This window comes from Crotalus tigris, unplaced genomic scaffold (genome assembly GCF_016545835.1).
Source record: "Crotalus tigris isolate CLP2741 ecotype Arizona unplaced genomic scaffold, ASM1654583v1 scf7180000019052.340009, whole genome shotgun sequence".
Taxonomy (NCBI): domain Eukaryota; kingdom Metazoa; phylum Chordata; class Lepidosauria; order Squamata; family Viperidae; genus Crotalus; species Crotalus tigris.
The window spans coordinates 30,740-319,097 of NW_024097346.1; the positions used below are offsets into that span (position 1 = coordinate 30,740).

Genomic DNA, 288,358 nt, shown 5'->3' on the forward strand with positions numbered 1-288,358 from the left:
GCTGTCACAGTGGAACCCAACGAATCTGAGATGTTCCCTCAAGTGGATCTGATCACCAGAGTTTTCTCCAAGGACAGCCAATTCTAGAAGTGGTATATAGACTCCACTCTATTGTTATGTAGCCATGGGGAGCCTGATCCTTCATGAACTTTTCTTGACAACCACCATAGTTGGTGACTTTCCTTCTCTGCCTTCCAGGGTGGAGAATTTTGCTATCTTTTTTGTCCAAATGACATCATCCATTGGTAGGTCTGGAACCTTCTTGTTGGACTCTTGTGCTCCCTCAAAAAGTGAGGATGGTTGCAATCTTCTCCTGTTCCTCTTTCTCCTTCCCATATTCCCTTTCATGGGTCGTTGCCATTTTTCTGCCCCCCCCACCCTTTTTTCTCAACTCAAGAAGTAAATTCTGGTTAGTGTTCAGAAAATGCTTTCAAGGCCACATCCCCTGAAGAACACAGAATTCCTATGATGACTGGGCCTTAGGAAGGGTGAAACTGAATGATATTTGTCTGTCCAAGGCAGGCATGTCAAACTCACGATGTCACATGACGCTACACGACGTATCGCGACGTTTTCCCCATTGCCGACAAAGGGGTGGGCGCAGTTTCTGTACGATGCATCCGGCCCGTGGGCCAGCAGTTTGGCATGCCTGGTCTAAGGCAGTGGTTCTCAACCTGTGGGTCGGGACCCCATTTGGGGTCGAATGACCATTTCACGGGGGTCATCAAACCATGCTGTCCGCCATTTTTTTCCCTTTTCCCTAGCTGTCCTACTCCCTCTTATTGGTGGCCACACTCACTTGGGGGTCACCACAACATGGGGAACTGTATTATGGGGTCACGGCATTAGAAAGGTTGAGAATCACTGGTCTAAGGGAACTTAGTGACTGGGTTCCCCAAAAAAAAAAAAGGATTGGGTTGCATAGAAACCCGTGGGGCTATGGGTTGCCATTCCTGCTTGGCTGTGATCTGCAAATTCAACCATTGTTTATGGAAGCACAGGAGGTGGCCCTATCTTCCTCATCTAATTGATTTGTCAGTTGCAAACATACAGAAGTAACTCTTGTCCTTCTGGATGCAGGCTCTAATGATATCCAGATTGGCCTTCCAAAGGTGCTTCAAGAGGTCTGCCTTTGAAAACAGCCTGGGAGGTCAGCTGGTGCAAAGCTTTGTTGTTTTAAACAATTCTGCTTAAACCAGACTTACGGTTTTAGGAACTTCTCAACTCGATTCAAAATTGTTCTATTTTGCACGGTGCACCACATCAGGAGCTGACTGTCTGGAAGAGTGGCTAAGAAATGCATCATCCAACTGTTGGAAGCAAAACCCGAAATCAGCCTTCCCTGTCTGTCGTCTTATGAACAAAGAAGAAAAAGTCAACAACAGAACAATGTCACTGGGGAGAGCTAAAGTATGGAACATGATTTACCTGACCATCATCTGAGCAAAAGCAAACATCCTGGGCCAAAAGTGGAAGAGAGGATACTCTTTTCACTCAATCATCAGCTACTCAAAGAGGGAAGTATCGGCTGATCTGATCATCACCCTGTTGTGGCAGCCTCAATTTCTCTTGATCAGCCAGATTCCTACTTAATGAAATAACAGAGTTGGAAGGGGCATTGGAGGTCTTCTAGTCCAACCTCCTGCTCAAGCAAGAGAAACAATATGTCATGCCAGTCAAGTGGCTGTCCAGTCTCTAATAATAATAATAATAATAATAATAATAATAATAATAATAATAATAATAAGGATTGACTACAAAAAGGCATTTGACTCTCTGCCACATGACTGCATAATCAAGTGTCTAGAAATAACAGGAGTCAGTAGAAACGATGGCACAATGGAAGACACAGTTGCAGATCAATGGTGAGAGACTGGGAGAGGTTAATATCAAGAGAGGAATATTTCAAGGAGATTCATTATCACCATTACTATTTTTTATTGCACTGTTTCCTCTGTCAACAATACTGAATAACTCAGGACATGGCTATCAAACATCAAAAACATCTGCCAGACTATCCCACCTCCTTTATATGGATGATCTGAAGCTGTATGGACAAACATCATCTGAAATAGAATCGCTGCTCAACACTGTCCGTATATATAGCCAAGATATTGTAATGGAGTTTGGCTTGGACAAATGTGCCACACTTACTATCAAACAAGGAAAAGTAGTGAAAACTGAAGGAATCAAGATGCCCCACGAAAATAACATTAAGAGTCTGGATGAGGAAGAGTACTACAAATACTTGGGTATCCTTCAAGCTGACAACATCAAGCACACTGAAGTCAAGAAAAAGATTAGAGGTGAATACATCAAGAGAGTGAAGAAGATCTTAAAATCCAAACTCAATGGAGGAAATACCATAAAGGCAATCAACACCTGGGCAATCCCAGTCATTAGGTACACAGCTGGAATAGTGGACTGGACTCAAGCAGAACTAAAAGCAATGGATAGGCAGACCAGAAAAATAATGACAATGAATCATGCCCTTCATCCACGCAGTGACATTGATAGACTTTATCTACCAAGGCAAATAGGTGGGCGTGGAATGCTACAAGTACATCAGATGGTTGAAGAAGAAAAAATGGCTTTGGAAGAATATCTGAAGAACAATGATGAAGATGCACTGAAATTAGTATATCAGGAAGGCTTACTGACTACTGGAGAGACCAAACTGGCCTACAAGAAAGACCAAATGAAGAACAGAATAGAGGCATGGGAAGACAAAGCACTACATGGCCAATACATGAAAAAAATAGCTGGGAAAGCAGATAATAACAAGACCTGGCAATGGCTAAGAGCAGGAAAATTGAAGAAAGAGACGGAGGGACTAATTCTGGCTGCACAAGACCAAGCCTTAAGGACAAATGCATATAAAGTCAAAATTGAGAAGACAGCAACAGACAGTAAGTGCCGCCTATGCAAAGAAGCTGAAGAAACAGTGGACCACCTGGTAAGCTGTTGCAAGAAGATTGCACAGACTGATTACAAGCAGCGGCATGACAAAGTAACAACAATGGTGCATTGGAAGATCTGCAAAAAATATCATTTGCCTGTAAGCAAAAACTGGTGGGATCATAAAATAGAGAAAGTCATAGAAAATGATAAAATTAAACTGCTCTGGGACTTCAGAATTCAAACAGACAAGCACCTGCAACATAACACCCCAGACTTAACAATTGTCGATAAGAAAGACAAAAAAGTCTGGATAGTGGACGTGGCAGTGCCTGGAGACAGCAGAATAGACAGAAAGAACTGGAGAAGATAACAAAATACAAAGACCTACAAATAGAAATAGAAAGACTGTGGCAAAAGCAAGCAAGGGTAGTACCAATAGTAATAGGCTCCTTGGGTGCAATCCCAAAACAACTGGAGCACCACTTGAACACCATTGGCATTGACAAATTCGCTATTAGTCAATTGCAAAAGGCGGCCTTATTAGGAACTGCTTCCATCCTGCGACGATATCTGTAATACCATCAAACATCCACATCTGCCTATCCCAGGTCCTGGGTAAGGACTCGATAGGTAGACAAAATGCCAAATCCAGTCTGAACATCTGGCTGACTGTGCGATGATCCATAATAATAATAATAAATGTTTGAAGGGACCTTGGAGGTCATCTAGTCCAACCCCCTGCTCAGGCAGGAAACCCTATACCATTTCAGACAAATGGCTGTCCAGTCTCTTCTTACAAACTTCCAGATATGGAGCATTCACACGCTTCCTGGAGGCAGGTTGTTCCACTGGTTAATTGTTCTAACTGTCAGGAAGTTTCTCCTTAGTTCTAGGTTGCTTCTCTCCTTGATTAGTTTCCATCCATTTTTTTCTTCTCTTGCCTTCTGGTACTTTGGAGAATAGGTTGACACCCCCCCCCCTTTGTGGTAGTCCCTCAAATATTGGAAGACAGTTTTGTCACTCTAGTCCTTATTTTCATTAGATTAGACATACCCAAGTCCTGCAACTGTTCTTCATATGTTTTCGCCTCCTGTCCCCTAATCATATTTGTTGCTCTTCTCTGTACTCTTTCTAGAGTCTCAGCATCTTTTTTAGATCGTGGTGACCAAAACTGGATGCAGTATTCCAAGTGTGGCCTTACCAAGGCCTTGTAAAATGGTATTAGCACTTCACGTGATCTTGATTCTATCCCTCTGTTAATGCAGCCTAGCACTGTGTTGGCCTTTTTGGCAGCTGCAGCACACTGCTAGCTCATATTTAAGTGATTGTCCACTAGGACTCCGAGGTCCCTCTCACAGTTACTACTATTGAGCAAGGTCCCGTCTATTCTGTACTCTGTGCATTTGGTTTCTCTTGCCTAAGTGTAAAACATTACTTTTCTCTACAGTGAATTTCACCTTGTTAGATTGCTTGCTCACTTTGATGCAAGGACAACCCAGATAGTCAACTTTTTATCATGTTCCTGGCATCTGGAAGGGATGGGGACCTATCTTTTGGACGGTGATAGAAGCCCATAAGCTGCTGGATCAGCTGTCACTTCATGCCATCACAAGTGGCATTTTTGGATGCAGCAAAGCACAGATGTCCCCACTCCCAGCAGAGAAGGATTTCCAACAATGAAGATTAAGAAGAGGCTTCTTTCCAATTTGGCCTTGGGCTCTGAGTTGTCCAGAGTGATTTAAGATGATCAGTATATACTGGTCAGGGAAACCAAGAAGAGTCAAGAGGAAATAAGGGCAGAACATTTTAATGTGGTAATCTAGTAAGGTCCCCCCCCCCGGGAATGCAATTTATCGTCAGATAGTTGGAGGTTCACCAAGTGATTAAAAATATGGGGGGGGGGGGTAAGGAATCCAGGAATCGTCGTCCTTGCAGTCCACAGAGAAGAGATATCCAGCTTGTGGGCTCCATCAAAGAAGCTGTTTAAAGCTGGTGGACAATAACAGAATAACAGCGTTGGATGGGACCTTGGAGGTCTTCTAGTCCAACCACCTGCTCAGGCAGGATACCCTATACCAGGGGTGTCAAACTGCCAGCCCGCGGGCCAGTTGCATCAGGCAGAGGTTGCGCCCATCCCAACTCAAGCAGTGCAAAAAAAGTTGCGATATGTCACGACACGTCACGTGACGTGGCAAGTTTGACACCTGTGCCCTATACCATTTCAGACAAATGGTTGTCCAATCTCGTCTTAAAAACCTCCAGTGATGGAGCACCCACAACTTCTGGAGGCAAGTCATTTCCCTGATTTATTGTGATCACGGTCAGGAAATTTCTCCTTAGTTCTAGGTTGCTTCTCTCCTTGGTTAGTTTCCATCCGTTGCTTCTTGTCCTGCCTTAGGGTGCTTTGAAGAATAGCTTGAGTCCCTCTTCTTTGGGGCAACCCCTCAAATTTTGGAACATTGTTATAATGTCACCCACTAGTCCTTCTCTTTATTAAACGAGACGTACTCAATTCCTGGGAATTAAGCTATTCTCCAAAGCACCTGAAGGCAGGACAAGAAGCAACGGGTGGAAACTAATCAAGGAGAGAAGCAACCTAGAACTAAGGAGAAACTTCCTGACAGTGAGAACAATTAATCAGTGGAACAGCCTGCCTCCAGAAGCAATAAATGCTCCAACACTGGAAGTTTTTAAGAAGAGACTGGACAGCCCTTTGTCCGAAATGGTGTAGGGTTTCCTGCCCGAGCAGGGGGTTGGACTAGATGACCTCCAAGGTCCCTTCCAACTTTACTACTATTATTATTATTATATGTTTTATCCTCCAGTCAACAGTTTTGATGCTCAGGATTTTTCTAAAGGAAAAAGCACATCTTTCCAACTGGAACTTTCCTGGGTTTATCTTCCAGCAAATCTCCAAGAATCACATCAGTTAGGAAAACCCTAAAGATATTGTACAGACTCCCCAGAGGGTCTAGAATCCTGAGATGTAGATTTGAAAAAAAGCCTCGGGTGTTCTAGTTTTATCAGCCATGCTGTTTTGTGGCACAGAAGCTGTGCTTTACAGTTACAAAACAGCTTTCTTAAGACTGAAGTCATATCAAAACTATTATCCCAGAGATCCTATTAGAAGCCATTAAAAGACCCTCCAGAGAATACGTCTGATGGAGATGTGGGGAACAGGAGCTTAGCTGGTGATGAAGATTAGACTTCTTCACTGTCTCAGATTTTTATTCAAGCTAAAAAAAGAAAGTTAAGATACTTAAAAGATACCCCTTTCTTTTTTGCTGAGATTAGAAATCAATAGTCAAAGTCATTGGAAGAAATGAAGACAAAGGGGTCAAGCTGTTCTCCAAAGCGCCTGAAGGCAGGACAAGAAGCAATGGATGGAAACTAATCAAGGAGAGAAGCAACCTAGAACTAAGGAGAAACTTCCTGACAGTTAGAACAATTAACCAGTGGAACAACCTGCCTCCAGAAGCGGTGAATGTTCCAACACTGGAAGTTTTTAAGAAGAGACTGGACGGCCATTTGTCTGAAATGGTATAGGGCACAGGTCGGCAACCTGCGGCTCCGGAGCCGCATGCGGCTCTTTGAGCCTTCCCCTGCGGCTCCCAGCCTCCTCTGCCTTTGCAGAGAGAGACAGAGAGAGAGAGAGGAATTGCGCTTCCCTGCTTCTCTCTCTCTCTCTCTCTCTCTCTCTCTCTCTCTCTCTGTGTGTGTGTGTGTGGTTTTGTGTGTGTGTGTGTGTGTGTGTGTAAAAGAGAGTGCACTCACAGTATTCTCCGAGGAGCTGAAAAGCTTTCTGGGCGGAGCTCCTCCCTTTGCTGCGTCTCTGCAGGAAGCAGGAAGGGCAGGAAAGAGCTAGCTAGCCCAGCTAGGCTGACTCAGGAATTCTGGGAGTTGAAGTCCATGAGTCATAAAAGAGACGAGGTTGCCTACCCCTGATCTTGTTGGACAACAGCCTGAAGCTTGTCAGGTGAGCAGCAGATAAGAGAGGGGGGGAGAAAGAGAGAGAGAGAAAGAGAGAGAGAGAGGGAGAGAGAGAGAGAGAGGAAAGAGAGAGAGAGAAAGAAAGAGAGAGGGGGAAGAGGAGTGGCAGACCAAGGGCAGATAGAGAGGGAGAGAGAGAGAGAGAGACCCTTTTGACATCTAAAATGAAGATAACACTGCATATATCCTTTTTTTTACCTGTGTGTGTGTGTGTGTGTGTGTGTATACACATACATATATACATATACATATACATATATATACACACACACATACATACACACACAAACACACACACACAAACACACACACACCTATAATAAAGGTAAAAAAGGATATATGCAGTGTTATCTTCATTTTAGATATCAAAATGGTTTTGCGGCTCCCAGTGTTTTGTTTTTGGTGGGAAATGGGTCCAAGTGGCTCTTTAAGTGTTTTGGGTTGCCTACCCCTGGTATAGGGTTTCCTGCCTGAGCAGGGGGTTGGACTAGATGACCTCCAAAGTCCTTTCCAACACTGTTATTCTATTCTATTCTATTCTATTCTATTCTATTCTATTCTATTCCATTCTATTATCAAGGCCTGTTTCTTCAGATGTGTAGCAAAAGATTATCATTTGGATCATTTTAGAAATGGGCCAGGTTCTATGCTGGCTACCATGAGCTACCTGAAGACAATGCAAAAGTTGTATCCAGCTCAAAGCTACTTAACATTTCTTGAATTAATCAACCTTTAAGAAAGAACGCACATGATTAAACACAAATCATTTAATATTGCAGGCAAGACGGCTTCCTAAGTGTCAACACACTGGGTTTAGGAATTCCTTAGTTTCCATGGGCTTCCCAGCACCCCAGCATCATAGAAGTGGACTCTTCAGGAAGGTAGCCAGGATACAAATCCAGGAAATGTGCAAAACCTGTGCCCAAAATAAATAATCAAGGATGGGAGTGTGGGGGCTGTGTGTGTGTTGAGGCCCTCCTGTTATTATTCTTTTCCTATTGGCTGAATTGATTGTGCTTAGATTTCAGTCATCTGCACCAACTTAATTCTTTTTTGGTAGCATAGATTATATATCACCCTGCATGGGTTTGTATAATATTCTACTAATTGAACATCATAATAAGGGCGAAGACGGATAATGGCACGTTAGGTATTGAGTTGCAATGGCATGCTACATGCAATCAAGACTAGGGTTCTTAAGAACCGGGATAATGTGACTTAAGCGGTTCCTAATGTATTCTTGAAAATGCCAGCGTGGCTCAGCCTTCCTTCATTAGAATTTGTGCCCTAAGATCTCCTCTCGCCTTTTGATGTTGACCTTTGGAAATCCTGAAGAGCAGAAGCAATATTATTGTTTTAAAACATGACACCGAGCCTCTTTTTACCGCTTGTTCAGACAGCAAATACCTTGTGAGCATCCTTTGGAGACGATCTGGCCTTGGTTTTCTTAAAAGGGAACACCCAGGGTGCAGATCTAGTGGGGAGGGGTGAAAGCTTCATTTTAGATAGGGGCAAACAGGCTGGGGAGGCTTAGAGAAGGAAAAGCCCTCTGCACGTGTGGGGGAGCTTTTGCTTTATCGTTGATTCGTGTACTCAGAACTCGGGTCCTATTAGAGCCAGTTTGGTCTAGTGATTTAAGGCACCAGGCTGGAAACTAGCAGGCTGTGAGTTCTAGTCCCACCTTAGGCAAGAAAGCCAGCAAGGTGATTTTGGGCCAACCACCAGGAGACTGTGAGTTCTAGTCCTGCCTTAGGGATGAAAGCTGACTAAGTGATTTTGGGCTAACCACCAGGAGACTGTGAGTTCTAGTCCCACCTTAGGCAGGAAAGCCAGCAAGGTAATTTTTTGGGCCAACCACCAAGAGACTGTGAGTTCTAGTCTTGCCTTAGGCAGGAAAGCCAGCGAGGTGATTTTGGGCCAATCACCAGGAGACTGTGAGTTCTAGTCCCACCTTAGGAGGAAAGCCAGCGAGGTGATTTGGGGCCAATCACTAGGAGACTGTGAGTTCTAGTCCTGCCTTAGGGATGAAAGCTGACTAGGTGATTTTGGGCCAATCACCAAGAGACTGTGAGTTCTAATCCTGCCTTAGGGATGAAAACTGACTAAGTGATTTTGGGCCAACCACCAGGAGACTGTGAGTTCTAGTCCTACTTTAGGGATGAAAGCTGACTAGGTGATTTTGGGCCAATCACCAGGAGACCAAATTCTAGTCCTGCCTTAGGCATGAAAGCTGACTAGGTGATCTTGGGCCAATCCCCAGGAGACTGTGAGTTCTAGTCTACCCTAGCATGAAAGCCAGCTAGTAGGATATTTTGGGCCAATCCTTCTCTCTCAGTTCACAGTTTTGCTGTTGTGAAAGAAATAGGAGGAGGAAAGAGAATTAGGTGTGTTCTCCACCTTGAGTTATTTATAAGATAATAAAGAGGGGGATATAAAAATAAATAAATAAAAATTAGGGCCACGGGACTTTGACTCAGAATGTTATCGTGTTCACTCTTCAAGAAATAAATCCGGAAAAATGTCAAGGTAACATTTATTATGGCAATAGGATTCTTGCTACTTAGTTCTAGCAGATATTGCTGGATGATGGAGCTCTTAATTCGGAATGTTTTGCATGGTTTAACCTATTTTATTTTCACAGCAGCCCTTAAGGGAAATCTCAGAAGATGAGATCAGGACTTAACCACGAAAGAATACTAATGTTTCCGTGTGTGTCCTTAACTTCAGTTGATTAGAGGCATTAGCAGCTGATAATTGCTTATCACCCGCAAATAGCATTGCACTTGCCGATGGCATGTTTTATGCCCCCAAAAGTTTTCAAGAGGGACCTAGATTTGGGGGGAATTCCCACAATTCTTACAACCCAATATTTGCATTTGTTTGGGGCCTTTTCAAGTGATTTTCTTGGCACGTTAGGCCAAAAAGGGACTGTCTTTTTCAGAGTTGTTTGGAGCTGGGCACCATGAGATGATATAAAATAAAACAAGTAAAAGTTTGTTCCCAAATTCTGCTCTGCTCTGGTTTCTGTGAAACAAGGAACTACGAGGTTGCGGTGGTTTTTTGACCCAATGTTTATAGGGCAATCTTTATGAGCCCAGCTAGGTTAGAAGTACAGGGAGTCCTCAATTTAAAACCACAACTGAGCCCAGCATTTCTGTTGCTAAGTGAGTTTTGCCCCATTTTATGACCTTTCTTGCCGTAGTTGTTAAGTGAATCCTTGCAGTTGTTAATTTATTAACATAGTTGTTAAGTGAATCTGGATTCCTCATTGACTTTGCTCATCCGAAGGTCGTAAAAAGGGATCGCGTGACTCTGGGACATTGCAACCGTCATAAATATGAATCAGTTGCCAGCATCTGAATTTTGATCACGTGACCGTGGGGATGCTGCAACGGTCCTAAGTGTGAAAAATGGTCATAAGTAACATTTTTCAGTGCCGTTGCTACTTCAAATGGTCACTAAACAAATTGTTGCAAGTCAAGGACTACTTGTGCAACTCCCAGCCAGCATTCACAAAGCCAGTCTCAGGCTTTAATAAAACTCAGTTTATTAAAAATGGCATTAAAAATGACAGCCTGGAACTAAGGAGACATGTTCTGACAGTGAGGACAATCAGCCAGTGGAACAGCTTGCCCCCAGAAATCGTGGGCGCTCCATCACTGGAGATTTTTAAAAAGAGACTGGACAGCCACCTGTCTGAGACGATATAGGTTCTCCTGCTTGAGCAGGGGGCTGGACTAGAAGACCTCCAAGGTCCCTTCCAGCTCTATTCTATTGTGGAAATGAGTTCCAGAAATCCATTGTTTTTAAAAAGTATTCTCTGTGCTCTCCTCCTTCTCCTCCTCCTCCTTCTCCTCCTCCCCCCCTCCTCCTCCTCCTCCTCCTCCATGGATTCATGTTATCTTACCCCATGTTAGATGTTCTTGCTAACAAGTGATGTTTTAAATTAAATCCTTTCGTTCGCCTGGATTCACCTCCCCGAACCAAGTCTGCTGGATGTGCTATTACCACAGCGGGTTTTGATTCCTGCCTTCCTTGTTCCCCATCTGTGTGGGGTACCCTTCCCTATATGATCCCTTCAGTAGTCAACAGTTCTTTTCCATTGATCATCGTATTCCCACGTGCTCCCCCTCTCCTCCCTGATTTATAATGAAGACGTTAAATAGAAACACAACGAGAGTCTGGGTTCCTCTGGCCCAGCAAAATGCCTTTCTCCATTACAACAATTTGATCCTGGAGATAATTTCCTAAGGGCATGTCCCTGTGCATCGTCTCCAGCTAATCCCTCTACTTCACTTACCCGGCTCCGAGGAAGCAAATGTCACTGGAAACCTGTTCAGAGCGGACTTTGATAATTCTGTACTCTTTGTAGATCGTTCTAGAGACAATTTTCTACTGCTGGAGCTTGTAGGAATCCGATTCCTACTAGCTGCTTGACATTTATGCTCTATTTCATGTAGGTCTGCTTTGCTAGCCAAGAAAGTCTAGTAATATTTTTTTTCACAATAGCTCGCCTCTACAACCGTGGAGAGAGAAAGAGAGAGAGAGAGAGAGAGAGAGAGAGAGAGAGAGAGAGAGAGAGAGAGAGAGAGAGAGAGAGAGAGAGAGAGAGAGAGAGATTGTTCTCATGGCTGGACATTTAGGGTCTTCTCAGATTGGCTTTGTGGTCAATTGTCCAAGTTCAAGGAAGAGGAGAGGAGAGGAGAGGAGAGGAGGGAAGGGAAGGGAAGGGAAGGGAAAGGAAAGGAAAGGAAAGGAAAGGAAAGGAAAGGAAAGGAAAGGAAAGGAAAGGAAAGGAAAGGAAAGGAAGGGACAAGGGGTAAGGGGCAAGGGGTAAGGGGCAAGGAGCAAGGCTTCTTGGAATTCCTAATCAGAAGACTTTTCTAGAAAGAAAACATGATTTAAATGATAACCTGCCATACTCGTAGTCATACCACTGGATTGGATTCTATCTGGGGCTAATAGAGAAGTTTGGTCTGGCAGTTAAGGCACCAGGCTAGAAACCAAAAGATTGTGAGATCTAGTCCTGCCTTTGGCATGAAAGTTGATTGAGTGACTTTGGGCCAATCACGAGGAGATTGTGAGTTCTAGTCCTGCCTTTGGCATGAAAGCTGGCTGATTTGGGGCCAATCACCAGGAAACTGTGAATTCTAATCCCACTTTAGGCATGGAAACCGTCTGGGTGATTCTGGACCAGCCACTCTCAGCCTATATCCCAACTCACAGGGTTGATGTCGTGTGGAAAATGGCAGTGTTAGGTCTGTGCAGCGCCTTGAGTTATTTAAAAAATAAAAAAGGCAATCAATCAATCAATAAGAAAACAGTGGTTTGTTAAGACTGGCTATTTCAATGGCACTGAGTTGGGCTGTTCCAATGCTAATGAATGAATAATGTTTTCCATTTTGACTTGTTTCTGACTGGGATTCGTAGTTTTCCCACGTCCATTCCAGGGCTGTCCTTCACACCCAGTCATTTCATCTATTACTTTCTCCTTCCTTTGAAGAGCAGACATTTTTATCAGTCCATCATCCACATCCTCAAAGACAGGCCTCTCAGGATGTGTGTCACATTTTGTCAGCTGGTGGGTGTGGCATGTCTCTCTACAAGGTAGGTGGGGCTTAAATCACAACACCACACCCATCACATAGACCAGGGGTAGGCAACCTTGGCTCTTTTATGACTTGTGGACTTCAACTCCCAGAATTCCTGAGCCAGCCATGCTGAGGGGAAAGGGAGAGGTTTCCAAGCTCAGCCATGCTGGCTGAGGAATTCTGGGAGTTGAAGTCCACAAGTCATGAAGCAGCCTAGCCCTAGACCAGGGGTAGGCAACCTTGGCTCTTTTATGACTTGTGGACTTCAACTCCCAGAATTCCTGAGCCAGCATGGCTCAGCTTGGAAACCTCTCCCTTTTCCCTCAGCATGGCTGGCTCAGGAATTCTGGGAGTTGGAGTCCACGAGTCATAAAAGAGCCAAGGTTGCCTAACCCTGGTATAGGGTTTCCTGCCTGAGCAGAGGGTTGGACTAGATGACCTCCAAGGTCCCTTCCAACTTTATTATTATTATATTATTACTATATTACAAGAGTTCATCTAGTGACCTTCAAAGTTATAATGGCCCTAAAAAGGTGACTTATGACCACTTTTCACACTTACGACCATTGCAGTCTCCCCATGGTCACGTGATCAAAATTCAGACTCTTGGCAACTGACTCATATTTATGACGGTCGCAGTGATCCAGATTCACTTAACAACCATGTTGCTAACTTAACAAGTGCACTGATTCACTTAACAACTGTGGCAAGAAAGGTCGTAAGATGGGCCAAAATGCATTTAACTCCTGTCTCGCTTAGCAATAGAAATTTGGGGCCCAGTTGTGGCCGTAAGTCAAGGATTACCTGCATGCAACAGGGTTAACAACTTCTTGATATTCCTATTTTGTACATTTACATTCTGCTGTTTTAAAACATTTAAACATGGGGGGGGGGGAAGGAAACCATTTTCATTACAATAGGCCCAAAGATATCTCTTGGTATTTCCTCAGCGTTCAACACCCTCCCCTCTTTTATTTCTTTTTAATATGTAAGCTAAATGTGCATTTCTATTTAATTTCACTAGTGTTTTTGAAGCATTTCAGGCTTTGATCATTGCATTTGTAAATCTCTCTGATTAGAGTTTGTTGGTTGCTCTTTTGAAAGCAGGCAGAGAAAGGCTTTTAAAAAAATCATTTAAAAGATTTGTATCCCACATTACCTCAGGGAGGTGGGGAGGGAGGTCCAAGGCTGTTTATATAACAATTCAAATGCAACAGATGTTTAATAGAATAATAGAGCTGGAAGGGACCTTGGAGATCTTCTAGCCCAACCCCCTGCTCAAACAGGGGACCTGTATCATTCTAGACAAGTCACTGTCTAGTGCAGGGGTAGGTAACCTTGGTTCTTTTATGACTCGTGGACTTCAACTCCCAGAATTCCTGAGCCAGCCATGCTGAGGGGAAAGGGAGAGGTTTCCAAGTTGAGCCATGCGAGCTCAAGAATTCTGGGAGTTGAAGTCCACAAATCATAAAAGAGCCAAGGTTGCCTACCCCTGGTCTAGTGTCTTCTTAAAAGCCTCCAGTGTTGGAGCATTCACAACTTCTGGAGGCAGGCTGTTCCACTGATTAATTGTTCTCACTGTCAGGAAATTTTTTAATTCTAGGTTGCTTCTCTCTTTGATTAGTTTCCATCCATTGCTTCTTGTCCTGCCTTCAGGTGCTTTGGAGAACAGCTTGACCCCCTCTTCTTTGTGGCAGCCCCTGAGATATTGGAACACTGCTGTCATATCACTCCTAGTTCTTCCTTTCATTAAAATAGACGTACCCAATTTCTGCAATTCCTGTATACAGCTACGATCACACATTGCTCCTAGAAGCACGAAGCCGAAAACACCAGCCTGAAGATGACGAATGAGACTTCGTCGAAACGTCGCCAAGACACTTCCAATTTGATGCGGGAGAAAACCCAAATAACCAAAGACCTACATATATGTGTGTGTGTGTGTGTGTGTGTGTGTGTGTGTGTGTGTGTGTCAATTACCAATATAATATATACAATATAAAAAATAAAAATAAAACACTCCATACAGCAGGGATTTGGGCTCTTCTCAGCCTCAGGCCTTTTTAGATTCTTAGCATTTTTTGAACATGTTTCTCCACAGAGGCTCCGCAAGGGGGCAAAAAAGTCAAGATGGCAGCCATAAGGATAAGACTGGAGCCCCACCTCCTTTTTACACGGATCAATAGGGCAGGGCTTCAGTGACATGGCTGCGGCTGCCATTTTGACTTTTTTGAGCCCCCGTCAGATATTCCTAAAGAAAAGAAAATTCAGAAACACAGAGAACCCTACTATTAATTATTACCTCACCTATTTCTTGGATCACAATCCCTGGCATGTCACACTGAGTTAGAAAAGTTAACATTTCTGAAATGAATTACAGATAGCTCTCCACATGTGGAACCTGTCCATTATGGTCATAAGCTGTGATGGTCAGTCATAAAATGGGCCACTTATGTGAATGATCCGGTTTTACACCTTTTTTTGTGGCAGTCATTAAGCAAATACCATGGTCATTAAGCAAGGTTGTGGTCGTTAAGCAAAAGCATGCAGTCATTCAGCAAACCAATTGTTTGCTATCCACTGGTGTTGCCAAAAAACCGAAGTAAATGCCGGCTCTCGGCAAAAGCATAGTGAAACTGATTGCAGGAGACTGCAAACAGCCATAAATGCAGGCTGTTTGCCAAGTGCCTCAAAGGCAATCACATGACCATGGGGGTCCTTTGTGGTTGTGCTAAGCAACTCGTCGTAAGTCGAGGACTGCCTATATCTTGTCATGTACCCCCATTATCTGGCATCATTGGAAACCTTCCTTTGAAAATGTAATTTGCAGTGATGGCCTCTTTCCTGTGATGTTCCATTCCATTCATGTTCCATTTGTCACTAGGCATTCAACAGTCGATGTGTACATATCCTGTTGCTCAGGTTCGTGTAATTCTTTAGTTTAAAATATCTTAAGAACTGCTGCAGTATTGCCGGTTGGAATGGCCCAACTCTGCCAAAGTTGCTCTGTTGGTTATCTCTGAGCAATGTGAGAAACAAGGGAAGAATGTAATTTTGGGGCAATGGAATTACCTTGCATTTATTTTCCTACTGCTTTTCATTTAATTCGATAAAGACAAGTGGTCAAAGATGTTGCAAAGGCTTGATCCAGGCAACGAAGAATTTTGAGTAGCACCTGGGTTACAAAGGTAGCTTTCACCTTTTCTACCTGTAGAGGCCTTGTCTCGCCTTTCTCCAGCTGCCTGTTTGCACAAAGAGCTCAAGGTACACATACAGGCACGGCACTGACTCAAGTGGTGCTCAGGATCTCAGCATATTTGCGCTGGCATTCCAGTTTAAAGTGACAGCCCAGTCCCAAAACTGGGAGGCAAGTTAATCCTTTGATATCCCTTCTAAACAACTGCAAAGGGCAGGGCAGGGCAGGGTATAAATTGCAATTCTTGAATGAAGGAGGATCACTTTGGAATTTGAGAGTGGGGCACAAAATCCCAGGCTTCGGAAAAACACAGCTTGGATTCCAGAGCCTGGATCCTTGACTCACAACCACAGTTGAGCCCAATTGCTAAGCAAGTCCTTTGTGAAATTAATTTTTCCCCATTTTACTTGCCACCGTTGTTAAGTGAATCACTGCAGTGGTTACGTTAGTGACAGTAACAGTTAGTAACAGCAACAACAACAATCACAGGACCTGGGCACTTTGCAGTCCTTAAGTCGACCATGAACTAGAAGCAACCTAGAACTAAGGAGAAACGTCCTGACAGTTAGAACAATTAACCAGTGGAACAACCTGCCTCCAGAAGCAGTGAATACCTCCTTAGGGGATGGGACCCACAACATTCCTTGCCTCCCTGGTCTAGAGGGTGAGGTGGATGTGGCTGGACGGAGACGGTCCCTCAGATAACTTGGTCCCAAGCCATGAAAGGCTTTAAAGGTGACAACCAGCACCTTGAATTGCACCTGAAGATAAATTGACAACCAATGAAACTCCTGCGGGAGAGGTGGCATATGTGCACACCTAAGGTCTGCTCAAAACCCAGCAGGTTGCTAAAAGAGCCAGGACGGTGCAGTGGTTAGAATGCGGTAGTGCAGGCTGACTCTGCCCATTGCCAGGAGTTCAATCCCAACCGGCTCAAGGTTGACTCAGCCTGCCATCCTTCCAAGGTCTGTCAAATGAGGACCCAGATTGTCGGGGGCAAAAGGCTGACTCTGTAAATGCTTAGAGAAGGCTGTAAAGCAGTGGCCCATAACCTTTTGGGCACCAGGGACTGGTTCCGTGGAGAGAGGTTTTTCTGTGGACCAGAGATTGTGTGGTTTTGTGTGCTGCCTGCATACCGCGGATGGGGCTTTTCTTGTTTGTGCGGACCGGTTGCTGGCATGCTGTAGCCCAGTACTGGTCCATGGACCAGGGGTTGGGGGCCCCTTCTGTACAGCATTATGAAACAGTATATAAGTCTAAATCAGGGGTAGGCAACCTTGGCTCTTTTATGACTCGTGGACTTCAACTCCCAGAATTCCTGAGCCAGCATAGCTGGCTCAGGAATTCTGGGAGCTGAAGTCCACGAGTCATAAAAGAGCCAAGGTTGCCTACCCCTGGTCTAAGTGCTATTCCTATTTTGAACCAACTGGAGCTTCCAAATGTTTTCCAAGGGCAGCCCCACATAGCGTGCATCCAGGCAATCTTCCTCTCAATTCATGACATCAAATTGGACAGCAGATATTGGTGCAGCGTTAATTAGATTTGCAAATCCGATAACGTCTTTTGGCTGAGTAAGGCAGGCTTCCCGCGGATTAGGGATTCAAGACAAGATCTCTTGCAGGCTAAGGATTCAAAGCCAATCCTCTCCCAGGCTAAGGATTCAAGGCTAGATCTCCCACATCCTAGGGATGCCAAACAAAATCTCTCCCAGGCAAAATAACTTTATTTCAGCTGCCCTGATTTTATTTCTTTTGAAGGACGTCTATTTTTTTATTATCCTTGTGGTTTCCTTTTATTATAATCCGAATTGTTCTTTTAGACCTGGAGTTCTTCCTTGGCTCATATCTATAGCCCTGAGTTATATACAGATAGTCCTTGACTTAGAACAATTCATTTAGTGACCGTTGAAACAGCACTGAAAAAAGTGGCTTATGACCATTTTTCACGCTTAGAGATCACTGCGGCATCCCCATGGTCACGTAATCAAAATTCAGACAATTGATTCATAATTAGGACGGTCGCCGTGTCCCGAGGTCACGTGATCCCCTTTTGCAACCTTGTGATGGGCAAAGTCGATGGGGAAAATCAGATTCATTTAACAGCCGGGTTACCAAGCTTATAAACTGGGGCGAAACTTAACCATTGTCTCGCTTAGCGACAGAAATTGGGGGCTCCATTGTGGTCGTAAGTCGAGGACTACTGTAGATAGGGACAGTCTCTAGGTGCTATTAAAGAAAGCAATAAATCCTCTCTCCCCCCAGTTCTTTAGCTCGTTCTGTCCCTGCCTATTCTGCTGTGTATCTGTTACCCATAACAGCTTGGGGGGGAAATATGGGTGGGGGGTTGGAAGGGAAGAGAGACTATGCAACGCTGCTTTTGCCTGAAGTCTTTCAGGAAGGGTTGCATTTAGGTGTAAAGGGGATCTCTAGATTGGATCCTGGCAAATCTACTTATCTCAACAGGCTTTGATGTGAGGGTAATTGACTAAGAGGACAAAAGACCCAATTTGCAATTAGATGAAATTTCTGAGCTGAGGCGCGATTCAATTAGAATACAGCTTGGCTTGACAAAACATTTGCATGCTCACACCTCCCCATGCATGTCTCCGGTCCATGTGTATCCCAATACACAGATACTTTTCAACAAGGAAAACACTGGAACAACGGACTCTTCCCAATCTAGTGCTGGCCTTTACATTAAGTTGCCTCCTCATTTACAGGGAGAAGCCCCAAGCCTTTGTCGGTCGCTTCTTGGTGCACCGAGTGCCAGCATGGAGAAACGCCATCCCTGTTTGCGTGGCTGGCATGAGTGTGCTGCGGGAGCCTCATAACTCAGCCAACAGTGGGATTACTGAGGGTTAGATTGACCTGCGAGCGGTTCAGGGGTGGTGTGGCCTGAAACTGGCCATTCTTGGTTAACCATGTCGTGAGAAAATTAATAGAGAGTTAACCCTTGCTTCTGATGTCATCAGAAAGACCCAGTCCACTTTTAGGGTGAAGGGTGGGCTTGAATCTGGGTCCTTCCAGAAAGGACAATGGTGGGATAATCCAGCCTATAGCCATAATTAGGCCACTTGTTTGTCTTGTCTGAAAGAAGGAGGAGGGTGAGGAGGGGGAGGAGAAGGGAGGAAGGAAGGAAGGAAGGAAGGAAGGAAGGAAGGAAGGAAGGAAGGAAGGAAGGAGGGAGGGAGGGAGGGAAGGGAGGGAGGAAGGAAGGAAGGAAGGGAAGGAAGAAGGAAGGAGGAGGGAGGGAGGAAGGAAGGAGGGAGGGAAGGAAGGAAGGAAGGAAGGAAGGAGGGAAGGAAGGAAGGAAGGGAAGGAGGGAGGAGGAGGAGGAGGAGGAAGGAAGGAGAGAAGGAAGGAAGGAGGGAGGGATGGAGGGAGGGAGGAAGGAAGGAAGGAAGGAAGGAAAGAAGGAGGGAGGGAGGAAGGAAGGAGGGAAGGAAGGAGGGAAGGAAGGAGGGAAGGAAGGAGGGAGGGAGGAAGAAAGGGAAAGAAGGAGGGAGGGAAGGAAGGAAGGAGGGAAGGAAGGAAGGGAAAGAAGGAGGGAGGGAAGGGAGGGAGGAAGGAAGGAAGGAAGGAAGGAAGGAAGGAAGGAAGGAAGGAAGGAAGGAAGGAAGGAAGGAAGGAAGGAAGGAAGGAAGACTTATTGCTTGACTCTGGAATTATCCTTACAGCCAACTAGCAGTCCAAATTGCAAAGGAGCTCTTGAGAAGGGCTACCATATCTCCCCTACTCCTTCTTTTCACTAGACTAGACATACCCAATGACTTCCCAAGTCCAAACTGCCTTGATGGGTTTCAAACCTTCTCAGTTAGGATATTTATTTTAAAAAAAAATATGCAAGAGGTGAACTCCTAAACCTTCATGGGTAACCAAGTTTCCAAAAAGCAATACCTAGTACTTTTTACTAGGCGGAACAGAAACCAAGGTTGAAATCTAGTTATGTTTCAGCCAGCTAGACCCTGGCTTCTGTCATCCATTTGGAGCCCTCCCTGTAGACAAGAGCATGCTGTCTAACCTTGGCCACTTTAAGACCTGTGGACTTCAACTCCCAGAATTCCCCAGCCAGCCATGGGGGCTGGGGAATTCTGGGAGTTGAAGTCCACAGGTCTTAAAGCTGCCAAGGTTGGAATCCCATGCTCTAGCCGGGGTATCAGACTGCCGGCCCATGCAGAGGGCGCACCCACCCCAGCTCCAGCAATGCGAAAAGTCGCAATATGTTGCGACATATCAGGTGCCATGGTGAGGTTGACACCCCTGCTGTAGAGTCTTTTTAGGGAAGGCCTGGCCCAGCAGGTGGGGTGGGGGGAATGGGATATATAATAGCATTTTTATGAGTTGCAACAGCCTGACGGGTATTGCCTGCTGCTTGTGAGGATGCTGGCTTGATTGAATGAGAGTCACAAGCAGCCAAAAAGACGCTTCACCCAAGACTCTGTGCTGCAGCCTGGACACAGAGAGAGTCCCAGTTCCAGCCACATCTGGTCCTACTGAAACCCAATCCATCCTAGAGAGCTCTGCAGTTCAGCACGTGGCTCCGATTTAACCCCTTTCCTGCTTGCCCTGTTGCATTGGCTTCTCTGTGAGCTGCTGGAGGGAGGGGGATTCCTGATGCTGCCACATCCCTTTCCTTCCTTCCTTCCTGCCTCCCCTTCCCTTCCCTCCCCAGCCACAAGTCCCTTCCTGTTGCCCCTTGGCCTTGCTCCCCTGAGCGTCCCCTTCTCCTGCACTTTGCCACCTGACACTGCTCAGGATGGATTTCCTCTCCGCCCTTGAAGAGCGGGATCTGCTTTCTCGTGAGCCCATCTAGCCTAAAACGGAATGAATGCCTCCCTCTGGCACGCAGGCACACAATGGCTGCATTCACATAACCTGCTTGCTGGATTTTTAACCCGTTTCCTGGGTTTGCTTTGAAAAGGGCTACCAAATCCTGGCTGCAATAACGTAGTCAGCCACTAGGTGACAGCAAAGACTTGAGCTCCTCCGTATCTCTTTGCTGCCATCTCGTGATCGTCTTCAGGACTTGCAGCCAGATCGGATAACCCTGGCATTGAACTACAGGTAATCCTCGCCTTACAGCAGTTTGTTTAGTGACTGTTCAAAGTTACAACGGCACTGAAAAAAAGTGACCTAGGGCCGGTTTTCACAGTTACAACCTTTGCAGCATCCCCATGATCATGTGATCAAAATGCAGATGCTTGGCAATTGGTTCATACTTATGATCGTTGCTGTGTCCCAAGGTCATGTGACCTCCTGGCAAGCAAAGTAAATGGATAAGTCAGAGTCGCTTAACAGTCGGGTTAGTAACTACTACTACTACTAATAATAATAATAATAATAATAATAGTAATAGTAATAGTAGTAGTAGTAGTAATAATAATAATAATAATAAAGTTGGAAGGGACCTTGGAGGTCATCAAGTCCAACCCCCTGCTCAGGCAGGTAATCCTATACCATTTCAGACAAATGGCTGTCCAGTCTCTTCTTAAAAACTTCCAGTGTTGGAGCATTCACAATTTCTGGAGGCAGGTTGTTCCACTGGTTAATTGTTCTAACTGTCAGGAAGTTTCTCCTTAGTTCTAGGTTGCTTCTCTTCTTGATTAGTTTCCACCCGTTGCTTCTTGTCCTGTCTTCAGGTGCTTTGGAAAATAGCTTGACTCCCTCTTCTTTGGGGCAGCCCCTGAAATATTGGAACACTGCTATCCTGTCCCCCCTCGTCCTTCTCTTCATTAAACTAGACATACCCAATTCCAGCAGCCTTTCCTTATATGCTTTAGCCTCCAGTCCTCTAACTTACCAGCTGCAGTGATTCACTTAACAACTGAGGCAAGAAAGGTCATAAAACGGAGCAAAACGCACTTGACAAACGTCTCAGAAATTGTGGGCTCGGTTGTGGTCGTAAGTTGAGGACTGCCTCTATCAAACAGTAAAGCAGACTTCACATGTCATGTTAAATTGCAACCTTTCCCTCCCAAATCAGGGTTAACACTAATTGAATTGAGGAAGCTACACTAATGCATTTGCTAGATCATTCCCTAGTTAAGCCTCTTCTACAACTGGAGCCATTAAATCAACCTTATTCCATCTCTGAAGACTTGTTTCCAATTGTTTCATTTTAACTGAGTAAACCAAACTCAAAAACAATCAAGCTGGCCTTTTCTATAAACATTGCAGCTAAGTGTTTAACTGACCCAATTAGGAGCTAAACAAATATCTAGGAACAGTGTGGGGATCCAGCTGGTTCGCACCACTTCGGCAGAACAGGTAACTAATTTTTTGTTGCCCAACCCCAATATGGACTTCCGGAAGTGGCATCGATACAGAGAACCGGTTGTTCACATATTTGAATCCCACCACTGTCTAGGACAAGGCTTTTCTTTTTTTTTTTTTTGTTAAATTTTTTTTATTTTTTAAAACATACAATCATTTATAAAAATGCAATAAAATTTTAAAGTAGAACCCCCCCCTTACCCTCCCTCCCACCCCCAACCCCCCTCCCTTCACTTCCCAGAGCAGAATACAGGGTTAATAATAAGAAAAAAAATATAATAATTAAGAAAAAAGAAAAAAAAGAGAAGAAAAAAAATATCATAATTAATCTTTAACTCCATAACCTATAAAACAATTCTCTATAATATTTAATATTCACTCATAAAATAAATGAAACTTTTTAATTCCATACTTTTTCTGAATATAATCTATCCACCTTCCCCATACAGTAATATATCTTTCTTGTGTATGATCCTTTAAATAAGCAGAAATTTTTGCCATTTCTGCAAAAGTAGATACTTTAAATATCCATTCTTCTAAAGTAGGCAAGGAATCTTTCTTCCAATATAAACCTACTAATAACCTTGCTGCAGTTAATAAATTCAACATCAAAGTAGTTTCTTTTTCATTTAAGTCAACAAAAATACCAAGTAAAAATAGTTGAGGTGTAAACTTTATCTTTTTTCTAAAAATCTTTTGAATGTTCCACCAAATCATAATCCAAAAAGCCTTTACTTTTTTACAATTCCACCAAATATGAAAGTATGTCGCATCATTATTGCCACATCTCCAACATTTGGGCTGTATATTGGAATACATACAAGATAATTTTTTAGGATCTAAATGCCATCTATAAAACATTTTATAAAAATTTTCTCTCAAATTTTGAGCTTGTGTAAATTTAACATTTCTTATCCAAATTGTCTCCCATAAATCCAATTGGATTTATAGGACAAGGCTTTTCAACCAGTGGTACGAGTACCACCTGTGGTACATTGGCACCTGGTACGCGACCATCCTAGAAAAGTGGTAGTGGGGGAGGGGAATGAGCTGAACCGGTGGCAGCACTGCACAAGCCTCAGTGAGAGACTGCTGGAGCTGCAGGGCTGTCAGGGCTCAGTGGAAGCTCAGCACTGATCCTGGTGCTTCTGCTGAGCCCTGAAGAAGCACCGATCAGCTGGAATGTGGCAGCATCTCCAGGGTCTTATGATTTGCATTCAGATGCTTGGAAACTGATTCATATTTATGATGGTCACAGTGTCCCAGGGTCATGTGAAGTGACCAAAACCTGCTGCAACCACCCAGCAGATGGGGAGACTAAAAACCAAACATTCCCCACACCAGCCCCGCTGCCAATCTTCAACAGAAATGCTCACAACAATGAAAACCTCGGATAGGAGGAAGAGCGCCGCTGAGCCCTGTCTTGCTAAGCTGTGGCTTGGGGGGGGGAACTTTTTTCAGTGCCATTGTAACTTCAAACAGTCACTAAGCGAACTGTTGTAAGTCAAGGACTACCTGTAGTTCATCGCTTTTTTTCTTTTTTTCTTTTTTCTTTTTTTTTGTCATCAAGTTTTTGACACCTTGCTAGGCAACTGGTGGTACTTGGATGTTGTCATATCCTAAAAGTGGTACAATGGGTGAATAAGTTGAAAAGCCCTGGTCTAGGAAACGCCAGGAACCTGAGGATCATAACCGAGACCCTCAAATTATCAAGTAAGTACTCTTTCTTTGAAGGAAGGCAACGGGATTATGCAAGAAAAAAAGTGAGGCTCACTTTCTTTCCAGCAAGGATATTTCAATGTTGCACTCAAGACCCATATGAAAATCTCCATGACCGATTACCTCCTATGGGTTGTCCTCGGCTTACAACCATCCATTTAGTGACTATTTATAGTTATAGCGGCACAGGGAAAAAAAGATTTATGACCATTTTTGCACTTATGATCGTTGCAGCACCCCTGTGATCACGTGATCAAAATTCGCCTGCTTGGCCACTGGTTCATATTTACAATGGTCGCCATGTCCTGGGGTCACACATCCCCTTTTGCGAACTTCTGACAAGCAAAGTCAAGGGGGAAGTCAGATTCATTTAAGAACCGGGTTACTAACTGAAGAACTGCAGTGATTCACTTAACAACTGTGGCAAGAAAGGTGGTAAAATGAGGCGAAACTCAATTAACAGCTGTATTGCTTAGCGACAGAGATTTGGGGCTCCCCTGTGGTCATAAATTGGGGACTACCTGTACTTTCCTTATCCCACAACAGGTTTTAGAGGGATGCACGCCAACTGTGCCACTTACCCAAACACCGTGCCACCTGTGGGTTGGCTGGATTTCAAATGAATACTATGACTTTGGTGCTAGTTTAACTATACTGTTTGGGTGGGGTTTTCCCCAGATCTTGCCTTGCCTTCCTTACTGTCACTAACCCCTAATAAAAGTTCCTTTTGAGACAATGCCTGTTTCAAGAGTTCTGCTTTCTTGGGTAGTTAGCTGAGATGAGTCTTTACAGGGATCTTCAGCTCTAAAGAGAATATTTGTAGCTCAGGGTTGATATGAGGGATCCTTGGTCCTCTCTGAGCTTGTTTCCTTGCAGACGTTTCATTACCCAACTAGGTAACAACACCAGTGCTAGTAAGGAGTGTGGTTTGCTGTCAGTTTATATTCTAGTGGTTTACTTTGTCCGTGTTTGGCAGTTTCTTTGGATGCAGCACCCAGATCAGCATGGATTAGCTCCAGGATTAACTCCAGACCAATCATGTAAACAGTACTCCAATCAAGGAACTGCCAACAAGCCAACAGTCAATAGCCCAACCAAAGAATCTTGAAGACCACCGCCACCAACGCTGACAGGGAAGCCACTAGAATACAAATTGATAGCAAAGCCCACTTCCTACTAGCATCGATGGTGTTACCTGGTTTGGGTAATATATAATAGTACTATATAATAGTAGTAAAGTTGGAAGGGACCTTGGAGGTCATCTAGTCCAACCCCCTGCTCAGGCAGGAAACCCTACACCATTTCGGACAAATGGCTGTCCAGTCTCTTCTTAAAAACTTCCAGCGTTGGAGCATTTACCGCTTCTGGAGGCAGGCTGTTCTACTGGTTAATTGATTAATGAAACGTCTGCAAAAAAACAAACAAGCTCAGAAAGTCCCAAGGACTCCTCATCTTCAGCTCTGGTCTGCAGATACGGTGTGCCATGATTCTGCAGAGAGACAAGGGTGATGCTTCTATCTGCCACCTGCCTCAAGAGGATTCCTTGAAGCCACACAACCATGAAGCCTGTTCTACCACCGAGGCCAGAACATCCCTTACAAACGCTGCTCCCCCAAAATAGGGTAGATAGCAATCTGCTTGCCGGAGGCCACAATATTCTTTTGATGATGCATGACTAGGATTGTTTAGAAGTTTATGCCAGACCGTTTCCAGGATGGGCTGCTCTCCAACCTAAGGAAGCTTGGTAGATGTGGAGGGGGTCCCCACTGGGTCTGTCTTCAGCTGCTGGCCCCTTTGCCTGCATTGCTTTTGACACAGCGCCAAATCTCTCTGCAATGGAAATTTCCAATTCTTCCTCCCCCCCCCCCTTTCCCCTCTCTTCTCCAGTCTTGCTATGCTGAAGGAAAACAGTTTCCAAGTCAAATCTCCAAGTTGCAGCATGCAAGCGAAGCCTCATTTGACTTTCAAATCTTTGCAAACCGAGGGAGGCTTCTTCCCTTTCCGAGGCAAACAAACATCCTTGGCAAAAGCATCTGGCAGCAGGCAGCCGAAGGAGACCTCAGTTTTGACCCAATATTTTAAGAGATGGGTTCTTTCCTAATATTTCCATCCCCTTGTTTAAACAGGGAGTAAGGAAAAAAAAACTGTGTTTTTTTCTCCGAGCAGAGCTCTTTCTGCATTAAAAGATATTTGATGGGCAGAAAGTTTAAAGGTGACCTTGTTCTTCATTCCTGCACAGTTTTCAGAACGGTTCGCTATTCCAAGCACAGGCATACCTGAGAAATACCAGGTGGTCCTTGACTTAGGACTATAATTGAGCCCAAAATTTATGTCGCTAAGTGAGAGGCTCGTCGAATTCTGCCCCGTTTTACAACTTTTCTTCCCACAGTTGTGTTAAGTGAATCCCTGCACTTGTTAAATTAGGAACACGGTTGTTAAGTGGAATCTGGATGCCCCCTTGACTCTGCTTGTCGGAAGGTCGCAAAAGGGGGGTCACATGACCCCGGGACGCTGCAACCGTCGTAAATATGAGTCAGTTGCCAAGCAACTGAATTTGGATCACGTGACCTGGGGGGGATGCTATAAAGGTTGTGTCAAAAATGGTCCTAAGTCACTTTTTCAGTGATGTTGTTACTTCAAACACTAAATGAACGGTTGTAAGTCGAGGACTCCCTGTATTAGGAAGACTTGTATGCCATGAAGTTGATGTGGACTTTTGGCAACCACACAAATAAACTTTCTCAGTGTGATCTATCCTCATCTCACCTTTCAGGTCTCTCCATGGTTCACCCATCTTCATTGTAATGGAATCTTCTTCCATCGTGCTGCTGGCTGTCCTCTTCTTCTCTTTCTTCCATTCTTCCCATTAGAGACATCTCAATGGAGCTAGTTCACTGCATAATTGGATAGATTGAATCTGTTCATTTGGGTTTTGAGTAGATTGGTTTGTGGTTTACTTGGCGATTGATTGCATTCCCAGGAGTCTTTGGTCACCACAACACAAAAAAGATGTTGAGACTCGAGAAAGAGTGCAGAGAATAGCAACAATAAGGATTAGGGGACTGCAGGCTAAAGCATACGATGAGAGGTTGCAGGAACTGGGAATGTCTACTTCTAACAAAGACTAGGAGTGACCTGATATATATATAACATCTTCCAATATCTGAGGGGCTATCACAAAGAAGAGGGGTTCGACCAATTTTCCAAAGCACCTGAAGGCAGGACAAGAAATAGATGGAAAACTAATCAAGAAGTGGAGCAACCTAGAACTAAGAACAGTGAGAACAATTCATTCCTGATAGTGACAACAATTAAGCAGTGGAAAGACTTGCCTCCAGAAGTTGTGGGTGCTCCATCACTGGAGGTTTCCAAGAGGAGATTGGAGCTCCATTTGTCTGGAATGGTATAGGATTTCTTGCTTGAGCAAGAGGTTGGACTAGAAGACCTCCAAGGTCCCTTCCAACTCTGTAACTCTGTATTCTGCCATCTCCTACCCAATGTTCAGAAAGGTCAATACTCTTCCTATATTGCTTCTTAAAAGTCCAATGTTCACTTCCAGAGAAATCCTCTACCTGCATCATTATGATTTTTGTAGGCATTTATATCAGGGGGTCTTCAAACTTGGCCCTTTTATGACTTGTGGACTTCAACTCCCAGAATTCCTCAGCCAGGCATGCTGGCTGAAGAATTCTGGGAGTTGAAGTCCACAAGTCATAAAAGGGCCAAGTTTGAAGACCATTCATCTATATTACATCCATGTCATATCATATCATGCATCTGAAGTGACCAACAGCCAGATCATTTATGGAGCTCAAGTTACTTTAATTCAAGTCATAAGGTACAAAATAAGAAGGCGATAAGAAGCCAAGACTTCCTTTGGCATCCTGTTTGGGTAGTAACATTAGAAAAGAATATTTACACATCAGGGTTGGAATGAGGAATCCTTGATGATCTCTGAGTTTGGATGTTTTATTGCAGACATTTTAGTACCCAAACTAGGTAACATCATCAGTGCTCCAAGGTCTCCTTAGCACAGTGTACCTGTTCAGCCTTTGTGGCTTAGCATTGCAATGTGCACCGAGGGAGGGAAAACATTATTTATGTAATAATATTACATAAGTGTAATCTTCGGCTTACAATGATAATTGGGACTGGAACTTCTGTTGGTAAACAAGACAATTGTTAAGTGAGCCCATTTTTACAACCTTTTTTTTTTTTTTGCTACAGTTGTGAAGCAAATCACGGTGATTGTTAAATGAGCCACGCAGTTATTAAGCGAATCTAGCTTCCTTTGCCTTTGTTTGTTTGAAGCTGGCTGAAAAGGATGCAAATGGTGATCACCTAGGATGAAGTTAATACTAGATCAGGGGTAGGCAACCTTGGCTCTTTTATGACTCGTGGACTTCAACTCCCAGAATTCCTGAGCCAGCCATGCTGAGGAGAAATGGAGAGTTTCCAAGATGAGCCACGCTGGCTCAGGAATTCTGGGAGTTGAAGTCCATGAGTCATGAAGAGGCCATAGTTCCCCCATACTGGCTCAGGAATTCTGGGAGTTGAAGTCCACGAGTCATGAAGGGGCCATAGTTTCCCCATGCTGGCTCAGGAATTCTGGGTAGGATTGAAGTCTACCCATCTCCGAGTGGCCACGGTTGCGAAATACAGGCCTAGGCCAGGGATAAGCAACCTTGGCTCTTTTATGACTCGTGGACTTCAACTCCCAGAATTGCTGAGCCAGCCATGCTGAGGAGAAATGGAGAGTTTCCAAGCTGAGCCATGCTGGCTCAGGAATTCTGGGAGTTGAAGTCCACAAATCATACAAGAGCCAAGGTTGCCTACCCCTGGTCTAGACCAACAATCAAGCAGTAAATAACATTCCAGTCTAGGAACTATGAACTCAGAGAAGCAATGAAATAGTAAATAACAGCCTAATCAAGGAACCACCCAGAACACTCCCACTAACACTGATCTGACTAGCCGCTAGTAGATCAAAAGAGAGTAAACCCCACCCTCTAACAGAACTGATGATGCTACCTAGTTGAGTAATGAACTGTCTGCAAGAAAGCAACCAAGCTAGGAGAACACCAAGCACATCATGTCTCTACAGTGCCCAATCAATTGGGCTTCCAACAATAACAAAGTCAGCTTGGACACGGCTTCTTTAGTATATTTAGATACTCTGCACCCGTTCAGGAATAATCTTATTATTACAGAAGATTCGGTGGCTGTCCAGGCAAGCGTTTTGTCGCGCCTGTTGGTGGTGCTCTTGTGGAGAAGCGATGACAAGCAGATGGCAGGATTCTTTTCCAAGCACTTGAAATAATTTTAGGATGATGACTGCAGCTGTCCCAGAGGACATTTCAGAGGTTTTATACTATTACGATAAAATTACTGCATGCTACTACTATAAAATTACTATTTAATTTTTCAAATTTTAGGACCGAGTCGGTCAAGTGATTGAGAAACTAGAACAAATGTAATTTAATTATTTATTTATAAAATTTATTGGCCGTCCGTCTTACCATAGGCATAGGGTAACTCTGGGCAGCTTACATAGTTACATATACAGCTGAAACATAAAAACTTAAAATCAGACATTAAGGAGATGTGGGGAGGGTTGAGGGGAATGGGGGGGAGGTGGGCTCTGTTATTAATCAACCATCTCCATGGCGCTGTCCCCACACTGGGGTCCTAAGCCCATTGGTGGAACCACGTCTTTAGGCCCTTATGAAAAGATAGGAGGGTTGGGGCCAGCCTCACATTGTGGGGGGGGATGTTCCAGAGGTCAGGAGCTACAGTAGAGAAGGCCCTCCTGCTGGACCCACCAGCCGAAATAATCAGGCTGATGGGAACCACAGCAGGCCTCCTCTGCTGGCGGGAGTGGGATGGGTCAATTCCAGTCTGGTGAGATGGCCCCTCAAGTAATCTGGACCCATGCCATGCTTTAATAAAGGTGATCACCAAAAATTTTTAATTAAGCCTGTATTCAGCTCTGGGAAGGTCGGGGGAGGGTAGGGGAGGGTTGGGAGGGTTCGGGGAAGGGAATTGTTTTGTAAAACTTAAAAATTTTCAATAAAAAAAATAAATAAAATAATAAAGGTGATCACCAACACCTTGAATTGCACCCGTAACCAATGCAGCTCACGGAGCAGTGGTGTTACAGGGGCCATTCTTGGGGTTGCCCAAAACCGCCATACTTTGTACCAGCTGTAGCTTCTGAATGCTCTTCAGCCCCATGTAGAACACTTTACAGTAGTCCAAACGTGAAATGACTAGGGACCGAATGACTGAGCACAAATGATCCTGTCAAGGAACTTCACCCGTTTTGAGACGAAGTTAGAAATTTTCATGGAGGCAGAAAGATAAGGTCTCTTCAAGTAGACCTCAACAGCTCCTGCCAACTTCATGGGACATGCAGAGTTTGGAGAAATACAGGTAGTCCTCGCCTTACGTCCAAAATTTCGGTTGCTAAATGTTAAGGGAGTTTTGCCCCATCTTATGACTTTTCCTGCCACAGTTGTTAAATGAATCACTGCAGTTGGTTAAGTTAGTAAACCCGTTGTTAAGTGAATCTGGCTTCCCCATTGACTTTGCTTGTCAGAAAGTCGCGAAAGAGGATCACATGTTTCTGGGACACTGCAACCGTCATAAATATGAGTCAGTAGCCCAGTGTCTGAATTTTGATCACGTGACCATGGGCAGGTTGCAAGGGTTGTAAGTGTGAAAGATGGACATAAGTCGCTTTTTTCAATGCTGTTGTAATTTGAGTAGTCACGCAATGGATGGTTGTAAATCAAGGACTACCTCTAAAAATAGACTTAGATTATATGGCATTGAGCCAGAGAAACATAATCAGAATCAGAATAGAGCTGGAAGGGACCTTGGAGGTCTTCTAGTCCAACCCCCTGCTCAAGTAGGAGACCCTATCCCAGGGGTAGGCAACCTTGGCTCTTTTATGACTCGTGGACTTCAACTCCCAGAATTCCTGAGCCAGCAAGGCTCAGCTTGGAAACTTTTCCCTTTCCCCTCAGCATGGCTGGCTCAGGAATTCTGGGAGTTGAAGTCCACAAGTCATAAAAGAGCCAAGGTTGCCTACCCCCGGCCTATACCATTTGAGACCAGTCAGGAAATTGTTGAATCAATTGTTCACACTGTCCTTAGTTCTAGTTTGCCTCTATCCTTGATTAGTTTCCATCTATTTTCTTGCCCTGCCTTCAGGTGCTTTATGTTTTGTCCTGCAGAAGAGGAATTATAATAATGATAATAGTAGTAAAGTTGGAAGGGACCTTGGAGGTCATCTAGTCCAACCCCCTGCTCGGGCAGGAAACCCTACACCATTTCGGACAAATGGCTGTCCAGTCTCTTCTTAAAAACTTCCAGTGTTGGAGCATTTACTGCTTCCTTCAGCCCTTGCTGAATTTGAAATCTGTTACCTGAAAGAGTCATGAGCTGTGATTTTTCTCCTGGCTGCAGTCAAATCTGACAACTAGAAAATGAGCTTTTCTTGTTGCAAGATACATCTCTTACCTTCCTGCCCCCCCCCTTCTGACATGCCTGGAAAGACACAGGGCCCAAAACTCTTTTTCCAGAACTAAGCCCAGGTGTGTCCGGCCAAAAAAGCCAACACAGTGCTGGGCTGCATTAACAGAGAGATAGAATCAAGATCACATGAAGTATTAATACCACGTTACAATGCCTTGGTAAGGCCACACATATACAGGAGGATCTGGACAGACTTGAACACTGGGCGCTATCTAACAAAATGAAATTCAATGATGAAAAAAGTAAGGTTCTACATTTAGGCAAGAAAAACCAAATGTACAGGTATAGTATAGGGGGTATCTTGCTCAATAGTAGTAACTGTGAGAGGGATCTCGGAGTCATAGTGGACAATCATTTAGATATGAGCCAGCAGTGTGCTGCAGCGACCAAAAAAGCCAACGCAGCACTAGGCTGCATTAACAGAGGGATAGAATCAAGGTCCTCAACATTAAGAAAACCAAAATCATGGCATCCGGCCCTCTCAATTCCTGGCAAATAGATGGGGAAGAAATGGAGGTAGTGACAGATTTTATTTTTCTGGGCTCCAAGATCACCTCAGATGGGGACTACAGCCAAGAAATTAAAAGACCCTTGCTCCTGGGGAGGAAAGCTATAGCAAATCTAGACAGCATACTAAAAAGCAGAGACATCACCCTGCCAACAAAAGTGCGTATAGTCCAGGCCATGGTTTTCCCAGTTGCAATGTATGGCTGTGAAAGTTGGACCATAAGAAAGGCTGAGCGCCAAAGAAGGGAGGCCTTTGAACTATGGTGCTGGAAAAGACTCCTGCGAGTCCCTTGGACTGCAAGGCATTCAAACCGGTCAGTCCTAGAAGAGATCAACACCGACGGCTCTTTAGAAGGCCAGATCCTGAAGTTGAAACTCAAATATTTTGGCCACCTAATGAGAAGGAAGGACTCACTGGAGAAGGGCCTAATGCTGGGAAAGATTGAGGGCAACAGAAGAAGGTGTGAACTTAAATGGACTCCAGAAGATGGTAGAGGACAGGAAGACCTGGAGGAACGTTGTCCATGGGGTCGCGGTGGGTCGGACACGACTTCGCAATTAACAACAACAACAAGAATCAAGGTCACGTGAAGTATTAATACCACTTTACAATGCCTTGTAAGGCCACACTTGGAATACTGCACCCAGTTTTAGTCACCATGATGTAAAAAAGATGTTGAGACTCTAGAAAGAGTACAGAGAAGAGCAACAAAGATGATTAGGAGACTGGAGGCTAAAACATATGAGGAACGGTTGCTGGAATTGGGTATGTCTAATTTAACAAAGAGAAGGACGAGGGGGGACAGGATAGCAGTCTTCCAATATCTCAGGGGCTGCCACAAAGAAGAGGGAGTCAAGCTATTTTCCAAAGCTCCTGAAGGCAGGGCAAGAAGCAACGGGTGGAAACTAACCAAAGAGAGAAGCAACCTAGAACTAAGGAGAAACTTCCCGACAGTTAGAACAATTAACCAGTGGAACAACCTGCCTCCAGAAGCGGTAAATGCGCCAACACTGGAAGTTTTTAAGAAGAAACTGGACAGCCATTTGTCCGAAATGGTATAGGGTTTCCTGCCTGAGCAGGGGGTTGGACTCAATGACCTCCAAGGTCCCTTCCAACTTTATCATTATTATTATTATATTCAAGGAGAGAAGCAACCTAGAGCTAAGGAGAAACTTCCTGACAGTTAGAACAATTAACCAGTGGAACAACCTGCCTCCAGAAGTTGTGAATGCTCCAACACTGGAAGTTTTTAAGAAGAGACTGGACAGCCATTTGTCCGAAATGGTGTAGGGTTTCCTGCCTGAGCAGGGGGTTGGACTCGATGACCTCCAAGGTCCCTTCCAACTTTATTATTATTATTATCGATCATCGCACAGTCAGCCAGATGTTCAGACTGGATTTGGCATTTTGTCTACCTATCGAGTCCTTACCCAGGACCTGGGATAGGCAGATGTGGATGTTTGATGGTATTACAGATATCGTCGCAGGATGGAAGCAGTTCCTAATAAGGCCGCCTTTTGCAATTGACTAATAGCGAATTTGTCAATGCCAATGGTGTTCAAGTGGTGCTCCAGTTGTTTTGGGATTGCACCCAAGGAGCCTATGACTATTGGTACTACCCTTGCTTGCTTTTGCCACAGTCTTTCTATTTCTATTTGTAGGTCTTTGTATTTTGTTATCTTCTCCAGTTCTTTCTCTTCTATTCTGCTATCTCCAGGCACTGCCACGTCCACTATCCAGACTTTTTTGTCTTTCTTATCGACAATTGTTAAGTCTGGGGTGTTATGTTGCAGGTGCTTGTCTGTTTGAATTCTGAAGTCCCAGAGCAGTTTAATTTTATCATTTTCTATGACTTTCTCTATTTTATGATCCCACCAGTTTTTGCTTACAGGCAAATGATATTTTTTGCAGATCTTCCAATGCACCATTGTTGCTACTTTGTCATGCCGCTGCTTGTAATCAGTCTGTGCAATCTTCTTGCAACAGCTTACCAAGTGGTCCACTGTTTCTTCAGCTTCTTTGCATAGGCGGCACTTACTGTCTGTTGCTGTCTTCTCAATTTTGACTTTGTATGCATTTGTCCTTAAGGCTTGGTCTTGTGCAGCCAGAATTAGTCCCTCGGTCTCTTTCTTCAATTTTCCTGCTCTTAGCCATTGCCAGGTCTTGTTATTATCTGCTTTCCCAGCTATTTTTTTAATGTATTGGCCATGTAGTGCTTTGTCTTCCCATGCCTCTATTCTGTTCTTCATTTGGTCTTTCTTGTAGGCCAGTTTGGTCTCTCCAGTAGTTAGTAAGCCTTCCTGATATACTAATTTCAGTGCATCTTCATCATTGTTCTTCAGATATTCTTCCAAAGCCATTTTTTCTTCTTCAACCATCTGATGTACTTGTAGCATTCCACGCCCACCTATTTGCCCTGGTAGATAAAGTCTATCAATGTCACTGCGTGGATGAAGGGCATGATTCATTGTCATTATTTTTCTGGTCTTTCTATCCATTGCTTTTAGTTCTGCTTGAGTCCAGTCCACTATTCCAGCTGTGTACCTAATGACTAGAATTGCCCAGGTGTTGATTGCCTTTATGGTATTTCCTCCATTGAGCTTGGACTTTAAGATCTTCTTCACTCTCTTGATGTATTCACCGCTAATCTTTTTCTTGACTTCAGTGTGCTTGATGTTGTCAGCTTGAAGGATACCCAAGTATTTGTAGTACTCTTCCTCATCCAGACTCTTAATGTTATTTTCGTGGGGCATCTTGATTCCTTCAGTTTTCATTATTTTTCCTTGTTTGATAGTAAGTGTGGCACATTTGTCCAAGCCAAACTCCATTACAATATCTTGGCTATATATACGGACAGTGTTGAGCAGCGATTCTATTTCAGATGATGTTTTTCCATACAGCTTCAGATCATCCATATAAAGGAGGTGGGATAGTCTGGCAGATGTTTTTGATGTTTGATAGCCATGTCCTGAGTTATTCAGTATTGTTGACAGAGGAAACAGTGCAATAACAAATAGTAATGGTGATAATGAATCTCCTTGAAATATTCCTCTCTTGATATTAACCTCTCCCAGCCTCTCACCATTGATCTGCAACTGTGTCTTCCATTGTGCCATCGATCTTTGCACAAATTTTCTGATGTTTCTACTGACTCCTGTTATTTCTAGGCACTTTATTATCCAATCATGTGGCAGAGAGTCAAATGCCTTTTTGTAGTCAATCCATGCCACATTCAGGTTGGTCTTCCTTCTCTTGCAGTTTTCCAAGATCATTTTGTCTATTAGGAGTTGATCTTTTGTTCCTCTGCTATTGGGGCGGTTTCCTTTCTGCTCAGGTGGAAAGAGATTGTTTTCAACTAGATGCTGTTGCACTGCATCAGCTACTACACCAGTTAGTAATTTGAAAGTTGTTGGTAAGCAGGTAATTGGCCTGTAGTTACCTGGTGTTGCCCCTTTTGCTGGATTTTTCATTATTAGGTAGGTTTTCCCAGTTGTTAGCCACTTTTCAATTTCTCCTCCTTGTAGTATATTGTTGAACTGCTTGGCAATGAGTGGGTGTATAACAGTTAGATGTTTCAACCAAAACCCATGCAGTTCATCTTCACCTGGTGCTGACCAATTTTTGATTTTCTTTGCTCTTTTTTCTACCATTTTTGTTGTTATTACTAGTTCTTTCATTTCAACTTCTGTTTTATTTGCATCCACCTCTTTTAACCAAGCCGCATCCTTGTTGTATTTCTTTGGGTTATCCCATATCTGCTTCCAGAACTGCACTGTTTCTTCCTTGTCAGGTACTGACTGATTCCTTGCAGTTTCTCCATTGATGGATTGGTAGAAACGTTTCTGATTGGATTGAAATTGGAGGTTCTGCCTATAGTTTGCAATTCGAGCTTCATATCTACTGATTTTCCTGGCTATAGCTGTTATTTGTTGCTTTATTATTTCCAGTGCTTCCTTGATCTTCCTTGTTTCTAAGTGGTATTTCTTGATTAGGTATTCTTTGGTCTTCTTGTTCTTCAGCTTCTTTTCTTTCATCTGTTCTAGCTTGCTTGCATGTGATCTTAACTTGCTGATCTTATTTTCTAGTCTAACCTTCCATTTTTCTGGTGCACTGTTTGTTTGTTTTTCTTCTTTGTTGATTTTGCATCCCAGGTATTCTGTTATAACTGCAGCTGTGCTGTACATTAGTTGGTTTGTTTCTTGCAGTGAATTGGTGCTTATACTTGATATTGCAGTATTTGCATCTTTTAATGCTTGTGCTAGCTGTTTCTTTGGAACAAGCTTCAATGCAGGTAGCCTTATTCTGTTGTTTTTGTGCTGTTCTAGATGCTCAGTTATTCTTTGTTTCAATTCTTTTATTTCTTTAGTTAGAGGGTTTTGTTCTTCCTGAGGTAGAGGTGCCTGGTTTCCAAATGAGAACAGTTGTATATCTCTGCTAGATTCCTTCACTGCCAACTCCCCCTGGTTTGCCTCTACATTCTGAATTACTTCTGGTAAGGCTTTGATTTCTTTGCCCTGGGTAAACCTTTGCAGTTCGTCCAATTCTGTTTCTGTGAATACTTTATTTCGTGTTATAAATCGGCGTTGATCTGCTAGTCTCTGTTCTGTTATTTCTGATTCTGGATGTTGTTCTTTCCAGAATGGTGCATTCGTTTTAGATATCCTCTTCTTGTTGGACTTGATCTGTAGTAACAGATCATTATTTCTTTGTTTTCCATCACTGTGTATCTGCGACGGGTAAACACCTTTTCTTCCAGTAGTTCTGCAGCTGCTGGCCCTGGTTGCTCAGCCAACAGTCCTGAGTCCTGTAACCCATTTTTCACCAGATATCCAGGAACTCCAATATCTAGTGCGGACCTTGTTAACCCGGGCGACGTCCGAGCCGGTATGGCATTCTGAAATTTACGTCTCACCATATTTTTTATGGGAGAGACACTCTTTGTCTGACTCCTCTGATGAGACCTGTCCAGTATGGTTGAACCTCTGGCATAGCTCTCATCTTCCTCAGAGTACACAAGCCCCACAACCACGTCAAGGTAGTGCCTCACTGGGGGTATTATTATTATTATTATTATTATTATTATTATTATTATTATTATTATTATTATTATTAACCTATGTATGCTTCCCCCTCTTTCAGAGCAAAACTATTCGTTGCTTTTTCTATCAGTTGCCAAGGAATGAAAATCACAGCAGACAAAACTATTGCTACTATCCTTCCGTTTCATGAAGTGGGTTACTTTGCAGATAGAAATCTGTTGCAGACAAGCATAAGCTTTCAATATTTTTAAAGTAATTCTAGCCTGAGTGGGGTGCAATTCTATACGTGCTTATCTGGGAGATAATCCCATCCTTTTTGCTGAAAAGCCATGCTTATCGTCTTCCTTATTTATCTTACAGTATATAGTTTTTTATAACACCTTGCAAGTGGGCAAGCATGGAACTTCCCATAAAGCTGAGACAGTTGTGATATTGCTAGTAACAAAATCATGTAGGGTTACAGATCTTAAAAAAAAAAAAAACCCGAATCAATTAAAACTGAGAAACAGAGAAGGTGCTTAGAGGAAGCTGCTGGCTTGTGGAAGAGTGAGGCTGGGTTAAAAAAATTATCTATTAAATTGAAATGTAGATTGCGTGACAGGGACAGTGCATATTCCAGGGGTCTTTAAACGTGGTCCTTTTATGACTTGTGGACTTCAACTCCCAGAATTCCTCAGCCAGCAATGCTTTTTTTTCTTCTTGCTGGGTCCATGGATGTTTCTTCTGTTTAAATAAGAGTTGGATTGCTCAGCAAATATGCATATTAATTTTTGCATTTGCTGTCTGTTATTCTGGCAGGCCGTCCTTAATTCATCTTTTATTTTGCTTATCCCCTGCCAAACCTATACTATAGGAAGTATTAAAAAGTGCTATTGTTATGATGCTGCTTATGCAGAAAGGGATACCATTATGATCTATATGTGTATAAGTCTTGCAACATAATTATCTGAAGATGCTCTCCACCGGTACAGTTGAACCACATAAAGATCAGAGGAGAAGAGGAGAGAAAAACAAGTTATCATCAGCATTGTATGCATTTTTAGAACATCAAATTTTGAATTAGAATTAACCTATAATACATCACAACTAAAATATTCAGGGCTGAATGTCAGTTCTTTCATCTAATGACTTAATTTAGCCTCTGCATGCTCCAATAATCCTTTTTTTAATGATGTTTTGTTTTAATGTTAAATTAAACAATTTGGATTTGAGACAAATCCAATGTATATATATATATATATATATATATATATATATATATACATTGTCACATGTATATATATATATATATATATATATATATATATATATACATGTGACAATGTATTTATATATATACGTACACACGCACACAGATATATATATATATACATACATACAGACAGACAGACATACATACATATCAATGCCTCCAGGGATGTCCATAAGTGGGGTGGGTCTAAAAGGATGCCACCATCAAGCCTTATTTATTTATTTATTTATTTATTTATTTATTTATTTATTTATTTATTTAGCCAGCCATCGGCCCAATACTTGCTTTCTTTTCACTCCCTTCCCAAACACCTCTTTGATTAAAGAAGCATTTTGCAAATATTATGTCAGAGATTCAACATGGTACAATAATGCAGTTTCTCGAGGATTTGACAGCTGGCTGTCTTCCCATTTGGATCTGCCAACATTACCAACATTTTAAGATACAGGTAGTCCTCGTTTTACGACCACAACTGAACCCAACATTTTTGTTAAGTGAGTCACACTCCATTTGATGATCTTTTTGCCATGGTTGTTAAGCAAATCACTACTTTTTAAGTGAATCAGGCATACATTAAGCCAGGGGTCTTCAAATGTGGCCCTTTTATGACTTGTGGACTTCAACTCCCAGAATTCCTCAGCCATTCTGGGAGTTGAAGTCCACGAGTCATAAAAGAGCCAAGGTTGCCTACCCCTGGTCTAGTTCATGCATTATTCAAAGATTAAGCTAACTTCTCACAATTCTATTTTATCTTAAATAAGCACATTCTGTGCAGTTACCCAAAAATCCACATTCAGAATTCAAATCCACAATATTGTCAGCACATATTCAGCCTCAGTAGTTAGGATGTTTATGAAATTTCTCACCAATTCAATAACCACGCTAAGAATTAGGGTTTGGGGTTTGTTTTTTTCTGCTTTCCTGCTTATATCTACTGAATATACCACATTGGGTGTAGAATTAATTTTACAGTCCTATTCTCTTCCTGAAACAGACATTGTCACCAACAATAAGAACTAACGTTAGTCTGGCTCTCCTCTTCAGACCTGCAAGAAAATAACCAGCCGAGGCAAATGGCTTCAATTTTTAATTTTTAGATTGGGATAAAATAAGGAAGTTTACAGATAGTCCTCAAAGGATGACTACCGTTGAAACCAGGATTCGATTGCTAAATGATGCAGTCATTAAGTTAGTCGTCTCATCACCACACCTGATTTTATGACCCTTATTGCCATAGTTGATAAGTGAATCATGCAGTCATTAAGCAAATCTAGTTTCCCCCATTGATTTTTTTTGTTCAATGCTCTGTAATGGTCACTAAACAAATGGTCCTAAAGCAAGGACTACTTCTATTTGTAACCAGAAATAAATTCCTGCATGGGCTTACACATCTCACCCTTTCCCTGGTTGCAGGAGAAGGGCAGGGCCTGCTGAAGTAATGGTTCTCCCAAGTGGTTTCTTTCCTCTGTTTTGCCTTTGCTGGCCTCAAGTCCTCTGTTTGCTGATTCTGTCATCCTCCGACTCCTGCACTAATTTCTAGCCAGGAATTTATAAAATTTTACAGATTGTGGCTAGACAGAAACAGACATTTTTGGTGCAGATGCCAAAGGAAGCCAAGGCATGGTTTATGTAGGAGGGGTTTACCTCCTAAAAGGAGTTCAGACAAGGGACCTGGAGGCTAAAAAATATGAAGAACAGTTGATGGAATTGGGTATGTCTAGTTTAATGAAGAGAAGGACGAGGGGGGACATAATAGCAGTGTTCCAATATCTCAGGGGCTGCCCCAAAGAAGAGGGACTCAAGCTATTCTCCAAAGCACCTGAAGGCAGGACAAGAAGCAACGGGTGGAAACTAATCAAGGAGAGAAGCAACCTAGAACTAAGGAGAAACTTCCTGACAGTTAGAACAATTAATCAGTGGAATGACTTGCCTCCAGAAGTTATGGATGCTCCAACACTGGAGATTTTAAAGAAGAGATTGGATTACCATTTATCTGAAATGGTATAGGGTCTCCTGCCTGAGCAGGGGGTTGGACTACAAGATCTCCAAAGTCCCTTCCAGCTTTGCTATTCTGTTATCTCTCTGTGGTTTTGTTGGCATTTGTGGCCAGCAAATAACAGCAGGGAAGCTGTCTTGCTGCTTTCTGTTTTTTAAATCTAGAATTGAGCTGACATTTGGGGCCAGGTTGGGAAATCACCTTGAGAAAATGAAACATGCATCTAACAATATCTCCAGAAACTGATGACTCACTGGATATCAACAATGAAGGGAGTAGAGTGTGGTAGACAAATTATATTTTGCAACCATCCATGGCAAGGAGGGAGGATAATTTAGATGCATACTGGAATATCCATGGGTGGGATTAAGCTATTGATGGTTGTCAAGTGTAATAGCTGCTGACTACTACCATTATCACAGGAAACATAGTTGTTCGTGCTTGTGACCTTCCTCAGTGCGTCTAGTGCAGTGATGGCAAACCTACGGCACAGGTGCCAGAGGTGGCACTCGCTCTCTCTTTGGGCACGCGTGCCATCACCCCAGTCCTAGGCCCTCAGCTGGGTTTATAAAACCTTTTTGCTTTAGGCCTCCACCGCCGTGTGCAAAAAAAAAAAGGTTCAATCAATCAGTCAATTTCAACTTCTCGTGGGAAAAAAAAAGATCTTGCAAAGTTGGAATTGATTGATTGAACGTTTTAGTCCCACCCAGTTTGCTGTTACCACTGCAGCCACACCCACCCAATGGGCCACACCCACCCAATGGGCGATACCCACCTAATGGGCCACACCCACCCTAATGGGCCACACCCACCCGGCACTCAACGATGCATAAGTGGGTTTTGGGTTGTAGTTTGGGCACTCAGTCTCTAAAAGGTTCGCCATCACTGGTCTAGTGGGCCATGGAGAGACTGAGAACTGGGGAGAGAGACCCCATTATCTTTTAATGGATTTTCCTTCAAACCAGGAAGCAGAATTTGCTTTAGATGTTCTTTCCCAGGAGACGAGAATTACAGATCTATTCGGCCTAGATGGGGTAACTTGGTTACTTATGCAACATTCAAAGGCTGGGTGTGAATGTTTAATTTTTCATGGCATGGTCTTCTCTCCAGCCCTTAGCAGTCAAGGTGCCTTCAATTAATTCCCAAGGGAAGACATTACAGGTAGGCAGAACCTCTCCCTGTTTGTTTGTTTGTTTGTTTTTAATACTGTACTGTAGCTACAGCTTCCAAAGGTTTATCCCTTGCAATAACATTCATACTTGTGGAAAGGTGCTACCAAACTCCCACTAATTGATTGAAAGGGTGATTTTCATTTGCATGACTTGATGTATCAGATTTGTACTGTGCTATTCAGTGAAGAACTCAAGGCAGAGTGCATCGATTTTCCTCCTTTGTTTTGTTTTTGTTTGTTTGTTTTTTATCCCACGCAATTACAAACCTGTAAAATAGACTGAGCTGAGACAACATGCCCGATGTCACTTGGGAGTGATGATGGCTTGGGCAACGGGTCTCACTGCCCTAGCAAATCACCTTCTCGTGATGCCTCCTGAAAGAGTATTCAGAGTGATGAGAAAAGTCCCATAGTTTTCATCAGAATGGGGCTACTGTGTTGATAGCGGTAGGCCTCTCTTTTACAAAGCAGTTGCTGCCTTGTAATCTGAGTCTAGAGATGGACCAATTGCTACCAGTCTAAGTTAGGTATTCAGCTAGAAAAAAAAAACCAAAAGTCAATCTACGGTCCAAACTGATTCCAAATCCAGTAAGGCTGCTGATGTTCTGGTTATTTAGATTCATATGTGTCTTTTGTTTCATCTCCTCCTCCTCCTCCTCTTTCTCCTTCTTTTTCTTTTTCTTTCTTTCTCTTTCTCTTTCTCTTTCTCTTCCTCCTCCATCTCCATCTCCATCTCCATCACCATCTCCTCTTTTTCTTTCTCTTTTTCTCTTTCTCTTTCTCTTTTTCTCCTTCTCTTTCTCCTCCTCCTCCTCTTTCTCTTTCTCCTCATCCTCCTCTTTCTTCTCTTTCTTCACCTATTCCTCCTTATCTGGAAAACTGAAGTCACTTTCTTGGAGAAGGGATCTATCCCTTTTGCTCATCTATCCCTGCAGAACACCAATTACAGGCAGTGCTCCACTTAGGGTCACAATTTCTGTTGCTAAGGGAGACAGTTGTTAAGTGAGTTTTGCCCTATTTTATGACCTTTCTTGGCACAGTTGTTAAGTGAGCCACTACAGTTGTTAAATTAATTAAATGGTTTTTAAGTGACACTGGCTTCCTCATTGACTGCTTAGCAGAAGGTTGCAAAAAGGCATCGCATGATCCCAGGACACTGCAACCATCATAAATACACTTAGACTTCAGTAAGGCATTTGACAAAGTAGACCACAACCTGCTGCTTAGTGGGCTAGAAAAAGATGGGATAGACAACGACACCACCAGATGGATCTGTAGCTGGCTGGCAAACCGTATTCAACGAGTAGTCCTCAATGGTACTACATCCACATGGAGGGAAGTAAGTAGTGGGGTACCACAAGGTTCTGTTTAAGGTCCAGTACTCTTCAATATCTTCATAAATGACTTAAATGCGGGAATTGAAGAGGAACTCATCAAATCTGCAGATGACACCAAACTGACAGGAGTAGCCAACATCCCAGAAGACAAGGTCAGGATCAAAAAAGATCTTGGCAAACTTGAATAATGGACCCTATCCAACAAAATGAGTTTTAATGTGGAGAAAAGCAAAGTTTTACATTTAGGCAGGAAAAACTAAAGGTTTAAGTACAGATTAGGCGAGACCTGGCTCAAAAACAGCAACTGTCAGAGGGACCTTGGAGTCCTAGTGGACGATCACTTGACTATGAGCCAGCCATGTGCAGCAGCAGCCAAAAAACTCATACAATCCTGGGTTGTATAAACAGAGGCATAGAATCAAGATCACGTGAGGTATTAGTACCACTTTATAAAACTCTTGTAAGACCGCACCTCGAATACTGCAACCAATTTTGGTCACCATACTACAAAAAAGATGTTGAGACCTTGGAAAAGGTTCAGAGAAGAGCAACTAAGATGATCAAAGGCCTGGAGACTAAAACATATGAAGAACAGCTGCAGGACTTGGGTTTGGCTAGTCTAAAGAAAAGAAGAAATAGGGGAGACATGATAGCAGTGTTCCAGTATCTGAGGGGCTGCCACAAAGAAGAGGGGGTCACATTGTTCTCCAAAGCACCAGAGGGCAGGACAAGAAACAATGGTTGGAAACTGATCAAAGAGAGAAGCAACCTGGAATTAAGGAGAAACTTCCTGACAGTGAGGACAATTAACCAGTGGAACAGCTTGCCTCCAGAAATCGTGGGCACTCCATCACTGGAGATTTTTAAGAAGAGGCTAGAAATGGTATAGGTTTGAAATGGTATAGGTTCTCCTGCTCAAGCAGTGGGTTGGACCTGAAGACCTACAAGGTCCCTTCCAGCTCTATTCTATTCTATGCTATTCTATTCTATTCTATTCTATTCTATTCTACTCTACTCTATTCTATTCTACTCTATGAATCAAGCATCTGAATTTTGACCATGTGACCACAGGGATGCGGCAACAGTCATAAGTGTGAAAAATGGTCATAAGTCACTTTTTTCAGTGCTGTAGTAACTTTGAATAGTCACTAAATGAATAGTTGTAAGTTGAGGACTGCTGGTATTTCTTGTTCATATATCCCCACAGAGCACCAATTACTCTGAAGATCTTGACTGTGTGACAGCATTAAACAATATATTGTATTGTGTTGTGTTGTATTACATTACATTACACTACAAGTGTGTGTGTCAAGTGTCTGGAAAATCAGGAAATTCAGGCAGTTCGAAGGAGTATAAAGATTTATTACAAGCTTAAGCTCTCTAGAAGAATCTGAGCTACTAAGAGTCAAGTGTCAAGAGTGGGAGATAAGAAAGGCATTCAAGGTGGGCTGGACTTAGATCTCTTGTGGGCGGGCAGGGACTCATGACTGATGATGTGTTTGACCTCTCCCTCGGGCTCAGCCTGGTCATCTCCTACAGTGTGATTAGACACACAAGGAATTTGTCTCCGGGACCTAAGCTCTCAGTGTACAGCAGGGCTTTTCAACCTTTTCACAATTTTCATTGTTGTGAGCATTTCTGTTGAGGATTGGCAGTGGGGGTGGTGTGGAGTGGTTTTTATTCCCCCCCCCCCCGTCTGCTGGGTAGTTGCAGCAGGTTTTGGTCATTTCACATGACCCTGGGACACTGTGACCATCATGAATATGAATCAGTTGCCAAGCATCTTAATATAATCACAAGACTCTGGAGATGATGCAACATTCCACTGATCGGCGCTTTTTCTGGGCTCAGCAGAAGCGCCAAAAGCAGTGCCGAGCTCCAGCTGGAGCCTGGCGCTGATCCTGGCGCTTCCACTGAGCCCTGACAGCCCCAAGGAGCGCTGATCCTGGCACTTCCGCTGAGCCCTGACAGCCCTGCAGCTCCAGCCATCTCTCGCTCAGGCTTGTGCGGTGCTGCCATCGGTTCAGCTCATTCCCCTCCCCCGCTACCACTTTTCTAGGATGGTCGCGTACCACTTGCCAGGTGCCAATGTACCACAGGTGGTACCCCTACCACTGGTTGAAAAGCCTTGGTGTACAGGTCTGGCCTTTTTTGCTTTGATTTGAAAAGGGATGGTGGCAAATATTCCTGCATTTCAAATCTGTGTCCTGCTTTGGAGAGGGTTCAAGTCCTCCAAGTAACCTTTCCTATTATATTTCTTGGTTTAGTTCCTCCTTCGGTATCTAATGTCTTGGGATTCCTTTTTATGGCAGGTTCTCTTGCTGCTATTTTCATTTTCCTCTTTGTCTCCCCATGCATGCAAGCTGCTTGTGGTCATCCTAGAAGCAAAAGAGTCGAGGTGGAGAAAAATGTCAACGAAATTACGGCAACTGTGCCAGTTGTTATAAAGAAAGACTAAAGTTTCTCTTCACTGCATGTGTTCAGAGACTGTCATAAATGAGTGGTAAGTCTGAGGGGGCTTGCTTTTAACAAGGCAAAAAGGGAGAAGGGGATCTCCATTACCCATCAGCACTTTGGCAAATCCAAGATCCTAAAAGAGAGATGGGGACTACCATGGCACTTCACATATTAACAGAAGAGAATAAAACAGTTGGAAGCTACCTTGGAGGTCTTCTAGTCCAGCCCCTTACTCAAGCAGGAGATCCTATACCATTCTCGACAAATGGTATTGCTGAATTCCCAGCAGCTTCAGCCAGAATGATGAATCTTTTTAATCTATATTTGTATGTATATGTGTAATGGATGAGATAGATAGATAGATAGATAGATAGATAGATAGATAGATAGATAGATAGATAGATAGATAGATAGATAGATAGATAGAGAGATAGATAGATAGATGGATGGATGGATGGATGGATGGATGGATGGATGGATGGATGGATGGAGGGAGGGTGGGTGGGTAGACAGACAGACAGATGGAGGGGCAGGCAGGTGAGTGGGCAGATAGCTAGATAGCTAGGTAGGTAGGTAGGTGGGTGGGTGGGAGGGCGGGCGGGCAGACAGATGGGCGGGCAGGCGGACAGACAGATGGGTGAATGGGTGGATAGGCAGACAGACAGACAGACAGACAGACAGACAGACAGACAGGCGGGCAGACGGACGGACGGATGGACGGACGGATGGATGGATACAGACCAACAGAAGATTTTTTTTAATCTTAGTACCTTTGGGGATCTATATAACGTCCATATTTAATAATGGATAGAAACTAATCAAGAAGAGAAGCAACCTAGAACTGATGAGAAATTTCCCGACAGTGAGAACAATTAATCAGTGGAACAACCTGCCTCCAGAACTTGTAGGTGTTCCAACTCTGGAGGTTTTAAAGAAAAGATTGGACAGCCATTTGTCCAAAATGGTATAGGGTGTCCTGCTTGAGCAGGGGGATGGACTAGAAGACCTCTAAGGTCCCTTCCAACTCTGTTATTTTGTTATTCTGTTATTCTATCCTATTTATTAGTCTGTACAAATGTAGCTCATGAATTACCATTAGCATCATTTCATTGTAATTATTAAGCAGGTTTTTAGAAAAACAACAAATAAAAAAACAAATGACTAACTCCTAATGGTTAATGCGCCTCTTATTTTCCAACATAACAATTTAACATTTCACAACTCGATATATTTTAAAGGTTTAAGAACAAGAAAAAAATGCACAGGACTATTATATTAATCATGGATGGGGCTCTTGAATTATTGGCAGAGCTCCTGAAATATGAACTGTTGTAAAATATGCATGAACGGCAGACCAACTGCCTGGGTTTGTTTTTTTTTTCCTTAGCCAGCTGCAACTGTTAGCTTGTTAATTAATTGAGTGAAGAGTGTTTTGTGAACGCAGCCGATGGGTTCAAAAACTGCCAAGCTGCCAATCCAGTTTGTTTCTACCTCCAGTTAATACTGGCTGTATTCACACCACATACTTAACCAGCTTATATGAAGTCTTCCCAATTGTATTTTTACAACATGCTAAGTTTGGTTAGTGCTAAGCTTGCTTACCTTTTTTGTGGCCTATCACCATGTACAAACCCAACTCATCTGAATCATTTGTAATCCTAAGTATTGTGTGAACTCAGCAAGTAGGTTCATTCAGTAACCAGGTTAAATCTATTATGTAAACACAACCACTGCCTGAATGTTGATCATGTGATCATGGAGATGCTGCAACAACCGTATGTGCGAAAAACAGTCATAACTCATTTTTTTTCAGTGCTGTTTGTAACTTTGAATGGTACTAACAAACAGCTGCAAGTCAAGGACTGTCTGTACAAGTTTCTCTATTATTAATGAAAAGATCAATCACCCATTTAGGGTCATTAGAAGGTTATTATAAAGAAAACCAGAATACCCTTCTTGTGATGTACCAGGAATATATTAGGAAAGAGTTCAATTGCTAGAGTTCTTTTCAACTCCATTTTATTATTCTGGGGGGGGGGAAACTTTGTGAAAGAATGTCTATAAAAAATAAATGATGTCAGCATTGCATCACTGACTGTCAGGATGAAAACCTACAATGACTCTGGGTGATTCTTCCAGGCTAAGTTCTTTATTATTTTCACATTTATAGACAAAATAATAGATAGATAATCATGATCTTGATAGAATCGAGATCACATGAAATGCTAGAATTGCTCTATAAAGCCTTAGTAAGACCACACTTGGAATACTGCTTCCAGGTCTGGTTACCACTATACAAAAAAAGATGTTGAGATTCTGTAAAGCAAACATGTCAAACACAAGGCCCGGGGGCCGGATGCAGCCCGCGAAGTGGTTTCATGTGGCCCGCAAAGCCATCCTGGAAACAGTGAGGGAATGGCCCCTGCTGCCTTGGCATTGGCCCAGGCCGGCCGGGAGCCAATGTACAATTTTATGATGGCCATCTATGCTGAAACGCATTCAGTCTTAGCTCCACAAGGCCGTCTAGAAACAGCGAGGAACCAGCCCCTGCCATGTCGGCCCCGCCCCCTGGGTGCATGCTGGGGAGGGGTCACCCTTTGTGAGGAATGAAGAAATGGACCATGCCTTGGCGCTTGCCCCGGTCCCACCCCCTTCTGCCAGACACCCCCAGATCTGTCCCACTCCTGCCCAGGCCCCCACAGGCACCCTTGACATGAACGCCCCCCCAGTAGGCCATACCCACTCCATCCACACCCACCCAGCAGGCCACACCCACCCTGGCCGCACCCGCCCGGCCCCCCCGAGGGCAACCACAATGCTGATGCGGCCCTCAATGAAATTGAGTTTGACACCCCTGCTGTAAAGGGTGCAAAGAAGAGCAATTAAGATGATTGGGGGCTGGAGACTAAAACATATGAAGAATGGTTACAGGAATTGGGTATGTCTAGTCTAATAAAAAGAAGGGCTAGGGGTGACATGATAGCACTGTTCCAATATTTGAGGGGCTCCTAGAAGGATGAGGGGGGTCAAACTATTTTCCAAAGCACCAAAAGGCAAGGCAAGAAACAATGGTTAGAAACAATTAACCAGTGGGGTGGCTTGCCTTCAGAGGCTGTGCTTGCTCCATCACTGGTGGCTTTCAAAAAGAGACTGGATAACCGTTTGTCTGAAATAACACTGGATCTGCTGCTCGAGCAGGGGGATGGACTACAAGACCTCCAAGGTCCCTTCCAACTCTGTTATTTTGTTATTCTGTTATTCTACCCTATTTATTAGTCTGTGCAAACGCAGCTCATGAATTACCATCAGCATGATTTCGTTGTAATTATTAAGCAGGGCTTTTTAAAAAAACAAACACACAAAAAAACAAATGACTAACTGCTAATGATTAAGGCGACTTCTTATTTTCTGTTCCAAATTCTTGCCACACTGAGGACTTTACTATCTGCATTTACAATATACTCTGGGAACTGTTAGGGAGGGGCCATCCTCACCGCCTTTCTCTCACACGTAAGGTCCAGATTGAGTTGCCTCTTACTCCTCTGGAATGCAGCCCCTCCCTCCTGGGATTCCACTTCCTTATTACATTCCATCTCATCAAGATCACACGAAGTATTAGTACCGCTTTATAAAGCCCCAGTAAGACTACACCTCGAATACTGCAGCCAATTTTGGTCACCATATCACCAAAAAGATGTTGAGAGTTTGGGAAAAAAATCAGAGAAGGGCAACTAAGATGATCAAAGGCCTGGAGACTAAAACATATGAAGAACAGCTGCAGGATTTGGGTTTGGCTAGTCTAAAGAAAAGAAGAAATAGGGGAGATATGATAGCAGTGTTCCAGTATTTGAGGGGCTACCAAAAGGAAGAGGGTGTCACATTATTCTCCAAAGCACCAGAGGGCAGGAGAAGAAACAATGGTTGGAAACTGATCAAAGAGAGAAGCAACCTGGAATTAAGGAGAAACTTCCTGACAGTGAGGACAATCAACCAGTGGAACAGCTTGCCCCCAGAAATCATGGGTGCTCCATCACTGGAGATTTTTAAGAAGAGACTGGACAATCACCTGTCTGAGATGATATAGATTCTCCTGCTTGAGCATTGGGCTGGACTAGAAGACCTCCAAGGTCCCTTCCAGTTCTATTCTATTCTATTCTATTCTATCCTATTCTATTACATCATTATGCAAACAACCTACAGGTAGTCCCTGCTCAGTGATTACTCGTTCGGTGGCAGTTCCAAGTTATGATGCCACTGAATAAAGGCACATTAGACGAATCCTCATGGTGATGAGTAGTACAGTGTCTCCGTGATCACGTGATTGTGATTCAGACACTTGGCAACTGGCTCGCAGTTAGAACAACACAGAGGGCACCAGCCTTGCAAAGATAGCAAACAACAAATACTCAGCTACAGGTAATCCTTGACTTACAACCGCAATTGACCCTGAAATTTCAGGCGTTAAGTCATGATAGTCATAGAGTTAACTTAATGCTTTGTTTGCCCAACGTATTTTTTACTTCCTGTGTGAGGAGACATCACCCATTACATCCACTCATGATGTTTGGCCTGGAGAGATTCTTCTACTCTTGAGGCCCTCAGAAGTCTCCCAGATGGTCACCATAGGAAGCTCCATAAACTGTGATAGTGAGCCTCAGAGACAGCAGGCATCAACTATGGAACCTGGAAATGTGAAGGCCACCACTTCTGGGGTGTGAAAATCCAGAGTGCCACTAGATGACCATGCATAATTTCTTTGCTTCCGTCTACAAGTAGTCCTCAACTTACAACATTTCATTTACTGACCGTTCAGAGTTACCACTGCACTAAAAAGGTGACCATTTTGTACAGTTACGATCTTTGCAGCATCCCCATGATCATGTGATCAAATGGCATAGGGTTTCCTGCCTGAGCAGGGGGTTGGACTAGAAGACCTCCAAGATCCCTTCCAACTCTGTTATTCTATTCTAAAATTCAGATACTTAGCAACTGATTCATATTTATGACCGTTGCTATGTCCCAAGGTCATGTGGTCACCTTTTGTGACCTTCTGACAAGCAAAGTCAATGGGGAAGCCAGATTTACTTAATAACTGGGTTACTAACTTATCAACTGCAGTGATTCACTTAACAACTGCAACAAGAAAGGTCATAAAATTGAGCAAAACTCACTTAACAATAGAAAATTTGGGCTCGGTTGTGGTTGTAAATCGAGGACTACCTGTCATGCCCTTCAGGATCGGTGCCGTCCCAGGCTGGTTGTCTTAGGAATGCAAAGCTACTTCAAAAAAGCAACTTGACTTCTGAACTCAAAAGTGTGGAGATAGCATTCCACACATTGCATGCCTTTGGGAGGAGAATAGGTGTTGCAGGCTAGTGGAGGACACACGCTGATTGCACGGATAAGATCCTAGATCATTTCTTGGCACCACCAGGTAGCACAAAGCCAAAAAGATATCAGGGGAGGAAGATCTAAGCGGCTCTCCTGGAATCTGAAGCATTTAAAAGCACCTGAAATACCAGCTACTTGCCTGGCTGATTCAATCCTGCCCAGTTGGCATGCTCCAGGTTCCTTTGATCAAACAATGTTCTCTAGTGGGACACCAGAAGCACAATTTCTTTGCGATACACAAAAGGGGTGTCGGAAATGACAGCCAGAATTCTCCAACCCCCTAGGAATAGCAATAGCCCACAAACCCACAGCCAAACTCCGCCAGGAATTATCCAGAACCAAATATAAGATATAGAGGGAGGCTCTGATGAATTACAGGACTCACGATTTGATGCAGAGCCTGGGCCCTTCAGTGGTGTTCCTGATGAAGCTCAGCTGTGTGAGGAGAATGAGTCAGATTTGGAGGACTCACACCTGATGGACATGCTAATTGATGCACGCACACGTCGTCAATTAGCGAGAGTAAATCAGCAGCAGTCAATATGGCAACTCCAGGGTAAAAGGAGAAGGCACTGAGAGGCAACGCCTTGGGACTGCTGTATAAAAAGAGGAGGTGTGGGCGGTGCTGGTTGCTGAAGGCAACCGTTTGCAAAATACTTCTTTGGATCCTGGTCTGTTCGTCTTGCTTGTGACTACTCTTCTGTTTTGCATCGTGTTTCCTGTGGACTATTTCCTTCATTTGGATTGAGTTTTGCTGTTTGTGTTTTGGACTATTTGGCAGGTTTGTCACCCATATTAAAAGAGTTTTTTTTTGTTTTGTTTTAAAGTCTCCAGCCTATTTTATTAACAGCGGTTTGGTCCTTGTGCCTTTAACAAGGACGGCTATAGACTGGGATAGAACAGTATGAAAGAAACAATGTCATCTACAAAATCAACTGTAACCATTACAATCACATCTACATGGGACAAACATCATGTCAATTAAAAACCAGGATCCATGAACATCGGCTGGCGGTCAAATGCCATGATCCCAAATCCTTAACCTCTACCTACACTGACACCAAACACCCGTTTGATTGGAGCAACTCAAAAATCATTGGCCACGCTACCACCTGCCACACTCGTGAGTTCATCGAAGCCACAAGCAATTCCATCCACAGACATATCAACCTACAACCAGCCTATGAACTCCTCAGAATCCAAATCAACCACACAGCCAATCAGAGACAACCTCAACCATCCCGCGCAAGCCCCCCTCCCACTCCCACCAGCAGTTCACTTCCCAATGATCCTGACCTGACGTAACCTCCCCATCACAAGCCTGTCACTGATGGTTCACACCTGACCCATCACAAGACCCTCACTCACACATCCACACCTGAAGCCTTATAGACAGAAGAACACTGACACTGACATCTCCCTGAAGATGTTGCCTAGCCTGCTAATGAAACGTTTGGAAAATAACCCACAAGCTCAGAGAACGAACCTTCACCCTCATTCTTTGCAATAGCCCCAACTTTCTGGAAGGAGGTTCTCCCCAAATCCAGATGTCCCCCAATCTGATGTTGTTTAGAAATGCCACAAATTCCTGGCTTTTCACCAGGCCTTCAGTGAGGGAGAGTGATACCTCTCCCTTCATCTTTCACAGTGTTGTATATTTAATAATAATAATAATAATAATACCCTCAGGAAGGACTCAATAGGTGGACAAAAATGCCAGATCCATTCTAAGCACCTGGCTGACTGTGCGACCAATAATAATACATTTACAGAAAAAGAAATTCATTATTACACCGATCATGATTGGAGCAATTGCTAAAGAACTCCCTCAATATTTGGAAATTTTGAATTTACAGAGCCTGAACCCCTTAATTTTACAATAAAATATTTTTTGGGAACCATTTATATCATCAGATGCTAACTTCATCATTCTTAGGTCCTTGGTTAGGACTTACTTGCATGATCAAAATTTCGCCACTTTTGAGTGTGAATCTAATTGTAAATTACCCATATCATAATATTACCAGGGTTGAAGGGAACATGCAGTCACCTTTAATTCTGTTAGTGCTGCCATTTGCTTTTAATGCGAGCATTTTTTCAGAAATTTCCTTCCCTGGCTACAGAGCCGTCTGCTTTTCTGCATTGTTTACAAGGCGTTTGAGATTACTGTGCTGAGATTACTCTGAACTGTGTTTTTTATTTTAAATATACCTACAGGTATCCTTGACTTACAACCATTAGTTTAGTGAAGCTTTGAAGTTATAGTGGTACTAAAAAAAAGTGACTTACAACTAATAGCAATAGCAGTTAGACTTATATACTCCATAGTGCTTTACAGCCCTCTCTAAGCAGTTTATAGAGCCAGCATATTTGCCCCCAACACACTTGGGAAGCTTAATAACTGTAGGATTCATTTCACTTCATGACTTTTTTTTTTTTTGCATGGCAAAAAAAATGTTGTAAAATAAGATGCAACTCGTTTAACAACCGGTAGGCTTAACAACAGAAATTTTGGTTCGTAAGTCGAGGAATCCCTGTCCTTGCTTCTCTCTGTACCTCATTGTACCATCTTAACTCTTTCTTGCCATTATTTATGTATTTATTTGAGGAATCTATGGAAAGCAATGGCTGAAAAAACAGGAGGGCTTCAGGAAAGCCCAAAGACCGACTTCTCTGACTGAATCTCTGAAATTCACGACTTAAAATAAAAATGATAGGATTATCCTCCCCTTTCAACTGCTAAATCAGACTTTAGAAGAACCATTTGGGGGGGGGGGAATCATCTGTGTAGATTTATTTATTTATTTAGTGTATGACATATCAAACAAGGACTAGTAATATATGTTAGTATTTCATCTAGATGAGTAAAACACCATAAAATATAAATATTAAAAAGACCTATGTTCAAATATTGATGTCTAGGCTATCTAACTATTAGAATTGTGTAGAGACTGCAGGTAAACCTAAATCAAGATCGCATCCTATTTTCTCTTAGAGCAGTGTTTCTCAACCAAGGCAACTTTAAGATGGGTGGACTTCAACTCGCAGAATTCCCCAGCCACCCATCTTAAGGTTGCCCAGGTGGAGCAACACTGCACTAGAGCAAGGCTTCTCAACCAGTGGTACAGGTACCACCTGTGGTACATTGGCACCTGGCAGGTGGTACGTGACCATCCTAGAAAAGTGGTAGCGGGGGAGGGGAATGAGCTGAACCAGTGGCAGCATCGCACAAGCCTGAGCGAGAGACGGCTGGAGCTGCAGGGCTGTCAGGGCTCAGTGGAAGCGCCAGGATCAGTGCCAGGCTCCAGCTGGAGCTCGGGGCTGATCCTGGGCTTCTGCTGAGCCCAGAAGAAGCGCCAATCAGCTGGAATGTTGCAGCATCTCCAGGGTCTTGTGATTTACACTCAGATGCTTGGCAACTGATTCATATTTATGATGGTCACAGGGTCATGTGAAGTGACCAAAACCTGCTGCAACTAACCAGCAGACGGGGGGGGGGGAATAAAAACCAAACACCACCCCACACCACCCCCACTGCCAGTCCTCAACAGAAATGCTCACAACAATGAAAGCCTCAGAAGGAGGAGCTGTGGCTTGGGGGGGGGGCACTTTTTTCAGTGCCATTGTAATTTTGAACAGTCACTAAACGAACTGTTGTAATTTGAGGACTATCTGTACTTCATCACTTTTTTCCTTTTGGGGGGGGGGTCATCAAGTTTTTGACACCTCGTTAGGTGACTGGTGGTACTCGGATATTGCCATATCCTAAAAGTGGTACAATGGGTGAAAAGGTTGAAAAGCCCTGCATTAGAGAATGCATCTTTATCTTATTCAGGGCAAAATGCCTGCATTATTACAAAAAAGTGAAATCAAATACCAGCTCTGTTCATGCAGCATCCTTAATTGGATCAGATAAAGAACAATGTTTTACTTTGGTTTGCAAAGGGCAGCAATGTTCTGCGGGTTGTCAAAAATATTCCACAATTATATTCGCCCGGTCACTGCATTCTTCGGAAATTCCCCTCTTGTCTTTTCTCCCTTCCTGCTTGGTTGAAATCTTCTCAGGCCAATGAAGTCTGATGGAGCTGAATTTGCACATTTGACAGCCCAGCCCTCCCACCCCCTCCTTTTAAAAAACCTTTTGCTTTGCTTTCGAGAAGCCAACCCTGCCAAAACTATGTCACAACCAAGGACCTGGGGAGCTGGTGTTGGGGGAGGAAAAACACACAAAGGAAACGGGTTGGCGTTTGATCTGGGTTTATTGACATATTGCAAAACCCAACGCAGTTGTCTCAAATAAATATATCTAAGTGTATCCTGAAAGGCAGAGCAACTTTATACCTTTGCAGATCAGGGCCTCTCGTTCGCGAGGGGATAGGAGGAGGAGGAGTGGAGGATGCCAAAAGAACGGGTGTCTCAAACCACATTTAAAGCAAGGCAAACAAAACAAGGAAAATGCCTTGTAAAATACAAAGTTTTGACATGGTTATTATTTGAACCCTGATTCGTTTGGGGTGTGAACCTCAGGGCCAGAAATGTGAAATTCCAAAGCTTTCCATAATGTCATGGCAAAAATGAAAAGATGAAGGAGAGAAGCGGGTCTTGCTTTGGGGATATTTTTCTAGTGCGTTCTTATTCCTCCAGCCGTAAGCTTTTGGGAGGAGGGCTCCCTAAAATCTACAGCTAGACCATTTCCATTAAAAATGGAAAGACCGGTTCATCTCTTTGTTGACTTGCTTCCTCCCATAGTCTTTGCAATGGGGAGGAAGTGTCTGAATCTGGGGGTGTAAATTTTGGAGTGGGGGGGGAACAGGACAAAGGCGTCTCAGAGTGCCCCTCCCTTCCAGATGAGTCCTTGTTCAGAGCTGAGTCTTTATCTGAACTGGATTCATCAGATTCCAGCTGCACCACTTTGACAAAGTAGATTCAATGAGGTTGATACTATTTGTCTGAGTGCTGGACACCCCCCCCCCCCAATTCTCCACATAGCTCTAAAACAAGGGTAGTCAACCTTGGCTCTTTTATGACTCGTGGACTTCAACTCCCAGAGTTCCTGAGCCAACTATGCTGAGGGGAAAGGGAAAGGTTTCCAAGCTGAGCCATGCTGGCTCAGGAATTCTGGGAGTTGAAGTCCATCAGTCATAAAAGAGCCAAGGTTGACTACCCCTGCTTAAAATGATGAAAAATCTCTAGTGAGATTTTCAAGAAGAGATTGGACAGCCCTTTGTCTGAGATGGTATAAGGTCTCCTGCTTGAGGAGGGGGCTGATCTAGAAGACCTCCAAGGTCCCTTCCAACTCTGTGTTTTTACCTGCTATAAAGTAAGCCCTTGACTTACGACCGTAACTGAGCCTGGCAACTTTGACGGTAAGTCCATGGTGGTGGAAAAGAGGGTTGCCATCTGACCAGACCCATTTTATGACCTTTTTTGCAGTGGTTATTAAGCAAACCCATTGTTCCCTATGGTGATTTTCCCAGAAACTACAAGTAAATTCTGGCTTCTGGCAAAAATGTAATCATGGTCACATGACTGCAGGATGCTGCAAAAGGTCATAAAATGAAGGATGGTTGCTAAGTGACCCAAAATGTAGTCATTTGACCATGGGGCAGACTCCGGCTATTGGCACTTTGCAACTAGGTTGCTTGGTTTTTTTTGGGGGGGGGGGGGATCTACCATAACTTTAAATGCTCACTAAGTAACCAGCCATAAATTGAGACTACCTTATAAGGTTTGTGGTCAACTGTTACCTGACTGCAGACTTTCTCAGGCAGACACTCTCCAATCTTGAAGATTTTGAACCTCAGATTTCTCTTTGTACAGTACAGGTAGTCCTCAATCTGTAACCACAACTGAGAGTAAAAATTTGTCATTAAGTGGTATGGCTGTTAAGTGAGGCATCACGTGACCATACGCAATTTTGTATATATATATATATATATATATATATATATATATATATATATATATATATATATATATGTAGGTCTTTGGTTGTTCGGGTTTTCTCCCACGTAAAATTGGAAGTGTCTTGGCGACGTTTTGACGAAGTCTCATTCGTCATCTTCAGGCTGGTGCTTTCAGCTTCATGCTTCTAGGAGCACGAAGCCGAAAGCACCAGCCTGAAGATGACGAATGAGACTTCGTCGAAACGTCGCCAAGACACTTCCAATTTTACGTGGGAGAAAACCCGAATAACCAAAGATGTGGTCGTTAAGTGACATTTCAAATGATCCCAGTTTGTGATCTTCCCTGCCGTCTTCACCACTGACTTTGCTTTTGGAAGCTGGCTGGGAAGTTTGCAAATTAACAATCCTGTAACCACAGGTAATGCATGCCGATTGTCAAGAACCCAAATCACAATCGCGTCACAGTGGGGATGCTGCAATAGTTAATAATAATAGTAGTAGTAGTAGTAATAATGATAATAATGATGATGATAATAATAATAATAATAATAATAATAATAATAATAATAATAATAATAATAATAATAATATTGGAAGGGACCTTGGAGGCCATCTAGTCCAACTCTCTGCTCAGGCAGGAAACCCTATACCATTCAGACAAATGGTTGTCCAGTCTCATCTTAAAAAGTTCCAGTGTTGGGGCACTCACAACTTCTGGAGGCAGGTTGTTCCACTGGTTAATTGTTCTAACTGTCAGGAAGTTTCTCCTTAGTTCTAGGTTGCTTCTCTCCTTGATTAGTTTCCATCTGTTGCTTCTTGTCCTGCCTTCAGGCGCCTTGGAAAATAGCTTCTCTTCCCTCTTCTTTATGGCAGCCCCTGAGATACTGGAACACTGCTATCATGTCCCCCCTCGTCCTTCTCTTCATTAAACTAGACATACCCAATTCCAGCAACTGTTCCTTAACCTCCAGTCCCCTGATCATCTTTGTTGCTCTTCTCTGCACTCTTTCTAGAGTCTCAACATCTTTTTTACATCATGGTGACCAAAACTGGATGCAGTATTCCAAGTGTGGCCTTACCAAGGCATTGTAAAATGGCATTAACACTTCACGTAAGCTTGATTCTATCCCTCTGTTAATGCAGCCTAGGACTGTGTTGGCTTTTTTGGCAACTGCAGCACACTGCTGGCTCACATTTAAGTGATTGTCCACTAGGACTCCAAGATCCCTCTCACAGTTGCTACTATTGCAAGGTAGTAAAAGTTGTAAATGCGAGGACCAGTCTTAAGTTATTTTTTTTAGCACCATCCTAACTTCAAACCATCACTAAACAAATGGCCGTATGTTGAGGACTACGTGTACTCTCAGGAGAAAAAAAATCCCATATGTCTTTCTTTCCTGGAAGACTGTTCCTAGAAGCCGAAGGATTGCAGGTTAAATCAATGTACAGGTAGTCCTCGACTTAGGACCACAACTGAGGACCAAATTTCTGTTGCTAAGCGGGACAGTTTGTTAAGTGAATTTTGCCCCATTTTATTATCTTTCTTGCCACAGTTATTAAGTGAATGATTGTAGTTGTTAAGTTAATAACACAATTAAATTGTCAGAAGGTTGCAAAAACTGATCACATTGCTGCAACCGTCATAACTAGGAGTCAGTTCCCAAGCATCCAAATTTTGATCATGTGACCATGGGGATGCTGCAGTGGTCGTAAATGTGATAAATGGTCATAAGTCACTTTTTTCAAGGCGTTGTGACTTGGGTTACTAAACAAACTCTTGTAAGCCAAGAACTACCTGTTTGGGGAATATTTAGTGATTGTGTTCATAGGACATGTTTTACCAGGTCAGTTAGACCAAATAAGGACACCGAGTCTTTTCCCCAGTGCTGCTTAATTTTCTATATGAAAAACTGTCCAATGATACACCAGTCTTAAATATGCCATTCTTCAGAAGGGCCATAAAGAAGGTGAGAACTTCATAGCTGAAAAAATGCCTATTTGCTTGCCCCACAATCAGCGTTTTGCCCAAGATTAATACCGAAATACAGATGACCTGTGCCAGAAGCTGGATCCCTGTGAGGAAGGAAATGTACCCTGCTAATATCTCTGGGCTTCTCAGCAGTTTTTGATACCATCAACCTTCTGCACTACCTAACAGAATAACAGAGTTGGAAGGGACCTTGGAGGTCATCTAGTCCAACCCACCCTGCTCAATCAGGAGACCCTCTACCATTTATATACCTTGGGGCATCATTTGACGATCAATCTGATCTTTCCTTGCAGTCTGCATCCAGAAGGTGGTGCTGGGGGACTATTCTACACAGGTGATTGATCAGGGGCACCCCACAGGTCTGTTTTGTGCTCATGATGTTCAAGAGGCACAATAAAAGAGAATATTTGTAGCTCATGGTTGAAATTGGGGATCCTTGGTGCTCTCTGAGCTTGCTTGTTTTCTTGCAGACCTTTCATTGTTCATCAAACCAGAGCTGTGGACGCTACCTAGTTTGCGTAATGAAACTACAAGAAAACAATCAACCTCAGAGAGCAACAAGGACCCCTCATGGACCACAGTGCTGGGCCCACAACGTTCAAGTTGGACATGAAACCATTGGGGTATGTCATCCAGAGTTTCTGATGAGGCATCCCAATTGTGCTTAATTGCTATTTACTGTCCAATTTCAAGCAAGGGTTTAGTCCTCTTGGAAATAACCTGAAAACCAACTGAACAAAACAAGCAAACTGTTGTAATTCAATCCAGACAACAAATGGAACAAGCTCGGTGTTTCTCAACCTTAGCAGGTTGAAGATGGGTGGGCTTCAACCCCCAGAATTCCCCAGCCAGGCTTGGGGTTGAGTTGAAGTCCAATCATCTTCCCCCTGCCAAAGTTGGGCTGGTTGGAGTTAAGCTTTCCCTCAAAATACAGGTCTGAAATTTGGGAGTTTCCGCTGATTGTCATCTGTCAGTGCATTGGCAGGTGGAGGCTGTGACAAGGATCATTACAACTAGTACATCAATTAAGATGCTTCCTGAGCTGATCTTATCAAGATTGTTCAGATCTTGGTTATATTCCATGTTGACGTTGATTGTGGGATTTTCCTTGGAAAATCTGTGGCAATTGTAGATTGGGAGAAATTCTAAGCTGACTCAGAGAATGTAAGATGCCTGCACTGAAAAATGAGCTTGGTTGCTACTTAATTATGGAGCGCTCTTTTAAATACTTTAAAACAGTGGTCTTCAAACTTGGCAACTTTAAGACTTGTGGACTTCAACTCCCAGAATGAGGAATTCTGGGAGGAATTCTGAGGAATTCTGGGAGTTGAAGTCCACATGTCTTAAAGTTGCCAAGTTTGAAGACCCCCTGCTTTAGAATATCAACATTTTCCTTAAAAGCCCTAAATAGTTTGGCGTCTGACTAGCCCTCCTACCGGTATTATGAACTTATCTAGTACAAGTAGTCCTTGACTTACAACCATTACCTCAGCGACCATTTGAAGTGACAATGGCACTGAGAAAAAGTGACTTATGACTGTTTTTCATTGAAGTATCCCCATAGTCAGAATTCACATACTTGGCAACTGGTTCATGTTTATGATGGTTGCAGTCTCCTGGGGTCAAGTGTCATTTTTTTGGCGACCTTCTGACAAGTCAATGGGGAAGCCAGATTCACTCAACAACCATGTTACTAACTTAACAACTGCAGCGATTCAGTTAACAGCTGTGACAAGAAAGGTTGTAAAATGGGGCAAAACTCCCTTAACAATTGTCTCACTTAGCAAGCGAAACTTTGGGTTTCTGTTAGAAAACACTCTTGTATTATAATAATAACATAATAGCAGCCAGAAGGGACCTTGGAGGTCTTCTAGTCCAACCCCCTGCTCAAGCAGGAGACTCTATAGCAGGGGTCTTCAAACTTGGCCCCCTTATGACTTGTGGACTTCAACTCCCAGGATTCCTCAGCCAGGCACACTGGCTGAGGAATTCTGGGAGTTGAAGTCCACAAGTCCGAAAAGAGCCAAGTTTGAAGACCCTTGCCCTACAGCATTTCAAACAGTTGTCCAATCCCTTCTTAAAGACCTCCAGTAATGAAGCACCCACAACTTCTGAAGGCAAGTCGTTCTACTGACTGTTCTCATTGTCAGGAAATTTCTCCTTAGTTCTACGTTGGTTCTCTCCTTGATTAGTTTCAATATCTTTTTTATATTGTGGCAGCCAGAACTGGATGCAACATTCCAAGTATGGTCTTAGCAAGGCTTTATTAAGCGACACTAACATTTCACGTGATTTTGATTCTATCCCTCTGTTAAAGCTGCCTAGGATTGCATTGGCTGATATTTAAGTGATTGTCCAGATCCCTCTCCCAGTTTCTACTATTGAGCCAGATACCACTTATATTATGCATATCTCACCATTTCATGGGCCAGCCTGTTCTACCGGCTGACAGCTCATATGCTCAAAAAAATTTCTTCCTGGTGCCTTAGCTGAGTCTCCTTCCTTGTAACTGTAATCTGCTGGTTCTGGTCCTACCCTGTGAGGCAATAGAGAGTAAGTCCACTCCCTGTTCTACGTGACAGCTATTCAGATATTTGAGGACAGCTGTCATTGCTCAGCATACTAAGATCCTTTAGGCATCTTTCATAGGGCTGGTTTTTCAGACCTGTAGACATGTTGCTAGTCCTCATCTGAATTTACTCCAATTTACTCCACTCTTCCTCTCAGACCAAGGTGCCCCAAACTTTTTCAAGTGGGGGCAGAATAGAGTGGAATATAGGTAGTCCTCAACTTACAGTACAACCACAATTGTGTCCCAAGCTCCCATTAGTAAACAAGACAGCTGTTGTGAATTATGCTCCATTTTACAACTTTTTGCCACAGTTGTTGAACAAATCACTGCAGTTGTTAAGTGAATCATTCAGTTACTAAGCGAATCTGGATTCTCCCATTTACTTTGCTAGCCAGAAGCCTATCTGGGAAGGTTACAAATGGGGATCACATGACCCTGGGGCAGTGCAACTCTCATAAATACATGCCAGCTGCCAAGCCGCTGAATTTTGATCAAGTGATCACAGGGATGCTGCAATGATCATAAATGTAAAAACCGGTCATAAGTCACTTTTTTCACTTTTTGTAACTTCAAATGGTCAATAAATCAATGATTGTAAATTAAGTACTACCTGTAATAACCGAATAATAACAGATTTGGAAGGGACTTTGGAGGTCTTCTAATCCAGGGCTTTTCAACCTTTTCACCCATTGTACCACTTTTAGGATATGGCAACATCCAAGTACCACCAGTCGCCTAGCAAAGTATCAAAAACTTGATGACCCCACCCCAAAAAAAGGAAAAAAGTGATAAAGTACAGGTAGTCCTCGACTTACAACAGTTGGCTTAATGACTGCTCGAAGTTACAATGGCACTGAAAAAAGTGCCCCCCAAGCCACAGCCGAGCAAGACACCTGCCTGCCCACCCAGTGGCGCTCTTCCTCCTGTCCGAGGTTTTTATTGTTGTGCGCATTTCTGTTGAGGATTGGCAGGGAGGGGGAGGTGTTTGGTTTTTATTCCCCCCATCTGCTGGGTGGTTGCAGCAGGTTTTGGCCACTTCACATGACCCTGGGACACTGTGACCATCATAAATATGAATCAGTTGCCAAGCATCTGAGTGTAGATCACAAGACCCTGGAGATGCTGCAACATTCCACTGATCGGTGCTTCTTCTGAGCTCAGCAGAAGCGCCAGGATCAGTGCTGAGCTACAGCTGGAGCCTGGCGCTGATCCTGGTGCTTCCCCTGAACCCTGACAGCCCTGCAGCTCCAGCCATCTCTCGCTCAGGCTTGTGCGGTGCTGTCACCGGTTCAGCTCATTCCCCCTTCCCCGCTACCACTTTTCTAGGATGGTTGCGTACCACCTGCCAGTGCCAATGTACCACAGGTGGTACCCGTAGCACTGGTTGAAAAGCCCTGTTCTAATCCAACCCCTGCTAAGGCAGGAAACCCTATACCATTTCAGACAAATAGTTGTCCAATCTCTTCTTAAAAATTTCCAGTGTTGGAACACCAGCAAGTTCTAAGTTGCTCCTCTCCTTGGTTAGTTTCCATCCATTGCTTCTTGTCCTGCCTTTAGGTGCTTTGCAGAATAGCTTGACTCACTCTTCTTTGTGGTAGTTCCTTAGATATTGGAAGACTGCTATCATGTCACCCCTCCTTCTTCTCTTCATTAAACTAGACATACCCAATTCCTGCAATCGTTCTTCGTATATTTTAACCTTCAGTCCCCTGATCATCTTTGTTGCTCTTCTCTGCACTCTTTCCAGAGTCTCAACATCTTTTTTTATATCGTGGCAACCAAAACTGGATGCAGTATTCCAAGTGTGGCCTTACCAAGGTATTATAAAGTGGTATTAACGCGATCTTGATTCTATCCCTCTGTTAATGCAGCCTAGGACAGCAATTTCTCATGATCTGGAAAGATGGGAGGAAGGGAGGAATTACATCAAGCCCATACTGACATTGCAACTCAAGTGACATTGATTCCATAATTTGTGTCATTTGCACCATGGGGTTATTGTAGCTTCAAACAAGACTTGAAGGTTTGGGAAATAACGATTGTGCCAGCATTTCCTCACAAGTTGTATTTGATCTTCTCTTGTCTTGGCATTTAGATAATTAGATACTCTGGAAAGATACTTTTTGTCTGGTCAGAACTGAAGCTCTTTAATGATTTTGCTGCCTATTAATTTTAATCTGTGTCTTTGACCAAAAAAAAGTCTGTGTTGATTTGGTCTTGCACATTCCCCAAGGTAGAAAGGCAGGATACAAATCAGATCAATCTGTGATAAATTAATAAATATATGGATTGTCATTTTTTCAGCTTCTAGACTTTTCTGCTACCGCGGTTGGCTTGTTCACACAGCTGAATTGTTTGCATCCCTCTTCGTAGTTTTTCAAGCTGCCTTGAATAATTGGAGTCTTGGAAGGAAACTGGTAAAAAGATATTAATTGAATTAAGATGCTAAAGCCATGCAAGATGGCACAGCTGAGATGAGGGACTTGGGGACTTGATACAGACTAAACTTTGTGAAGAATGACGGTGGGGCCAAGAGAGACAGAAATTCCACAGGTGAAGTATTTGCTCTCATTCCTTAGAAGTGAGTTATTTAAGTTACTCAGCAAACAACCTAGAGTCAACAGAGCATTTATAAATTCTTTAGAATTGATTATTTCACTTGAGATCAGTTCACATCACTGGAGAGTAGTCATTCTCAGAGAGGGTAGCAATCAGTCTAAGACTGTTTCCTTGGAGCTATTTGTTTTTTTTAGTTTCGTTGCCCTGCTTAACCTGGTTCTTCAATTAACTCATTTTCAGAGTTTGCACCATCTATTGAGCCATAAATTTACAGAACAAGATGAATTTGCTCACTACACAAATCGGCAAGTTAAAGCTGAACAAGTACAGGCAGTCCTCAACTTACAACCACAATGGAGCTTTAAATTTCTGTTGCTAAGCAAGACAGTTGTTAAGTGAGTTTGGCCCCATTTTACAGCCTTTCTTGCCACAGCTGTTAAGTGAATCACTGCAATTGTTAAGTGAGCCATTCCGTTGCAGAGGGCATCTGGCTTCCTGTTGACTTTGCTTGTCAGAAGGTCGCAAAAAGTGATCGCACAACCCCGAGACACTGCAACCGTCATAAATATGAATCAGTTGCCAAGCATCTGAATTTTGATCACATGACTATGGTGATGCACTAATGGTCGTAGGTGTGAAAAACGGTTGTAAGTCACTTATTTTCAGGGCTGTTGTAACTTCGAATGGTCACTAAATGAAATGTTGTTGAAGACTATCTGTATTGCATTTTGAGGGTACTAAGTCACTGTCAAATCTAGACAGCATACTAAAAAGCAGAGACATCACCCTGCCAACAAAAGTGCGTATAGTCCAGGCCATGGTTTTCCCAGTTGCAATGTATGGCTGTGAAATTTGGACCATAAGAAAGGCTGAGCGCCAAAGAATTGAGGCCTTTGAACTATGGTGCTGGAGAAGACTCCTGCGAGTCCCGTGGACTGCAAGGCGTTCAAACCGGTCAGTCCTAGAAGAGATCAACCCCGACTGCTCTTTAGAAGGCCAGATCCTGAAGTTGAAACTCAAATACTTTGGCCACCTAATGAGAAGGAAGGACTCACTGGAGAAGGGCCTAATGCTGGGAAATATTGAGGGCAATAGAAGAACGGGACGACAGAGAATGAGATGGCTGGATGGAGTCACTGAAGCAGTAGGTGTGAACTTAAATGGACTCCAGAAGATGGTAGAGGACAGGAAGACCTGGAGGAACGTTGTCCATGGGGTTGTGATGGGTCGGACATGACTTCGCAATTAACAACAACAACAACAAAGTCACTGGGGCTGAACCCAAGGCATAGTATCTTCGTCAGTGACCTTCTGTGTCTCTTCTGGCCCTCAAGACCCATGGAGGCAGACACGTCTGAGTGATGTTTGGCTTGGGGGTAGCATGTGCATTCATGGTTTGAAAAAAAAGGGAATCCTGGGTTTTGGATCAGGGCCCCAATACAGAGTCTTTGTTTTTTGCACCAACAGATCTATCAACTGGATTGCATCTCTATTGCTCACTGCTGGTCACTGGTCTTTTTCCAAGAGGAGAAAATACAGCTGAAATATAACTTAATACTCTTTCAAATTTTGCTATTGTTACTCTGGTCATATGGCATATCCTAAAGCAAGGTTTTCTGTTTAGGATATTGAATTTAGTAGCTGGAACAGACAAGTTGTAGTAGACAAGTTAGAGCAGTGGTTCTCAACCTTTTTAATGCCGCGACCCCCAACCGATCGTAAGTCGAGGTCTACTCAACCAGTCGTAAGTCGAGGACTACGCAACTGGTGCAGCACCGTTTGCAGAATGGGACTTTTGGCGGGCTCAGCAGGGCAGAGACAGCCTGGACAATTCCTATTGACTTTTGAAAGCCAATAGAATTAGACTCTATTCAAGAGAGTCTATTCTATTGGTTTTCAAAAGCCAATAGAATAAAAGGGAGTAGCACAGCTAAGGAAAAGGGGGAAAAAATGGCGGACCGCGTTGTTTGGTGATCCCCGTGAAATGGTCGTTCGACCCCAAATGGGGTCCCGACCCACAGGTTGAGAACCACTGAGTTAGAGACTGCTGACTCATGCATGAAGCAATCTACGCTGTGATTGGTTACTGTAAGTATAAAGGGGGGGGGTTCCCTTTTTTCCTCACCTTTTTTCTTCTGTGTGTTCTGTGTATTGCAAAATTTACCTCAAGTTATTTCTGTGTCCTTGATTATCTTGTGTTGTTTGTTTCCGGATGAATGTTAAATCTCTTTTTATATATAAAACACTGCAAATTTGTATGGGTATCTCCAATTTATTCTGGACAACTGCTGCGCAATTCCATGACATTTTCCCAACATTGGCTACTTTAAGACATGTGGACTTCAACTCCGAAGTGGTATAGGGTCCCCTGCTTGAGCCGGGGGTGGACTAGAAGACCTCCAAGGTCCCTTCCAACCTTATTATTCATGAAAGTGGGAGATGATTCAACTAAAGGAAAGAATTCTGGGAGTTGAAGTCCATGCATCTTAAAGTTGGCTGGGGAATTCTGGGAGTTGAAGTCCACAAGTTGCCAAGGTTGGAAAACTCTGTCCTCAGGGATGACAGGTGGGGTGCTCAGCTCCAGCATGATGGAAAGAGCCCTGGGGTCAAAAACCATCCTGCTCATTTGTCATACAGAACAGCAATGCCCCAAATATGGGTCTCCTAACCCTCAACATTTTGCTGCAGAAGTTTGATAGGATTCTAGGCAGGCATTCAGCAGCCTCAGATTTCCACTGCTGATTCATTGGTGGGTTTTCCTAATACAAATCACCCTCTAAAGCTGCTAGTGAGGGCTCTGAATTTTCCCCACTAATGAGTTTCACAAAATGGCTATCAATCAGTATGATTATTTCCAAACAGTATAATTATCTTGAGACAATTAACCAGTGGAACAGCTTGCCTCCAGAAATCGTGGATGCTCTATCACTGGAGATTTTTAAGAAGAGGCTAGACAGTCACTTGTCTGAAATGGTGTAGGTTCTCCTGCTTGAGCAGGGGGCTGGACTAGAAGACCTCCAAGGTCCCTTCCAGCTCTATTCTATTCTATTCTATTCTATTCTATTCTATTCTATTCTATTCTATTCTATTCTATTCTATTCTACTCTACTCTATTCTATTCTATTCTATTCTCGCAGACGCTACCAGTTGCCTTGTTATTTTGCAGAAAAGGCAGGGGAAATATATATCAATGATAGCTAGCTATTTATTTGTTAAATTTATATCTCGCCTTTCCTCCAGCAGAGACATAAGGTAGCATCAATTATACGTCCTCTTCCAATTTTTACTCGCAACAAAAACTTGGGCTAGGTGGGGTGAGAAAGGGAGTGGCTGACCCAAAGTTTCATGTGTGAATGAATATCAGAGAGTGGGTCTCCCTATTTCTAGTCCATGTCTTCACCAGTACAGGTAGTCCTCAACTTACGACAGTTTGTTTAGTGACTGTTCAAAGTTACAGCGGCGCTGAAAAAAATGACTTATGACAGTTTTTCATACTTATGACCATTGGGCACATGATTAAAATTCAGACGCTTGGCAACTGGCTTGTATTTATGATGGTAGCAATGTCCCGGGATCATTTGATCATCTTTTGGGGCCTTCTGACAAGCAAAGTCAATGGGAAAGCCAGATTCTCTTAACAACTGTCTTACTAACTTAACAACTGCAGTGATTCATTTAATAGCTGCAGCAAAAAAGGTTGTAAAGTGGGGAAAATCTCACTTAACAACTGCCTTGCTTAGCAACAGAGATGTTGGGCTCGGTTGTGGTTGTAACTCGGGGACTACCTATAGATCACACTAGGAGGTCTTGGACTGGAAAGGAAGAACTTCTGTCTCTGAAGGTGATCTAAAATTTGGATCATCCCCACTCCTAGTCCAACTTCTAAAGCACTGTACCCTGTTCTGTTTCTGCCATAACCTGCAGGGAAAACAGAAGAATAAAGATAAGAATTAGAAATAGTAATTATCTCCAACTCAAGAGAATATACCTAACTCAGGGTTGAATGATGGAGTCCCTGGTGCTTCCCTGAGCTTGGTTATCTGCTTGCAGATATTTCATTACCCGACAAGGTAATATCATTAGTGCTAGTGCCTATGGCAGTGGTTCTCAACCTTTCTAATGCCGCGACCCCATAATACAGTTACTCATGTTGTGGTGACCCCCAACCACTTATACATCACTGGGTGCCAGGGGCGTGGCCAAAGAAAAGGGGAAAAAAATGGCAGACAGCCTTGTTTGGCGACCCCCGTGAAATGGTCGTTCGACCCCAAATGGGGTCCCGACCCACAGGTTGAGAACCACTGGCGTATGGGGTTTGTTCCCTATTAATACAGTAGTTTGCCTTGCAAACCACATCGAGATAAGCAGGGATTAACTCTAGACAAACAATCAAGCAGTAAACAAAAGCCTAGTCAAGGAATTAATCATGGAGAAAACCACACTCCCACCAACACTGGCAAGGCAAGCTATTTTGATAAACAGGGAAGAAACTCCACACTCACTGGCACTGATGATGTTACCTAAGCAGGTAATGAAACATCTGCAAGCAACCATGCTCAGAGAACACCAAGGAAACGCTAGTAACTATCTCTCACTACTTTCAGAACATTTTTAAAAGCAGGACAATATGATGGGCCAAAAAGCATCCCTTGTGTCTAATGGAATGTGTCCTGTCATCTTACACAATGGAGATGGCAGGGAGAAAATTCCCTGCAAAGATATGAAACAAACCCACATTGAGTGCAGAATCCGGAGGTGGATTTTCTTAAGCTACTTCCCCCCCCCCCCAGCCTCTGCTAAGTCAGCTGAACTTCTGTAACCTCCCTGCATGGCCCTGCTTTAAGAACCAGATAAAATGCAAAGAGGCAGCTCAATTAGGAGGCTGGCAAACCCATGAGAATAACAATGACACTTAGACTCATATGGGGGGGGGGAGGAGGAAATGACTCTGCCGTTAAAGATGCTAAGCTTGGAGAACTGACAGTCCGGATTTGAGTGCCACCTGGCAGTTCGAAAGCATGCAAATGCGAGTAGATTAATAGGTATCCCTTTTGTGGCTGAAGGTAGAAACATTCCACATGCCTCTTGCCACCAGCAAGAGTAGCGAAAATGTTTAAAAATATGTCAGATAGATGTTGGAAATGTAAACATCAGTCAGGCACCTATTATCATGTTTGGTGGACATGTGATAAAGCAAAGAACGATTGGGAAAAGATGCACACTTGGTTAGAAAAGATGTTAGGAGAACATGTTGATTTTAAACCTGAACTTTTTTTTTAATTAGGTATAATGCCAGAAAAGACCAATAAACAAAGCTTATATTTGACTTTGCACGTTACAACAGTGGCAAGAATTACATTTGCGCAATATTGGAAGAATGAAGGAATACCACCAGATGAAGAAATAATTTTAAAAAATACTAGAATGGGCAGAGATGGACAGATTGACTATGAGACTGAAAGAAAAGGAAGAAACGGACTAGTATCAAACCTGGAATTTATTTTACTATTGGCTAGAGGAAAGAATAAAGGATTAGGAATTAAATATGTCTTAGCATATGTAAACTCAGACAGCACGTTGGTTAAAAAAAATATTATTGTTTGTATGGAAAAAATGAATAAAAAGATTATAACAAAAAAACCCAAAAACATTCCGTGTGCCTTTGGTGTATAGCCATATATGTGACCACAAAAAAATGTATTCAGACAATGCTGGCTCCCTCAGCCAGGAAACAGAGATGCCCTATAGAGGCCCCCAACCTTTTGGGCACCAGGGACCAGTTCCGTGGAGAGAAGTTTTTCCATGGACCGGAGGGTGCGTGGTTTTGTATTCTGCCTGCATCCCGCGGATGGGGTTTTGCTTTTTTGTGCGGACCGGTTGCTGGCATGCGGTGGCCCGGTACTGGTCCACAGACTGGGGCTTGGGGACCCCTGCCCTAGAGTGAGACACCACTGACAAAGAAACCTTTTCCTTTTAGACCAGTGGTTCTCAACCTTTTTAATGCCGCGACCCCCAACCGGTCGTAAGTCGAGGTCTACTCAACCAGTCGTAAGTCGAGGACTACGCAACTGGTGCAGCACCGTTTGCAGAATGGGACTTTTGGCGGGCTCAGCAGGGCAGAGACAGCCTGGACAATTCCTATTGGCTTTTGAAAGCCGCTAGAATTAGACTCTATTCAAGAGAGTCTATTCTATTGGCTTTCAAAAGCCAATAGAATAAAAGGGAGTAGCACAACTAAGGAAAAGGGGGAAAAAATGGCGGACTGCGTTGTTTGGCGACCCCCGTGAAATGGTCGTTCGACCCCAAATGGGGTCCCAACCCACAGGTTGAGAACCACTGTTTTAGACTTATATATCGCTTCACAGTGCTTTACAGCCCTCTCTAAGCGGTTTACAGAGTCAGTATATTTGCCCCCAACAATCTGGGTCCTCATTTTACTGACCTCAGAAGGATGGAAGGCTGAGTCAACCTTGAGCCCGTCAGGATCAAAGTCCTGGCGAGAGAACAGGGAATTGGTTAATCTCCTTGTGCCCACTGGACTCTGGAGTGATGTGACAGCTCCTTGGGAGAAGCTCAGAAACAAACCAGCTTCCCAGGGAGACTTTTCATATACGGGAACAGGAAGGAAAGCCACCAAGTACAAATTGGAGTGTCAGCAGGGTTTTCCCTTCTCACCTTTTTTGGGTGTGTGTGTGTGTGGGGGGGGTTTCTGGATTCTCGTTCTCTTTCCTAGGAAGATGGAAGCTGCTTCTACAGATGTTAAGTCAAACATCAGTACAGGCTCTGCACTGTTCTTTGCGCATGCTGCTATTGGGAGCATTTTTGCATTCCAATCTTCGTGCTCGGTGTGTTTGTGTGTTTTCTGCAGCACTAATTAAAGATGACTTGCAAACCTGCCTTGGCAAGAGCAGGAGGTGGGTCAGTCACAGCCCAAGTCCTGGCCAATCAGAGCCATGCATTCAGCTTTTGCTAAAGCTTAACCTGCAGACAAATGTGCTTCGGGGTGTCACCAGCCAGACTGTGTTTGTACACAACATAGGGCTTGTTCATTTATGCACTTTTTTTTTTTTTTGTTCCTGCAAAAATCAGTAAGCTTCACTGCTGACTGGAGTCACACTTTCAGGTTTGTTCTCAAGAGTGAGAATTGCTGACAGAAGAAGCTCGTCAGCTTCCGAACGATAATATCCAAGCGATATTATCCCAAAACTGGAACGATTGGCCTCGGTTTTGCTGTCTAGCCATTTCCAGACTAAGAGATCTACTGGGTTGATTACCTCCCCTTGGCTGAGAAAGATTTCATTAGATGCGAAAGACAGTTCTGCAACCAGCTGCCCTGGGGGAAAAATATTGTCTGCTGCACACACATACCCATGTACACAATTCGATAACACGCCCAAATATGACACCACCAAGCTCGGCAAAATTAGAACCTTGCAACAATTTATGCTGCCTATTGTACAAGTGAGTAGCCTAGCTGTAGAATCCCCAGATTTTAAAGAATGTCCAATAAAATATCACAGGCCATTGGAAAAGATTTTCTCTTTGGAAAAAGATGATTTGTTGCCCTGAACAATATTATTTGTGCCAACAGTGATCTTCCAAAAAACAGAAAATGGCATGAAGGTTTTGAAGGTCAGGCAGAGGTCTTACAATAGATGGGTCTCCTGCGCTTTCTAAGCACTGAGAATATAGGATTTAGGCAAGAGAGGGCATGATGGAAATATAATCAGGAAAATATGGGAAGGAAGACTATTTGGCATATGTTCCAAGACCAGAATGTTGAAAAACAGAATACCACAGTTGAAAGGGAATTTGAAGGTCTTCTAGTCCAACTCCCCTGCTCAACCAGAGACTCTATATACCAGGGGTGTCAAACTCAATTTCATTGAGGGCCGCATCAGCATTGCGGTTGCCCTCAGGGAGCCGGGTGGGTGTGGCCAGGGTGGGTGCAGCCTACTGGGTGGGTGTGGATGGAGTGGGTGTGGCCTACTGGGTGGATGTGGCCAGCTCTACATCGTTCGCGTCAAGGGTGCCTGTGGGGGCCTGGGCAGGAGTGGGACAGATCTGAGAAGATCTGGGAGAATGGGGTGGGACCAGGGCAAGTGCCAAGGCATGGTCCACTGGAGGAGCCTCACTGTTCCTCTCAGGCCATGCAGGGGAGGGGGCTTATGGAGCTAAGATTGAATGCGTTTCAGCATAGATGGCCATCACAAAATTGTACATTGGCTCCCAGCCGGCCTGGGCCAGGGCCAAGGCAGAGGGGGCCGTTCCCTCACTGTTTCCAGGTTGGCTTCGTGGGCCACATAAAACCACTTTGCAGGCCGTATCTGGCCACCAGGCCTTGTGTTTGACATGTCTGCTATATATCATTCCGGACAATGTCTAATCTCTTCTTAAAAACCTCTAATGATAGAGCATCCACAACTTCTGTTCTCATTGTCACCAAATTTCTCCTTAGTTCTAGGTTGGTTCTCTCCTTGATTAGTTTCCATCCATATTTTTTTTTTGTCTTGCCCTCAGGTGCTTTGGAGAATAGGTTGACCCTCTCTTCTTTGTGGCAACCCCCTGAGATATTGGGAGACTGCTATCATGTCACTCTAGTCCTTCTTTTCATTATATTTGACATACTCAATTCTAGCAACTTCATATGTTTTAGCCTCAAAGTCCCCTCATCATCTTTGTTGCTCTTCTCTGCACTCTTTCTGTCCCCGAAAGCTAAATGCAGAAGATTGAGGATCAGTCAAAAATCTTGCCGGCTACAGAGATATGGACCCCCATCAAGTCAGATGGTTTTGAAGGGGGATTAATTGGAGGATTGGACTATTAAAAGGATAATAGACCTTCCTAGTTAGTTATTGTGCCAGAAAGACAAGATATAAATAGACCAAATAAATAAATAGGACTCTTGTTGATCTTCTTTTAAGAAAAAGAAATGAGTCGAAGATTTGCAATAAAGAGTCTCTAAAAACAGCTTCATTGCATCAGACCGAGGTTCCTTCTACAAACTATTTTGTTTCCAGTAACAGCCAGCCAAGATTAGAAATTAGGAATGTATGAAATGAAGCAGGAAAGTGATGATTGCTCCTAGCTTTTTATCCCCTGGTATTTGATATTCAGAGATAAACTGCCTCTGAGCATGGAGTTTCTGCTTAGCCTGCATTAATAGGCATGAATATTCCAGTAAAAAAATATAACTCTTTGTTTTCAGTTTTTATACTTCATAGTAAAATAATCCTTAAAGAAATCTACAAATCCTGCTCTGCTTTCCCAATTTTAATTGAATCATCTCCCAATTCCATGAAGGTGTAAACAGGTATTCCAGAAGAAAAAAAAAAAGCACCTCTCTTTTCCTTTAGCTCAGTGGATCTCAACCTGTGGATTGGGACCCCATTTGGGGGTCGAACGACCATTTCACGGGGGTCGCCAAACAACGCAGTCCGCCATTTTTTCCCCCTTTTCCTTAGCTGTGCTACTCCTTTATTCTATTGGCTTTTGAAAGCCAATAGAATAGACTCTCTTGAATAGAGTCTAATTCTATTGGCTTTCAAAAGCCAATAGGAATTGTCCAGGCTGTCTCTGCCCTGCTGAGCCCGCCAAAAGTCCCATTCTGCAAACGGTGCTGCAAGTTGTCTGCAGCGAAGGTGAGCTGTCTGGAAGTTTCCACCCCTCCCTGCTGAGCAACTACTAAAAATGTAAGTAAAAGAGGGTCAGGGGTGGGAGGTGGGAGGCCAGCGGGCGCAGGGAGGGTTGCTGGCGTGTGTGGGACCCGGCGGGTGCCTTACCTCTCTTGGGCTGGGCCAGCTGGTGGCCCAGCCGGTGGTCGGCCTGTGCCATCTCTGCTGCTTGCCAGCTACGCCTCGACTGGCACAGGGGGCGGCACCACGCATGCGCGGCGCTCCCAGGCAGGGAAAGTCCTCGACTTATGACCAGTTGGGTAGTCCTCGACTTACGACCAGTTGGGGGTCGCGGCATTAAAAAGGTTGAGAACCACTGTTTTAGCTGGTCTTCTGCAACAGCCTCAGACTTTCTTTCCCAATCTTAAACAGAAAAGGCAAACTACAAAGTAAAACCAGCCAGTTCACAAAACAGTCTTAACTGGGGCTGAGACCAGTCAATTCACACAACAACTCTTAACTGGGGCTGAGAAAGTCACTGTTGATGCCTTCACCCAAGGGATTAAGCCTGGCTAGTGTGTTGGCATCAGTGAGGTTTTGGGGACTGACACTTATGTTTTGGGAACCCTACCCAAATGACTTGTTCATGGTGGACAAACCGATTACCTGGATTAATTTGGTAATCAGGTTCAGGTTACGACCACAAGTGAGCCCAGAATTTTCATTGCTAAGCCAGACAGTTGTTAAGAGAATTTCTGTCCCATTTTACAACCTTTCTTGCCATAGTTGTTAAGTGAACCGCTGCAGTTGTGAAGTTAGTAACACGGTTGTTAAGTGAATCTGGCTTCCCCATCGGCTTTGCTTGTCAGAAGGTCACAAAACTTATCACATGACTCTGGGACACTGCAACGGTCATAAGCATCTGAATTTTGTTCACATGACCATGGGGAGGCTGCAACGGTTGTCAGTGTGAAAAATGGTCATAAGTCACTTTTTCGGTGTTGCTGTAGCTTCAAATGGTCACTAAATGAACTGCTGGAAGTCTAACCCAAATGTACATACCAAATGGTACACATTCTGACGCAGGGGTAGGCAACCTTGGCTCCTTTATGACTCGTGGACTTCAACTCCCAGAATTCCTGAGCGAGCCATGCTGAGGGGAAAGGGAGAGGTTTCCATACTGAGCCATGCTGGCTCAGGAATTCTGGGAGTTGAAGTCCACGAGTCATGGCCATAGTTCCCGCCATGCTGGCTCAGGAATTCTGGGAGTTGAAGTCTACCCATCTCCAAGTGGCCAAGGGTGAAAAATACAGGCCTAGGCCAAGAATAGGCAACTTTGGCTCTTCTGTGACTTTTGAACTTCAACTCCCAGAATTCCTGAGCCAGCCATGCTGAGGGGAAAGGGAGAGGTTTCCATACTGAGCCATGCTGGCTCAGGAATTCTGGGAGTTGAAGTCCACGGGTCATAAAAGAGCCAAGGTTGCCCACCCCTGTATAGTGGATCAAGCCACCCCCCCCCTCAAATAGCCTACAAATTGAGCCCTTCCTCTCCTCTCCCCCCCCCCATTTTAATTGGCCACTGACAAACAAACCCCAGAGGAATTTTTGGATTATCACCCCCCCCCCCCATGCAAAGTTCACGTCGCTTTGCATACAGACCCCTGAATGATTCTGGTTCTCCTTCTTAATTAAAGGGAGAATGGCATAAGCCACCATCCTAACTTTTTTTTTTTTTCTATTGAGGCTTTTGGATTATTTCGCCTCTTCCCAAATTGGATTGACTTTGCCCTGCAGTCAAGGGATTTTGCATCTGAATAGCTTGGGAGGGACCCCTTTATCTTCGGCTAATTGCAGACTGCAAGCAAAACCTCTGCCCTTCGCCTTCACACACCCCCCCTTCTCTTCTTCCTAATAGGGCCAGGTTTCTGTCAGTTTGAAATTCTTCACTGCCAAAAGAAGAATCTGCAGAGCATTGAAATGGCCTCCCTTTTTCTCTGTTCCTAGGATTTTTTTTTTTCCTTCTCCTTTTTTTTTTCATCCCCCTAAACAGAAACTCTTTCCTTTACTTTGTTGTTTTTTTGGGGAATTTTTTCGGTTGCAAGGATCTAGCGCTTATTGTATTTACATTAGAACAGGGGAAATGGGCTATAAACGAGGCTATTATCTACTTAGAATTTATAGAGTACTTTAGAGGATTCTTAAGGTCTTTTGAAACGCTGGTGTTGCTATAAAGGCTGCAATGGAACTGCGGGAGATGCCTTAGTGGTACCATCATGGGCACAGCTGTGCCAACAAATCAAAGTGACTCATTGGAGTAATGAACTCACAAATGCTTCCCAAAGAGAACAGCGCTGGCCTACCTTGCAATGCAGCCTCATCCTACAAAATGAGAAGGGACTACAGGTAGTCCTCGACTTATGACCAAAATTGAGCCCAAAATTTTGTCTGAAATAGTATAGGGTTTCCTGCCTGAGCAGGGGGTTGGACTAGATGACCTTCAAGGTCCCTTCCAACATTATTATTATTATTATTATTATTATTATTATTACTACTACTACTACTACTACTACTACTACTACTACTACTACTATCTTTTATTCATTAGACATGAACCTCAGTCAACTGAGCATTCAAATTGACTGCGCTGATGGTTGACACGGGTTGCTGCCAGCATCCTAGGTGTCAACCAGGTACCTCCATAAAATGTAAGATGTTCCGAGTAGCGCAGTTTTTTGTAACATTGCTGGAGTTATTGCAGGAAGCTGCAGTTTCTTGATGTATTGTGCGAAGTTTTTGGACATAGTTCCCAGTGCCCTGATGACAATGGGTACCACTGTTACACGTTTCATCCATTATTATTATTGAGGATCATCGCACAGTCAGCCAGATGTTCAGACTGGATTTGGCATTTTTGTCTTATCTATTGAGTCCTTCCCAAGGACCTGGGACAGGCAGATGTGGATGTTTGATGGTATTATAGATATCGTCGCAGGATGGAAGCAGTTCCTAGTAAGGCTGCCTTTTGCAATTGACTAATGGCGAATTTGTCAATACCAATGATGGTGTCCAAGTGGTGCTCCAGTTGTTTTGGGATTGCGCCCAAGGCGCCTATTACTATTGGTACTACCCTTGCTTGCCTTTGCCACAGTCTTTCTATTTCTATTTGTAGGTCTTTGTATTTTGTTATCTTCTCCAGTTATTTCTCATCTATTCTGCTGTCTCCAGGCACTGCCACGTCCACTATCCAGACTTTTTTGTCTTTCTTATCGACAATTGTTAAGTCCAGGGTGTTATGTTGCAGGTGCTTGTCTGTTTGAATTCTGAAATCCCAGAGCAGTTTAATTTTATCATTTTCTATGACTTTCTCTATTTTATGATCCCACCAGTTCTTGCTTACAGGCAAATGATATTTCTTGCAGATCTATTACTATTACTATTATTATTACTATTATTATTTCCATTGCTAAGTGAGATAGTTGTTAAGTGAGCCATGTTCCATATTACAACCTTTCTTGCTGCAGCTGTTAAGTGAATCATTGCACGTACTGAGTTAGTAACAATGGTTGTTAGGTTAATCTGGCTTCCCCATTGACTCTGCTTGTTGGAAGGTCGCAAAAGGTCACATGAGCCCAGGACACTGCGACCATCATAAACATGAACCAGTTGTCAAGCATCTGAATTTTAATCACGTAGCCATGGGGATGCTACAATGATTATAAGTGTGAAAAACAGTCAGAAGTTACTTTTTTCTGGGAGCGCTATTTTAACTTTGAACAGTCACTGAATGAACTGTTGTTAGTTGAGGACTACCTGTATAATTTGTACTTGGAAGAATGTTGTGTAGCTTCTCTGGAGGAATCTGCCATGAGATCAAACTAATGTCATGTTGCCAAGGCCAAAATTTACACATTTTTGATATGTTTCAATGCAATGAAACACAAAACAATGCAAGGACACAATTCACAGCAGTTGCACAGAGGTAATCCTCAACCTATGACTATTTGTCCGAAGTTACAACAGTACTGAAAAAAGTGACTTAAAACTGATCCTGTCACTTACGACTGTCAGCAAGTTCCTCCAGTCATGTCAGGGGAGTTGGCAACCAGCACCTGCAGCAGCTGGGGATCACGTGATCACCATTTGTGACCTTCCCAGCTGACTTCCCAAATGCAAAGTCAAGGGGGGAAGGTGGATTTGCTTAACAACCATGGTGATTTCCTTAACAACAGCAAAAAATTGGGCACAACTCATTTAATATTTGTCCCATTTAGCGATGGAAGTTCCGGTCCAATTGTCATGATAAGGATTATCGATGTAACATTATTACACATGCAATGTCTTCCCTCCTTCGGTGCACACCTGACATGATGATGATGATGATGATAATAATAATAATAAAGTTGGAAGGGACCTTGGAGGTCATCTAGTCCAACCCCCTGCTCAAGCAGGAAACCCTATACCATTTCAGACAAACGGCTGTCCAATCTCTTCTTAAAAACTTCCAGTGTTGGAGCATTCACCGCTTCTGGAGGCAGGTTGTTCCACTGGTTAATTGTTCTAACTGTCAGGAAGTTTCTCCTTAGTTCTAGGTTGCTTCTCTCCTTGATTAGTTTCCATACGTTACTTCTTGTCCTGCCTTCAGGTGCTTTGGAGAATGGCTTGACTCCCTCTTCTTTGGGGCAGCCCCTGAGATATTGGAAGACTGCTATCATGTCACCCCTCGTCCTTCTCTCCACTAAACTAGACATACCCAATTCCTTATATGTTTTAGCCTCCAGATGCTAAGCCACAATGGCTGAACAGGGATACTGTGCTATGGAATCCTTGGTGCACTGATGACGTTACCTAGTTAGGTAATGAAACGCCTACCAGAAAACAACCCAGCTCAGAAGGCATCAAGGACTCCACAATTCAACCCTGACCTACATATATTTTCTTCTATTGGAAACAGCGTAATATGCTTGAAATTCATATTGTTAAGTTCTCAGGTTCCTACATCCATAAGTAGAAGATTGTAGGATGGGTTGCTTTTTTCAATGCTCTGTGTATAACAGAAGGATACATGTGATGGGGACTGCATTCTGGGAAAAGAGAATGAAAATTGAAAAAGGACAGGCAAGACCAATTTCTCCATGACACATAAAATAGATCTTCTCTATCAGAGGAGCATTCAGTTCAAGAAACTAGAAGAAAAGGAAATGGGGGTTTACAGAACTAAGACTGGATTCAAGAGCCTCCATAGCAGTTCATGGCTGTCTGGGGAATTCTGGGAGTTGAAGTCCACCCATTTTAAAGTTGTCAAGGTTGAGGAACACTGCTCTACCGGGAGGCATGGCCAAAGAGATCAAAATGGTGGCTGTAATGGCACACTATCCTTTTTTTTTACATGCCCATAAAATCAGAGCAGGATTTAATCAGGTGGAAACTGGGTATAGCCCTGGGATAGGCAACCTTGGCTCTTTCATGACCCATGGACTTCAACTCCAAGAATTCCTGAGCCAGCATGGCTCAGCTTGGAAACCTCTCCCTTTTCCCTCAGCATGGCTTTGCTCGGGAATTCTGGGAGTTGAAGTCCACGAGTCATAAAGGAGCCAAGGTTGCCTACCCCTGGTATAGCCCAACAAATAGAAGACCTAGGGGTGATGTGATAGCCATGTTCCAATACTTGAAGGGCTGTCACAGGGAAGAAGGGGTCAATTTGTTCTCAAAGCTCCTGAGGGAAGGACAAGAAGCAATGGGTAGAAGCTCATCAGAGGGAGATTTAGCCTGGAACTAAGGAGGAATTTCCTGACAGTGAGAACAATAATTAATGAAACAGCTTGTTTCCCTGAGTTGCAAGTGTTTCATCATTGGAAGCTTCCCAGAAAAAATTGGACCACCATTTCTCTGGGGTGGTGTAAGAATTCCTGACTTGGGCAGGGGGTGGACTAGAAGACCTTCAAGGCCCCTTCCAGCTCTATGATTCTACGAGTCTATGAGTCTTAGCTGATAGATCAAATTTTTGGCACCCCCTTCTAAGAGCCTGGTGGGATTCACGTGACTGAATAAGCCATCATTTTTCCAATCATTTTTTTGAACCAACCCACAAGCGGACTTGGCTTATCGATTGCTCTCAGTTGTAAATCAGAGTTTACAAAGCAGGAGTGCCCATTAGTGTCAAAATCAAATAATTATGGGTTAGCGCAGTACAGACAGGAGAGTCGGCAAATTTTGCCCTTGAACTCCTCCATCATCTGGTGAGATTGATCAGAGAGTGGTGGAAGATGAATTTAAGGATGGGTTCAGTTATTCAAGGCCTAATCTCATTTACTGATTTCTTTGCAGCCACAATCAGCAACTGAGGTGGTCTAATTCACGCAAGACAATCTTTTCAGGACTTAGCAACAAGCTAGCATGAAAACAGAGCATTAAAACATTGGGCCTCGTGGGTGAGCTTGTCAGGAATTTCTGGCTGAATCCTCATAACAACCCAGTAAGGCAGGTTATGATGGAAGAGAAGAGAATAACAGCCTTATGCATCACGCTGTTCCAATATATTACTTAATCATTATTATCAAAGAATATAATAGAATTAAGGTGACCAACTTTTTTACAATGAGGACACAAATAAATTGAAGTAAAAAATATCATAAATAAAAGAAACATTTTATTAATGAAATGTGAATTATTGTGCTCACCTGTGTATAATTGAATATTCACTGAGAAAGAAGAGAGTCTAATGCATGCGTGTCTGACATGTCGTGTTTCGGTAAGAAGTAAACAAAGCCACTTGCGCGCGGCGCACTCTCTCAAAACAATTCTGTGCGGAGCGCATGCGTCTCATAATCGCGTCTCGCTGTACTGTACCGAACCTTGACGAATCGTCATGTCAAATACAAATATGTCACATCACATGCAACGGATCAGCTCGGCATCGATCGAATACGGAGATTTACAGATTAGTCTTCAAATATCAAAAAGGAGGACATGTAGGAGGACACTTTTCGAGAGAGGACAGAACTTACAAAAGAAGGACTGTCCTCCCTAAAGGAGGACGACTGGTCACCAGAATAGAATAGAATAGAATAGAATAGAATAGAATAGAATAGAATAGAATAGAATAGAATAGAATAGAACTGGAATGGAATGGAATGGAATTCTTTATTGGCCAAGTGTAATTGGACACAAAAGGAATTTATCTCTGGTGCATAAGTTCTCAGTGTACATTCAAGCAACAAATCATGATTATAATCATAAAATACATTCATCATAAATCATAAGATACAACACTGATGCTCATAGGATACTAAATAAGCAGTCAACACCACAGCTGTTGGACTATGGTTCATAGTGTATGATTCCTGTGGTCCAACAAAAATTGAGGTATCAGATTGTTAAAGAATAATTTAACTCAATGTTTCTCATCCTTGATAACTTTAAAATATGTAGACTTCAACTCCCAGAATTTATATTTTTATCTGTATAGGTAGTCCTTAACTTACCATCAGTAGTGGGATTCAGCCGGTTCACACCACTTCAGCAGAACCAGTAGCTAATTTTCTGTTGCCCAGGCCCGGAACGGACTTCTGGAAGCGGCATCCACACAGAGAACCGGTTGTTCACATATTTGAATCCCACCACTGCTTATCATCATAATTGAGCCCAAATGTCTACGGAGATTCTCCATCACCCCAGGTCACGGTGGTCCCAAAGGACCTTTTCAAAAGGCAACTGGACTTTGTTTCTCTTTGAAAACGTTTTGCTTTCAAAGCGAACCAAAACGTTTTCAAGGAAAAAAACAAAGCCTAGTTGCCTTTTCAAAAGGACCTTTGAGAAAAGCTGAGCCCAAATTTCTGTTGCTAAGAAAAGCAGTTGTTAAATGAGACTTTCCCCATTTTACAACTGTTTTTGCCACAGTTGTTAAGCGAATGACTGCAGTTGTTGAGTGAGTCATGAGATCATTAAGCAACTCTGGCTTCCCCTATTGCAGGGGTCTTCAAACTTGGCCCTTTTATGACTTGTGGACTTCAACTCCCAGAATTCCTCAGCCAGGTCTTCAAACTTGGACCTTTTATGACTTGTGGACTTCAGCTCCCAGAATTCCTCAGCCAGGCACACGTGCCTGGCTGAGGAATTCTGGGAGTTGAAGTCCACAAGTCATAAAAGGGCCAAGTTTGAAGACTCCTGCCCTATTGACTTTGCTTGTCCAAAGCCGGCTTGGAAGGCCACAAATGGTGAACAGATGACCCTAGGAGTGTGCAACTGTCATAAATACATGCCAGTTGCCAAGCCTCTGAATTTTGATCATGTGACCATAGGGATGCTGCAATGGTTTTAAGTGTGAAAACTGGTCATAAGTCACTTTTCTCAGAGCCCCTGTAACAAATGGTTTTAAGTTGAGGATTACCTGTACCCATGAAAATTGGAAATGACTCTTTTTCTATATTTTGCTTCCCTTTTTTCTTCTGCACCCGCAATTTTGCATTTTCTCCAAACCCTTTTTTTTCCTTAATTTTTTCTTTCTGTTTCCTTCTATTTTACCTTCTGCTGAAACTCAATAAAGTCTTATAAAATATATTCTTTTTTTTTTTTTTTGTCTTTTTGCTGCCTCTCACTTTTTTTTTTTTTTTTTTAAAAAAAATCCTTTATACCAGAGATCCCCAATCTTTTGGGCACCAGGGACCAGTTCCGTGGAAAAAGGTTTTTCCACAGACCTGAGAGTGTGTGGTTTTGTGTGCTGACTGCATCCTACGGATGGGGCTTTGCTTGTTTGTGTGGACCAGTTGCTGGCATGCTGCAGAGCGATACCGGTCCAAGGACCAGGCATTGGAAACCCCTACTTTATACCTTTTTCTTTTTCTATTTTTTTTTCTGTTTAGGTTTCCGTAGACTTCTATTCTTGTGTATTTTTTTTCCCAACAAAACAGAAAGGAAAAAAAAACAAAAGAGATGCCATTAACAAGGAAAGAAGCAGACCAGTGCTTAACATCCCTTTTTTTCCATGCCATGCCAGACAATATTTGCTTGGTGCTTTGGCTTGCATTTAACAATAGCACTTAGACCAGACGTGTCAAATACAAGGCCCGGGGGCCAAATGCAGCCTGCGGTGGTTTCATGTGGCCTGCGACGCCATCTTAGAAACAGTGAGGGAACAGCCCCCACTGCCTTGGCCCTGGCCCAGGCCGGCTGGGAGCCAATATACAATTTTGTGGTGGCCATCTATGCTGAAACACATTCAGTCTTAGCTCCACAAGGAGCTGAAAACAGCGAGAAACCAGCCCCTGCCGCATCGGCCCCACCCCCTGGGTGCATGCACCCTTGACGTGAATGATGTAGAGCTGGCCACGCCTACCCAGTAAGCCACACCCACTCCATCCATGCCCACCCAGTCGGCCACACCCACTCTGGCCACACCCACCTGGCCCCCTGAGGGCAACCGCAATGCTGATGCGGCCCTCAATGAAATTGAGTTTGACACCCCTGACTTAGACTTATTTACTGCTTCACAGTGTTTTACAGCCCTCTCTAAGCGGTTTACGGAGAGCATATTTGCCCCCAACAATCTGGGTCCTCATTTTACCAACCTCATAAGAATGGAAGATTGAATCAACCTTGAACCGGTCAGGATCGAACTGCTGACAGTGAGCAGTTGAGTTAGCCTGCAATGCTGCCTTCTAACCACTGCGCTATCACAGCTCTGTCTGTTTAACTTCCCTCCCCCCAAATAAACAGTTTTGCTTGGGGTTTTTTTCCCCCAGAAAAAGAGTCTTGGTGAGCATCAAGGCAGTTCATGCCTGTATAGTCCTCTTGCCTAGCATTCCTTGCTGGGAAAACCTCAGGTAAATTGGACTCCTTTACAAGCAACGACTTTGTTCTTCGGCCCAACTAAGATAAAAGGTACATTTCTTTTGAAAAACAGCCCACAAAGTTGGCCCACGCATTGCTTGAAGATTTGCAGACAGGCAGATATCTGAGAGAGAGAGTAGCAAACGCTCCCCACCTGGGCTACTCTTACATCCGCCCCCTCAAAGCCAGGGGAAAAAAAGACATGGAAATAAGGTGGTTCCCAGCAGGGAAGTTTCACTGGGAATGATTCAGGGAGAGACGCTTGTGCACACTCGGCGTCTGCGACGGAAGGAGAAGGGTGACAGGGAAAGGGGACTGAATCACTTCCACCGAAAAATTTGTCTCGCTGATGTACATCGACAAGGGCAGGAGTCAAGGGAAGGAGGTTCAACAGGTGTGGCCGAAGGAGAAAAAGGCCCTGTCAGTCGAGCAGGCTGAACTTGGCCAAAACTGATTGAGATTACATCAGTGAGCTGAGATCATACTCTTATTTCCAGCTGAAGGAAAAAGGAAGAAAGAAGAAGGAAGAGGAGGGGGGAAGGGAGAGAGGAGGAGGAGGAGGAAGAAGAAGGCGGAGGAGGTCGAAGAACAAAGAGAGAGCAGGAGGAGGATGAAGAGTGGAAGAAGAAATCTTACTGCTAACTTCCCCGCTTTGGGTTCTTTTGTTCTGGGCACCGAAGAATAGCACAAAGAACAAAAAAAGGATCACATCTTGTCAAAATTCCTTGGAATTTTGAAGCCCAGCAGACCCCAGGAATTATCCAAATAATGCCTTAAGATGCCCAACAAGATGCTTTTCCGGAAATCTGCAATTGATGTAGCTGAAATATTTAGGTTTTGTACAATGTGTGCAATCTGTTTCTTATCCCACCAAACGTACCGATATTTATAGGATGATTTTGAAACAGCTGTTCCATAATCTACCTCTTTTGATGCTCAGATCTCAGCATTTTTTTTTTTCATATTTCCCATTTTTCTCCCTCAGGTTTGCCATCCCCAGCTATTGGTGCATCAAAAATAAATCAGACTTTTCTTTTTGATTGTCATTATAGCTGCTGTATTGTGTTCTAATTGGTGATCAGTTTATATGTGACAATCCCATACAATTTTAACAATCATCCCCATCAACTCTTCCAATAGCTTTTTCAATTTTAATTCAATATAATTATATCAGATTCAAGAAACTTAGAAATGATGGGTTTTGCACAGAGGCCAGTAGATCAGAAGGACTTCTTGTCATGACATGTTTTGTATTTTTTTTTTATTTCAATTAATTGAAAAGGGACATTTTTGTAGTCAGAATGACTAATTTTAGAACATTGCTGTTATTTCAAGGTGACTTACGAGCCACATCAACAAGTCTGCAGAAATACAACTTTTAAAAACAAAGATAATTCCACAATTTCTCTTCCAGGAAGTTAGTAGAAAGTAGTCTTGTGAATAAAGAAGAGCTGAAAAACTTTCCGGAATCCATTTCTGGTGTTTTAATTCCTAATTCCTAAACTATATATTTTTATTGTTGTTGCTATAATACTGTATTCCAGTTCTATTAATTGTGAGTCATAGCTGATGTCGGCCAGTTTTCTGCTTTGTGATTTTGGATGGGAATGATAAAGTTAGCATCTACTTATCTCTGAGGTGCTCAAGAATGCAGCTGTTTGTAAATGGATTACGTTTTTCCAAATTTAGGGATCCCAAAATATAAATCTTGGTGGAAGGGTACAAATAAGAGTAGGAATAAGAATAGTAGCTAGCTACATACATATACCTGATAGTTGTGACTTTTGCTGGTCAGATCCTTCCCAAGTTAAAAATATAAGCAGTCCTTAGCTTACGACCTCAACTGAGCCCAAAATTTCTGTTGCTAAGGGAGACATTTATTAAATGAGTTTTGCCCATTTTACATTATAGCATTTTATTGGATTATAAAATAAAATACAAAAAAACAAATAGTAGGGCTCAATGGGGAAGGAAAAGGGGAAAAAAAGTATGGGGGAGAAGGGAAAAAAAGAAAAAAAGAGCATTCACATCCGACTTCCTCTACTTTTTACTTTTTCAAAGTAATAATAATAATAATAATAATAAAGTTGGAAGGGACCTTGGAGGTCATCTAGTCCAACCCCCTGCTCAGGCAGGAAACCCTACACCATTTTGGACAAATGGCTGTCCAGTTTCTTCTTAAAAACTTCCAGTGTTGGCACATTCACCGCTTCTGGAGTAGTATAAACTAGCAATTCAATCTAATCAGTAAATGTCAGGATCAAAGTTTCATTTTTTTTTTTTTTTTACACTGCAGGCACAAAATCCAGAAGCGGTCTCCATGTGGAAGAGTTTTATCCATTTTACGACTTGCCACCATCGTTAACTGCATCACTGCACTTGTTAATGATTGTTACTAACAATTGTTAAGTGAATCTGGCTTCCCCCATTGACTTTGCTTGTTTGAAGATCGCAAAAGGGGATGACATGATTCTGGGAACACTGCAGCCGTCATAAATACGAGCCAGTTGCCAGGCATCCGAATTTTGATCATGTGACCATGAAGATGCTGAGATGGTTGTGTGAAAAATGGTCATAAGTGACTTTTTTCAGCACCGTTGTAACTTTGAACGGTCACTAAATGAACTATTGTAAGCCAAGGACTACCTGTAGTTAAAAGATATTGCCCTACTATGTATATTGTTCAAAGTATTTGCAACTTATTTCCCATTGCTGAATTGAGATACTGTTCCATTCCAATTGTCTTCAAATGTTTATGTCTTTTGCCTTGTTTTAGACCTGCACTGAGATGGGCGGCCACACACATTTCATAAGTGAATAACTATGAATAAATAAATAAATTTTGGTATAGCGCCCACCAACACCAGCCAATATCAGCATTGCTGTGACTTTTATTTTTTCAGATTTTCTTGCTTTCTCTTCCAAGGATTCTCAGGCCGGGAAGAACATAAAACTATAAGATGAGATAACCTCACCTGCATGAACGGGAATGAAATGCCGGAACCATCTCCGCCTTCAAGCTTTTGAGGTTTGGGAAGTGAAAAGGAGGTGTTGATTTTATTTTCTTCACACCCGAAATTGACATCTTTCCACTAAGTAGTCATGGAGCAATCCTGCCAGATGCTGGAAAGCTACTAACAGGGTTGAGAGCCATTAAAAACAGTTGGGAAAAAATGCAACAAAGGAAAAGGCATATCATTTTAGCAGTAGTTCTATTTTTTCATATAATTATTTAATGCTATTATTATTCATATATATATATATATATATATATATATATATATATATATATATATATATATATATATATATATATATATATATATAAGATATATAGATAGAGAGAGAGAGAGAGAGAGAGTCACATTATATTTTTTCATTTAAAAAATATTTTCCAAGTCTTTTTTTCCCCTTTGATAATATATGCATGTATTTTTATCTTTGTGTTTTATTTGCATTTTCTGTTTGGTTTTTTTTTTAACGCTATTTTAAAAGCAATAGAAAAATAAATAAGTTAAAAGAAAACAGGGTTGGGTGTCAGATGTGGCCATGTTTATAAGATGCCTTCCTTTTGCTATCAAATTAGAGGGTTCAATTTTTCTAGATTCTCTGAAAATCTCTTTCTCTTCCCCCCAAAGAAAATGGAATCCTTGTGGTTTATGTGGTTTATTTATTAGATTTTTATCCCACCTTTATTAGTTTAAAAATAACTCAAGACAACAAACCTTCCTCATACCCCTTCCTCTTCCTGTTCCCCCCCAAACAGAAAACCTGCGAGGTGGATTGGACTGAAAGAAAATGACTGGCTCAGAGTCACCCAGTGGCTTTCATTCCTAAGGCGGCACTAGAACTCACCGTCTCCTGGTGACTGGCCCAAAGTCACTCAGCCGATTTTTGTGCCTAAAATGGGTACTAGACCTCACAGTCTCCTAGTGATTGGCTCAAAGTCACCCAGCCAGCTTTCTTGTCCAAAGTGGAACTAGAATTCACAGTTTCCTGGTTTTAGGCAGAGGCCTTAACCATTGCAAAGAACATTCTTATGTTCTTTTCCTTCTAATACACCATATGATTTTTGACCAGGGGTGGTACAACACTAGGCAAAAGGAAATAGTGGGAAGGGAAGGGGAGGGGAGGGGAGGGGAAGAGATGGGAGGGGGAGGGAAGGGAAAGGGAAGAGGAAGAGAAAGGGAAGGGGAAGGGAAGGGGAGAGGAGGGAAGGGAAGGGAAGGGAAAGGAGAAGGAGAAGGGGGAGAAGGGAAGGGAAGGGGAATGGTTAGGGGGGAAGGGGAAGGGGAAGGGAAGGGTAGGGAAATGGAAGGGAAGGGAAAGGGAAGGAAAGGGAAAGGAAAGGGAAAGGGAAAGGGAAGGGAAAGGGAAGGGAGGGGAGGGGAAAGGGAGAGGAGGGAAGGGAAGGGAAAGGAGAAGGGGGAGAAGGGGAGGGAAGGGGAATGGTTAGGGGGAAGGGGAAGGGAAGGGTAGGGAAATGGAAGGGACGGGAAAGGGAAGGGAAAGGGAAAGGGGAGGGAAAAGGGAGGGAAAGGGAAGGGAAAGGGAAGGGAGGGGAGGGGAAAGGGAGAGGAGGGAAGGGAAGGGAAAGGAGAAGGGGGAGAAGGGGAGGGAAGGGGAATGGTTGGGGGGAAGGGAAAGGGAAGGGTAGGGAAAGGGAAGGGAAGGGAAAGGGGAGGGAAGGGGAAGGGAGGGGAGGGGAGGGGAAGGGAAGGGGAGAGGAGGGAAGGGAAGGGATGGGGAGGAAGGGAAAGGGAAGGAAAGGGGAAGAGGAAGAAGAGGAAGGGGAACTGCTTATCTTCTGCACTTCCAACCTTAACCTCTTTTACCCAGAGTGGGGCAGAAGGACCACAGAGGTCCAGCAAAATTAATTCTGGAACATGGAATGAGGAAACACGGTTTTGTCCTTCATCTCATGCCTGAAATATCTCAGTTCTGCCTCCTCTCCCCCCCCCTCCTGCTGATATCTTATCCTCCTACTGTACATTCCTTCAAAGGCTCCTACTTGGCTTACTCCATCATAGGGCATCTCTGTGCAATTACTGGAAAGGATAAAAAAAAAATCCATTCAGCAGAAGCAGCGCTTTTCAAGGGACGGCTGGGGGCCGATTTTGCAATCACAGCAGGGGCTATGCTTGGTTTTTTAAGTCAAGGCTGATACCCCCATCCCCAAAGCAAGGGCGTCTGAGCATGTGCAGAGTCATTTGTCTGACTCGGAGCAGTTGAGGGGAGGATCCCATCTCTTTTGCTGTAATTTGTTTAGCTGAATATCTTATGGCACAGAATATCTACCCATCAATGCCAGCATCCCTTCCGGAGCATCTTCACCAACTTTTCCAGGCTTAACGCAGCAACATTTTTATTTTATTTATTTATTTTTTTGCCAAATTGAGAGAGAGAGAAAAAAAAGCCTGAATGAAGAAATCAGGGGGAAACTGACAGGGAGGGGAGAGAAATAAAAGTCTGCTGAGCCTGTTTGATCATGAAACACACATCCCTGCTTGCTATCCTTGAGCAAACAGGAGGATTAGGAGACACGTTTCAGCTACAGCTCTAATTTCCTGCAACAGGATATTTTAGGAGGGCCGATCAACGGGGGAGCAAGCTTAGTTTAAACCATTTTTTCTCCAATTAAAAAAAAAAAAAGGAGAATTTCCACGAAAATTGGAAGCGCCACTAGGAAAAGCAAGACCATCGCGGAAGGCAGAGGGAGAGAACGGGGCTTAGTTCGGAAACAGTTACCTGAATGCCGGGCTGCGGCTGCCAAGTAGCGTCGTCACGGCCTCTCGGTTTGCACAATTAAGGCCAGGCCTATTTAGTTTTCTAGGCTGAGTCTTGAGGACGTGTCCGTCGGCTGCCGCCTCTCATTCGGGGCAGCGCAAGCCTCTCTCTCTCTCTCTCAATTTCTCTCTCTCCCTCCCTCCTTCTATCTCTCTTTCTCCCTCCTTCTCTCTCTCTCAATTTCTCTCAATTTCTCTCTCTCTCTCCCTCCCTCCCTCCTTCTCTCTCTCTCTCTCAATTTCCCTGTCTTTCTCTCTCAGTTTCTCCCTCCCTCCCTCCTTCTCTCTCTCTCTCCCTCCTTCTCTCTCTCTTTCTCTCTCAATTTCTCTCAATTTCTCCCTCTCCTCCCTCCCTCCTTTTATCTCTCTCTCTCCCTCCTTCTCTCTCTCAATTTCTCTCTCTTTCTTTTTCTCTCTGTTTCTCCCTCCCTCCTTCTCTCTCTTTCTCAATTTCTCCCTCCCTCCTCTCTCTCCCTCCTTCTATCTCTCTCTTTCTCTCTCAATTTCTCTCTCTCTACCTCCCTCCTTCTCTCTCCCTCTCTCCCTCTCTTTCTCTCTTTCTCTCTCAATTTCTCTCTCCCTCCCTCCTTCCTTCTCTCTCTCTCAATTTCTCTCTCTCTCTCTCTGTTTCTCCCTCCCTCCCTCCTCTCTCTCTTTCTCTCTCAATTTCTCCCTCCCTCCTCTCCCTCCCTCCTTCTCTCTCTCTCTCCCTCTCTCTCTCAATTTTTCTCTTTCTCTCCCAGTCTTTCTCTCCCAATCCTTTTTTCTTAATCTCCCTCCCTCTCTCTCTTTTTCTCTCTCTCCGCCCGTCTTGCGATCCGCCACGCCGATCGCTCAAGGCTTACCTCTCGGGATCCGAGAGAGGTCGACGCTAATCCGGAGCAGCTAATCCGGAGCAACGCCTGGCAATCGCCCGCTCGGAATCAGGCAAGGCTGGTCTGGATGAAAGAGCATCGGCGTTTCAGCCAAAGAGATCGGGCGCACAATCAATCAATTAGAATAGAACTGGAAGGGACCTTGGAGGTCTTCTAGTCCAGCCCGAGCACAAGTTATACGGCTATGGGACTCTCCGCGGCGTGGGACCCAACTCTCCCTCTTTCCTCCCTCCCCGTGCAAGAAGCTTGTAAAACTGGAAGGAGGGGGGAGATCTCGGCTCCTTGCCTTGTGCTCCTAGTTCCAGCGCCGAACATCAAATGAGAAACAGCAGAACAGAGAAACCAGCTTCGTAAGAAACGTTTGCAGGGAAGGTCCATTGTAGCCTACCCTAAAAGAAACATGCACAACACTTCCAAGCCTCCCCCCTCCCTCCTTTCACCATGTCATCTCGCAGCATCAGAGGATGCGTTGAAATTGGGAACCGAGACGGTTTAAAGTCGATCTGGGCGATAGCTTTCATCATCGTCTATCTACACCCTTTAATTCGGCTCGGCCATCTGATGCTTTCCAGATGTGCTCCAGAGGTCCAGAGATATCTGGAGGGCACCTGGTTGGCGAAGGGAGTGAAGATTTGGAGACGTGCCACGCCTATTCTCTTACTCCGGAGTAATGCCCGAATCTGGTTTACCGATGCCCAGCTGCTCTCCCCCATCCCCTTCCTTTACGCCCCCGCGGGAACGGAAACGGGCGTCCCATTTAAAGCCGTGCCCCCCCCACTCGCGGCCACTAGGTGGCGCGCTCCCCTCGCGCTACTGCAATGCCGCTCGGCCAATGGAGGTGGAGGAAAGCGGCAGAGGCGGGGTCACATTCCATTGATTGGCCGCCAGCCCCGCCCCTTTTAATTCATCTTTCTTAGAAAGCCGGCCTCTTCGCCCCAGCTCCCCCTTCCGAGGCGGCAACGCGAAGAACGCCGCGGAACCAATCGGCGGGAAGCTTGGCGGTTGCTAGGGGCGAGCCCTCAGCCTCTCGCTTGCGCCGAGCGAGTGCGAGGTTGCCAGGGGCGAGGCCCGGGATATGATGGGCAGCTGAGCCACGCCCCTTGGGTCTCAGCCGCGGAGGCTGAGCCGGAGCTCTCAGAGCGAGAGCGTGAGCCGCTGGTGGAGCATCGCGAAGCGGGTTGGGTGCTCGCTGAGGACCGAATCGGCGCTCGCTGGCGGCCGACGTGCACGGAGCGTCCCAGGTCTTGCACCCCGGGGAAAGAGAAGAGGGGCCGGGTAGCTGGAAACAAGTTCGGAATTGCTGGCACCGACCCAGCCCCGAAACCCGAGGATCCGTGAAGCCGAAACGCGCCGGACCGTCCCCACGGGCCTGGATACACCGGAGTAGGGATCGCGTCAAGACGATCGCAGCGCTCGGTGGTGGCAGCCCTGCGGGACGGCTGGCCGCTCGCGGGACTGAGCGGAGGCGAGCCGCTGGTTCGGCCCCGAACTGGATCGGGCCGGGCGCCACCGAAACGCCTCGGACTTCAGCGGGTTTGGCCCCTGCATAGCTGGACTTGTGGCGGCCGCCGACGCGCGCTTGGGGTGTCTTGGGGAGCTCCGGGGACACCCAAGCGGCCGCCAGGTCGGGGGCTACGAGACGGGGTCCCTTCGTCGGCGGGATTCGTGAGGCATCTCCGCGCCGGGTTCGGACGACGGGCGAGGATCCCGTGCTTTGGCCGGACGGCGCCGTTCCGAGCTTAGCTGGACCTCGGATCGCTTTCCCCGCGCCCGGAGGAGTTTAATCGCGGGAGCTGAAGCGAGGGGGGGGGGATTCCGTCGGATCTGCGCATTTGGAGTCGCCGAAGGACTCCGAGCCGGCCCAGGGTTCAGGATCCTGCAGCAGCCCCGCCGCCGGGCTCCGGCCCCGCGATGGCTGCGGCCCGCCCGGGGCCACCCCAGCTGCTGCCCCCGGGGACGCTCCTGCTGCTGCTGCTCTCGCCGCTGTTGCTCCTGCTGGTCCTGCCGGGGGGCTGCCGCGCGTTGGAAGGTGAGCCCCGCCGGGAGTCAGCGCGGTCTCGGGGAGGGATTGGCGCCTGCCTGGATCCAGCCGCTTTTGGAGAGACGCGCGCTCCTGGGAATGGGGTTATGGCGTGGGAGACGGTTGGGAACTGTCAATCATTTGGGGGAACCCGAGACACGCGTTTCGCCTTCTCCTGCCCGCCGATCCACACGACCTCTTTTGCACGGGAGTCGGACCTGTGCTGCGAAGGGTTGGCCGGGCCTAGAGAGCCTCTGGAGATCCCCCACACCCAGATTGTCTAACCGAGGCCAATAAACTAGTTCTGTGGAGATTGGAGTAATCGTATCTTGGTTGCCTGGCTTGAAGGCTCCGTTTATCTTCGGTTCCTTAGATTTTCTAAACTCTTTGGCAGAGATTTGTCTCCCGAAAAAGGGCTCCTTAAGGATTGGGCAGGTTTTGCAGATAAATTGGGTGAGGAGCAGCTCATAAATCCAAACCTCAGTTTGAAACTCTTGGGAGAATCTTAGCTATTCGCAGATTAAGACCTTGTTCGTTTTTCATCAGCTATATTCACACAACTCCCTATTTCTCCCCCCCCCCTAGTTTGTTTGGACCAATTTCCCAGGTTCAGAAAAGCTCCAGCATGGTGTAATGCAGAGTAAGGCGAGAGGACACAGCCCAAAGTCCTTTGCTTCGCTATTGCGGGACACAATCCTTCCAAATCTATCCGTTTATAAAAAGGTGAAAATAAGTGGTGGATGTGAAGCTGAAGAAAACCGCTCCTCCTGGATTTTAAACTGCTGCCCTTTTTAATGAATGTGGGAATTCCCAATTCTCTATCTCAGAAAAGGGGCTCTTTTCTTGCGGGCGAAAGTTCGAAAGTTCTGCAAAAAGTGGTTGGTTGCTGGGGAAATCAAAGTTTTCCTTGTCACCGGAGACCACGCTAAGTGAAAATGTGGGGTTGCTTTGTTTTGAGTTAACATTCCTCATGAGCCTAATCGATGGCGGCTTATTTAACAAACCTTGATTAAGGAAAGAAAGGCTTGTGTGAACCTCCGGTCCCTGTGTTGTGGTTACACCCGTTCCTGTTTTAAATTTAAATAACTGGGAAGAAGCTTTCTGTAAAGTTCAGAGCTGTTTTCCAGGGTAGGACTGTTTTGTGTTCAGCTGATGCTTTCCTATATTCTCATTACTTTGAAAGAAAGGCAGTTTTCCAAGAGAAAATCTCTCTGTGTATTTTTTTTTTTAATGTAATCACATTTAGAAGCCGCCCATTTCACTTTTAGTGACTCTGTAGTCGATCCTCTGTTTTTTTTTTCTTCTCCGCTGGATCTCGAAGGCCTCAAATGATGTTGTTGCATTCCTGCAGGTTGTTTTTCCGAGAATGTGGGGAGGACTTGTTTCTAATCCTGTGCAAAAAGTTGGTGTGTTTCAAGTTTTAGTTGCAGCTGAAAAACTCTGGGTTCAAACATTGTCTCAGGTTTGGAAATTTGCGCTTTGTCTCAGGGTGAAAAACCAGAGTCAGAAGCACCCTTTAGCATGGTGAAGCAGAAGTTGATTCATCCTGATATGTTTTACTAAACCTTCCCATAACTTGATTTTTACAGGTTCATCCTGCTTCTCTCTTAAGCGCCTTAATTTCTCACCTCACCACTCCTAATCTGCAGCTTTAATGTGAGTTTTTCCTGGAATGTTCTGAAGTACAGTATATCAAACATTTCCCCCTTCTTTGAAATCACCTTTAAACCTGGCCAGGGAGCATTTTGTTGTTTTCCTTAAAATCTTCAAAGCGTATATTAAATGTCTTTTTTTCCTCCCTCCTTTCCTGTTTGATGCAGCCTTTAAGTTTGATTTTTCCAAAGCACTTTGTTGGTCTGAATTGGCTCCAGTCCTCTCTTTGTTGGGAGACAGTTTAGAAAAGATAGAGAAGTAGAACTTTTTTTTTCTTTCTTCGTTCATGCTTTCTTAGCACTGGGTATTTTAAAAGGGAAAAGAAGGAGAAAAAAAACCATGCAAGTTCTAGAGAAATCTGCTAACGCTCTTCTTCCTTTCTGGAAATTAAACAATCTTGGTAGAAAAATCATTGGTGGGACATGGATCACCATTCTGATGAATATATGGCCTGCTCCTACGTTAAGGATTGTATGATATTTTTACATACCAGAACTTTTATGCTTGCAGTGCTGGAGAATCTTGGCCCTGCCAGTAAAGTATATTTGTAACTCATCATATCCCAAAAGGCAAATTGGCATTTTAAGCAACCAAGGTTATAGGACTAATAACTGGGGTGGGTTGAGAGTTTCGCTCCTCCACTTTTTAAATTCTCCCCTAGCTAAGGTAGCCTTTATCTTGTAGCTGATTTGGTTTTCTGGGTGCTGGGATTAGACACAATGGGGGGGGGGGTTGGGTTAAGAGGACCCTCTTAACCCAACTTTCTATTCCTGGCACCATATCCACTAGAGCTTTGTTCAGTATGTGAGAGAGAAGGGGATGAAAAATTCAGACCCCGGTCGGCCGTCTTCCGAACTGCTGCTAACAAACTCCAGCTTCCATTGAATAACTGGAGATTCTTGTGTTAACCCACTCCGACGTGGTTCATGCACAAAAGATGGCTTCTTAATTTGCTTGGTTCTTTTTTTTTTTTTTCCCCTCCTTCCTCCAGTTTTTCTACCAGCTGGACTCTGCGAATTGATTAATAGCATGCATGCTGCATATGCTGTGATTTATCAGTCAGGCGCTCTTGACTCCAATCAAGAGGCACCCGTGGGCTGGGCTGGCATCCTTCCCTCCCTACATTGGCCGTCCTTTTATCATTTTGTATGTGGTTTTATTAAGCGACGATAGAAATAAAACTGAGAAAGGGAGATCCAACCTGGGTAGCAGGACCGTAGCACTGTTAAAGGGAAATTTAGCAAACGCCTAATGTTTAGTGCCGGGAATAAATCCATGCACGCATGTTCCACATTAAGCGGCAGCGGCTGAGTACTCTGGGGATTTTGACCTGTGTTCTGTGGCCTGTCCAATTTGGCTTGCTAAAAGAGCATGCAGTTCCCAGCTTGTTTGTTATCTTCTGCCCCAGGGCTGCAAGAGTTGGGACTTTTGTGGTTGATGGGTGGGGGGCACTTATTATGTACACACATGTTTTTAGCCTTAGCTGGTTCTTTCTCCTCTTCCTCTCTCCACAAAACCCATTGGCATGGAGACACTTTTGCACAGGGTTCTGCTCTGACCTTCTTGCGAGGTGAGCTCCCATCTCCCCCCACCCTTGTCTCTCTCTCTGCAAGGCAATGCAGGAGAAGAGACAATGGCAGGTTTGGAAAAAGGACCCAAGTTTTATCCATAAGGAGAGGTTGGTGACGCTGGAAGGGAAAATAAAAAGAGGATTTTCTTCAAATTCCAACATAAGCATGTTGGATCTATCCGAAGCCACAGTGTTGTGTTTTCCCCTTGAGCTTAGCAGCACCTTGGCTGGCTTGGGGAAGGGAAGCTTGGCTCAGGAGCAATGATGTGGTTGGTTTTCCCTGGCAAAGGAACCGGCTAACTCTGGTCCCTGAAAACAATCCGCGTTTGCGTTTCTAACTCGAGACCCAGCCGCCGTGGTCATTGACCACGGGGAGATGGAGGGAGCTCTTGACTGCCAAACGCCAGCCTCTTTTCTCGCTGCTTGCTTTGCTGCTGCCCCAGCCCTCCACTTCCATTCCAGAAATTCTAGCCTCTATGCTGGAAACAATATGATGGCCACCAAGAGTTGATTGATGGCAGCAGGGTATGAGCTCGAAGGAGACGTTTGCATGGTTTAATTTAGCTGAAATAAGATCGCGCTTTCCAGGGCTTCTAAGAGTTTTGGGGCCAATTTCTTCAAACACCTTTGTCCTTTATTTTTCAGGTCAAGGGTGCCGGATTGTCCACCGAGGTGGCTTCTGCCCCCTTTCTGAGCCATGCCAAAAAGGAGTCTGGATATTAGCGTGGGGCAGACAAGGCTGGGTTTCCTATCTGCCTCTGTGTTGCAGGAGAAATGTTTTGTTCCTTTGTCTGGTCTAGCTTGCTGCACTTAACTTTTAAAATCGGTGTATGGCATCCTGGGTGTTCTCTGAGCCTAGCTTGCAGACGTTTCATTACCCAGCTTGGTAGCATCATCAGTGAAATGAGATGTCTGCAACCAAGCTACCAAGCTCAGGGAGCACCAGAGACATCACAGTTCAACCCATGAGCTGCAGAGGTTCTCTTCCATGGAAAGTCAGCGTGGTTTGCAAAAAGGACTTGGGACAAAGCCACCTTAGCCATACTACACAGTTCTGACATGCACATTACAATTCTTAATTAATGAGGGGCTTGTCATTTGTCCGACACGTAAGATTCATGATATAACTACCATGTCTTCCCCTTTCCTTCCTCATCCAATTTACATCTTACATCGGTGTAGCCACTCCATGTACCTGTGGAAGAGAATTTTATTTTTATTTGATTTACTTATTTTATTTAATTTGCATAAGCACCCATCTCAAACGAGTGACTCTGGGTGGGGAACAGCCGTGAAATCGACTAAAACCAATGAAAACCCCAGCACAAAAAGAAAAAATTAAATACGGTTAAAAAACTAAGTTACAGCTCACAAAATCTTAAGAGTTTTAATAAAATGCATTAGTTGGCAAGGGGGCTACCAGAATCTTGGTGGGTCACCCTTTGGTGCAATTTAGGAAAAAATATTTGGGACAATAGGAATAAAAAAAAAATACTTCAGCCTGCGCCAATTCGGTGGCCTCACTTTACGCCAAGAAGATGCCTCTTAAAACCCTGTAACCAGCTTTCAGGGCTTATGGAATGGGTCAAAGGATGTATTTTCTCCCTCCTGTTCGACACATATTTGTAGATAATGTGAGAATTGAAATCTGCACCAGAGATCATAAATAGAGCACCGGCTGGTGCTAAGAATGGGCCGAATGCAAAGCAAAAGGCAAAATAACTGGGGTAGGGCTGTGTATTTTTTCTCCAAAAGTTTTCTTGCATTGGAAAAAAAATGAGGAACTTGGTTCAGATTCCGTGCTACAATTTGATAAAAGCTTCTGCACTCCATTCCTCTCTGTTTTAGTGAACTGTATAGAACACATTTTAGCATAATGCATGGCGGAGGTGCTGCTGAGTTAGACAAGAAAAAGATATTGTATCTTCTGTCTTCTACTGCCTGTCTATGGTGAAATCCCACAGTGGAGGCGTGGGAGAGACGTTGGTGGTACACAACCTTAAAGGGTATCTGACTCTGAACAGTTGAACAAACTTCTTGCATTCCAGTGGTTTGTCAGAACTGACTTGCTTCCTCTGAAACTTAGAAAGTTTGAAGCTGTCAGCTGTAATCTTAGTTCTGCTCACTTTAATTTTCCTGTATGATTTTTCCCTCCCCAATTTCTTTCCCCCTTTTAACCAGTTTTATTCTTAGTTTATGCTCTGCCTTGTTGCTACAAACTGTGGCCGCAAAGTAAGCTGATGGATTGATATTATAATGCCCGTGTTGCTGTCCTGCGCATTTGATGCCGAACCGTAGCATCTCATATTCTTTCCCACCGAGTACCCCTCCTTAAATTATTCTTAGCGTATGCTCTTGTTATTTTCTCTCGATGCAGAGAGGTTTTCTCTCCTTTTAATTACAGTTCACTGAACTGTCTCCTCTCACAACGGGAATGTGATAGTCCTGCTGTTTTGTTGATCCTTTAGGATAAGGCTGAGTAAAATCCGGTCCAAGAACAGGAGGAAACACAGCCGGCCTCCTTCAATCTCCTCCTATTCCTTGCAAGCTGGTCCAGCCTTATGGGAAGAAAAAGAGTAAACTTTTGAGCCCAGAATGGGGAAAAAATGAACATTTCTAAAGGTTTTCGCTTTTTAGTTGTTGTCTGTTTTCTGTGCTGTCTTTCCGCACTAAGCCAGTTCCGCTTTGGTCTACTTGGCAAAATTCGGCTCCCTCAAATGCTGAAATGTTAAATTGTTGAGCCTGTTCGTCTTCTCATTGGGAGCCATTTGCTCTGGGCAGTTCTCCTCCAGTTGCTTTCGTGACTTGTATTGTGGTTGTTTGGTTACGAGCTGCAACCGAGGCGGGGACACGTTGCTGAAAATTTTGGGGGAAGCCAAGGCGCTGCATTTTTTTTCCCCTCTCCTGTTTTCCACAGGCTGCTGGCGGTTGGGCCTGTGGAATTCTTAATTAGACATCCCCAGAAAACCTGAATCACAGCGCATTTTGCTTTGTGCATCTTGTTTTCCTTTCCTTTCCTTTTTTTTTTTTTTTTTTTTGAATTGCAGTTTGGCCTGCTCTGCTGACTCAAACTGGTTTGTCCAGATTAAGCGTCTCCCGCATTTGGTGCCAAAGCAGGAGGGAAGGGGGAGCAGGTGCTTATTTGGCCAGACAGCTTTTTTTTTTTTCTTAAATTGGAAGAACTGGGGCTGAGATCAAGTCCAAGTTGACCATTACTTCGCTTTATCCTTTGCAGCTGGGGGTGTCCAATCTGAAGAACTTTTAAGACATTTGGACTTCAGCTCCCAGGATTCCCCAGTCAGCTATGCTGGCTCGAGAATTCTGGGAGTTGAAGTCCACAGGTCTTAAAGCGGTCAAGGTTGGACACCACTGAATTACAGGTTCTCTTGCTTGCCCAGTCGGTGAAATTCATTTTGCCACTCAAAGCTTTTATGTCAGATTTGGCTTCAACTTTAAAGGAGATTAGTGGGAGTCAGCTTGTTTGCAAGAAATATCTGGATTTTCTTATGATAGCGCAGATATGCAAACCTTTATGGAATAGCTTTCTTTACAGGGCTTTATTTCATGTTGATTAAGTGGGAGAAAAACGTGGGATAGAAAATAGAACAATTGTTCTCTTGTATTATAAATAATTCTGCTACAATTACATCCTATTCCTCATGGGCCATGCCTCTGGTTGTAATTAGCAGCGATGAGTTTTTAATCGATATATAGTCCCCGACATACCAATGCAACTGGGGCCAGACTAGTGGTCACTTAAGCAAAGCGGTCATTAAGCGAGTCATCACATAACTGGACCCGATTTCGTAACATTTTGCTACAGATGGATCACATAGTTCTTAAGTGAATCCAGCTCCTCCGGTTGATGTTTGTTGGAAAGGTCGCAAATGGCAGTTGTGTGACTGCGAGGCGCAGTCATAAATGCGAGCTCCAGAATTGCAATCCTGTGGCCGCAAAGTGGTAACATTGATGGTAACTTGAAGGAGTGTAAATCTTTTTTTCCAACACCCCAGTGTAAATTTGAATCGTCATTAAACGGATGGTTGTAAATTGAGGACTACCTGCAGGTGACATGTACGTAGCAAGAGGCATCTTGGGGGTATTTGTTTGTTTGTTTGTTTGTTTGTGGGTAACAATTGGCACAACCTAAGAGCATTTTGCCATATTTTGCTTTGAGAGGGCACGGAAGACGGAAGGAAAAGTTGCTGGCCCCGATCTCGGCTGCGCTGAGCCAAATTTTTAAAGCGAAGACAAGCTTTGCATGTGCCAATTTGCCAGCTGAAATTTCTTACAGCTCTGTAATATTGTTTATAATAGCGTTGGCATCTCCCGCCTTGCCAGGCCCTTCATTAACAGCTGGACTTCCTCCATGCAGTGGTGGCATTAAAGCAATAGGAAAGCACCATGCCACAGAGGGTGGGGTTATCAGTACAGTGGCTTTCCAGTGGAAATTAATATCCTGTGCCAGTGATGGCGAACCTTTTAGAGACCGTGCCCAAACTGCAACCCCAAACCCACTTATGTATCATCGGGTGCCGAGTGGGCGTGGCCCGTTGGGTGGGTGTGGTCCATTGAGTGGGTGTGGCCCATTGGGCGGGCGTGGCTGCGATGGTAACGGCAGACTGGGTGGGACTAAAAAGTTCAATCAATCAATTCCAACTTTGCGAGATCTTTTTTTTCCCACGAGAAGTTGAAATTGATTGATTGATTAACCTCTTTTTTTTCCACCAGTGGCGGAGACCTAAAGCGAAAAGGTTTTATAAAACCCAGCTGAAGGCCAAGGACTGGGGCGACGGCGTGCATGCCGACAGAGAGGGCTCTGTGTGCCACCTGTGGGCACGCGTGCCATAGGTTCGCCACTATGGTCTTATCCCTAGGAAAGCAGTGTAAAGGTAGTCCTCAACTTATAGCCATTCATTTAGTGACCGTTCAAAGTTACAACGACCCTGAAAAAAGTGACTTATGACCATTTTTCACACTTACAACCATTGCAGCATCCCCAGAGTTACGGGATCAAAACTCAGACGCTTGGCAACTGACTCATATTTATGACGGTCACAGTGTCCCGGAGTCACAGTGATCCCCTTTTGTGACCTTCTGATGAGCCAAGTCAATGGGGAAGCTGGATTCACTTCACTTTACTAACTTAACAACTGATTAAGTGATTCACTTAATAACTGTCTCGCTTAGCAACAGAAATTTTGGGCTCAGTTCTGGTCATAAGCCGAGGCCCACCTGTACTGTGTTGTTTCTGCTTTCTAAATGTGTCCACATTTGCAACCAGCAACTCAGTTGTTAAGCGAAGCGGTCGCTAAGTCATAAGTGCAAGGAACGGTCATCAGGTTACTTTTTCAACAGTCGCAACTGAACATCCTCCTTAAATGATGCAGCCGCTAAGTGAGCCCCCGCCCCCCGTATTGCTATAGGTCAGGGGTAGGCCACCTTGGCTCTTTTATGACTTGTGGACCTCAACTCCCAGAATTCCTGAGCCAGACATGCTGAAGGGAAAGGGAGAGGTTTCCAAGTTCAGCCAGGCTGGCTCAGGAATTCTGGGAGCTGAAGTCCACGAGTCATAAAAGAGCCAAGGCTGTCTATCCCTGGCCTAGGCCTGTATTTTTCAACTTTGGCCACTCGGAGATGGGTAGACTTCAACTCCCAGAATTCCTGAGCCAGCATGGGGGAACTATGGCCCCCTCATGACTTGTGGACTTCAACTCCCAGAATTCCTGAGCCAGCATGGCTCAGCTTGGAAACCTCTCCCTTTCCCCTCAGCATGGCTGGCTCAGGACTTCTGGGAGTTGAAGTCCACGAGTCATAAAAGGGCCAAGGTTTCCTTCTCCTGCTATAGGTATAGGTCTATTTCCTACATCAGAATATATCTTGGGCTGCACTTTTTCCATCACACCACAGAAAGTTTTGGGGGTACTTTTGCTCGTGTGTCTGGTGGGGGTCTGCACCCACCCCTGCCCGTGTTCCTGTTCCCAAAAGCAGACAAGTTTCCAAACACCTGTTCCCTAATTCCCCCAACCTTGGAATGTGAAGGCGAGGAGGAGACGTGCGGGAGCTGAGAACTGGCTTCTGATCAGCAACAGGGACATGTGCTTTGGCAGGATTTCGGTCGATGGGGAGGTCTCACGGGTTTATCCCAAGAACTGGGGAGAAACTTTGATATTTCTGAGTCGCTTCTCCCTTTACCAATTTCAGGGATTTCGCGGGGGGGGGAGGAGGGGGAGGAGGAGAGACCTGTCAGTCACGGTCCCAAAGCCGCTTCTTTTTGTGCTATATGGCGCTCTCGGCAGCAGCTGCAATAGCATTTGCTCTGGCTACTTTTGCAAATGAAATCCCTGCTGGATAAAGGGAGGAGGGAGCCCGCCTTTGCCATGGTCTCTCTGTCTGTCTGTCTCTCTCTCTATTTCTCTGTCTCTTTCTCAATCTTTTTCTCTTAATCTCTCTCTCTCTTTCTCTCAATTTCTCTTTTAATCTCTCTCTCTCTCCCCCAATCTTTCTTTCTCTCCCAATCTCTCTCTGTCTCTCTCTCAATCTTTCTCTCTCTCTCTTTTAATCTCTCTCTCTCTCTCTCTCTCAATTTTTCTTTCTCTCCCTCTCCCTTTCCCTCTCTCTCCCCCTCTCTCAATCTCTCTCTCTCTCCCTCCCTCCCTCTCTCTCTCCTTCCCTCTCTCTCTCTCCCTCCCTCCCTCTCTCAATCTCTCTCTCCCTCCCACTCTCTCCCTCAATCTCTCCCTGTCTCTCTGTCTCTCTCTCTGTCTCTCTCTCTCAATCTCTCTAATCTCTCTCTCTCTCACTCTCTCTCTCAATCTCTCTCTCCCCCCCCCCCACCAATTTCGTCTTCAATTGTCCGCCCCATGAAAACCCACTTCAGGGACTCCTCGGCTGCAGTAGCCGAGGGGTCGGTGTGCCGTTCTGCGCTGCCCGCCCCGGCAACGTGGAATCTGAGCGCCCCTTGGATTAATGAGAAAAATGTGTAGGGCTTGACCAATTGCCAGAAGCCGATTGATTCTCGTTCCCCAGAAATTAAACTTTAGAGTGGGAAGAGAACGAGGGGCGAGCGCGCGGGCGAGCGGGCGGGCGAGCGGGCGGGCGGGCAAACGAGAAGGACCAGCAGCCCAGCCTGGCACTCCTCTCCCCGCCCGCCCGCCTCTCCCTGCTTGTTTTAACTTCGGAAGAATCCGAGTTTGGGCTGAGGAGCGGGGGGGGGGGGGTTTGGCGAGAAGGATATTTAGCTTTTAAACAGTTCCAGATGGGCTTAGTGTTCGCACGTTGGGAGGAAATGAGCGGAGAGCCGCGCGGAGATTTGAGTAACTGCCCCGGGCGCAAGGCGGGAGGGAAGCTTGGCAAAAATGGTTTTTGCAATCTGGGGACTTGCCAACTGGCTGTTGTTGACTTGCAGAGTCACTCTGTCTGTGGGGAGGTGCCTGGCTCGGTCTTCTCTCTTTCCACCCTCCGATCCTCCTCCTCCTCCTCTTCCTCTCCCTCCTCTTCTTCCTTCCTCCTCCACCACTCCTTCACCTCCTCTTCCTCCTACTCCTCCTGCTGTTTCGCCACTCCTCCTCCTCCTCTTCCTCTTCGGCTTCTCCTCCTTGTGCTTCACCTCCTCCACCACTCCTTCTTCTCTTCCTCCTCCTTCCGCTGCTGCTCCACCACTTCTTCTCCTCTTTCTCCTCCTTCTGCTGTTTCGCCACTCCTCCTCTTCCTCTTCGGCTTCTCCTCCTCCACCACTCCTTCTTCTCTTCCTCCTCATTCCGCTGCTCCACCACTCCTTCTCCTCTTTCTCCTCCTCCTGCTGTTTCACCACTTCTCCTCTTCCTCTTTGGCTTCTCCTCCTTGTGCTTCACTTCCTCCATCACTCCTTCTCTTGCTCCTCCTGCTTCTCCACCGCTCCTCCTCCTCCTCCTCTTCCTCTTCGGCTTCTCCTCCTTGTGCTTCACCTCCTCCACCACTCCTTCTCTCTCTTCCTCCTCCTTCTGCTTCTCCACCACTCCTCTTTCTCCTCCTTCTCCTCCTCCTCCTCCTCCTCCATTAGCATATTATTCATTTTGGGTAGATGTTGGTAGGGAGCCAAGCTCACTTCATTTCAATGAAGCCTCCTTTCAGAGATTTGGGGGCTGCCCACATATGATGAATCAGACAGCGAATGGTTTATTTTGATCTCCAACCATCCCATGGAGGCTCCTTGAGATTTGGAAAAGACCACTAGAATAGTGAGTTTACTTTACTCCTCCAATATAGTGCATTCTTCTGTGAATATTATCTGGAGCAGTCCCTTTTCTGTGTTGGCTTTTTATCTTTCAAGAGTAGGGATTCACTATCTGTTTCTCTCTCTTTAGGAAGGAGAAAACCTGGCAATAACATCAGTAAAGGCTTGTATTTATGGCACATGAATGAGAAGTCATTATTAAGAGTAGGTCTAGTGGTCTACGGCTCAGTTCAACCAGGATCTTCCTCTCTTAAAAAGAATTCAACCGTGGGCTGTTGGCCAAACAGTTTCTAGAGCAGGGGTCCTCAAACCTGGCCACTTTAAGACTTGTGGACTTTAATGCTGGCTGGGGAATTCTGGGAGTTGAAGTCCACAAGTCTTAAAGTGGCCAAGTTTGAGGACGCCTGCTCTCTAAAGTCACCAGAACATCTCCATTGCTCCCTCACATTTTAAAGCATCCTTCCAGGTCTTTAGTCTTTGGGTCCCAGCAGCCTGAGAGACCAGCGTAAAAATTTGATGGGAGTTGTAAGCAAACACATCGGTGAGATGTTCTTTGCCATAAAGTTATGCCAGTTTAAGCTTAGTTCTGCCCGGATGGGCAAATCCATCTACTTCAATTCTGGTTGGCTTCTCACTGTTCAGATACTACGTTTTCCCCTTTCCATGTCATAATCTGTTTGGGAAACATTATTTTTTGCATGCCTTGCCGCATACTTTTCTTGCGTTGGTGTGCAGTTTTTTAGAAGTAATTCTCCAAGGAAGAGTCCGTCAAATATTTTGGAGTGTGTGTGTGTGTGTTCATTCTCCCAATATTTGCAATTTTATCTTTTCTTTTCTCTAAAGATCCCTCCCTTCTTTCCTTCTTTTCCTTCCTTCCTTCCTTCCCTATCCCAAACCACAGCACAAAATTAAGAAAAAAGAACATTGGTATATAAGTACATTCCGATCCACATATTTGTTTAAAAATGGGAACTGGATGAAATATCAGAGTCTCTTTGGACTTTACATTGGGGGGGGGGGGAATAACACTTGATCTCATTTGGTCCTACTCTACTTCTCTAATGATGCTGCCCTCTGCATGTTGTCTCAGAAATAAGTCCCATTACTTTCACTGGGACTTTCTCTAAACTAAATGAACCTATAAACTGAATCTCTGAGGTTGCATACAAATAATTGCATTTTTTTTTCTCTTTTGCCCAGCAAAATCATATGAGTCATTAAATGCCATCTTTCTAAAGAGAATTCTCTTGCATAAAATTTCAGCATCGCCTTCCCTCTCCCAAAGCAGAAATGCAAATTAGAAATAAACTTTGTCCCTGCTGCCCCAATCCACCCCTCTCAACAGCTTCCTTTTAAGCAATGAAAATAATTAACGCGCATAACCAGTTAATGTTAGTCAGGCTGGGAACTCTTTCTGAAGTGCTTTCCTTAAAAACAAATCTGAAGAAAAGTGGGGAGGGACCATCTCTATATATTTTAGAGAATCTGCCAAAGAAAAAAATATTAGTGCTGAAGAGGGTCCTGTCTGTGATCACCCGCTAAATAATTTTTGCAAAAACCTGAGTGCTGCATTTTCTTAGGACCGGATTTTTTTTTTGCAGGGATCCAGTTTGTTGTGGCAGGTTGTGTCTTGTACTAACCATCTTGTTGTATTGTTAAGCAAGGAGGCAAAATGCTTGTTGGAGCTAACAACTCCCCTGCCCTTGTGGAATTGAGGTTGTCCCTTTCCCAATGCTAGTGGCTGCAAAATCATCAAATGCTGCCCAGCCGGACTACTTTCTGTCTACCAAATGGAAATAGTAGGGGGGGGGGTAGGGGGTAGGCAACCTTGGCTCTTTTATGACTTGTGGACTTCAACTCCCAGAATTCCTGAGTCAGCATGGCTGGTTCAGGAATTCTGGTTATTGAAGTCCACAAGTCATAAAAGAACCGAGTTTGAAGACCCCCTGGGATAAGAGAAAACTTTGCTAGGAGTCCATCAACGTACTGGGAGGGAGAAAAAAAGGGAGCAAAACCAGTGCGGGAGATGAATCAGATTGGATCAGGACCGGAAGACCAGGAGGAAGAGAAACACACACACACACACACACACACACACACAGGAAAAATACAAATCAGCAGTGTGAAATTCTACCTGCCGAGTTTGAATTAATGAGGCAAAACGTTTTTGGAGTCATTGGGAGCGGAAAGTTTGCAAAGGAAGGAGATGCAAGATGGGGTTTTATGGGGGGCGAACACCCCTCCCTGCCCCCCAGCAGCCTTTCTGCAGCAGTTTACATTGTGTGTAAAAAAAAAACAAAAAAAAGGTGCTGGAGAGGTGAAGGCAAGGGAGCATCGTAGGAATTGCACACTGCCTCCCTTGGTTCGCTTGGAAAAGCTGTGGCTGCTCAGGCAGATGGGAAGACGCAGCTTGCAAGAATGAGGCAATGGGACCGGCCTCCCCCCTCCTTCCCCACAGAGCCTGGGTGAAGGCTGTGATTGATGAGGCAGAGGTAGTGGGGAGGTCGAGCCGGGAGCCACGGGTCAGTAAAAAGAGACGAGGAAGCAGGAACCCGACTCTGAAATCTTGCAAGCTGAGACGCCGGGAACAGAACTGGCCTGTAGGGTTTCCTGCAGCCGGCAGCCCCGGCCCTAGACGTGTGGGAGACAGAAGCTGTGGGGAGAGGGAGGCCATGAAGCACGGGTGGCTGTTTCAGCCTCCCGAATCCCAATCCCGACAGAGAAGGAGGGGAAACGGGGGGGGGGGAGAAAATAATCCTCCGTACAAATTTGTCCTGGTGAATTGTGGCTTCCACAGGCAGACGACTTTGCACACAGGCCCAGCCACTCTGGAGGTGGTGAGGATTTACTCAGCTGCCACAGCAGGCAGTGTGGCGGTTTGGTGCAGAAAGTCACTCCCAGCTCCCAGGCACAATCCCCAGCATGGCTGTGGGGAGAATCCACAGTGGCAGCTTGAACACTTGGTGGGGGGAGCGCCAAGGGTGACTGGCAAGTCTAATGCCACCCATGTACAGGTAGTCCCTAATCTGTGAACACAGTGGAGCCCAGAGTTTCCACTGCTAAGCAAGATGGTTCTTAAGTGAGTTTTGCCCCATTTTAACCACCTTTCTCGCTGCAGTTTTTAAGATGGCACTCTTCAGACTTGGCCCTTTGATGACTTGTGGACTTCAACTCCCAGAATTCCACGAGTCATCAAAGGGCCAGGTTTGAAGACTCCTCTTGCAGTTGTTAAGTGAGGAACACGGCTGTTAAGTAAATCTGGCATTTTCCCCACTGACTTTGCTAGTCAGAAGATCGCAGAAGGGGATCACGCGACCCCAGGACACTGCGACCGTTGTAAATATGAATCAGTTGCCAAGCATCTGAATTTTGATCACATGACCGTGGGGATTATGTAGCGATCATAAGTGTAAAAACTTTTCAGAGCCGTTGTATCTTTGAATGGTCACTAAACCAATGGTTGTAAGTCGAGGACTACCTGTAATATGGTCGTTAAGTGAATCTGGCTTTCCCCTATTGACTTTGTTTGTCATAAGGCCACAAAAGGGGATCACATGACCCCGGGACACTACGACGGACATCAATGTATGCCCGTGGCCGAGGGTCCAAATTTTGACCGTGGCGATGCTGCAACGGTCGTGAGTGCAAAAAATGGTCATAAGTCACTTTTTTCCAGTGCTGTTGTGACTTTGAAGAGTCACTAAATGAATGGCTGTAAATTGAGCGCTCCCTGTACCGCAGTGGTTCTCAATCTGTGGGTCGGGACCCCATTTGGGGTCGAATGACCATTTCACGGGGGTCGCCAAACAACGCAGTCTGCCATTTTTTCCCCCCTTTTCCTTAGCTGTGCTACTCCCTTTTATTCTATTGGCTTTTGAAAGCCAATAGAATAGACTCCCTTGAATAGAGTCTAATTCCATTGGCTTTCAAAAGCCAATAGGAATTGTCCAGGCTGTCTCTGCCCTGCTGAGCCTGCCAAAAGTCCCATTCTGCAAACGGTGCTGCACCAGTTGAGTAGTCCTCGACTTACGACCGGTTGAATAGTCCTTGACTTACGACCGGTTGGGGGTCGCGGCATTAAAAAGGTTGAGAACCACTGCTGTACCGGATGATTTCATCCTGTGGGGATGGGCATGCATGCCTAAGGCAGGAACTGGAAGGCCCTGGTGCCCATATCTGGCTAATTTGGGGTTTCCGTGATACGAAATGGGCCCTTCCAACAGATCCTGGCTTTTTGCAGATGTTGCTGTGCCTGAAGCGTCCTGCCTTTTTTTTTGGCATATTATTAACACACAGCTTGGGGCCAGGAAGGGGAGAGTACAAAATTGGTCAAAAGCAAAAGGGAGTTTGATCTTTTTCTCTATATATCGGCGGGTACTAAGGAAAGGGAGGCACACGAAGGACTCCTAAATTTTGCCACAAGTTGGCAACAACGTTGGCAGAGCAACGAGTTCGGGTCACCGCCCCGAAGATCTTTATGATCCATTCATTTGGGGGGCGTTACAAGGCTTTCTTTGAGGCCGGCGGAGAGATGCCAGCCTGTTGGACATTTTTATGTCACTGTCACGTTTTGACATTTTGTGGAGAGAAAAGGAGGGTTTTCAAGGTTCCTTTCCAGACATCTGTTTGGCCGGCTCAAATTGAAATAGTTTGCATCCCCAGAAACTTTTGTGTTGCCCAGATACAGACCAGAGACCCAAAATAATGGAGCACGGCCGAACGGTTGGATGGGAAGAATGTTTTTGCTAAAGCTGCCCCACCGTTTGCATTTATTTCAGAATAAATGGGTCCTTGGTGCTCTCTGAGCTTGATTGTTTTCTTGCAGATGTTTCATGATCCACAGTAGGTAACATCATCGGTGTTAGTCACCCTAGCACTGATGATGTTACCTAGTTTGGGTAATGAAACATCTGCAAGAAAACAACCAAGCTCAGAGAGCACCAAGGACTCCTCATTTCAACCCTGGCCTATAAATATTATCCTTTATTGCTATTGCAGAATAAGCCCACCAGTTATAGGACCACCAGCCTTGAGAAGAGGAAGTTTAATTTGCTCAGTTACAAAGATCTTATTTTTAAAAAAAGATCCTTGGGCACTTCCTTCAGATATGGGATTCCAGTCGTTTGCTGTAAATTCCCTGATGATGCTACCTAGTTGGGTGATAAAATACCTGCAAGTAAACAGTCAACCTACCCCACAATTCAAGCTTGAGATGCAGAGATTCTCTACCTCCGTCACACGGGTGTCAAACTCGCCGCGTCATATGACGTGTCGTGACATTTCGCAACTTTTTTTGCCTTGCCAGAGCTGGGGTGGGCGCGGCCTCCGTACGATGCAACTGGCCCACGGGCCGGCAGTTTGACACCCCTGCTCCATCATATTGCCTTCAGCTTCCTTTCTTCAGCATCGATATAAGTTATTTTTTTTTAGCTTATATCAATTATACAGGCTGAACTCTTTTTGAACTTTGGAGATGACGTGGGTCGGATATTCAAGTTGGCCAGAATAGGAATAGAAGATGAATGTCGACTATCTGTTTTGTTATTTTCAAGTAGTATTTCGAAGTGCGTATGCAGACTGAATTGTGCTACCATTTTTGGTAAAAGCCTGTCTAAACTTCGATGGGGATCTGCGTTACGATCCATTGCTTTTTTCCAGCATCTCCTGTTGGTCTCCTTTTCTGGGTACCCAGCCATTTCCATGCCAAGTATATGGGATAGAACAGAATATTTAATAGAAAACATTTTATGTTCCATTTTCTTACCGATGAAAAATATTTCACTTATTAAGAGGCTAGTATTAATTAACTAGTATTTTTTTTCCTTTTTAAACCATTAGAGAGGTTTTAAGGATAGAAATACTATTTCTCTCAGTTCCTGTGCAGTTTGTCCCTTAAACTTTCTGACTGTTCCCCAAAATGTGTTTGACTTTGTATGTCACTTAGAGAGACACTAAGCATGTAAATCCTGCAATCGGTTTCCCTTTAAAACTATGAATGCATAATTCTTATTTTTTGCTGTTATTCTGCACTGCCCAAAGTCCTTCCAGGTTGTAAATCCTCTTAAACAAATAAATTTAATTAATTAAATTAAAATAAAGTATTGGGGGACACCAGCCAAGACATTTGGTGTCATTTCCCCCCCCCTCCTTTTTCTCTGTCTTCATGAAAATAAACTGCAGTGCTCTTTAATCAATTAGTCCTTGTTTTCGAGAAGTCCTAGGCCAGTTTTCTGCAACCTGATCCAGATGTGCAGGCACAAAGTCTCAGAATTTACAGGCTGAGGGCAAGAGCATCTGGGTGCGATCAGGGTTCAAAAGCCCACTTTGAGGCATCAACTCGGAGGCCTTTTTTGAGGGGGGGAAAAAAACATAGCCCATTTTGTGCTTCTGGGACCTGGATGAGAATCCTCCATTAAGCAGGACAGCATGAAAGGGACTTGAGCTAATCGGAAAGTAAAAGCAAGAATGGGTGGGGGGAGTTTATTGCTTGATAAAATGGAACGTTTCAAGCATTTGTTTTCCGTTCCTGATAGAGAGCATCTTTGCAAGGGACAAAAAAACCCCAAAAACCTGTGGCTATTCTGGCGGACGAAGAAGCAGGCTTATGGGGAGCCCGGCTGGTAGATTTCTTTCAGCAGAAGGTGCAAAAAGCTGAGGTTTATCTCTCTTTTGTTTAATAAGCTTGCTCTCTGATGATTCGCCCTTTCCTGTTTTGCTCCAGGCTTCCGGTGTGGACCTGGGCAAGCAGCTGAGTTCCTACGGTGCCCATCTAACCAAAGTGTTGCCTTTTTTCTCTTCTGCCCATTGCATGGTAATTAATAGAGTTGGGTGCAGGGCGAGTTTTCGTTGCCGGCAGTAATGAAACTTTTTAGAAATACGCGAATGCAGGATGAGAACCCAGGGTGAAGATTAGAAAGACAGCCTTGTCTTCTTTCAAAGGAGCAGAAGTTTCCCAGGCTTCAGGTGGGACATTTCTGTGTAGACAGCAGAAGTCTGATTCAAAGTGGGCCAAGCATATGACCTGCCATACTAGAGACTGCTCTTCTGCTAATACAGGCAGTCCTTGGCTTATAACAGTTCGTTTAGTGCAGCGGTTCTCAACCTGTGGGTCGGGACCCCATTTGGGGGGTCGAACGACCATTTCACGGGGGTCGCCAAACAACGCAGTCCGCCATTTTTTTCCCCCTTTTCCTTAGCTGTGCTACTCCCTTTTATTCTATTGGCTTTTGAAAGCCAATAGAATAGACTCTCTTGAATAGAGTCTAATTCTATTGGCTTTCAAAAGCCAATAGGAATTGTCCAGGCTGTCTCTGCCCTGCTGAGCCCGCCAAAAGTCCCAGTCTGCAAACGGTGCTGCAAATTGTCTGCAGCGAAGGCGAGCTGTCTGGAAGTTTCCACCCCTCCCTGCTGAGTAACTACTAAAAATGTAAGTAAAAAAGGGCCAGGGGTGGGAGGTGGGAGGCCGGCGGGCGCAAGGAGGTTGGTGGGGCCCGGCGGGTGCCTTATCTCCCTTGGGCTGGGCCAGCTGGTGGCCCAGCCAGTGGTCGGCCTGCGCCGTCTCTGCCGCTTGCCAGCTACACCTCCCGGGCAGGGAAAGTCCTCGACTTATGACCGGTTGGGTAGTCCTTGACTTACGACCGGTTGGGGGTTGCGCCATTAAAAAGGTTGAGAACCACTGGTTTAGTGACCATTCCAAGTTACCAGGGCAGTGAAAAAAGTGAGTTAGGACCATTTTTTTATGCTTACTGATCGTTGCAGCCTCCTCATGATCACAGTATCAAAATTCAGATGCTTGGCAATTGGCTCATATTTATGATGGGGCTCACATGATCCCCTTTTGCAACTTGCTGACAAGCACACTTCACAACTGTGCCACTAATTTAACAACTGCAGCGATTCACTTAACAACTGTGGCAGGAAAGCTCATAAAATGGGGCAAAATTCACTTAGCCAATGTCTCGCTTAGCAATAAAAGTTTGGGGCTTAATTGTGGTCGTAAGTCAAGGACTACCTGTATGGGATAAATCCTAGGTGGGTTTTCTGGTTGGTATTCATTTATGCTGGCTGGCCAGGTACTAGCGAAGATTGGGTTTACAAAACGTGCTTTTCTTGGTCATTTAATGCAGTAGGTGAAGCACAGAGTATATGCAGGTAGTCCTCAACTTACGACCAAAATTGAGGTCGAAGGTTTTCTTGCTAAGTGAGACAATTGCTAAGTGAGTTTTGCCCCACAACTCTTAAGTGAATCACTGCAGTTGTTAAGTTAGTAACATGGTTAATAAGTGAATTTGGCTTCCCTCACACCTATCCGACCTGACAAATATAAATCACAAGACTTCGACAGATTACATCCCAGAGTTCTGAAGGAGCTGGCAGATGTTATCTCAGAACCATTGCTCCACATCTTTCAAAAATCGTGGAGCACCGGGGAAATACCTGAGGATTGGAAAAGGGCTGATGTGGTCCCCATCTTCAAGAAAGGAAAAAAACCAGATCCAGGAAACTACAGACCAATCAGTGTGACCTCCATACCTGGGAAGATCCTGGAAAAGATAATCAAAAAACAGATCTAGAAGCAAACAAAGTTATAACTAGTAGCCAGCACGGGCATGTTAAAAACAGATCAGGCCAGACCGATCTGATCTCATTCCTCGATAAAGTGACTAAACTACTAGATCAGCGAAACGCAGTGCACATAGTATACTTAGATTTCAGTAAGGCATTTGATCAAGTAGACCACAGCCTACCCCTTGGTAAGGTAGAAAAAGGTGGAATAGACAACATCACCACCAGATGGATCTGTAGCTGGCTGGCAAACTACTCAACGAGTAGTCCTCAATGGTACTACATCCACATGGAGGGAAGTAAGTAGTGGGGTACCACAAGGTTCTGTCTTAGGCCCAGTACTCTTCAATATCTTCATAAATGATTTAGATGAGGGAATTGAAGAGGAACTCATCAAATCTGCAGATGACACCAAACTGACAGGAGTTGCCAACACTCTAGAAGACAAACTCAGGATCCAAAAATATCTTGACAAACATGCAAAATGGGTCCTATCCAACAAAATGAGTTTCAGTGTGGAGAAAAGCAAAGTTTTACATTTAGGTAAGAAAAATCAAAGGTACAAGTACAGATTGGGCGAGACTTGGCTTAAAAACAGTAACCGTGAGAGAGACCTTGGAGTCCTAGTGGACGATCACTTGACTATGAGCCAACCGTGTGCAGCAGCAGCCAAAAAAGCTAATACAATCCTGGGTTGTGTAAACAGAGGCATAGAATCAAGATCATGTGAAGTATTAGTACTGCTTTATAAAACCCTAGTAAGACTACACCTGGAATGCAGCAACCAATTTTGGTCACCATATCACAAAAAAGATGTTGAGAGTTTGGAAAAAATTCAGAGAAGAGCAACTAAGATGATCAAAGGCCTGGAGACTAAAACATATGAGGAACAGCTGCAGGACTTGGGTTTGGCTAGTCTAAAGAAAAGAAGAAATAGGGGGGACATGATAGCAGTGTTCCAGTATCTGAGAGGCTGCCACAAAGAAGAGGGGGTCACATTATTCACCAAAGCACCAGAGGCAGGACAAGAAACAATGGTTGGAAACTGAACAAAGAGAGAAGCCATCTAGAATTAAGGAGAAACTTCCTGACACTGAGGACAATTAACCAGTGAAACAGCTTGCCTCCAGAAATCATGGGCACGCCATCACTGGAGATTTTTAAGAAGAGGCTAGATAGTCACTGTCTAAGATGGTACAGGTCTTCCTGTTTGAGCAGGGAGCTGGACTAGAAGACCTCCAAGGTCCCTTCCAGCTCTATTCTATTCTATAATTCTTTAATTCTTGTCAGAAGGTCGCAAAAGGGGATCACATGACCCCGTGACACTGCAACCATCATAAATATGAGTTAATTGCCAAGCATCTGAATTTTGATCACGTGACTATGGGAATGCTGAAGCAGAAGTGTGAAAAATGGTCATATGTCACTTTTTTCAGTGCCGTGACATCAAACGGTCACTAAATGAATGATTGTAAGTTGAGGACTATCTGTAAATGGGGTGGACTTACCCAGTACACTGAGTCACGCAAAGCCTAACTAAAATTGACAATTCCTAAGCTAAATGCAATTTGCAACCTGTATTTTCTTTGAACACAATTCATGTTTTATCTACTTCCAATTTCTAAAAGACCAATTGAGTGTAGCAATCTGAAATGATATTGGTGGAAGACATCATAGCATGGAGAAATCTAGAATCTTTCTTATGGTAGTGCCACCCAGAATGTCAGCTTGGAAATAGGACACCATGGTGTCATGTCATTCAAATCCTTTGTCAACCCCTTAGCTTTCCAAACCCTTGTTTTATGGCTTTTATAACGTGGTGAACTTTTAGGGCTAAGTGTTATGTCCTACAGATGTATTGGACTAATAGCCAGAATTAATAGTGTTGAAGGTCGTGGCAGCAGGGAATTTCAGGTGCTGAAATCCAACATCTGGAGGAGATCAGGTTGAGAAGAATGTCACAGATGCTATAAAAATGAATTAACTGGATCCCTAATTCATCTCTTCCCAAAGACAGGTTGGGAAGTCTCAAGTGACCAGACACTTTGAAGACTAGAAATATTTTTGAGCTCTATGCAGGATTTGGCAGCTAAAAATATTACTCTTGAAAATAAAGACCATTAATGAACCTTATGGAGATAATAAATAATGATCAATGGATCCTGGGTAGTTCTCTGACTCACATGTTCAAGAATGTCTTCCGTGTTGATCAAAACAGGAAGCTTTATAACATAGCGTTGTGGGGGTTCATCCATAAAATTTAGAGTTTAAATCCTTGCCCAGCTATATACACTAACAAGAGACCTTGAAATAAGTCTCATTTGTTCAACACAACCTGACTCTCAGGAAAATTGTCCTAGTGCCCTAAGCTCATTTCTAGTAGTCCTATATAAGCGTGTGAATTCATTGCTAAAGTGAAACAGATGGCCCTCATCAACACCAACATCAGGCAGTCTTGTTTTGTGCAAGCACACGTAGTCTAGTTTTTCAATATTTGCAAAATCATGTGGTTTATGTTTAAGAGAAAGGAAAATATTAGGAGGGGAAGAAGCAAAGAACAGAGAAAAAACAGAGGAAAAGTTGTGGAACCACTAGATGCAAGCCGCACTCGCAAAAGCTGGACACATTTCTTTGCAAAATTCCTTAGAAGGAATATTGCCATCTCTCTGATGAGATTACAGTACAGGTATTCCTCGATTTAATGACCACAATTGAGCCAACCATTTCCATTGATAAGCGAGACATTTGTTAAGTGAATTTTGCCCCGTTTTTCGACCTTTCTTGTCGCAGTTGTGAAGTGAATCACCGCAGTTGTTAAGTTAGTAACACGGCTGTTAAGTGAATCTGGCTTCCCCATGGACTTTGCTTGTCAGAAGGTCGCAAAAGGGAATCACGTGACCCCAGAACACAGCAACCGTCATAAATGTGAGTCAGTTTTGCCAAGCATCCAAATTTTAATCGCGTCACCACGGGGATGCTGTAAGTGTGAAAAACAGTCACGAGTCACTTTTGTCAGTGCGGTCATAAGTTTAAACAGTCACTAAGTGGACTGTGGTAACTCAAGATCTATCTGTATTGTGGTTCTGTTCTTGGGTGTGCTGCTGCATGTTGGACTGCTCTTGTAGTCACCTAGGAGTGGGCCTATTTCAGGTGCTCTTGGTGCTCCTTAAAACAGACCTGTGGGGTGTTTAGAAAATGAAGAGGAAGGCATTTTCCAAGGTGCGCATAACACCCCCTTTGAAAAATAATACCTACAATGGTGTGTGATTTTGATGATCTCATCCTTGAGATTTGGGTGTGGTCGGGCCTGAAATGTCTCGGAACGGCATGAGAGACATATCGTTGTTTATTTTTTTTTCTTAAATTCAGGGCTTGGTGATGCTAGACACAGGAGTCAAAAATCCCATGTTACCAAACCCTGATTTTCCAGAGCAAAAAGCAGTGCCTCTCAAGGGCAATGATTCACAAAGTTGTGGTCTGTTGAAGTCCATCGGAGGGTCCATCATCCTGTTTTGGCTGGCCAAAGCTTGTTTGTTCCTTACACTTTTTTCTCAAGTGGTAAATAAACCCTCAGTTTTGGTTCAGAGAATCCTCAACTTAAACAACTGGTCACATCATTCGAAGTTACAATGGATCCCACAAAAACTACCTCAGAGTTGCTACAGTTGCACAAGCGCGCTCACCCCGCAGTCACGTGACTGCAGTCGACTCACTTTTTATGCCATTTGTATATCCTGCAATCGTGTGATTATAATCTTCAATGTTTTTTGCTGGTTTCCAGGGGATTTTTCCATTTACTGGCAAAATGCCTGTTCAGTATAACAGATTTACTTAATGACCACAAAAATGCCTAAAAATTAGGTCTCGTCACATGGACTTACGATCACAATGCGTTACAAACTGTAATTTTAGCCTCAGTTAAGGTTGAGTACTACTTGAACATAATTTGGTTTAAAAGGAATGGGAATGCATCTACAAATGCAACTTGTTTGCTGCACAGTGTGGATTCCAGCACTCTAAAAGCAAAATCCTAAGTAGGAGGTGCTTGTTTAATTGAGCAAGCCCTATAGACTCCATGTGGAATACGGCATCCATTTTGGGTCGCCACGATGTAAAAAAATATGTTGAGACACTAGAAAGGGTGCAGAGAAAAGCAACAAAGATGATTAGGGGACTGGAGGCTAAAACATATCAAGAATGGTTGCAGGAATCAGGGATGACTAGTTTAATAACACGAAGGACCAGGGGTGACATGGCTGCCACAGAGAAGAGGGGGTCGAATTATTGCCCAAAGCACCTGAGGGCAAAGACAAGAAGAATGGATGGAAACTAATCAAGGAGAGATCCAGCATAGAAGTAAGGAGGAATTTCCTGACAGAACAGTTAATCAGTGGAACAGCTTGCTTTCAGAAGTTGTGGATGCTCCAACACTGGAGGTTTTCAAGAAGAGATTGTCTGAAACTGGTGCTGGAGAAGACTCCTGCGAGTCCCTTGGACTGCAAGGCGTTCAAACCGGTCAGTCCTAGAAGAGATCAACCCCGACTGCTCTTTAGAAGGCCAGATCCTGAAGTTGAAACTCAAGTACTTTGGCCACCTAATGAGAAGGAAGGATTCACTGGAGAAGAGCCTAATGTGGGAAAGATTGAGGGCAATAGAAGAAGGGGACGACAGAGAATGAGATGGCTGGATGGAGTCACTGAAGCAGTAGGTGTGAATTTAAATGGACTCCAGAAGATGGTAGAGGACAGGAAGACCTGGAGGAACATTGTCCATGGGGTCGCGACGGGTCGGACACGACTTCGCAATTAACAACAACAAGGCAACATTGGCTCTTTTAGGACTCGTGGACTTCAACTCCCAGAATTCCTGAGCCAGCCATGCTGAGGGGAAAGGGAGAGGTTTCCAAGCTGAGCCATGCTGACTCAGGAATTCTGGGAGTTGAAGTCCACGAGTCATAAAAGAGCCAAGGTTGCCTATCCCTGGTCTAGGCCTAGGCCGCTTCATGACTTGTGGACCTCAACTCCCAGAATTCCTGAGCCAGCATGGCTCAGCTTGGAAACCTCTCCCTTTCCCCTCAGCATGGCTGGCTCGGGAATTCTGGGAGTTGAAGTCCACGAGTCATAAAAGAGCCAAGGTTGCCTACCCCTGACCTAGGCCTAGGCTGCTTTATGACTCATGGACTTCAACTCCCAGAATTCCAGAGCCAGCCATGCTGAGGGGAAATGGAGAGGTTTCCAAGCTGAGCCATGCTGGCTCAGGAATTCTGGGAGTTGAAGTCCAAGAGTCATACAAGAGCCAAGGTTGCCTACCCCTGGACTAGAAGACCTCCAAGGTCTCTTCCAACTCTGTTAGTCTGTTATATTTTCCTAATGTTTATTTAGTGACCTACAATTCCAGAAATTTGGCAAAAGAGCTTTGGGCTTCAGGAAATAGATTTTTGCATCTCGAAACGTACCAGGAGATAGATACCGTGTTCCTCTGAAAATAAGGCCAGGTCTTATATTAATTTTTGCTCCAAAAGATGTATTAGGGCTTATTTTTCTGGTTAGGTCTTATTTTCGGGGAAATGGATCCGTCTGGCTGGCGATCTTAACTGGGACCTATTTTTGGAGCGTCCTGAAAAATCAAGCTAGACCTTATTTTCCGGTTGGGTCCTATTTTGGGGGAAACACAGTAGCCTTTCTTAATTGAATGGCCTTCAGGAGTATTGAACTTCTAGCTGTGTGTTCTTTTTCTTGAGAGTAAGTGTCTCAGGTGACCTGGAGACCAACAAAGTTGAGAAGGGCTGAGATTCGGAGCACACCTTGTCTGTGAAAGAAAAGGCACTTTGCTGTTGACGTGTGACTTCCCAGACTGGGTTTTCATCCTGAGCAGACTTCCCAAGAAACACCCCAAATCCACTTTCCCTCTGTTTGTCTTTTCTTAACCAGCTCTGGTTGACTTTTTTCTCCCAAGGTGATGAAGTTGACAAGCCAACACGTTGCACACCAGAAAAATGTCGCTCTTCTTCTTCTTCTCTCCTCCTCCTTCAAGGAGTGGCTCGGGTCTCAGGTACTTAAGGGTGGCGTGTGTTTGTGTCTATATCTGTTTTTCTGCAAAAATTGCTCCACGGAATAACAGGTTTCTGTCTGGCGGTGTGTTGGGTTAGGAAGACAAGCGTTGACACCCTCGATGCTCAACGATGCTCCTTCCTCTCTGAGTAAACGCTACCTGCCCTTGTGATGTGGCTGCAGACAGGAGCAGATTGAGGTAGATGGCTTATGCACTGAGGTTGAAACCTGTTGTAGACACAGAGGATGTCACTAGCAGTCCCTGATCAGTCCCAAAGACAAAGAGAAAAGAATAATGAGGGACAGCACAAACAAGCTTTGCGTGTCACGCGAGGACCATATTCCAAAAATAAAAGAAGACTTCAGTATTTCTAATTGTGGAATGATTCCCTTTATATCTATTATAAATATTTTTTTAATCAAAGGTTTGAGGAAGAGGTGTCCAACCTTGGCAAATTTAAAGCTTGTGGACTTCAACTACCAGAATGGCTGGCTGTGGAATTCTGAGAATTGAAATCCACAGGTCTTAAAGTGGTCAAGGTTGGGACACCCCTTTTGAAGTCCCATTTAAAATCCTCCCAAACGTAAAAATAGGACCTCAGATTGTTGCTGTTCCCAATCAGAGGTTTCTGCGGTCGACAGAAAGGATGTTTTGGGCATTTTGCATGTATGAACTGGAAAACACCTGCCTTCCGTGTCTTATTTTGGAAAACCTTCACAGGCCTGCTAGAGATTAAGAGGAACAAAACCACAGGAGAGGTGACTATTCACACGTACCTCCCAAACAGGGTTGCAGAACTGACTCTTTATAAGAGACTTCCACATCACCGTATGCTAAGTTGCTAATGGTGGCCGTCAAGATGGGGAAAATGTTTTGACTGTACAGGTAATCCCTGACTTGTGTCCACAACTGGGACCAAAATTTCCCTTGTTGTTAATTGAGCCGCCATCAGTTTTAGAATCCTTTTTAAACCACTCTTGTTAAGCAAATCACTGCGGTTGTTAAGTGAATCATGATGTCATTAAGCAAATCCAATTTCCTCCATTGACTTTGCTGGTTGGAAGCTGATTAGGAAGGTGATTAATATTTATACGTTACTTGCACGTAAGGATGTAGGTCTATACCTATGTTGTATATAGTATGTTTAAATGCATGTTATGCGTGTGTACACTTTGAGAGCAAGCAACTAAATTTTCATTTTTAATAATAATAATAATAAAGTTGGAAGGGACCTTGGAGGTCATCAAGTCCAACCCCCTGCTCAGGCAGGTAACCTATACCATTTCGGACAAATGGCTGTCCAGTCTCTTCTTAAAAATTTCCAGTGTTGGAGCATTCACCCCTTCTGGAGGCAGGTTGTTCCACTGGTTAATTGTTATAATGTTTACCATTGTAAAAAAAAAATGACAATAAAGGTTATCTAAAAAGTACCGGCCGCATGGCCCCGGGATGTTACAATCATAAGTAGGAACTTGCTAGTTGTTTAGCACAAAAATTTTGATCATGTGACTGTGGGAACGCTGTGACGGTCGTAAGTGTAAAGCTTGGTTGTACGTCCCTTTTTCCAGTGCTGTTGTAACTTTAAACGGTCACTAAATGAACGGTCGTAAGTTGAGGAGTACCTATATTGGCGTACCAAGAAGATGGTTAAGACAAAAGTTTTTATACTAAATGCACCTGAAGGAGGACCTGGGATTGCTCTGTAGCTTTTTCTCTAACCTTGCTGTGAAATCTGGGTAGTTTTTCCTCCAAACTGAGCAGAAATCAAAAGCCAGGCTGGGCACAGTCCCCAGTAATTTCTCTTTTATTATTATTTTTTTTTTTAAAAAATTGTTTTTGTTTTTAATTTTCCTAGTTCTTCCGTAACGTAATGAAAGACAATTCATTTTAGAAATAATTTCAGAGGAGAAAAGAATGTGCCTTAGTTTCTCCTGGGTGGTCTGGGATGTTGTTATGCTTCTTGATGGAGGAGGTGGCACACACAGTGTGTGTTTGTGTGCCTATGTCTCTGTGTGTGTGTGTGGATGTCCTTTCTTTGCACAATGATGTTTAGAGCAGTCCACAATCTTCTCAGGTTTCAATTCTCTCTCAAGGGAAGATGTCAGACAGAAATCTCTCCTGGGGGGGGGCTTTGGGGTGGGGGGCAGGACAGTGTCACTACCAGTTCTTGAGAAATGATTCCAGAATTTATTCTACCCCCACTGGAAAGAAAAAAAAAACAGAGATATCATCCCTCCTGATTCTCAGACCGCAGTTTGGTGAAGAATGTTTTGGCCAATAGTAGAAAAATTCAGGTAGTCCTCGATTTAATGACTGCCGGGGAGCCCAAAATTTCCATTGCTAAGCAAGACAATCGTTAAGTGTCCCAGTTTGCCCGTTTTATGACTTTTGTTGTTAAGTGAATCACTTCAGCTGTTAAGCTCGTAACACAGTTGTTAAGAGAATCTGGATTCTTCCCCGTGGAGTTCGCTTGTCAGAAGGTCACAGAAGAGATCACGTGACTTCGGGACACGGCCACCCTCATAAATATGATCCAATTATCGCCAAGCATCCCAATTTTGATCAGAGAACTCCAGGCGTGCTGCAAAACGATCACAAGTTGCTTTTTTCAGTGCTGTTGTATCGTTGAACGGTCGCTAAATGAATGGTTGTAAAATGAGGACTATCTATACTCCGTCAGACAGAGGGATTATTGCTCGCCTGAACTGAATGCCTTGCTATTGATGGCAAGCCATTCATGCCAGCCTGTTTTAAAATATTTGGATTCGGGGGGCCTTTGAATATTCCTTCTGCTTTTCTCCTAACCTCTTTTTCTGACCTCTGCTTTGTCTTTTGTTCAGAAGCTGCGCCATAACCTGTTCTCACAGGTCAGCGCACTGTGGAAAGATTAAAAGCAGTGGGGTAATTTCCTCCCCCCCCTCTTCCCACCCCCCATTTGAGTCCATCCACATTTTGTGGGGACTACAATTCCAGAATAGAATTGCCTCCCCGGAGAAGATAATTAGGAAATTTGAGTGTTACAATTCTGATAATCTTTGGGAGATGCCAAGTTGGAAAAGCCCGTGGAGCCGAGCAGAATAGGGACAGATTAAGTGCGTAAGAAAAAAAGAAACCAAAAGCTGATTTTTAGATCAGTTGAGGTTGTGTGTGTTTCCTAAACAGTAATGCAGGCTAATTGATTTATCTAGCTATGAAAACATATTAAGCTAAAACTCAGTAGACCACTTACACTCCCTGGAAGTATTTGCTTTATAGAATTCTCTGCCTAAAATCTCTGGATATAATACGCTAGATTTAGAAAATGCTGCACAGCACAGCCCATGCTTTGTTTATCGGATAAGTGCTAATTATATGTTTTAAGCCATATATTAAGCTGTTAACTGCAAACGCGAAATAGCACATTCTATTTTATTAATCAAATCAAGTTTTGCATCGTGTTCCTTTTTTGCGGGCGGGGGGGGGCTGAGTTTGGCCATTTCTCCGCTTGTGCCTACCCAGCATAATTCTCATTGCCAGAGGAGCATGACTTTTCGCCAGTAACCCTAAAATCTTGCTTGCTGCAGTCCAGTTTTGCCTCCTATGGATAATTTCTGGATTCTCCTCGTAAAATGTGTGGGAGGATGGCAGACTTCCAGGTAGGCTATTTATTTTTAAGAAGTGAAAATAACACTTCTTGGCCCTTTCGCCAGTCGATGCAATCCGATGCAGGGTTATTCATGATAAGCCTATGGAATTTAGGGCGATTTAATCCCAGATAGAGGGCTGCAGCTTAAATCTTCATTTTCTTAAGACATGAGCAAATTGCAAAGTCCACCTAACTCAAAGCTGTAGAGTGTGAAGCGACAAAGAGGGCATCACTCCAATCTGATCTCTTTCAGGGGCTGGGGGGGGGGTTATATCTTCTTATAGTCTGTATATCTGAGGACTGAAGGCCACTCAGCTACTCTACCTGGAATAGAAGTTCTTGAAACCTCCAGTGGCTGTAGTATAAGCTATAGTTTATAAATACTGTTATAAACTACCATAAATCTGAGTAGGCTTTTCTGCAGGTAATAGCTGAGGACAGGGTCACACAATGTACAATGCTTCTTGAGCCACTGCTGGATAATTCTATCCTGGCCATTCACTCTTTGGCCCAGCTGGCTTCTGATCATCAGCCTCTGGATCATAGTCTCTGTAGAACAGTCAAACACTATAACAATGTTGGGCAATGGCACAAGTTGGTCAATGCTTGGCCTGAAACCTCTTTTCTAGATGGGAATGGAGAAGACTATGGTCAGAAGACAATGCTTAAAATATCAAAGCGTAGTTATATTTCAGGAGGAAATTACTATGAATGTCTATGTGGCAAAAAGATATTGAAAAGCAAGCCAGTTTGGCTGATTTGAAGCAAAAGCTACTCAAAACTCTTGGCAAGAGGTTGTTGGTACTGAGAAACCTGGAATAATGGGAACCTATCACGGACTGCCAAGACTTCCCATCTCCAGCTCCTAATAACACTATGGAAAGCCAGTTTGGTCTCCTGGTTGAAGGCACCTGGCTAGAAAGCAGGCAACCAACAATTCTAGTCATGTCTTAAGCCAGGACTAGAAGAAGAAGAAGAAGAAGAAGAAGAAGAAGAAGAAGAAGAGGAAGAGGAAGAGGAAGAGGAAGAGGAAGAGGAAGAGGAAGAGGAAGAGGAAGAGGAAGAAGAAGAAGAAGAAGAAGAAGAAGAAGAAGAAGAAGAAGAAGAAGAAGAAGAATAAGAAGAAGAAGAAGAAGAAGAAGAAGAAGAAGAAGAAGAAGAAGAAGAAGAAGAAGAAGAAGAAGAAGAAGAAGAAGAAGAAGAAGAAGAAGAAGAAGAAGAAGAAGAAGAAGAAGAAGAAGAAGAAGAAGAAGAAGAAGAAGAAGAAGAAGAAGAAGAAGAAGAAGACAAGGGCAAAACCCTTTCAAAAATGTTGCCAAGAAAATGGCATTACGCCAGAGTCTCTGGGAGTCAACGCTGACTTGAAGGCACCACCAACATAAAAAAAAGCATCGTAGACAATAGGGATCGTATGATGGCAAGATGATAAAATGTGTTATGACATCATGCCGCCAAGCTCCACCCTTTCATACCTGTGTTGCAATTGCTGCATGTAAGCACTTAGGGTTTGCATTGCAGCGGTGTGGCAGATGTTTCAATATTCCCTTGCAGACAATGTGGTTTGCCTATATTGTGATTGTATCATGTTATAAAACACAGCCTTCCTGGCTGAGTGCATTCCAGGTCTATTGGGTAATCAGTTCTAGGATTCTAAGCCAGCGTGGAAGAAAATTACGTATTTATTACCATAGATATATATCTTAGCAGAACTCAAAAGTCTCCCAGTTTCTTGTCCGGCATCTTAACCACTATACCATACAGGTTACTAAATTAAAAGAAGAAGGGAAAAAAAGATACTTTCTCACCAGGTTCTTGATATATTCCGACTGTAGCGTTTGATGCAAATCTTTTGATAGAAAAGCATTGATTTGATTCACACCACACACTTCAAGGACAAGAAAAAGCCAAGCAGATATATTGTCATGGCACACTAAACTGTCTTGAGAGTTAACAGGGTTAGGACTTTTCTGATTTAGCAGCGGCAAGCACATCCAGCTCAAGTACACAGCTCACTGTATTTTGCAAAGAAGAAAACAGGCTAAATTAGCAAGCCGAATAACTAGGTTGTGTGAACACAGCTAAATCCCCCCCTTAATATAGTACCTGGGTTCCAGTTTAATGTTAAAAAAATTGGAATGCTGATCACTTTTAACTTTGCCATAACATACAGGATTTCTTACAAAACACACACACACACACACACACACACACAAAGGCAATGTATTAATATTTGCAAACAGAAATCAAGCTGCAGTTTGCTGTGTGCAGGATTAACCCACTTAATTTGAATAGCTGCCTGCTTTACACCCATCCCTGCTACTTGCCAGGAAAAATTCATCTAAATAAATTTCTCTGATTCCCTGTTCAGAAGCCCAGGCTTTGTGCAAGCTGGCTAGTTTAATGTTAGCTTGCATAACAATTCCTTTTTTTAAATCTTCTTTGAATGTGGCATATCTGCATTTATGTTAGTACTGCAGGCCACTTTAGCTGACTGTGTTCAGCAGGTCAGCGGTTCAAATCTCACCAGCTCAAGGTTGACTCAGCCTTCCATTCTTCCGGGGTAGGTAAAATGAGGACCCAGATTGTTGGGGGCAATGTAAATATATATATATACATTGCTTACTGGTGTACACCGCTTAGAGAGTGCTTGCACTTAAAGCGGTATATAAGTCTCATAAATAAATAAATAAATAAATAAATAAATAAATAAATAAACTACCTTTTAAAGTTTCTTGTCTTCCTGGAATCCAGTTTTGGTTACCACATTACAAAAAAGATGTTGAGACTCTGGAAAAAGTGCAGAGAAGAGCAACTAAGATGATTAAGGGCCTGGAGACTAAAACATTAAGAATGATTGCAGGAATTGGGTATGGCTAGTCTAAAGAAAAGAAGGACTGGGGGTGACATGATAACAGTCTTCCAGTATTTGTGGGGCTGCCAGAAAGAAGAGGGGCTCAACTTATTTTCCAAAGCACCAGAAGGCAAGACAAGAAACAATGGATGGGAACTAATCAAGGAGAGAAGCAACCTGGAATTAAGGAGAAACTTCCTAACACTGAGAACAATCAAATAGTGGAACAGCTTGCCTCCAGAAGTTGTGGGTGCTCCATCACTGCAGGTTTTCAAAAAGAGATTGTACAACTGCTTGTCCAAAATTGTATAGACTCTCCTGCTTGAGCAGGAGCTTGGACTAGAAGACTTCCAAGGTCCCTTCCAGGTCTATTCTGATGGATGGATTGATTGATCTCCTAACAAAGGTTATTTACATCCTTTAGCACTGTTTGTTTTCCGGTTGGGAAGTCAGTAATATGATAAGGAAACCATTTGCCTGGGTTGGTTTTTTTTTGAAGTTGTGCAGAGTTGTGCCAACATCAAGCAGTATTTTTTTTTTTTTAAAAAAGAAATAAATGATGCCAGTCAATGGTGTCAGCCTCAAGATGCTGATGGCAGAGAGCAGAGAGAGAAAAAAGGATGGTAAGGCTGAGAGAGTCTGGGGAACAAACAATATTGAAGAATTGCAGTCTGGTATGGCTGCAAGGCCACTTGTCCTCTGCAGGGGGAGCTGGCACACAGCAGCTGCCGGCTCATCAATAGCACTGCACAAAAAAGGGGTTTTCTGCACACAAGTCTGGAAACCGCAGTTGCAGGGACTCTGGTGAGGGGTCGTGGCCTTTTATGGGCCTGGAATAGCTTTGCCCTGACAGGTCCAATTCTCCCGGGGATGCCGGCCAAGAGCATGGAAAGGGCACATGTCTTGCACGCTTAACTTGCTTTCTGCTCTTCCCCCTCCCCCTCCCATTTCGTTCAACAATGCGGATTTGCAGGTTGTTATCTGCCTCCTCCTGCCCCTTTTAGCAACTGTTATACTTGCTGTCTCCACGGGCAGCTCTGTTGAAACTGTTGTGACAGTCCAGTGTAAGGATGGGCCACCTGGGTGGGGGAGCCTGTTTATGAGAAAGGCTGGGGTGCTTGTGGGTCTCTGCATCCCAGTCACAACAACTAGATGTCCTTTGTTAATCCTGCTTTACTACCACAAGGCCACCAAGATGCCGTCAGGAAATCCAATGGCTGTCAGATGGGGAAGTTAAAAAGAAAAAAAAATCTCTGTATAGTGGCTGACACAGAGCTGACTGGTCAATCAGCTAATCAATATCCCAAGGGGCAACTGGACTTCCTTGTTTTTCCTTGAAGACGTTTCGCTTCTCATCGAAGAAGCTTCTTCAGCTCTGACTGGATGGTGGGGGAAGTAAGGACTGCAAGCAGTATAAGTCCTTCCATTTCCCCACCAGCCAGTCAGAGCTGAAGAAGCTTCTTGAATGAGATGCGAAATGTCTTCAAAGAAAAACAGGAAAGTCCAGTTGCCTCGTGAAAAAGCATTTTTGGGACAACCGTGACCTGGATGACGGAGAATCTCCCCAGATAATCAATCAATAGCATGTCCGAAACTATATAAACAGGGCTGTGAAATCACCTCCAGAGCATATTTATTGTTAATTTGCAGAATCCCTCTCCTTTCTTGATTCTCTTGAGAGAGGCTGGTAATTCTGAGAGGATTATTAAACAAATTTTGATCAGGGGGGTCTCCCTTGGGGACGTTGGGTCAGAACGGTCAAGATGGCAGCCCCATCCATGAGAGTGAAGCCCCAAATCGTTTAAAATATATAGGATTGTGTAATAATCAGAAAGTCACTAGGGATCTGTACTCAGAGAAGGAAGCAGATTAGCATTTCTCGAAAGTAGTTTGCCACACTAGGAAAGTGTTTGTGAAAATGTGTTATATTATTTGTAGCAAGGGGTGACTATTCTGGCCTCAGCCTAGGTCAGGGGTAGGCAAACTCGGCTTTTATGACTCGTGGACTTCAACTCCCAGAATTCCTGAGCCAGCCATGCTGAGGGGAAAGGGAGAGGTTTCCAAGCTGAGCCATGCTGGCTCAGGAATTCTGGGAGTTGAAGTCCACGAGTCATAAAAGAGCCAAGGTTGCCTACCCCTGGCCTAGGCCTAGGCCACTTTATGACTCATGGACTTCAACTCCCAGAATTCCTGAGCCAGCCATGCTGAGGGGAAAAGGAGAGGTTTCCAAGCTGAGCCATGCTGGCTCAGGAATTCTGGGAGTTGAAGTCCACACGTCATAAAAGAGCCAAGGTTGCCTACCCTTGACCTAGGTGACTGAAATTTATTTAGGTATTTCACTTCTAAACAGTGTTTCCAGCCATGGCAACTTCAGGTGTGTGGACTTCAACTCCCAGAATGCTTATCAGGGGCCCTGCTGACTGTGGAATTCTGGGAGTTAAATTCACGCGTCTGAAAATGGCCAAGTTTAGAGTGAGATTTTTATTTATTTACTTAAATATCAAAGGCAGGTCAAGTGTGATAATTGATACCAAATACTGGCCAGTAAGGACCTGTAGAGCTAATCATCCATGTTCCCTATCAGGGTGTTTCCCCTTTGTTTTATGGGGAAAGTCTTGTGGGACGACCCAAAAAGAATCCAGTGGTTGTGTAGGAAACGCTAGGATGAACATAACTGAAGAGTTTCTGGTTAGAGGCAGTCCTTGAGTTACAACCAGTTGGGACAGGAGCTTCAGTTGTTAAGTAATGCGGACATTTCCTCACAGTGGTTAAGTCAGTCATGTGGTTGTAAAGCAAATCTAGCTTCCCCATTGATTTTGCTTGTCGGAAGCCCTGTGAGAACCCATGTTGCTGGAACTATCTTAAAATACTGGTTGCTGGTTGCCAAGCAACTGAATTTTCATCACACGATTGCGAGGAAACTGCAAAATGGTCGTAAGTACGAGGACTGGACGTAAGTCATTTTTTCAGCACTGCCGTAACTTTGAGCAGTTGCTAAACGAACAGTCATAAACCAAGGACGAGCTGTAGTTAATGAAGCAGGGCCTTTTTCCTGTAGAGTCGCCTGAAAAACCCAGATAATCTGGGGCTCATTTGCAAAAAAAGATTCCATAGACCAGAAATCAGGGTTTGGGCTTTGGGGAAGAGTCTCCCCTCCAGCTGATCTTGCTGTGTTGTCACTCCGCACATCTGACTTTTGTGTTGGCAAAACACTGTCAGCAGGAAAAGCACAACTTTGGTTTGCTGCCGCAGGCAGTTTTTTGTGGGGGACAAAAGGTGTCCCTCCAGCGTCCATTGTGTTGCTGATCAGAATGCTATTTGGATTAATTGTCCCCAGAGAACGTGGGTCTGCTTGCTCCAGCTGTACATAGCTTTTTGATTGGGCAGGCAGACCCAGGAAATTTCTCTTACTATCTAGAGCTCTGCTGATTTTATTGTGACCTTGTGGCCCCATAATCTCGTGTAGCTTTGATTGAAAAATGTGCCCCCTCTCTCATTTGGGGGTGCTTGAAATTGTCTGGGTCCCAACAGGATTGGAGAAGTCCCAGCTGTTTGTGTTGCTTAGTTTTGCTATGGACAGTGGTTGCACAGTCGTTGCACACTGCATCTCCATGGTCACATGATCAAAATTTGGACGCTTGGCAACTGGCCTGTATTTATGACAGTTGTGGTGTCCCGGGGGTCACGTGATCCCCTTTTGCAATCTTCTGACAAGCAAAATCAATGGGGAAGCCAGATTCACTTAACAACGGTGTTACTAACCGAACAACTGCAGTGAGCCACTGAACAACTGGGGCAAGAAAGGTTGTTAAAGTGCGGCAAAAGTCACTGAGCAACTGTCCCGCTTAGCCACCCAAATTTTGGGCTCAACTGTGGTCATAATTCAAGGATGCCCAAGCCTCTTCAACAGAATTCCACCCGTCCTGTTTTGTTTTGTTTTTCTTTGTCCTTTCCTGGGACACATCCCATAATGTTCCTGCTGCAGAGAGGCGAAAGAACAATATAGCGGCAGCAAGGTTCATTCCATTCCATCAGTTTGAAATCTTGAAATGGTATAGGGTTTCCTGCCTGAGTAGGGGGTTGGACCAGATGACCTCCAAGATCCCTCCCAACATTATTATTATTGTTGTTGTTATTGTTGTTGTTGTTGATGATGATGATGATCATCATCATCATCACACAGTCAGCCAGATGTTCAGACTGGATGTGGCATTTTTGTCTACCGATCGAGTTCTTACCAAGGACCTAGGATAGGCAGATGTGGATGATGATGAAGATGATGATTTGATTAATCATCGCATAGTCAGCCAGATGTTCAGACTGGATTTGGCATTTTTTCTACCTATCGAGTCCTTACCAAGGACCTGGGATAGGCAGATGTGGATGTTTGATGGTATTATAGATATCGTCGCAGGATGGAAGCAGTTCCTAGTAAGGCTGCCTTTTGCAATTGACTAATAGAGAATTTGTCAATGCCAATGGTGTTCAAGTGGTGCTCCAGTTGTTTTGGGATTGCACCCAAGGAGCCTATGACTATTGGTACTACCCTTGCTTGCTTTTGCCACAGTCTTTCTATTTCTATTTGTAGGTCTTTGTATTTTGTTATCTTCTCCAGTTCTTTCTCGTCTATTCTGCTGTCTCCAGGCACTGCCACATCCACTATCCAGACTTTTTTGTCATTATTATTATTATTATTATTATTATTATTATTATTATTATTATTATTATTTTATCATCATCATCATCATCATCATCATCATCTAGTAGAAGAGGGTTTAATTCATGCTTACCCCATCAGAGAACCCTTGGCTGAGCCCTTATCTCATGTGTTTACTACCCATTGGGATCAATTCCTAAAGGCCAGACTAGACTGCTGTGAAAAATGTTGGCGGTGTGACTGTACCATCCCCTTTTTGTCATGACTAATGTGGAACTCAACTTATACCAGGATTGTCAGCAAGTATCTCTCCACTAAACCACACTTTGCAGCTGTCTGTTGACAATGCCTAGGTGCGCAGAAGAAGCTTAGCCACAATATGGGTTCATTTCAGTTGGGCGTGGCTTGTGAATTTTGCCAGTTAAGGTTGCATGGTCTACCTTGGCTTTGTTGATGTGGTTGAACGAACTGGTTGAGTGACGGTGATTGATGTTAGCCCTTTTCTAGTGCACTTCCTAATGGAAAGGCTGAGGAAGCTTCATTTCTGCATGTGTGAAAGGAAGGGATATCTGTCTCTGAAATCAGTTTACTAACGGATGCTACAATTCTGGTTCAGCGGCTCTCCAACAGGAAAGTCCTGATTGCCAGTTCTCCTTTGGATAGAATTATAAGTGGTTTGGTGATCTAGTTTCAGGGGTTGATACTTTTTGGGTACATATGGATGGGTACATACAACAAGTTTGTCCTGGTTCTCTAATTATGCCATTATCTGGATTTGCAGAATACAGCATGTTGAACCATAGACAAAACAACTAAGCAAGGTGAAAAACTGAGGGTGTGGGAGCCAGGTCTTTAATTGTGGGGAAACTTGGTGGTTTTCTTATTTCCTACCATTCCAGGGATGTTCCAGATAAGTTAGTCTGTGCATCTGAAATGCATTTGAATATGAAATGTAAATGGCATCTTTTATAATTTTTGTGACCTGGACGCCCTATTTAGGAAGCAAAATCCCAGCGATAAGGTTCATGTGAAGTGATTAACTAAGTTAGTATAAATCTTGATTAGTTTTTGTGGCTTGGTGTGTTGAAAAAGCCTAATGTATCAGATTAGTTTATGGCTCTGCATATTGTTCAGAAAATGAATTGGTTCACTAATCAAAATAAATACTTCCCATAAAGTCAGATTTTTTTACAAATCTGCAAAAATTACCCACAGCAATAATTTAGAGATTACATCTGTCACTTCCTCCAACAGTATTTCACTACATTATAAAGAAACAGCTTGAACTAAAGTTTTGGTAATTATCAGCTGCTTGAGGGCTGAGCTGAAATCCAAAAGTTTAGAGCAGTGTTTCTCAACCATGGGAACTTTAAGATGTCTGGACTTCAAGTCCCAGAATTCCCCAGCCATTCAAGTGCTGTGCTGGCTGGGGAATTCTGGGACTTGAAGTCCAGACATCTGAAAGCTGCACAGTTGAGAAACACATTGGTTTAGAGAAAGGTGCTTTTTACAAAATAATAATTATAATAATAACAACAACAACAACAGTTGGAAGGGACCTTGGAGGTCATCTAGTCCAACCTCCTGCTCAGGCAGGAAACCCTATATACCATTTCAGACAAATGGCTGTCCAATCTCTTCTTAAAAACTTCCATTGTTGGAGCATTCACCACTTCTGGAGGCAGGTTGTTCCACTGGTTAATTGTTCTCACTGTCAGGAAGTTTCTCCTTAGTTCTAGGTTGCTTCTCTCCTTAGTTAGTTTCCATCCATTGCTTCTTGTCCTGCCTTTTCCTTTCCTTTCCATAAAAAGAGTTAAGTTTTTGTGCCCAGGCGAAAGATTGGAAAAAAGAATAAATCCTATTGGTTGTAGAATATGAAAACAGAATAAGACAGAAATCACGGATCTTAATCTGAATTTGGCTTTGTGACCCGGGTGCATGACCGATTTGCTTTGCTTTATTGCAATATCAATTGGAATCTGCAATCCTGGTTGGTCCGAATCCTGCCTTGCAAGGTGATGTTACTGATTTGTTTATGAAAGGTGTCGGAGTGGCTGCATAAAAGGACGTTAAGCAGGTCCACCCAGACAAAGTATTTGGAAGGCTTTTTTTTTTTCTTTTGTAATGAAACTGTTTCTCCACCAACACTCTCAATTGGTTACGTAAATATTTGTTTGCCTTGTTTTAAGAAACTGCAACGGGGCTCTCGGCTTGTCTCTAAGTGGTAAAGCGATCCTGCCAATTTTGTGGTGGCGTTGTGTAAAAAACAAACTTCTTACATAAACATTACATGAGCTGCAACCCCAAACATGACATAAAACATGCAGCAAACGGTTTTTTTTGTTTGTTTTTTTAAAAAAGCATAATTGCTCTGAAGGAAGGGCACTGAGAATTTTTCCTCTAACTTTCAACAAACTTTAAAAGACAATCACAGCTGGAGAGAAATCACAGGTTGGAGACATGTCCTTAAGAGAAATGACACTCAAACCCATATCTTTTTTTTTAAAAAAAAAACTGGGAACAATACAGATGTGTGTTAAGTGTGCTTTGCCCCATTTTGTGACTTTCTTGCCACTGTTGTCAATCACTGCCGTTAAGTTGGTAACACGGTTGTTAAGTGAATCTAGCTCCCCCGTTGACTTTGCTTGTCAGAAGGTCGCAAAAGGGGATCACATGATCTCTGGGACGCTGCAACAGTCATAAATGTGAGTCAGTTGCCAAGGGTCTGAATTTTGATTGCGTGACCATAGGGGATGGCGCAATGGTCGTAAGTGTGAAAAACGGTCATAACACACTTTTTTCCAGCGATGTTGTAACTTTGAACGGTCACTAAATGAAATGTGGTAAGTTGGGGACTACCTGTACAGGGACTTCTTTTTTTATGAACGTTTGTTTAGCAATCAAGATCGCATGAAGTGCTAATACCACTTTACAACGCCTTGGTAAGGCCACACTTGAAATACTGCATCCAGTTTTGGTCACCATGGTGTAAAAAAGATGCTGAGACTCTAGAAAGAGTATAGAGAAGAGCAACAAAGATAATTAGGGGACTGGAGGCTGAAACATATAAGGAACGGCTGCTGGAACTGGGTATGTCTAGTTTAATGAAGAGAAGGACGAGGGGGGACATGATAGCAGTGTTCCAATATCTCAGGGGCTGCCCCAAAGAAGAGGGAGTCAAACTCTTCTCCAAAGCGCCTGAAGGCAGGACAAGAAGCAACGGATGGAAACTCATCAAGGAGAGAACCAACCTAGAACTAAGGAGAAACTTCCTGACAGTTAGACCAATTAACCAGTGGAACAACCTGCCTCCAGAAGCGGTGAATGCTCCAACACTGGAAGTTTTTAAGAAGAGACTGGACAGCCATTTGTCGGAAATGGTATAGGGTTTCCTGCCTAAGCAGGGGGTTGAAATAGATGACCTCCAAGGTCCCTTCCAACTTTATTATTATTATTATTATTAATAACTGCTCAAAGTTACAGCAGTGCTGAAAAAAATGACTTGCAAAATGAAGGTTGCAAAAATCACATGACCCCTTGGGACACAACAACGTCACAAATATGAAGCAGTTGCCCAGCTTCTGAATTTGGATCACATGACCTGGGGATGCTGCAAATGGGCGTAAGTGTGAAAAACGGTCATAAGTCACTTTTTTCAGTGCCGTTAGGTTGAACGGTCACTAAATGAATGGTTGTAAGTCGAGGACTTCCTGTAGACCAGTCACTTAGCAATTGTTCAAAATTATGATGGACATCCCTCCCCCCCAAAAGGAGCTTACGACCTGATTCCAATGCCCCCCCTTCACAGTCACGTGACCACATTTTGGACACTCATTTTGGACCTGTCCTTACTGCCATTTGTAGTTGGACCATAAGAAAGGCTGAGTGCCAAAGAATGGAGGCCTTTGAACTCTGGTGCTGGAGAAGATTCCTGCGAGTCCCCTGGACTGCAAGACGATCCAACCGGTCAGTCCTAGAAGAGATCAACCCCGACTGCTCTTCGAAGGCCAGATCCTGAAGTTGAAACTCAAGTACTCTGGCCACCTAATGAGAAGGAAGGACTCACTGGAGAAGAGCCTAATGCTGGGAAAGATGGAGGGCAAGAGAAGAATGGGACGACAGAGAATGAGGTGGCTGGATGGAGTCACTGAAGCAGGAGGCGTGAGCTTAAATGGACTCCAGAAGATGGTAGAGGACAGGAAGGCCTAGAGGAACGTTGTCCATGAGATCGCAATGGGTCAGACACAACTTCGCAACTAACAACAAATGGCATTATTGTCAAAAACCAGTATTTACCTCTGAGTGTTAGCAAAAACATCCCATAATGAATCATGGTTTCACTTAACGGCCATGGATTCATCTAATGGGTGTGGTGATTTGTTGCACAAGCACTGCAAAAAACAGGGTCGTAAAATTGGGTCGGTCGTGTGATTACTCACTTTATAACATCACGACTTACGACGGTAACGGACAGTGGTAACTGCGATTATGAAGACTCTGGATAACAAACTCCAGTACCTCTTGTTTTTTTTATGAGCGCTGCCACCTATTTAAAAAGAAAAGATAAAAGTTTCCAGCATCTTTATTGCTTCTTGTGAGAAATTAAAAAGTCCTCTTAGCGATTTAAAAGTGAGAACTTAAGGTTATGTACACTTCTTTGCAGTTCAGTGCAGAAATAGTTTAACATTAACTTTCCAGTCTAGCTTAGAACTTCAAGGTTTCCTGGTAATCACCCATCCAAGGATTAACCAGGCCTGACCCTACTTAGCTGCCAACGCCGACAAAGTCAGCTAGACGTAGCTACCTGCTGGGATATAAAACCCTCTTTGGAGGCCAGATCAGCTTCTGCTGGGTTCATGGATGCATTCATGCAGAATTTCATAGTGAGAGGACTGTCATAATTTATCACTGCGTCCTTCCATCTCCTGAGTTTTGAATCATTTGGTTATTGACTGAATGAGTAAATATATATATTGATGAGTGAGATAGACACATCTTTTTGACGAGCTGCCTATGCGGTGTTCTCCCTGATCTTAGTGGGTAGAGTTACACATGGAAACGTGTTGTGTGATATCCAGATGTGTAGCCCAAAGAACAATTTGCCAGCTGGCATTGGGTAATGCTCCAGGAAATAAATAAATAAATATATGTATTTGTTTTCTGAGGTTTTCGCGGGTGTTTGTATGTAGGTCTTTGGTCATTTGGATTTTCTCCCGCGTCAAATTGGAAGTGTCTTGGCGACGTTTCAACGAAGTCTCATTCGTCATCTTCAGGCTAGTGTTTTCGGCTTCGTGCTTCTAGGAGCATGAAGTTTGCTCCTAGAAGCACGAAGCTGAAAATACCAGCCTGAAGATGATGAATGGGATTTCGTCGAAACGTCGCCAAGACACTTCCAATTTTATGTGGGAGAAAACCCGAATAACCAAAGACCTACATACAAACACCCGCGAAAAACTCAGAAAACACACACACACACACACACACACACACATATGTAGGTCTTTGCTTATTCGGGTTTTCTCCCATGTCAAATTGGAAGTGTCTTGGCGACGTTAAGACGAAGGCTGGTGTTTTCGGCTTCGTGCAGTTAAAAGGAAGAAACAGCTATGATCACACATTGCTCCTAGAAGCACGAAGCCGAAAACACCAGCCTGAAGATGACGAATGAGACTTCGTCGAAACGTCGCCAAGACACTTCCAATTTTACGCGGGAGAAAACCCGAACAACCAAAGACCTACATACAAATACCCGCGAAAACCTCAGAAAATATATATATATATATATATATATATATATATATATATATATATATATATATATATATATATATATATATGAAAAATAGCATTCACTTCTATCGCATTGGCCTCTCAGCCTAAGAATGCAGGCTGTGCTAACATCCCTTAGTTTGGCATACAAGTAATCCTTGACTTACAACAGTTTGTTTAGTGACCATTCAAAGTTACAACAACACTGGAAAAAGTGACCTATGGCCATTTTTCACACTTACATCCGCTGCAGAACCCCCATGGTCATGTGGTCAAAATTCAAACCCTCGACTACTGACTCATTTTTATGACCATTGGAGTGTCCCAGGGTTATGTGAGCCACTTTTGGGCTCTTCTGACAAGCAAAGTCAATGGGGAAGGCAGACTCACTTAACAGCCATGTTACTAACTTAACACCGGCAGGGATCCACTTAACAACTGTGGCAAGCTGGCTGGGGAATTCTGGGAGTTGAAGTCCACGCCTCTTAAAATTGCCCAGGTTGAAAAACACGGAAGCTGCCATTTGCTGTATGGCAACAGCCTCTTTTCTTGTAATAAGGATCAAACTCACCGCTATAGAAATGTAAGATTGAAGAGCCTTTTTTTCCCCCTAGGGATTTGAAGGAGAAGTTATCAAATTTAAAGGGGGAGGGAGAGGTAAGAGGCAGACCGTATTTATTTTTAGCACTCCTTGCAGATATAAAATCTCCTTGATACTGGTTGGATGCCTTAGTGTAACTGGATTGCGCTTTAAACTAAGCTGCTTTCCTCCAGCATGTGTGTAGGCTGCTCCAAGGTCTCTTGCCTCCCCTGAGTTCAAGAACAACAGATCAATAGGGTTAGATCCCTGCTGGATCTGTTTGCTCTTCACACCGGATGACCAAGTGGGATAGGCAGCCTCCGTTCACCTTTTCAGCGTGTTAAAATAGACACAGAAGTCATTTCTTCCTTTTTTTTTCTCCTCCTCTTTCTCTCTTCTCTCCTGCTCACCTCTCCTCTTGTGGTTGACCCTTTTCTGAGCTTTCTAATTATTCTAAGGGTCGGGGTTTGTTTTATCTCTGTCGGCATACCCTTGCTTCCTTCCTCGTGTTACATCTGCCTTTCAGGAGAACTAATAGGATCTAATGGTTACGAAGCCAGGATCCTTCAGATCTAGTTCTGCCTTAGGCCAATCACCAAAAGACTGTGAGTTCTAGTCCCGCCTTAGGCACGAAAGTCGGCTGGGTGACATTGGACCAATCACCAAGAGACTGTGAGTTCTAGTCCTGCCTTAGGCATGCAAACTGTCTAAATGAGCCAATCACCAGGAGACTGTGAGTTCTTGTCCTGCCTTAGGCATGAAAATTGGTTAAGTGGGCCAATCACCAGGAGACTGTGAGTTCTAGTCCCGCCTTAGGCATGAAAGTCGGCTGGGTGGCATTGGACCAATCACCAAGGGACTGTGAGTTCTAGTCCTGCCTTAGGCATGCAAACTGGCTAAATGGGCCAATCACCAGGAGTCTGTGAGTTTTAGTCCCGCCTTAGGCATGAAAATTGGTTAGGTGGGCCAATCACCAGGAGACTGTGAGTTCTAGTCCCGCCTTAGGCATGAAAGTCGGCTGGGTGGCATTGGACCAATCACCAAGAGACTGTGAGTTCTAGTCCTGCCTTAGGCATGCAAACTGGCTAAATGGGCCAATCATCAGGACTCTGTGAGTTCTAGTCCCGCCTTAGGCATGAAAATTGGTTAGGTGGGCCAATCACCAGGAGACTGAGTTCTAGTCCCGCCTTAGGCATGAAAGTCGGCTGGGTGACATTGGACCAATCACCAAGAGACTGTGAGTTCTAGTGCCACCTGAAAGCCAGTTGGGTGACTTTGCAGCCAGTCCCTCTCTCTCTTTCTCCCTCACCCAATCCACCTCACAGGGTGGTTGTGGGGAAAAGAGGAGGAGAAAGGTCTGTTGCAGGGGTCTTCAAAACTTGGCCCTTTTATGAGTTGTGGACTTCAATTCCCAGAATTCCTCAGCCTTCTGGGAATTGAAGTCCACAAGTCATAAAAGGGCCAAGTTTGAAGACCCCTGGTCTATTGGATATGTTTGCCACCTTGGGTTATTTTAAAACCAGTAAAGGCAGGATACAAGTCAATCAATCGCATCTGTATAAAATGTGGATCTGAGATTCAGAGAGCAGAGCCCTGGCCAGAGTTCAGCTCCTGATACGGAACAGCCCTGCTTGGCAGAACAAAGATCCAAGGAGCTATTTTGGAGTTTCCCCCGCAGGCGTTTTTCAATGCTTTCTTCTGGTTGATTGGCCTGCTGTTCCTTGAGCTGGGCTCAACTTTCTTCCATTCCAGGGCGAGCCAAGCCAAGCCAAGCAAATTCAGGGGCCAAAATCTTAGAAAGCCGACCTCCAAATGAGATGAAATCACTGAGACGCCAGGCGAAAAAAAAAACAAAAAACTTCCAGCCTTTTCAGACACCGCTGGAGGAACCTGAGCCCAGCCTTGCGATTAACCCTCTGGGGAAATTTTTAAAGCTTGCTCCCCTGCACTCTGGTGACAGGCGCGCAGTCTGTGGATGCTCTTTTCTGGAATTGTTGTTAAATAATAAATGGAGCAAAATGCTTTTTACTAATATAATTAATGTATACTTTCCAGTTTAGGGAAGCTTTTTATGGACCTTGCCTGTCTGAATGCTGTTCAGACTAGCCATAGCGGACCACATAATCTGTATTTAGTGACTTTCAGTTGCATTTAGCAGTCTTTAGCTTGAGAGAGAGAGAGGGAGGATAAATTAATCTTCCCTACTCTAAGTATTTGGGGACCTCAACCCCCATAATTCTCAGCTCCCCTCCAATCTTCTGAAAATTGCATTCTTATATTTGGAGGCTGGTGGCAGTCAAAAAGTTACCACAAGGTGTGTGAACAAAGCACAATTGTTGGGTTTGCATGTTATGCACTGAATCATGGTTTGCAAGCTTCTGTGGCTTGACTCATGCAATCTACTAAGGCAAAACCAAGAGAAAGGTTTCACACATGTGTGGACCCTCATGTGTATTTTGAGTCTTTTTTGAGCATGCTTAATTTTCATAAGGGAGAATGCAATTCATGATGTGAACAGTTGCTTGCCAGGGAAAAGACTCCAGATTCAGTACACACATACTCGGGAAAAAATAACTCTTCAGCAGCAGTTGATGGGGAAAATATTCCTACAGAAATTCCTGGGGTTAGTTAGCACTGATGAGACCTGAGCCACTTTCCTATATTATTATTATTATGGTTAGTTGTGCAGTCAACTAGATCTTTAGATGTTGAGACTCTAGAAAGAGCGCAGAGAAGAGCAACAAAGATGATCAGGGGACTGGAGACTAAAACATACAAGGAACAGTTGCTGGAATTGGGTATGTCTGGTTTAATGGAGAGAAGGACCAGGGGGGACATGATAGCAGTGTTCCAATATCTCAGGGGCTGCCACAAAGAAGAGGGAGTCAAGCTATTCTCCAAAGCGCCTGAAGGCAGGACAAGAAGCAACGGATGGAAACTAATCAAGGAGAGAAGCAACCTAGAACTAAGGAGAAATTTCCTGATAGTTAGAACAATTAATTAGTGGAACGACCTGCCTCCAGAAGTTGTGAATGCTCCAACACTGGAAGAGATTGGACAACATCTGTCTGAAAGGGTATAGGGTTTCCTGCCTGAGTAGGGGGTCGGAGTAGAAGACCTCCAAGGTCTCTTCCAACTTCTTCTTCTTCTTCTTCTTCTTCTTCTTCTTCTTCTTCTTCTTCTTCTTCTTCTTCTTCTTCTTCTTCTTCTTCTTCTTCTTCTTCTTCTTCTTCTTCTTCATCATCATTATAGAACTTCTGCTACTGCCTCCTTGTTTTTGATGGAGTTTTGTTGTAGTGACTGATTTTTCTGGAAAATCCTGTTTCTGCAAAAGCTTGCAGCCATAGAGTCTTCCCACTGTAGAAACCAGCTTACACTTCAGAAGGACTTTATGAACTCCTAGCTTCCTCTCTGTTGTATGAGAAATTCCTCCAGAGACGTTTGGTGCCCAGGGAGAAAGTCCATTTTGGGATAAAACAAGAGAGGTGTGTTCTCCATATAAACCAATATTCCAGTAAAAGAGAATATTTGTATCTCGGGGTTGAACTGAGGAATCCTTGATGCTCTCTGAGCTTGATTGTTTTCTCTCAGACGTTTCATTACCCAACTAGGTAACTTCATCAGCACTCAAGTTGGGAAATGAAACATCTGCAAGAAAACAACCAAGCTCAGAGATCACAAAGGAACCAAGGTTCCTTGTAAACACTACCAACCAAAGTGGATTTTCTCCAACCCTGAAGAAGACGTTCAAATAATTTGGAACAACTTATTCTCACAAGCTAATATTCTTATTGGCATGACTGAGTCCTGATCCCCCAATGGGGGCTATATGCAGGTTTAATTAATCCCCAGATTGCTTATTTGGTAGACAAGCACGGAAAGCACACTTGGAAAAGTGCTTTCAAGTACACTATATTCCATCATGAACTTGTGGGATTCGTTGTGCATGACACAATGCTATCCACTAACTTGGATGGCTTGAAAAGGGAATTGCATCTATGAGGGGTCCTTGGTGCTCTCTGAGCTTGGTTGTTTTCTTGCAGACATTGCATTACCCAAACTAGGTAACACCATCAGTGCGATTAGTAGAATTGGATCTATGAATCGAAGACACATTGGTTGGGGGCTGTTAGTTTTGAAGACTCCATGTTTCCTCCAAGTTGGACAACAGTGGAAGAAATGGAGTCCTTGTCACTTGTTTGTCAGTCCTCACCACCCTCTGATTATCCACACTGAGAAACAAACTTCTGGTCTTGGCCTGATCCCATAAAACTAGTCTTAACTTGTACAAGGTGGACAGACTCCAAAGTGTTCATAAGAGGACTTGTAAAATGTTTCTGCAGAAGGATTGGATTGATTGGGAAGACATGTTCCTGTCTGGATTAATCACTCTGCTAACTAAGCTTCAAAATGAGTTTCCTGCAAATTAGGGCTTGTGCTTTGTAATTATCAAGGGGTGCTTCTATGACCAAACTTGGACTATAATATATTGATTGTGTTGGGTCTTCCTTCTCTTCTTCTCTTCCAAGTGAAGCTACAGCTGAAATTCAAATATTTTTATTTTTCTCCATGCTATCTGGTTATTATAAAAGTAGTCCTCAACTTACCACCACAATTGAGCCTAAAATTTATGTTAAGCGAGTCATTTTTAAAGGTGCTTTGCCCCATTTTACAACTTTTCTTGCCCCATTGGTTAAGCAAATCACTCAAGTTGTTAAATTAGTAAGACAGGGGTTAAGTAAATCTGGCTTCCCCCCTTGACTTTGCTTGTCAGACGGGGATCACATGACCCGTCATAAATGTGAATCAGTTGTCAAGCATCCAAATCTAAATCACAAGACCCTAGGGATGCTGCAACGGTCCTAAGTGTGAAAAATGGTCATAAGTCACTTTTTTTCAGTACCATTGTAACTTCGGACAGTCACTAAACGAACTGCTGTAAGTCGAGGCCGACATGTAGAGGTAGCAACCAGGTTTACAATTCCGAATTAGCTCTCTTTAAACCAAGGAAAAGTTTAGCTGCTTTCAGGGAACGTGCTTTTCCTAACCCACTTTTGGCACAGTTCTGTCTTTTTTGGAGACCCCTATGCTCCCCCCCCCGTATGACTCAACTGGCCACCTCATGGAATATCCTTAATTTCCTTAGCAAAATAACAAATGCTTTGGCACTGCTCTTCTCCAAGGCCCTTTTTTTAAAAAAAAAACAAAAAACCTCCTAATATTGAAGCCACATTTTTCTGCTGGCGTCCCCTGCAAGATCTAACCAGATCCGACCCTAATTCGCTTTTCACAAAAGGACGCCCAACCGGTGCCACCTCGCTGGGCAAATTATTCCACGCACAAGGAGGATCACGCTAGTTGCATTTCAATTCAATCTTGTTAGGGTCACTGCCTTTCCTGTTTTTTAGGAGGGTGTCTTCCAGCACAGCTGTCCGGGGCCTTGTTTGGCCTCAGGGCTGCACATTTTTGTGTGTCTCAGGCCTATTGCAATGGGATTAGGAAGCTCCGGCCTTGTTGAGTGGTTTTTTTGGGAGGCAAAAAAGGGCACCAGTTCTGGAATCAGTTTCCCCTATCCCGCCATCTCTCTTTTAAACCAGGTTTCCCCAACCATGGTGACTTTAAGACGTGTGGACTTCTACTCCCAGCATGGTTGGCTGTGGAATTCTGGGAGTTGAAGTCCACGCCTCTTAAAGTCGCCAAGTTTGAAAAACCTGCTTTCAGAAGTTTCCCCTTGGCATCTCTTCCCCCTTGTGGCTTCTGCAACAGGACTCTGCTCAATCCAACCTGGAACTAAGGAGAAATTTCCTGATGGTGAGAACAACTAGCCAGTGGGACTTGCCTCCAGGAATTGTGACTGCTCCAACACTGGAAGTTTTAAAGAAGAGATTGGACAACCATTTGTCTGAAAGCGTATAGGGTTTCCTGCCTGAGCAGGGGGTTGGACTAGGAGACCTGGAATACTGCAACCAATTTTGGTCACCATACTACAAAAAAGATGTTGAGACTTTGGAAAAAGTTCAGAGGAGAGCAACTAAAGTGATCCAAGGCCTGGAGAACGGCTGCAGGAGTTGGGTTTGGCTAGTCTAAAGAAAAGAAGAAACAGGGGTGACATGATAGCAGCATTCCAGTATTTGAGGGGCTGCCACAAAGAAGAGGGGGTCAAGTTATTCTCCAAAGCACCAGAAGGCAGGACGAGAAACGATGATTGGAAACTGACCAAAGAGAGAAGCAACCTGGAATTAAGGAGAAACTTCCTAACAGTGAAGACAATTAACCAGTGGAACAGCTTGCCTCCAGAAATCGTGGGCGCTCCATCACTGGAGATTTTTAAAAAGAGACTGGACAGTCACTTGTCTGAAATGGTATACGTTCTCCTGCTTGAGCAGGGGGCTGGACTAGAAGACCTCCAAGGTCCCTTCCAGCTCTATTCTATTCTAAATTCCACCTCCAACTCTATCATTTTGTTATCCTTCTGCCCCCCACCCACTCCCGTCACATGCCACCCCTCTTGGGCCCTGTTCTCTCTCTGCTGCAGATTATGGCAAACTGTCAAGCAGCCTCTCGCAGCTGCTTCGGGTCAGGCTTAGCTAATCCCAGTCTCAGCGGCTTCCCATCTCGGTGATTTAGTGCGTTCCCAGGGGAGTCCTGGTCCACCCTTCCTCCCTTCACCCCAATCTGGGGTTGGAACAGAGTCTCTTTGGGGAATGTTGACAAGGAGGTTTGGCAACTAATCATCGACTGTCGGAATGTTGGCCAGACGGTCAAATTCTTCTCCTCTCCCCTTATTCAAAACACATCCGAGGGAAGAGTGCCAAAAAGGGAATAACAGAAGAGCAGCCTGCTTCTTCCTTGCCGGATAAACCGGCTGCACCACCCTAGTCGTGGGAACGGGGCCGTGTTCAGCCAGAGTACACGCCCCACACCCCAAAGTGTGGGAGGAGAGGAGAGAGAAGTAGAGACTTTTCCGGGTGTTTTGGCTAAGCAAAGGGGAGCACTGGGAGGAGGCTGATACAGGGGGTCCTCAGTTTGCAACCAGTCATTTAGTGACCGTTCGAAGTCAACAACAGCACTGAAAAAAGGGACTTAGGACCTTTTTTCCCACTTACGATGGTTGCGGCCTGCCCCTTTTATTTTATTTTTTTTAACTGCTGTGGACATCCCCTGAGGGGAATCAACACATAACTATCTTTTTTGTTGTTGTTGTTGTTGGTTTCTTTGTTTGCTGGCAGAATTGAATGAAGTACAGGTAGTTCTCCACTTACAACAGTTCATTTAGTGACCGTTTAAAGCAGTGGTTCTCAACCTGTGGGTCGGGACCCCATTTGGGGTCAAACGACCATTTCACGGGGGTCGCCAAACAACGCAGTCCGCCATTTTTTCCCCTTTTCCTTAGCTGTGCTACTCCCTTTTATTCTATTGGCTTTTGAAAGCCAATAGAATAGACTCTCTTGAATAGAGTCTAATTCTATTGGCTTTCAAAAGCCAATAGGAATTGTCCAGGCTGTCTCTGCCCTGCTGAGCCCGCCAAAAGTCCCATTCTGCAAACGGTGCTGCACCAGTTGAGTAGTCCTCGACTTACGACCGGTTGAGTAGTCCTCGACTTACGAACGGTTGGGGGGCCACGGCATTAAAAAGGTTGAGAACCACTGGTTTAAAGTTATAACGGCACTGAAAAGAGTGACATATGACCGTTTTTTACACTTACAACCGTTGCAGCACCCTCCCCTCCCCCATGGTCATGTGATCAGAGCTCAGACGCTTGGCAACTGACTCGTATTTATGACGGTTGCAGTGTCCCGGAGTCCTGTGATTCCCTTTTGTGACCTGCTGACAATGGGAAAGCCAGATGCACTTAATAACCGTGTGACTAACTTAATAACTGCAGTGATTCACTTAACAATTGTGACAAGAAAAGTCATAAAAAGCAGCAAAACTCACTTCGGCTTGCTTAGCTATTGTGGAGTCAGTTGTGGTCGTAAGTCAAGGACTATCTGTACCCTCCAGATCTGGTAGATTAATGTTCCCATCGTCCTGCGGCACCATTTTAGGGCCATCCAGAGTGTTTGGGGTTTTTTGGAATATTGATTGTGTTTTTTCTCTTTCCCCTTTCTAGAAACGTTGATGGACACCAAATGGGTGACGTCCGAGTTGGCGTGGACAGCTCATCCAGAGACCGGGGTAAGAGGTGCTGTTTTTCTGGGAAGGGAGATTGAAAAGGATGCTGAACTTCATCTAAATGGGAAAATAAACTGCCTCTCTTTCCTTTCTCCTCTCTTCTTTCTCTTTCTCACGTTTCCTTCGTCTGTCTGGGCTCATTTGCAGCTTTGAAGCTTCTTTCCAGCCCTGTGTGGCAGTGAGGGGGAAAAAAAAATCTACCTGTGAGGCTTACAATCTTGGAACCCATAAAAATTGTGTAAATCTGATCACTGAAAAATTTGCATTTTGGGGGGGAAGCCAACATCAGAAACTGCATATGGGTAAACATTTCTGTAATTTGGAAGGTGTTTTTTTTTTTAAAGGCCATTTCACGTGGGGTAGGGCAAAAATGTTGGCTGCCTTATGCATATGGAAATGAGATTCTATGACTGTACTCATGAAATGTAATTACCTTGGCCTTTTAATGAAGAACAGAGAGGTAAAGAATTAGGTTGAGAACTAGTTTGGTGTAGTGGTTAAAGGCACTGCGCTAGAGACCAAGAACCCATGGGTTCTAGCCCAGCCTTAGGCCCAGAAGCTCCCTGGATAATTTTGGGGCTCTTCCTCTCTCAGCCAAACCTGCCATGCAGGAATACTATTGTAAATTATGAATATAGGAATGTCAGCCTCACCAGGTAGAACCAGACAGGAAACACGACCGGATAAGCTAATTCTATTTTATTGTAAAGCTTTTGCCTGAAATGGTATAGGGCTTCCTGCCTGAGCAGGGGGTTGGACTAGATGACCTCTAAGGTCCCTTCCAACTCTGTTATTCTGTTACATTAACAGAATCTTCCAAATCTGAAAGCACAGTTCTTTTAATGTCACCTTTACAGCCCAATAAATTTCTATTTGAGGAGTCCTTGGTGCTTTCTGAGCTTAGTTGTTTTCTTGCAGACGTTTCATTACCAAACTAGGTAACACCATCAGTGCAACACTGATAAAAGTACCTAGTCTGGGTAATGAAACCATCTGCAAGAGAACGATCAAACTCAGAGAGTACCAAGGACCCCTTATTTCAACCAGGAGCTACAAATGTTCTCCTTTATCAAAACATTTATTTATTGACTTAATTAAAACATTTCTATAGCCACCAAATCTGGGCGGCTCCCAATCCAAAGTTAAAACAGCATACAAAGCCATATTAAAGCTATAAAGCCAAACATGTTAAAAACATTAAAAACCAAAGAAACTTGGTGCCAATTTCTGAGGACCAGTCCTCCAATCTTATCCTAGTGCAGTAGTGGCAAGGCTATGGCACGGGTGCCAGAGGTGGCACTCAGAGCCCCCTCTGTGGGCACGCGCGCCGTCGCCCCAATCCTAGGCCTTCAGCTGGGTTTTATAAAACCTTTTCGCTTTAGGCCTCCGCTGCCATGTGCAAAAAAAAAAAAAAAGTTCAGTCAATTTCAACTTCTCGTGGGAAAAAAAAAAGATCTTGCAAAGTTGGAATTGATTGATTGAACTTTTTAGTCCCACCCAGTCTGCCGTTACCACTGCAGTCACGCCCACCCAATGGGCCAACCCACCCAATTGGCCACACCCAACCGGCACTCAATGATGCATAAGTGGATTTGGGTTGCATTTTGGGGACTCAGTCTCTAAAAGGTTCGCCATCACTGTCCTAGTGCTTGGGGACAAGCCAGGTCTTCAATGCTTTCGAGAAGTCAAGCTGTTCTCCAAAGCGCCTAAAGGCAGGACAAGAAGCAACTGATGGAAAGTAATCAAGGAGAGAAGCAACCTAGAACTAAGGAGAAACTTCCTGACCGTTAGAACAATTAACCAGTGGAACAACCTGCCTCCAGAAGCGGTGAATGCTCCAACACTGGAAGTTTTTAAGAAGAGGCTGTCTGAAAGGATGTAGGGTATCCTGCCTGAGCAGGGGGTTGGACTAGATGACCTCCAAGGTCCCTTCCAACTCTGTTATCTTGTTATTCTTAATTATTCTTTTGTTGTTCTTAATTGATTCTGCTATAAATGATGTGAAAACCAAACTTTGGATACAAGCTCCATCCCAGGTTTCTATCACCTGTGTTTTTGAACATTTAGAGGTTAATGTATTCCAAAGCAGCCTCTTGGTCCTTGGCTGTTGGGAAGCGAGCATTTGCCCTGTGGGCACCAAGCGTTCTCAGGCCCCATTTGTTTATTAATTTTACTGGATCGCGTTATTCATTAACACCTTTATTGACTTCCTGACTGCCAGAAAAGGTTTTGCATTTAGAAGCAGTTAGCAGCTGGAATGGCTATTTCTCCCCACTTCTTCCGCACCTTTTGCTCACAAAAGTTTTTTTAAGTTTTTCTTTAAGTAGGCGGCCCCACTTCAGAATGCAAGTGGCTTCGACGTTTTTTTTCCATTGCATCTCATTCCCAAACAAGGAAGGCTTCGCGGTCCGTCAATGCTGGGAGAAAAAAAATCTGTCCATCTTCTCTTTGCACCAGTCAGAGTTGATAGGTGAAGGGTTTTTTGTTTTTTTTTCCCTCTCCCAAGTCTGGGCTAGGAACACCGCAAGGACCTGCTCAAGTTGTTTGTACCAAATTTTCTATTTGGATTTCCAGTTTTGAGGTCGAGTCACGTTTGCTAGTTGATGCTGTGCAGATTTCATTTTTTTCGTTTTGTCCTGCCGGTGCTTTCCAGTTCATCCACTCTCCAATGGGAATTTGTCTCTGGAGTTTCTCAGTCATCCAGGTCTGTAGTTGTCCCAAAGATGGTGTTTTTTTTTTTTTTTCAAAAGGCAATTGGACTTTCTTTATTTTCCTTGGAGACTTTTCGCTTCTCATCCAAAGAAGCTTCTTCAGTTCTGACTGAATGGTGGAGGAGGGAAGGATTTATATTCCTTGCAGTCCTCTGGTCGTTAGCCCTCTTTCTGAGGATCGTTGAGGCCATTTGGAGGTTTATCTGGAGATTTATCTCAGGTGACCCTGAGGGCACAGATAAACCGCCAAGTGGCCTCAGTGACCCTCAGAAAGAGAGCTAACGACCAAAGGACTGCAAGGAACATAAATCCTTCCCTCCTCCACCATTCAGTCAGAACTGAAGAAGCTTCTTTGGATGAGAAGCGAAACATCTTCAAGGAAAAACAAAGTCCAGTCGCCATTTTGAAAAAGCACTTTTGGGACAAAAGGGAATTGGTTTTAATATAAATCAAAGAAAAGGGGCGCTTCTTTTTGATGGAACCTTGGGTTTTTTAGATAATGAAGGACCTCAGATAGCAGACAGACTGTCAGGTCAGATAGCTGTTGATTTCTCTCAGCTTGTCCTCAGTTTATGGCCACAAATAGGATCAATATTTCTGTGGCTAAGCAAAACAGTGGTTAAGTGAGCCGCACAAAACATTATGGCCTTTTCGTCACGGGTTGTTAAGCCAGTCACTGCAGTTGTTCAGTGAATCACAATGTGGTTAAGTGAATCTGGCTTCTCCCACTGACTTTGCCTGTCAGAAGCTACCAGGGAAGGTTGCAAATAGAATCTTGAAATAGAATAGAGCTAGAAGGGACCTTGGAGGTCTTCTAGTCCAGCCCCCTGCTCAAGTAGGAGATCCTATATCGTCTCAGACAGTTGAATGTCTAGCCTCTTCTTAAAAATCTCCAGTGATGGAGCACCCACGATTTCTGGGGGCAAGCTGTTCCACTCGTTAATTGTCCTCACTGTCAGGAAGTTTCTCCTTAATTCCAGGTTGCTTCTCTCTTTGATCAGCTTCCAACCATTGTTTCTTGTCCTTCCCTCTGGTGCTCTGGTGAACAACCTGCCCCCCTCTGCCTTGTGCCAGCCCCTCAGATACTGGAACACTGCTATCATGTCTCCCCTGTTTCTTCTTTTCTTTAGACTAGCCCAGGGGTAGGCAACCTTGGCTTTTATGACTCGAGGACCAACTCCAGAATTCCTGAGCCAGCATGGGGGAACTATGGCCCCTTCATGACTCATGGACTTCAACTCCAGAATTCCTGAGCCAGCATGGGGGAACTATGGCCCCTTCATGACTTGTGGACTTCAACTCCCAGAATTCCTGAGCCAGCTTGGCTCAGCTTGGAAACCTCTCCTTTTCCCCTCAGCATGGCTGGCTCAGGAATTCTGGGAGTTGAAGTCCACGAGTCATAAAGGAGCCAAGGTTGCCTATCCCTGGACTAGCCAAACCCAAGTCCTGCAGCCATTCTTCGTATGTTTTGGTCTTCAGGCCAGGAATGCTGCGGCCATTATAAATACATGCCAAGCACTATATTTTGATTACGTGACTGTGGGGATGCTGCGATGGTTCCCTAAGTGCGAGGACTGGTCATGAATCACTTTTTTCATTGACATGGTACCTTCAAATGGTCACTAAACAAATAGCTTTAAGTCAAGGACTACCTGCATAGGTATGGCAAAACCATGGAGGTTTAAGTGGTAAATGTTGCATAAAGAAAGACATCCCATTCTTGGTATCTGAAATTTAAATTTCTTGCGATTTCAGAAGAAGCATTATCTAATTATACAGGTTAGTCCTAGATTTGGGTGGATTTTCCTTCCGGTAAATTAAAAGCAAATCTTCCCCTTGTTTCTAGTCCTTATGATACATGCAGGCATTGAGGCAGTGTCACTTTTGATATAAAAGAAGCCGGATATTAAAGTAGATTCTCAACAGACAAAAGAGAACTTTCATTCTCTGCCCTCCACCCTACTATATAAGGCAGTCCTCGAATTACAACAGTTCATTTAGTGACCGTTTGAAGTTGTGACGACACTGGAAAAAAGTGACTTATGACACACTTAAGGCCGTTGCAGCATCCCCGTAGTCACGTGTTCAAAATTCAGATGCTTGGCAACTGACTCATATTTATGACGTTTGCAGCGTCCCAGGGTCATGTGATCCCCTTTTGCGACCATCTGACAAAGCAAAGTCAATGGGGAAGCCAGATGGGGAAGCCAGATCCACTTAACAACCGTGTTATTCAGTTCACAACTGCAGTGATTCACTTAACAACGGTTGCAAGAAAGGCTGTAAAATGGGGGCAAAGTTCACTTAAGAAATGTCTCACTTAGCAACGGAAATTTTGGGGCTCAATTGAAGTCGTAAGTCAAGAACTACCTGTAATCCACATTAAGAATAAATAATAACAGGTAGAAAAGGAATTTCGCAAAGGAAGAGAAACAGTGCAAAGTTTCCCAGGATATCTGTGGTAGTTTATATAGGTTGAAGGATTCGTAGCAAATTACTCTTCTATCATCACACCTAAAATTTCCAAATAGTTTTCATTTGAAATGGAAAAATAAATACCTTCATTCTCACAACAAAGACCTGATTTGCCACCTATATTGCCTATAGATGTCAACTTTGTATAGACAAGGCTAATAAAATATGGAACTTGTTTATATACAATATGGCACATTAAAAAAAGAAGGATAGTTACATAAGTGTACTAGAAATAAATATATATGCACTTGAATAATATTTACATTAGTTAAGTAGAGAATTTTAACCGTTGACTATTATGCTCTTGTTTTCGTTTCCCTTGTATTTTTTTTCATTTTTAAAGCACTTTTTAAACGTTTTTTTTTCTCTTTGAGAATTATGTTATTACCTACGTAGTTCTTGACCTACGACCCCAATTGAGCCCCAAATTTCCATTGCTAAGCAAGACAATTGTTAAGTGAGTTTTGCCCCATTTTACGACCTTTCTTGCCACAGTTTTTAAGTGAATCACTGCAGCTGTTAAATGAGTAACATGGTTGTTAAGTGAATCTGGCTTCCCATCGACTTGGCTTGTCAAAAGTTTGCAAAAGCGGATCACGTGACCCCGGGACACTGCAACCGTCCTAAGTACATGCCAGTTGCCGAGCTTCCAAATTTTGATCCTATGGCCCTGGGGATGCTGCAAGGGTCATAATATGAAAACGCTCATAAGTTGATTTTTTTTCAGTGCCGTTGTAATTTTGAACAATCACTAAACAAATGATTAAGTCCTGTAATTATTTGGGGGCATTGTTCCTTTCCTTTCTCCGCATTGATTATAAAAGCAATTAAAAATGTAAATAAGAATGCTTTTTTAAAAATATATATATAGTTTGCATTTGGAAAAGGGACTCCGTGGTGTTCCTGAAGATCGCCCTTCCCTCATAGCCCATCCCTGCCCCTTTTCCCGAGACTCCCCTGTTTTTGGGGTTGTTAATCCCCCCAATGCCGTTTTCGTTTTGTCTAGTGGGAAGAAGTCAGCGGTTACGATGAGGCCATGAACCCCATCCGGACCTATCAAGTGTGCAACGTCCGCGACACCAACCAAAACAACTGGCTGCGCACCCAGTTTATCCAGCGCCATGACATCCAGCGGGTTTACGTCGAACTGAAGTTTACCGTGAGGGATTGTAACAGCATCCCGAACATCCCCGGATCTTGCAAAGAGACCTTCAATCTTTTCTATTACGAATCGGATACTGACTCAGCCTCGGCTTCTAGCCCTTTCTGGATGGAAAACCCTTACATCAAAGTGGATACTATCGCCCCCGATGAGAGCTTCTCAAAGCTAGAGTCCGGCCGGATGAACACCAAGGTGCGCAGCTTTGGACCCCTCTCCAAAAACGGCTTCTATCTGGCCTTCCAGGATCTGGGGGCCTGCATGTCCCTCATCTCCGTACGCACCTTCTACAAGAAATGTTCCAGCACCATTGCGGGTTTTGCCGTCTTCCCGGAGACCTTGACTGGGGCAGAGCCGACCTCCTTGGTGATTGCTCCGGGAACCTGCATCCCCAATGCGGTGGAAGTATCGGTGCCCTTAAAACTCTACTGTAACGGGGATGGAGAATGGATGGTACCGGTAGGAGCTTGTACTTGTGCAGCTGGATACGAACCGGCCATGAAGGAGACACAGTGCCAAGGTAAGATGGCACCAGCTTTGGTGCCCTTGGGTAGCGTTATTGAGGAGACTTGGCTAATGGCCCTGACATTGTCCAGGGAAATTCTTGAATTCTGGAGTTGGAAGGGACCTTAGATCCGACTTCCTGCTCGGATCCATTAGGCCAGGGGTAGGCAACCTTGGCTCTTTTATGACTCGTGGACTTCAACTCCCAGAATTCCTGAGCCAGCCATGCTGGCTGGGGAATTCTGGGAGTTGAAGTCCACGAATCATAAAAGAGCCAAGGTTGCCTACCCCTGCATTAGGCCATGTTTCTCAAACGTGGTCCCTTGAAAATGTGTGAACTTCAACTCCCAGAATTCCCCAGCCAAGTGCATTAGGCCATTTGTGACAGATGACTATCCATCTTCTGTTTGGAAACTTCTAATAAACATTTATTGATAAGGACACTTAGGGCACTTGAAACAGAAAAGTCTGTTTCCAGTCTCCTCCCTTTCCTCTCTCTCTCTCTCTCTCTCTCTCTCTCTCTCTCTCTCTCTCTCTCTCTCTTGAATTTCAAAAGAGAAATTGGTTAATGTCCTCCACCTCAAGCAAGTTCCTTATTCCATCATATGATAATTTGTGCAATCTTTTCATTTGTGTGTGTGGTTTTTTTTTAACTACACAAACATGTCCAAGCCATGTTTCTCTTTGCAGTTTATGTGCATTCTGGGCCAACAATGAGTTTAGATCAGGGGTGTCAAACTCAATTTCATTGAGGGCCGCATCAGCATTGCGGTTGCCCTTGGGGGGGGGGGCGGGAGAGCAGGAGGGGTGTGGCCTGCTTGGTGGGTGTGGATGGTGTGGGTGTGGTCTATTGTGTGGGCATCGTTCACATCAAGGGTGCCTATGGGGGCCTGGGCAGGAGTGGGACAGATCTGAGGGTCTCTGGGAGAAGGGGGTGGGACCGGGGCAAGTGCCAAGGCATGGTCCACTGGAGGAGCCTCACTGCCTTCCGAAAGCCCTCCGCCGGAGCCCATCAAGTCAGATATGTGAAGTAGGCGAAGGCCATTTGCTGGTCACTTCCAGGCCATGGTGCATTTCTTCATTCCTCACAAAGGGTGACACCTCCCCAGCATGCACCCAGGGGGCAGGGCCGACGTGGCAGGGGCTGGTTCCTCACTGTTTCCAGATGGCCTTGTGGAGCTAAGACTGAATGCGTTTCAGCATAGATGGCCACCACAAAATTGTACATTGGCTCCCGGTCGGCCTGGGCCAGGGCCAAGGCAGCAGGGGCCGTTCCCTCACTGTTTCCAGGATGGCTTCGCGGGCCACACGAAACCACTTCGCGGGCTGCATCTGGCCCCCGGGCCTTGTGTTTGACATGTCTGGTTTCGATCAAGCGATAGAGAAGGTAGGAGGGTTGCCTGCCTCTGTACTGAGCAACTTAAATGCCCACAACCAAGATTGATAAAACCACGACGCACACTTGCTGACACCAGGTCGCAAACTCTGCTTTTATGGGCTTGCATCAAGATATTGACGAAAATACTAAGTTACAGGTTCTTAGCCCCATCCTTCACCCGGATAGAAGAGAATATCTGCCACTCAGGGTTGAACTGTGGAGTCCTTGGAGTTCTCTGAGTTTAGTTGTTTTCTTGCAGACATCTCGTTACCAAGCTAGGTAACATCATCAGTGCATTGATGATGTTACCTAATTTTGGAATGAAGCATCTGTTAAGAAAGCAGTCAAACTCGGAGAGCACCAAGGACCTTATGTGTAAAAGGAAATGTAATCTGGGGTTTGCCTGTCTTATAGAAAACACTTCTCTAAGCATGGAGAGAGGCATTCCCAAGAACGTGGCCTTTTTTTGACTCCCAACATTTTAAAAGACTGAAATATTGTCTCAGCTCATTCCTAAAAGTTGCAAGAGAGCCAGCAGAGCATTGCTTAAAGCTGTGTCTCCCTGTGCCTAGTTGGATTTGTTGCGTGTCTGAATGCGATTTATCTTTTCTAGTTTGGGTCAATTCAGAAATGGTTCAAACCAGGGATTTTCAAACGTGGCCCTTTTATGACTTGTGGACTTCAGCTCCCAGAATCCCTCAGCCAGGCACACGTGCCTGGCTGAGGGATTCTGGGAGTTGAAGTCCACAAGTCATAAAAGGGCCACGTTTGAAGACCCCTGGTTCAGACAGAACCACAAGAATGACTGCTGTTGGTGCTGACGGGTTCTAGCGTGGAAGCCTGTTACGCACCCGTGGTCCTGAATGGGTGGCAAGGCAGGATGCAGTTGTCTAGATAGAAAAAGAATGAAAAATCAATCTTAGCAATCAGGGGCTCTCAAGCAGCTCTTTGCAGCAAGTCTTAGCGGGGGTAAAAGCCACCTAAATTTAGCTATAAGGAGGTGAATTACAGCCTTCTCAGAACAGGTGGGTTGAATTCCGAGCCAGCTGGGCTGAAGGAGACATTGACCCTAGGGCAGGGGCCATAACAGGAGGTTGCTGGCTTTGCAGACGTGCTATTTTTAAGCCTCCTGGTCTTACACAGCCCGCGGAGGAAGCCCATGGCTCTTCAGCCTTTTAAGGCAGGGCTTTTCAACCTTTTCACCCATTGTACCACTTTTAGGATATGGCAACATCCGAGTACCACCCATCGCTTAGCAAGGTGTCAAAAACTTGATGACCCCCCCCCCAAAAAAGGAAAAAAGTGATAAAGTACAGGTAGTTCTCGACTTACAACAGTTCATTTAGTGACTGTTCGAAGTTACAATGACACTGAAAAAAATGCCCCCCCAAGCCACAGCCGAGCAAGACACCTGCCTGCCCGCCTGATGGCGCTCTTCCTCCTGTCCAAGGTTTTCATTGTTGTGAGCATTTCTGTTGAGGATTGGCAGTGGGGGTGGAGTGGGGGTGTTTGGTTTTTATTCCCCCCGTCTGCTGAGTGGTTGCAGCAGGTTTTGGTCACTTCACATGACCTTGGGACACTGTGACCATCATAAATATGAATCAGTTGCCAAGCATCTGAATGTAAATCACAAGACCCTGGAGATGCTGCAGCATTCCAGCTGATTGGCGCTTCTTCTGGGCTCAGCAGAAGCGCCAGGATCAGCCCCGAGCTCCAGCTGGAGCCTGGCACTGATCCTGGCGCTTCTACTGAGCCCTGCAGCTCCAGCCATCTCTCACTCAGGCTTGTGCGGTGCTGCCACCGGTTCAGCTCATTCCCCTCCCCTACTACCACTTTTCTAGGATGGTCGCGTACCACCTGCCGATGCCAATGTACCACAGGTGGTACCCGTACCACTGGTTGAAAAGCCCTGCTTTATATGATCCAAGGTGGTATCTTGAATTTGCTCTGGAAAGATGCCTGCCTATGATCAAGCTTGGATTCTCTCAATATGCAGGGAATGTCAGATTGCAAAGGTCACTACCCCCTTCCCATGAACTGCAGCCTCGCAGGTAGAACACGAGAAAAGGATGGTCTTTGCAATTGGGGCCTGCGAGACTTTGTGGTGAGCAGTGAGGCTGGGGCCCCTGACACATACACACACACACACACACACACACACACACACAAAACACACACAAAGCAGTCTGGTCTGTTTGAGATCAAGAGAAGTGTTCTGGCCCCTTTTCTCACCCAGATCCAGGAAAGTAAAAAGGAAGGTGATTGGAGTTTCTTGCCCAATACCCTGAAATAGAGAATTAAACAACCCTTGTGCAGGAAACTAAAAAAAAAAAAGTTATTTTACCAGGCAGTCCACTGGGGGAAAAGGTTTCATGGAGAAATTCCTTTGTAAAAATATATGAAGCCAAATCTTTTTTGCACGGTCTTTCTCCACCTGGGTTGTTTTAAGGTGCAGGGACTTCAGCTCCCAGAATTCCCCAGGCAGCATGTTGATGTGTGGCTGGTGGAGGAATTCTGGGAATTGAAGTCCATAAGTCTTAAAGTTTGTCGAGTTTGTAGACCCCCTGCTCTAGAGCAAAAGGACTGGATTCATACATCATCCTGAGCAACAAATCACAGTTGCTATTTACATTTACTTGCTAGGCCAAAGCCATGATTGCTTCATGGGATGCTATAATTCAGAGGTGGGCAACCTTGGCTCTTTTATGACTCGTGGACTTCAACTCCCAGAATTCCTGAGCCAGCATGGCTCAGCTTGGAAAAGCATGGCCAGGAGGTTGCCTACCTCTGGCCTAGGCCGCTTTATGACTCGTGGACCTCAACTCCCAGAATTCCTGAGCCAGCATGAGGGAAGTATGGCCCCTTCATGACTCGTGGACTTCAACTCCCAGAATTCCTGAGCCAGTATGGCTCAGCTTGGAAACCTCTCCCTTTCCCCTCAGCATGGCTGGCTCAGGAATTCTGGGAATGGAAGTCCACAAGTCATAAAAGAGCCAAGGTTGCCCACCCCTGCTCTGTTCATACAATCTTTTTAAAATAATAGATTTGCATTAAGGCTGCAGGTAAGACAAGTGAGATTAGGAACACAAAACCAGTTTGCAGCTTAAGACTGTCAAATCCGTTTTTTCTCCAAACATAGCTGTTTAAATCCTGCATATCCGGTACTAAGATGTGAAAACTTAGCTGATTGAGAACTGCTGATTTTTTAAAAAAAAAATATATTATCAACTATACACCCACACATTTTCCTTTCTGCTTATATAGGGGCATAAGACGGCATACTATAATAAAAAAAATACTGTTGCAAAAAACCATAAATGAGTACAAATTAAATTAATATCAAATGTAAACATTACTATTTTTAAAATCAGTTAACAGGTAAAAAGTTTGGTGAAACAGATGGACATTTTTAGCATGCGATAAATACCTTGGATCTTTTTTTCAAAGTCTCCTGCTGTTTCCCTCCGTGGCATCTTACAGAAATGAATTGCATCAGTTAATAATATATCTCCCTTTCCTGATCAATCTTTCTATTAGATTAGGCTCTGCAGATGTAAAAGTCCTGGGAACACACTTGAAATTACAGAATAGATTTCTGGGGCAAACCAGCATGGATTTTTATAACACACTTTCAAACGAGAGCAAGTTTTCAGGGCGCAGTCGAGCTACTTGGTGGCTTGTGAACAATCAGAATATTTCAGATAATCTTCTGTCCATCTTGTCCCCTTGTACTGGCTCAGTGGAGCATGATCGTGCATTTTATCCACCCAGCAGAATCAATAAAAACCTGAGGAAAAGCTGGGTGCATCAGAAAGGCTTCTGTAGTCCTCACTAGAATTCTTCTTGTGGCCAACTGCATAGCTTATATTTCACAAAATAGAGGATGGGATCCTGCAGTATGCAAATCTAGGCTAAAAGACAGCTGGGTAAAGCTTTGCTGTATTGATGACAATGAAAAAAAATCTATCTGTCTGTCTGTCTGTCTGCCTGTCTATCCATCTATCCATCCATCCATCCATCCATCCACCCACTCAATCCACTCCATCCATCCACCCACTCAATCCACCCCATCCATCCATCCACCCACCCACTCACCTATCTGTCTGTCTGTCTGTCTATCCATCCATCCATCCATCCATCCACCCTATCTGTCTGTCTGTCTATCCATCTATCTCTCTGTCCAATCCACCCCATCCATCCACCCACCCATCCACCCACCCACCCACCCATCTATCTATCCACCCACCCACCCAATCAATCCAGCCATCCCGTCTGTCCGTCTGTCCGTCTGCCTATGCCTGTGTTTCTCAACCTTGGCAACTTTAAGACATGTGGACTTCAACTCCCAGAATTCCTCAGCCAGCATGGCTGCTTGAGGAATTCTGGGAGTTGAAGTCCAGATGTCTGAAAGTTCCCAAGGTTGAGAATGAGTCATTTAGGCTGAAGGTAGACTGAGATTCAACATGATGCAGAAACTAAATTGTTCTCCTCACATGTTGAGCAGACCCGGGCCATCGTATTAAGTAATCATATTGTTATTTATTTGTAAGTATTGGAAAATGACTCTTGTGTTTGGCCAACCTGAGTTTTACACGTGTGAATTTAACAGATGATAGCAATGGCAGATTCCAAGAAGACGCCTTGTCTGAAATTCTGGAGATAGTGTATAGCCGTTGTGGTTCATAACAACAGAGACCCTAACCTTCAGTGAATTTCTCTGGTTCCCTTGAAGAGCCACCCATGCTGGTGGCAGGGAGTTCCACAGTTTAATTTTGCATTGCCTGGTAGACTTACTTCCTTTGATTTATCCTGGATATTCCACCTTCCTTGGGTTATCCCAGTTTCTAGCACAAAGAGACAAAGTGGGAGAAGCACAGCAATGCATAATTTCTTAAATCCTTTCCCAAGATTTTTGAGGTGGGCTTTGGGTAGCATTGTCAAATCTTGGGATTTGTAGTCCATTTGAAAAGTCTCAGCTTTTGAGCCCTCTGTTGGTTGCTCAACCTGGTTCTCCTATCCTGGCTTGCTACCTTGGGCCACTTTCTTGGCCAAAACAGGAGAGTTATTCTCCAGCATGTGCTCGGATCTTCTGGCATGCTTGCTCAAAACTTTGACAGACATGGATTTTGCTGTCAAGTGGAGGATCAGCACCCAGTCAGGTTCTTGGCATGTCTCCAAAATAAATCTTCATCTATTACCTTGCGCTCTGGGTAATTTTACAACCACCACATCCCCAGGAAAAAAAAAAGAAAGAAAGAATGGAATGTACGTGTGTGTCTCCTTCTGCCTTTAGGGCTAGCGATCTTCCAATTGAGAATTTTCATGTCCATAAATGAAAACAGATTTTCCAAGTCTTGAAGCTAGCCAGATTTCCTGTAGGTTGTGATGAGGCTTTTGCAAAGGTTCCTGTACTTCTTGAATAAAGCTTGAGAGGGATGTGGGGTTTTGTTTTTTTTTTTCCCTTTCTTCTAGCTGTCACCTAAAAAGCTGGTCTGCAGAAATGCAACTTTGCAAAGCTAACCTGGTTAAGTTTTTCATTCCGGGGAAAGAAGGTTAGAGGCGTCCTTATTTTTCTATCCCTTTAAAACAGCACAAATTTCTGCACAGCGTGGCATTTTTTATTTTTTTACAAAATCCACAACCCTGAAAAAATTTCATTGGCCCAAACAATTTGTATTAAGGAGGCTTTTATCTTACTCTTATCTCCTAACCCTCCTCCACCAACTGAGTATATAGGTAGTCCTCAATTTACGTCCACAATTAAGCCCAGAACGTCTGTTGCTAAGTAAGGCAATCGTTAAGTGAACCATACCCGATTTTATGACATTTTCTTCCCACGGATTTTAAATGAATCGCCCTGGTTGTTAAGTAAGTCACATGGTGGTTAAGCGAATCCAGCTTCTCCCAGTGACTTTTCTTGTCCTGAGCCAGCTGGGAAGTCCGCAAATGGAGATCATGTGATCCCAGGAAGCTAGAAACATCATAAATACTTGACAGTTCCCTGGAGCCAAAATTTTAATCCCATGATGATGATGATGGGGATGCTGTGATGGTCGTAAATATGAGGACTGCTTGTAAATCACTTGGTAAGGGCCTTTGTAATATCAAACAGTCACTAAACGAACGGTGTGTAAGTCAAGGACTACCTGTACTTGGTATGCTCTTAGGTCCTTTAGCCTCTTCATCTACTTTTAACACAGAGGTTGGAGGCTGGGCAGGAAAGCACGACTGCTGAATATTTAGGAATAAAATACTCCAGGCTATGATACTGTGGAGCAACACTGCAAGTTTCAGTTGCCACATCCAAACAAGCTGTGCAGTGCGTTGGCCATCTGGAGTCAGCAGCTTTCGTTTTCTTCCCATAGCTTAGGTGTCAGCCACAGCATGTTGATAAACAGAATGGAATGGAATGGAATAGAATAGAATAGAATAGAATAGAATAGAATAGAATAGAATAGAATAGAATAGAATAGAATAGAATAGAATAGAATAGAATAGAATGTGGAATGGAATAGAATAGAATAGAATAGAATAGAATAGAATAGAATAGAATAGAATAGAATAGAATAGAATGTGGAATGGAATGGAATAGAATGGAATAGAATAGAATGGAATGGAATAGAATAGAACAGAACAGAACAGAACAGAACAGAACAGAACAGAATAGAATAGAATAGAATAGAATAGAATAGAATAGAATGTGGAATGGAATAGAATAGAATGGAATGGAATAGAATAGAATAGAACCTTGGAGGTCATCTAGTCCAACCCCCTGCTCAGGCAGAAAACCCTATACCATTTCAGACAAATGGCTGTCCAGTCTCTTCTTAAAAACTTCCAGTGTTGGAGCATTCACCACTTCTGGAGGCAGGTCGTTCCATTGGTTAATTGTTCTCACTGTTCTAACCTCCCAGGATCCAATGTGAGTCGGTCCCAGGGACCAGAGGTTTAATCTTCCGAGCTTTCGGACTTGTGCTGGAGCCCATCCTCAGGGAACTACCAGAAAGTTCCACATATCTTGCTAGAGAGAAGTTCCCTAAGGATGATGGGCTTCCAGCATGTGTCCAAAAGCTCGGTAGATTAAAAAAACCTCTGATCCCAGTGACAAACTCAGATTGAATCCCGCAACATTATCCCAGGACATGTACATTTGCCTTCATTCGTGATAAACAACCCAGCTCTGTGCAGGTGAGTAGGGAACTACCTTGGCTGTGGAGATCTTTGGACAGGGTCTTGGAAAAGGGGGACGTTGTGTCGTAGTTGAGAACTTGGATGGCAACAGTTAAGAGTCTGAAGTTGCTTTTTCCCATCTGGGTGTTCTCCAGTTGGCTGAACCTCAACTCCCAGAATTCTCAGTAGTACCTATATTAGCTGTAGAACTCTGGGAACCATAGTCTACACGTCTGGGAGATTCTAAGGCTGGAAGGCAGAGTTAGAGCATTCTTTAGCTACTTGAAAATGCGTGGATTTTGACTATTGAAAGATGTTGGCTGGGGAATTCTGGGAGTTGAAGTCCATACTTCTTCAAAGAGCCAGGGTTGAGAAATATTGAATTAAGAGTTTTAGAACTGGGTATCTGGAAGAGGAATTGTGCAGGAAACTCCAAATCGATCTTCAAAGCATTTGAAGAATCCCCGAGGTCAGATACGGCCTGCAGATCAAAAGGGCTGCATGCTGTTGCCAGGAATTCAATGAGTAAACAGGAGGGTGTAAGGACACCAAGAGAACTAAATTTCAGATGCTGATGTGAACGAGTTGGCTGAGTTATAATTCACCACTTTCGGTGGGAAGGTGTAGTATTTCTGCTCCAGTAATATTGCTGGCAACCTCTCGGGATTATTGCCATGTAGTTGTGAGCTGGGAGGCTTCAGCATGCAACAGGATTTGAATTGGGCTCAAATCCTTGATGTAGGCTTACAACTGAGTCCATCTATCATCTTTGGGGCTCAGCCTAAATGGTCATCTTGACAGTCAGGAAGTTACGTCCAGGTGGCCTATGTGCAAACAATCAATCAGAATAGAGCTGGAAAGAACCTTGGAGGTCTTCTAGTTCAACCCCCTGTTCAAGCAGGAGACTTTATACCATTTCAGACAAGTGACTGGCTTCTTCTTAAAGACCTCTTGAAGCACGCAAAACTTCTAGAGGCAAGCTGTTCCACTGGTTAATTGTTCTCGTTGTTAGGAAGTCTCCCCTTTATTCCAGGTTGGTTCTCTCCTTGATTAGTTTCCATCCATTGTTTCTTGTCTTGCCTTCTGGTGCTTTGGAAAATAAGTTGGAACCCCCCCCCCTCTTCTTGGTGGCAGCCCCTCTAATATTGGAACACTGCTGTTATGTCACCCCTGGTCTTTCTTTTCTCTAGACCAGCCATACCCTGTTTCTGCAACCGTTCTTCATATATTTTAGTCTCCAGGCCTTTAATCATCCTAGTGGCTTTTTTCTGCACTTTTTCCAAACTCTCAACATCTTTCTTGTAATGCAGTGTTTCTCAACCTTGACCATTTTAAGGCATGTGGACTTCAACTCCCAGAATCCCACAGCCAGCAATGCTGGCTGTGGGATTCTGGGAGTTGAAGTCCACATGCCTTAAAATGGTCAAGGTTGAGAAACACTGTTGTAATGTGACCAGAACTGGATGCTGTATTCCAGGTGTAGTCTTCCTAAGGTTTTATGAAGTGGCACTAATACTTCACGTGATTTTGGTTCTATGCCTCTGTTTATACAACCAAGGTTTATATTAGCCTTTTTGGCTGATAATAGACACGGTGCGGGCCTGCGGAACGCAGACCTGGCATACGTGTTCAAACGTGTAGCCATTTTCAGCGTTGGTCTTGTAGCCTTCGAAGGCATCCCAGGAGAAGTGTCAAACACACCAAGGCTGCCCACAAACAAACCATGGCTTGCCATGGAGTCCACACTCTCGGGGGGGGGGGAGACCCTTGCAAATGTTGGCAAGACCTGAGCTTGGACTACAATCCAGATGCCAGCAGCCTGACTCACTCCAAGATGGGTTTGGTCTTTTATGGACTCTGGCCTGCTCCCCTTCCCTCCCTCCCTCCTTCTGGCAGATGTGAGAGCCGGTTGAAATTGCCTCCACAGTAAATAACAATAAAAAGGGAATTGCGGCTCCAATGACTTTACAGCCAGCTCTTTTCTAAACTTCCTGGTCTTTGGAGATAGCTCGATGGGCTTTCATCTCCCAGCCAACTGTGAGGAGGGGAGCCACCACTGGAACTGGTGCTCCGAGCAGTTAATTATTTTGCAGACGCAAACAGCACGTCTAGAAGATGGAGGCCCAGCCCTCTCGGCCCCGAAAAAAGACGCCAGCCGGCTTCAAAGATGGGTTTGGCAGAAGATCTATTCTTTTTATTAGACCACCCTTTAAGGCTTAATAACGGCCATTACGTTAGCCTGCTCCACTTTCCCCTGGCAGCTCCTAGCCCAATTGAGGTTGAAAAACATGGTTGGATTTGATTAGCTCTCCGATGGGTGACCAACAGGAGATTCCAAGGCCGGAGGGGAAGTTGGAAAAGTGGAAAGCATTTCAGAGGGAGAGGCGGTGGCAAACCGCTTGGGTGCTGCCGCTGCCAAGAAAACGGCAGGGAAGTGGCCACGTAGACAGCCGAAAGACGCTTTCTTTCTGGGGATGAATTTGCTTCTGTAAAATCTGGGATTTTAGCCTTTTTTTTTTTTAGGTTGCTGCTCCTATCCGCTTCCAGGGGTACCCGAAAAAGGGAGGGGGTCAAAGGTGTTTTTGGGGATGGATGATTGAGAATCTCCGTAGACCAGTGGTTCTCAACCTGTGGGTCGGGACCCCATTTGGGGTCGAACGACCATTTCACGGGGGTCGCCAAACAACGCAGTCCGCCATTTTTTCCCCCTTTTCCTTAGCTGTGCTACTCCCTTTTATTCTATTGGCTTTTGAAAGCCAATAGAACCAGTGTTTCTCAACCTTGACCATTTTAAGGCATGTGGACTTCAACTCCCAGAATTCCACAGCCAGCAATGCTGGCTGTGGAATTCTGGGAGTTGAAGTCCACATGCCTTAAAATGGTCAAGGTTGAGAAACACTGGATAGACTCTCTTGAATAGAGTCCAATTCTATTGGCTTTCAAAAGCCAATAGGAATTGTCCAGGCTGTCTCTGCCCTGCTGAGCCCGCCCAAAGTCCCATTCTGCAAATGGTGCTGCACCAGTTGAGTAGTCCTCGACTTACGACCGGTTGAGTAGTCCTCGACTTACGACCTGTTGGGGGTCGCGGCATGAAAAAGGTTGAGAACCACTGCCATAGACAAAAGAGAGGAAAAACTTTGTAAAAGGAAAAATTGGGAGGTGGGACAGCCTTTGGGAAGCTGAATTCTTTGTTCATCATTCCTCCTTTCTTTTTTTTTTTTTTTTTCCCCCTTCCATCCTTATGGAGTTACCGCCTGGGAGTGGAGGGTTTGTGTAAAAGAATTATTCTTGTCAATTTTCTGGAGCAAATAAGCAGCTTTAAAATGGTAAATCTGGGCTGGGTTCCCACAGTGCACTTAGCCAGGTGGGGGAAATTGCTCACTGGTGTATTCACACAACCTATTAAGCTCGCTTCATGTTAGCCTTGGGGAGAGCATGTTGGGTTGTTGTGTTTCATATCTGTGACGGCTGCAGTGATCACTTTTTAAGACCTTTTGACAAGCAAAGCCAGATTCCCGTATCAACTGTGTTCCTAATTTAACCAACTGCAGTGGTTCACAGTAACAACTGCCACAAGAAAAGTTGTAAAAAGGCTATAAGAGGTTGCAGAATTCATTTAACAACTGTCTGGCTTAGCAACAGAAATGTAGCCGTAAATTGAGGACTGTCTTCTTGTATAGTCCTTGCTTGCTTGCTACTATCCCAATTAGCGTCCGATAAAGTCTTAATGTTGACCTTTCCAAAGCTTGTGGTCTTCTGTACATGGGTGTTCCCTGATGCCATTTAAATGTTAAATAAATCTTATCAGGGTCAAGAAAGATAATACCCTAAATTCCTGTTTGGGCTTCTGGCCTTTAGTTGAGAGTGGTGCTTTTATTACAATCAATAATAACAAAAGTGGATTTTCAGGAACATTGGGTTTTACACACACACACACACACACACACACACCATTCTTCAGATTATTTCTTTTCCTTCATTTGTGTGAACCCTTTTCAAGCACAGCACTGCCTGTGGGATGCTTGGAGGGCTATAATTTATAAGGAAAAGAAAGAGCTTTTCAACCGTGTGAATTCTCAAAATGGGATGGGGGTGATTAGCAAGTGTTCCAAAAGTCTGTTAGTTATCATTCTCAGAGCCAACAGATTTTATTTCTGGAGTACGTAATGTTGTTGTTTTGAAAGGAATTTTACTTCTTCTTTTTCCCCCCAAAGCATTTCTCCTATCCATTAGTGTTTCTCAACCTCAGCCCCGTTAAGATGTGCGGACTTCAACTCCCAGAATTCCCCAGCCAGCTGTGGGGAATTCTGGGAATTGAAGTCCGCACATCTGAACAGGGCTGAGGTTGAGAAACCCTGTGTTATGTGCATCTCAAGGTTTTTTTGGACTGTGTGAAAAAACCAGTGAAAATCTAAAGAGAAAAAAAAAACCACTCAAATGCAATCAATTGTTTATCGCTAGAGCTTTTCCTCTTGATTGGGTTGCTGGGAAATATTTTTTCTTTTAACTAACAGGTTCCAGAGCCTGAATTTTTATTTTATTTTATTTATTTTTTTGAAAACCCCTGCTCTCTATGAACGAATCCAGAGCATCAGTGTTCATGAAAACAGCAGGCCCTTGTAAATAATTCTTCTTCATATTGAGATTGATGAAATGCTCCAAGCACAGAAAAAGCCTCCCGATGAACCAGAATTGCTATAAATCTAAATCCAGGAATTTATTCAGAAAGCAGTGGAGCGTTTGACTCAGGCCGAGAAACAGCAGCCTCCATCTCATTAGCACTGTCCTTTTTTTTTTTTTTTTTTTGGATATTGAGGATTTTAAGGGTGTATATATGTGTGTGTGGGGGGAAGCTTACAATTTTTCATGGCTCATTTTTTCCCATCCTGATCCACTTCCAGGAAAAGGGGGGCCCTTGGCGCCCGAGTTTTCATTAAGGCGTGCGTGGCATGAACAGCGATTGCTTTTATGGAAGTGTAACTTTTGAATCCGAAAATTAAATCTCTTTAAAAGAAGCGAGGAACCGCAGTTATTCTAATGCACGTATAAGCATCCTGTGTTAACACGCCCCAAGTTAGCAATTTAGGGAATGTTGAATCTGAGATTTTGGAGAAGAGCAGCTAAGTTAAAGCAGAAACCATTGAATTAAGTCAGTGATGGAGAACCCACGTCAAACGTGACACGCCACACAACTTTTTGGATGACACGCCAGTGTTCGCCAGCACCCAACAACTGTTCTCAAAAGCACACCCCATTCTCGTGCAATTCTTGGAGGCTGTGCGTGCTCTCCTATAACATAGAACAGTGGTGGCGAACCTATGGCACACGTGCCAGAGGCGGCACTCAGAGTCCTCTCTATGGGCATGCATGCCATGTGTCGAGCCCTGCGAGGCCGCTTTTGGGACAGAGACGCCGTCAGCCAACCCCGCCGCCCGGCAGCAACCCCACCTAAATCACCGGCGCTGCTGCTCAGCTCCGTTGGCAAGTTAGCCTGGCATTGCTGCTCTCCTCCCGTTCGCTCGTCAGAGCTGCGTGTGACATCATCTTCAGGCGCCTCGCTCTGTGCGACATTCTCCTTGGAGCCTCACAGGGCCGACAGAGGACAGAGGAGAGGCCGGTCGCTAAGAAGATGTCTAGATGTGTCGCTGGATGGGCTGCTAGTCCGGGAAAGGAGCGGGAAGGAGGTGGGACTGGGGTTTATGCCTTTTAGGACGGATGTTGGTTTGTTGGGTGGGGCTAGGTCCGGTGTGGGTGGGGCGGGCATGCTCCTTATGTAAGGCACTGAGAGCAAGCCGACTTTATTCCTGTACGGAATGCAATAAACGTCCGTGTGTCTCTCGTTCCTGCTTGCTGGCTGTTTTTGGGACCTCCAAGATAGGATGACCGGACATCATGCCCTGGAGATGGCAACTGTGCCTCTTCAACCAGCCGCCTACTAACTCGCCAAAGTCCCACATGGCCGGATGCATCCCAGCACCCGTGCGCTCGCTGGCCTCTGTGTGCAGGAGCTGATGGTGTCAGGCAGCAGCCGCCCCAGCCTCACCTTGCCCTGTGACAATGGCACCCCCACCCTGCCTTGCCTTGCCTTGCCTCACCTCACCCAGCAGAACGAGCCTCCTCTCCACTGCCCCACCTTCCAGAGACCCCCTGGATCTCCCCCAACCCTGCCCGGCCCCCAAAGGCATCCCTCCCACGAGCAACATCGGGGTGATCACCCCCAACTTGGCCACACCCACCCAATCTGCCATGACTACCACAGCCACGCCCACCTGGCACCCGGTGATAAATAAGTGGGTTTTGGGTTGCAGTTTGGGCGCTCGGTCTCTAAAAGGTTCGCCATCACTGACATAGAATAACAGAGTTGAAAGGGACCTTGGAGATCATCTAGTCCAGGGGTCCTCAACCTTGGCAACTTTAAGACGTGTGGACTTCAACTCCAAGAATTCCTCAGCCAGCAAAGTCCACAAGTCTTAAAGTTGCCATGGTTGAGGACCCTGATTTAGTCCAATCTCCTCCACAAGCAGGAGACCTATCCCACTTCAGACAAATGATTGTCCAGTCTCTTTTTGAAAGCCTCCAGTGATGGAACACCCACAACTTCTGAAGGCAAGCCATTCCACTGCTTAATTCTTCTAGCCATTAGAAAACTTCTCCTTAGTTCTAGGTTGCTTCTCTCCTTGGTTAGTTTCCATCCATTGTTCTTCGTCTTGCCTTCAGGTGCTTTGGAAAATAGGTTGACCCCCTTTGTCTTCGTAAGAGCCTCTCAAATATTGGATCACTGCTATCATGTCATCCCTAGTCCTTCTTTTCTCTAGACTAGCCATATCCAGTTCCTGTAACCTTTCTCTCATATGGCCTCTAGACCAGAGGTCCCCAACCCTTTGGGCACTAGGGACCAGTTCCGTGGAGAAAGATTTTTCCACAGATCGGAGGATGCGTGGTTTTGTGTACTTCCTGGATCCCAGGGATGGGGCTTTGCTTGTTTGTGCGGACCGGTTGCTGATGTGCCGTGGCCCGGTACTGGTCCACAGACTGGGGGCTGGAGACCCCTGCTCTAGACTCTCCAGAAGTTACCTGATCTTCGAAGGCTCCGCAAATGAGTTGGGTTTAACTCGTTTTTCATTCTTAATAACCATTCGACATTTCTTCATACAATACATAACACCATACCGGATTGGACTATATTTTTTTAAAAAAAATAAATGAGTACATAAGGAATTTCTGAAGTTGAAGCTCAGATACTTTGGCTAGCTAAGGAGAAGAGCGGACTCATTGGAAAAAAAAACAGGTGATGGGAAAGATTGAAAGGAAAAGTAGAAGGGAAAAGCAGAGGATGAAATGGTTAGATAGACCCCATGAACATGAATTTGGGCAAACTTTGGGAGACCATAGAGAACGGGGATCCTGGCATGCTATGGTCTATGTGAAAAGTCAGACACAACTTAGCAACTGAACAACAACAACAAGCAATTGTTTCTCTTTTGTTAGGGGCGGCAGTGACAGCCCAACAGAATCAAGTTAAACATTTTCTGAATTTTTGACACATGAAGCCTAAAAGATTTGTCATCATTGGACAAAGGTGATTTCTAGATTTTGATTCACATGGTTCAAATCTGGCAGCTGAATCTGAACCAAATAGATCAGGGTTTCTTAAATTGTGGTCTGAGGATCCCTTGAGGATTTATTTTTATTATTATTATTATTAGTAGTAGTAGTAGTAGTAGTAGTAGTAGTAAATTATTATTATATTATGTTATGTTATGTTATATTACATTACATAACATTATATTACATTATATTATATTATATTATTGTTACATTATATTATATTAATGTTATATTTTATTATATTATATTATTATATTAATGTTATAATATAATATTACATTACATTTATGCACTGTCCATTTCACTGTCCAGAAGATTCCCCAAAATAATCAGAATTATTTTCCAACTATGGAAGACATTGTCAAAACTTTTAAAAGAATGTAGCTTTTCTCATTATTAATATTTTTTTAATAAAATGATTGGGGTGTTTTTCTGTGAAAAAAAATATTTTAATTAGATGACTCTCTGATAGGTTTAATACTGTTATTTTTACATGAGTCCATCAATGAATATTTTTAATATAGATAAATGTAAATATAGATAAATGTAATCCATACAAACAAGAGCTGTTTTGAGGTCCTCCGTAATTTTTAAAGGAAAATAGAGGAAAGAGCAAAGTGTATGATTTGCAAGCTGGCATACTGGCATCTGATAACCAGGATTCCTAATTAATATCTCACAATAGTGTTTCTCCTTCCCACTTTTAATATATAAGTGCTCAGAGAAAATCCGAGTGCTATGTAAGAGGGTAGATAAGAATAATGTTTTTCAGTGTTGGCAGCTTGAAGATAACGGTGGATTTCAACTCCCAGAATGCCCCAGCCAGCAGGGGGGAATTCTGGGAGTTGAAGCCCACACGTCTTTAAATTGCCAAGGTTGAGAAACACTGGGGTAGAGGGATTGGTTCTCGGTTCCAGGTTTGCAAGTTTAAAAATGACTCTTAAAACGTGACCAAAAAAAAGATTATGAAATGTAGATTTAAAATTCGGCTCTCCCCCACCCCCTTAAAATGAGAAGATCCGGTGGAGATTAAAGGGCCCTTGGGATTAGCAGAAAAGGAAAATACTAATCAATGATCAAGGCTGCTTGGAAAATTAACTGGTGAAAGCTGGACTGAAAACATATATTTTAAGATTTTTTTTTTTAAAGGAAAGCAGAGAGGAGGAGGAGAGGAAAGTAAGTCTAAGTGAAAGAAGAGATTTTTGACCATAGCTTTGCAGGACTCTATAATCAAAACTAGCCACCTGGGGCTTAGGCGTTCAGATGGGGGAGTTAAGGGGGGGGGGGGTCTATCCAGTGTGGGTGGCATGAATCAGGACAGCAGGGAACGTATGGAGGGACTGTGAGCATCCCATAAAGAAGGGACCCAGAACAAATACGTTTTATTTCTGGCTAAAGTTGGGTCCTGGACAAACAGCAGCTTCTGCTTCGGATACCACGAAGCCCCCCCCCCTCCCAAAAGGGGACAAGGAAAACAAGTCGTGGAGAGATGATGGGTAACGTCCCAGACCATCCTGCAGACCTTGGTCAAGCAAAGTCAGTGGGGAAAGCTGGATTTGCATAATGGCCATGCGGCTCACTTAACAACTGGAGTGGTTTGCTTAATGACTGCCGCAAAAAGGGTCATAAAATCAGGTGTGACTTCCTTAACGACCACCTTACTTACAGCAGAAGTCGGAAACCATCTCATTAAGGTTATCTTCTGGAGGTGGGTGTCGTTGGGACAGTGGCCATCACCTATCCTGGTAACCAATTTACAAGAAAGTCCAGGCTGGGCCTTTAATATTTACAAGGGAGACCACCAACTCCTCCTTGATTACAATGGAGCATGCAACTCATCACCCAAAGGAGTTTTTACACCATTGTCAGTTCTTTCAGAATATAAGTAGTCCTCAACTTACAGCAGCTCACAACGTGACCATTTGAAGTGGCAACGGCACTGGAACAAAAGTGACTTCACGATCTTTTTTCACACTTACGACCATCGCAGCAGCTCCATGGTCACATGATCAAAATTCAGAGCTTGGCAACTGGATCACATTTAGGACAGTTGCAGTGTCCTGGGGGTGGGGGTGGGGGGTCACGTGATCCCCTTTTGCGACCTTCTGACAGGCAAAGTGGGTGGGGAAGAAGCCAGATTCACTTAACAACAACATAATTTTGGGCTCAATTATGGTCGTAAGTCGAGGACCGCCTGTAGTGTGGATCCAAAGCAGTGATATCTAAATGGGACCCTCTAGTTTTTTTGTACCTGGGAGACCTTGCGTTCTTTGTACTTGATTTTATAAAAAAAATATGAACTCTGTGGATGAACAGATGGAAATAGTGCTGTTTCTCCCCCTCCCCCTGTTTAAATAGACTATATTGACTAAGACCTATTAGCTGTGTGTCTTGCATGTGTGTGTTTGTACTGGAGTGATTGATTGCCATTTGGAATGCCTTATCTGCACCCATCCATCTGAATCCTGGTTTGTTGACTTTTTAGGAAAGGATGCAAAAGCTTTTAAGCCGAGCTCTACTGGAGTGAAAAAGTTTGACCTTTGTGACCCAGCCGCTAGGCACAAATATTATTCCATTACCCAGGTTTTCGTCTTGATTATTCATTAATTGTGGCTTGATCTGGTCTGCTGCATCCTTCCCTAAAAATTCTCAGTCTCTTGACTTTCCGGGACTGTTTCGAATCACTTCAAAACTGGTTAGTTGGCACATCAGACTTCTCACAGCGAGAACTTACTGCGTCATTTGTGAACAGATGACGATGCCCGTATATTTTCTTTCTTTTAAAAATATTCGGTTGGTTTCATTCTTTTTGAGCGCACCCGCCTGTTTGCTTTCTTTGGGAATGAACAGTATTTTTTTTTTAAAAAAAGTTTTGGAGTTTGTAAACTTACTCTCCCCTGAAAAAGGTTCTACGTGGCCTCTTAATTCTCAGAAAAATACCGGCCACATTCAGAAGTTCGACTTGGCTGAATGAAAATGCTTTTTCTCCCTCTGGGCTGGCAAAATTTTAAGCATCGCCAAGGCAGCAGATTCCAGATTTTCGTGTTTTCTTTCATTAGCTGAGCTCAGAATGGTGTTTAATTTTCTGGTTAGCTTCAAACGAGACACTTTCAATAATCAGGGTTTGAAATTGGCCGGTTTGAAAATTAATTTGCTGTGCTTGGGTGATGCGTCAAGTGCCAAAGGAGGGAAGGGAAGCGTGTCCAAGAGCTCATTAAACTACCTGTGAGCGTATGGTCCGAACGCTGCAATGACTTTCCTGGTTCTGTTTCTGCCAAAAATGGGATTTGGGAGTACAGGTTGTCCTCCACTTACAATCACAATTGAGCCCCAAATTTCTGTTGTTAAGTGAGACATTTGTTAAGTGAGTTTTGCCCCATTTTATGACCTTTATTGCCACAGTTGTTAAGTGAATCACTGCAGTCGGTAAGTTAGTAACCTGGTTGTTAAGTGAACCTGGCTTCCCCATTGATTTTGCTTGTCAGAAGGTCGCAAAAGGGGATCACATGACACTGGGATGCTGTGACCGTCATATATATGAGCCGGTTGCCAAAGGTCTGGATTTTGATCACGTGATCATGGGGATGCTGCAAGGATCGTGCCTGTGAAAAAAGGCCATAAGTCACACTTTTCAGTGCCTTGTAACTTTGAACGGTCACTAAATGAACTGTTATAAGTCAAAGACTACCTATATATGCAGCCTTTCTCTGTCAAGGAAATTCACTTGGGCCAGTCACGTCACCTCTGTCCAATGTGCCTTGAAAAGGGTGGGAAAAAGAGGAGGTGAGTCCATTAAATCTTCCAGGAGAGATGGGAGTATAGGTAGTCCTCTACGTACGACCACAATTGAGCCCAACGTTTCTGTTGCTAAGCAAGACAGAAATCATTGTGAACTTTTACAACCTTTCTTGCCACAGTTGTTAAGTGAATCGCCGCAGTTGTTAAGTTAGTAAACCGATTGTTAAGTGAATCCGGCTTCCCCCATTGACTTTGGTTGTCAGAAGGTCCCAAAAGCATCACGTGAGCCCAGGACACCGTAACCGTCATAAATGCGAGTCAGTTGCCAAGCCTCTGAATTTTGATCACGTGACCATGGAGATAATGCAACCGTTGTAAGTGTGAAAAACGGTCATAAGTCACTTTTTTCAGTGCCGTTGCGACTTCGAACAGTCACTAAATGAATTGTTCAAGTCGAGAACTACCTGTAGATCTCTAAGTAGCATCCATAAAAAAAAGGCAAGATGGCAGAAGCAACACTGCGATGTACATCCCCTCCCTTTTATGTGTAAACTGTGTGGAGATGGGGCGTTCCTAAAAGTCGAGATAACCACGATTGTGTCATCCTTACCTCCTTTTTACGTGGTTTACAGACAAGTGTATGTAAAGGAGGAGAGGGGCTTCAAAGGCATGGTCACAGGCAGCCATTTTGATTTGTGGGTCCCTTCCTGTACATCTCCCACCTCAGTAGCTCTCATTAATCCCAGTAAATCAAATGGTTATTAGAAACCTCTTTAAGCCTTAGTCAGTGTGGGAAAGGCTACTGCGGTGTTTTTCAGCCTTGTTGTTGTTAGTTGCGAAGTCGTGTCCAGCCCATTGCGACCCCCGTGGGCAATGTTCCTCCAGGCCTTCCTGTCCTCTACCATCTTCTGGGGTCCATTTAAGCTCACGCCTCCTGCTTCAGTGACTCCATCCAGCCACCTCATTCTCTGTCGTCCCCTTCTTCTCTTGCCCTCCATCTTTCCCAGCATCAGGCTCTTCTCCAGTGAGTCCTTCCTTCTCATTAGGTGGCCAAAGTACTTGACTTTCAACTTCAGGATCTGGCCTTCTAAAGAGCAGTCGGGGTTGATCTCCTCTAGGACTGACTGGTTTGATCACCTTGCAGTCCAGGGGACTCGCAGGAGTCTTCTCCAGCACCATAGTTCAAAGGCCTCCATTCTTTGGCGCTCAGCCTTTCTTATGGTCCAACTTTCTTATCTTATCTTAATTTAAGCTCACACCTACTGCTTCAGTGACTCCATCCAGCCACCCCATTCTCTGTCGTCCCATTCTTCTCTTGCCCTCCATCTTTCCCAGCATTAGGCTCTTCTCCAGTCAGTCCTTCCTTCTCATTTTCTCAGCCTAAGCTCCTTGAAGATATGTGGACTTCAATTCCCAGAATTCCCTGGCCAGCTTGTTTGCTAGCTGGGGAATTCTAGGAGTTGGAGTGTACACATCTTAAATGGCCCAAAGTTGAAAAACACTGCACTAATAGATGAAGGAGCATAACCCAATTGGAGGAAAGAAATGCTCCAACTGCTATATTTCGATTTGATTTAGACTCCAGTAAAGTTCATTTGTCCTGAATTTTATTGGAGGAAGGACCACAGTTTGCTTCTGGGGTCCCAATTTCCCAGCCTTCATTCAATTCTCCAGACTCTGAAGCTCTTCATTATCTATCTTTTCTTACTAGTTGCTTTAGGACCCACTCAGATGTGGGGGCCAGGTTTAGGGACCTGAATTAGACTTTTCAACCAGACAGATGAAATGGGGGAGAGAGGGGGGAGGACAGAGGCTGGAGCTTCTCCCCCACCCATTGTGCAGGCACCGATATTGCTCAGCTCCATCTGCAAGCGTTTATGAAAGGGGGATGAGATCCAGGACTTTAAGTTAGGAAAAAAACAGCCTTTGCCAGCCAAACCTGATTGCTGCCTGTTACTGGAGAAAATTGCAGGGTTGATGGACAAAAGGAAGTGATGTGTTTAATTTATCTCCTGGACTGACTTTCTTTCCCTTTCTTTCTTTCTTTCTTTCTTTCTTTCTTTCTTCCTTCCTTTCTTTCTTTCTCCCCCCCTCTCTCTTTCTTTCTTTCTTTCTTGTCTCCTTGCTTCCCTCTCTTGTTTTCCTTCCTTCCTTCCTTCCTTCCTTCCTTCCTCTCTTTTTCTATTTTCCTTCTTTCCTTCTCTCAATTTCTCTTTTTCTCTTTCCTTCTTTTTTCCTTCCTTCCTTCCTTCCTTCCTTCCTTCCTTCCTTCCTTCCTTCCTTCCTTCCTTCCTCCCTCCCTCCCTCCCTCTCTCCCTCCCTCCCTCCCTCCCTCCCTCACTCTCTCTCTCTCTCCCTCTCTCTCCCTTTCCTTCTTCCTACACTGGGCGAAATAACGTACATGAAGGATTTGGACAAAGCAAACCACTTACATGGAAACCTGGCACTGATTTAGAGTGGAAGTCTTCCCAGATATTAATCTTGTCTAATGGGGAACAACCACCACTTTGCAGCTGACCAGGTTGAGCATCGCTGCCTTAAGGCTGGGATAGAACCATGGCGGTGGGGGAGGGGGGCTCTTCATCTGTCTGGCTCTCTTTGGGGAGGGGGGAACCCCAATATATTTAGCCCAGCTTGCATTTCAGGGCAATTGGCAAAACTCTTTGGCTCTCCCTTTGCAAGAGCAATATGCATGAGTTACTTCTGTGTATCATTTGAAGATTGAATCAATTCAGGATACTTTGAATTTTTTTTCTCTCTGTGTGCACATGAGTATGCCCCTCCCCTCTCTTTCTCCATCTCCGTACTGAGAAAAGGCGTTCAGGTAAGACAACGCCCCCCCCTCTCTTCTTATTCATCTGGGGGTGAGGTTCTGATTAGATAAAAACGAGGTTTTCTCTCTGACCACTATGTGCTGGAGTTCCAGACTGGTTTCTCAGCTTCAGCAGAATTGGACTGAGCCAAACCCTGGCATGGAGGCATTGCATAAAGCAAGCCCAATTTAACCACCCAAAGATGTGGGCATGGCTCTCCTATTTACCCCTGCTCTGATTTATTCATTTTCTGAACCGCTTCTCGTCCAGATGCTGCGCTTCTGCACAACCTCCGTGCCATCTTGGAGAGGATTCAGCTGAAACCCCCACAGCTTGGTGGGGCTTTGCTGAAGGCGCTTGATTTTCTTTTCTGACCCTTCCTTGCAGCCGATGCCTCTCCTTTGTATTCCTGGCATGAGTGAGAGCCACCCATCCATCTTTTCTGGGCAAACTCCTGCCACGTGGCTGAGGTGTGGGTGGAGAGATTAAACCGTCTCCACATTAGGGCAGAATTGATCGGAAGGAGCCATGTCTAGGAAAGTGGATCTTAAAAGAGATCCGTCGGACTGCCACTGCTGTGGATCAGAGCTTAGAGCCCAGGGAAGCGTTTACCAATTGATTATTTTTAATACCTTACACCATGGGAATAAAATGCACATTGTGGAGATGTGCTCAATAATCATCATTATTCGCCTTAACTCTTTCTGCTAACCCTCGGTTGGCTTGTTTGCTTTTACATTTTTTAAAATGAGATTTATATCCTCTCTTTATATTGTACATACGAAATAGTGTACCTAATGTTCCTGCCACTTGTTTCCCTCACAACAACAACCCTATGAAGTGGATTGGACTGGAAGGAGGGATTGGCCCAAAGTCATCTAGCCGGCTTTCATGCCTAAAGCGGGATTAGAACTCATATCTCATTCACTTTCATGCCTAAGGCGAGACTAGAACTCATAGGTCTCTTGGTGATTGGCCCAAAGTCACACAGCTGATTTTCATGTTTAAGGTGGGACTAGAATTCACAGTCGCCTGATGATTGGGCCAAAGTCACCCAGCCAGCTTTTTTGTCTAAGATGGGACTAGAATTCACAGTCGCCTGGTGATTGGGCCAAAGTCACGCAGCCAGCTTTCATGCTTGAGGCAGGACTAGAATCTCCTGGTTTTATTCAGCATCTTCGCCACAATACCAAACTGGCTTTCAAAATATTGTTCCACCCAGATTTTATAATAGTTCCCTTTAGCTCTCCACCTTTGACAGGCTCTTAAAAAGACATCTAGGCTTTTTTTCAGACAGCATGTTTTATCCAGTTACTAAGCTAAACTATTTTCTCTCTTGATCCATTAAAGCATAAGCTAAGCAGATTGGGTAAACCACAATATGCCCACCAAGATTAATAGCTTAGTCACCTGGGTTTAGTATGTTGTGTGAACATGGCCTGCAGGTTTCTACCTGCATGCTGATAGTTACCAAGCCCTCGTGGTCCAAGAACAATTTTGGTCTTGCTTTTATCATGGATTCAATGAATTACAAAGGAAGATGAAAATGAAAAAGCACTTTGTTCTCTAAAAGTTTCATCTCCTTGCTGCATTCCTTAGCCATCTTCCCCACCTCTGTAATCTTTTATTTTCTCTAGCTTTACTTCAAACTTAACAAAATCATCCTGGTTAAGAGATCAGAGACAGAAGTGGGCTGGAGAACCTCACTCCCGCCCTAATCAGGACTGGGAAATACATCAATAGTAATAAACTGGTGCCTTACTTTATTAAAGTAAAATCTTTTATTTTTATATATTTCATATATCCCACTTTTATCATTTGTATAAACAATTTAAAACGGGGAACATATCTAATGCTCCTTTCCTATTTTCTTCACAACAACAAACCTTTCAGGTAGATTGGGCTGAGAGAGAAAGTGATTGGCCCAAAGTCACCCAGTTGGCTTTCATGGTTAAGGCCGAACTAGAACTCACAATCTCCTGGTGATTGGCCCAAAGTCACCCAGCTGGCTTTCATGGTTAAGGCCGAACTAGAACTCACAATGTCCTGGTGATTGGCCCAAAGTCATCTAGCTGACTTTCATGATTAAGGCAGAACTAGAATTCACAGTGTCCTGGTGACTGATCCAAAGTCAACCAGCTGGCTTTGATACTTAAGGTGGGACTAGAACTCACAGTCTCCTAATAATTGGCCCAAAATCACCAAGTCAACTTTCATGCCTAATGCAAGACTAGAATTCAGTCTCCTGGTTTCTAGCCTGGTGCCTTAACCACTAGATCAAACTGTCTCTCTTTAGCCAGGCTTAGCAAGGTCATGGGTACATCCACCCCCATGTAGTCTTCTTGTCAATAGTATGGACGTTGTTTGCCATTGCCTTCTTCCAGGATAATATTTTGGTTTCCCACACCAGTCTAGAGCCCTGTTATTCCTTGGTGCTGTTCTATCTTATGGTGCTGGACTTAAAAAATGTTTATCTCCTTTTGCCTGCATATCTCCATCACAGTTGTCTTCTTTGCCCAGAATTGCCTTTGGTGAGATGGGTAGAATTTGATTAATAAATCAATCAATCAAACTTTTGCTGATTTTCACCATCCCTTTCCTATGGGCACCCATGTCCTTCTAGCTTTGCCACAAAGTCCCACGTAGACCTTAACCTTGCCAATTCTCTAAACCCAGAGACGTTCATCCAGATGCTGTCGAGGACTAGTGGTCTTGTTGTGTTGTTAACGTGAAGCTGCAGTGGGTTTGATGTGATGTATTGCCCACAGTGGATTTAATTGTCCAAAACGTTCTCCCGTTGTTGTTGTTTTCTTCTCCTGTTCTGCAGCTTGACTTATATCACATTTTGGTGTGAATAGCAAATGGAAGTTTCCCAAAGCCCTCAAAATGATGAGCTTTGGGAACCTGCACTGGGCCTGATCCTAGCCCCAGGTGCATTTTGAGAAAATATCCGAGCTTTGACAAGGTAACATTTCCTGCGGTCTTGCCTGACCAAGCGCAGGAAAGTTTCCAAGCCAGCTAAATTAGCTTCATGGTACACTCTCCCAGCTGTGATTAGGACTCAGAACCTGGCCAAAAAAAGCAAAACAACCCTTTTGATTGTTGTGCAGTTTTAATTAGCTGATTGATTAAAAGCTCTTTCCCTGGTTCAGCAGTGCACATTTTGAGAAATTGTTTGGGGGGCAGGGAAATGGTGAAAACTCAGCTTTCTCTTTACTTCGGGCATGGCTGACAAGAGATCCTTGTTGGGTTAGGAGTCTCACAATGGAGAAGATACAGTAGTCAATTAACCACGTTTGCAGAGCCATATAGTGAAAATCATACAGATGTAGCCACACAAACATGCCAAACTTGGTTAGCCTTCATCGTGGTTTTTATTGGCAGAGGAGTTAGCGTGAGTCATTTTTTATTGCAGTAGGAGATAAATGTAATATTGTGCAAAACCAGATTAATTTAGTAAACTAGGTTAAGTAAATTGTAGGAATGCAAAAAAGGTATATCTCTAGTCCATTAAATTTATATAGAAAATAAAATCCATAACCTTGAAGTAAAAAAGAATTTACACACACACACACACACATACACACACACACACCTTCTGTGGTAGCCGGAAACAACAACACACACTCCTATTTAATTTATTAAATGGGATGTTCCAATTGCTATCTAGGATCTGAAATCTCCTAGTCTTTTTCATGTCTGCTTGGAAACTCTAACTTAACCATAACTCACAACTGGGACATTGTAAAAATTTTGGTCACCACGATGTAAAAAAGATAGAATAGAATAGAGCTGGAAGGGACCTTGGAGGTCTTCTAGTCTAGCCCCCTGCTCAAGAAGGAGAACCTATACTGTCTCAGACAAGTGAAGGTCTAGATGATGAGACTCTAGAAAGAATGCAGAGAAGAGCAACAAAGATGATCAGGGGACTGGAGGCTAAAACACATAAGGAACGGCTACTGGAATTGGGTAGGTCCAGTTTAACGAAGAGAAGGACGAGGGGGGACAGGATAGCAGTGTTCCAATCTCTCAGGGGCTGCCCCAAAGAAGAGGGAGTCAAGCTCTTCTCCAAAGCGCCTGAAGGCAGGACAAGAAGCAACGGATGGGAACTAATCAAGGAGAGAAGCAACCAAGAACTAAGGAGAAACTTCCTGGCAGTTAGAACAATTAATCAGTGGAACAGCTTGCCTCCAGAAGTTGTGGTGCTCCATCACTGGAGGCTTTTAAGAAGAGACTGGATAACCACTTGTCTGGAATAGTATAGGGTTTCCTGCCTTTGCAGGGGGGTGGACTAGAAGACCCCCAAGGTCCCTTCCAACTCTGTTATTCTATTCTATGTAAATGTTGGGTTCAATTGTGGTCATAAGTGGAGGACTCCCTTTACTTCTCGGAGGAGACAGCAACTTCAGTAGAATCCAGGTTCCGGGGTTCTAGCTAGCACTGAGGTGGAGAAAAAGCCTGAATCTGGGCTTATTCAGAGGGATGGAATCACTGTGACGTCAGCAAACCAGACCCACAGCAGTTTCTTAGCAAGTGAATTGGGTTCACTCCAGTTCTGGGCAGCAGAATTCCGAAATGAGAATGACAGATTTGGTGCAAGTTCAGAAGAATGTTCTCAAGAGCATGAAGGATCTGGAAAAAGCTAGTGAGTTGTGAGGAACAGTGACACGATTTGGGTGTGGTTTAGTTACCGAAGAGTCTTGGGCTTCAAATATTTGAAGGGTGATACCCAGCAAAGGGAGTGGACTTCTTTTCAGTCGCCCAAGAGAACCGAACCAGAACAAGGGAATTAAAGCACAGGTAGTCCTTGACTTACGACCACCGTTGAGCCCTCAAATTTCTGTTGCTCAGCGAGACAGTTGTTAAGTGAGTTTTGTCCCATTTTACCATCATCCTGGCTTCCTCCGTTGACTTGGTTTGTCAAAAGGTTGCAGAAGGGGATCATGTGATCCCGGGACGCTGCAACTGCCGTAAATACATGCAGGTTGTCAAGTGTCTGAATTTTGATCACGTGATCATTGATACACTGCGACGGTCACACGTGTGAAACACAGAAGTCACTTTTTCCAGTGCTGTTGTAACGTCAGATGGTCGCTAAAGGAACAGTTGTCGATCAAGGACTGCCTTTACAGGACAAGGGAGGATATTAAGGCGACACAACGAGAGGAATTCCTGGATTGTACTAGCTGTCACTCAGTGGGATACTTTTGGGAGCCCAGCTGGCAAACTAAAACCCTACAACGCTTAAGTTCCTCCCTATGGCCCGTTCTCTGTTCATAAGACTTCTACTTCAGGATCCGGCCATTTCAGCCCCTTGCTCCTCAATCCAGCTGAAGGTGCACAAGGTGTAAGAACCTTCCAAGATGGGGGTCTTCAAACTTGGCCCTTTTATGACTTGTGGACTTCAACTCCCAGAATTCCTCAGCCAGCCATGCTAGCTGAGGAATTCTGGGAGTTGAAGTCCACAAGTCATAAAAGGGCCAAGTTTGAAGACCCCTGTTCCAAGAGATGGGGACTTCAAGCATTGCTGTAAGCAGCTTGGGTCCATACGCCAAATCGCCCAGGCAGCCATGTTTTCTTCAGCCAGGGCCTTTGGAGAGACGAGCTGAGAGTCCAGACCAGTTACGCATATTTGTCAAGAGACATTCAATGGAGGTCATTCAATGGGATTTTTCTAACATTCGTAGCCTGAGATTTTTCACATTTGCGAAGCATTGTATTTAAACCGAGTCTGCCTTTTGGGAGAAAATGTCTTTAGAACAATTTAACCGAGGTAGTACGTGAGCATCGCTTCAGCAGCCCGCTGGGTTTCTCTGTGATGCTTCCATTTAGTGAATGAATGAGGCGCCATTATTCCTTTAATATCGCCACTTAACTTCTATTTTTCAGTGGTGTTTAGGATGGGTGCAGATGCGGCTCCCTTAATTCTCTATCGACCCAGTTCCTATTGATTTCTCCTTCACCCTTTGCATGTGGAACAAAGCGCCGGAAAACGGCTTCCCCCTTTTTTTAACATTAAAAACAGTCTAGTTTCCCTTTTTCTTTTGTCTTCTTTGTGTGTGTTTGTGTGGGTTTTTTTCGGTCAGTCAATTCCTCTCACAAACAGGAATTTGAAAAAAGCAGACCCTGCATTTGTGGGGAAATACTAGGAATAAAAAAAAGTTCTAGGAAGATGGTAGGTAGGTAGGTAGACAGAAATAGATAGATAGATAGATAGATAGATAGATAGATAGATAGATAGATAGATAGATAGATAGATAGATAGATAGATAGATAGAGATAGATTAGAGAGAGAGAAAGAGACAGGCAGGCAGGCAGGCAGGCAGGCAGGCAGGCAGGCAGGCAGGCAGGCAGGCAGATAGGTAGATGATAAAGATAATATCTAAACACAAGTGTCTGTGTAGACCAGTGGTTCTCAACCTGTGGGTCGGGACCCCATTTGGGGTCGAACGACCATTTCACAGGGGTCGCCAAACAACACAGTTGTTTTCATCCCAAGCTTCAAAATAATGTTTTGCCTGAAGCAAAATGGAAGGATTAGATCAGTGGTGGCGAAGCTATGGCAACGGGTGCCAGAGGCGGCACTCAAGCCCTCTCTGTGGGCACGCGCACCATCGCCGCAGTCCTAGGCCTTCAGCTGGGTTTTATAAAACCTTTTCGCTTTAGGCCTCCGCCGCCGTGTGCAAAAAAAAAAAAAAAAGGTTCAATCAATCAGTCAATTTCACCTTCTCGCAGGGGAAAAAAAAAGATCTTGCAAAGTTGGAATTGATTGATTGAACTTTTTAGTCCCACCCAGTCTGCCGTTACCACCACAGCCACGTCCACCCAATGGGCCACGCCCACCCAATAGGCCACACCCATCCGGCACCCGACAATGCATAAGTGGGTTTTGGGTGGCAGTTTGGGCCATCATTTCTCTCTCCTTTCTTGCAATACCTCATCAAAGCAGCTGGTGAATGACGTGCATAAATCTCTCTTTGAGGGTTTGAAACCTTTCAGCCACAGCTGTGGCCTCTGCCACGTATTATACCTTTGGAAAAAAGGTCTCACCAGAGGAAGCAGACACAGTGGGCCATCACTGGGGAGAAAACGGGGGCAGGGGGAAAGTACAAATGCCATGACACATTTCCCTAGCATCTTCCATCACAAGAAAATGAACAATATGATGTCTTCATTAGATTTGCAGGGTCCATAATAAGGGCCTAGAACAGGGGTAGGAAACTTCCGCTCTTTTATGACTCATGGACTTCAACTCCCAGAATTCCTGAGCCAGCATGGCTCAGCTTGGAAACCTCTCCCTTTCCCCTCAGCATGGCTGGCTCAGGAATTCTGGGAGTTGAAGTCCAGGAGTCGTAAAAGAGCCGAGGTTGCCTAGCCCTGGTCTAGAGCAAGGTTTCCCAACCTTGGCAACTTTCAGACACCTGGACTTCAACTCCCAGAATTCCCCAGCCAACCATGCTTTAACTTTAAGACACATGGACTTCAACTCCTATGCTGGCTGGGGAATTCTGGGAGTTGACGTTCATGCATTTTAAAGTTGCCAAGTTTGGGGAGCCCTGCTCTAGAGCTCAAGGGTTTTTGAACCACTATAAAAGATGCAAGTAGCCAAGTTGGTTAGGGAATTCTGGGAGCTGAAGTCTTAAACTTCATCTTAAACTTTCAGAGGCTGAGAACCAGTGGACCAGTCGGTTGCAGATTGGGTGCGTCAAAGCTGAATCGTGACTGAGTCTACAGCATCTACTTTGAAGCTGCTCTACTTAGATAGCATGTCTAGAAAATAACTACTTGAACGTACCCTCCTTTATCAATATGGATGACACCGGCCTATATCACAAGGCAGTGTGAATGATAAACCCAGAGAGGGGTAGTGTTTATGTATCAGATTTAATAGGTCTGTTAAGTGCTAGCAACTGCATTAAGGTGATAGGCTAAGCTTGATTCGCTCAAATTTCGGAATAGTTGTGGTGATGGTTATTTGTCGGTTTATTGGCTTAAGGTCTTGTGCAAAGCCAGAAAACGAATTAATTCAGAAACAAGGTTGACCAAATTCCATGAACTCAGGTGTTAGAGAGAAATGGGAAGACCCTGAAGATGCGGAAGCCACTTCTCATGAATGCCAAGCATCACTACAAAGAGCCCAGATATGAGTTGCATGATTTATGTGCTTAAAGCTCCTCAGGTTTTCATCTAACATCCGTGACATTTATACTGCCCAGCTACAAAGGCTGCCTTGGCATTGGGCAGCTCCTTCTGTATGGTAGGAATGCAGAAGTACTTCCTGTTAAAAACTCAAATTAGCACATTTTTTGAACACCTCGCTCCTTCCAGATAAGTAGGTAGGGGGAGGGAGGGAGGGAGGGAGAGAGAGAGAGAGAGGGAGGGAGGGAGGGAGGAAGGAAGGAAAGAAGGAAGGAAGGAAGGAAGGAAGGAAGGAAGGAAGGAAGGAAGGAAGGAAAGAAGGGAGAGAAAGATAAAAGAAAGAAAGAAAGAAAGAAAGAAAGAAAGAAAGAAAGAAAGAAAGAAAGAAAGAAAGAAAGAAAGAAAGAAAGAAAGAAGAAAAGGAGACAGTCTGTCCAAGGTGTTGGGTGTTGGCAGAGATATCAAAACCAGTTTCTGTTGGGGTGGTGGAACAACTTGATTCCTTCTTCCAAGATTGCTGCTTTTACATACCATCTTGCTGTCATCCTCAGCTTCCTCTTATCAAACTACAGTTGCCAAATAATAATAAAAAGGGTTCCAGAGCCTTTTAGATCAGGTCTAAAGCAGGCAAATTCAGAGGATAACTGGGAATGGCCACTTCAGGAACCAAGAAGGGTGGGAATTGAATAACTTTGGAGCTTCTGGGCCTGAACGATAAAGCCAAAATGCACAACATAAACTGGGCCAAAACTATTACGCTAATGAAAGAGCTTGGGGGAGGGAGGGTGTGGTTATTAATTTGTGCAATGTCATCATTATCGTGAGTTTATTATAGAACAAGATTAGGACAACTGTGGGTTTATATGTCTCTCCCCCAATCTGGTGCCCACAAATAAATTGGATTGCAACACACAAGTCTCAGACAATGTCATTAGGAACACATCAGCGCCCATTTTAGAATTCAGTCTATTCATTAGATATGTATCCTGTTTTGCCTCCAGCAATCCAGGGCAGTTGTGGTCTTGTGAAGTAAGATGGGTCATGAGACAGGAACTGACCCATAGTTATCCTGTGAGTTTCTATGACTGAAGCTGGCCTCAAGTCCTGGTTTCCCAGGTGTCAGTCCTACACCTTAATCTCTACCACACCGCTCTTGTGAGAGTGAGTTGACTGACTCAACAATTGATTCAGTCAACTACCATGGCTAAAGGCAGACGAGAACCACCATCTTTCTAATCCTAGTCCATCTTCACCACCACACCACAGTGTCTCTCAGACCCTGCAAGACAGGGGTCTTCAAACTTGGCCCTTTTATGACTTGTGGACTTCAACTCCCAGAATTCCTCAGCCAGGCACACGTGCCTGGCTGAGGAATTCTGGGAGTTGAAGTCCACAAGTCATAAAAGGGCCAAGTTTGAAGACTTCTGCTGCAAGAGGAACCAGTGAACTTCCATGGCTTAAGGACCTGAGCTTTGTTCTTCTCACTTTGTAGTTCAGTAACTTTAGAATAACAGAATAATAGAGTTAGAATGGACCTTGGAGGTCTTCTAGTCCAACCCCCGTCTCCAGAAGGAGACCCTATACCATTCCAGACAAATGGCAGTATAATCTCTTCTTTAAAAACTCCAGTGGTGGAGTACCCACAACTTCCGGAGGCAAGTTGTTCCACTGATTAATTGTTCTCACTGTCAGGAAATTTCTTCTTAGATCTAGGTTGATTCTCTCCTTAGTTAGTTTCCATCCATCCATTGCTTTGCTTCTTGTTCTTCGTTCAGATGCTTTGGAGAAAAGGTTGAACCCCCCCCCGTCTTCTTTGTGGAAGGCCCTTAGATATTGGAACACTGCTATTGTGTATCATGCCATGTATCACATATTTACCACTACACCACAGTTTATACAGCATGAAATGCTGAGTCACCGAAATGTCTGACCGTCAAAGGAATCTGTCAGATCAGGTCTGCATCTTTGGGGGTGATAAACCAGATGTTGCTGGAAAGTCATAGTTTGGACTTTGTGCAGGACCCATTTCCATTTTGTTCCGAAAGCCAGAATATGGAACCTATGTCCCTAATATGGTTAATAAGGACTTGTCTCCATGAATGTGTGTAACATTTGAAGAAAAAAAAAAAAAACAGAGGAGCCAAGAGCTCATAATTACATCCATGTTGGCAGTGAATCTCAGAAGTTAATTAGTGCTGTAATTTTAGACTGCAAGCAATCTAGAAAGCCATCAAGACATGAAGAAGGAAACAACATTCTCTGGCAAAAGAACCTGTCATATGAGCAGAAGTCATAAAGTCAACAAGACTTCTTGCCCAACCCTGATCTAGAAGCTTCCATTTTCAAGGTCAGAACCAAATAATGTTTGAAAATACTTAAAATCAAAGAAGGCTACATAGCCAGAAGAGGTTTGATCCAGCAGCTGGTTTTCAACAGAAGCAGAGGCAATACTTGTATTGTGATGCTATAAGGCAAAAATAGAATAATAGAGTTGGAAGGGACCTTGGAGGTCTTCTAGATCAACCCCCTGCTCAGGCAGGAAACCCTGTAGCATTTTAGACAAATGGCTGTCCAATCTCTTCTTAAAAACCTCCAGTGTTGGAGCACCCACAACTTCTGGAGGGAAGTTAATTGTTCTAACTGGTTAATTGTTTTAACTGTCGAGAAATTTCTCCTTAGTTCTAGGTTGCTTCTCTGCTGGATTAGTTTCCATCCGTTGTTTCTTGTCCTGCCTTCAGGCGTTTTGGAGAATAGATTGATCTCTTCTTTTTGATAGCCCTTCAAATATTGGAAAACTGCTATCATGTCACTCTTGATCCTTCTTTTCACTAGACTAGACATACACAATTCCTGCAGCCATTCTTTATATGTTTTAGCCTCCAGTCCCCTAATCATCATTGTTGCTGTTCTCTGTACTCTTTCTAGAGTCCCGACATCTTTTTTACATCGCGGTGACCAAAACTGGATGCAGTATTCCAAGTGTGGCCTTACCAAGGCATTATAAAATGGTATTAACACTTCGTGTGATCTTAGTAGTCTTCAGGTTACAGTAGCAAGTGGGACCAGAATTACGATCTCTAAGGGATGCGATCATAAAGTGTGGCATTACATGACTGCACTGCTTAGCAACAGCAATCCCAGCATTCCCAGTTGCGACCATTAAGCCAGGACCATATGGATCATTAAGTTAGGATTTTCTGCCATTTCATTGACCTGCTCTGTGGGAAACCAGCAAGGAGGGTTGCGAATTAGAATCGTGTGACTGTGAGACGCTAACAATGGCGAGAACTCCAAGGAAGAGTTATAACTACCACTCATTCAATGCTACTGTAATTTTCAATGATCACTGGATATCTGCTGATTAAACAAGGACTGCCTGTAGATACTGGACAGCATGTTGAGAGTGCAGAAGAGCAACAAAGATGATCAGAGGGCTGGAGGCTAAATCGTATGAAGACCACTTGCAGGAATGGGGTTCAGTGAAAAGAAGGACTAGGGGGGACATGATAGCAGCCTTCCAATATTTGAGGGGCTGCCAAAAAGAAGAGTGGGTCATCCTATTTTCCAAAGCACCAGAAGGCAAGACAAGAAACAATGGATGGAAACTAATCAAGGAGAGAGAAGCAACCTAAAACTGAGAAATTTCCTAGCAGTGAGAACATTTAACCAGTGGAACCGCTTGCCTTCAGAAACTGTGGTTGCTCCATCATTGGAGGCTTTTAAGAGGAGACTGGACAGCTGCTTGTCTGGAATGGTATAAGGTTTCCTGCTTGAGCAGGGGGTTGGACTAGAAGACCTCCAAGATCCCTTCCAACTCTGTTATTCTGTTATTATTGTTATTCCCATTACAACACGACTGATCTGAATGACATATGATGTCATTATGGTTGAGGCCTTTGAATTATGGTGCTGGAGAAGACTCCTGCGAGTCCCCTCGACTGCAAGGTGATCAAACCGGTCAGTCCTAGGAGAGATCAACCCCGATTGCTCTTTAGAAGGCCAGATCCTGAAGTTGAAACTCAAGTACTTTGGCCATCTAATGAGAAGGAAGGACTCACTGGAGAAGAGCCTAATGCTGGGAAAGATTGAGGGCAATAGAAGAAGGGGACGACAGAGAATGAGATGGCTGGATGGAGTCACTGAAGCAACAGGCGTGAACTTAAATGGACTCCAGAAGATGGTAGAGGACAGGGAGGAACGTTGTCCATGGGGTCGCGATGGGTCGGACACGACTTCGCAATTAACAACAACAACATGCCATGAAGATAGAAATTCCCAGTTTTAATGACAGCAACTTCCTTTGACATATCTAGTGGTGCTCTGATCAAGCTGATTGTAGTGGATTTGCAATAATCCTGTAATGAGCCTATAGATCTGTACTAAAACAATACAATTACGATGATTGTGCGTTCTTTTGATTAGCTGACGCCAGAGATACTCAGAAATGTTTCATTGTGAAATGCCTCTCCCCCTACTACATCCCATTTAGAGTTTGAAGTCCCTTAGCTGTGAGGCCACTGTTTTGAGCCAAAGAGGCTATTTTGAGTGCGCTGGAAATGTTTTGATCTTGAAATGAAACAATTCTGGTTTTGCTCTGGAAACTGGTTTAGAACTTGGGATGTTTCAGGTACAAAAGACATTGCACTTTTTAAGGTGATGCCATAATCCTACATTATAAATCTCTCATAAATCATGGAGCATAGAATAAAGGAGTTGGAAGGGACCTTGGAGGACTTCTAATTCTACTCGAGCAGGAGACCCTATACCAGGGGTAGGCAACCTTGGCTCTTTTAGGACTCGTGGACTTCAACTCCCAGAATTCCTGAGCCAGCCATGCTGAGGGGAAAGAGAGAGGTTTCCAAGCCGAGCCATGCTGGCTCAGGAATTCTGGGAGTTGAAGTCCACCAATCATGAAGGGGCCATACTTTCCCCATGCTGGCTCAGGAATTCTGGGAGTTGAAGTCTACCCATCTCCGAGTGGCCAAGGTTGAAAAATACAGGCCTAGGCCAGGGATAGGCAACCTTGCTCTTTTATGACTCGTGGACTTCAACTCCCAGAATTCCTGAGCCAGCCATGCTGAGGGGACAGGGAGAGTTTCCAAGCTGAGCCATGCTGGCTCAGGAATTCTGGGAGTTGAAGTCCACGAGTCCTAAAAGAGCCAAGGTTGCCTACTCCTGGCCTATACCGTTTCAGACAAATGATTGTCCAGTCTCCTTTTGAAAGGCTCTAGTGATGGAGCATCCATAACTTCAGAAGGCAAGTTGTTCCATTGGTTGATTGCTCGCAGGGTTAGGAAATTTCTCCTTAATTTTGGGTTGCTTCTCTCCTTGATTAGTTCCCATCCATTGTTTCTGGTCATCAAGGAAAATCAAGGAATTTGATGGGAGGGAGAATTCAGAAATGCTTTAGTGTTGGATGAAGGGGCAAGGAGAACCATCTTTCATCCTGATTTTGATGCAATCCAAAGAATTTCCTGCCTTGTATCCTGGCCTATCTCCGTGGTCTGCTTTGACCATTGGTCAACTGATAGCTTGGCCTCACCCCCTGAGCTCAACTGGTGGGGAGGTGGCTTTAAGCCCCTCTTACTAATTACTACCCAGACATTCCCCACCTGGGTTGGAGAATTGTGTTTTTCTCCCAAGATACATTTTTAGAAAATCTACGTGGTTCTGCAGTTAAAATCATTTTGAGTTTTGAACTTAACTTTTAGGAACTGTATTGGGTTGGAAGATATACGTGAGCAAAAAACAACAGGAAAAGTTTTTCAACTTCAGAGAAGCTAAAAGCACGTTAGAAAGGGAGAGAGTCCCATTCAAAATCAATATTTAGACAGCATTTCTTAATCAGAATTCTTTCTTTTATGGCTCTCCCATTCCTATCTTCCTATCAAGTGCATAACTGTTTAGCAAAGGATAGAGGGCAGGATATGCAGTAATTCTTACTAAAAAAATCAACTTTGTTTGCAGATTTACTCCAAAAATCTCCAGTGTTTTAGTTTTAATGGTGTTCTTCTCAATCATCATCTGTACATAATTTTTGTGGGTATGTAGACTGGTAGAATTCAGAAACTTGTATCTGTGATTAGCCAACTGAGGTATGAAGGTGTCTCTTTGACTCCTTGAAAAGAATGCACATCTAGATGTTTTCCAATAACTAATTTCATATTTTACCCAAAGTGAGAATCTATGGCTAATAGATTATTCAATAATGCACTCAACTAGAACATTAAACAGACTTCTTGTTATGACATTATGTCCTGGCTTATTACAAAGCTAATGCTAATCGTAGTTTGCTGGCTTGCAAACCCTGATAGATCTCAGAAGCTTATTCCAGCAAATCCCAGGTTACAGAACTTGAAGCTGAGAAGTTGAAAATAGCCTAGCAGAAGATGCCTGATTATCACCCGTGTCTGTCTGTCTTTCTGATTGATAGATGAGTTCTTAGCTGCTACTCACACTGAGGAAGAAGCAAAACAGCCTCAGTTTCAGCCAACAGGCTCTTTTGCATTTTTGGTTACTAAATTGAGAGAAGAGCATCCCAACATAATCTGAATGCTATTTATCTTGAGTGATTGGTTATTGCAAGCCTCTATAGTTTTGGAGAATTAGAGATTATATTAACGTCTCCACCTCCCAGTTCAGGCTCATTGTGTTGCTGTGGGCATAGTTTCACTCTGCAGTCAAGGTTTTGGTGGATGAACTATCCACTCTGAAATGATCAAAGTTGACAAGGTGGAATTATTCTAGCAGATGTATGACAGTATCTTTAAGCCCTTTCTTATTCCCTTCCCTCCCTCCCTCCCTTTTTCTTTCTTTCTTTCTTTCTTTCTTTCTTTCTTTCTTTCTTTCTTTCTTTCTTTCTTTCTTTCTTTCTTTCTCTGTCTCTCTCCCTTCCTTCTTTTCTTTCTTTCTTTTTTCTTTCTCTCCCTCCTTCTTTCTTTCTTTCTTTTTTCTCTCTGTCTCTCTCTCTCCCCCTCCCTTCCTTTCTTTCTTTCTTTCTCTCTCTCCCTCTTTCTTTCTTTCTTTCTTTCTCTCTCTCTCCCTCCTTCTTTCTTTCTTTCTTTCTTTTTTTCTCTCTGTCTCTCTCCCTTCTTTCTTTCTTTCTTTCTTTTTTTCTCTCTCCCTCCCTCCTTCCTTCCTTCCTTCCTTTCTTTCTTTCTTTCTTTCTTCTTTTCTTCCCTCCCTCCCTCCCTTGAGCACATCCTCTGTTTTGAAGCAGAAACAATGAGTACAAGGCCTGCTAAAACAGAGTTGTTCCTCCCCACTGCCAGGAGACTGAAAAGGGCAAAGCAAGGCATCACCATCAGTAACTCCATGCAAGTGGCTGGTTAAAAAAAAAAAATCACAGAAATTCAAGCAGACAGGATGCATGCATGCAGGAATCCTCTCCACAAAGTCAAAAGCTTCTTGCACAATGTTCAGGAGCTTTGGAAGTCTTCAGACTATTGAATTGCTGTTGAATCCTCTGTGAGGTTCTTGCCAAGGGGAAGCTGGCCAAGAGATAAATCTTGGGATAGAGCAACCAGTAGTGGAATACAGGGAGGTGTTCCTTTTAAAGATCAGGGGTGGGGAACCAACCTTTTATGACTCGTGGACTTCGACTCCCAGAATTCCCGAGCCAGTGTGGCTGGTTCAGGAATTCTGGGAGTCGAAGTCCATGAGTCGTAAAATGGAAATGGTTCCCCACCCCTGCTTTTACATCACTGTGGCAAAAGAAGAACTTTGGCTGAGATATCATCCTGTAGTGCTATCGGTCATCCGATCAGCAGAGAGACTTCCAGATGGGTCTAGTTTGGTCTTGTCCCAAAACTCTGGAGTAAGCACTTTTCTTGTCTGTATTTACCATTTGGAAAGCCTCCATTTGAGTCAAAAAGAGGGGCACCTGGTGCTGGGTCCCTCACGAAGGTAGCTCAGTGGACCGTCAAAAAACAATACCTCTTTTGCTCTCACTTGTACACTACCACAAAGGAGTAGAACACAATTAGGAAGCGCAACTCAGAAAGTATTGTAGATGTCTCAGTTGCCTGACAAGGAAGCTAATAGTTCTGCTGGGAATAGGGAATCTCGTGTTTCAGGATTGGGCTGTTGGACACTCAGGAAGAAGTCAACAGAGACAAATTGTTGCATCTGGGAATGACCGTGGGAATGGGGTAGGCAAAGAAACAAGAGGGATTGAGCAAGGATCAGCCATAGGCATCTCTGCATTATAGCGTTAAGAAAGACTGACTTTTTAAAAAAAAAAAAAAAAAACAAGCAGAGGGCAGCAAAATGAAAAATGGTGTTTCAATTATTCCTTGCCAGCAAAAAAAAATAGGTCAGCCGTAGCTGATCTCTTTTCCTTCAGCGGATACTGGTAGAAAACAACCCAGTTAGGCTGGCTGGCCAGGAAAGGAAAGAACAAGATATGTGGTCCGAGTATATGCAGTGAAGCCATTATGCGAGTCTATATGTATATATATATATGTCACTCCTTTTTATTATTTTGTTGTTTTTACAAATAACTCAAGGCAGCAAACACATCCAACTCATTTTCCTCTTCCCCTTTTCCCCACAAAACAATCCTGTGAGTGGGTTGAGCTGAGAGAAACGGATTGACCCAAAGTCACCCAGCTGGCTTTCATGGTTAAGGCAGAACTAGAACTCACAGTCTCCTGGTGATTGGCCCAAAGTCACCCAGTTGGCTTTCATGGTTGAGGTGGGACTAGAACTCACAGTCTCCTGGTGATTGGCCCAAAGTCACCCAGTTGGCTTTCATGGTTGAGGTGGGACTAGAACTCACAATCTCCTGGTGATTGGCCAGGAGTCAGGTGCCTTAGCCACTAGACCAAGTTGTTTCTGTGAGCCTAGCCCACTGTGACATCACTACAAAGCATGTAAAGAAAGGAATTGACCCAAAGTCACCCAACTGGCTTTCATGATTAAGGCAGAACTAGAACTCACAGTCTCCTGGTGATTGGCCCAAAGTCACCCAGTTGGCTTTCATGGTTAAGGTGGGACTAGAACTCACAGTCTCCTGGTGATTGGCCCAAAGTCACCCAGTTGGCTTTCATGGTTAAGGCGGGACTAGAACTCACAGTCTCCTGGTGATTGGCCCAAAGTCACCCAGTTGGCTTTCATGGTTGAGGTGGGACTAGAACTCACAGTCTCCTGGTGATTGGCCCAAAGTCACCCAGTTGACTTTCATGGTTAAGGTGGGACTAGAACTCACAATCTCCTGGTGATTGGCCAGGAGTCAGGTGCCTTAGCCACTAGACCAAGTTGATTCTGTGAGCCTAGCCCACTGTAACATCACTACACAAGCATGTAAAGAAAGGAATTGACCCAAAGTCACCCAACTGGCTTTCATGATTAAGGCAGAACTAGAACTCACAGTCTCCTGGTGATTGGCCCAAAGTCACCCAGTTGGCTTTCATGGTTGAGGTGGGACTAGAACTCACAATCTCCTGGTGATTGGCCGGGAGTCAGGTGCCTTAGCCACTAGACCAAGTTGATTCTGTGAGCCTAGCCCACTGTAACATCACTGCACAAGCATGTAAACAAGGGGTTTCCACAGTGACATCCCTTGAGGGAAGACTTGCTATAACATGTCCCCTTTGCTATGAATCCCCTGTAATCAGAACTATATTTTCTTATATGCTATCTGGAGCCTCTGGCTCCAGGCTTACAAACTGTTCAAATAAATTAATGAGTGAATGTGGCTAATGAGATTTAAGATGCTCACATTGGAGAAAAAATTGTGTTCCTTCAGGCAGTGATGGGGAACGAGGTCATGCTTTCTAAAATGTCCTCCACACAAGAGAAGGAGGAGTAGAACCCATGTTATATTCAGCTGAAAGGACCGCACCAGATCCTTTTATTCCTTAAGCCTAGGAATGTTGATCTGGAATGATGAGAGTTTTATTCCCCGCTCAGCAGGAGCAATGTTTGTCAACCCTAGCTATGTGGACTTCAACTCCCAGAATCCTTTAGTCAGCAGGCTGGCTGGGGAATTCTGGGAGTTGAAGTCCACACATCTTCAAGCTGCCAAGGTTGAAAAACACTGAGCGGGAGGGTGTAGGTTTAAGGAAGGGTGTTCTGGCATATCTGATTGCATTCTGGGCCATCTTCTTATTGGCAAAGAGTTTATAATTTTATTTATTATTTATGTATTTATTTATGAACTGTCCATCCCCCCTCAGAAATAAATAGAAATAAACCGTCCATCTCCCTCAAAGATAAATTAGAGTGATGAATTTGAATGATGTGATCTCTTCTGTTAGCTTCTTTCTGTTCATTACATAAACCAACTTTCCCAATCCCAGTGCTGTCTTGGCTGTGTGGACTTCAACCCCCACATTTCCTAGCTAACCTGGCCGTTTGCCGAGAATTTTGGGAGCTGAAGTCTGCCCCTCTAGTAGGCCCCAAGGCTGAGGTGGTCTAGATAGAATCAAATGTTGGCCTGCAGTGGACTTTCCTTTTGTCTTTCTTAGTTGTTGGCTGTGAAATTCAAGATGGAGGATTGGTTCATCATGCCCAAGGCTGCTCTTCATCTCTTGCACGTCATTACCTAAGCTCAATTTTGTGTATCTGTGTGTTTCTCTTCCAGCTTGTGGTCCTGGGACGTTCAAATCAAAACAGGGAGAAGGTCTTTGTTCTCCATGTCCTCCCAACAGCCGGACAAATTCTGGAGCTGCCACTCTTTGCACGTGCCGGAATAATTATTTCAGAGCGGATACCGATCTCCCCGACAGTGCCTGCACCAGTAAGGCTCGTTCCAAGGTTTTCTTTTGGTTTTAATAAATGTTTATTCATGCAGTCTCAGGTATCCAGGATAAATTAGCATATCTCTGAAATCAAAAACAACCCACAAGAGGGAATTAAATTAAGAACTCTGCTAAATGCAAGCAAGATGGAATGTTTCTCAGCTGACCACATCTGTCCAGGCAGATAGCCAGCCGGGGAGAGGATTGATTATTTTCCAGAAAGGCTATTTCACACGCTAGCTGTGTTTGCTTGGCAAGCTAAAATTGAGATAAAAACCATGAGGTTCCCTTTGCACAACATGCTAAAGCTTGGATAAAGTATGCTTAGCTGGTTTGGGTCATGGCTTGGCACCCTGTGCTAATCCATCCTATTTGTTATAATTCACTAACCAGGTTAAATGTGTTTGGGAATGCAATGCTGGGTAGAATCCAACCTATATTAGTCACTAGGTCAGGGGTAGGCAACCTTGGCTCTTTTATGACTCGTGGACTTCAACTCCCAGAATTCCTGAGCCAGCATGGCTCAGCATGGAAACCTCTTTTTCCCCTCAGCATGGCTGTCTCAGGAATTCTGGGAGTTGAAATCCATGAGTCATAAAGGACCAAGTTTTAAGACCCTTGTGCTAGAGCAGGGGTAGGCAACCTTGGCTCTTTTATGACTTGTGGACTTCAGCTCCCAGAATTCCTGAGCCAGCATGGCTCAGCTTGGGAACCTCTCCCTTTCCCCTCAGCATGGCTGGCTCAGGAATTCTGGGAGTTGAAGTCCACGAGTCATAAAAGAGCCAAGGTTGCCTACCCCTGCACTAGGTGCACATTCACCAAGAAGCCACAGATTTAAGCACACATTGAATCATTCCAGTGACTGTCAACCCTTCAAAATAGATTTGCCTCAGAAACCAATACCATACAGGGAGTCCTTGACTTACAACCAAAACTGAACCCAAATTTTCCGTTGCTAAGCAAGATAGTTGTTGTGAATTTTGCCCCACTTTACGACCTTTCTTGCCACAGTTAAGTAAATCACTGCAGTTATTAAGTTAGTGACACGGTTGTTAAGTGAATCTGGCTTCCCCATTGAGTTTGATTGTCAGAAGGTTGCAAAAGGAGATCACATGACCCCGGGATACTGCGGCTGTCATAAATATGAGTCAATTACCAAGCGTCTGAATTTGGATCACATGACTATGGGGATGCTGTAACAATCAAAAGTGTGAAAAACTGTCATAAGGAACTTTTTCCATGCTGTTATAACTTTGAACAGTCACTAAACGAACTTGTGGTAAGTCGATTGATTACAGAAGTGTCATACAAATTGGACACTGGATTCTACCAATTCTTGAAAATCCTGGTGATTGGTTGAGAATATGCTATCGATTCTAGATCAGCAGTGATTGAAAGGTGGATCAGGCTGTGTCATTAGCTCTTCAGATGAGTTACATGGATCCTTTGAGATTGCCGATTGTCTAAGCCAAACAAAAAGGATTTCCACCATTGCCCTAAATTACACAACCGAAATACTTCAAATGTCTTTCATCTCTTCAGCTACTCAAAACCAGTTCTTCTAAGATCATGGGTTGCCTCATCCCTTAGGGCTCCTGTAAAAATAACGAGATAAATCCAAATCTATGCCAAAGAGTTAAAGGGGTTTCAGTACACTGGCTGAAATATAACAAAAAATTATAATAACTAATAAATACAAAGAGAATTTGGGCTTCACTGAATTAACAGCACTTCTCTTTTGCAACCCAGAAGTGCAAGATTTTAAATACTGGAGTCATAACTGGTGAGCTTCTTGCTTTAACTCTAATACAGATATACAGGAATTCCTCATTTTAGTAAGTATTTGTTTGGCGACCATTTGAAATGACATTGCGCTAATTGAATGGTATTTATGAACAGTTCTGAAATGGTAAAGGGCAGGGGTAGGCAACCTTGGCTCTTTTATGACTTGTGGACTTCAACTCCCAGAATTCCTGAGTCAGCATGGCTCAGCTTGGAAACCTCTCCCTTTCCCCTCAGCGTGGCTGGCTCAGGAATTCTGGGAGTTGAAGTCCACAAGTCATAAAAGAACCAAGGTTGCCTACCCCTGGTATAGGGTTTCCTGCCTGAGCAGGGGGTTGGACTAGATGACCTCCAAGGTCCCTTCCAACATTATTATTATTATTATTATTATTATTATTATTATTATTATTATTATTGCCATTAATGGTCACGTGATAATAATTTGGACACCTGGCAGCCCACCCATTTATAGGACTGCAGCATGTGCTGCAATTCCCCTCACCCACCTATCTTCCTTCCCACTATTGATGAGGCATTCCTAGCCCAGACAGTTGTCGCCACTTCACAACGCCTTGCAACACCCTCCCAAAACTTTCACAACGCCTCTGCAATGCTTCGTGATACCTCGCAACACCTCTGTGAGATCTCATGGAGGAATTGTGAAGGATCGGCAGTTGCTTCGGCCCAGCACGTCTCATCGGTAATAGGAGAAAGGACGTGGCAGAGGCCTGAAGGCTAGATGGGGGGGGGGAGGAAGTTGACATAGAGCAGGGGTCCTCAAAGTTGGCCCTTTTAAGACTTGTGGACTTCAACTCCCAGAATTCCTCAGCCAGGCATGCTGGCTGAGGAATTCTGGGAGTTGAAGTCCACAAGTCATGAAGGGGCCATAATTCCCCCATGTTGGCTGAGGAATTCTGGGAGTTGAAGTCCACAAGTCATAAAAGGGCCAAGTTTGAAGATCCCTGATATAGAGGCAAGCTGGCTCTGCAAAGGGAGCTTGCCAAGACTGGCCAGGAAGGAAGGAATGGGACACAGGCGGAAGTTTACCCAGGCCAAAAGCATGAAGTCCTTGCATTAAGACGGTGTGATCCTCACCTAACGACTGCAACCAGGATTACAGGAATTGCCATCGCTGAGTAGTGTAAGTCATATGACAGGGGTCCTCAATCTTGGCAACTTTGGCTGAGGAATTCTGGAAGTTGAAGTCCACAAGTCTTAAAACTGCCAAGGTTGAGGACCCCTGTCACATGATGTTTCACCTAAGTAATGCTTTGCTTAGCAACAGAAATTCTAGCCCCAGTTAAGATTCTTAAGCAACGACTAGCAGCTTGTTTGTGCTTTCCAACATAGTACATTGCATACAGGCAGTGATCGACTCACAACCACAATTGATTCCAACAATTCTGTGGCCAAGCGAGACAATTAGTTTAATGAGTTTTGCCTTCCCTTGCTGTAGTTGTTCAGTGAACAATTAACCAGTAGAACAACCTGCCTCCAGAAGTGGTGAATGCTCCAACACTGGAAGTATTTAAGAAGAGACTGGACAGCCATTTGTCCGAAATGATATAGGGTTAACTGGGGCTAGAATTGCCTGAACAGGGAGTTGGACTTGATGACCTCCAAGGTCCCTTCCAACTTATTATTATTATTATTAATAATAATAATAATAATAATAATATGAGTCAGTTTTGCCAAGCATCTAAATTTTGATCACGCCACCATGGGAATGCTGCAGTGGTCGTAAGTGTGAAAAACGGTCATAAGTCACTTTTTTCAGTGCTGAGATAGCTTCAGTCACTAAATGAATGGTTGTAAGTCAAGGTTGTGCTGTCTGTTTGAGATGGGAAAATTGGAAAGTAGTTAAACATAGTTCGACTGGGTGGGTTTGTCTGGCCTGAGAAATTAAACAGTCGAGTCTATTAAAACCTGAATGTAAGATTGCCGAGAATATCAATCTAGTCCAGTGGTTCTCAACCTGTGGATCGGGACCCCATTTGGGGTCGAACGACCATTTCATGGGGGTCGCCAAACAACGCAGTCTACCATTTTTCCCCCTTTTCCTTAGCTGTGCTACTCCCTTTTATTCTATTGGCTTTTGAAAGCCAATAGACTAGACTCTCTTGAATAGAGTCTAATTCTATTGGCTTTCAAAAGCCAATAGGAATTGTCCAGGCTGTCTCTGCCCTGCTGAGCCCGCCAAAAGTCCCATTCTGCAAATGGTGCTGCACCAGTTGAGTAGTCCTCGACTTACGACCGGTTGAGTAGTCCTCGACTTACGACCGGTTGGGGGTCGCGGCATTAAAAAGGTTGAGAACCACTGGTCTAGACTGGAAAACAATTTTTTTTTAAAAAATAAATCCTAAAAGGAGGGGATAACCAGTAGAGAAACATGTCTCAAAAGAGACTTCAACGTTCATTTTTGAAAGCAAGGCAGATATTCACGTAAATGTACATCCACTGCCCAGATTTTCAGAATGTTTGCAAAGCAGCTTCAGAAAGTTGTTTGGAGAGGAGAAAGGTACATAAATCATGTCAAATGCTAGCCAAAGGTGCCTTTTTATGGCCAGTTTTTCCATGATTCAAATAAAAGTATACCATAAATTTGGAAAGACTTTAGAGTTCAGTTTGAAAGACAGGGGGGATGTATCTCCCTTTTTACAGAGGTCATATGGATTATTAAGATCAATATAATCCAACATAGTTAAGGCTTTTTTTTTAATCGTCTCCTGCGCCGTTTCCCTGGAAAATATTAGCACAACGTTCTCCACAAGCAGAAATGAAGACCTGGCTTCCAAGTGGATCTTTTTATTATTATTATTATTACTGAAGCAATCAACTTTTAGTCCTTATTCCTTCCGGATCAGGTGGCCCATTGTTTGTTTCTAGCAAGCAATATAAGCTACAATTTTTATTTATTCAGTATTATGGGAAGCAAGTCACTTAGAAGAGAAACCCTACCCTAACCGAATTACTATTGAATGTTGCCTTAATCCAGTGTTTCTCAACCTTGACAATTTTAAGGCATGTGGACTTCAACTCCCAGAATTCCACAGCCAGCAATGCTGGCTGTGGAATTCTGGGAGTTGAAGTCCACATGCCTTAAAATTGTCAAGGTTGAGAAACACTGCCTTAATCCAAAGAGCAGGTAATGAAGTGCTCTTCATCTCCATCAGTCTCCTCAGTCTGTGAATAGCATGAAGATTGTGAAAGGCTATTTTTGCACACCCCAGAACAAAAGCAAGATGCTTCAAATTTTTTAAAAAGCTCCCTATCAAGTTTCACCCTCCACCCTCCACACCCTGTGCCAGTTCACGGGGGTGTGAAATCTGGTGGCAAGTTAGCAAAACTTTTAGAAATGTTGGGATTTAGTTTAAAAATGCAACAACCCCATCTCCCCACAAAAATTAGAAGGCTAACAATTTTATTTCTGCCATTGTGGTTTTGGTGGCCAAAATGGTCATTTTAACAATAAAGAATTGCCCTCCACAGCTGAAAACCTGCCCATCTCTGGGCACAGATTTCGCCTTTCCAGGTAAACAGTATTACACAAGGAACAAAAAAGAAGGAAGAAATACCAAGTCAAACAAGACAGGAGATAAGAAAGGAGAAGGAAATAAAGTTAAATCTAAATTAATACCAGCCCCATTCATTTGTGTGCGGCGGCAGCCAAAAAAGCTAATACAATCCTTGGTTGTATAAACAGAGGCATAGAAACAAAATCACGTGACATATTAGTACCGCTTTATAAATCCTTAGTCAGACCACACTTGGAATACTGCATCCAGTTTTGGTCACCAGATTACCAAAAAGGTGTTGATACTTTGGAAAAATTGCAAAGAAGAGCAATTAAGATGATTAAAGGCCTGGAGTCAAAAACATACGAAGAATTGCAGGAACTGGGTGTGGTTAATCTAAAGAAAAGAAGGACTAGGGGTGACATAATAGCAGTATTCCAGTATTTGAGGAGTTGCTATAAAAAAGAGTGTGGTCAACCTATTTTCCAAAGCATCAGCAGGCAAGATAAGAAACAATGGATGGAAACTCATCAGGGACAGAAGCAATCTGGAATTAAGAAGAAATTCCCTAACAGTGAGAACAATTAACCAGTGGAACAGCTTGCCTTCAGAAGTGGTGGGTGCTTCATCATTGGAGGTTTTCAAAAAGAGATTGGACAACCATTTGTCAGCTGCCAAAAGGCCAACACAGTGCTAGGCTGCATTAACAGAGGGATAGAATCAAGATCACGTGAAGTATTAATGCCACTCTACAAGGCCTTGGTAAGGCTGCACTTGGAATACTGCATCCAGTTTTGGTCACCACGGTGTAGAAAAGATGTTGAGATTCTAGAAAGAGTACAGAGAAGAGCAACAAAGATGATTAGGGGACTGAAGGCTAAAACATATAAGGAATGGTTGCTAGAATTGGGTATGTCTAGTTTAACGAAGAGAAGGACAAGGGAGGACATGATAGCAGTGTTCCAATATCTCAGGGGCTGCCATAAAGAAGAGGGAGTCAAGCTATTTTCCGAAGCACCTGAAGGCAGGACAAGAAGCAACGGGTGGAAACTAATCAAGGAGAGAAGCAACCTGGAACTAAGGAGAAACTTCCTGACAGTGAGAACAATTAATCAGTGGAACAACCTGTCTCCAGAAGCAGAAAATGCTCCAACACTGGAAGTTTTTAAGAAGAGACTGGACAGCCATTTGTCCAAAATGGTGTAGGGTTTCCTGCCTGAGCAGGAGGTTGGACTAGATGACCTCCAAGGTCCCTTCCAACTTTACTATTATTATTATTATTATTATTATTATTATTATTATTATTATTATTATTATTGTTGTTGTTGTTGTTATTATTATTTGGAATAGTATAGGGCAGGGATCCCCAACCCCCGTTCCGTGGACCAATACCGGTCCGCGGCATGCCAGCAACTGGTCCGACAAACAAGCAAAGCCCCATCCGCGGGATGCAGGCAGCATACAAAACCACGCCCCCTCCGGTCCATGGAAAAACCTCTCTCCACAGAACCGGTCCCTGGTGCCCAAAAGGTTAGGGACCTCTGGCATAGGGTCTCCTTCTTGAGCAGGGGGTTAGACTAGAAGACCTCCAAGGTGCCTTCCAGCTCTATTCTGACTGACTGATTAAATTGTTTCTGTCGTATCTTTATGTGTCCATTGTTGCAAATCATTGTTGCATCCCTCACATCGATAGTCCAGATTTATCCCTGGCACACTCGTGCTGCTCTAAGGAAACATCTGCCTTGCAAAGCCAACCATTTGGCTGCTGAGTTCCAGCAACTCAGACGCACACGTGATACTTGGGGGGGGGGGAGGAAGTTGGAGGCGTCTTGAGGACCTTTGATTTCCTTGCAGGCGTGCCCACAGCCCCCCGCAGCGTCATTTCCAACGTGAACGAGACGTCCTTAGTGCTGGAGTGGAGCGAACCCCGAGACTCGGGCGGGAGAGATGACTTGCTGTACAACATCATCTGCAAGAAGTGTAGCGTGGAGCGCCGGCTGTGCATGCGTTGCGACGACAACGTGGAGTTTGTCCCCCGCCAACTCGGCTTGACCGAGAGGCACATCTACATCAGCAACCTGATGGCCCACACCCAGTATACCTTCGAAATCCAAGCAGTGAACGGCGTCTCCAGCAAAAGTCTGCAAAACCCCCAGTTTGCCTCGGTCAACATCACAACCAATCAGGCAGGTGAGTACTTCTGCGAAGGATACTATAATTCTTTCTCTCCCTGGAACCTTCCCCATTGCACCGGTGCAGATCCCGCTGGATTAAGTTAGGAATCTCCTTCCTGCCAAAAAAAAAAAAAGTCCTGGGAGATAGCATTAAAATTCTGAGCTAACGTAAGGATTTTTGTTGCAAACAAATCAAATGCGTTGTTAATTTTGTTTGAAGTATTTACAAGTGAGGTAATGCGAGTGATATTGCAAACAATTGTTCTTTTCTCCATTTGTCTAAACATTTAGCATAGCAGCCCAGCTCCAAGGTTGATCTTTTTTTAAAAAAAAAAAATGAATTTGGATACCTCGACCTGTATGAAATAAAATGAGCAAGTAAATAACAGATGGAACGAAAGGAGAAAGATATCCTACAAGTCAAAGCTGTTACATATGTGTAGTTCTTCTTTTATCAAGTTACAACAGCTCTGATTTTCTGAAGCTCCCCAAATTTGAAAATGCAATTCTCTAGCAACTGATAGAAAAATATAACTAGTGTCCTTGATGTAGACTGCCAGCATTTGAGAAGAATATTGAGATCTATGCGGGAGGAGAAAAATAAGAAGAATTTTAGAAGAATAAGAAGACTTTTATTTATTTATTTTATTTTTATTTTTAAAATTTATAAGCCGCCCCACTCCCGAAGGACTCTGGGCGGCTAACAATAAAAAACACATAAAACATAACAAACAACAATACAAAAACAATCATCCAGGGGTCAGATTTTATAAACCCCAGGCCTGCCGGAAAAGCCAGGTCTTAAGCAGCTTACGGAAAACCAACAGGGTGGGATCGGTCCTAATCTCCGGGGGAAGCTGATTCCAAAGCGTGGGCACCATCACAGAGAAGGCCCTCCTCCGCGGCCCCGCCAAATGGCACTGCTTGGCCGACGGGGCCTGAAGGAGGCCCAGCCTGTGGGATCTAACCGGACGTAGGGAACTATGAGGTAGTAGGCGGTCTCGCAAATAGCCTGGCCCTGAGCCATATAGGGCTTTAAAGGTAATGACCAACACCTTGAATTGGACCTGGAGACCAATAGGCAACCAGTGCAGCTCGCGGAGGATAGGTGTAACGTGGGTGTATCGAGGAGCACCCACTATCACTCGCGTGGCTGCATTCTGGACCAACTGTAGTCTCCGAATACTTTTCAAGGGTAGCCCCATGTAGAGCGCGTTGCAGTAGTCCAAACGTGAGGTGACTTCTCTGGGTTCTTGGTGCTTTCTGGGCTTGGTTGTGTTCTTGAAGACCTTTCATTACCCAACTAAATAACATCATCAGTGCTAGAAGGATGTGGAGTTTGCTCTTTGTTTATATACTAGTGGCTTGCCCATTTGGTATTGGTGGGAGTGTTCTTGATTAGGCTGTTTATGATTAGCTTGTTTGTTTGAGTTGACAGTCCCTTGATTCGCTGATAAAGCAAGCTACTAGTATATAAACAAGAGATCAAACCCCCACTCCCTTCGAGCAGTGATTGTGTTATCTAGTTGGGTAATGAAATGTCTGCAAGAAGATAACCAAACTCAGAGACAACCAAGGTCCCCACAGTTCAAACCTGAGCTATAAAGACTCTCTTCTATTGGTTCCTAGCACTGATGACGTTATCTAGTTGGATAATGAAACGTCTGCATGAGAACCTCCAAGCTCAGAGAGCACCAAGGACCCCACAGTTGAACCCTGAAACACAGATACTCTCTTCTCTCCATAGTCTTAGCTTATGTAGGCCTTCCTGGAGAGGGACTCTCCTAGCAAATGTGATGGCATCACACTGCTGTTTTGGGCCCAGTGAAATGAATGCTGTTCGGAAGTGGCGTGGCCGTTCAGTGGTATTAAAGCAGCCAGGTGTCTACTTCAGAGCCCATTGAGCTTCGCAGTTGTGGTTATTATTCAACTCATAAAAAACACTGGAAGATGGCAAAGAAGAAATGATTCTAGATGACCAATCCAGCATTCATGCACGGAATCTCCTGTTGCCAGGAGAATCGTGGCGTTGTTAAGAGCAGGGACTTGTTTTAACTGAGATGGAGAGAAATGCTAACGAGTCCCACCCGTCTTTTGCAGCCCCCTCGGAAGTTCCCACAATGCATCTGCACGGCAGCTCCGGAAGTAGCATGACCCTCTCTTGGGAGCCCCCAAAGCGGCCCAACGGGATCATCTTGGACTATGAGATCAAGTACTTTGAGAAGGTAAATTTCTTTTCCTGGTAGGAGCAGAGTCCCAGCAAGGGCTTCTCCCAGACAAATTCATCTCCTCCTAATAGACACTTAGTGGGCTTCTCTTCTCAGTCAGAGGTGAAAGAGTGGCACTGATTTATTGCAGCTGATGCCCATGACCTGGGAACCAGAAGGACCCCAATTCACATCGTTCCCTCAGTCCTTCAAATCAGGGATCTCCAAACTTGGCAACTGTTAAGGCTTTTGGATTTCAACTCCCAGAAATCCTCAGCTAGCATGACTGGCTGAAGAATTCTGAGAACTGAAGTCCATAAGTCTTAAAGTTGCCAAGTTTGAAGACCCTTGCCTTAGATTATGATAAACCTTCTACTTTTTTCTATCATCACGGGCCACTTTCTTTCAAGGCTGGGACTAGAGCTGGAAGGAAGTGGGAGAATCTTTTCTTGAACTTTGCTTTTTCCTCTTTCTAAGAGCTTCTCTCTCTCTCTCTCTCTCTCTCTCTCTCTCTCTCTCTCTCTCTCTCTCTCTCTCTCTCTCTCTCTCTCTCCTCCCCCTCTCTGTCTGTCTGTCTCTCTTTCTCTGTCTTTCTCTCTCTCTCTTCTTCCCTGTCTCTCTGTCTTTCTCTCTCTCTGTCTCTCTTCTCTTTCTCTCTTTCTTTCTCTGTCTTTCTGTCTGTCTCTCTTTCTCTGTCTTTCTCTCTCTTCTTCCCTGTCTTTCTCTTTCTCTCTCTCTCTCCCTTTCTCTGTCTTTCTGTATGTCTATCTCTCTCTCTCTTTCTTTCTCTGCCTTTCTTTCTCTCTCTCTCTTCTTCCCTGTCTCTGTCTTTCTCTTTCTCTCTCTCTCTCTTTCTCTGTCTTTCTGTATGTCTGTCTCTCTCTCTATCTCTCTCTTTCTTTCTATGTCTTTCTCTCTCTGTCTTTCTCTGTCTTTCTTTCTATCTTTCTCTCTCTCCTCTCTCTCTGTCTCTCTCTTTTTGTCTTTCTGTCTCTCTCTCTTCTTCTTCTCTCTCTTTCTTTGTCTCTCTATCTGTCTTTCTCTCTCTCTCTTCTCCCCTCTCTGTCTCTCTCTCTTTCTCTCTCTCTCCCTCTCTCTCTGTCTCTCTCTCTCTTTGTGTGTGTGTTTGTGTGTGTGTCTCTCTCTCAAGCAGAATAGGTGACTAGGGGAAAGAAAGGAAAGCTTTACCAAGGATTCAATCAATATTTTTCATGGAATTCTAGAAGTAAGGGCTATAGCTGTCAGTTGCCTACCTTATCTCTATCAGAATTTTTTTTATTTCCAGATTTCTATTTATACTATGCGGGTTATGAGATACTGTAAGCATGCTTCTTGGGGGTTGTTATCAGAATGATTAGAGGACTATACTTGGTGTTCTTCCAACAACTGGCAGCATTATTTAGCTGATGATGGTGATGATGATGATGATGATGATGATGATGATGAAGAAGAAGATGAAGATGGTGGTGGTGACTGGGGTGATGATGAAGTTGATGATTAAGGTAGGAAGATTTCCTACCTGAAGGTGAAGTGTCTATTAGCAAAGCACAGTTCTTTGAGTGTGTCCATTTTCCAAATACTACCCAGAAATCTGTAAAAAGGAGAGTTATGGATAATCCTGAATAGTTTTGCTGTTCTTCCTTCAATGAAGATTCATTGGCTGCATTCAAAGACACACACAGCCTGCTTACCCAATCCACTTCACTTTCCTGGGCTTGCACATGAAAGCAAAAATTACACAAAACAGGCCAGGTTTGTATGAGACAGGAAGTCCCCAAAACCATATCAACAAAGTTAAACCCCAATCCTAATCCTGACCTTAATAAAAAACAAATGTGCTGGTCAAATACATCCATCAGTCTACCCAAATACATAAACCCAGTCTTTAAAAGACCTGGATACATCCATCCAGTCGCTAACAGGCCTGGATAACTTGCCTGTTCTGATTATTAAAACCATAGCTTTAAAAGGAGGCAGTAGCTCAGTAATCAAATACATGACGTGGATCCAAGAAGTCCCAGATCAAAAGTCTAAACGTCCAGATTAAAGAAAGCTGCGTGTCAGACTTGCCACCACTTAAACCTCTAAATAGAAGCAACTCTTGGCTCCACTTGTTGAAAAAGGTATAGTTTTATTAGAAGTCATGTGTAATGCATAGCGAGAATAGAGAATCACGCACCAAAATCCTTAAATTCAACTTTTCCCTCCCTTAACCGCCTCTCATCGCTGATTCTCCAATAACCAATCATGTTCAAGCAAGATGTTTTTCGGAACAGTCAATTCAAGTCTAGGTTGGTATGTAGCTGCCTTCTTCTCCCAGCCAGCTGACGTTGAGGCAGGGTCTTGGGGGATACAGCAGTTACTTTCGCTTTCCCCCAGGTGTTGCCCCTCCCATCCACTTCCCCATTGTTCATGGCCGACTGTCACTGCATGGTAGCAAAGCACAAGCAAGCATAAGGTGGCAGCTGACACTGGACTAGACAGATCAACCATAGAGTTCAGTCCATTGCCCAACAAACAGTAGGGAAGGGCTGGATTCGGTTCTGAGATGCCTCTTTCCTCTTTTTCACAGCAAGGCCAGACTGATGGCATTGCCAACACCGTCACCAGCCAGAAGAACACGGTGCGCCTGGAAGGACTGAAGCCTAACTCTGCGTTCGTAGTGCAAGTCAGGGCTCGGACAGTGGCAGGATACGGCCAATACAGCTTTCCCATGGAGTTTCGGACGCTGGTTGATGATGGTATGCAATTTGTCATTTGTCCCTCCTCTTCCACCCCGTTCTCCTTCTCTCCTTCGCTCACTCTTGTTCTTGGTCTCATCCCACCCGTAACAGGCTCCAGTAGCAAGAGCTTCCAGGAACTTCCGCTAATTGTGGGCTCAGCAACGGCAGGACTCGTCTTTGTGATAGCGGTGGTGGTGATCGCCATCGTCTGCTTCAGGTACCATCCCTTGAAGGGCTTGGGGCTACCTGGGCACCAGAGCTCAAGGAACGGGAGCAGGGGGTTGGACTAGATGACCTCCAAGGTCCCTTCCAACTTAGTAGTAGTAATAGTAGTAGTAGTAGTAATAGTGGATGTGGCAGTGCCTGGAGACAGCAGAATAGGCGAGAAAGAACTGGAGAAGATAACAAAATACAAAGACCTACAAATAGAAATAGAAAGACTGTGGCAAAAGCAAGCAAGGGTAGTACCAATAGTCATAGGCGCCTTGGGTGCAATCCCAAAACAACTGGAGCACCACTTGGACACCATTGGCATTGACAAATTCGCCATTAGTCAATTGCAAAAGGCAGCCTTACTAGGAACTGTTTCCATCATGCGACGATATCTGTAATACCATCAAACATCCACATCTGCCTATCCCAGATCCTTGGTAAGGACTCGATAGGTAGACAAAATGCCAAATCCAGTCTGAACATCTGGCTGACTGTGTGATGATCAATAATAATAATAATAATAGTAATAATAATAGTAGTAATAATAATAATAGTAATAATAATAATAATAATAGTTAGAGACCATCTGCTCTGAGAACTCGACCCAAATCTTCAGTCTCGTGGGTTTAGCTGGGACTTCTCTACTTTTGATTGTGGTCAAAGCTCCTCAGAAAGTTTGAATCCCTTCAGATGTGTAGTGTAACCTCATGGCTTCTAAAACCTTTCAATCTGGTTCGGGGAAGGGCAGTGGGAGAAGGCTGGGCAGCGCTTGGCAAATGCTATACTGGTAGTCCTCGACTTAGGACCGTGACTGAGCCCAAAATTTCTGTTGCTAAGTGAGACATTTGTTAAGCGAGATTTGCCCCACTTTACGACCTTTGTTGCCACAGTTGCTAAGTGAATCATGGCGGTTTTTAGGTTAGCGCCACGGTTAAATGAACCTGGCTTCCCCATTGACTTTGTGACCTTCAGAAGGTCACAAAAGGGGATCATATGACCTTGGGGCACAGCAACGGTCATAAGTGTGAACCAGTTGCCAAGCCTCTGAATTTTGATCACGTGACCATGGGGAGGCTGCAACGGTTGTAAGTGTGGAAAACGGTCATAAATCATCTCTTTCAGTGCTGTTGTAAGTTCCAACGGTCACTAAAGAAACTATTGTAAGTCAAGGATTCTCTGTAGAGCTATCTGCAGGGTGTGTCAGGGAAGTGAAGGTCTTCCAGGCTGGGGGACATTGGGGCGTTTTGAAGCCTGGGCCATGTCCAACCTTGGAAGCTTTGATGGACGCTGAAGAGAAGCCCTTGAGATGCCTTCTGTAGCCCCAATGGCCCGATTTCGGTTTGAGGCAACATGGCTACTTTGTGAGGTAAAGGGCGCTGTCTCTTCCACAGACAGAATGGATTGCATCTCCTCCATGGTGCAAACCACTTCATCAAAGAGACTCTCAGTTGCTCCATGCAGGCATAATAAGCAGGGTTGGGTGACTCAGTGTTTCTCAACCTTGACCATTTTAAGGCATGTGGACTTCAACTCCCAGAATTCCACAGCCAGCAATGCTGGCTGTGGAATTCTGGGAGTTGAAGTCCACATGCCTTAAAATGGTCAAGGTTGAGAAACACTGCCAGCCGTGTAGCTGTTGCGTCTTTGGAGACACGGTAGCTCCCCAGAGCAAGGCTGTGGAAATCTAGCTGTTGGTACATGAACTGCGATTTGAAAATCAGGGTTTATATAAAGTGGGTTTGAAAATGAAGGATGTTTTTTTCCCCTCCTTTACATATATAAAGCTGGAGTCATCCTTGAAGTTTTTAAGGTATTACATTGAAAGTGAATTTTAACGTCCGTAGGTTAAGAGGAAGTTAAAAAAAGAGAGTAAAGTTTAAAAACAAAGATGTGTTAGAACTTATTGATTTTAGAAAGGTTTTTAAAGAAAAAGTTATGTTTTAACATTTAGAAAAAGGTTTCCCCCCTCCCCCTTAACGGTTAAAAAATTTGAAAGAAAATACTGGATTTTATTAATGTGAATTATGACAGTCTATAAATATTAATGAGCAAACATAAATATATATTATTTCCCACAGCAAAGAAAAGCAGAGATGGTTAAATCAATTCTTTTATCCAAAGAAGAAAATATATTTCATTTTGTTTCAATTTGGAAATTGCTTCCAGACTGTGTGCTTGTGATGGCGGGGGGGGGGGGGATGAAATTTTGACTTTGTTTTTGTTGATTAGACAGACTTGTTGTTATAGAAATGGCTAGTGTGTATACTATGGTATAAAAGTAAAAAAGTTGAGGTTGTAAAGCTATTATCTTCTATTGTGCCAAAGATAGTTAGAATTCAACACCTTTTTTTTTCCCCTTCCCAACCCAAATTTTCTCTTTTGCCCTTTTTCCTTCCCATAATTTTCCATTACTTTTTGGGCTAGATGACCTCCAAGATCCCTTCCAACTTTATTATTATTGTTGTTGTTGTGATGGTGAGGGTGATGGTGGTGATGATGATGATGATGATGGATCATCACACAGTCAGCCAAATGTTCAGATTGGATTTGGCATTTTTGTCTACCTATCGAGTCCTTACCCAAGACCTGGGATAGGCAGATGTGGATGTTTAATGGTATTACAGGTATCATCGCAAGATGGAAGCAGTTCCTAGTAAGGCCACCTTTTGCAATTGACTAATGGCAAATTTGTCAATGTCAGTGGTGTCCAAGTGGTGCTCCAGTTGTTTTGGGATTGTACCCAAGGCGCCTATTACTATTGGTACTACCCTTGCTTGCCTTTGCCACAGTCTTTCTATTTCTGTTTGTAGGTCTTTGTATTTTGTTATCTTCTCCAGTTCTTTCTCGTCTATTCTGCTGTCTCCAGGCACTGCCACGTCCACTATCCAGACTTTTTTGTCTTTCTTATCGACAATTGTTAAGTCTGGGGTGTTATGTTGCAGGTGCTTGTCTGTTTGAATTCTGAAGTCCCAGAGCAGTTTAATTTTATCATTTTCTATGACTTTCTCTATTTTATGATCCCACCAGTTTTTGCTTACAGGCAAATGATATTTTTTGCAGATCTTCCAATGCACCATTGTTGCTACTTTGTCATGCCATTATTATTATTATTATTATTATTATTATTATTATTATTATTATTATTATTATTATTATTATGTTGTTGTTGTTGTTGTTGTTGTTGTTGTTGTTGTTGTTGTTATTTGATCAAAATTTTTGAAATTTGAAAATCAGGGCTTAAATTCTGGAGAAATTGTAATGAAAGCCATTACAGTTCAATATAGCTCTGATTTTGTGGGTGATTCTTCCTCTCTTTCTTGGTCAGGAAGCAGCAAAACAATACCGAATCGGAGTACACTGAGAAACTGCAGCAATACAGTGAGTATCAGTTGGGACACACCCCATGTGTGTCAGTTCAACCAGGTAGACCGGACTAAAGACAATCACATATAAGTCAGGAGCGTTTTTTTTTTTTTTATTGTAAGAGCTATAGGGAAGAATCTTGCAATTTTAATGTGTTTCCTCCTTTCTCTCTTTGCCTACATGTAAATAAAGATGGACCTTATCCGAAACAATTTCTTCTGTTATTTTCGTAGGCTGGGCTGAAGCCCCTCTTATCAGAAATGTTGGCTTGTTGGTAATTCTTCCTCCTATCCCTCCAGGCCAGGGGTAAGCAACCTTGGCTCTTATATGACTCCTGGACTTCAACTCCCAGAATTCCTGAGCCAGCCATGCTGAGGGAAAAGGAAGAAGTTTCCAAGCTGAGCCATGCTGGCTCAGGAATTCTGGGAGTTGAAGTCCACGAGTCATAAAAGAGCCAAGGTTGCCTACCCCTGCTCCAGGCTATTCCCTTCTGCTCTCTACTGCAGGGATCTTCAGACGTGGTCCTTTTATGACTTGTGGACTCCAACTCCCAGAATTCCTCAGCCAGCGTGCCTGGCTGAGGAATTCTGGGAGTTGAAGTCCACAAGTCATGAAATGGACCAAGTTTGAAGACCCCTGCTCTACAGCATGGTGCATGTGACAATTCCCCTTGTAACTTCTCTAGATATTTAAGGATCAGGCTTCTTAACCCTTTGCACGGAGATCAGTGTGATTCATGCCCTACCACAACTGCACCCTTCACATCATCTTTTATACTTTTAGGGAGACTGCCGTGGTGGTAGGTCTCTGGGCTTCCCTATAGTTAATGAAGATATAAAAAAAGAATGCTATGCGAGGACAAGGCAATCTTGTAAACTCTGATCTTTGGCTAGATGGTCTGTGGAGATTCTCAGTCATCCAGGTCAGACTTTTTGTAGTTGCTATCTCCACGGGCAACTCTGTTGTGACAGTCCAGTGTAAGGATGGGCCACCTGGGGGAGGGGGGAGCCTGTTTATTAGAAAGGCCAGGCTGCTTGTGGGTCTCTGCATCCCAGTCACAACAACTAGACATCCTTTGTTAATCCCGCTTGACTGCCCAAAGGCCACCAGGATGGCCCCAGGAAATCTAACGGCTGTCAGTTAGACGGGGAAGTTAAAAAGAAAAAATAAATCTTTGAAAAGAAAAAAAAAAGACATGGGCTGACTACTTCCGTAGAGTGGCTGACACAGAGCTGACTGGGTCAATCAGCTAATCAATATCCCAACGATGCTTTTTCAAGAGGCAACTGGACTTTCTTGTTTTTCCTTGCATGAGGAGCAAAACGTTCTCAAGGAAAAACCCACAAAGTCAAATAAAAATTGGCTTTTGAAAAAACACCTCTGGGACTTAGCTAGATTGGTATCCCATAAGCCAGTGTTTTTGAACCTTAGGAACTTTTTTGAGGTATGGACTTCACTTCCCAGAATTCCACAGCCAGCATGCCAGCTAGGGAATTCTGAGCATTGAAGTCCCTGCATGCTGGCTGAGGAATTCTGGGAAATGAAGTCCTTACTTCTTCAAGTAGTCAAAGTTGAGAATCATTACCATAGACCAGGGGATCTTCAAACTTAGCAACTTTAAGACTTGTGGACTTCAACTCCCAGAATTCCTGAGCCAGCATGGCTCAGCTTGGAAACCTCTCCCTTTCCCCTCAGCATGGCTGGCTGAGGAATTCTGGGAGTTGAAGTCCACAAGTCTTAAAGTTGCCATGGTTGAGGACCCTGCCAGAGACTTTTAAATTTTTAATAGTTTGAACTGTTTATTTATTTATTAGGCAACTTTATCTAGCCACCCATCTACTAAAGGAACTCTATGTGGGTAACAACACAATCCAAATGTTCAGTCACTTTAAGGAAAACTAACTCCGGGTCCCTAAAATCTCTGCTAATATATTGTATATACTAAGCCTATGCTCAAGTTCCATTAATATCCTGGCCCCAGCAACTGGGAAAAAGCCAGCTCCTAAAACTTTCCATGAAGCTTCTTTTATTTCTTCTAAATTGGTTTATTGATGATTTTGCTATGACTATATATGCATCTTGAACTGGTTTTCCTTATTTGTTTGTTATAAATAAAGATCTTTATTAGCTTGTGTTTTTGCAATGTTATTATGTAAAGATTAATAATGATGGGTTGTCTTCACATTCTGGTCTTTAAATTGTTATTTAATTAGTTTGTTGTGCACACTGCGTTAAAAGGCATGCTGTAAATTACTTTGTAATTATAATGATAAAATAATGATTTATAGCGTGACTTTTTACATAGTTAGTTTATATTATTTTACGTTGCTTTATTTCAGCTACGGCTGTTGTTACTGCAGCATTATTATTTTCAAAATGTTAGTCTGATCAGAAGAATACTCAGCAAACCGGGTAATTTAGGGTCACTTTATCATCAAGTCTGGGAACTGTCAAAATACCTTCATATATATGGGTGTCATGTGGTTCCAAGCAGAACTGGTTTTTTTTGTAAATTAAATGTTACGAGGTCATATAGTTCTTGTGAAAATGGATTGCACCTGTTCAAGTGAATTGTTTTTTTGGTTGCATAATTTGCCATTAGGCTTCCAATCACCAAGATAATCAGGAAGAAAATATTTATACTGTATATTTAAGTGTGCTTTCTTCCTCTTCCTCTGTCTGACTGTCTATATCAGGGGTAGGCAACCTTGGCTTTTTTATGACTCGTGGACTTCAACTCCCAGAATTCCTGAGCCAGCATGGCTCAGCTTGGAAACCTCTCCCTTTCCCCTCAGCATGGCAGGCTCAGGAATTCTGGGAGTTGAAGTCCACGAGTCATAAAAGAGCCAAGGTTGCCTATCCTGATCCATCTTGTATTTGGAGATGGGGAGTCTCTAAGAGGAATTTATATGTGGCCTCCTCTTTTTCTCCCATCTACCCAAATCGTTTTATCTCTGCCCTTGCAGTTACTCCTGGAATGAAGGTTTACGTTGACCCTTTCACCTACGAGGACCCAAATGAAGCTGTCCGGGAATTTGCCAAAGAAATCGACATTTCTTGTGTAAAAATCGAGGAAGTGATTGGAGCAGGCAAGTCACCCAGCTGCATCCCCACTGGCTATCCTCAAAAAAGAGAAACCGGGAGGGCAGGGGATGTTGGGGTGCCCTTTGCTATTTTTGTCTCTCCCTTTCCTCCTCAGGTGAATTTGGGGAAGTTTGTCGGGGCCGCCTCAAACTGCCGGGCAGGCGGGAAATCTTTGTGGCCATCAAAACGCTGAAAGTGGGCTACACGGAGCGGCAGAGGCGGGATTTCCTGAGCGAAGCCAGCATCATGGGACAGTTTGACCACCCCAACATCATCCATCTGGAGGGCGTGGTCACCAAGAGTCGGCCGGTCATGATCGTTACGGAGTTCATGGAAAACTGCGCCCTTGATTCCTTCCTCCGGGTGAGGAGCGATCGCTACTCTCCCTAAAAGCAGGGCTTTTCAACCTTTTCACCCACTGTACCACTTTTAGGATATGGCAACATCCGAGTGCCACCAGTCGCCTAGCAAGGTGTCAAAAAGTTGATGACCAAAAAAAAAAAAAAAAGGAAAGAAGTGATAAAGTACATGTAGTCCTTGACTTACAACAGTTCGCTTAGTGACTGTTTGAAGTTACAATGGCACCGAAAAAGTGCCCCCCCAAGGCACAGCCGAGCAAGACACCTGCCTGCCCGCCCAGCGGCGTTCTTCCTCCTGTCTGAGGTTTTCATTGTTGGGAGGCATTTCTGTTGAGGATTGGCAGCGGGGGTATTTGGTTTTTATCCCCCCCCCCCATCTGCTGGGTGGTTGCAGCAGGTTTTGGTCACTTCACATGACCCTGGGACACTGTGACCATCATAGATATGAATCAGTTGCCAAGCATCTGAATGTAAATCACAAGACCCTGGAGATGCTACAACATTCCAGCTGATCGGCGCTTCTTCTGGGCTCAGCAGAAGCACTAGGATCAGTGCTGAGCTCCAGCTGGAGACTGACGCTGATCCTGGCGCTTCCGCTGAGCCCTGACAGCCCTGCAGCTTCAGCCGTCTCTCGCTCAGGCTTGTGCAGTGCTGCCACCGGTTCAGCTCATTCCCCTCCCCCACAATCGTACCACTGGTTGAAAAGCCCTGCCTTAAAGCTTAAGGCAGTGTTTCTCAACCCTGGCAACTTTAAGATGGGTGGACTTCAACTCCCAGAATTCCCCAGCCAGTATGGCTGGCTGGGGAATTCTGGGAGTTGAAGTCTACCCATTTTAAAGTTACCCGGATTGAGAAACACTGCCTTACAAAATTCTTTCCGCCGATTTTTTCTGCGACGGTTTCCTAACCCACTTGGTTTTCCTCTTCACTTAGGCCTCCCTTGTTGTGGCCTGCAAACCAAAAACCCCAAGGAGGGTTATTTATGTTCTCCAATGTATACGTAAGGAGAAAAGTAAATTCAAGTAGAAATTAGGCAGCTTTAGGAAGTTGGCAGAAGCTGGTAAGCGTTGCCTGATTTTGGGCACGATGGATCCACCTCTGGCAATGCGAGAAATAGAAGGAGCAATTGAAGCCTCTCCTGTCTACTTGTCCTGGGGATGCTCAAAGGCTTGCTACAAATTGACCCGGCATTCGCATGTATACATTAGTTACCCTTGAGAAATACTTGTTCAGACTCTAAAAGGAGTTCAGAGAAGAGCAACAAAGATGATTAGGGGACTGGAGGCTAAAACACAACCAAAAACAGTTGTAGGAATTGGATATGTCTAATCTAGCGAAATGAAGGACGAGGAGCGACATAAAAGCAGTGTTCCAGTATCTAAGGGATGCCACAAAGAAGAGGGAGTCAAGCTATTCTCCAAAGCTCCTGAAGGCAGGACAAGAAACAATCATCAAGGAGAGAAGCAACCTAGAACTAAGGAGAAATTTCCTGGCAGTGAGAACGATTAATCAGTTTGAACAATTTCCCTTCAAAAGTCGTGGGTGCCCCATCACTGGAGGTTTTTAAGAAGAGATTGAACAACTGTTTGTCTGAAATGGTACCGGGTCTCCTGCTTATGCAGGGGGTTGGACTAGAACAGGGGTCTTCAAACTTGGCCCTTTTATGACTTGTGGACTTCAACTCCCAGAATTCCTCAGCCAGCCACGCTGAGGGGAAAGGGAGAGGTTTCCAAGCTGAGCCTAGCTGGCTCAGGAATTCTGGGAGTTGAAGTCCACGAGTCATAAAAGAGCCAAGGTTGCCTATCCCTGCTCTAGGCCCTAGGGCAGGGTCAGGCAACCTTGGGCCTTTTATGACTTGTGGACTTCAGCTCCCAGAATTCCTCAGCCAGGCATGCCTGGCTGAGGAATTCTGGAAGTTGAAGTCCACAGGTCATAAAAGGGCCAAGTTTGAAGACCCTTGGACTAGAACAGTGGTTCTCAACCTGTGGGTCGGGACCCCATTTGGGGTCGAATGACCATTTCAAGGGGGTCGCCAAACCATGCTGTCTGCCATTTTTTTCCCTTTTCCCTAGCTGTCCTACTCTCTCTTATTGGTGGCCACACCCACTTGGGGGTCACCACAACATGGGGAACTGTATTATGGGGTCACGGCATTAGAAAGGTTGAGAACCACTGGACTAGAAGATCTCCAGGCTCCCCTTCCTACTCTATTATTCTGTTAAAATGACTTTCTTCTGAAAAAAAATAAAGTCAAGGTTCTTACTACGTTACAAGCGCACCGTATAAAGTAATGGTGCACAATAAGTGAACAGGCAGATAAGTTGGAAAGCAGGTTGATCTGTTGTACATCATGCAGGATTATTCCCAAGCAACAAGGTTAACTTTGACACTTCTTCCTTGCTCAGAGACCAAGGCTAACATGCAGCAGGCTCTCTGTTTTTCCAGGTGTTTCCCAAATATGTTTGTGATCCCATCAGCTTGATGAGAAGAGGCGAGACAGGGACTTGGAATGAGAACATGCAAATGTCCTCATTTCATAATAATAATGATAATAATAAAGTTGGAAGGGACCTTGGGGGTCATCTAGTCCAACCCTCTGCTCAGGCAGGAAAACCTATACCATTTCAGACAAATTGCTGTCCACTCTCTTCTTAAAAACTTCCAGTGTTGGAGCATTCACCACTTCTGGAGGCAGGTTGTTCCGTTTGTAAATTGTTCTCACTGTCAGGAAGTTTCTCCTTAGTTCTAGGTTGCTTCTCTCCTTGATTAGTTTCCACCCGTTGCTTCTTGTCCTGCCTTCAGGTGCTTTGGAGAACAGCTTGACCCCCTCTTCTTTGTGGCAGCCCCTGAGTTATTGGAACACTGCTATTATGTCCCCCCTCGTCCTTCTCTTCATTAAACTAGACATATCCAATTCCAGCAACCGTTCCTTATATGTTTTAGTCTCCAGTCCCCTAATAATCTTTGTTGCTCTTCTCTGTACTCTTTCTAGAGTCTCAACATCTTTTTTACATTGTGATGATCAAAACTGGATGCAGTATTCCAAGTGTGGCCTTACCAAGGCCTTGTAAAGTGGTATTAACACTTCACATGATCTTGATTCCATCCCTCTGTTAATGCAGCCTAGCACTGTGTTGGCCTTTTTGGCAGCCGCAGCACACAGTGGCTCATATTTAAGTGATTGTCCACTAGGACTCCGAGATCCCTCTCACAGTTACTATTATTGAGCAGAGTACCCCCTATACTATACCTGTACATTTGGTTTTTCTTGCCTAAATGTAGAACCTTACTTTTTTCACCATTGAACTCTGGATGTAACTCATTGCAGACAGCCCTGTCTTCAAAACAGCTCATGCTACCCTAGATAGAAAAGATCTCAAGATGCCTGTCTGGATGGAAACTGGATGCAGATACTTAACTGGGTGAAATGGCCTTCATCAGGAGTGCCCTTACCTTTTTAAATACCATTTAACTCCCTTTGGCTCTGGGGAGATCCGAACGGTTCATTTAGTGACAGTTCGAAGTCACAACAGCACTGGAAAAAAAATGAGTTATGACCGTTTTTCATCCTTACAACCGTCGCGGCCTCCCCCACATTCACGTGATCAAAATTCTCAGACACTTGGCAACTGACTCATATTTATGATGGTCGCAGTGTCTGGGGGGGGGTCACGTGACCCCCTTTTGCATCCTTCTGACAAGCAAGGTCAAATGAGGGAGCCAGATTCACTTAACAACCATATCGCTCACTTAACGACTGTGGCAAGAAAGGTCAGAAAATGGGGCAAAGCTCACTTAACAACTGTCTCGCTTAGCAACAGAAATTTTGGCTTCCATTATGATCGTAAGTCAAGGATGGCCTGTCGAGTTCTTTGGTGGTCCCACTTTCACTGAACCCTCTTAGAACAGTCAAGGGGAGGATTTTGTGTGCCCCTTGCGTGAATTTAGAGCAGAGGGTTTTGGTTTCCCCAAATTTGTCTGAAAACCCACCCTTGTTGTCCCCAACAGCTGAACGATGGGCAGTTCACTGTGATCCAGCTGGTTGGCATGCTGCGTGGCATCGCAGCGGGTATGAAATACCTCTCGGAGATGAACTACGTCCATCGGGACCTGGCTGCCCGCAATATTCTGGTCAACAGCAACCTGGTGTGCAAAGTGTCAGATTTTGGACTCTCGCGGTTTTTAGAGGACGACCCCTCTGACCCCACGTACACCAGTTCACTGGTAGGTGACAAACTTGAGGATGTCTCTCTTCCCTTCCATTGTGAGTTTGCAAAGAAGGGTGCAGGATCCCCATTCTACCTGGATTAAATGTTGCTGAAAGATCCCTATTCACTCAGTTGCTAGAGCAGGGGTCCCCAACCCAGGTCTGTGGACCAGTATCGGGCCACGGCGTGCCAGCAACCGGTCCGCACAAACAAGCAAAGCCCCATCCGCGGGATGCAGGCAGCACACACAAAACAACGCATCCTTCAGTCCGTGGAAAAACCTCTCTCCACGGAACCGGTCCCTGGTGCTCAAAAGGTTGGGGACCTCTGTGCTAGAGTCTCCACAACCACATGTTCAAGCAACAGAGGAATCTTGCCAAAGTAAAACTAAAATTACACAAGCTGGATGCACGTCTATGGAGATTCTCACTCATCCAGGTCATGGTTGTCCCAAGGTGCTTTTTCAGAAGGCAACTGGACTTTGTTTTTCCTTGAAGACATTTCACTTCTCACCCAAGAAGCTTCTTCAGTTCTGAAGAAGCTTCTTGGATGAGTAGCAAGACGACTTCAAGGAAAAATGAAGTCCACTTGCCTTCTGAAAAAGCACCCTTGGGATAAGCTGGATACCATCCTATGTAATGGTGTGGGAATTAATCTGAAATTGATAGACAGATTAATTGATCTGAGAAGACCAGCAAGGTTGAACCTGGGTATGGAAGAGAACCAAGAAAGCCTAGCACCGTAGATTAGACCAGCTTTACTCAACCTTAGCAACTTTAAAATCTGTGGACTTCAACTCCCAGAATACTGGGAATCAAAGTCCACACATCTTAAAAGTTGCTAATGGTTGCAAAACAATGAATTAGACCAGGGGTAGGCAACCTTGGCTCTTTTATGGCTCGTGGACTTCAACTCCCAGAATTCCTGAGCCAGCCAAGTTGAAGTCCACGAGTCATAAAAGAGCCAAGGTTGCCTACCCCTGAATTAGATGGTGAATGGACATGTCCATATTGTTTTTTTGGCAGCAGCATGGGAGTGCTTTGGTATCTGGATATGTTCATGACATCACTAGGATTTGAACTTGATTCGTAGGTTTTATTAGAAAAAAAATACATGTTAATGCAATGAACGATTGGTTTATGGGACACCCTGCCACTGGGCCAAATGGCTTTAAACAAATCAGTAGATCTGTCAGAAGCTCTTGATGCCATTTGCTTAGGAGGAGAAAAATGGAAGACAGTATTATCTTCCAACGAATTCTTGGAAATAAGGACTTGACTTGGAAAGGGTTAGTCTGATCCAGCTGCTAGAATTAGCAATTTGGGTCTTCCCCATGGCTGGCTGGGGAATTCTGGGAGTTGAAGTCCTCAAGTCTTAAAGTTGCCACGTTTGGAGACCCCTGTGTTTGTTTTTTTTATTAAAAAGTTTTTATTTTCCATTTATTCATACAAAATACAATTAAAATAAATTCCTAACCATTGGTACCGCCTGCCCATTCCCCCCAGGCTGCCTCCACCCTCTCTAATCCTTCCCTACTTCCCTCCTCTTTCTCTCCTCCCCTCCTACTCTCTTCCCCTCCCCTTCTCCTCTAACCATCCTACTTCCTCCCTACTCCTTCCTCCCCTCTCATCCCTCTCACACACATGAACGCAGCAGAGGGAGACCCCTGTGTTAAAGGAAAGAGCTTTGCACAGAAAGAGGGCCCAGCTCCTCTATGTAATTAAAAATAAGAGCCGTGGTGGCGCAGTGGTTAGAATGCAATGTTGCAAGCTAACTCACTGCTCACTGCCAGGAGTTCGATCCTGACCGGCCCAAAGTTGACTCAGCTTTCCATCCTTCTGAAGTCAGTAAAATGACCCGGATTATTAGGGGTAAATATGCTGACTGTAAACGTTTAAGAGAGGGCCGTAATGCGCTGTGAAGCGGTATATAAGTCTAAGTGCTATTGCTTTTGCTAAAGTCAGATAGACATTTAACACTCCCATTGAATCTTGCAGGGTGGTAAGATCCCAATCCGGTGGACAGCCCCAGAAGCCATTGCCTATCGCAAGTTCACTTCTGCCAGCGACGTCTGGAGCTATGGCATCGTCATGTGGGAAGTGATGTCTTACGGTGAGAGGCCCTACTGGGACATGTCTAACCAAGATGTAAGTATGTAGAGCCAAAGTGGAAGCACGTGCAAGGAAAGGGGCAAAGAGAATAGCTGGGAGCAGAGCCCCGGTGATTGAGCCCTTGTTTTCTGCTGCTACTCCTCCAGGTAATCAACGCAGTGGAGCAAGACTACCGCCTTCCTCCCCCAATGGACTGCCCCACGGCGCTGCACCAGCTCATGTTGGACTGCTGGGTACGGGATCGCAACCTTCGCCCCAAATTTGCACAGATAGTGAACACGTTGGACAAGCTAATCCGGAATGCAGCCAGCTTGAAGGTCATCGCCAATGTCCAGTCTGGGTCAGTGTCGTTTGCCCCTTCACCCTCTCCAAGCACAGGCAACCTGCTATGTCTGGATTAGTAGCGTCAAGTCTCTAGTTCTCATGGTTTATGGCAGCCAACTGGATATAACCTTGGGAGGTGGAGGCAGGCAGCAGCCGGGGCCTGAGCGAAGAGCCCAACGGGTGGACTGGGAACCAGATGGCCCCCTTAACCTTCTGCGTGCCGCAGGACTGCCAGGCCTGTCCCCGTGGCTCGGCCACCCACCACCCCGCCCCTTTGAGCCATCTCTGACCTCTGGGCTCTCTCGTCCTTCGCAGCGTGTCTCAGCCGCTCCTGGATCGCACGGTGCCCGATTATACTACCTTCACTACTGTGGGCGACTGGCTGGATGCTATCAAAATGGGACGGTACAAGGAGAACTTTGGCAACGCCGGCTTTGCCTCGTTTGACCTGGTGGCCCAAATGACCGCTGAGTAAGTAGGGAGGGATAGCAGTCTAGGATGGCAGCAGGAGAAGCAGCAATCTGCTGCCCTGCTGGGAGATGTATGAGATCTGGCTCCTTCCACTATTCGTGGGAAAACCCTGTGCAGTTGGCGGAAGGAACAGTAGGCAGTTCAGCAGTTCAGGCTGGGTGTGCGGTGGGTTGACTAAGTCTCCAGGTGAGTGCGATAGTAAACACTGGGCTTGCACACCTCTCCTTCTGTCTCTAGGTCTCCCTATGGCAGGGGTCTTCAAACGTGGCCCTTTTATGACTGGTGGACTTCAACTCCCAGAATTCCTGAGCCAGCATGGCTCAGCTTGGAAACCTCACCCTTTCCCCTCAGCATGGCAGGCTCAGGAATTCTGGGAGTTGAAGTCCACGAGTCATAAAAGAGCCAAGGTTGCCTACCCCTGGCCTAGGCCTAGGCCACTTTATGACTCGTGGACTTCAACTCCCAGAATTCCTGAGCCAGCCATGCTGAGGGGAAAGGGAGAGGTTTCCAAGCTGAGCCATGCTGGCTCAGGAATTCTGGGAGTTGAAGTCCACGAGTCATAAAAGAGCCAAGGTTGCCTACCCCTGGCCTAGGCCACTTCATGACTTCATGACTCTTCATGACTCATGGACTTCCAGAATTCCTGGGCCAGCATGGCTCAGCTTGAAAACCTCTCCCTTTCCCCTCAGCGTGGCTGGCTCAGGAATTCTGGGAGTTGAAGTCCACGAGTCATAAAAGAGCCAAGGTTGCCTACCCCTGGCCTAGGCCTAGGCCACTTTATGACTCATGGACTTCAACTCCCAGAATTCCTGAGCCAGCCATGCTGAGGGGAAAGGGAGAGGTTTCCAAGCTGAGCCATGCTGGCTCAGGAATTCTGGGAGTTGAAGTCCACCAGTCATAAAAGAGCCAAGGATGCCTATCCCTGGGATCGACGATCTCCTGGAAGTGCTTTACTCCTGGCTGTGTGACGGAAGGCAAGAGGGTCACTGTAAAACTACTGCCCCGTCGCTGATCTTTGACTGGATCTCAAAAACATGTCGGGCAATCAGATAACCCTCGACTTACGACCACAGTTAAGATCAGAATTTTGGTTGCTAAACAAGGCAGTTAAGCGAGTTGCGCTTGATTTTATGATATATTTTTGCCACAGTTGTTAAGCGTGTCACTGAGATTATTAAGTGAATCTGACCATCATTAAGTGAATCATGTAGTTAAGTGAATCCAGCTTGCCCCCCACTGACTTTGTTAATCAGAAACCAGCATAGATGTTGATTGCCGAGCACTCAAATTTTGATCACATGATCTGTGGAGATTCTGCAACAGTTGTAAGGGTGAGGATTGATCATCAGCCACTATTTTCAGTACCATTGAAAGTCTGAATAGTTACTCAGCTAATGGTTGTAAGTATTGCTGGACACATGGCAAGTAAAAAAATAACAGAATAACAGCGTTGGAAGGGACCTTGGAGGTCATCTAGTCCAACCCCCTGCTCAATCTGGATATACCCCCTACACCATTCCAGACAAATGGCTGTCCAATCTCTTCTTTAAAAACTTCCGGTGTTGGAGCACCCACGACTTCTGGAGGCAAGTCATTCCATTGATTAATTGTTCTCACTGTCAGGAAATTTCTCCTTAGTTCTAGGTTGCTTCTCTCTTTGATTAGTTTCCATATGTTGTTTCTTGTCCGGCCTTCTGGTGAAGAATACGTTGACTCTCTCTTCTTTGTGACAGCCCCTCAAGTATTGGAAGACTGCTATCATGTCACCCCTACTCCTTCTTTTCATTAAACTAGACCAGTGTTTCTCAACCTTGACAATTTTAAGGCATGTGGACTTCAACTCCCAGAATTCCACAGCCAGCATTGCTGGCTGTGGAATTCTGGGAGTTGAAGTCCACATGCCTTAAAATGGACAAGATTGAGAAACACTGAACTAGACAAACCCAATTCCTGCAACCGTTCTTCCTATGTTTTATCCTCCAGTCCCTTAATCATCTGTATTGCTCTCCTCTGGACTCTTTCTAGAGTTTCAACATGTTTTTTTATATTGTGGTGACCAAAACTGGATGCAATATTCTAAGTGTGTTCTTACTAAGGTTTTGTAAAGCAATACTAATACTTCACGTGATCTTGATTCTATCCCTCTATTAATGTAGCCTAGGACTGCGTTGGCTTTTTTTTTTTTTTTTTTTTGGCAGCTGCAGCACACTGCTGGCTCATATATAATTAATTGTCCACAAGGATTCCAAAATCCTTCTCACAGTTAATTACTATTCAGCCAGGTACCACTTATTCTATACCTGTGCATTTGATTTTTCTTGCCTAAATGTAAAATCTTATTTTTCTCTACATTGAATTGAAGAGAGTAAAAAGGATTACTCTCTAGGTAACAGGATTGGTTCCAGGCCTGGAAGAAAGCAGCAGGCAAGATCCTTCTTATTACAAGTATCATGCAAACAACCTTCCCCATTCCTGACTTTTCCCTCTCCCTTTAAATTCAACGCTTGTCACGGTCGGTCGTTGTCTGCTGCGGACTTCAGCTCATTCTCACCCAGCCACCCTCCTTGTCTTTTTCTCCTCTGAACCCTCTCCACCTTTCCCAGGGTGGGAAAACTCCCTTTGCAACGTAGACAGGCCACCAGGATGCAAACGGTGCTCTTTGTGTGCCAGACCCACAAATGAAGAAAATGACAACCGAAGCAAAAATCAGCAAGCTAGGAAAAGTTGCTGTTTTGACAAAAGAAAAATGGGAGGCAGTGCATCCAATCAATCCATGTTCTATTCTTGGTCAGAAAGCAAAGGAGCATGTCCAATGAATCATTTTTGTAAAAATGAATGGTGCTCATAAGTTTAAAGAATAGAAAATAGAATAGAATAGAATAGAATAGAATAGAATGGAATATGGAATAGAATATGGAATATGGAATAGAATATGGAATATGGAATGGAATAAGAATAGAATAAAATATGGAATGGAATAAGAATAGAATAAAATATGGAATGGAATAAGAATAGAAAAGAATATGGAATGGAATAAGAATAGAATAGAATATGGAATGGAATAAAAATGGAATAAGAATAGAATAGAATTTATTGTCACTTTAAATGTACATTAATCAGCATACATATAGAATGGAATGGAATGGAATATGGAATAGAATAAGAATAGAATAAAATATGGAATGGAATAAGAATAGAATAAAATATGGAATGGAATAAGAATAGAAAAGAATATGGAATGGAATAAGAATATGGAATAGAATAAGAATAGAATAGAATATGGAATGGAATAAGAATGGAATAAGAATAGAATAGAATTTATTGTCACTTTAAATGTACATTAATCAGCATACATTAAAATGAGATTTGGTTGCATGCAGCTCTTAAAGGGTAACCGCCCTTTAATTATGTCATGCTCAAAAAAGACCAACATCCAGGCTTCAGGACTTTGGGATTCCCCTAACCTAGTATTTCTGAACCTGAACAGAATTCCCCAGCCAGCGAGCCATGCTGGCTGAGGAATTCTGGGAGTCGAAGTCCACACATCTTCAGGTTGCCCATATTGAGAAACACTGCCCTAAGCAAACTAACCAAATGCCCCCAAATGTAGGAATTCTGTCTGGAACGCAAAGCAGAAATGGCCATAGAGCAGGAGAGTCTAACCTGGGCAATTTTAAGACCTGTGGACTTCATCTTCCAGAATTCCTCAGCCAGTCATGCTAGCTGAGGGATTCTGGGAATTGAAGCCCACAAGTCTTAAAGTTACCAAGTTTGAATACTCTTGCCATAGAGCAGGGGTCTTCAAACCTGGCCCTTTTATGACTTGTGGACTTCAACTCCCAGAATTCCTCAGCCAGGCACGCTGGCTGAGAAATTCTGGGAGTTGAAGTCCACAAGTCATAAAAGAGCCAAATTTGAAGATCCCTGCCATAGAGGATGGAAGCCAGTGACTGCATGAGAAGGGCCACCCCACAGCAGACAGCTCTCTCCTCAAAAGTCTCTTTTTCCACCTCAGATGGCATCTATGCATGGAAAATCTTCTTCATTTTCCCATGGAAGACCACTTTCCCATCAGATCACGCTGCTCTGTCTTCAGCCTACCCTACCACAGAGTGGTACTGAGATGGAGGCTTCTTTGTGAAAAATAAGAGAGGTCTCTCAGTGTAATGTGGATTTTGATTTGATCCATGAGGTGTTTTAATGTTCTGAAGCATCCAGGGACCCCTAAACTGATTAGTTGTGTTCAAATTGAAATTGTAGGTGATCCATCACTGCAGGCTTTTAAGAAGAGATTGGACAGCCATTTTTCTGACATGATATAGGCTCTCCTGCTGGGGAATTGAACTAGAAGACTTTCAAGGTCCCTTCTAACTCTTCTTATTCTGTTAATTGTGAGTTTGAGAGTATATATACTCTTGCTTTGACAGCCAGGGTGACATTAACAAGCCATAATGGAGCCAATAACAACAGCAACACAGCATACAAAATGTGATACATGGCCTGTATAGCTGTGATCGCCTTCACACACTACGTTTAATCAAACTAATCAATCCATATGATACTGGTAGTTCTCGATTTACAACCATTTATTCAGCGGCCATTCAAGATTTCCAAGGTGCTGAATGAAGGGACTTATAGTCCCTGCCCAGAGTTATGGCTGCTGCAGTATCACCATGGTCACCTGAACGAAATTTGGGTGCTTAGCAATCCTTGGCAATGGATTGTGGTCGCTCCCAAAATGGCGCCCACCTCTGGGATAGAGCCTCACCGCCTTCGTGTAGGAAGGCCACATGGCGGATCAGCTGTGAAGTGGACTGAGCCCTGATGGGGTGGGGGAAGGCGTGGGACCCAGCGAGGTGAAAAGCAGCCCCAAGATCTCTGGGGACCCAGCAGAGCAGGAAGCGGAGCAGAGGATGTCATGAGTTGGGGGAACGCCCTGGGAAGACCACCTGTGAGCTGGATGGGTGCTGCAGTGCAGGTCTCCCCTCATTGCCAGACACTCTGTGCTTCACACTTAATGACCCACACAGTCACTTAACGACTGCAATGGGGAGAGCAGGGATTGTGGTTGTTAAACGAAGCAATCACGTGGGCGTCTGACTTAACGACTGCCACAACTTACAATTACCTACCTGTACCATTTGTCATAAACTATCCACACAGGTTTAGTTTGCCCAACACGCTAAATCACACACACACACACACACACATGAGAAAGAGAGAGAGAGAGATCAAAAACTGCTCTAAATTGTTTGTTGAGTTATGTATCCAAGTTATATGTCCACCCTTTTGATTTAGGATTCAGGGTAGTGAACAACAGGTAATAAAACAACAAAAACATCATCAAAAACTAAAAGCTTAACCACAGTTAGCATGCGTACAGAGATCTAGTGGGTCTTTCTTGATCTAATAAGAATGTTGCATGAATCTACCCACTGTGGACCAGTCAATCTGGAGAAGATACACCTACATGATCATTAATCGCAGATACCTATTTGACAACAAATTAAGGAAGATGGTGACAATGACAACTTGGTAGCCCCTTTTCTGATTAACAAATGTTATTAAAAGGCAGAAGCTCCTGATTTTTTTTTTTCTTTGTCACGACAGCAAAAATCTGGAAATGTGTTTGAACACAGTAGGAACGGCTAGGCCAGTGGTGGCAAACCTTTTAGAGACCGAGTGCCCAAACTGCAAACCAAAGCCCACTTATGCATCGCTGGGTGCCGGGTGAGCATGGCCACCGACTGGGCGTGGCCACCAACTGGGCGTGGCCCCCGAGCTGTCAGCTCATGCTCGCTCACTCTTTGTCCGCTCCGACTTGTGCTCGCTCTCTTGCTGTCTGCAGCAAATGCTGTTTCCCCCGAAAGTTGCTCCTTTTATAGCCTCTCGCCTATTCCCAGACTGCGTATACACGGAGAGCTGCGCATGCACGGAGAGGAGGAGGGAACAGCTCGGCCCAGCAATGGCTCGCGTGCCCCCAGAGACAGCTCTGTGTGCCACCTGTGGCACGCGTGCCATAGGTTCGGCACCACGGAGCTAGGCTCTCACCTCACCTCTTCGTCACAAAAATTGCACTGCTTGGAGTAGTGCAGATACTACAACAGCATTGGTTGTAGCATTGGTAGGAGGAGAGCCTTGACAGCCTATGGCAGACTTGGGTATTTTATGGCCCTCAGGCCACATCCGGCCCTTTAACTGTCCCTTTCCGGCCTTCATGGATTTTTTTTTATTATTTTGAAGGTGACTGCTATTTTTGTTTTCAATCTACATAGATGCCTTCGTATGGTGCTTTTGCATCTTCACAGCCCTACTGGTTCGGCCCTCCATAACAGTAGCAGTTTCTCATGTAGCCCCTTGCTAAAATTAATTGCCCACCCCGGTGTATAGGGTCAAAGAAAAAAAATCAGGAGTTTCTGCCTTTTAATAACATTTGTTAATCAGAAAAGGGGCTACCGGACCTCTGCTTTTTGTACAGTATCTTTAGCTATCGTAGTTCTTTGGGAAGGAGGTGATAGTTACAAGTACGAAACCGGGTCAGAACCATCTGGTAAACTATATAGATAGAAACTGTAATAATAACAATATCAACAGCAGCAGCAGCAGCAGTGATGACAAGGGATAACTGAAACCTCTGCCTTTGTGCAAAAGGAATGTCAGTTTTTGATATTTATCTTATTTTGAAACTCATTTGATAAAATAATGGCTTTTTAATAAATAATTAAATAACTCTGAACTCAGTCTTCCAACTAGGGTTGTCTTCAAGGGGGTGTCCAAAACAATAATAATAATAAAGATAGTGTCTGCAGCTATGTGACTTCCCCTTTTGTGTATTTGTCAAAAGAGACTGACATTGGTTGTCTAGTCAGGGCCACCATTTTGATTTTTCACATACAGATAGTCCTCCTCTTATCACCATATTTGGGATCAGAATTTTCCATTGTTAAGCAAGGCGTCTGTTAAGTTACCATTTTATGACCTTTTTCACCCTGGTTGTTAAGAGAAACACGGCAGCCGTTAAATGGATCGTGCAGTCATTAAGCAAATCAATTTTTCCCCAAAATGACTTTCCTTATCAGAAGCTGGCTAGGAGGTCAGAAGTGGCAATCATGTCACATCTCTCACGCACACACATACACACACACACACAAACATACACACAAACCCTCCAAAGATGCTGCAACCATCATAAATACATGCCGGTTGCCAAGCGCCAAATTTTGATCATGTGACTTGCCTTGGTTAAAAACAATTGAGCTGATAGATTTTAACCATTTTGGGGTTTTTTTTTGCTTTGCTTTGGTTCTAGCAATTTTTCTTCACGATAAATGCAGCTCCCCGTATTTGTGCATCAGGGAACGCAGAATTAAATGCGCTTTTTTGAACCACCCAATCTAGCCTTTGTTGTTGTTGTTGTTGTTGTTGTTGTTGTTGTTGTTTTTGCATAGTTCAGGCATAGGCAACCTTGGCTCTTTTATGATTCGTGGACTTCAACTCCCAGAATTCCTGAGCCAGCTATGGGCTTCCAAACATGGCAGCTTTAAGACTTGTGGACTTCAACTCCCAGGATTCCTCAGTTCTATCCCCCCCCCTTTCAGACCACTTGCGCTTCTTCAGCAAAATCCACCCCACAGGATTATTGTTGTTGTAAGAAAAAACAGAAAGGGAAACGCTAGGTAAACTATCTTCAACTTTTGAATGGAAGGTGACTTATAAAACAAATAAACGCATGTTATCTGAGGCTGTTTATAAATCTAATATATAAACAAACTCAGAAGCAAGATTGGGGAATATGATCTTGGTGAGTTTTTCTATGGTTTTTGGAAAAACAAAGTAGTCATGTATTGTATTTACTCATGCAAAAGCCAAAAAAGTTTTTAGATGCCAAAATGCACCAAAAAAGCACATTTAGCTTGTCTGTTTATTTGTTTTCCAAGTCCAGAACATCTTACATTACAAAGAGAAATATAACATTTAAAACTAGCGCAACAATCTAAACGAGGAAAAATTTCAAACACTATATGACAAATATAAAGATTAAAACACAGAAGGAATTTAAAATACTTACGTGGTATTATAGAGCATTTGAGGCCCACCAAGGAGCCGAAGGACTATTTTCAGCTTATCTGCGGAAGGGCTTATCCCTGAATATCTATACAGTAATGTTTTTTAAAGTTTTATTTCCAGCATACATTCACAGGTAAAGCCCCTCTGCAGATAAGCAGACCCCCAAATTTTTAACCAAAATACCATACAAAATGCATATCCGCCAGTGGCACATTTTTAATTGAATTTTGGTAAAAAAAAAAATATGTGAGAGTTGGCTTATCCCTCAATTGGATGGGCTTATATGCAACTATATACAGTAGGTGTGTTAAGCCTGTTTTTTAATTATTATTATTGTTTTAAAAAAGGCAAAGCCCCATCAATGAAAAAAACAGGAGCAAAGCTTTTTCCCCCCATTTCTACATACTTCATAGGGTTATTGTCACTGGGGAAAACTGAAGGATAGAGTGCTTAGTATGCGCTCCTTGTCTCCTGCAGGAAAGATAGAAGTCAAATAAACTAAACAAAATGGCAGCTTGCATCCATGTGGTGGAGATCAGTTTTGTTGTGCAATTGTTGGGTGGGCGGGAAAAGCAGAAATTGGCGGGCTGGACTGGAGTGTAACTGCATTCATGAAATAAAAAGTTGGTTCGTCCCTCGTAATCTCAGGTAGCCCTTTGGTGAACTATTTCTAAAGGTCAAGAATGCTTTGCAGACATCAGATTAGCAACCTTTGAATAGTTTTCGCCAGATCGGTGAAAGAGTATTCTCTGTATATAGAGAGTCCTCAGCTTACAATCATTCCTTTAGTGACTGTTTACAGTTACAACGGCACTGGGAAAAAAAGTAACTTACAACCCGTTTTTCCCACTTAATGGCAGTTGCACCACCCCCATGTTCACGTGATCAAAATTCGGACGCTTGGCGACTGACTCATCTGTATGACGGTTGCAGTGTCCCGTGGTCATGTGATCCCCTTTTGTGGTCTTCTGACAAGCCGAGTCAAGGGGGAAGCCAGGTTCACTGAACCGCTAGTGTTGCTAACTTCACTACTGTGGTGATTCCCTTAACAACGGATAAGAAAGGTCATAAAATGGGGCAAATCTCATTTAACAACTGTCTCACTTAGCAATATAAATTGTGGGCTCAATTGTCATAAGTTTAGGACTACCTGTATACAAGCAGGCTTCAATTTTCAACCACCGCTTAATGATCATTTGAAGTTTCGACAGACCCTCCCCCCAAAAGCTACTTACAGTTCAGCTCCAAAATTCCAGTGGCCATGTCTCCCCCCCCCCAACCACATTTTGGGTACTTAGCAACCAATCTGCATTTATTTGCAATAACCTGCAGTCGCACGACCACCCTTTTTATCAGAAACTGGTGTTTACTTCCAGTTTCCATCAAAACCCAGTCCATAGCAAACAATGGGTTCGATTACCAACTGCCATGTTCAAGTAACAACCATCACAAAAAAGCTAGTACAATTAAATCAGTCACATGATGATCCACTTCACAACCGTCGCAAGTTACAACCATAATTGCCAGGCTGTTACAGTCATAAGTTGAGGACTGCCTGTATTGCTTTCGGATAGAAGACAAGGGCTGAAGATCACTTAGTGGCTTAATTAGCTCATGTAAAGAGCACATTTCTTCAAATAGATTCAACCTTGGTTGGGGTTTTTGGTTTCTTGGCTGTGCAGATTCAATCCTTCGGTTTTATCTCTGGTTCAGTATATTGTACAAACCCAGCAAAAGGTAGGGTGGGGAGGTAAGCTTGGAACACAAAACATCCAGTGGTGGGATTCAAATACCTGAACAACCGGTTCTATTATGAGATGCAGGCCTGGGCCTCTGGTGCCTAGAACGGACTTCTGGAAGTAGCATCCATGCACTTCCGTTGGGTCGTTCTAGGCCTGGGAGGTCTCCGAGGCCTAGACTGGACTTCCAGAAGCCAGCCGGTTCTCCGAATTCAGGTAAATTTAGCTACCGGTTCTCGCGAACCGGCTGAATCCCACCACTGAAAACATCTCAAGAACTTCCTTCTAGTGAAGAAACCATATGTCTGCTTGGTATCTCTGGTGGTCTAAGAGTTCCACCACTGGAAATATTTTATCTTCTGCTCTGCTAACTGATGTCTCCTTCTTGCCTTTTTAGGGACCTGCTCAGGATAGGGGTGACGCTGGCAGGACACCAGAAGAAGATCTTGAGCAGCATACAGGACATGAGGTTACAAATGAACCAGACTCTGCCAGTTCAGGTTTGACCACGGAGAACGCTGCCTTTGGAACGGATCCCCCTCCCCCCGAGGGTCACTTCCCTAGGATTCTAGTTTGCGGTGCTGCCCAGCTTCCTGAGTTTGAGGAAGGGGGGTTCTTCTCCATCCTCCCCCACCCCGTTATCGGGGCGGGGAGCTTCTCGGTTTGCCAACAGACCTATGGCAGAATGGACTAGGATGACCCTGGCTAGATTAAAGACATTCCCGGATCAGCAAGAGGTCGCCTTCCTCGTTTTTGCTGTGACGTGCTTGAAGTGGTACGCCAACAATTCAGCATCTTCATATTGAAGACCGATTACCGGGGAAGGAACCGTCAATGGCCTCTCTGCACATCGTCCCTTTTGTTCACACAAACCGCCGTTCCCTATGTCTGCCTCCCGCCGTGACGTGGAGGACCTTCAGCCTCCGTGAGCTTTCCTGGTTCAGAGCTCTCAGGCAGCCTTCCTTGGCATCGTCACCAAACCAGAAATGTGGCCTTTCCCCTCTGTCCTGGCCAAGAGGAATCGTTGCGCCCGAACCCAACAAATGAAGGAAACTCTGAGAGTCACATCACACCAGGGACCATGAAACTGGCTGGACATTTTCCTCTCCGCGGCCTTGACAATCGTGGGCCATCCGGAGCCGATACAAGATGTATCTTCTGCCGGGAGTTAAGAGCTGGTTGCTTCTTTGGCCCTGGCACACCGGAGCCCTGGCTTCAGGACAGGACGTTGAGCAAAATGGCTCTGCCTCGGGCGTTCCGGGCCTTCCTGTCCCAGGGCCTGCCAGCACAAGTTTGCACAAACATCACACAGATGGACAGCCAGTGGAGGCAGCTTGCCGGCCCAGCTGGATTCAAGGGAGGAAAGGCTGCGAGGGGGGCGGGAGGGAAAGTGCATCCCAGGCCTGCCTCTCCATCTCATTTTTATGCAGGAACGAGCAGGCTCATGTCAGCCGCACACCCCATCTCTGTGGAGCGTTTTCTTGACACACGCTGTGATTGCTGCCAAAAAAAAAAGACTGGAACACTTCCTTTTTCTTTTTTTTTTTCCTTTCTTTTTTTGGTTTCTGGTGGGTTTTTTTTGTTTTTGTTTGTTTGTTTGTTTTGTTGTTTTGTTTTGCTTTTTGCTTTTCTTTTCCGAAAGCCTCTGCAGGCCTGAGCCGTTGGGTAACACGAGGCTGCCTTTGTGAAGCTGGCAAGCTTGCATGTGTAAGAGTGCGTGTACTGGCCATCTGGACCGTGCGGCCATGGCAGAATAAAGGCAATAATAATTTTACTGAAGTTTCTGGGGAATTGTCGTCCTTCGCTTTCCCTCTGATCTGTGATACCTAGTCAAATCCTGCCCCTCCCTTTTGCCTTTGTAGAGTTGTCTTCCCCCCCCCCCTTCTCTTTGAGAAGAGGGGAGTGTAATCTTTCTTTCTATCTCTAAGTTATAAATTATGAGGCACCAGGAAGATGTTTTACACATTCTCTGTGTCTGTGTGTTTTAATCTTGTCCGCTTGCCCCCATAACCTTGAATTTGCTTCTCATTCCTCTATGGCAGAGGTGGGGAACGATGGGCCTTTTATGAGGTGTGGACTTCAACTCCCAGAATTCCTGAGCCAGCCATGCTGGCTCAGGAATTCTGGGAGTTGAAGTCCACACCTCATAAAAGGCCCATCATTCCACGTCTCTGCTCTAACCAGAGAAGATCCTACACAGCTAGTTTGGATACATGATATGCCAGGGTGATATATAAGACCAGGAATTCTGGGATTTGAAGTCCACACCTCATAAAAGGCCCATCGTTCCCCATCTCTGCTCTAACTAGAGAAAATCCTACACAGCTAGTTTGGATACATGATATGCCAGGGTGATATATAAGATCAGGAATTCTGGGAGTTGAAGTCCACACCTCATAAAAGGCCCATCATTCCCCATCTCTGCTCTAACCAGAGAAGATCCTACACAGCTAGTTTGGATACATGATATGCCAGGGTGATATATAAGACCAGGAATTCTGGGAGTTGAAGTCCACACCTCATAAAAGGCCCATTGTTCCCCATCTCTGCTCTAACCAGAGAAGATCCTACACAGCTAGTTTGGATACATGATATGCCAGGGTGATATATAAGACCAGGAATTCTGAGAGTTGAAGTCCACACCTCATTGTTTTCTCCCCCCCCCCAGCTCTATGACCTTATGCTGGGTGCAAAAACCTTAAATAGGGGCCATTTAGATTTTGAAACACCTCCATTTCGAGTCTAAGTTGCTCGTTTTGAAAGCAGAAATGTAGTTTCTTGACCAAAAGTGGATGTTTCTGACTCTAAAGCTTTTGAATTTAGATACATTTTGTGTATCACTTGTGTTTGGATGGATGGCTGGGCTCATTTACTCTGGATTACAACAAGCAAGATTAGAGGGTGGGATTTGTGCTGAAGAACAGAAGAAACTCAAGCCAGAAAATCTGATTTGCAATTCTTTTGACCCAGATTATGAAAACATGAGACCACTTTGTTGGATCCCAAAAATTGTTTTATACTCATGCCACATTCCTACAGATGGGATCAACGTATAGGGGGGAAAAATACCTGGTAGGCATTCAATCTAGCTAGATTCTCTTGCTCTTATATTCCCAGTTTGAGGAATTCATCCTTCCCTTGCACGTGGGGGGTTTTGCATTCAGAAAAAGTTGGAAAGAGGGTGCCGATTCCTTTTTGTGAATTTCCAGGCATTCCAGAGAGAAAGAATGGCAAAACATAAGAAAGGACTGAACTCCTGCTCCTCCTTTTCCATGTTTGTGTAAGGACAATCCCCCTCATTTGATTTCTCAACTCCACTGGGATTGGGGGAGACGTTCCTTGAAGCTGGTCCAGTCCCTGTGTGGAAAAAAAGAAAAGGCTAGCATTTTAAAACCCCTCTGCCATTTTCCCTCTCTTCTGCCTTGGCTTTGTCTGCTTTATTCTACCTGAGCTTAATATGGAGGGAGAACAGCTGGTTTGCATAGGAGTTGGTGCATGCTGTCCTGGAACAAAGCAAATCGGTCATTGCTACCATCCATCATCATTGCTATCATCCATCATCATGTGTTTCATTCACCTGACACTCTGCAGATGGTTTTTCTCCCTGGCATAAAACAGGCTGGCTTCCTCTAACCAAGATGTGGGGAACTCATGGCCCTTTTATGACATGTGGACTTTTGACTCAGGATTCCTGAGCCAGCCATCTCTGCTCTAACCAGATAAAATCCTACACAGCTAGTTTGGGTACATGATATGCCAGGGTGATATATCAGACCAGGAGCTTGCTAGTTTAGACCAGATGACAAAAGGTGCATTATGCCGAAATTCCTAATTCATCCCCCGTATGATACAAGTAGTCCTAGACTTACAACTGGTCGCTTAGCAAACATTAGAAAATCCATCCAGAAAAGGTATGTACAACCTATTTCTTTTTTTAAAAAATATTTTTTATTGAATAACAAAAATTAAAAACATTGAACATGGTAAATCAGATTTGACATACATCACAGTTCATATTCACAATTAACTACTAATATATGAAAAAAAAACCTTTACAATAACATCACTCTAATCTCAATCTTAACTTATCTCATTACAATGACTTCCATATTTTTCCCCCACCATCTATAAAATTTATTCCAAATTTGGTAAAAATCCGTTTCATCCTGATTTTTGAGTCTCTTAGTTAACCTATTTAATTCTGCGCAGTGCATAATTTTATGAATTAAAATTTCCTCACTAGGTATAGCCATAGCTTTCCAATTTTCAGCGAATACAATTCTTGCCGCTGTAACCACATGAGTGAATAAATACATATCTTCTTTACTAACATTATTTTCAAGAATTCCTAACAACAACGTCTCAGGTTTATACTGGATGTTTTGCATACTCATTTCTGTTACCCATTCCCAAACCATACACCAATATCTCTGTGCTTCCTTACATAACCACCAAACATGAAAATATGTGCCCCTTTCTTTTTTACATTTCCAACATAGTACATTTTGTACATTTTGGCTAATCTTTCTGGAGGGAGATGCCATCTGTAAATCATCTTATATGAATTTTCTTCATATGATGACGCCAATGTAATTTTATTATTCCGCATCCACACCTCCTGCCATTGATCCAAATTGATGTTGTGTCCTAAATCTATTGCCCATGTCACCATTGTTTCTTTAACCTGTTCTTCGAATAGCCTGTACTCCAATAGTTGTTTGTAAATATTCCTTATTTGTACAACCTATTTCTGAAGGTCCAACAGCCAGAGGCCTCCCTCCATTTGGGCATTCAGCAATCAGCCTAGTTTTACAGCCATTTGAGCATCCTCTGGTCATATGACTGCAAAATACAATGTTTTTACTAAAGGTTTTGCAATTTTTAGCAAAGATACCCATAGCGAACAATAGAAGCTCTTAATGATTGCAGTGGTTGCTTCGTCACTGGTGTGGTGCCGCCGTGGTTAGAATGCAATATTGCAGGCTAACTCTGCCGACTCTCAGCAGTTCGATCCTGACTGGCTCAAGGTTGACTCAATCTTCCATTTTTCCAAGGTCGGTAAAATGAAGACCCAGATTGCTGGGGGCAATATGCTGACTGTAAACCACTTAGAGAGGGCTGTAAAGCACTGTGAAACGGTATAGAAGTCTTAAGTGCTATAGTACTATTAAGGGCTCTCTCAATGATCTGAAAATCGGGTTGATCATGTGGATGACCTGGTTTATAGCTTTCACAATTTACGACTGTAATGGGCAGCTCTATAAGAGTGCAGAAAAGAGCAACAAAGATGATCAGGGGACTGGAGGCTAAAATATATAAAGAATGTTTGCAGGAATTGAGTTTGTCTAGTTTAACGAAGAGAAGGACCAGCGGTGACATGTTAGCACTGCTCCAATATCTCAGGGGCTGCCACAAAGAAGAGGGAGTCAAGCTGTTCTCCAAAGCACCTGAAGGCAGGACAAGAAGCAACGGATGGAAACTCATCAAGGAGAGAAGCAACCTAGAACTAAGGAGAAACTTGCTGACACTTAGAACAACCTACCAGTGGAATCGCTTGCCTTCAGAAGTTGTGCATGCTCTAACACTGAAGGTTTTTAAGAAGAGATGGGACAACGATTTGTCTGAAATGGTATAGGGTTTCCTGCCTTAGCAGGGGGTTGGACTAGAAGACCTCCAAGGTCCCTTCCAATCCTGTTATTCTGTTAGTCATTATGGTTGTAAGTCGAGGACTATCTTTGCATGTATAAAAGGATGGGCTTCCATTGCAGTAATGTATTGCTCTTTGGCATCCTACTTTTCCTTGATCCGTCTCCTTGAACCATCCACCTTGAAGATTTTGGCCATAGTGTCCAGCCTGAGCAGCTCCTTTAGCATTTAAACATCTGGTGAGACCATCTTGAGACAGATGGGCTGGTTTGATATGTCTGACTGCATAGATAGAAGAGCCATTTAGTATTTGCCAGCAGTACAACTAGGAATTAAAACTTTGAAATACATAAAGAAATTTAATGGAATATTGATCGAGAGAAGAAGTGGATCAAATCTGTGCAAAAAAAAAAATCTGCCCAGAATTTTTAGGAGTCACCTCAACTGGTCCCATGAACTGCAGTTCAAAATTGCCACAATATCTTGAATTGTTGTATACCTTTCCAAAAATTCATTATCCCAGCAAACATTATCTGCAGACTTTTTTGACTTAAACTCTCTTTCAAGAGACGAGAGGGAAAAAAACAGAAATCTATATGAATATCCCAAAGGTGGGCGCTCCATCACTGGAGATTTTTAAGAAGAGGCTAGACCAGACATGTCAAACGCAAGGCCCGGGAGCCGGATGCGGCCCGCGAAGTGGTTTCATGTGGCCCGCGAAGCCACCCTGGAAACAGTGAGGGAACGGCCCCTGCTGCCTTGGCCCTGGCCCAGGCCAGCCGGGAGCCAATGTACAATTTTGTGGTGGCCATCTATGCTGAAACGCATTCAGTCTTAGCTCCACAAGGCCGTCTGGAAACAGCAAGGAACCAGCCCCTGCTGTGTCGGCCCCACCCCCTGGATGCATGCCGGGGAGGTGTCACCCTTTGTGAGGAATGACGAAATGCGCCTGGAAGTGGCCAGCAAATGGCCCTCGCCTACTTCACATATCCGGCTTGATGGGCTCTGCCCTGGTTCCACCCCTTTCTGCCAGAGACCCTCAGATCTGTCTCACTCCTGCCCAGGCTCCCACAGGCACCCTTGATGCAAATGATGTAGAACTGGCCACGCCCACCCAGTAGACCACACTCACTCCATCCACACCCACCCAGTAGGCTCCCCCCCCGAGGGCAACCACAATGCTGATGCGACCCTCAATGAAATTGAGTTTGACGCCCCTGAGCTAGACAGTCATTTGTCTGAGATAGGACTATAGGTTCTCCTGTTTGAGCAGGGGGCTGGACTAGAAGACCTCCAAGGTCCCTTCCAGCTTCTATTCTATTCTATATTCTATTCTATTCTATTCTATTCTATTCTATGGTTTTTCCAAAAGGCAACTGGACTTTATTGGGGGGCGGGGTTCTTTGAAAACATTTCACTTCTCATCTAAGAAGCTTCTTCAGCTCAGAACTGAAGAAGCTTCTTGGATGAAAAACAAAACATTGTCAAAGAAAAAAAAACAAGAAAAGTCCAATTGCCTTTTGGAAAAGCCTTTGGGATAAATGAGAATCTCCATAGAAAATTCTATATGAAAAATGTAAGGAGGACCTCACAAAATCAGTCTGGTGGACCAGAGTCACATCTGAGATACTTCTCTGTAGGTCAGAAAAAGGATGAAGAGACTATTGTGAAGTCTTCCCTCTTGTCTTCTCCAGCAACTGAGATCCAGGGTATGTTGCCTGATGCCAGAGACAAAATGGATTAGTACCTAGTGATAACCTAATCCTCCAGAGGTTGATCTAATCTCCTTTTCAAGCTGCCCAGATTGGCAGCTGTCAACACCCCTATTTAACTAGGTAGCTGTGTGAAGAATTCTTCCTATCTTGAATTGGTCACTGTTCAACTTCACCCATCTTTAGGGAAGACTGCTCAAATACCACTGAATTCTTCTGGCTTCCAGCACATAAAACTGTTATCAACAATATCTTATTTTTTCCATAGTGCTGTAGGTAGGTGACGCAGAGGCAAATGTCCTACTCTAATGGAAGAGAAACTATGGAACACATGCTCACACATACAAATGCATCATCTCCATCTTGTCATCTCTTTCATGAACAGTGTGAAGCTTGAGGTTTGGCCATTTTAATTGATTTGCACCAGAACTGCCCATCAAGTTTCTGGAAAGCAGTGATCCTTGAAAAAAATGTGTGGCTATTCCCCCAAAGGGGCAATTTCTCTTTCAGAGTTAGCCAAGCTTCAGCTAAAACAGGGGTCTTCAAACTTGGCCCTTTTATGACTTGTGGACTTCAACTCCCAGAATTCCTCAGCCAGGCACAGGTGCCTGGTTGAGGAATTCTGGGAGTTGAAGTCCACAAGTCATAAAAAGGCCAAGTTTGAAGACCCCTGAGCTAAAATCAGAATACAGGGGTTGCAGAGTGCCTTTTTTCTGCTGATATTGGCAAGATGCTGAATCTGAAAAGATATTTAGTGCAGAATGGCGGAAAGTAATTTGGGAGGACCTGAAGTTTCTCTAGTTGGTATAATACTGTAGTGTGTCCAATTATTGGGAGAACAGCTTATTTGAATCCTGTTTCTTAGCCTTCCTACTGTACGGCAAGCCATCGGAAAGACACTTCCCCACTCTTCTGTTTTCTGTTTAACAAGATAAGACAACCTTTATTGTCATTTTTTTTTACTGGGAGCACACCGGCCCACATTAAAAACGTAAATCTGTTGCCTGCCCTCAACAGAAACATCCAACTTCTGCCATCATGAGGACTGGCTACTCTATTGAAAATGAAAACTTTGAGGCATCGCGAACTGTTTGCAGACTTCAAAAACAAGAAAGAAAGAAAGAAAGAAAGAAAGAAAGAAAGAAAGAAAGAAAGAAAGAAAGAAAGAAAGAAAGAAAGAAAGAAAGAAAGAAAGAAAAAAAACCACCAACCCACTCCAGTGGAGTTTGTGTGGCATCCAGATGCAGTCCTGTTTTTAATTTTCCACTAATTAGCCAATTACGGCTGCTCATAATCTTGTCTCTTTGCTGGAGTCTAGAGGAGGATTCCTTCCATTTCGTCTTTCTCCAGGCCGCGTCCAGCTTTGAAACATTATCTCCCCGTGTCCTGATGTCTTCCCATTCTTCCCATTCGGGGCCCAGGCTGTCTGACAAAAGGCCGAGTGCCTGGTCTTGCAGATGGTCTGTCCCTGGGGACGGGACTGGAGAGGATTGGGGAGCAGCTGGCTTCCTTGCAGCCAAGCCCAGGTAGGGATCTACTCTAGGAAGAGAATGCTTTCCTTCCGATCAAGGACAAAATATGCCTCTGGGCAGCTGGCTACGCATTCCTGAATCGCCTCCTGCATGGAGATAAATCCAAACCATTTCCGTGAGCTTGTTCGTTCTTGCTCTTCGCCTCTTTCATGAGACAGTCCCTTAGAAACGGGCAGCCCTTCCCAAGCGCATGTGGCCAGCGCGCAGACGGCTCTTCCAGAACTGCCCCTTTGATCACAAGTTCTCCACGTCCAGCTGCTTCCTTTGTCGTAAGCCCAGGGATGGGGCTTAAACAGTGGCCAGAAGCCACCCAGCACTGTAATGATGGGGTTGGAGGCTGGAGACGTTTCTGGGGAAGAACGACACTGGTGTCAGCGCTGGCGAGATTCAAATGTGTGAACAACCGGTTCTCTGCGTGGACGCGGGTTCCAGAAGTCCATTCTGGGGCTGGGCAACAAAGAAATTAGCTACCGGTTCTGCCGAAGTGGTACGAACTGGTCGAATCCCACCACTGGGTGTCAGGCCTGGGAACTCAAAGAGACATCAGAGCTTGCAACAGCCAAGGCCAATGCTGGCTGGGGGGCTTATGAAAACTGACCCATTGGGAAGGTCCTGGATTGTAGGTGGGTTATCCAGGGAGATACGCTTGTTAGATATGGCCTTGGGGTGGGTGGGGGGGTCCTCGGTACTTTCTGAGCTTGGTGGTTTTCTTGCAGATGTTGGATTACCAAGCTAGGTATCGTCCTTAGTGCAGGCCTACCAGCCCATCCATCAAGGGCCTTCCATGTGTCATGACTCACCTAAGCAAAATTGATTCGACTCCCCAAAAAATGCTAGGGAATTTCTAGAAGCCTGGCACTCTGACAAATTAATAGACACACAGCCATAAACAATATCTACATGCTATGCGGAAGAGACAATCAACGTGTCAGAAAGGGAACAAAAAGACCAAAACACCTCCCAACAATCAGCACTCCAAGATTAACATCAGACCAACAAACAAGCAGTAAACAATAGCTCAATCAAGGAGCTGCCAATCAAGCCAAGAGTAAACAGCCCAAACCAAGAACTTCTAAGACCACCCCCACCAACACTGACAGGACAAGCCACTACTAGAATATAAACTGAGATCAAGCCCTTTCAGCAGTGATGATAATACCTAGTTTGCGTAATGAAACGTCTGCAAGGAAACAAGCTCAGAGAGCACCAACGACCCCTCATGTCAACCCTGAACTACAAATATTCTCCTTCATTGATTCAAGTCCTTTGCAAAGGTTAGGGAGATGTCCGGCATGTATAGGACATGCTAGGTTTGGCCAGTGATGACTCTGGTTAGGTTTTAGCATGATGCAGAAGTGTCCATTTGTGGTTCCAGGTCTTGCATGAAGCAGAACAGAATAACAAGAGTTGGAAGGGACCTTGGAGGTCTTCTAGTCCAACCCTTTGCTCAGACCCTATACCATTCCAGACAAGTGACTGTCCAGTCTCTTCTTAAAAGCCTCCAGTGATGGAGTGCCACAACTTCTGGAGGCAAGCTGTTCCCCTGGTAAATTGTTCTCACTGTTGGGAAAGCAACCCAAAGGGTGAACTCAAGTATATAGCTTTAACATGTTATATGGATTCACATCTTGGGTCTAGAGCAGTGGTTCTCAACCTTTTTAATGTCGCGACCCCCAACCAGTCGTAAGTCGAGGACTACTCAACCGGTCGTAAGCCGAGGACTACTCAATTGGTGCAGCACCATTTGCAGAATGGGACTTTTGGCGGGCTCAGCAGGGCAGAGACAGCCTGGACAATTCCTATTGGCTTTTGAAAGCCAATAGAATTAGACTCTATTCAAGAGAGTCTATTCTATTGGCTTTCAAAAGCCAATAGAATAAAATGGAGTAGCACAGCCAAGGAAAAGGGGGCAAAAAATGGCGGACTGCGTTGTTTGGCGACCCCCGTGAAATGGTCGTTCGACCCCAAATGGGGTCCCGACCCACAGGTTGAGAACCATTGGTCTAGAGATCCACCTCTGTAAGTCAACATGGGTAGATGAGTCCCCAGAGATTCGTCACATTGTTGGGACCTGTGTGCACGACACATTCAGACATGAATGGAGAGGCTGTTTGGATATATCTTTTCAGGAGAGAGCCATTGGATGGACACATGTCGATCCTTCAAACATCATCCAAGAAAATACAAACATCTGGAATGGAGCTATAGAACGATCCTCTCCAGTCTAAGCCCTTCTTCATTCCTGAACTTAGACATTTGCTCCCTGATTTTGAAAAATGTTGCTTTCTCAACAGAGCATGGAAGCAAATTGTCTTGTGGATAAATTACAAGTACGGGTAATTATCAACTGATGACCGTAATGGAGTTTGAGTTGAGGCATCCATTTCTTTCTTTTTTTTTTTACATTTTTTAAATTATTTTTCACCATACATCATACACCATAACAAACTTAAAATACATAAACATAAATCTTTTCTTTTAACAGAACAATACTCTACATTTTAAGCATTCTTTACATCAGCGGTTCTCAACTGATGGGTCGCGACCCCATTTAGGGTCGATCGACCATTTCACGGGGGTCGCCAAGCAAGGCTGTCTGCCATTTTTTTCCCCTTTTCCGGCGGGTGCCTTAACTCTCCCTCTCTGCTGCTTGCCAGCTACGCCTCAGCTGGCGCAGGGGGCGGCACCATGCATGTGCGGCGCTCCCGGGCAGGGAAAGTCCTCGACTTACAACCGGTTGGGTAGTCCTCGACTTACGACCAGTTTAGTCCTCGACTTACAACTGGTTTAGTCCTCAACTTACAACCGGTTGGGGGTCGCGGCATTAAAAAGGTTGAGAACCACTGCTTTACATCTTATTTACATTTTATGTACATCAATAATTATGTCTTTTTCTTTCTCTGTTCTAGCCAACTATAATATTTATTCCTGCATATCTGCATTAATACATAATTGGGGTGTGTGTGAAATTCAGCAGCTGGCAGATCTCAGGTGAGCAAGCATCTGTGTGTGTGTGTCGAATGTTTAATTCTTGAAAATTAAGACTGGAGCTGTTATGCTGCTTACAAACAGAAAAACCTAAAACAGTGATGGCGAACCTATGGCACAGGTGCCAGAGGTGGCACTCAGAGCCCTCTCTCTGGGCACGCACGCACGCCATCGCCCCAGTCCTAGGCCTTCAGCTGGGTTTTATAAAACCTTTTTGCTTTAGGCCTCTGCCGACGTGTACAAAAAAAAAAAAGGTTCAATCAATCAATTTCAACTTCTTGCAGGAAAAAAAAAGATCTCGCAAAGTTGGAATTGATTGATTGAACTTTTTAGTCCCACCCAGCCTGCTGTTACCACCACAGCCACGCCCACCCAATGGGCCACGCCCACCCAATGGGCCACATCCACCCGGCACCCAATGATGCATAAGTAGGTTTTGGGTTGCAGTTTGGGCACTCGGTCTCTAAAAGGTTCGCCATCACTGACCTAAAACTTCCCCTGGCTCCCCCAAAAAGAGGGATGGGATGGGGAAGACTATAAAGGATATTTTCATGTTATTGTATTGCATTTTTTTCAAATGGCATCGAGAAAGATACAGCACACGATTGCCTTTATGAAAGAGGGCAAAAATGCTTGGGTGCAGTTGCCAGATTTATATTTTGAAAAATCCAAATTGAACAAAACCACTGAAATTTCCCCAGACTGTGCAGAAGGGAGGCAGAGATAGGAGACTGGCTAAAAAGAGGTTAGTTAGCCTCTTCAAGACGTCATAAAAATCCCCAAATCTTGACTTAGATTTTGGTAAGCCTTTTTTTTTTTTTGCAGCTGAGACCCTACTGTAGAGGCAGAACTAACAATGCCCATAAACTGAGGGTGATGGGAGTTGGAATCCAAAGTCAGGGAAAATTGGCATCTGCCTCTTTCCGTCCTTTGGGCTTCCTGGCTGCTTCGGTGGAGGTTTTGAGCGCTGAGTGTGCAAAATAACTGTTTTTTTTCCTCTCTCTAAATCAGAAGTCCAAGTTTGGCAACTTTAAAGACTTATGGACTTCAACTCCCAGCATTCCCCAGCTGGATGGAGTCAAAGCTCACAGATCTTAAAACGTTGAGTGTGCAGAATAATTGAGTTCCTCTTTCTACCCGTGGCAACTTTAAAACTTGTGGACGTCGCCTCCCAGAATTCCCTCAGCCAGCAGGGCTGGCTGAGGGAATTCTGGGAGTTGAAGTCCACAGGTCTTAAAGTTGCCACGGTTGTTTCCCCCCCCCCCTCTAAATGGAGACCCATTTTCTCTCTTTTCCCCCTCTAGACTAGGCCTGCCATCTGCTCTCCTCCTTCTGTCGCCTTCCAAAGCTCTTTAATTCTCCTCCCTAACTAAGCCGGCTGCCTCTGACTTCCGTCGATTGATCTCCTCTTTGCTTTCATCTCTCAGCCGTTCTCCCACCCAGCCCCCCTCCCTCTCCTCTCCTTTCAGGGGTCTTCCCCGAAATTCAGCTGCTCCCAGTCTTGGCAAGTGGGCCACCCGGAGCCTCTCTCTGGCTGCATTATGATCCCAAGGGGCTCTTGCTAAAGCCCCTTTCCTTTCAGGAGGCATCAAAGGCTTTGGCGCTTCCAGGGGCTTTCCAAAATCATGGCCACGTTGGGAAGATAAGAGGAGCAAAGCACGGCAGCCATTTTGCCGGGCAACGCTTTCAAAGATGAAGTTCAGCCCAGGGTGGATAAAAACAACAACAAAAAACTCAAAAAGTGTTCCCTGAATCCAGAGATAAATTTGTTTATTTTATTTATTTAGAATATTTATACAGCCGCCTATTCCAGGCGTAGGCAACCTTGGCTCTTTTATGACTCGTGGACTTCAACTCCCAGAATGCCTCAGCCAGCATGGCTCAGTATGGAAACCTCTCTCTTTCCCCTCAGCATGGCTGGCTCAGGAATTCTGGGAGTTGAAGTCCACGAGTCATAAAAGAGCCAAGGTTTTCTATCCCTGGCCTATTCGCTCACAAATGCCAAAGTTGTGCGAGTGACTTTTCGTTTCGCCAAAAGGTGTACAGGTAATGCTCCACATAGGTCCACAATTGAGGCAAAGTTTCCATTGCTAAGCAAGACACTTGTTAAGTGCATCTTGCCCCATTTTACGACATTTCATGCCACGGCTGCTCAGTGTATCACTGCAGTTGTTCAGTTAGGGTTGTTAACCCAAAGATGCTTTTTTCATGAGGCAACTATCGGATCCTGGCTTGTCTCCCGCTGTCAGAATACTTTGCACAAGGGAAACCTGATTTAGTTTTCTGCCTCTTGCATGGACAGCCTTGCTCCCTTTCCTTGTCCCAAAGTATTTGTGATGGTTCCCAGATGCTCTGCTGTAATTTACTTCGCAGCAAGTGTGATCTCCTAAACCCTTGCACGCTTGCTTGCTTGCATGGAATGATTCTGCCCTGAATTGGTCTGAGTGTGCTTGTGTTAAAAGCACAACAACTAAAGGCAAGGGGCAGCTGCCTTTGCAGGCCTCCTTTTAACGAAATATGTTTTCAATTAAACTATTTCGCAAATTTATGAAGCTCTGGAGCCTGTGTGTGTTTAATGAAAGTTGAGGAATGGAGAGAAGAAGGAATAGCAGTAATGTGAGCATTAGTTTGATCCCTTGGGGCCTTCGTTGTATCTGTGCCTCATCAAACTGTCTGGTCATCTGGCTTTAAGCCAGCAGTTTCCTGGCTGGGGAATTCTGGGAGTTGAAGTCCACATATTTTCAAGTTGCCAAATTGAAAAACAGTAAGCCACCTCAATTATGGCTCCATCAATTTCACATGTAAAATTTCACAATGTAAACAAGATGTTGCAACTCTAGAAAGAGTGCAGAGAAGAGCAACAAAGATGATCAGGGGACTGGAGGCTAAAACATATAAGGAACGGTTGCTGGAATTGGGTATGTCTAATTTAATGAAGAGAAGGATGAGGGGGGACATGATAGCAGTGTTCCAATATCTCAGCAGCTGCCACAAAGAAGAGGGAGTCAAGCTATTCTCCAAAGCGCCAGAAGGCAGGACAAGAAGCAACAGGTGGAAACTAACCAAAGAGAGAAGCAACCTGGAACTAAGAAGAAACTTCCTGACAGTTAAAACAATTAACCAGTGGAACAACCTGCTTCCAGAAGTGGTGACTGCTCCAACAATGGAAGTTTTTAAGAAGAGATTGGACAACCATTTGTCTGAAAGTGTATAGGGTTTCCTGCCTGAGCAGGAGGTAGGTCCGGTGTGTCCTTTTTCAACTGACTGATTGTCAGGGGTGTCCCCTGGATGAGGTACAAATAACAGCAAAATCAAGATGATGGCTGTGGCAGTGCTTTCTGGGTTCAATTGTTTTCTTTATGAGCATCTTTGATTGTATCATCATAATCACCATCTTGACTTTTTTGTTCCTGATCCTGTGGACACCTTTGTCTGAGAGGAAAGCAAATGTTTAAGAGAGTGGGTAGCGTGCAGAGAATGAGCAGATGTTGTCAGTATCTAGACTAGAGGACAAAGGAGATAGAAGAGAGTCTTTGCATACTTGGGCCTACATGGACTAAAGCAGAATTTCTCAAGGCAACTTCATGTGGACTTCAACTCCCAGAATTCAGAGAGAATCGAAATCCATCCATGCAGGCTAGGGAGTTCTGGGAGTTGAAGTCCACCCATGCTGGCTGGGGAATTCTGGGAGGTGAAGTGCAATCATGCTGGCTGGGGAATTCAGGGAGACCCATTCCGGCTGGTGGAATCATGCAATTGCTTCCTTCATTTTAACATTTCCCTGACTGTCCAGACCAGCGCTCCAGCCATTAATAACATGTTTTCTCCCTGCTTTTATCTCTTTCCTTCCCTACCAAACCACTCCATCATGAAGAAGAGCTGCAAAATGCACGGAGAGCTAATTTAGGAGTCCAGTGGATGCCTGTGGAATTTGTGGAAGGTATGTTGTGGGTTGTTCTGATACATTCCTCTTATGGGAGGGGAGTCATCCACAAAATGGTGGGTTGGGCCAGTGAAAAAAATCCCGCTGGCCAGAGATTCAAGAAGTAAGGCTACTTCCTATCACGGTCTCCTGCCTGTTCCAAGATGTTCAGCACCAGCCATTGTTTTCCTTTGTCCTTTTGCTTCCTCAATTATTCATCTTTTGAGGTAGGCCAGATCTGAGACAGGCACTGCAAGAAATATTAGATTTATGGATATCGGCTATTAACTGATACTTGAAAGCTTGTCTTTCTTTCTTCCTTCCTTCTTTCCTTCCTTTCTTCCTTCCTTCCTTCCTTCCTTCCTTTCTTTTTCTTTTTTAATTTTTTTTAAAGCTACATGGCCATTTATCTCATACACAATAATCCTAGGAGTCTTACAATAAGATTAAATGAAAATGAAACAAATGAAAACCAACCAGTTCCACCACAACTATACGTATCCCAAGCACAGTGCCACAACATCATATAAAGTTGTGTCATCACATCACATAATGTTGTGCTGCAACATTATATAGAGTTGAGTTGTGAGCCGCCCAGAGTCATTGAGATGGGCGGCTGTAGAAATCAAATTGAATCAAATCAAAATAATAAGTAACTAAATAAATTCATCCCTATACTCACCAGTTGGCTAGGCTCACTTCTGTCCTAATCCAAAGCTCTGATGAAGAGCCAGCCCTTCCCTCCCTCTTATACCAAAGAGAGTCAAGACAGACCGATCTTGAATTTCTTTCTCACTCTTCCCTGTTTCCTGGGGCGCATCTTATAATATCACCCATGGCTGTTGCATGTTTTCTTCAAGGCCATTTTGGTACTCCTCAACAGGAGACAAGGCGACACTTTGCAAAAAAAGCCCCAGATCACCATTCCCCCCTCATCCCAATTTCTGTTTTCTATAAATGGCATCTGCAGGGGGTTTCCAAATTCTGCAAGATGGCTGGTGCCATGTCACAATGGGAGCAATACCTTTCTTCCTTTGTGAAACAGGCAAGATGCAGAGTTTTAATCACAACATTGCACCAGCCATTTTGCAAATTTTGTCAAGCACACACACACACACACACACACACACAGACACACACACACACACACACACACACACGTAATCACCCAGCTGGCTTTCATGCCTAAGGTGGGACTAAAAGTCACAGTCTCCTCCTGATTTGCCCAAAGTCCTCCAGTCGGCTTTTATGCCTAAGGCAGGACTGGAACTCACAGTCTCCTCATTCCTAGGCCCGCTCCTTAGTCACTAGACCAGACATGTCAAACCCAAGGCCCGGGGGCCAGATGTGGCCTGCGAAGTGGTTTCATGTGGCCCGTGAAGCCATCCTGGAAACAGTGAGGGAACGGCCCCCGCTCCCTTGGCCCCAGCCCAGCCCGGCCGGGAGCCAATGTACAATTTTGTGGTGGCCATCTATGCTGAAACGCATTCAGTCTTAGCTCCACAAGGCAGTCTGGAAACAGCGAGGAACCAGCCCCTGCCGCGTTGGCCCCGTCCCCTGGGTGCATGCTGGGGAGGTGTCCCCCTTTGTGAGGAATGAAGAAATGGACCATCGCCTGGAAGTGGCCAGCAAATGGCCCTTGCCTACTTCACATATCCGGCTTGATGGGCTCTGGCAGAGGGGTTTCAGCAGGCAGTGAGGCTCCTCCAGTGGACCATGCCTTGGCAGTTGCCCCGGTCCCACCCCCTTCTGCCAGAGATCCTCAGATCTGTCCCACTCCTGCCCAGGCCCCCACAGGCACCCTTGACGCAAATGATGTAGAGCTGGCCATGCCCACACAATAGGCCACACCCACTCTGTCCACACCCACCCAGTAGGCCACATACACCCTGCCCCCCCCCCGAGGGCAACCGCAATGCTGATGCGGCCCTCAATGAAATTGAGTTTGACACCCCTGCAGTAGACCAACCTGGCGTGAAATTAAGCATGGAACCTCCATGTTCCAGGGCAGTCTACCTTCAAATAGGAAGGGCCAAAAGAAAGTCAATGGATTCTCCGTGGCTTTGAACAAAAATGTCCGTCAGAGTCTGACAGAGGATCCGACTGAGGAAAGGAATTCATAAAGTCTTCAGAAGTGGGCCTAGATCCATTAGTAAATCTCATCTCCTACCTAGGAAATAAACATGGTGGTGGTGGGGGGGGAGAGAATGATGGTTTGGGGGCAAAAAAAAAATAATTCTGAGCTGCACCAGATTTATTCTACCCTTATCCCCCCCCCCCCGTTTAAATTATTGCAGAAAGCACCATGATTAAGAACTCTGCTGGCACCAAATAATGTGGGGGTCTTGGTTTGCTTGGATCCCCCCCAACTGGAAGGTCCCTGGCTGGCTGGGGATGGGGCGATTCTGCAACAAACAGCCCTGATCTCCCTTCCTCCCCCCCCCTTTCTCTTTCAAACTCTCCCCCCCTCCCCGCCCCATCTCCTGCAAACTGGCCCATCCATCCCATTGATGTTTTTCTTTCTAATCCCCTGTTTAGGACTTAAGCAGGGGAAATAAAGGACCGAATTGTTTGCGTTTCTGGAAAGGGCTGCCGAGCTGGGAAAAGTTTGTTGGGGTGGGGGCAAAGATTCTCCAAATAAATGCTAAGTAAATGCCAACTGTGGGGCCTCCTTAAGCCCCCTTCCCACTGCCCGATGGGAAATAAAGACGGGGGGGGGGAATGCTATTTGTGGCTGATCAAAAGGATGAAATTTGGAGCTTCAATGGCCCCAGTGCTCATCGTTTCCAGGGGAGGAAAGCTGATGGAGTTTCAACAGAAGCACCTTGTGGGAAGATGGGCAGCAGACAAATTTAATAAATAAATAAAATAAGGGCTTAACACCAAAATCTTGAATTAGAGCAGATAAGGGGAGGCTAAAACATATGAAAAACAGTTGCAGGACTTGGGTATGTCTAGTTTAAAGAATAGAATAGAATAGAATAGAATAGAATAGAATAGAATAGAATAGAATAGAATAGAATAGAATAGAGCTGGAAGGGACCTTGGAGATCTTCTAGTCCAGCCCCCTGCGCAAGCAAAATAACCTATACCATCTCAGACAAGTGACTATCTAGTCTCTTCTTAAAAATCTCCAGTGATGGAGCACCCACAATTTCTGGGGGCAAGCTGTTCCACTGGTTAATTGTCCTCACTGTTAGGAGGTTTCTCCTTAATTCCAGGTTGCTTCTTTTTTTGGTCAGTTTCCAGCCATTGTTTCTTGTCCTGCCCTCTGGTGCTTTGGAAAATAGTTTGATACCCTCTTCTTTGTGACTAGGAGAGATATGATAACGGTCTTCCAATATTTGAGGAGCTGCCACAAACAAGAGGGGGTCGACTTATTCTCCAAAATCACCAAAGGGCAGGACAAGAAGCGATGGATGGAAACTCATCAAGGAGAGAAGCAACCTGGAATTAAGGAGAAATTTCCTGACAGTGAGAACAATGAATCAGTGGAATGGCTTGCCTTCAAAAATTGTGGGTGCTGCTCCAAAACTGGAAGTTTTAAGAGGAGATTGGGCAACCATTTGTCTGAAATGGTATAGGGTTTCCTGCCTGAGCAGGAAAGCTATTTTCCAACCCTATCATTCTACGTTCTATGACTTGTAAAGAAACCAATGTGACGTTTTGAGTTAAAGTGTTCTTTGAGAGAAAGAGGGAGGGGGGTGGAATATGACAGTGCATTCATTTCCAGGTTTAGTTTACAGTTTGCAGTTTTTCAAAACCCAAAGCCTCCCACTTTGTTAGGGTTTTTTCCCCTCCTTTTTGTAAAGTACAGCAGTTCTTTATTCTTTTATTCTGATTATTGCATAAGCTTAACCAGATATCGTACAAGGATAAAGGTACAAAAGAATAAAGAAAACCAAAAAAAAGCAAGATAAAAAATGAAGCGTGTTAAACATTGGCAAGAGAAACTTTGATAAACACACGTTCTCTCCTTCCCACCTCTTCCATTTTTTTCAAACCACCACTAACTGCTACTTAAATATTTGCACTGAGCGTGAACATCAGACATCAAAGATTATTGCTGTTAGCCGCTTAAATCCCTTCATCTGTTATTTTTTAATTAGTCTTTTAACTCTTTTCGAAAAACCGTATTCACAAATGACTCAGTCTGATGGGATGTGTAATGTGCTGTACATAAAGGAGTCAATCTTTCTTTCTTTCTTTCTTTCTTTCTTTCTTTCTTTCTTTCTTTCTTTCTTTCTTTCTTTCTTTCTTTCTTTCTTTCTTTCTTTCTTTCTAGTCTAGCAATTCCCACCTCTTAAGAAAACCTGGAAAACCTGCCCTATATTATAGGTTTTGTTGTAGAGAACAGGTCAGAGGTGAGGAAAAGACTTCTAAAATTTAAAAACCCCTGATGCATCTCCAATTGGAATATTTTTTTTTCCCTCTTGGGATCAACATTTTTATTTTTTTAATTTCTGCACAATGATTGCTTTCCCAAAGCCATTAAACTGGTAGGCAGCAAAGCTGCCAAGCCCCCCCCCCCAAAAGCAAAGCCACAAACACATGAAATGAACAAGAAATGTCTTTTTACAAATATATTAAAAGCATAACCAAAGGAGAGATTTAAAACAGAGATACAGGGGGACCCCAACACTGGCCTCCCAAAATTGTACATTTCTTAGATGCTAGAAAGGAGAAACGATGATGTTCAGGCAGTCCTTGACGAACAACAGTCTGTGTAGTGACGGTTCAAAGTTACAACGGCACTGAAAGAAGTGACTTATGACAGTTTTTCACACTTATGACCATTGCAGCATCCCCATGGCCATGTGATCAAAATTCAGACGCTTCATATTTATGATGGTTGCTGTGTCTCAGGGGGTCCTACGATCCCCTTTTGCGACTCTCTGACAAGGAAAGTCAATGGGGGGAAACCAGATCCACTTAACAACCATGTTACTAACTTAACAACTGCAGCGATTCACTTAACAGCTCTGGCAAGAAAGGTCGTAAAATGGAGCAAAACTCGTTAAACAACTATCTCACTTAGCAATGGAAATTTTGGGCTGAGTTGTGGTTGTAAGTCAAGGACTACCTCTATAAGATGGGGGACAGGGGTGTCCACGAGGTATGGTCAAAAAAGTCAATATGGCAGCCAAAAGACGCAGTCACAATTCTTGTCTGTTTTTTTAAATTGCAACATGGCCCACAAAATGTGGGTGGAGCTTCGATCGCTCCACCCACGGAATGATTTAAGGAACATTTCAAATCAAAGAAATACAGGCAGTCCTTGACTTATGACTGGTTGCTTAACAACCATTCAAAGCACCATGAAAAAGATCAAGTTTTGAAGTTACAATGTCTGGCCCCACTCTCCTGTGGTCACTGGGATACTGGTCTGCATTCACACTGGTCATTTTGGGCACTGGGATACTGGCCTGCATTCACACTGGTCATTTGGGGCACTGGGATACTGGTCTGCATTCACACTGGTCATTTTGGGCACCGGGATACTGGTCTGCATTACATTGGTCATTTTGCAGTGCCCGCAGTCATGTGATCCTGGTTGCAAGATTTTTTCTAGAAACCAGTGTTTACTTCCGGTTTGCAGCAAAACCCACAAGGGGTTCCGTTAATGACTGCCATGTTGGTTTAACAACTGCCCATCCACTTTATGACCCTTCTTTGCTTAACAACCGCCACAAAACAAAAAGATCACAAAATCAGGTCCTTGGTGAGCCATTTTACAAGCATCACCCCTCACCACTCTAATTTATTTTTATTGATTTTATTTTTATTTAAATAAGTGCATCCAACTGTACAGGTAGTCCTCGACTTATAACCACCACGGAGCCCAAAATTTAGGTTGCTAAGGGAGAGATTTGTTGCTAAGTGAGTTTTGGCCCCATTTTATGACTTTTCTTGCCACCTTTCTTAAGTGGATCCCTGCACCTGTTAAGCTAGTCACAGAGTTGCTTAGTGAATCTGGCTTCCCCCATTGACTTTGCTTGTCAGAAGGTCCCAAAGGTTGATCACATGATCCCGGGACGCTGCAACCGTCATAAATAGGAGTCAGTTGCCAAGAATCCAAATGTATATCACATGACCATGGAGGTGCTCAGTGGTGGAATTCAGCCAGTTCGCACCAGTTTGGCAGAACTGGTAGCTAATTTTTTGTTGCCCAGGCCCAGAACGGACTTCCAGAAGCAGCATCCACACAGAGAACTGGTTGTTCACATATTTGAATCCCACCACTGCAATGGTCACAAGTATGAAAAATGGTCACAAGTCGCTTTTCCAGTGCTGTTGTAACTTCAAACGGTCACTGAACGAACTGCTGCAAGTCCTTGTCCAGGCAACCTCTTCTCCTTCCAGTTTGGTGTTCAACCACCCTCTCCATGACCTCAGTTAACTTTCCCCTCCATCTGAGAAACACCCAGTTCCCACCCCACGTGTGCTTGGCCCAGCTGCTGCCTGCCATCCCCAAGAGGCAGTCGGCCTTATCTGGGAACACAAACTCTCTCTACTCCCTCCCTACAAAGACCAGGCAGGCTGCAGATCAATGCTGGCGTACTCGGTATGCCGGTTGCTAACTCTTGGCTGACATTCCTTGGCAGAAACAGGCTCCAGGAACTGTGTCAGCCAGCCTGGGCCAAGCACATCTGGAAGGAATCAGAAGTTGGCCTTGCAAAGGCCCCAACGAGGGAGATGAGATGTGGGATAGGGGAGGGGTGTGGGGTGTGTGTGTGTGGGGGGGTGAAAGACAAGGAGGAGAGCTGAGCCAAACCCAAAACATCTGAGCAGGACAGGGAAGAAGGAGAGAAGCAGCTGCAAGCAGAGGTTGGATGCAGGCAAAGGAAACCCACCCCAAACTACAACATCTGGGAACAAACTGATCTGATTCTCCGTGACAAGAACATGACATTTGCCTTGATGGATCTGACCAAAGTTCCAGCCCATCTGGTGTTCTGTTTCCAGAAAAGACCGGGCAGATGCCACCGGATAATTTTGCAGGTTACCCCCGGCGTTGAGAAATAACGCAAGGAAGTTTGGACCGACTTCTTATTAGGGTCTTTGAATGTTCAGGCAGGGACTCTATTTTAAACACACAGAGGAGCCAGAAAATTTAACTAACGGGCATAGCTGGGATGTAAACAAAAGTCTATTTAATTTAGTGTCATTTAAATGGAAATACCAAAAAAAAAAAAAAAAAACCCACACACACACACATACCATGTTAAAGGCTTTAGTTAAACCTAGGTAACCATTTTTCCTATCTCCTGTCTGCCAATAGCAGACAAAAATAATACATGCTATTTCTGAAAAGAGCGAATTTGTGTTTTTTTTTGGGGGGGGGAGTGGTTTGTATACTGTAGAAACATACAAAAATACCTTGGTGGACCATCTGCCCTTTGAGGTTTAGTTCGTTTTTGTTTGTTTGTTTGCTTGTTTATTATTTTTAATTATTATATTTATTATTTATTTATTTTTTATTTTATTTATTAATTTTTGTCAGATGATAGACATGTATTTATCCCACGCATGTTTAAACTCAGTTACTGATGACTGACCCACTAACAGAATAACAGAGTTGGAAGGGATCTTGGAGGTCTTCTAGTCCAACCCCCTGCTCAAGCAGCAAACTCTATACCAGTGATGGCGAACCTTTTAGAGACCGAATGCCCAAACTGCAACCCAAAACCCACTTATGCATCGTTGGGTGCCGGGTGGGTGTGGCCCATTGGTGGGTGTGGCCCATTGAGTAGGCATAGACTGGATGGGACTAAAAGTTCAATCAATCAATTCCAACTTTGCAAGATCTTTTTTTTTTTCCCCACTGCTCTATACCATTCCAGGCGAATGATTGTCCAGTGTCTTGTGGTGGAGCACCCACAACTTCTGGAGGCAGGTTGTTCCACTGATTAATTGTTCTAATTGTCAGGAAACTTCTCCTTAATTCTAAATTGGTTCTCTCCTTGGCTATTTCCACCCATTGCTTCTTGTCCTGCCTTCTGGTGCTTTGGAGAATAGCTTGACTCCCTCTTCTTTGTGGCCACCCCTGAGATATTGGAACACTGCTATATACTACCTCCACTGGAAGTTGGTTCCACTAGTCTGTCTGTGAACACATACTTTCTATCATTACTTTTGATTTATTTCTATGTTGATTCCCAACAAATCAAAATGATTAAAAAAAATCAAGCATTTGTGAACTGGATATTTAAAAAATGCAATATCTGATATTTTCCGCAATTCTTCATGCTTATGCTTCTAAAATCCTATGGAGGTGATACTGGAGGGTGAACATCTTACATCAGAGGTCCCCAACTTTTTGGCCACCAGGAACCGGTTCTGTGGACTGGAGGAGGTGTGGTTTTGCATCTTGTGGATGGGGCTTTGCTTGTTTGTGCAGACCGGTTGCTGGCATGCCATGGTTTGGTACTGGTCCATGGATTGGGGGTTGGGGACCTCTGTCTTACATGGTTGAATTTGACAAAGCAACGAAGTGAGGAAAAACAGAGGGGAAGGACTAGGAAATAGGAGGAGAACATGCTATTTTTCCTAGTTAGGTGTAGTTAGTTAGTTATTATATTAGTTTATGGGGGGAAGTGCCATTGAACTGGGCTTGCCTTCTAGGTGCCTGCATGGACAAGTATTCCACATCTAGTATTCATAATTCAAGTTGTTCCAACAGCATTCCAGGAATTTCTTTGAAGTCATCCATCTATCTCATCCTTTATCATCTTCTTCCTCTGTTTTCCTCACCACTGCCATGCCTAAGCCATTTTTCTTCATCTGAAGTGTGCGAGAATCTGCTTCCTGATCATCACCTCTGGGAGCAATCAGTCTTTATTTGGCCTGGAGTGATTGATTGGGTCTTCCTGACATCTGTAGAACTGTTCCTGACAATAGAAAGAAAAAGGGTGATTTCACCCCATGAACACCCCCCCCCAAGAAAATATGGGTACCGTGAAAGGGGAAGAAAGAAAATGTGAAGTCATTTGAGACAGTAATGGAAGATGGTTGGAAACATCCAATAATTATAGGGCGATTTCTCATAATGACAAGTGATGGGCCATATTTAATTTAGGAAGTTAGAACTGAGGAGTCTGTGATGGATTCAGAAACGGTCAGGAAGTCAGAGCAGAGTTTAAATCAAAGGTCAGAACAACAAGGGAGTGGAATAGAATAGAATAGAATAGAATAGAATAGAATAGGACAGGACAGGACAGGATAGAACAGAACAGGGAATAAGGAATAGGGAATAGGGAATAGCAAATAGTGAATGGAAGGAAATAGGACTAGAACAGAACAGAACAGAATAGAATAGAATATGGAAAGGAATAGGACAGGACAGGACAGAACAGGGAATAAGGAATAGGCAATAGGGAATAGTGAATAGTGAATGGAATAGGGAATAGGACTAGAACAGAACAGAACAGAACAGAATAGAATAGAATATGGAAAGGAATAGAACAGGACAGGACAAGACAGAATAGAACAGAACAGGGAATAAGGAATAGGCAATAGGGAATAGCAAATAGGGAATGGAATAGGGAATAGGACTAGAACAGAACAGAACAGAGCAGAATAGAGCTGGAAGGGACCTTGGAGGTCTTCTAGTCCAGCCTCCTGATCAAGCAGGAGAACCTATACCATCTCAGACAAATGAATCTCTAGCCTCTTTTTAAAAATCTCCAGTGATGGAGCACCCATGATTTCTGGTGGCAAGCTGTTCCACTGGTTAATTGTCCTCACTGTTAGGAGGATTCTCCTTAATTCCAGGTTGCTTCTTTCTTTGATCAGTTTCCACCCATTGTTTCTTATCCTGCCCCCTGGTGCTTTGGAGAATAGTTTGATCCCCTCTTCTCTGTGGCAGCCCCTCAAATACTGGAATGCTGCTATCATGTCTCCCCTATTTCTTCTTTTCTTTAGACTAGCCAAACCCAAGTCCCGTAGCCGTTCTTCGTATGTTTTATTCTCCAGGCCTTTGATCATCTTAGTTGCTCTTCTCTGATTTTTTTCCAAACTCTCAACCTTTTTTGTGATATGGTGACCAAAATTGGTTGCAGTATTCCAGGTGTGATCTCACTAGGGTTTGATAAAGAAGTATTAATACTTTGTATGATCTTGATTCTATGCCTCTGTTTACACAACCCAGGATTGTATTAGCTTTGTTGGCTGCTGCTGCTGCACACGGCTGGCTCACGGTCAAGTGATCGTCCCTCTCACAGTTGCTGGTCTTGCCCAGTTGAAGTTTGGCAACTGATTGCTGGACAGAAGTGAAGTGAATAAATCTGGCCAGGATCAAGCATAAACATCCCCAGGTGACCACAACAACAAATGATGAGGACAGAGAGGCAGCGATAACACTGTGCAAACCTTGCCCTTTCGTACTTGTGTTCTGATTTCAGAAAACATGCAGAAGCCAACAGGGTTTGTACCGGTAGCCCTCCACTTACAACCATTCATTTAGCGACCATTTGAAGTTACAACAGCACTGAAAAGAAGTGCCTTACAGCCAGTCCTTGCAGCATCCCCACAATCATGTGATCACGGCTTGGCCACTATATTTAGGACAATTGCACTGTCAGCTGATCACCGCCTGTAATTTCCCAGCTGGCTTCCGGAAAGCAAAGTCCACGGGTGAAGCCAGATTCACTTAACAACCTCATGACTCACTTAACAACTGCAGTGATTCACTTAACAACTGTGGTTTAAAAAAAAGTTTGCAAAATGGGGCACAATTTACTTGACAACTGTCAAGTCGCTTAGCAACAGAAATGTTAGGCTCCCGCTAGGCTGTTAGTAGGGCAATATTGGAAGAAGGAATCCTTGCCTACCTTGCAAGAGTGGTTTTTTAAAGTTTCTTATTTGGCGGAAATGGCAAAGATTTCGGCTTTCTTAAAGGAGCAATCGCAAGAGAAATTCTTTGCGGTATGGGAAAAATGGATAAATTTTATACAATATAAATTGGATATAAAAAATATCATTTAGCTTTTTAATAACTTGTATATAAACTTTAATATTTTATAGATTGTACTTTTTTTATATCTCTTTTCTTCTTTCTCTTTTCTTTTTTTTTATTATCTCTTTTTCTTTTAAGTACTTTTTCTTTTTAATACTTATGCTTTTTTCTTACATATATTTTATTGTTAATTACTTTATAAGTTGTTTATGTAAGGTATTTAGATATATTTATGATTTATACTTTTTCAATTTTTTTAAGATTCTTAAAAATCTTAATTAAGCCTATATTCAGCTCTGGGAAGGTCGGGGGGGATGGAGGGTTGGGGTGGGTGGGTTAGGGTTGTTTTTTTTGTTTTTTGCTTTTTGTAAAAATATTTAAAATTTTTCAATAAAAAAAAAGAAAAAGAAATGTTAGGCTCCATTGTGGTAATCAGGCAAGGACTAGCTGTATCCGGAGACGCCAAAGCTTTCTGCTTTTTCACTGGAAATACAGTCATTCTCGCTGTGGAATGACAACAAATATGACGAGGGCTGGACGTGACTCTTAGAATAGCCCATTTAGTTGGGATTCCAGAAAACATTTTTTTCCCCTTCCTTGTATGGCTTCCCACTTCCTTTCTGCAGATCCAGTCCACATCCCACCACTGTTGTCTTTGTTGTTTTCTTGGAAAACCCATCTTGGCAACAGATGGCAAGAGTCATAAATTATTTCCTTTATCACTGGCCTTGTGGCTTTAAGGGTTTTTTGAAAACCCAGAATAGCAACTCTTGTGGGATGTCAGGATGGAGATCCCTTAAATTAAAATTCTGCTTGGAATGTTTCCTGCTATTTTCAGTCTGGATGATCATTATAAAATCTGGGGGTGGAAAAACAATGTCCTTCATGTAACCTCCAGCACTGGGAGCTTTTAAGAAGAGATTGGATAGCTACTTTTCCAGAATAGTATGAGGCAGGGGTGTCAAACTCGCAATGTTAAATGACGTGTCGCGACGTATCGCAACTTTTTTTCCGTTGCTGGCAATGGGGTGGGCGCGGTTTCGGTATGACGCATCCGTCCCATGGGCCGGCAGTTTGACACATCTGGTATAGGGCAGTGATGGCAAACCTTTTAGAGACCGAGTGCCCCAAAACCGCCCCTCCAACCCCATCCCTGCTCCGCCCTGCCCACTGGGTTACCCACCACCTCCACGGCCCGCCACAGATCACCCAGGCAGTCCAGCAGCGCCATGGTGACCACGCCCTCCGCCCATGTCCCACAGCATCATCTGCATATGACGGGGCACAAGGGCAGAGTCTTGTCCCCGCTGCCCAGCTACCATATCCTTGGCTGTGCTGCTTCGCGTGGGCCGCGCCCAGGGCCGACTCTCCTCTGGGGGGGCTGCTGGTGAGGGGGCTGTGGGAGGAGGCGGGGATGCAGAGACAGTGCTTGTGCCCACAGAGAGGGCTCCGAGTGCCGCCTCTGGCACCCGTGCCATAGGTTCGCCACCCCTGGTATAGGGTCTCCTGCTTGAGCAGGGGGTTGGACTAGAAGACCTTCAAGGTCTCTTCCAATCCTATTATTCTACGTTCCGAGTTCTAGCCTCTCTTTGGAGGCAAATTGACTGTAAAACAGAGGAGCCAACCAGAGATAAAAGAACACAGATTTTTAGAAAAAGGTCTAGTTCAGACTAGCATCCTAGTTTTGCAACTGAACGACTTATAACACAGATAGGATTCCCATTCATTCAAAGGAGATTTTCTTTCCTGCAATGAAACTGCTGGGCTTGTGCCATTGGAGAACACTTGCATTCCAATTTAACATTCCAATTAAAGCAGGTTGAAATATAGAAAGTCTGGGCTCTCAAGGAGAGCCAGTTTGGTGTAGAGCAGTGGTTCTCAACCTTCCCAATGCCGCGACCTCCAACCATGTGGTCGTAAGCTGAGGACTACCTGTATTTCCCTGTGGGCGGGGCAGGAGGAGGCATGCATGCTCCGCCTCCTCTCCTGCAGCTGGAGTCCATGCTGAGCAGGCCAAGGGTGCACGCAGGCCGTTGGCCCGGGAATGCTGCGCATGCGTGGTGCCATGCCCTGCGCCGGCCGAGGCATAGCTGGCAAGCAGCAGCGATGGCACAGGCCGACCGCCGGCTGGGCCACCAGCTGGCCCAGCCCAAGGGAGGTAAGGCACCCACCGAGCCCCACGCGTGCCAGCAACCCTCCCTACGCCCGTCAGCCTCCCACCTCCCACCCCTGACCCTCTTTTACTTACATTTAGTAGTTGCTCAGCAGGGAGGGATGGAAACATCCAGAAAGCTCGCCTTAGCTGCAGACAACTTTTGGTGGGCTCAGCAGGGCAGAGACAGCCTGGACAATTCCTATTGGCTTTTGAAAGCCAATAGAATTAGACTCTATTCAAGAGAGTCTATTCTATTGGCATTCAAAAGCCAATAGAATAAGAGGGAGTAGCACAGCTAAGGAAAAGGGGGAAAAAATGGCGGACTGTGTTGTTTGGCGACCCCCGTGAAATGGTCATTCGACCCCAAATGGGGACCCGACCCACAGGTTGAGAACCACTGCTGTAGAGGTTAAGGCAGTAGGCTAGAAACAAGGAGACTGTGAATTCTAGTTCCTGCCTTAGGTACCAAGCCAGTTAGGTAAACTTGGGCCAGTTACTCTTTCAGCCCTAGGAAGGAGGTAATAGTAATAGTAGTAGTAGCAGTAGTAGTAGTAGTAGTAGTAGTAGTAATAATAATAATAATAATAATAATAATAATAATAATAATAATAATAAAGTTGGAAGGTCATCTAGTCCAACCCCCTGCTCAGGCAGGTAACCCTATACCATTTCAGACAAATAGCTGTCCTGTCTCTTCTTAAAAACTTCCAGTGTTGGAGCATTCACCGCTTCTGGAGGGAGGTTGTTCCACTGGTTAATTGTTCTGACTGTCAGGAAGTTTCTCCTTAGTTCTAGGTTGCTTCTCTTCTTGATTAGTTTCCATCCGTTGCTTCTTGTCCTGCCTTCAGGTGCTTTGGAAAATAGCTTGACTCCCTCTTCTTTGGGGCAGCCCCTGAGATATTGGAACACTGCTATCATGTCCCCCCTCGTCCTTCTCTTCGTTAAACTAGACATACATCATCTTTGTTGCTCTTCTCTCTACTCTTTCTAGAGTCTCAACATCTTTTTTACATTGACCAGAACTGGATGCAGTATTCCAAGTCTGGCTTTACCAAGGCATTGTAAAGTGGTATTAACACTTCAAGCGATCTTGATTCTCTCCCTCTGTTGATACAGCCTAGCACTGTGTTGGCTTTTTTGGCAGCTACAGCACACGGCTGGCTCATATTTAAGTGATTGTCCACTAGGACTCCGAGGTCCCTCTCCCAGTTACTACTATTGAGCAAGGTCCCACCTATACTATACCTGTGCATTTGCTTTTTCTTGCCTAAATGTAGAACCTTACTTTTTTCACCATTGTTCATTTTGTTAACATTAGCCTTCTCCAATCTTGAGTAGTACTAATGTGTTATCTGCCTCTCCCATTATCCCCAGACAGGAGCTTATCTGATTGAGAGAAAGTACTGACCAAAATTTGCAGAATTGTTGGGTACAAAGAGACTGTGATCAAGTGGGAAGCAAAATAAATTAAAAGCCAGTTCTGGCCAGGTGGCTGTTGGGGTCATTGGTAAAAATTTTCTTAGGGATTTGATAAAAGGAAGACAGTCAGCAAAATAAAACTCCAGGAAGAATCTGAAGGAAGCATGCTTTACCCAAAATGGAAATTTTGTCATAAAATGTGTGTGTGTGGGGGGGGGGAATAAAAGCTGAAATTACAACATTTTGTGGTCGCTTAAAAGGCACTTCAGCTGGTTGAGCTTTCTGTCTGAAAGCTTGTCCACACAAGTCAATAAAAAAAAATTAAGCCAAGCTCCAACAACCCCTCTTTGTTTTGTACATTTTCAATAGGTCTATTCCACACATACACACACAAAAATGGGTCCATCGAATGACGCAGCTGTCTGGTGGTTTCCAGGTGTTTGCAAATCACAGCAGACACAATGACGTTTGGACCGCCTCTCAGCTTTACAAAAGAGATTTTATTGCGTTTACACAACAGGTTTAATGTAGCCACTTCGCCCATGTGCCCATTTTCTTATAAACTAATCCAAAACACTGGCTTTGCACAACCTGCTAAGCCATCCAGGCAAAACAGGCCCTAAACCGGGGGTCTTCAAACCGGGCCCTTTTATGACTTGTGGACTTCAACTCCCAGAATTCCTCAGCCAGGCATGCTGGCTGAGGAATTCTAGGAGTTGAAGTCCACAAGTCATAAAAGAGCCAGGTTTGAAGACCCCTGCCCTAAACAATGTTAAAACTAACTTTTGCATGTAGTCCACATGGTGCTATCCTGTTAAGTATACAGGTGGTCCTTAACTTACAACCATTTGTTTAGTGACCGTTCAAAGTTACAAACTGGCACTGAAAAAAGTGCCTTAGGATCTTTTTTCACACTTACAGCCATTGCAGCATCCGTATGCTCATGTGATCAAAATTTGGATGCTGTGCAACTGGCATGTGTTTATGACCGTTGCAGTGTCCTCATGTGACCCCTTTTGCAGCTTTCTGATAAGCAAAGTCAGATTTGCTTAATAATCGTGTTACTAAACAACTGAAGTGATTCACTTAACAAGTGTGGGAAGGAAGGCCGTAAAATGGAACAAAACTCACTTAACAACTGTCTTGCTTAGCAGTGAACATTTTGGGCTCAATTGTGTGGTCGTAAGATGAGGACTCCCTGTATTGTACGAACTTAGCCAATTTTTTTTAAAAAAATATTCCATGCCAGACTGGAGTCCCATCATGTAGCATTAACTCTCTGAAGTCTTGTTTAACATTTTTCCAGCCTTGGTGCCTGAAAGCCTTCTCACACAAGCTGGATATTGCTACAAAAAGATCACTCAGGGAATCTATTTTATCCTACTGAGCCAGCCATTCGCCTGTTTGCAAGGAACAGATTTCTTACCGTAGCTTCTGCTGTAGATAACAGCAGGGAACCAAGTTCTTGGATTCCCTTTTTCTAGTTCATTATTGGATGAGATGTTTCCGATTATTAATGGCTACCAAAAAAGCAGCAAGCTGATTAGTAGATAATTAGTAAGGAAGGAAGAGAAAGATAAGGAGGTGTTAAGGGTGGAAATCTGCATACTCAGACAATAAATGAGTATTCTTCATGTGTATTCAGTCCTTGACCAAAATTGGCAGGTTTTTTTGGGGGGGGGAGGTGGCTGGGGAGGGTGCTAACAGAGCTGCCTGTCTCTTATGCAACTGGGAAGAAAATAAATTCGGGATCTTGAAGTCTAAATTCTGCCTGACAGCAAAAAATGAGGTGGTGACATCGGTTTCTCTTGTGTTGCAACCCCTGGGAAAGGTTTGCCCAGATAGCCCCCTGAGAACACCAAGGATATGTGGGACTCGCCCCCCCCCAAGGCCTGAGAGTGCCCCAACATGCATTTCTGAAGTGGTTTCTTCACCCACTCAGCGTGGTGAAGTGGCAGATTAAAACACTCCAGTTAAGGATTACTCAGGTTTTGTTTAACAATCCAAATAACTGTGCTTTTGCAGGCTGGCCAAAAGCTCTCTTAAAATGGTGCCCGGGACAATGCAGGCGGATGTGGGGACGATGAGTCAGTGTTGATCCATTCTCATTGTCAGGGAAGGCAGCCAAGGGTAAATCACACCCAGAAATGTGTCAGGAAAAAGGTGATGTATTCTCTGGGGAGGGGCGAGTTTATGGGTCCGCTGGCCTGGTCCTCATACCCACTGTCAACCCTCTGAGGTGGACCAGAAAAGAAATAAATGCAGGTAGTCCTTGAGTTATGACTACAATTGAGCGCAATAGTTTTGCTGTTAAATAGGTTTTGCACCATTTTACGACCTTTTCTGTGACAGTTGTTAAGTGAATCACTGCAGTTGATCAGTTAGTAACCTGGTTGTTAAGGGAAAGCTGGCTTCCCCATTGACTTTGCTTGTCGCCAAAGGTGATACCCATCAACCACCATAAATACGAACCAATTGCCAAGCATCTGAGTTTTGATCATGTGATGTTGCAATCGTTGTACGTGTAAAAACAGTCATAAGTCACTTTTTTCAGTGCCGTTGTAACTTTGAACGGTCACTAAATGAACAGTAATAAGTTGAGGACCACCTGTATCATATAGGTCCAAAACTACTTTGATTGGTACAGCTGTCGTAACAAAGTCTGAATGGGGTTTCCCCTCTCCTTCAATTTATCTTCATGTGAGTTAGGGAGGGTCTTGTCTAAGGGGTTTTGCCAAATCAGTTTTTTGGAATGATTTAAGTTCAATATGGAATAACTTAAGTCCAGTTTGAGTGTTCTGGCTTTTGTTCCTGTCATTCAAGGCCATTCACTCTTCCTTCTAGAGCAGAGCCGCCAAACATGGCAACTTTAAGACCTGTGGACTTCAACTCCCAGAATTCCACAGCCAGCCATGCATACAATTTAATATATTTGGCTGAGGAATTCACATTGAGTACATGCTGGCTGAGGAATTCTGGGAGTTGAAGACCACAGGTCTTAACGTTGCCAAGTTTGGAGGCCCCTGATCTAAGAGTCCTAATTTTGATCACTTCCAGGTGTTTGAGTTTCAGCTCATCAGTGGCCATACAGGCTGTGCAATTCTGGGACGCATAGTCCAAATATCTAGAGATGGCTCAAGTTGGGAGTCTAATCTAAAGCAAAGATCTCCAAACCTGGCAACTTTAAGAGTTGTGGACTTCAGCTCCCAGAATTCCCCAGCCAGCACGGTTGAGGAATTCTGGAAGTTGAATTACACTAGTCTTAAACTTGCCAAGCTTGGAGACCCCTGATCTAGGACATGAAATAATGGCAAAAAGGGGGAGGCATGGTTGTGGCATATAACCTCTTGCACTGCTGAAAAACGTGTCTGGAATGAGCTTTGCTCTCCATCCCAAAAGGTTAGACATTGAGGTCATTGTTAATTTTTATATCTGTTAAGTTCATCAGGGCCAGTTAAAGGAAGTGTGGTACTTCTCTGTATGACACAATTAACTGGGCATTTGGCTGTCTTCAGAATTGCTGATACACCTCAGTTTGAAGATTTGCAAAGGAGACCAGACAGCCTATGAAGCATCAGGTCAGCCATCACTATTCTTCTTGATGGTTGATTACCATTTTTGGAAATGTAGAGCAGGTACTTGAAATAGCAGCTCCCACCTATGTTTACGAACTTCCTGAATGTGTGTGGTTGGCCCTGTGTGATCCCAAATGCTGGATTTGTAGGTTCTTCATCTCTCCCAGCAGGACTTTTCTTGTGGTTTCAGGTTTCCTGTGTGACCAGGTGTACCAGGAGAGCTTTGGTGAGGAGCTAGAAAGTGATTTTGAGGATGAGAGGACCCCAGGTTATCCCTTTGTTTGCCTGGGCAGCCTTTCTAAATTCTTGGGGATGAGGATGCTAAATCTTTATCACCTTGTGGAGGAGGACTGCCTTTGTTGACACAGAACGCCTCCAGCCTTCTTAGTTACCTGAGAAATGACAACCTTTTCAGCTGCATCTCTTGTGGTGAAGGAGAAAAAGCAGCAGGAAAAAGGAAGGTGTTTAGACTCCTCCAGAGAATTGTTCTGTTTACACGTTGATCACCTTGGTGGACCAGATAACCAACTGGAGGGCTTCCTGATTGTACTGAATAATTCCATTCTCTTAGAAAGAACTTGAGTTGCCCAGAGGAAATATGGGGAAACACGACTTCCACAATGCTTACCAAGATGTTCTTTCTGTTCCACCTCAGACTCACTTGAGTAACAGAATAACAGTTGGAAGGGAACTTGGAGGTCTTGTAGTCCAACCCTGGGCTCAAGCAGGAGACCCTATACCCTTCCCGATATAAGTGGCTGTCCTGTCTCTTTTTAAAAAACCTTCAGTGATGGAGCATCCACAGTTTCCGAAGGCAAGCAGCTCTATTGGTTGATTGTTCTAACTCTCAGGAAATTTCTCCTTAGTTTTAGGTTGCTTCTCTCCTTGGTTAGTTTCCATCCATTGCTTCTTGTTCTACCTTCAGGGGCTTTGGAGAATAGCTTGACTCCCTCTGCTTTGTGGCAGCCCCTGAGATATTGGAACACTGCTATCATGTCCCCCCTAGTCCTTCTCTTCATTAGACTAGACCAGTGTTTCTCAACCTTGACCATTTTAAGGCATGTGGACTTCAACTCCCAGAATTCCACAGCCAGCATTGCTGGCTGTGGAATTCTGGGAGTTGAAGTCCACATGCCTTAAAATGGTCAAGGTTGAGAAACACTGGACTAGACGTACCCAATTCCAGCAGCCGTTCCTTATGTGTTTTAGCCTCCAGTCTCTGATCATCTCTGTTGCTCTTCTCTGTACTCTTTCTAGAGTCGCAACATCTTTTTTACATCATGGTGGCCAAAACTGGGTGCAGTATTCCAAGTGTGGCCTTACCAAGGCATTGTAAAGTGGTATTAACACTTCATCTGATCTTGATTCTGTTAATGCAGCCTTTTTTGGCAGCTGCAACACGCTGCTGGCTCATACTTAAGTGATTGTCCACTAGCACCCCAAGATCACTCCATGACACTGATCCCAAAAGTTCCCAATACATAGCTTATGATCAGCCTATAGGGTAAACTTATAAAATGGGTTAAATAAGTAGGTTTTATGCACAATGTCTCAACCACCCTTAGTTTAACCTAAATCTCTAGCAGTCATTGATGGAGAGAAGCTGATTGCTCGAGAGAGCTAAACTGTTCCATAATTTCCAATCTATTTCCAAAATGAAAGCAAGAAAATCCTCTATTCTTGTAAAATGTATTTCTTATATCAGGGGTCTTCAAACTTGGCCCTTTTATGACTTGTGGACTTCAATGAAGTCCACAAGTCATAAAAGGGCCAAGTTTGAAGACCCCTGACTTATATCAAGGGTCCTGTGCTTTGCATATTTCCTGTGCTCTTCTCTGCTGCCTGTACTCGCCTTTTCCAAAAAAAAGGAGAAAGTGGGATGAATAATCTTTAATCTCTGATGGGATTACCAGGGCATTAGTCATACTGTATGTCCAAAGCACTCAAAGACTTGGGCTGCATTCACATAATACGCTTAATCTTATATAACAAGTTGCCATCAAGATGATAATGAATCAACTTTAGCGCCTTGTACAGGTAGTCCTCGACTCACGATCACAACTGAGCCCAACATTTCTGTTGTTAAGTGAAACATTTGTGAAATGAGTTTTGCTCCAATTTACAACCTTTCTTGCCACAGTTGCTAAGTGAATTTACTGCAGTTGTTAAATTAGTAACACGGTTGTTAAGTGAATCTGGCTTCTCCATTGACTTTGCTTATCAGAAGGTCGAAAAAGGGGATCACTTGACCCTGGGATGCTGCATCAGTCATAAATATGAGTCAATGGCGAAGTGTGGGAAGTCAGGCCCCCCCAGAGAAGGAAATATTAAAAGGGCAGAGTATATTTCCCTAAAGGATTTTAAAAGCAGAAACCAACCCTGCCCCCAAGTCTCTCTGTCCCAAGCAGAAACCAAATGCAGATAATCTTGTCAGAAAAATTGGAGTCAGGAAGCTGGGCTTAGGAAGAAAGATCTCTAGAATCAACACTAAAAGTCTAAGAGTCATCAGCCACAGCCCCAGGGAAACAGGATACAGTATGATCCCTGGGACATAATAGGATTAACCCACCATCATCAGAATACCAGAAAGGCACACCCAGACTCAGATCAGAATATGTGACACAGGAAATACAAAGCCTGAAACAGGAACAAGAAACAACTCCAAACAAAAGGCTCCAGAGGGTATAAAAACCCACTCCCTACATGTGCTCATTCTCTTTTTCCAGAGCTATTTTTCTGTCTGGCTCCCCTCTTCAATAAACTGCAACCTTCTTCCTAAAGCAGTCGCCATGTGGTTTATTCCCGGCTTGGATGAATCATGAAGACTTTTCCTTCAACACAAGCATCTGAATTTTGATCACGTGATCACAGGGATGCCGCAATTGTCGTAAGTGTGAGAAGCAATCATAAGTCGCTGTTATCTTGTTATAATTTCAAACAGTCACTAAACGAACTGTTATAAGTTAAGTACCATCTTATACTTACGGCTTCAGATTTTTAACTAAGGTTGCACAGCTCAATATGTTGTGCGAACCCAGCCACTGATTCTCGGGAGAAGTAATTCTAGCTAGAGTAGAAATGGGATAAACTTTATCCACCATCTTTTGTCTTGCTCAGCTTCCATTGTGTCTTCTGTGCAATAGATCTAGGCTTTCGATCTGTAAATCCATAGATGTGATGTCAGTAAACTAAAATCACAATTGGCTGAGTTGCTGCAAAAGATAAGCTTTGCAGCTGAACTTAGGCACCATAATGGTTGAGTTCAGACATTTTCGAACAGAATCAAACCAAACCACGATGATTTAGCACAGGGGTGGGGAGCGATGGCCCCTTTATGACTTGGGGACTTAACTCCCAGAATTTCTGAGCTAGCGTGGCTGACTCAGGAATTCTGGGAGTTGTAGTCCACAAGTCATAAAACGGCCATTGTTCCCACATCTCTGATTTAGCACAATATATGTGTCTTGTCACACAGTCTGAAATGGCAGAGTGTCGTCCGTATAAATACATTTTACAGAGCGAAGGAGTATCTCCTCCCCATTTTTAAAAAATTATTCAAAAAGCAAATGCCAATGGTTACAACAAACAGAAAAAGATATTGATATAAAAGCAAAAAGGGGGAAACATCAATAAAAGTATTTTTAAGAAACTACTTGGTGACAAAACATATTCCTCCCTCTCATGTAGCCCAAATGAACATTTGTAAGCATTAGCAATGGTTTCGGATATCTTTTTAAGTCCTTTCATTTATTTATTGCCTTAGAAACTGTAGTGTATATATCAAAGTTTGTCTTGTTGGGTAGTATGTGATATGTCAGGGATATATTTCCTTCTGTCGTGAATATATATGTTACATTTGCCATTATAGCATATCCTCCAAATTTAGCTTTCAGTCTTATATAGTTCCTAAGGGGCCTCTTTTCCAACGTGGTGTCAGATTTATATTTGTGGCTATCAAGATATAACTTAATAAATTATGATGTGTCCTGGAATAATTCCTAGTAGAACTATTTGAGAGTTCTGTCCAAATTGTATTTGAAATTGTTTTATATTTCTTTTTGAGGGTTTTTTTTTTACATAGCCACCACATTTGATAAAATGTTCCTTCCTCGTCATGCTATTTCCAAAATTTTTATTTCATGATTTTATCTATTTTTGTTAATAATAATAATAATAATAATAATAATAATAATAATAATAATAATAATAATGTTGGAAGGGATCTTGGAGGCCATCTAGTCCAACCCCCTGCTCAGGCATTTTGGACAAATGGCTGTCCAGTTTCTTCTTAAAAACTTCCAGTGTTGGCGCATTCACCGCTTCTGGAGGCAGGTTGTTCCACTGGTTATTATTGTTGATGTTATATTGCAGGTAGGAAACATTTTATACCATTTTTAAAGATCTTTGTTATCCCTCTTTCATAATTTTTTATAAATAACTCTAAGTGGCGAGCAAGCATAATACTCCTTCCTCCTTTTTACCTCAGAACAACAGCCCTATGAGGCGGGCTGAGAGAGAATGATTGCCTCAATATCACCCAGCGGGCTTTCGTGGCTAAGGCGGGATTAGAACTCACAGTGTCCTGGTGATTGGCCCAAAGTCAGCCAGTCAGCTTTCATCCTAAGGCCGAACTAGAACTCACAATCTCCTGGTTTCTAGGCCAGAAGCTTAACCATTAAACCCGACCATCTCTCTTAATTGTCCCTTAAATTATAGCTTGGGATAAATTTAATAGATTTCCCCCTAATTCTTTCCATTATTGTTTTGTAGTTGCTTCATTAAAATTTTGCATCCTCCTTATCATGAGTTTGACATTACAGTAGCTTCTGCTAATTCCATGCTCAGAAGTTCTGTAGAATTATGACATAAAGGCTGGTTAGAAATCAGCTAATCCAGCAAAGGGAATCAGGTTGGAGAACATAAATAATAGATTATAAAGTTTGAATGTGGCGCTGATCCGTCTTCCTTCCTGCCAGTTTTCACGTTCTCTCTGTAATCCATTTCTGCACTTCAATAGTTAAGTTGGCTCTCTACTGCTTCGCGGTAACATCATTTTATATCTTTTGTTATAGCCTGTAAAGCTGGATTGCTGTTGTCTATCAAAATACTTGCTTGGCTCGAACATCTTTTACATCTTTCTTCCCAATCTCTCTGCTCTTTAACTTTTTAAAAATTTATTTTTCTGACATATTCTGCCCTCTTTCGCTCTTAATTTGAAGAGCTCCCTCTCCTACGTCTTCAGTTTTCCCAGTTCAGTTCTGCTTCTTAAGCACTTTAGAAAAGTTCTCTTTTTGAGTAAAAAAAAAAAAATACTTCTTTTTCTTTTAGCAAATCCTTTGTTTTTATAGCTGAATGGCACCTGTTTGTTTCTGGGATGAATCCACGCATCAACAACCTTAATCTTAATTACTATTTTCTGGCCTTCTGAGATTTAGTGTCTTATCTGCAGTTCCTGTTTGGATCCATGCTTGTTTGTTCCTTAACAACAGCTGACTTGAGCTTCTCCTTCCTCCCTGCATTTGGAATGGGCAGAAATTTGCATCTCTCAATTTCTTGTCCCCAAGTCACATTTTGTCAGCAGAAGGTCTAAAGTGCCCAATCATTGTCTTTTTATTGGACTTGGGTGGCTTCTCTGAAGTGCTGGATGATGGGAGGAGGAGGGGGGGGGGAGGAAAGGACAGAAGGAGAAGGAAGAGAAGGAGAAGAAGAAGGAGAAGGAGGAGAAGGACAAGAAGAAGAAGGAGGAGGAGGGGGAAGAGGAGGAAGAGGAGGAGGAGGAGGAGGAAGAGGAAGGGATGGAAGGAGAAGGAGGAGGAGGAGGAAGGGACAGAAGGAGGAGGAGGAAGGGATGGAAGGAGAAGGAGGAAGAGGAAGAGGATGAAGGGACAGAAGGAGGAGGAGAAGGAGAAGAGGAGGAGAAGGAGGAGGAGGAGGAGAAGAAAAAGAAGAAGAAGAAGAAGAAGAAGAAGAAGAAGAAGAAGAAGAAGAAGAAGAAGAAGAAGAAGAAGAAGAAGAAGAAGAAGAAGAAGAAGAAGGAGTCTGAATAGTTGCTAAATGAATGATTGCAAGTCGAGGATTACCTGTATTCTAGCAAAACCCACCACTGAAAGACCGATGCAGCATCCCCGTGGTCATGTGATCCAAATTCAGATGCTTGGCAACTGACTCACATTTATGACGGTTGCAGTGTCTCGAGGTCATGTGATCATGTTTTGCCACCTTCTGACAAGCAATGTGAAGGGGGAATCCAGCTTCACTTAACAACTAATTGAACAACAGCAGTTATTCACTTAACAACTGTGGCACGAAAGGTCGCAAAATGGGGCCAAATTCACTTAACAACGGTCTCACTTAGAAACACTTGGCTCACTTGTGGTTGTAAGTCGAGGACGGCCTGTATACGATCCCACAGCCCTCTCTCCGTTGCAACAAAAAGCTTGGCATCTTTTCTGGTTTGTTCCTGCAGAGGTGAACGTGAGGGGAAGACTGTAAATCATCAGTGCAGAAAAGTCTGGGGCAGTCAGGCCTGTTGAACTCAGCTTGCGTTTATCCCCAGGGAAGCAAGCATTGAATTTCAGCCTGAGTTCCTCCATAAGAAGATATGAGGTTGGGAATGAAGGTGAAGAATGAAGGATATCCTGGCAAAAACCAGGCCGCTTAGATCCTATCTCGCCATGTAGGAAAGCTGGCTGATAAATCCTTGGTTGCTCGGTGTATAAAAACTGGGTGCTGATGACAGGTAAGTTGGCTTTTAAAGAGAGAATCCCGAGCAGTGATCCTAAGGCAGGGGTAGGCAACCTTGGCTTTTTTATGACTCGTGGACTTCAACTCCCAGAATTCCTGAGCCAGCCACGCTGGCTCAGGAATTCTGGGAGTTGAAGTCCACGAGTCATAAAAGAGCCAAGGTTGCCTACCCCTGTCCTAAGGACTTAGAGGTGCTGCCATTTTTGCCACTGTAGGTCAACTCATTCCCTTGATTATGTGCCATCAAGTTGGTATCAACCCTTATTGACCACAGAGATCTGGGGTCTTCAAACTTGGCTGTTTTAAGACTTGTGGATTTCAATTTCCAGAATTCCTCAGCCAGCCATGCTGGCTGAGGAATTCTGGGAGTTGAAGTCCATAAGTCTTACAGTTGCCAAGATTGGAGACCCTTGCTCTAGTTCTTGCACTAGGCCATCTTTGGTGCTGGATGGGGTTATATTATCCCAAACAGACTCCATATGCAATCTGCATGCTGGCTGAGGAATTCTGGGAGTTGAAGTCCATAAGTCTTACAGTTGCCAAGATTGGAGACCCTTGCTCTAGTTCTTGCACTAGGCCATCTTTGGTGCTGGATGGGGTTATATTACTCCAGACAGACTCCATATGCAATCTGCATGCTGGCTGAGGAATTCTGGGAGTTGAAGTCCACAAGTTTTAAAGCAGCCAAGTTTGGAGACCCCTGACATAGATACATGTATATAACAAAATAACAGAATAATAGAGTTGGAAGGGACCTTGGAGGTCTTCTAGTCCAACCCTGTGCTCAAGGAAGAGACCCTATACTAGCGGTCCCCAACCTTTCTGGTTTGGCAGCCTGACACAAAGGGGGGAGGGAGAAGGGAGGGTTCCGTGTGTATGGCAGGTATGGTCGCGCTCACAGGCACAGCTCCATTTGTGTGAGCGGTGGGTGCATGAGAAAGCAAGCGCCCACCGCTTGTACGAATGGAGCTGCACACGCATGCGTGCTTGGCCGACACTTGCGTAGCCCATTTCCAAACACGCTTTCGACTAGTAGTGGACCGCAGCCTGAGCGTTGGGGACCCCTGCTCTATAACATTGTCCCACACTTAGCCTGAAGTCACCCAGTTGGCTTTCATGCCTTAGCCAGGACTAGAACTCACAGCCTCCTGGTTTCTCAGCCAGCACTTTAACGACTACACCAAACTCTAGAGCAGTGGTTCTTAACCTTTTTGAACAAATCGCCCCCTTGAGCCAATGAGGAAGTTGTCATCGCCCCCCTTCCCCCAACATAACCTCTCAATCACAACATAACAAATAATTCTTCAATTTATGCAAACACTTGTTTTGTTTTCTTTAAAATTGTCATCAGGACATATCGATGCAAATCATTTATTTCCAGTCTTTTTCCCATATCTCAACTGTGTGAAAAATTTTGGTGCCACCCGTCACTTTATTCCCAAACTTCGTGATACATATATTTCATTATTATCTTATTTATTCAAGACACTTAAATGTAACGACCAATTTGAAAACAAAATTCAATTGCAAGAAAGTGAAATGCCCGAAAAGAAAAACAGTAATATTTAATGATTGAATTACAAGTAAAATTTAAGACGCAAAAGGAAATATAAAAAGGGTAGAGGCTACTGCGCAACGCGCATGAAGATAAGCGATGCGTATTCACATATGTTCGGCATTCTGTACTGAAGCTAGCTGGAAGAACATTTGAAAACACAATTCAATCCACTAATAGTGAGCAAATTGATGTTTTTGTACGACAGATATACAGCGATTCACTGTAAAAAAAAGTCTCAAAAGTGTCCCCAAAACTTCTCACCCCACCGCTCCCATATCGCCCCCTTTTTGTTCCTTCGCCCCCCTGAAAAATGAAATCTCCCCCTGGGGGGCAATATCGCCCAGGTTAAGAACCACTGCTCTAGAGCAGTGGTTCTCAACCTTCCTAATGCCGCGACCCTTTAATACAGTTTCTCATGTTGTGGTGACCCCAAACCCTAAGGGCTCTCCAAGCGCACACCGATGCTGCCCACTCACCCACTGCACCTGGGGCTCAACGCGCCTCGCCTCGCCTCACTTCCGAAGGTCACCGGCCTGCCTGGCTCCAGCTGGCCAGGGAGGAGGGGCAGGAAGGCCGCTCCGCCGGCTCCGCCCAGCCTGGTTGGAGAAGTGCCCAGGCGGGGAGAGGGAGAGAGAGAGAGCCAAGAGGGCAACAGCGCCGGCAGAGCTTAGTTCAGCCTCCTCCGAGGAAAGGGCCGTGAAGCAGCGCAGCCTCCCTTAGTAGATGCTCGACGGAAACGAATCCGGCGCTACAACAGCCCCCAGCTCGAAGCCGTGTGGAGACGGATAGAGGAGCCGTGTCTCAGTTCCTAAGACCATTGGAAATATGTATTTTCTGATTGTCTCAGGCCACCCCTGTGAAAGGGTCGTTCGACCCCCAAAGGGGTCGTGACCCACAGGTTGAGAACCGCTGCTCTAGAGAGAAGAGCATATATGTATGCTATTGTGACTTCTGGGACGAGAAGGGGACAAGAAGCTATCATAACTATAGCTGAGATAGCAAGGCAACTTCTGAAAGATTCCTGATCTTAAAAGCTGTTTAGACAAAGGTCTTGCCTGCGTAAAACAAGCTACTGTCCCCCATCCCCCTTGACAGGAAAGCAAAAAAGAGGAGTGATGCCTTCATCCTCTTTCCTGTTTGGAGGCTGTTGCATTCCACGCAGAAGGCACAAAATTGATGTCTGACAAAGCCCAAAGGTCAATGGGATGGCATGGAGTGGTGTGGGGAAGTCGACAAGCTGGATTTAAAATGTGCAACTGAAACCAAGGCCAAGTCTTAATTGCCCCAAAGGATGTCTACTATATCTTCAGGAAGATAAGAATCCGAGATAACATTATTCCCCCCCCCCCCAAAAAAAAACACAGGAAAGATGCTCAAAAGCTCAAGAGGAAAAAAAATGACACCATCCACAATGGAGGAATGGTTGAAGATGATAATGATGATGATGCAACTTGCCGAGATGGCTAAATTGATTTCTTTGATCAGAGAAAAGAGTTTATCTACTTTTATTGCTGACTGGAAACCCCTTACAGACTTTTTATGTGGAACAGAAAAATAAATGAACGTTTGATTTATGGTTTTAATGATGAGACAGGATGGATTATAGACAAAAAAGGAGTTCTGCTGTAACCTTATAGCAAGAGGTAAACCTCTCGTTGTACTTCTAACTGCTATAAAGAAAATCAAAAGCTCATTCTTTGTTCTTTACAGATTTACAGAATAACACAATTGGAAGTGATTTGGGAGGTCTTTCTTTCTCTCTCTTTCTCTCTCTCTCTCTCTCTCCTTCCTCCCTTCCTTCCTCTCTCTCTCTCTCTCTCTCTCTCTCTCTCTTTCTCTTTCTTTTTCTTTCTTTCTTTCTCTTTCTTTCTTTCCTTCTCTTTCTTTCTTTCCCTTTCTTTCTTTCTTTCTTTTTTTCTTTCTTTCTCTCTCTCCTCCCTCCCTCCCTCTCTATCTCTCTTTCTTTCTATCTTTCTTTCTCTCTCTCTCTTTCCCCCCCTCTCTCTTTCTTTCTTTCTTTCTTTCTTTCTTTCTTTCTTTCTTTCTTTCTCTCTCTCTTTCTTTCTTTCTTTCTTTTTCTTTCTTATTCATAGTTATAGCTCTTTCTTTTCCTTTACCCTTTTTCTTACTTTTTATTCTTCTATGAGATGTTTATCTTCTCTTTTAAAAGATTTAATAAAGTTACATACACACACACACACACACACACACACACACAAACACATGCACATAGATTATGCATATGTATATATACACAGTAAATATTTATTTTTAAAAAAGGAAAGATGCCCCCCAAAATTAGCTAGAGCTTTGAACCAGGGTTTGAAAATTGCATGAAACGTGATGCCTTTTTCCCCTGTCTGGCTTTGGTGAATATTACCATGTTAATGGTGCCCCTGGGGAGGGGGGCAGTGTGTGTGTGGGGGGGAGATACCTGGTCAAAGTCATGCTGGACCCATGGGGGGGGGGGCACCTCCTATCCTTCTCTTCCACCTGTAACAGCAGCATATTTTTTCACTTTGAACAACAATGCCAAGCCTAAACCCGTGGGAACCGGCCTTTCACTATCATGCCTTTTGAATGGACACGGAATCTGACCTCGGAGACATTCTGGGGCTTCCCTCTTTTTATTCAAAGGCAGAGCTGGTCTGCACCCCCTATCCTGACCGTGCATATGTGGGGCTCATCAGTTCATTACTTTGTTGGCTCCTTTTAACTCTCACTCACGTTCCCCCCACCCTTTGCAAAAAAAAATCACTGCGGAGTAAATGCTGCTGGCTGTTGTTATCCTTGCAAATGATTGATTGCAGTTTTGGTCTAGGAATGCAGAGAGGAAGATGTGGAGTTTAAAATACAAAGTTTGCCAGAGATAATGCACCCACAAAGATAATCTCCGTTGCAATTTCAGAACAGGGGAAGAAGAAACAGGAGAGGGACACTTTTATCAGCAGCTTGGGTATTAAATCTTGAATTTTCAATGCTATAATATACAGCTCTCTCTCACATGTTCACTGTCAAACAAAGAACATCGGCTAAGGAATTTGAAGAAGTTGATCTGCATAGACGTAATATACAATCATCCTCCTTTCTGAAGATTTATCTATTGCTGATTCTACTCAAGGAAACAATCTAACAAAGAAAGAAAAATAAAATAAGCCATAGATTTCTCCCTTAAATAAAGACATTTTACAGAGAGGGTTATAAATTTCCTAATTTGGAAGAAACTAATCCATCAAGGAAGCTATAGTGGTTGCCCAGAAGGACCAATTTGCTGGATGTTGGTTGTTAACCACATTTATCCACTTCTTTATATGGGAAGTTATAGGCAAGTAAGTTGGTGGACTAGATCGATCTGTGGCAGTAAGAAATCAACACTTAAAAATAGCAACATAGGTAGTCCTTGACTTATGATTACAATCAAGCCCAAAATTTCTGTTGCTAAGCAAGACAGCTGTTAAGTGAGTTTTGCCCCACAGGTGTTAGGTGAACCTGGCTTCCCATTGTCTTTGCTTGTCAGAAGGTCGCAAAAGGAGATCAGATAACCACGAAACACTGCAATCATCATAAATTCAAGCCAGGTGCCAATCTTCTGAGTTGTGATCATGTGACCATGGTGATGCTGCAGCGGTCGTAAGTGTTAAAAATGGTCACAAGTCACTTTTTTCAATGCCATTGTAACCTCAAACGGTCACTAAACGAAAGACTGTAAGTCAAGGACTATCTGTAGTGATTTACCATTGAGACAGGTTCTCCCACAAAGGAATTCCTGGATGGCATAAAACAAAAACAAAGATGACTAGGGTACTGAAGGCTAAAGCATATTAGGAACAGCTGCTGAAATTGGGTGTGTCTACTTTAATGTAGAGAAGGACGAGGGGGGACATGATAGCAGTGTTTCAGTATCTCAGGGGCTGCCCCAAAAAAGAGGGAGTCAAGCTATTCTCCAAAGAACCTGAAAGTAGGACAAGAAGCAACGGATGGAAACTAAGCAAGGAGAGAAGCAACCTCGAACTAAGGAGAAACTTCCTGACAGTTAGAACAATTAACCAGTGGAACAACCTGCCTCCAGAAGCGGTGAATGTTCCAACACTGGAAGTTTTTAAGAAGAGACTGGACAGCCATTTGTCCGAAATGGTGTAGGGTTTCCTGCCTGAGCAGGGGGTTGGACTAGATGACCTCCAATGTCCCTTCCAATTATTATTATTATTATTATTATTATTCATACTAATAATAATTTGGCCCAAGAAGAATTCTCATCTGTGTTATCCGTGAAAATTACAGCAAAGTTTTGCAGTTGGTCCAATCCATCCTGGTCACATGGCTGAACCAGGCCTTCTCATTCAGACTAGAAAGATGCTCATTCTGAACACACAGCAATTCCCATATTATTTCCCGAGAGTGTACTATGCTATTTACATATTCTGGCCTTCCGCTTGTGCTCCTTGAGGAAGGTTGCTTGCATTTTCATGGGATGCTACTTGCTCATCTAGTTTTATATATATATATATATATATTACCGAGCTGATCCAGGAGCCTGGGAAAAATGCCTTTGTGACTAGCCCATGCTGTATCAAATCCCAGGACAGGGCTCTTTTTGATACCTCCACTCAGACAACATCCAATCTTCCAGAGCAGCTTATTAAGAAAAGCATTTCTCACAACTTTTGACAGTCATGTAGGCGCAGAGCCAGAAATGTCATCCATCGTGGCGGGGAGATTTTAATGCGGTCTGTGGGATGGGAGGAATCGTAAGTCAAAACAACAAAAACCTGATGACGAGTAGTCTACAATACCAGTTCCTTTCTGCTCTGGTCCTCAAGATGCAAGAGAAAACTCTGTGGAGATCTCAAGAGGACTGACTTTAGAATGCACAAAGATGAGGTGTATCCCCACACTGATTAAATCCATAATAATAATAATAATAATAATAATAATAATAATAATAATAATAGGAAGATTATGTAGGAAGATTATTACAAATACTTGGGTATCCTTCAGGCTGACAACATCAAGCACACTGAAGTCAAGAAAAAGGTTAGAGGTGAATACATCAAGAGAGTGAAGAAGATCTTAAAGTCCAAACTCAATGGAGGAAATACCATAAAGGCAATCAACACCTGGGCAATCCCAGTCATTAGGTACACAGCTGGAATAGTGGACTGGACTCAAGCAGAACTAAAAGCAATGGATAGGCAGACCAGAAAAATAATGACAATGAATCATGCCCTTCATCCACGCAGTGACATTGATAGACTTTATCTACCAAGGCAAATAGGTGGGCGTGGAATGCTACAAGTACATCAGATGGTTGAAGAAGAAAAAATGGCTTTGGAAGAATATCTGAAGAACAATGATGAAGATGCACTGAAATTAGTATATCAGGAAGGCTTACTGACTACTGGAGAGACCAAACTGGCCTACAAGAAAGACCAAATGAAGAACAGAATAGAGGCATGGGAAAACAAAGCACTACATGGCCAATACGTTAAAAAAATAGCTGGGAAAACAGATAATAACAAGACCTGGCAATGGCTAAGAGCAGGAAAATTGAAGAAAGAGACCAAGGGACTAATTCTGACTGCATAAGACCAAGCATTAAGGACAAATGCATATAAAGTCAAAATTGAGAAGACAGCAACAGACAGTAAGTGCCGCCTATGCAAAGAAGCTGAAGAAACAGTGGACCACCTGGTAAGCTGTTGCAAGAAGATTGCACAGACTGACTACAAGCAGCGGCATGACAAAGTAGCAACAATGGTGCATTGGAAGATCTGCAAAAAATATCATTTGCCTGTAAGCAAAAACTGGTGGGATCATAAAATAGAGAAAGTCATAGAAAATGATAAAATTAAACTGCTCTGGGACTTCAGAATTCAAACAGACAAGCACCTGCAACATAACACCCCAGACTTAACAATTGTCGATAAGAAAGACAAAAAAGTCTGGATAGTGGACGTGGCAGTGCCTGGAGACAGCAGAATAGACGAGAAAGATCTGGAGAAGATAACAAAATACAAAGACCTACAAATAGAAATAGAAAGACTGTGGCAAAAGCAAGCAAGGGTAGTACCAATAGTCATAGGCTCGTTGGGTGCAATCCCAAAACAACTGGAGCACCACTTGAACACCATTGGCATTGACAAATTCGCTATTAGTCAATTGCAAAAGGCGGCCTTGCTAGGAACTGCTTCCATCCTGCGACGATATCTGTAATACCATCAAACATCCACATCTGCCTATCCCAGGTCCTGGGTAAGGACTCGATAGGTAGACAAAATGCCAAATCCAGTCTGAACATCTGGCTGACTGTGCAATGATCCATAATAAAGTTGGAAGGGACCTTGGAGGTCATCTAGTCCAACCCCCTGCTCAGGCAGGAAACCCTATACCATTTCGGACAAATGGCTGTCCAGTCTCTTCTTAAAAACTTCCATTGTTGGAGCATTCACCGCTTCTGGAGGCAGGTGTTCCACTGATTAATTGTTCTCACTGTCAGGAAGTTTCTCCTTAGTTCTAGGTTGCTTCTCTCCTTGATTAATTTCCATCCGTTGCTTCTTGTCCTGCCTTCAGGCACCTTGGAGAATAGCTTGACTCCCTCTTCTTTGTGGCAGCCCCTGAGATATTGGAACACTGCTATCATGTCCCTCTTCGTCCTTCTCTTCGTTAAACTAGACATACCCAACTCCAGCAGCCTTTCCTTATATGCTTTAGCCTCCAGTCCCCTAATCATCTTTGTTGCTCTTCTCTGCGCTCTTTCTAGAGTCTCAACATCTTTTTTACATTGTGGTGACCAAAACTGGATGCAGTATTCCAAGTGTGGCCTTACCAAGGCATTGTAAAGTGGTATTAATACTTCACGTGATCTTGATTCTGTCCCTCTGTTAATGCAGCCTAGGACTGTGTTGGCCTTTTTGGCAGCTGCAGCACACTGCTGGCTCATATTTAGGTGATTGTCCACTAGGACTCCGAGGTCCCTCTCACAGTTACTATTATTGAGCAAGGTACCCCCTATTCTATACCTCTACATTTGGTTTTTCTTGCCTAAATGTAGAACCTTACTTTTTTCATCATTGAATTTCATTTTGTTAGATAGCGCCCAGTGTTTAATAATATCTTATTGTGTTCTAATTGAAGACCCACAAAAGGAGTTGCCAAATCTTGGAGCACTATGTCGATCCTTCTCATTTTTCTCTGAAGCACTGGAAACAATTAGGCCAAATACGACCCTTTTGCTTTCCCAGATACTCCCCTGGAAAGAAATAAAAAAAAGGCAATATAATTCAATCTGTGCTACAGATTGACATGCCAGCTTAATTGCCCTGGCCTCTTCCCAACAAATCCAGAAAGCTGCAGTTTGGCAAAAGTGCTGAGAAATTTCAATTGTAGATCTCCCCGCTCCTCATCTTCCCATCCTGCACAGCCAGAATGGCAGTTACCAAGGTCCCCCCCCCCCCCCAGGGAAAAGAGGAAGGACAATTAAAGCAATTGAAGGCCATCATTGTTGCAAAATGAGCCCAACTCAGCTTGCTCATGTGGAGGCTGAAAGTGGAGAGAAGACACAGAAGTCCTTACAAATTGGGTTTCACAATATACCCGTCCCGACCCATTCACAGTCTCCCTTTTGCAATTGAAAGGGAAAGTCAAGGGGCCTTCCTAATTGCATTTGCTTGTCCTCCCACTGAATTCCCGGCCCTTTAGGAGATCGGAGTTTCCTAGAGTCCTGCTTGACTGCTGATAATTGGTCCTTTTCTTAGCAGCAATGAAAAAAATAGTTTAATGTTGCCTCATTTAGGTTTCTTTTTTTAAAAAAAAAACAAAACAAATCCAGTTGAGTGTTTCTTAACCTCAACCACTGCTGGCTGGGGAATTCTGGGAGTTGAAGTCCACATATACTATGGCTGAGGTTGAGATACGGTGAGGTCAAGGAATTGCGTAGCAGCTGTCCAAATGAAGTTGGAGACACTGACACAAACTTGTAGTTTTATATCAGTCAGTATATATTTAATATTTAAATTTACAGCAGACAAAAGATAGTCAGGAACACAGGAACATCATGAGGTAAATCAAACAGCATACAGAGCACACAGAAGAAAAAGGCGGGAAAAAGGAAAACTCCCCCTCAACACTCACAGCAACCAAGATTGCCTCATGAATGCCAGTATGCTCCAACTAATCAACTACAAGTGTGTGTTCTGGCCCATTTTACATGTTATTGTTCCAGATACTAAATTAAATACCCTAACAGGTGATCTAGTCCAGGGATCTCCAAACTTGGCCACTTTAAGACTTGTGGACTTCAACTGCCAGAAATCCACAGCCAGCCATGCTGGCTAGGGAATTCTGGGAGTTGAAGTTCACAACTCTTATAGTGGCCAAGTTTGGAGACCCCGATCTAGTCTATAGCTTTTTGATTTTCCATTGGTACAGTTAGTCCTCAACTTACAACCATCTATTTAGTGACTGTTTGAAGTTACAACACCACTGAAAAAATTGACTTTCGATTGGCCTCACAGATACAACTGCTGCAGCATCCATATGTTCATGTGAACAGAATTCCAGAACTTGGCAACTCGCATGTATTTATGATGGTTGCAGCATTCAAGGGTCATGCAATCATCATATGTGACCTTCCTAGCTAGCTTCCGACATGCAAAGTCCATGTGGAAGCTGGATTTGCTTAACAGCCCCATTACTCATTAACAACTACAGTGGTTCACTTAGCAACCGTGGCAAAAAGGGTCATAAAATCAAGCAGGGCTCACTTAACAACTGCATTGCTTATTGACAGAAATTCTGGTCCCAATTGTGGTCATAGGTTGAGGACTACCTGAACCTCATCCAAGTGTCACCCGGCCTCAGCTCAAGCCTTTAAGTAATAATGATCCCTGACTTCATGTAGAAAGGTATAATTTACTAAAGGTCAAGCAGAATAGAGTAAAGCAAAGACAAAACTGAGGTTCGTGTACCGAAATCCCTAAGTTTAACTTCTCTCCCCTGAGTCACTTCCCACTGCTGGTTTCTTATTGTCCTGGTTTCTTATTGTCCAATCATATTCAAATAAAGTATTCTGGAAATTGTCCCTTCCACAGGGCTGGCCAGTATATACCGTATTTCCGGCGTATAAGACGACTTTCTAAAGCATTTAAATCGGCTCCAAAGTCGGGAGTCGTCTTATACTCCGAGTTGTCTTATATGCTGGAAATTACGGTAGTTTCCGGCTTATAAGACAACTTTCTAAGCATGCAAATAGGCTCCAAAGTCGGGGGTCGTCTTATACGCCGAGTCGTCTAATACGCCGGAAAATACCGTAACTGCATGCCATTCCCAGACATCTGGCCTTGAAGTGGTATCTCCAGAAGGTATGGTGAATTGGTCTTCCCCCTCCCAGGCAGCTCCCTCCCTCCTGAATTCATGGTTTTGGAAATAAAATCCAGCCCAGTTCCAAGCTGGGAGAAAGATGCAGGAGGCAAGCTTCAGTTTCAAAGGAGGTCTCCATCAGAAGTGAAGTGACACAGCAATCGGTTCTGGGCCAGCCGACAAAACAGTCTGGTGAGTCAATGGGTTTTTATGTGGTTCTCGGGCAGTGATGGCGAACCTTTTAGAGACCGAGTGCCCAAACTGCAACCCAAAACCCATTTATGTATCATTGGGTGCTGGGTGGGCATGGCCCATTGGGTGGGTGTGGCTGCAACAGACTGGGTGGGCCTAAAAAGTTCAATCAATCAATTCCAACTTTGTGAGATCTTTTTTTTCCCCCGCGAGACATTGAAATTGATTCTTTTTTTTTTTTTGCACATGGCAGCAAAGACCTAAAGTGAAAAGGTTTTATAAAACCCAGCTGAAGGCCTAGGACTGGGGCGATGGCGCACGTGCCCACAGAGAGGGCTCTGCGTGCCACCTGTGGCACACGTGCCATAGGTTCGCCACCACGGTTCTAGGGCTTTGTGATTTGGATGCCCAGGTTCGTTTTGAAATGTACTTTAATCTGTGCTTGAGTGTACTCTTTTAATATTCCAATTGCTGTTCCTGACTCCTATTATGGCTGAGAGGGTGTGACCTGTCCTTGGAGCTGGGTGAGGAATATAGATTTTAGGTGTCTTTGTCTCTCTTTTTAATCTGATCACTTCCAGCCTTCTGTAGAGGCTGTAGCTAAAAGTATTTTGTTTATGAATGGAATAGTTTATGTAACTAAATATTCATTCACAGGAGCTGGCCGCTTGAGTGGTTTTAAGAAAAGCTTTTTCTCTTCTGGGGGTGGGGGGTATTTCTTTGAAATATGGGGGCTTTTTTCTATTAAAAAGGGGGGATTCTCCTACAATGATAGACTGGCATCGGCTATAACAATGCACAGGCCTGAGATGGCAGTTCTGATACCAAGTGTAAATCCACACTCTGATTAACTTTCTTGAGTTCAACCATGGTAGCCAAGGTGAGCTATGTATTAAATATACTGTTTTATTGCTACAGAGAGAAAACCTGGACCTAAAGGTTAGATTTTTCCCGTCATCCTCACACATGCCACAAAACAGCCCTACACTGTGCTTTTGCTGGGGAAAATGCAGATTGGTAACAATACGTTTTGTTTTTTTTTATCTCCCATCTCTAAATTTGATTTGTTCAGCTTTGATGTAACATACCTACCGAACACTTAAAACACATTCCCCAGAACCTGGAAATTAAAAATAAAAGAGAGAAAGTGAAACAGTCCCAGCCGGTTTTCCACTTTTAGACCACCCTCTGTATTCTTGGGTGGTCTTAAAATGCCAAAACAAAACAAAACAAAACAAAACTCCAACATTATTTGCTCTTGCGTTTTACAAAGATTCCTAGAATCTCCCTGCAATTCTTCATGGACATCTTCCAGGATTTCTTCTTCAGTGGGGGAAGATCACCAGCTAAGAAGCCACAGAAGTGATACGTGTAGCTTCTTCCCATCTTTGCTTTTAGCCATCCTGTGGGCCGGTTGCAGGTTAGTGGCATCTTCTGGAGCAACTTTTAAGACTAGAACATAGAACATAGTGTGGGAAGTCAGCCCCCCAGAGAAGGAAATATATTTCCCTAAAGAATTTTAAAGGCAGAAACTAATCCCCCCCTCCATGTCTCTCTGTCCCAAACAGAAACCAAGTTTGCGAAATGAAGGTGATAATCTTGTCAGAAAGACTTTGCTCAGGAAACTGGGATTAGGAAGAAAGATCTCTAGAATCCACAATTCCTCACACCAAAAATTCCAACATTCATCAGCCTCAGCCTCAGGGAAGCAGGATATGACCTTTGGGACATAATAGGATTAACCCATCACCATCAGAATACCAGAAAGGCATACCCAGACTCAGGTCAGAATATGTGACACAGGAAATACAAAGCCTGAAACAGGAACAGGAAACCACTCCAAACAAAAGGCTCCAGAGGGTATAAAAACCCACTCCCTACATGTGTTTGCTCTTTTTCTTCCAGATCCTTCTTCCTGTCTGGCTCTCCTCTTCAATAAACTGCAACCTTCTTCCTAAAGCAGTCGCCATGTTGTTTATTCCCAGCTTGGATGAATCATGATGAAGACTTTTCCTTTAACAATAGGATAGTAGAGTGGGAAGGGACCTTGGAGATCTTCTAGTCCCAACCATCTGCTCAAGCAGGAGACCCTATATAATTAATATGCCAGTCAAGTGGCTGTCCAATCTCTTATTGAAAGCCTCCAGTGATGGAACACCCACAACTTTTGCAAGCAAGCCATTCCATTGATTGATTGCTCTCACTGTTAGGAAATTTCTCCTTAGTTCTAGATTGCTTCTCTCCTTGGTTAGTTTCCATCCATTGCTTCTTGTCCTGCCTTCAGGTCCTTTGGAGAATAGGTTGACCCCCATCATCTTTGTAGTTCCAGCCCTTTTTGAATTGATTGATATTTCACTACATATTGGAGGGCCTGAAATCCATGGAGGCTGTGAAAAAAGACTGCTGATTGGAGATTTCTCACAGTGATTTTATTTAAAAAAAAAAAAGTTAAAATACAAAATTCCCCCCCCCCCAAAAAAGTTTTTTACAAAAAGAAATTAAAAAAAAACAAACACCCACCCCACAAACAAGACATTAAAACACTGGTGTTTGTTTCTCTCCCTAAACAAAGAGAGATAGAATTTGAGTTAGGACGTTCTATTTCCTTGCTATCATCCATTGCCAATTCACTCTCTTCTTGATTTTGCTTTTCTGTTTCTGACTTGGCTTAAAGAATTTTTGTATTTTGTATTTTCTATATTTTAGTCTTTCTGTTACAAATCTACAGAGGCTCCGTCTTTCTTTGGATATATTCCTCTCTTCTTTCCATTTCCTATAGACATTTTTGTTGTTGTTGTTCATTTCAGCATTACAAAGATCTCTATCTCTATCTATCTTGGTCTCTTTAGATCCTTCTCATTTTTCCTTCCAGCAGGAATTATATGTGACTTAAGGTGACCAACTTTTTTACAATGAAAAGGAGGACACAAATAAATTGAAGAAAAAAAATATCATAAAAGCTGGCCTGGCGCATGGAAGATCAACCGCCCGCCACGCCCCCGCCCACAACTGCCCTGCCAGCACCGCTGCCCCGCCGTGTATAGCGGGCCCAGTGGCTCCCAAAGCACCAGCCGCGCCAGCTCCAGGGGGCGGCCTGCCGTCGACACACCCCGCCTGCAGCCGCCCTGCCAGCACCACCGCCCACCCTGCGCAGCCCCATGTAGAGAGGGCCCCACAGCTCCCACAGCACGGGGGGCAGCCGGCCTCTGCCGCCTGTCACACCCCTGCCCGCAGCACCCCTGCCGCCTCTGCTTCTTGTGCCCGTAGCCATTATTGCCTTAGCAGAGTTGAAGATCAAGAGAAACTTACCACTCCAGTCTCCTCCAGGTATCTTCAGAACTAACTAGGAGATGGTGTAGTTGGATAGCAGGGAGGGGTGCAAAGTTCCTGCCAATTTGCCTTCGCTGCAGACAACTTGCATGTGGAAAGTTTGCCAGCCACGTGTTTTGGCGCGCTCAGCAGCAATTCCTATTGGCTTTCGAAAGCCAATAGGGGGAGTAGCACAACTCATGCAAAAGTTGAAAAAAAACCATCAAAAAAAGGTGCCAGAACACCGTTCTGCGCGTTCTATGAGAAAAAAAGCCCTGCAGATTAGTCTTCAAATATCAAAAAGGAGGACATGTAGGAGGACACTTTTCAAGGGAGGACAGAACTTACAAAAGGAGGACTGTCCTCCCTAAAAGAGGACGGTTGGTCACTTTAATGTGACTGCATCTTCAGAATCTTATTTTTTGCAGAGTTTCTTGTGCTTTCCTTCAGGGCTTCAAGCAACTGCAGCTGGCCTAACTTCCATGTACTGTAAATCCGTCAAAATCTGCTCTTCTAAAATCCAGTATCCAAATCTGACTCTTTTCTGTTCCTCTCCACTTGTCATCATGAATTTGAAAATAATATGGGCACTTGGCTTCCTGTCACCTTTACTTCCTCAACTAATTCCTACCTGTTGGTGAGGATTTGTTTCAGGTTAGCAAGCGTGAGAATATAAAAGGTTGAATGTCTATGTAGGACAATTAAGGGCTTCATTGCACAAGACCTGGCGATGATCACTGCTTAGATGACTCCTTTAAAAAAACACACAATACATTGACAAGAAATACTTTAGATACAATTTAGCCAGGATTATTAAAGGACTGGGAGTTTTAGTCCAAACACAGGTGTGAGAAGACGATTTTATGTTAATTACCTTTTTGGTATTTTTTTCTCTCTCTCTCTCTCTCTCTCTGCTCAGTCCTATTGTCAGTTGACACAATTGGATGACTTGAGGCTTCGATCCAAGGCCCATTTAATTGAGAATAAGCTCCATTCACACAAGGTGACTCACCTGGCTATGGATTTAACCCCTTTTTCTGGATTTGCACAATACCTTAAACCCCAAATGAATCAAGTGGATTGGCATCATCTAGCCTGCAAAGCCACAAATCAAGCTAGCCAAGGTCGAAACTAACCAAGTTCATTGTACAAGCGCACAGCCACTGGGTTTTTGGCCAACCCAGTTGAGTGTGTTATCTGAGCTCAGCCCGGGAGATGTTCTTCTGCTTACTCAACTTGTATGGGCTTGTGTTGTCACTGGCTTTAAAATGGCTCGACCGAAATGCAGCGCTTGCAAGGAAAGAAAAACAGATAAGATAAAAATCACTTTAAATTTTTGAGCACATTCATCATTTCGTGATTATGCCAGGAACACAAGGAAAAAAAAAGAACCAATTCTGCCTTTTTACAGGACGGTTTTTAAAGGCACAGGGTTTTTTTTTAAAAACACAATAATAAAGTTGGAAATGACCTTGGAGGTCTTCTAGTCCAACCCCCTGCTCAAGCAAGAAACCCTATACCGGTGGTTCTCAGCTTGTCACATGGGGTCTGAGAAGGCTTTAAAAAAATGTTATGATTTAAATCTTTAGTTAAGTCTTGGGGGAGCCGTGGTCATGATCCATGGCCACAAAAAGCATTTAAAGGAGCTCCATGGTGAAGAAAAAATTGAGAATCGCTGCCCTATACCATTTCTGACAAATGGCGGTCCAGCCTCTTCTTAAAAACTTCCAGTGTTGGAGCTTCCACAACTTCTGAAGGCAACCCGTTACACAGATTTATTGTTCTAACTAACAGGAAATTTCTCCCTAATTTTAGGTTGTGTGAGAAATCAGCCCCCCCATTGAAGGAAATGTTAAAAGGGCAGAATATTATATTTCCTCAAAGGATCTTAAAGAGGCAGAAAAGCATGCCCAGTTTTTCTTAATAGCCCCAAGTCTCCCTCCCCCAAGCAGAAACCAGCTCTGTAGAAATGCAGATGTAATAATCCATCCAGGAAGGTTGGAGCCCTCCAGCTAGAAGCTTAGGAAGACAAAGACACCTAAAATCTACATATCCCACCCAAACTCTAAGACAGGAAACGTAATAGGATTAACCCACAGATGCCAAAGGGGCACGCTCAGACTCAGATCAAAGTACACGACACAGGGAATACATAGCCTCAAACAGGAACAGGAAACAACCTCAAGAGCTCCAGAGGGTATAAAAACCCACTCCCTTCATGTGCTCTCTCTCTTTTCTTCCAGAGCCATCTTTCTGTCTGGCTCTCCTCTTCAATAAACTGCAACCTTCTTTCTAAAGCAGTCGCCATGTTGTTTATTCTCCACTTGGACTGAACCATGATGAAGACTTTTCCTTCAACAGTTGCTTGTCTCCTTGATTTTTGCATAAAAAAGACTGGGCAACAGCGGCAATGTGTTAATTTTTCCTGGGTTTTTTTCTCCCCCATCTGACACACCAGTCTATGCTCAGCACAGGGAGGATATTTAAATGATAAGTAAGCATTATCTTAGTGCAACTATAATTACAGAAGGACCCAGAAAAATTTGGCAGGCATATTTCAAGCATCGAGTAGACCTCTGCAACAACGGTGTTCTCACTCCGTTCCTCTGAAGTCCTTAAATCTGGATTTCCATTCTTAATAGCTTTTACCATTTGGAAATATATGTTCGTTTAGTGACTGTTTGAAGCTACAAGAACCTTGGAAAAAGTTCCTCATTTTTACGACTGTTGTAGCATTCCCTCATAGTCATGTGATCAAAATTCAGTCCCTGGAAAGCCGACATATGATAGCTGGGGTGTCCCAGAGTCATGTGATTGCCAGCCTAGCTGGTTTTCAACAAACATTCAGTGGGGGAACCCAGATTTGCTTAATGACCATGTGATTCTTTATAAAAGAAGCCATTTGGGGAGTTTCTGTAAGTTGAACTTAATAATGCACTGTTAATAGAGGACTTTGAAGTTTAATATATTTTTGGGGTTAACAGCAGCCTTTTACAGTGAACAGGTTTTGGATTGATTTGCCTGATAAATAATAGGTTTGTACATTTGAGATATTTGTTAAGACAATTATTAATTTAGCAAGTATAGAGAAAAATGTATAACCATTTGAAGACCTGCAATGCAAGGCAGAGAACCTATTACTTATATGTAAGAGTGTAGGTCTATATATATGTTGTATATAATATGTTTAAATGTGTGTTATGTATGTGTACACTTTGAGAGCAAGCAACTAAATTTCATTTTTGTGTGCCATTGTGCCCAGAGTAAAAAATAACAATAAAGATTCCCTCCTCTCTCTCTCTCTCTCTCTCTCTCTCCCTCCCTCCCTCCCTCCCTCCCTCCCTCCCTCCCTCCATCCATCCATCCATCCATCCATCCATCCATCTATCTATCTATCTATCTATCTATCTATCTATCTATCTATCTATCCATCTATTAGATTGGTGTAAGATACAAGTATCAGCATTCAACTAGGGTGGAAGTTGTATGCTTATTGTTAATTTTACATTTGTTGAATACACTTTTTTTCCCTTTTCCCTTTTCTGAGTCCTGTTTGCAATTCTTGTTCTGTTCTTTTCCTTTAGTCTGCATTTATCTTTTATTTTTGGAAAAGTAAAAAAATATTAAAAATAACTATGTGATTCAGTTAACAACTGCAGTGATTCTCATAAGAACTGTGGCAGAAAAGATTGTAAAGTCAGGCATGACTTACTCCACAACTGCCTTGCTTAGCAATGGAAAGTCTGATCTCTATTGTTGTCATAAGTCAAGGATTACCTGCACTCCCTGGAAAATACAGGGATAGTCCTCGACTTACAAACACAATTGAGCCCAAACTTTCTGTTGCTAAATTAGATGTTTGTTAAGAAAGATTTGCCCATTTATGACTTTTCTTGCAAAAGTTGGCTTGAAACTCAACATCAAGAAAACCAAGATTTGAATAATGTATATTTAAGGGTAAGCTTTTGAATAACCTATGTTTAAGGATAGTAATTTCTGTTTTTATGTACTGGAGTTAAAAGTGTTTAAAATTTTGTTTTTTGGATGTATGTATAATTGTTTGATGTTCATTTAAGTTCTATGTTTTTTGTTGTTTTTAACACTGTATTTAGCTCTGGGAAGTAGGGGGGAGGGGGTTGGGGGGTTGGGAGGGGGGAGTATTTTATTGTAAAATTTTATAAACTTTTAATAAAAAAAAAGAAAAGAAAACCAAGATCATGGCATACAGCCCTCTCAATTCCTGGCAAATAGATGGGGAAGAAATGGAGGTAGTGACAGATTTTATCTTCCTGGGCTCCAAGATCACCACAGATGGGGACTGCAGCCAAGAAATTAAAAGATGCTTGCTTCTGGGTAGGAAAGCTATGGCAAATCTAGACAGCATGCTAAAAAGCAGAGACATCACCCTGCCAACAAAAGTACGTATAGTCACAGTCATGGTTTTCCCAGTTGCAATGTATGGCTGTGAAAGTTGGACCATAAGAAAGGCTGAGCGGCAAAGAATGGAGGCCTTTAAACTATGGTACTGGAGAAGACTCCTGCGAGTCCCCTGGACTGCAAGGCGTTCAAACCGGTCAGTCCTAGAGGAGATCAACCCTGACTGCTCTTTAGAAGGCCAGATCCTGAAATTGAAACTCAAATACTTTGGCCACTAATTAGAAGGAAGGACTCACTGGAGAAGGGCCTAATGCTGGGAAAGATGGAGGGTAATAGAAGAAGGGGACGACAGAGAATGAGGTGGCTGGATGGAGTCACTGAAGCAGTAGGTGTGAACTTAAATGGACTCCAGAAGATGGCAGAGGACAGAAAGGTCTGGAGGAATGTTGTCCATGGGGTCGCGATGGGTCGGACAGGACTTCGCAACTAACAACAACAACAATGACTTTTCTTGCCACAATTGTTAAGTGAATCACTGCAGTTGTTAATTTAGTAACATGGTTGTTAAGTGAATCTGGCTTCCTCATTACTTGTCTTAAGGTTACAAAAGGTGATCACGTGACCCTGGGACACTGCGACCATCACAAATATGAGCCAGTTGCCAACTGTCCAAATTGCTACAATAGTCATAAGTGTGAAAAATGGTCATTAGTCACTTTTTGCAGTGCCATTGTAACTTTGAACGGTTATAAAATGAACTGTGGTAAGTCAAGGACTACCTGTAGTGCAATGGGGTGCCTATAGACATTCATCAATGGTTGTTAATATTTAAGATGAGCTCAGCTGATTGAACCAAAGTCAGGATCAGAGAGTGAGTGTGTGGATCCTCCTGGAGAGCTCCCAAAGATGGCGTCTGCAGAC

General features: G+C 44.0%; 1 protein-coding gene across 3 annotated transcripts; it reads left to right on the forward strand.

Moving 5' to 3' along the window:
- The first annotated feature begins 91,264 nt into the window (after positions 1 to 91,264).
- Positions 91,265 to 229,773, forward strand: EPHB3 (EPH receptor B3). 3 transcript variants are annotated; one of them, XM_039358656.1, is made up of 17 exons: positions 91,265 to 91,515; positions 117,465 to 117,560; positions 143,156 to 143,220; positions 149,410 to 150,082; positions 191,498 to 191,653; positions 198,806 to 199,141; positions 201,226 to 201,350; positions 203,905 to 204,073; positions 204,167 to 204,272; positions 207,594 to 207,646; positions 210,598 to 210,720; positions 210,831 to 211,078; positions 215,083 to 215,298; positions 217,280 to 217,429; positions 217,540 to 217,733; positions 218,033 to 218,188; positions 228,392 to 229,773. In XM_039358656.1, the coding sequence occupies exons 1-17, from the start codon at positions 91,398 to 91,400 to the stop codon at positions 228,498 to 228,500; spliced, it is 3,093 nt and encodes a 1,030-aa protein (XP_039214590.1). In that variant the 5' UTR covers positions 91,265 to 91,397; the 3' UTR covers positions 228,501 to 229,773. The 3 variants fall into 3 exon arrangements, with proteins under 3 accessions (XP_039214590.1, XP_039214592.1, XP_039214591.1); XM_039358658.1 differs by lacking the exon at positions 218,033 to 218,188; XM_039358657.1 differs by lacking the exon at positions 117,465 to 117,560.
- Positions 229,774 to 288,358: the final 58,585 nt, after the last annotated feature.

Coding starts and splice junctions, on each gene's coding strand:
- EPHB3 (XM_039358656.1), top strand. CDS start 91,398: ATGGCTGCGGCCCGCCCGGGGCCACCCCAGCTGCTGCCCCCGGGGACG. Junction 204,074..204,166: donor TCGGACGCTGGTTGATGATG/GTATGCAATTTG, acceptor CACCCGTAACAG/GCTCCAGTAGCAAGAGCTTC. Junction 217,734..218,032: donor ATCGCCAATGTCCAGTCTGG/GTCAGTGTCGTT, acceptor CGTCCTTCGCAG/CGTGTCTCAGCCGCTCCTGG.